A 288,358-nucleotide genomic window follows, 5' to 3' on the forward strand; every position below is an offset into this window, starting at 1 on the left:
TTACTAGTTTGGCTTTTCTTCCTCTTTCTGTCACAAGCTAAGGAAAACAACTGTGCCGTTATTATCCAGATGCAAGGACCAGCAGATGTGCACACCCTACAGAGCTCTTCTGCGTGTAGGCTTCATCATTCATTTCAAAGACATGCACATGTTGCTTTCCTTCCTCTGCTGAAATGAATGGAGAGCTTTTTGTATGGGTGGGTGTGGAATGTATGCATTAATTTTTTTTAACGGATCATGCTTTGGCAGTTGACTTCGGGTGATTTACAATGCAAGACACACAATAAAATAAAGTAAAACTGAAAAAGCCAGCGTTAAAAACACAGCAGTCTGGTTTCCGCCCGGGACATGGGGTCGAGACATTGTTGGTCGCCCTCACAGACGATCTCGGCAGACATCTGGATCAGGGCGGATCAGCACTGCTGATTTTGCTGGATCTGTCAGCAGCGTTTGATACGGTCGATCATGAGCTTTTGACCCACCGCCTTGCCGATGTGGGGATTCAGGGGACAGCACTGCAGTGGCTGGTCTCCTTTCTCCATGATCGGGGACAGAGGGTGGCGCTCGGGGAGAGGGTGTCATCTCGTAGGCCACTGGTTTGTGGTGTGCCACAGGGAGCGATACTCTCTCCATTATTATTTAATATCTATATGCGCCCCCTCGCCCAGCTGGTGCGGAGTTTCGGGCTTGGGTGTCACCAATACGCGGATGACACCCAGCTTTATCTGTTGTTGGACGGGCAGCCTGGATCGGCCCCTGATGCCCTGGAGCGTGCTTTTGAGGCTGTGGCTGGTTGGTTGAGACAAAGTCGGCTGAAATTGAATCCCACGAAGATGGAGGTCCTGTATGTGGGTCGTGGGGAGATGGCTTTGGGACCTCGGCTTCCTACACTTGATGGGGCAGCATTTACACTGGCCCCGAGGGTTAGGAGCCTGGGGGTGATTCTGGATTCCTCCTTGAAGATGGAGGACCAGATCACTGCAGTTGCCAAGTCTTCCTTTTATTATCTTCGGCAGGCCAGGCAGCTTGCCCCTTATTTGTCTCCCCGTGACATGACTACAGTGGTCCAAGCAATGGTCACCTCTAGGTTGGATTACTGTAATGCGCTCTATGCTGGGCTTCCCATGGGCCTGATCCGGCGGTTACAGCTGGTACAGAATGCAGCAGCGCGGGTCATTGCTGGAGCACTGGTGTGGGAGCATATTACACCGGTGCTACGCCAGCTGCATTGGCTGCCAGTGGAGTACCGAATCAGGTTCAAGGTTTTGGTGTTAACCTACAAAGCCCTACGCGGACTGGGACCGACGTATCTGAGGGACCGTCTCTCACCATATGAGCCCCGGAGGACTCTCCGCTCTGGCGGAAAACATCTTTTAAGTGTCCCTGGCCCTAGGGAGGCCCGCCTGGCGTCGACCAGGGCCAGGGCCTTTTCAGTCCTGGCCCCAACCTGGTGGAATGCTCTGTCTTGCGAGACAAGGGCCCGGCAAGATTTGCTTGCATTTCGCCGGGCCTGTAAGACAGAGCTATTCCGCCAGGCATATGGCTAACGCCGGGCAGTGCCCCCCCCCGTGAAGGGGGGGTTAAACCATCACCCCTATGCAAACACAGAAGCATATATGAACCACTATGCAGCATGAATTGTTATATTTAATGTTTTTAAATGTTTTTTAAATGTATTATTTAATGTTTTTAAATGTTTTTAAACATGTTTGTATTTGTTATCCGCCCTGAGCCTGCGAAAGCGGGGAGGGCGGAATATAAATATAATAAATTAAATTAAATTAAAATTAAATTAAAAACTTTAAAACCCAATATACCAGCTACCTTCATACAGAAGGTGAGGAAGAAAGAAAAAAAAACTGGAATCAACAAGTCTTTACCTGATGCTTAAAATTGGGCATGTGCCAAGTGGGCAGCTGTGCATAGGAAGTTTCAGAATTGAGGAGCCCCCACTGAGAATGCCCTGTGGGAACACACAAATACCCATATTAGAGACTGTGAGTCTCTCTCTACACAAGACATCTTACATGGGGATGCTCAAGTGTCTTAGGGCCAAGCTACAAGTGACAAATGACACTTGAATGGCAAGTGTATTTCTCCCTGTTCACTTGCCCTCCACTCAATCCACTTGCCAGGCAAGTGTCTTTCGTCATGTGTAGCTTGGCCCTTACTTTCTGCATGGTCTTATATTCAAGTGTACTCTGTCTCCCTAGAAGTGCATGTGTATCCACAATGGGAGAAAAAGCGTAAAATCTTTCATTGGCTCCTACTCATATAAAATACCTTGTGTAGAGAGACTCTGTGTTAACTGAAGGTTTTGGGGATATTCAGGGGAATGAAAAGCCGGTGTGGAATTTAATGTATATTCATTAGATATGTGTGTGTGGTGCCCTCAAGTCATAGCTAACTTATAGTGACCCTGGTGAAGTTTTCATGGCAAGAGACTAACAGAGGTGATTTGCCATTGCCTGCCTCTGCAACCCTGGTCTTCGTTGGAGGTCTCCCATCCAATTACTAACCAAGGCTGACCCTGTTTAGCTTCTGAGACCTGATGAGATCATGCTCATCTGGGCTATCCAGGTCAAGGCATATATTCATTAGATACTTCTCATTTAGATAGTGTGGGTCATGGATCCAAGGGGCTTCCCTAAGGTTGCCAACTCCAAGGTGGGTGATTGCGGGGGGGGGGTTGCCTGGGGAGGGTAGAGTTTGGGGAGGCAAGGGAAATCAGTGGGGATGTCAGGCCATTAAGACTGCCAGGCTGCAGCTGGCAATCACCAGGATGGAATGGGGGGTGGGGCCTGCTGAAACCTAGAAGTGACCTGGTGGATGCTCTAAAGGGATTACAGGTCCCCCTGGCAACTGACAGGAAGTATGGGAGATGGCAGGTACTTATCTGACCATGATATTGTTAAAGAATCAGCCCAGGCACGATGCCATTGCTTCAGCATCGCACCAGAGGTTATGTCATTGACTGGGGCCACAGGTGTGCCTATGACCATTTCCCCTGGCTTGTTATTGGTAGGAAAAGGCCCAAATTGCCAGGAGATTGTCTGCCATTGGAGGGCATCTGTCAAGGCTAACAATCTAGCATTTTGGAAAAGCTCTTCGCAGGCATCAGGACAGGAGGCCTGGCCTCCCTATATGCTATAGAATCTACCTCTGAAGTTGCCATTTGTCTCAGGAGAACTGATATCTGGGAGAACTTCAGGCCCTACGTGGTAGGTCCCCATATATTATCTAGTATTTTAATAATAATAATTGATTTAGAGATTTATACCCTGCTTTGCTTCGCACTGAGGACTAGGGATCCCATTCCCCCAGTGGGAGCGGGTGATCCCCTGGGCTGTTTTCACACTACTAACCTGCTTCCGTAACGTGGCGAAACGTCACACAAAAAACGTGAAAGATAGCGTCTTCTTGCGAGAGTTTTGTGCGATGTCGTGTAAAACTCTTGCGAGAAGACGCTATCTTCCACGGTTTTTGTGTGACATTTTGCAATGTTGAGGAAGCAGGTTAGTAGTGTGAAAACGGCCGTGCTCTCACTTTTTTCCATCCGCCACGCTTACCTGGCTGGTGGGGGGAAATGTGGGGAACAGGCTTCTTGGGTTCATCCCCAGGGCCAGCACAACAACATCACTGATGTCATCATGCCGCCCCAAGAGCCTGTGTAGTGGACCAACTTGGATCCCAAATGGGATGAACTGGACCCATTTGGGGCCCAAATTGGCCTGCTGTGAAGTGCACGCTCACTCCCCAGTCTTGCACAATGACATCAGTTCCTGGAAGTGATTTCATCGCACCAGTGTGGGCTTTACGCACATGACAGGAGCATTCTGACAGAGCTGGGAAGGTAAGCATTGAATCTCCCCCTCCTACCAGGATGGTAAGGGGATCTGGGAACCCTACTGTGGACCCAAGGCAACTTGTAATTGGACAAAAAATGCAATTTAAACAAATGAAACAAATAAATTATAAGAAGTTACATCTTGGGGTCCTGGATGTGCTAGGCCGGTTCCCCCAAGACTGTGAGTCCCAGGTCAAGAGTCAAGGGCCAATTGCCCTTTGGCTCATTCTGAAAGCTCCCTTCAGGCCTCTAAGATTTATCCCTACAACAGATGGAAAAACAAAAGCTCAGTTGAGATGTTGTACAGCTAGCAGAGATGTTCCCAGTCTTTCCCTCCCCATTATAAGAGCCCAGCAAGGTAGGTCACTATTGTTATTCCTAGATTGCAAATATGGAAAGGCCCAGGTGAGAGGATATTGGCTTTATGGAGTTTATGGTTGTACCAAGATTTAAAGCAGGAACTTCCCGCCTGTCATTACGTTACATCCACTCTCTTGAGGCTGGAATTTTTTAAAAAGAGTTAAACTGTATTAATGTAATGGTTTGTTACATTCACATTTCCTTGATATTTTTTACTGAAATGTCAGCTCCATGATTATGAGAAGGCAGTCTATGTTCATTGGATTGTTATATTATGTTATGTTTTAGCATAGTGTGAAGAAAAGAGGAAAAATTGTTCTCTAATTGTGGGGGGGGGGGCAGAATGGTTCCTGCCCTCCTAGTTGAGACAAAGAGAAGGGTGTGTCCTTGGGAGGAAGGGAGGTCTCTCTTTTTGCTACTTACAAGACCCTATTGGAAGTGGATTAAAGTCCGTAGGAATGGTTCCACTTACTTTACTGGAAATTAGATCTGGCCTGTAGTTTTATTTCAGAGTGACCTGAGGTAAATCCCACAAAAAAGTATTGTTTATTGGCAGGAGAATGGGACACACAGAAACTCTTTGCAGGTTTGTTTTTCATTATGAAAGGAAAGTTGCAGTTTGCTATAAACTAGCTCTGTGCCCATTTCTTCTTTCTTGGCAAGTCTCCTTCCAGTGTGGATGTATACATACGTATGTATGCAACATGTTGAACAACTTCAGTCTCGGCTGTTATCCTTTAATATGTATAATCTCTCTCTATATTATACGTATTTTAAAAAGACCAACAATTGCCATTACCCAAGAAATCCCCTTAAAGCATATGTGAACTAAATCACCACCCAAGTTGTTAGAACACACCATGCTTGAAATTTCACCTTCCACGTTTTTAAATAGAGACACGGTCTTTTAAAGAAACAAGGTCATTGGGTGGGCAACAGCACTGGTGGGTGGAAAACTGATTGAAATTGAGAGATTGTTTTATCATTTATCCCATATGTCAATTGTATTTCAATCTGATTAATATTACTCATATTCTGTATTTGTAACTGATTCCATTTAATTCATTGATGTTCTACATTCACAGATATGCTTATTTCCATATTTTCAGTTTAACATTTTAATAAAGTCCAGTTTAAATGTTTATTGTTTTCAGTCCTGTTCTGGGATACACCAATAAAAGGACAGAGGAGTTATATCAAAAGAAACTTATGCTGAACTCAATCCCCTTATGGCAAGGTCAAGGTACTCCGGTCTCCCCATAATCTCTCTGGTTGCATCTAGACTATTCTAGTCATGCCAGCCCAAGGGGTTTTGGACCCATAGACAAACTGTGACTTTGCCTCCCCTCATTCAATTTAGAGAAAAATGGGAGATCTAGAAAATTGGGGCATTCAAAATAAAGAACATAAAAATAAAAATCAATAAGCTCTTCAAAAGCCCTTTATTTTCCATCATGGCAGCTATAGAAGAACTGAGTTAGCAGATACAGAGATTCTAGAAGCCCACATCCTAAGCTTCCCTTCAAGCCAGTAGACCACCCTCCTCTTGCCTTTTGGCACTTTCAAAATATAGTGCCCTAGGCAGTCTCCTAGGTTTGCCTAATCGTCAAGCTGGCCCTGCATGCATGTTCATTTTTAAGGTTGCTTGGCAAACAACCGTCACAAGGGGTTTGGGCATTTCCTATTACTTCCTGAAAATGGATGGGACTACCCAGTACCCTTACTTGTGCCACAACTCTTATTTTACAGGTTATTCAGGGTAAACCACAGCCCAACTCATAATTTCATTTATTTGTTCATTCCGTTGTTCGTTCGTTCGCTCAAAATATTTATATACCTGCCTTTCTCCGGAGCATCACAGAAGTAGAACCACAACAATATAAAAGCAATATAAAAACAACAGAGTGTATTACAGCATCTGCAAATAAGGAACTAGCTTCCGACCTAATGTAGGGGGGTGGGATTCACTATCCTGGACACCTGTTTCTCCAACCGGAGACCTGCATCCAGCAAGACTCCTAAGCTCTTAACAGAGTCTTTCAGCAAAAGCTACACACCATCAGTGATGTGCTTTGTGTGCATAAGGTCAGGTTCAAACTCCAGTCTCTCCAGTTAAAGGGTCTGAAACCTTGGAGAGCTATTGTTGGACATGATGCATGGTATTGGCCTTACCAAACTACAGTTTTGAAAATCCTTCTAGAGAAGTCATGGCAGCTGCTGCTTTACCAAATATGTTTGTAGGGTAGATATGTCCTGCTGTTATCATGCTGGGGATTAGGCTATATTATGTCTTCTTAATTTGTGAACCACCAAGCCAAAAACTTCCTCAGATGTTATTTAGGGTAGCCAAATGGGGGCTAGCTAAGCTTCTATTAGAGGCGAGAGAAGTGTTTGCTTGGTTTGGCGGGTCACAAGTTGCACGTGAACTTCGTACTATGGATATTTGAGTTTATGTGAATATTTGCACGGCTTAACTAAAGTGGCCTTTACTTAATCATCAGTAGACTCAAGTGCACCATCAGTACAATCCGTGGAGTGTGTTCATCTTTCTGTACACAGAATACAGAAGTTTCCTGCAAGCCTCTCAATTCATACAGTCCCCTTTGACCCCTGGAAAGATCATTCCCAAGGTAGTGGGGCCTGTGGCACATGGATCAGGGAGCTGGAGTGAGGAGGGACAGGGGGTGAAATTGCTTTTTCTCCCTCTTCCACAAGTCCCATTGCCTGATTGTAATCTATCATGTTCTTCCTCCACGTGTGTCCTGAGACCCACTGAATGATCCTGGATGCAGGATTGGAGAAGAATGCAAGAAACTTTGCTGTGCTTCATGTACACACAGGGCTTTTTTTCTGGGAAAAGAGGTAGTGGAACTCAGTGGGTTGCCCTCGGAGAAAATGGTCACATGGCTGGTGGCCCCACCCTCTGATCTCCAGACAGGGGAGTTTAGATTGGCCTCTGTGCCACTCGGCAGCGCAAAGGGCAATCTCAACTCCCCTCAGTCTGGAGATCAGGGGGCGGGGCCACCAGCCATGTGACCATTTTAAAGAGGTTCCAGAACTCCGTTCCCCCGCGTTCCAGCTGACAAAAAGCCCTGTATGGATGGTTGGATTCAAACCATTGCCTCTGGAAATTCTTCTGCTCCGTATTGACCACAGAATAGGCAGCATTCAAAATAATGTTCCTTAGTCTTAACAGAAAATGAATTGTTGGTACATGCAACAAGGCCTTCTAGTTCCATTCCAGTTAGCCACTAATGTGATTTATAAGAAATCCCATTTGCTCAGCATTTTGTATGGAAATAATGATAAACACTCATTTTCTAACATCTTATCTAACTAATAGTATAAAAGCACATTCTTCCTTTAGATCTTCAAGTACTGAGAAAAGTTTTACAAGGTTGTTTCCCCCCGTTTGGCTGACCCAAGAATGTTAATGCTTTCTGGCAAAACTTGATTGTGTTAGCCATTTACAAATTACAATAATGCCTGGGAAGGAAAAAAAACCCCTTCCTTTAATATGACAAACTTGATCCAGGATTCTTCTTCATTGTACAAAACAGAGAAGTTTAAACAGGAGATAAACATAAGAAGGGGGTGTGAAGGAAGTAACAGCAGGAAGACAGAAGGTGAAGCTGCACTTGGAGGAAAAACTTCTATTAAAACTTCAAAGCATTAGCAGAGCTGTAGAGAGAAAAATGATGCAAAACCGAATTATTCAAAAGGGCTTTTTACTCAGATGGGAGGGCTGTATTGTAGGGAGGGGGTCTCAAAGAGATGCTTCACTAACGAATTGGGGAACACAGACTTCACCGCTATGTTGTCTTACATCTTGCCTGTTGCTTTAAGTATGACCCTACTGGGTAGTTCTGTGTTGTCTAATGTCAGTCCTAGAATGGCTTATGCTCTGTTTCAGTATTTCTTCAACTCTGTATTGGATTTTTTTGCTAATGTTATGACTTTGTAAACTTGCATTTATTTACCCTGTGGCATTGTTTATTGAAATGTGCTTGATACTGACTATACTAATCTCACACTATATAATCTGGCGAGTCTCAGTGAGAAAGGCAGATCTCTAAATTACAGAGATAATTTCCCTGGAGAAAATGACTGTTTTGGAGGGGTGGACACCGTAACATTATAACTCGCTGACGGGTTTGCAGCAGGAAGGGGGAATAAGTGGGAGAATGCAATTTTGTCTGGATCTAACCCATAGTGTCTTTGGGAGAAGAAAATACTGTAAAAATAAGTATGTTGTTTAGGTAGACCTTTGAGGTGTTACTGAACTGGGTTCCCTGGACATGAATTCACATCTACTGAGGGGTGGTGAGACTATGTAGGATACAGTTCTGGGGGCCAGTCAACTTGGAGACTTGTGAAGCTGGGCGACTCGTGCGATTTGTTTAATACAATGTCACTTGCTCAGTTACTTCATAGTCTTCATTTTTCTCAGAGACTCAAGACGTTTGAGTTGGGACTGGGTAGTGTGGTGAGGGGGGCAGAATGAATTTTGGGGGGGGGGAGCAAGGAAGGAGCAGGCCATCAGATCCTCATCATATCTTTTGAAAGAGAGTTAAATTCTACCAAAACCTCTGGCATTTGAGCTGTCCTGCATATCAGGTAAATGACACCTGCAGAATTGTGGCATCAATTTACACCAGATGCAGTTGTGGTTTGATGCTCATTTTCAAAATAATGTATCACATGCTGCTTCCCAACTCCCCTTGGACGCAGCCATCTAACAAGTTATTTCCACTTACTGTGTGCGTGTGTGTTATGTGTCATCAAGTCACTTCTGACTTATGGCAACCCTATGCATTAGCAACCTCCAGAATATCCTCTCATTGATAGCCTTGCTCGGGTCTTGCAAACTGTGGCTTTGCTTTACTGAGTCAATCCATCTCATGTTGGGTCTTCTTCTTTTCCCACTACCTTCAGCTTTTGCTAGCATCATTGTCTTTTCCAGTGAGTCTTGTCTTCTCATAATGAGACCAAAATACAACCGCTTCAGTTTAGTAGTTTAACTTGTAAGGAGAATTCCAGATTGATTTGATCTAGAACCCGCTTATTTGTATTTTTGGCAGTCCATATTGTAGGAAGCTGTGAATGATGGTTTCTGCTTTTGCAAACCCAGATTCGCTTTAGTAGCTAAATCCTGGTTAGGAATCCCAAATTGCAGGGAAAGTACAAACCACAGTTTGATAGGGTGGGTGGAACAAAAATACCATGGCTTGACAAATAAGCAGAAAAAATAATTTGTTAGTTGTACACAAGAAGAGGACAGGCATGGAATACTGAGGGCCACCCCCCTGCTTGTCCACAAAACAGCAAACTATGATTACTATATTTGAATCATGCCATTGTTATTGTGTTCATTTTTATACAAAGAGTAGGTCTAGGTAAATGGTACTGTGTTGTCATTTTGCATGTGATTATATCACTATTTTGACTATTCCATACCCATTTAAATAAATATGTGTGTCTTTCTTTGTATATAATGCCAAAGGAGTAGCCGTGTTAGTCTGTTGTAGCAAAATTACCCAGGAGTCAAGTAGCATCTTAAACACTAATGACATTTGTTTCAGCATAAGGTTTCATGAGTTGGAGCCACTTCTTCAGATGAATGAAATGTACAACCATTGGCAACAGTGGTGGAGAGTGCTGTCAAATCATGATCTGATTCTATGTTCAGTGAGAAGGGTGTGTGTGTGACAAAGAGAAGTCAGTGTGAAACAAGATCTAATCAAAGGAGTAATCCATTCATACACAGTGGGTGTGAGGCACTCCTAACAACAGTAGAGTACAAAAGTCTAAAGCAGAATGAAATGAGAGAGTGAAATAAATCAGCACCTGTAAGAGTGGACTATGTGAAATGTTGGTACTTGTATTGAGTTAGAAATCCAAGATCCCTGTTAAACCCTGAGGGTGTTACATAATCTTGAATTTGTTGTTGGTGGAGAGTGCCTTCAAGTCATAGCTGACTTATGGCAACCACTGGTGGGGTTTTCCTGGCAAGAGACTAACAGAGGTAGTACACCATTGCCTGCCACTGCAAACCCTGGTCTTCGTTAGAGGTCTTCCATCCGCTTATTAACCAAGGCCAACTCTGCTTAGCTTCTGAGATCTGGCTCACCTGGACTATCCAGTCAGGGCCTTGAATTTCTCAATCAACTCTAATTCAGCTCCTTTGATTTGGATCCTACCTGTTCTTGAGAGTTTGACTGTTGAAAAGTATAGTCCTAAATGCCTTGAGATTGGTCCACATACTTATTGGTCCTCCCCCACAATAAAAACCCTTGCCCTCATTCTTTTGTCTGAGATGGCACCAATAGGAATCACATTTCCTTGCAGGCTTATCACTTGTTTTACTCCAAAGCAAGGAGCCATTGGAACAGCTTGAGGCTATGATCTCACCTTGTTTTATTAGGCTGATCTGGTTTATAGGTGGCTAATAAGCACTCATAGGCTCACAATCAAGAGCATATGATGGGGTGGGCAGGAGGGGAGTCACTTGCCCTAAGAAGCTGGAGCTGTTTCACAAGCTGCTGAGAACAGAGCACTCCTAGTTAATTAACTTTCATCTTGCTGTCAAGCCACTTGAACCTTGCTCCTGACTGAGCCTCTTTACATCTCCTTTTGGATTTTTAAGGGTTATTTCAACACGCGATGTGGTTGGAGATGAAATAAAAGCCATTGGGTTAATTGTGAGACTAACAAGGCAGTCCTATGTGCCCTTACTCCAGTCTATCCACTGAAATCAATGGGCTTAGAGTAGTTAACCCTGCATAGGATTGGGCTGCGGTTCTATTACTGTGGGGCGGGGGGTGGCATAGCCAGCAAGCATAACAACAACAACAACATTCGATTTATATATTGCCCTTCAGGGCAACTTAATGCCCACTCAGAGTAGTTTACAAAGTATGCCATTATTATCCTCACAACAATCACCCTGTGCGGTGGGTTGGCCTGAGAGAGCTCTGGAGAGCCGTGACTGACCCAAGGTCACCCAGCTGGCTTCAATTGGAGGAGTGGGGAATCAAACCCAGTTCTCCAGATTAGAGTCCCGTGCTCTTAACCACCACACCAAACTGGCATGCATGGATGCATGGACAGGGTGGAAATAGACTTAAGCTGGTGGCCTTGAGGGGAAAGTGAGCTTTCGTCATTCTCCCAGTGAACTGGCAATGTTGTGAGGGGTGGGAGGAGCACCACTAGCTGTCCAACAGGGCCGTTATACCTAATATTTAGTTCTGTTACTCATTTCTTTATATCATTTATAGTCAACCTTTCATAGTGTAGGTCAAATACAATCAACAGGACGGGACATCCAATAAACAAAGCAATAAGTAGAAAAGAGCAAGAGTCCAGTAGTGCCTATAAGAGCTGTGGCTCACGAAAGCTCATACCCTACCACAAATTATGTTAGTCTTATAGGTGCTACTGGACTCTTTTTCTACTGCTACAAACAGACTAGTACAGCTACCCATCCTTATCTATCTCCAACATGAATAAGATTTGGATTGGAGACTGCTGGAAACAAGCAGAAATCTGAAAATGGAGCTGAAATAAAGCTTAAACATTAACATGACACATTAAATGATGCAGAAATTACATGATAGGATCATACTTACAGCGACAAGAAGTATGTATTATATACAGTTCACAGTCCCCATATCATTGCACATAACTACTGCTTCCTGAACACAGCTACTCACGTGATTATTTTCACAGGAATTCTGTTTAGTCAGGCAACAAGCAGTACGACTCAGCAGTTACTGGGAAACAATAGTGAAAGAAATCACTGGTGAAGATGACAATTTTTTCCAGGTTCTCTCTCTCTCTCTCTCTCTCTCTCTCTCAATGGTGGTGGTGGTGGGGAGGGGCTTGAAGCAGAAGACTGGAGGTAAAACTTCAGCTACTTTCTTACTTCTGTACCAGCCTTTACCTACTTACTTTCACACTTGCAACTGTGGATGCTATAATGGGCCTCCTATAATTGTCTAGCCACATATCTCTTTAGTGCAATGACTAGACATGGGCACGAACCGCATTACAAACTTCAGAAACCCACAAAACTGGCGATTGCACGATCACGATCCGGCAGTTCATGATTGTCCATGGCAAACGAACCAGCATTCAGAAGAAGCCTGGTTCGGTGTGTTTGGCCGCGGTTTGGGAAGCCAGACAGTCAGGTGTCATCAATCAATTTCCCTGGAAATGGAGCCAGGGGAATGCCTAAACTCTGTCTGCACTCCTTCTGTCACCCCGGAAACCCGAATCGAAGCCCAGCTTACCTTGATCAGCAGGTCTTCCTTCCAACCATGGAGCGACAAAGCGGTTACAAGTTGGGAGAAGACACCCTGGGGAGGGAGGGGGAGGGGGTGTTCTGTAGCCACGGGCACTCCAATCTCATCCCTGCAAACCCTGATAGGCAGTTCTGATGGCCAAACACAGAACTCCTGTGTTGCTCTATGGGACCTCAGCTTATAAAAAGCACTGGGCTCCTAGTTTGGCTTTCACTTTCAGCGAGCAGTGGAGTGTGAGAGCTGTTGCTTGCTACTTGTTAGCCTTTGGGGAGAGACAGAGAGAGTATAATTGAGTTTGGATTTTTGTGGGAGTTTCCTGGGGGCCTCGGATTGGAGAGGGTATAACTCCAAGATCCCTATTGCAATCTTGGCCAAACTTGGATGCTGGCTGGAGGAGAGTCTGCTACACACTCCCTGTGAATATGGGTTCTCTAAGTGCAACAGGGGCCATTCTGAGCACCACAAATTGCAAACCACAAACCGGTTCGGCTACGGGAAATGTCCGTTGCGGTTCGCGACTTCGGGATCATCATCGGCACCGAACCACGAACCGCAGAGTCATTAAATTTTTTTGGTTCGTGCCCAGGTCTAGTAATGACCCTCTTAACTGACATTCTTCAACCATCTCCCACAAAATGTCTTACCTACTGACAATAAGTGGAGGTTAGATAAAGTTACTGCTGGCACACCAGTCTGAAGGCCCTAATCTGACTTTGAGATCCTGGTACAAATAATGCGGGAACAACAGTAGATGGAAAATTATTTCTACACTGTTAATAATGAAGTGAATCCAATTCTTCACCATGTTAGAAAGCCCAAACAAGCCCTGGCAAGGGGAAATGGGCTCTGCCTACTGAGTCTTCCCCTTCTGTCAGTGTCAGAGTATGCAGGATATCTGTATCATCCTGGGAAATGATAAAGCAAAAATTAAAGGTGAATTGAGGTGGCAGGGAATGGTAAACTGGGAAGTCAATGTATTGTCGAAGTCAAAATGGCCCTAGAGCAAGCCAAGTGGGTTGTGTTATGCTGTGAGTCCCTGTTGCAGGGTTTACCTCTAGCTCGGGCCTGGCCAGTGGCACAGATGATGAGTGTCAGCTCATCCACTCCCTCCTCCTTCACTGCCACTGCCTCCTGACGGGTGCAGAGGGAAGCCACTGGTGAGTTGACACCAATCATTGTTGCTTTTGGTATGTCTGAGCCAAGCAATGCATGCATCACTGGCAGAACTGATATGCCAGTGAACCTGCCTAATACTGAGTGAGATTATTGGTCTATCAAAGTTAGCCTTTTCTGCTCTGACTGCCAGTAGCTCTGCAGAACTCCAGGCAGAGGTCTTTCCCATCGCCTACTACCTGATCCTTTTTAAAGGAGATGCCAGGGATTGAACCTGGGACCTTGTTCAATCACTGAGCCACAGCCCCTTCCCTTTGGTAGTTTGGCTCTACTTGCTTCTGGCCATCAGTGGCCTTCCGGTGCAGCAGCCCACCAGGAAGTTTCCTGGTCAATTAAATGGCCAGTCTGCCTAGATTAAAATGGTGGCAAAAGAGTCATAATTTGTACCCATCCTTAGAGTGACCAACATGTGGGCAGCTACAGAAAATAGATTGTGGTAAAATTCAGGAAAATACCAGGAATTTCTACAGCTGCCAAGTCAGGTACTTCAGTTTGCTCTGGACTAGAGATCGGCATGAACCAGAAAAAAAATGAACCATGCAGTTTGTGGTTCATCACGTTTCACAAACCATGAACTTTCATGAACCTGCCCTAGTTCACGAATTGGTTCATTATGGTTCTTGAAAATGTCACTTCCAGGCCAGCAAATGCCTAGGAAACTGTTTGGCACCAGGCTGTCTGCAGTGATGAACTGAAAAATGAACCAAATGAACCCGCCTAAAGTTCATGGTGGTTCATCAGAAATGGGATCTGATGAACCACTGGTTCATGAACCATGAACCAGCCTGGTTCATCACGAATTTTGGTTCATATTTCGATTCGTGCTCATCTCTACTCTGGGCTAATTTAGATTGCCATTATTTACAATCATGGAATTTACCTGTGCCAGAAGAGCAGACTCTTTGTGATTTCCCCTAGGCACATTCAGTTGCATTGTTCTATGGAGACTCATTCGTAAAATTCTTCATCTCTGTGCAGCATTCCCTATTTCATCAGGCTTCTCTCCACCAAAAGGGAAGAAAGATGTTCTGGGCACCAGACAAGACAATTCATTCCTGTGCTCTCCAAGCCAATTTAGGGCATCTGGAAACACTAAGCAGCATTTCCGTGGAAAGGCAAATTTTCCCAACTGAGAAGTTTGAATGTAGTTAATGGATACCGGTTGCTCCCCCTTCCATTTCTCACCTGCTTTGCCACCAACCCACAATTCCAACATTCATCTGTTCGACAGAATTAGGAACAGTCAACAGCTCCTAATAGCAACAAGTACTTGGTGACGGTTGACTAATTAAAGCAAAGACTCCCCAAATCCTCCCAACTACACACTTGCAAGGAAATCTTTATTAGGACATTTATTCCTATTGCATCCCAGATTGTTTATATTAAGTTTCTCCTGCCCTGTTTACTGTTCCAGGCCATTTTCAAAAAAACAACTTTTGGTGGCAGAATTGAAAGTGGAAGAGGCTGAGATGGGCTGCACGAGGCCGAGCAGCTGTCTCCTTCATTCAGGGTGTGTGTGTGTGTGTGTGTGTGCGTGAGAGAGAGAGAGAGAGAGAGAGAGAGAGAGAGAGAGAGAGAGAGAGAGAGAGAGAGAGAGAGAGAGAGAGAGAGTAGGATTTTTATGTGCTTCTAATTATTCTTGTGTGGGAGGTTTGTCCAAAGAGGCAGGGTGTGTGGTTCCTTTTGTTCTTCAGCGTCTATTGTGGTTTCGATGTTTAAATGGGACACAAATGTGGTTTATAGTGCGTGGCATGATGCAGTTAGAGAAAATTGGGCTTTACAAGACAAACACAAGTGAGGAAGGAGAGAGTGTGCGTGAACAGCATGTTCCTGTGGGATGGAGTAAAGAGGAAAGCCAGGATAACTTAAGAAGAGAGTGATCAGCAGCACACAAATGGGCTGAACAGAGAAATGGCTTCTTGCCATGCAGTTCTGAAAATATAAAATACTGTGATGGATCAACAATCAACTTTTCTTTAAGACTGATGAGGCCAAATGTGTGAGACGTCTTAGGGGAACCAGGGAAAGTGCTATATATTTGAAAGCAAACACTTCCAGAACAGAAATAAATTTTTGCCACTTGAGTTGCTCCATCAGAAAGTGGGAAGAGATGTTGTATCCAAACAGCTTATTGCCTTGTTTGTGATTAAAGGCTTTGAAGTTTCTCTAGTCTGATCCTCTAAGATGCTCAGAGATTAGAGAGAGGAGAAAAAGAGGGGTAATGGCTGTAGAAAAGAAGAGAATAATCATAAACAAAGGCTGCAACTCTCTTCTTACTCACCTGGGAATAAATATCATTGAACTTAGTGAGACTTGCTTCCAAGTAAACCTAAATAGGACCAGGCTATAAGGAGTGTTTTTGTTCTGTTTCAGTGTCTCCCTAGTGTGTTCCTTGTTCCAGGAACAAGTTACAAAAAGGTTGGACTACAGCTCCCAGAGTCCAGATCAAGCCAACAAAGGAAAGAGTGGAAGAGAAGACTCCAAGGAGATTTCATGCCTAAGCAAAGACAAGTGTTGCATGAGTAGAAGGAGTACATGGTTAGAGGTTGTTGCTACCCCTATGGCGCCCTATGGGTATTTTCCAAAGCAAAGAGTTCTTTTTATTTAAGGAGAAATCCAAACACACACAGCGGAAAGCAATGTAATTAACAAGCATACAAGAGTCCTAGGAAAAACAGTAAGGAGGTTGGGAGTAGTTTGTAGGGTTTGGGTGATAGTTACCTTCAGAGGAGTAGAGAGGTTGTGGAGGAAGAGGCTCAAATGACCAGCGTTCTTTGAGGTTGGTGCCAGACAATGAAGCTAGAGTTTTGATTAAGTATTTCCAGGATTGGACAATGAATTTAAGAGTTTAGATTAGGTTTTCCCCAGGAAGAACTTAAACTTATCAGAGATGATTGATGACCCTTGATTGTTGGATAGGATTTGATCATTTGGAGTTCTGATCAACTCTGAATAGGGAAGGGGAGGCAGGAATGTTTGAGGGTTTGTTTTAGGAAAGTTCCTCAAGCACCTTTCTTGGCAGGAATCTCACACGTCAGCAGCAGGGAAGGCAGGAACCAACCACACCTAATCACTCTGCATTCCATTCACAATTTGTTCACATCCTAGTCTCCTGGGTGGGAGCCGGCAGTGTCTCACCCACTCGGACGGCTTGCTACTGCGGCTTGCAGTGCATTAGAGAGAGGACTTATGATTCTTCTAATCATAAGTGCATGTTATATCTCAGAGAGCTAGTTGGACTGCTCACAGGGTTGCATACCTCAAAATAAGGCCCAGAGTTTTCCCGGATTCACAGGTTTGTGAGGCCTGTGTCTGTTAATTGCAGGAGCTTGGGTGTAGCTCCTGCATTGTTTCCTTGGCCTTGCCAGCCCCCTGCCCCCACATGGTGGGAAGCCTCCTGCTAGTGAGCGGCAGCAACAACACTGGTGTCACTAAGTCACTTCTGAGCACAACCCAAGTGACAAAAGGTAGCTCTAGGAATCACTGGAAACTCTGTGGTTGTACCCAGTGATGACGTAGCAATGTTGCTGACATTGGTAACACCACATGCATGCCCACTCGTTCCCATCACCAGCCTTCCCGCCAGCTGCCAGGATCCATTGAGCTAATAGAGGGTGAGAATTGCCTGCTGCAGGTGGGCAAATGATAAGATGATCCTCACATGACAAATGATCTCTAGACTATGGAGATCAATTCCTCTGGAGAAAATGGCTGCTTCAGAGGGTGGGCTCTATGGCATCAAACTCTCTCTGAGCTCTCTCCCTAAACTCAGTCCTCTCTAGGGACAACCCTCAGAATCACCAGGAATTCCCCAAGCTGGAGGTGGCAATCCTAATTATATCCCAAGCTCACGTATTCAAAGCTTAGAGCTAAACTAGATGAGATGCTCACCCTAGGGTGCATCTCCATTTTGAAATGCCTTTTAAAAGTGTTGTGGAGGACAGGTGCAGATCAGGACCACTATGGCATAGGGGGCAGAGTGGCTCCTGCCTTCCCCTGACCCACTTTTCTGACTAGAGATAGCATTGGGGGGCAGGTCTGCAAATAACACCCTTCCCAAAGCCATTATGAGTCAGAAAAATGCCCCCTGTGGTAGGGTTGCTGGTCCCCTGGTGGGAGAGGGGGATACCCAGCTCCCAGCCCCTTCCCTCCACCACCACTCACCTGGCTGGCAGGGGGAAATGAGTGGGAATGGGCCTCCCAGTGTGTGCTCCCAGCGCAGTATGACAATGTTGCTCCCAGGAGTAACGTCAGCATGCAAGCCCCAGGAGTGCTCTTGGGCTTTGCACTGGGCCAATTCAGTCCATTTGGGAGCACTCCTGGGGACTGCGTGATGACATCACTCCCAGAAGTGACATCATCGTGTCATGCTAGACGCACATATGCGAGGATGTCCGAGAAGTAAGTGTTGCCCCCCTTCCCACCGGGAGGATAAGGGGACTGGGAAACCCTACCCTGTGGCACTCTTTACAGGTGTCCTCAAAATGGAGGTGCATCTTTGGGGTGAACTTGGGGATAGTGTCTCATGTAGTTTGGCCCTTGCCATTGTTTCTCCTTCGCAAGCTGAGGCCTCTGCTAGCATGACTCTAAAACCTGGGCTCGAGGGATGGGGTTAAAGCGCCTGTAGGGAAAGAGTTGTGGCCTCATGGAGGGTGGGGGTGGGGAGAAGGTTAAGCACATCACTCCCACCTACTGCTGGGCATGCTGGATGTGTTTTTGGCCCCATTCCTTTTAATCACAGCTCAGACGTAGAGCATTTACTGTGCATGCGGATGGTCCCAGGTTCAGTCCTTGGCATTGTAGTTAAAAGGATCTCAGTAACAGATGATGGGAAAAGCCTTTTCCTGTCTCAGCCCCTGGAAAGCCACTGCTGTAGAAGTTAGATGGACTCAATAGAAGGCAGTTACATATATTCAAATCTTCCCAGTAGTCTGTTGTCTGCCATCTGGATTTTGGGTTAGCTTAATTTGTCTGTTACATATATTGCTTTTGCTGACTCCCTTTAGGTTAAGTTAGTGAGTAGGGTTTTTTTAAACAGCTTTAAGCTTTTAGAAGCTGAACTTGATTTCATCTGGGTTTTTTTCTTGTTTTATCCATATTTATGTTTAAATATTAAATGCATTCTGTGTGATGTATTTTATCACACTGACTTTAATTATTTTACCAGGAGACTTTTTGAAGACTTCTGTTAAAAAACAGCATCTATGTATGTGGTGGTAGAAAGTGCTGTCAGGTCACAGCTGACTTATAACACCCCCTATTGGGGTTTTCAAGGCCAAAGACTAACACGTGGTTTGCCATTGCCTGCCTCTGCATAGCGACCCTGGTCTTTGTTAGAGGTGTCCCATCCAATTACTAACCAAGGTGGTAAAACTCACCTTACCGTGCGTTCCATTTTTGCCCTATGGCAAGCAGGCATCGACAGACATTTTTCCAAATCTCAAAAAACTGATTGGTTCATTGGCTATTAACTCATCTTAAGAACTAAGCAAGGTCATATGAAAATATTTTTTAAAGCCATTAAGTGGAAACTTGCCTGGGTAGCCCACACAATCATCTCTTTATAGGCACCAGATTCCTCCTTGTTTGGAGAACTTCTTTTTAATTTCAGAAGTGGCAGACTTATTGGCATCTTGCAGCTCTTGAAACGTTGCTGACACACTTGGCTGAACTGTGTGTCTGCACCATCATAGCACAAAATGATGTAATTGTGCTGAGTCAGCACTGAAGCTTTTTTTTTTTTGCGTGTCCAGTGAGCCTTACTGTGTTGCTGAAGACTTCCAGACCTAGGATGAACCCATCCATTTACATTAATCTGTGGTTTCTTTGTGTCCCTACAGTTCCATGGCTGAATTCTCGTTGGATTGTTAGTCCTCAGTTCTTATTGTAATGCAATGTAACTCTGATTAAAACTTTTGGTGTTACAGATCTGAATGTGGGCTAGCGTCCAAGAAAAGCAGTCTTGTGTTTTTTTTTATACTATTGATCTTGTTGTACCTATTCATCACCAATGGCTGCAAATCAGGTCACCCCATAGCAGTTGGATCTTTCATTCTAGTGGATGTTGTAGTCTCTGCTGTAGCACAGAGGGCTGCTATAGCATAGTGGTTGTGCTATGAATCAGCACTCTTCTAGTTTGACTCCCACTACTGCTGTGAACTCTGCAGGTGGCCTTGGGCAAGCAACTCCACTCAGCCCCAGCTCCCCAGCTGTATTGTGGGGATAATAACGCTGAGTTTGTTCACTGCTCTGAGTGTGGCAGTGATCTATCCAGAAGGGTGGTATATAAGCATACTGTTGTTGTTATTATTATAGTGATGTTAGACATTCATTCATTCATTCATTTCTCACTGAGACCCAAGGCAGATTACAAAGTGCAAGTGAATATAGTATAATCAACAGCTAGGACATTCACTGAGCAAAGTACAATAATGAATGAAAGATAGGACATTTAATGAACAGAGTATGGAAGCAGAAAAATGGAAAACAAGCATAAAGCTGAACAAGGATGAAAGCTTTCTGAAACAACACACAACTAATTTACATTACCTCGTTAGAAATGTAGAAACTACCCAGCAGGAGCATTATCTACCTCAGCAAACAGTACCCACTGTCATAGTCTATAGTCCCTCTCCCTTACTGAGATAGCTTTTTGAGCTATTTCTTATGATACAGCCCTATAACCTGAGTAGAAATCAATTCAGTTTTGGCTAGTTTGTAGAAAATCAGGAGAGAGGGAGCATTCCTGACCTCCTTAGGCAGCCATTCCATAAGGTGGAGGCTACCACAAAGAAAGTACATGTGTGGGCAGCTGTTGATTTTGCCCCACTGCAGGGTGGTATCTGCAGAAGGCCCTGTTCTCATGAGCAAAGCTTCCATGGTGCAACATAGGGAGAGAGGTGGTTGCACAGATATGAGGGGCCAAGGCTATGAAGGACTTTGAATGTGATAGTCATGACTAGAGACAAGCACAAACAGAAAAAAGCTGAACACGATGTTCGTTGTTCATTGCCATCTACCAACAGGGATTCACGAACAACCACGAACATGGCTCTGTTCACGAACATGTTCGTGGTTGGCTGTTCGTGGGGGCCAGCAGTCTGTTCTCCAGCCATCATCCAAGTCAAGATCCCTACTGCACCACTCCCAGAAACCTGACCTGAGCAGGTACCAGGAAAGGTACCAATAATAAATAATAGCTTGGCTCAGAGCCTGGCAGCCGCCCTGGAACTTGAAGGGGTCGATCCCTATACCACCACACACACAGAAAATTCAAGCTCCAATGCACTCTTATCAAAATGCCAACAGCAACTGTCTCTCCCTCACTGTCTGCAAAGTCAGAGCTGGGAGCCCCCCTCCCCCCTGGTCGTTGCTCCCTTGTTGTAACAAATTTGGAGCTCCACACTTGAAAGGAAGACCTGCCTATCAAGCTAAATTGGGCTTAGATTGGGGTTTCCAGGGCAACAGCAGGAGTTCAGACAGAGTTACCAAGGGAATTGATTGCAGGTGCCAGACTGTCTGGCTTGATGAACAGCAAGGAATGAGGCTTGCAATGACCACCTGTTTGTTTAGAATGAGGCCTCACAAACAGCTTGTTCGTGAACAGCAGATTGGGCTGTTCATGGCTTTTTTTTTTTTTGTTCGAATTGCTGTTTGTGTCCATCTCTAGTCATGACCTTGAATTGTGCCTGGTAACTGATGGGAAGCCAATGGAGTGACTGCAGAATGGGAGTGATATGCATTCTCCATCTAGCTCCCGAGAGTAAATGAGCTGCAGAGTTCTGCACCAGCTGGAGTCTCTGAGTTGACTTTGAGGGGAGACTTATGTACATTAGTCTAGTCTTGATGTTACCGTGGCTTGAATCCAGGTGGCCAGATCAGCTGTATCAAGGTAGGGGGGGCATCTTCCAGGCTAGTCTGTGTTGTGAGGCCTTTTTTGCAGTTGCATGTACTTGCTTCTCTAGCAGCAGCATCGGGTCCAATATACCCCTTGGCTCTTAATTGAGTCAGGCAGGGTCAAATGAACCCCATCAAAGGTTGGAAGCACGATGTCCTTTGAGACCTCTGCTTTTCCAACCAGCATCACTTCCGTTTTGTCTGGGTTCAGTTTCAATTTGTTTGTTTTCAGCCATTTGTCAACAACTGTCAAGTAGCGATTCAATACCTCTACAGCATCACCAGGGGATTTGGATAGTGAGAGATGGACCTGGATGTGACTATTTCATTCATCGGATGAGGTAGGTTTTGGCCCATACAGACTTTTTTTTTGCAGTTAACAACCTAATATCATAAGCCTTCCGGAATCTGCCATGGATTGTGACCATGCATTGCCCCCTTTTGTAGAGAATAGAAACCATCATGCACTCTAGTTTAAATTGTATAAGACTTTCCTTGCATTTTGACTATTTCAGTGCTCTTAAGCCCATTGCATGAACACACACACACACGCAAATCAAGAAGAGCTTTTTTATTTGCTATGGTATGGCAAAGAAAACGACAAGTTTTTCTGCCTTAGGGCATGCATGTTTTCACTATACTGGATTATATTGTTTCATTCCACTAGTCTCTTCCACTTACTTAAAATGGTTCACAAAACATTTGATTAATGTACAGTAATTCAAAACACACACGACTGGATGTCACACACAGTTTTACTCTCTCTAGATTTTTCAGGGTTTTTTCTCTCTCCCATCTTGCATCCCTGGTGAGTCTAGTATGAGAACCTTTTGAGTTTTGAGTACAAATGACATTTAGGGTTTTACTTATTTTATTTGAAATGGCAATAGAAAGGCTCACTGAGACCCTCTTGGCAAGGAACCGGCAGTTGGAAATAATTTCTACAGATAAGAGGGTCTCAAGCTCAAACTAAGCGCTGACACCTTCTGCCCTAAAAAGCCCTGAGCCCAACTGTGGGTGGGATGCAGTCCTTAGTGCAAAAGCAAGAAGCACGAGCTGAACCAATGGATGTAAATTTAAAAGGAAAATAGCCAGACTATTTTTTTGCTTAGAAAATGTGAGGCCCCATTTTGAATAACATGTATGTAAAGGAGTCTATTTTACCTTTCGTGTGGGCTTTATGCAGACGAAGTGCATTTTCCCCATAAGGAAAACGGTGACGTTTGTGACTGTCCCAGGACTTCCTCCATTCCTTTGCATTTAAGACTTGTCAGGTACATAGAACTAGAATTAAGTTGGAATCATGGGGGAAATGGTTCTTTCTCTCTTTTCCTTTCTTCCTTACATTAGAGTGTTCAGTGTTTCACAGAAATAACAACAACATTCAATTTATATACCACCCTTTAGAACAACTTAATGCCCACTCAGAGCGGTTTATGAAGTGTGTTATTATTATCCTCATGACAATCACCCTGTGAGGTGGGTGGGGCTGAGAGAGCTCTGAAAGCACTGTGACTGACCCAAGGTTACGCAGCTGGCTTCAGGTGGAGGAGTAGGGAATCAATCTAATCTGGTTCTCCAGATTAGAGTCCTGCCTCTCTTAATCACTACACCAAACTGGCTCTCAGGGCCAAGCTACACATGACCAATGACACTTGAACAGAAAGTGTATTTCTCCCTGTTCACTTGCCCTCCACTCAATCCACTTGCCGTTCAAGTGTCATTCGTCATGTGTAGCTTGGCCCTTAGTCACATCGATGTATCAGTATAAGTTTCCTGAAAACAGAATTTTGACTGCAAATGGAGCAAAGGGCCAGACCGTTCATAATTTGTCAAGCAAAAAGTACCAACCCTAGAATCAGCTCCACGGTTTGGACCAAGAAATGGGTAAATGGGAGTGAATAATGGTGCATTCTACCAAAGCCTCCATTGCTGTTCTCACTGGAGGGGTTCAAAAGTCCTTTTCATGAACTTAGCTTGTGCTGGGCAGAACCTGTACAGCAGGCCCTTCAATCTGAAGAGAAAGCAAATGGTAAAAATGAGTCGATCATTTGGACATTATGGATATGTATACCAGGCAGCTAAGAAATGCAGCAGACATGGAGTGGACTGGGAATTTACCAGCTTGTCTTTGTAAGACATCATCTCAACTGAAAATTCTAAGACATACCATGTGATGCTGTTCGAATATTTGTATCTCCCAAGGTGCTCCATGGCAGACCAAAAGCATGTTAGTTAAGTCATATAAAAGCAATTATTTGGTAATGTCAGTATAAACCAAATGGGTCTGATGCACACCCTATTTTTTCTTTCTTTATTTGAAAGAGCTAGCAGATTCTCTGGAAGACTTGGCAAGATTTTGTTCTAATTTTGCATCTCTCCATTGCTTCCTGCACCGCAAAACTGAAATGTGGTCAATTGTTTGTTTTCATAATTTCCAGCCTCCAGTTCTTTCTCATCCATTTGGAGATGTTTTTATTAGAGTCAAGTTAGGTTACCTTCCAGAAAATGATAGCTATTTTGCCCACAAGAAACTTTCAAAAGATGACATGCTTATTAAATCAGTTTTGTTTGTATTCCAAAATACGTGAAGAGTCCAGTTTCTAGTTCTCTCTAAGGATGGGCTGAGAGTGCGTGGTGATGTTCACAGTTGGTCTTCTCCTTGAAGTCTGCTGCTAAAGGCTGCATGCAGGGTTGCCAACCTCCAGGTGATGGCTGGAGATCACCCAGAATTAGAACTGATCTTTAGGCCACAGAGATCAGTACCCCTGGAGAAAATGTCTGCCTGGGAGGGTGCATTCTATGGTATTGTAGCCCACTGAGGTCCCTCCACATCCTCTCCAGGTTCAACCATCCCCAAATCTCCAGGAATTTTCCAAACTGAAACTGGCAACCCCAGCTGTGTATATGGCTGAAAAGTTTACCAAATTGGGACTGGGTAGTTGACACAAAAACAATTGTTTATTGTCTAGTCTCAAGAAAAGAATGACTTTCGTGTTCATACAAGATGATGAGTTTTTGTGTGTCCTGTGGGAAATGTCATCTTGTAGGGCCATTCAGCCATAAACAAAATGGCAGTTCTGGTGCTGGCTGGCTCAGGATCCTCTTCATTTTATTGTGAATTTCCCAGGTGTCAAGAGAATAAAGTAGGCTGAAACTGGAATTGTGAGAAAACTGGGCTCTTCCTTCCTGCCTACTGTAGCCTCTTTCTAGAAGTACACACATTTCTCAATCACACTAACATACACCACAATTAGTAGCTTTCCTAAAACCAACAGAATGAGACTGATAAACTGAGGAACCAAGATTTCAGAACAGTGTGATGCCATTATTGCTAGGTGGTACTGGGTGTCTCTGGCAAGCTACATTTCCAGTCCCTGTACCACCATCTAAACACAGGCCAGTCCCAGAGAAGACAGAAGGTGGACAACCCTGTCGGTAGAGGAAATATGTTGCTGGATCCACTTTGCTGGATTCTAGATGCCTTGATTTTAGCATTGGGGCTTAAGAATTAAGGGCTGAATTGAAACCATACGTTAATGGAATGTGGATGCAGAGGGCAGGATTGGTGCTGTCATAAACAAAATACTGGAAGCCCTCTCTTGCACCAATTCCCTGCCTGTTTCCATATGCTGGGAAGGAACAGCCCAATGACTCAGGCAGTGAAGTTACTGGAAAGAAACTTAAGCATGAAATGAAGTAAAGGGGACATAACAGAATTTAGAACAGCAGCAAAATCCACTGAGTAATAGATTCTTCAGAGCCTGTGGCCTTGTGCATATCAATGTAGAATGCATCAGTATGAAACATACTTCTGTTTATGCCTTTAGTGCAATGTTTTCTCAACTTCTGACTGCCAAAGCACACTTTTTCCTTGATGAAAACTGGAAGCATATGTCACTCAGGTCCCCACTGCTTTTTGTATGCAGCATCTTGTTTTTATTGCATCCTTTTCTAATTTTTGGAATTCAGTCTGTGCATTGTTTATGGTATCTTTTATACTGGTTTTTATTGCATTGTTTTCTAATTCTGTAATCCACCTTGTGTCTCATTGAGAAAGGCTTGACTACACATAAATAAATATTTTTTTTGAGTAAGCAAATAATTAGGAGCCTCACTATAGCCAATCCTGTAACTCACATTTCTGGGCATGCAAAAGGGAAGAGGACCCTGGTTTGAAGAATGCAAATCCAGAGCTGCTATGGGCAGTCTCCCTTGTGGTAGGTAATTCTGTTGCCCCTTTGCATCAGGAGTGACTGAGACTCAAAACACACGAGACGAAAAACCTAGATTCAACTCGTGTTCTCTTACCTAAAGGTTTGTCGGGAACTGTAGGCATCCTTGCAGCTTAAAGTTTAGCATTTACAGTGCAGGCGTTCTTGCAGCTTAAAGTTTAGCATTTACAGAGCAGCAGGGAGGCAAGTGCAGGTGTGGGGTGCCTTTCCTCCCACTCTCAAGGTGCATCACAGCATTTCCCCTTCCCCTCACCCGACCTGGCCCTGCAGAGCGATGCCTGGCTGCACCGGGAGACTTTAAGCTGCAACGACCCCCGCACTTCCCTCTCTGCTGCTCTGTAAATGCTAAACTTTAAGCTGCAAGGACACCTGCACGTCTCTCCCTGCTGCTCTGAAAATGCTAAACTTTAAGCTGCAAGGATGCCTACAGTTCCCGACAAACCTTTAGGTAAGAGAACACGAGTTGAATCTAGGTTTTTCGTCTCGTGTGTTTTGAGTCTGAGTAATACAATCACAATAGGGTTACTAAGTCCTAGGGTGGCTACCTTGGACCAACTGCTTCCTACCACCACTCAACAGGGCAGTAGGGGATGGGGGGATTTGGCATCATGCCAACACTGTAATGTCTCTTCTGGTGCAAATCATAAGTAACATTATCTCATTGGCACAATGCTGTAGGATTCCTCTAGAACTCTATGGTTAATCCTAGAACATTGCGCCAATGTGAAGATGTTACTTCTGGTTTGCACTGAATGTGAAGTTGTGGCTTTATTGTGACACTCATCATGTAGGTCCCTGCCCCCCACAATCTCCCACCAGGCCCCCAGCAGCCCAAATTTTGAGATGCATGTGGCAGGACCTGATGATATCACATTGAGTTGCAGTACAAATGGTAGTACTTCCACACCCTCTACCAGGGTACCAGGTACCCTGTACCAGGTAGTTATTCGGCAATGGGTATGGTCACAAATTGTGTGGCTTTGAAGAAATGGAATATTTACCGTACACAAAAATGTACAATGAGATAACATGGACATGAATTATGTGCTATATATCAAAGTAGTGGTATCTCTAGTGCCTGATTAAAGCTCTTCTGTTCTTATAAGAGGAAGTGAAATCAAAGTAAAGCTTCAGGTAATATTGTTGGTGTAGAGAACTGCTAGAATAAATAGTTCTTTAGGGGGAACTCAATGGGATTTTTAAAATAGTAGACTAAATTGAGGAACACAGTGTTGATTCTGAGACCAAAGATGCTAGGTAATGAAACCCTGTACACTTGGACGGAAACCCCACGAGATCATTCTTGTTAACTCATCCAACTGCATTCACAAACCACAGACTATGCATCTAATGGGAGGACAATGGCTCCAAATATAGAATTTCAGTTCTGGTTTGTAAAGATCGGCAAATGCTAGCAATTATGGTGACTGGCAAAAGTCCTTCTCACCTTTCTGGAGCAAAATAAATACCTGGATAACAGAAAACATTTCTCAATTCTGTATGCTGCAAGAGGGTTAAGCAATGTGATGAACTCTTGGATATTCCAAACTTGCTTTAAAAAAGAAACAGTCCTATGCAAAGTGGAGTAAAGAGTTCAGTTGTTACTACATCGGGCAGGAGCTTGTCTCATAAACAGAAAAAAGAAAGACCACACGAGAAAATGTCTTCCATGCATGTCTTATATTTCTAACCTGTTTCGTCTTTCTGAGACCAAGTAGCTTGGAAAATCGAGGCAGGGAGGGGGCTCTATAAGAGCAGTAAGCAACAGAATTCTCTTTGTGACCCTTCTGTGTCTTCCTCTGCTTGAGCAAGAGGCCCTGGAAGAAAAAGTTGGTTGGCAAACGTAGGCCAGATTTTGTTTGTGGGCTGCCAGTTCCTGAACTCTCCAATGAGAAAATAACAACCTCCCACAGTTGGAGATGCCCTAGAACTGGAAGGTCCACTCAGAATAAATCAAAATGATCCTCTTAAGACCCCACAATTGGCCATTAAAAAGGACAGGATGTAAGAGGCCTCAGAGCACATGGAACTTGATTAACCGTTAACTTGTTTTAGTTTAAGAACTGGTGGCTCTGCTGATTGTAAAGAAAAACAGATCTAAACTAGTCTCATTGGCACAGGGACTCTGTGAAGCAGGAACTTTATCAGGGGTTGCTCAATAAGAAGATCAGCAATAGCAGACAAGTTCCTCTGAAAAAACAGCTTGCTTACCACTTCTGAACTCCATTTGCACTGTGGTACGCAACAATAAGACAGGGCTGGTCACCGCCCCTGAGTGCGTGCTTCAGAACTCTGTCCAGAATCTTCTGAACCATGCAGGGGCTCCTTGGCAAAAAAAAAGTTCACATGGAAAAGATTTCCTAAGAGAAATAGCCCTTTTCAGATGTTATAACCTTGCATACTGGAAGACCACTAACAGGAGAATGCTCTACCCTCTGATCTGTGCTGTCTCAATTTCATGTGAATAGGGCAATAGGTGGATTTTCAATGCATGTACAGCTTTGGTACATGCTACACAAAACCTGTGCACTGACCTGGATAGCCCAGGCAAGCCTGATCTCGTCAGATCTCAGAAGCTAAACAGGGTCAGCCTTGGTTAGTAATTGGATGGGAGATCTCCGACGAAGACCAGGGTTGCAGACGCAGGCAATGGCAAACTGCCTCTCTTCGTTTCTTGCCATGAAAACCCCACCAGGGGTCTCCATAAGTCAACTATGACTCGAGGCCACTCTCCACCACTACACAAAACCTGTAGTGTGTACCAAAGCTGTACTTGCATTAAAAATGGTGCTAGTCACACAAAATGTTGGGAACATTGAGGGTAATGAGAAAGTGCTTCCATTGGTGGGAGGCTTGCAAATACCAGGTTGGGAAATTCCTGAAGATTTTGAGGCCAGATTATGGGGAGGGTAGAGTTTGGGGAAGAGAAGGAGCTCAGAAGAGAAGTGACGCAATAAAGTTTTCCCTTCAGAGCTGCCATTTCTTCCAGGGGAGTCGATCTCTGTAGTGTGGAGTTCTGGGAGATATCCCAGCCCCATTGTGAGGTTTGTAGCCCTAGCTGGCGGGCTCCTGATATGCTCGGTTATAATGTCTGAAAAGGATTAGAAAGTTCAAAAGTTGCTGATCTAAAACATTAGAATTTCATGCTGTCAGAGTTAAAAGAAGTGGGTACTCTTCTGTTCACAGGTCTTTTTTTTCATTTTGCTGATTCTTCCATATGCACCAAAAGGATTTCGGTTTAATTCATAATCATGAATGCAAGAGAAACCATCTGTTGGTGGAGGTGGTGGATGGGGAAAGAGAATCACTAAAAAAAGGAATGCATGACAGCTTGACTTGCTGTTGACTTCTTAAATGACCAGTTCAAATAGCCAGGGGATATGTTAACTAAACCGACAACCAGATTCCAGCGGGTGGAGGTTATGACAACATTTGTCTTTCCAGCTGTGCGCTTGCCAAAATGGTCACAGGCAAACTTCTCCTGTTTCTGAAGCCAGACTCTTCTGCACGGTGCAGTCTGTGTTTTTGATTCATTGAGGCAGTTGCTAGACTGTCACACAACTCAGTCACTGAGTGCACAACCAATTATGGCACGGTCTGAGTATACATTTGAAAATTAGATTTACTTATTATAACTAAGAATGTGTATTTGTACCCTTTGGCAGTTGCAGGGAGGAGAGCGAGGGCAAAAGCCTGAGATGTAAAATATTCATCTGACACAAGCATATGACGCTGCCTTTTACTGAGTCAGATAAATTTGCTCTTCTATCCCTGTAGTCCTCACTGGCTTCTAGCAATTCAGACGAATCCTTTTTTAAACCGAAGATGCTAGGCTTGAACCTAAGGTCTCCAGAATACAAATCACATGTTTTGTATTACTATCAAAGTGTGGCCATCCCCGGTAGTCTTCTATGAGCAAAACTTCATTGGAGCCTGGACTGCCAGTGCTTTGCTTCAACTCTTGTTTGCAGTGCTAGAACATGAATTATTGGAGCATGTGAAGCAATATGGCAGAGGTGAATAGATTGGAGCAGATGTGGTGCCTTTGCACACCTTGATGTTTGCACATCCTGCTCCACACATGAGGTGGATTTGGGGTGCGGCTCATTGGAAAAGGATCTGCTTTGCATACAGAAGGTTTCAAGTTCTATATCTGGTATCTGCAGGTTAAAAGTTTGGGCAATAGAAGACCTACGGTGCCAGACAGGCAAAATTGCCCTTTTTTTTACACCAGTGGAGCTCCTTGTGTTAACAGAAGCAATTCAAGTACTGGAAGCAGAGTCGAGAGTGCTGAATTTGCCTTCTTCCCCTTCCTCTCTACAATCTCCATCCTGTGCATGTGTGCATGTGTGTACACGCATGGGTGCGGATCCCTCAGCCCCATTTTTAGGTATGTCGAAAGTGGCTACTGGAGGAGGCCAAATACAGGAATGGATTCATCTTTGAAAGCACAAGAATACAATCCCGTGAATTTGAAGTAATTAGAACAATCTACAATTCTATATAAGTACAATTATTATTCATATTAGAATTCACAAAATTCTTTGGCTAAAATTATGAGGGATAATCTAAGCACAGCTAGGGTGTGATTGCAGACTACTTAGCCTCTTAGTCTTCATTTGAGACAAGCTTGAACATGTCCTATATAAATACAGAAGAAACATAATGTTGTGGTTGTATGGGCCATGTATGAGGTTCGGGCTATGGAAGAAGACATACACACAAGTGTATGGGGGAAAACTGGCCATAACTTTATGGATAACAGCCTTGGCACAGCATAGGCATGGATCCCCAACACTAAGTGACCCAACTGCCAATTGGTGGTCTATTCCCCCCAGCCTTCTGGGCACCAACCTTAGGATGGCTGGAGATATAGAGCCCCACATCTCTCTACACAAAACATCTTACATGGAGATGCTCAAGTGAAAGATCTTACACTTGTTCTCCCATTGTGGATACACATGCACGGTCAGGTCAGCCTTGTTGAGGTAAGAAGCCATCTTCCAGGCTAGAGTGAGGTTGTAGAAAGCACTTGAATATAAGACCACACAGAAAGTAAGTCACTTGAGCATCCCTGTGTAAGATGTCTTGTACAGAGAGACTCACAGTCTTAGTAGTTCCTACCACTCGGGTGAAGCCAGTTGATGGCCCCCAAACTGGGTGTGTATCCCATCAGTTTACCACAGCTACTTTAAGGAAACCCCAGAAAGGGGCAAGATGTCTAGCTGGTGCAATCTCACCCCTAGTGGATCTGGTCCAATGCCCAGGCTAAACCACCCCATCCAAAGTTGTGACAGCAGACAAATAAGCAGGCACCGGCCTGTTACCCTGGGACGTAAGGGAGGGTGGAAGGGTGATCTGTCATCTCTGTCCACTGACCCTGAATTGCGGCAAAGTGGCTTGGCTCTGCCCCTTCCCATGGCCCTTCCTTCTCTGCCCCTCTGGACAGCCCAGTGACTGGCTACCTGGTCTTCTGTTCTGCCCACCAGCGTGGTCACTGAGGCCAAACACTGGCTCCACCGTGATGTAGTGGAGCTATTGAGGCAACCGCATACACTTTTGGAGAGAGGCTCCTCGCTTTACCCCCGACTGCAACAAAGCCCCCTGGGTTGAGTCTGGGAGTGGCCTTTTTACACTTTCAGGGGCTGGACGAGTCAGACTCAGCCTGTCAGGTTCGAAGAGGGTGTCCAGGCAGAGACAAACTGTGCGTGCTCAGTAGTGTATGTTAAAGATTACTTAGGTATCACAGGCAACGTGATGCTCACAAAATACAGCAAGAGCAAGGAAAGGCTTTACAACATCTCTTTGGCTCTCGGGAGACTTTGAACAGAGGCTTTAGGCACTAGGAAGAAAAGACTTTTAAGCAATGTAAGAGGCTTTTTTTTGCGGGGGTTGAGGAAGACATATGTTTTCAGTTATCAATTTTTGAAATGGGTTGCTCCTGAAAAAAACAATAGTCCTATGCGTTGATGGGTGTGTGTATTTCAAGAAGGTGCTTTGCCTGAATGTCTATGCCCCCCTCCGCAAGATCATCCACATAGCTTTTGCAACACGTTGTTTTGTGAATCTCTAGTCTTCATGCTCCGTGATTGCCCCTTGGAGCTTGCAGGTTAATTGCATTGCAGGAAGTGGAGGAGAAGTGATGTGCAAAATACATAATGTAGGTCTTCAGCTACAGAGTAATTGCAGACACTGACCTACTAAGTGGTGGTGGTGGTCATCATTTCAAAGCCATTTTCTATAAAAGTACAAAGAGCCTTGCACAAAATAATCACATAAAATCCGTCTGAAAAAATGAAATGAGCACACACAAAGAAAACACTTCATAAATCGGCAGCAGCAGTAATATGAAATCAAAACCAGCTAGCTGAGCTAAGGAAGAGATCACTCAAACAACCAAGTTTCAATATAATAATGTAAAGGATATCAGGATATTTGTAAAGCACGTTTCGCTCACGAAGCTGGTGAAAGAGAGCCAGTTTGGTGTAGTGGATAAGAGCGCGGGACTCTAATCTGGAGAGCCAGGTTTGATTCCCCACTCCTCCATTTGAAGCCAGCTGGGTGACCTTGGGCTAGTCACAGCTCTCTGGAGCTCTCTCAGCCCCACCCACCTCACAGGGTGTTTGTTGTGAAGATAATAATAACATACTTTGTAAACCGCTCTGAGTGGGCATTATCCTGAAGGGTGGTATATAAATCTAATGTTGTTGTTGTTATTATTATTATAACTACAGCAAAGTCCCTCCTCTGAATCCTAATGGATTTCACCATTGAAAAGAAGAATACCTACATCAAAGCTTGCCAAACTGACATGGGAAGGTGGGCTGGGCACAATAAGAGCATTGGGTATCTACATAGCATTTTACCTAATTGTTAAAACAAAAAAAGCATAGCAATCCTGTAATGTAGGCCACAAAACTTGTGTTGTCTACAGGTTAAAGCTGCTTTCATTCCACTCTACATGGGCTATTTGAAATTGAATCCCTGTATCACAGCAGTGCCAGGTTTGGATTATTTTATGAATCGTCCCACATGTTTGTTTGTTGTATTGGCTGGCATGTCAGATTTTTTTATTTTTAATGAATGGGTTATTTTGGCAACGCGTTGAGTTGCTTGGTTGCTTGGTTATTTATGAGGCATGATCCCCCCCGCCCCACAATGGCAGAGGTTCCTAATGGCTAGACTCACAAATTGCTTTTTTAAAGGTCATGTTAACATTATGCATGTTCTGACCTTGGGGCATACATGAAATTCCCAGCTACATTTATTCTCAAGCCATGAATTAGGAGCCAGTTTCTGTAAGTTGCATAACTGTTTTGTCCTCCTAATGTTCAAGCCATTCTTGGCCACCAGTGAACCCAACTTTTGAACACACAAAGCTGCCTTATCCTGAATCAGACCATTGACCTATCAAGTTCAGTATTGTCTAGTCTGATTGGTAGGGTATCAGGTACCATCAGGCAGAAGTCTTTCACGTCACCAGCTTTAAAGACTTTAAACTGGAGATGCTGGGGATTGAACCTGGGACCTTCTGCTTACTAAGCGGGTGCTCTGCCACTGAACCACAGTCCCTCCTTAAGTGCCTGGTCTGAAGAAGGCCACCCATGCATATGCAAAAGTGGCATATTTTCTTGCAATATTTGCCATTTAAATGATACACTGAAGACCATTTTCCTTGGTAGGAAGTTTACTTCAAAAGTAGTTAAAGTGCTGAGAACATTGGTCTACTGAGCTCGTCACACTTGAACTGTAGTAGTTTGATCTCATCGGATCTCAGAAGCTAAGCAAGGACAGCCTTGGCTAGTAGTTGGATGGGAGACCTCCAAAGAAGACTAGACCTACTGTGTAGAGGCAGGCAATGGTAAACCACCTCTGTTAGTTTCTTGCCTTGAAAACCCCAGCAGGGGTCACAGTGAGTCAGCTATGACTTGGCAGCACTTTCCAGCACCACAGCACCATTAACGGTGCATCAATGATGTTTGATGTCCTGACCTGGATGCTCCAGGCTAGCCTGATTTCGCTAAGCTCCTTGGTTAGTACTTGGATGGGAGACCATCAAAGAAGTCCAGGTTCACTACACAGAGTCAGACAATGGCAAACCACCTCTGTTTGTCTCTTGCCTTGACAAGCCTATGAGGTTGCTATAAGCAGGCTGTGACTTGCCAGCATTTCACACACACAATGATGTTTAAGTGCCCATCAGATGGCCGTCTACTGCTGTTGTGCAGTTACCTCCATGCCGCTTCACATACCTGAGAAATCTTTTGCGACCATATGCACACAACTCATGTGGCACCAGCTGAGAGCTCCTGCCCATCAGCAGATGGCGGGTGTTTCTTTTTCCTCCACAGCTGCCTAGGAGCCTCAGAAAGGTGATATGCATGGATGAAAAGCCATGCAACACAGACAGGGCAGTTCAGTCAGGCTGGGATTGAATAGAGACTGTGAATGGTTATCTCATTATCAAAAGTAACTGACTTCCTTAACAGAAGCGAACTGATCTCCATATCAGAAGCTACTGTTTGCATCTACTCCTCCCACCCCTCTCCACCTATATATCTGACCAGTTTCTTCTTGCCCTCCATGCATCTGACGAAGAGAACTGTGATTCTCGAAAGCCTATGCTACAATAAAGTTGGTTAGTCTTAAAGGTGCTACTGGACTCTTTTTGATTTTGCTACTACAGACTAACACGGCTAACTCCTCTGCATCTATGCAACGCAGACGAGCGCTCTGAGGAGGAAGGAAAGCAGGCAATCTACCTTCTCCGCATGCTCTTGTGTTGTTTTGAGGCTCTGCAGTTGGAAATTGCAGAGGGGTGATTTCATTCACTTTTCTGTCATCGATGCAGCTGCCAGTGCTGTGTGGCTTTTCACCCACATGAGCCCCCCAGCCCTTAGCAGAGGCTTTCCCAGGTTCATAGGCAGCTGCTGGGATAAGGAGTGAAGTGGGAATAAATTCATCCCTACAACTGCCTTCTGCTGGCACTGCTTAGAATCCAGCCCGCTCATTTGCAAAGCCCCCTGCGTGGGCTGCAGTCTCAAACCCCTCTCTGCACTGAGAAGCTCTGCGTTCACACCCAGTCCCCAACTTTGTCTCCTCTCCCAGGCTGATTTGCAAGGATCTAGTCTCACTCTCGACATCTGTTTCTACTCAGAAGATGAGCAAAATGATGTTGGGTTTTGAAAATAAGGGATGAGATAATAAATTGTGATAGAATGAAAAGCGATGCAGACTTTTGACTGAAACTTGCATGGAATCAGAGCTGAAATTGTTTTGCTCAGGTTAGGGGAGGGAGGAAAGAGGTTTAAGTTAAAAAGTAATAACAAAGTTAGCGTTTGCGTGCCTTTGCTTTCTCTGGTTCTGGCAGAGATGGGTAGCTAGTGGGCCAAAATCCTGCAAGGCAGACTGTTGTTACTATGATTCTGGCCTAGTACTAGAGACTTTAAAATGTTTAAAAGGGTTGGACCCAGCTTGACAAACACCTAAAAGCCTGAATGGTTATCACAGCCAAACTTCGGAGTCTTTTGAAGTCAGTACATTCCCAGGGGGTGGGAAAATCATCTGAAAAATATTTATTGTGGTATCTACTCTTTTCAACCTCATTATTTTTATCTTCTTTAAAGGTAGAAGAACGGACCAAGTCTTCAGTGGGATTTAAATTTATTCTGCGTAAATGTATCAGTTCCCAAGAGTATTCTAAGGACTCTTATTGCATTTAGGCTGACCCTGTTTGCTTCCAAAACACAATTTTAATTTAAATAATAATGCTGAAGTCCAATGTGCGTATCCTTGGAAGTTGCACTGAACTCTGTGCAACTGACTTCTGAGTAACCAAGCACAGATTATGCCACACATATCCTCTATTTATCAAGCAACTGCATGATTTAAAAACAAGTGTTTTTTTTAGTATGAACACTTCTAAATGTAAAAAAAATGCTGAGATAAGTTATTCTTTTCATGATCTTTTTTTTTTAATTCGAAGAAGACAAATTGGGGAGAAAGGCAAATTGGGGAGAGAGTCTGCTAAACCCAGGGGAAAATGTTTTCCAGTGAAATTAATTAAACTGTTTAGAAATATAGATGAGTGGAGGTAATTCTTTGTATGCAAACATATATTATCCCAGCCCTGGAGGCTTAACAAACATCTATTTCTGTATGAGGCTACCTGCTTGCTGAAGTCAATATCAAGGGCCCAAATCTAGATTCTATATATTTGGGAAGAAAGAATATCTACAGCAAGGATCAGCAGCAGTGTAGCAGTATAAATTCCGCTTGGCCTTGAGATGGTAGTGGAAGGACTATCTGTTTAGAGAGGCATTTAAGAATTTCTCCTTTGTGATTCTGCTGTTATGTAGTTTGGGTTATTAGGAACTGGTGATGCAACTACTACTTTTGTCTGTTTTTATCATTTGGTGGGAAAACTTTTCGTGGGGGATGGGGTTGGAGAGTGGGACTAAATGCATGCAATGAGATGGGGGGGAAGTATGTAAGTAGTCAGCAAACATTCATCTGGAATGGGTGAGTGTGGGGGAGAGGACACTGGGATAATGGGTGTGGAATAAGCAGTGAATGGCAGGTGGAAGAGTAAAATGAGGGACTGGGGAGCAAGGGGACTGAGGAAAGGATTTCCCATCCCTGATGAATCTTCATGCCTTCCTCGCTTGTTGGTCATAAACATTTCAGTGGAAAGGAAAGCTCTTTCCTTGGTCAGTGCTAACTTTGCAAGTTTCTTTTGTGGGACGCCTTCTAATAGCCAGAGACTGGGTAAGTAAGGTTTCTCCTCATGACATCTTTTCTGCTTAGGGTTGCCAGCCTCCAGGTAGTGGCTGGAGATCTCCCAGAATTACAACTGTTCTCCAGGCCACAGAGATCAGTTGACCTGGAGAAAATGGCTCCTTTGGGGGGTGGACTCTATGGAATTGTGTCATGCCAAGGTCTTTTCCCTCCCCAAACCCAACTTTCTCCAGGTTTCACCCCCCAGATCTCCAGGAATTTCCCAACATGGAGCTGGAAACCCTATTTCTGCTGCAGTTAAATGGATGCCATATAGCATACTCCTCTGCGGCTCCCTTAACTTTTGTTGTTGTTTTGAGGTGGGTGAGTGGGAAGATGTATGGAGCAAAAACGGAAGCTTGCTGGCAGCACCATAAAAAGGAATATTCAGAATATTTGGCATGCATGTGCTTTGAGGCTGCCAAGAGCCAAACATCTTTTTTGAGTCCAGCACAAACTTTCAACATGGGCCTCCTTCCACACACCACAGTTCTATCACCTCACAGATACACTCTCATGAATCAAGAAAGAATTATTTCTCTTTTAATTCCAAAATTACATTTTCTACTTTTCTGAAATGTTACTATGTCCCTGTGAGGTTCCCCTCTCACCGATGCCCTAGTCTGGCTGGTTATCTGCTGTCTTGCTGGCTGCTGAAAGCAGGTGTCCTTGGGCCTCAGACAGAGAAGGGGATTACACCCTCTTGTTCCTTCTCCTGCCCTGGGAGAGAAAGCATTCTCCAGCTGCCTCTTCCTTTGCTTCCTCTGTAGTACTGGGGGGGGGGGCAGAGGGTTGAAGTAGGTGGGTAAAAAAAGGATGGCATCACTGGACAGCTCCACACTGAGGTTTTTCTACCATGACCCCAAACAATCCTTTTTTTTTTAAATGGGAGAACACAATTCAGTTTTTTGCCAACATAACACTTTTTTAATGATGTTTTCCTTTTCGTTCACAAAACAGCCAACACCAACAGGGGAACAAGCAGGGCTTTTTTTCAGCTGGAACGCGGGGGAATGGAGTTCTGGAACCTCTTGAAAATGGTCACATGGCTGGTGGCCCCGCCCCCTTATCTCCCGTCTGGAGATCAGGGGGTGGGGCCACCAGCCATGTGACCATTTTCTCCAAGGGCAACCCACTGAGTTCCGCCACCTCTTTCCCCAGAAAAAAAGCCCTGGGAACAAGTATAGTCATTGGTCCATAGCAGTTCAAACAAGACAGTCTCTTATTATCTTTTCTTTTCTTCTATTGGGACTTTTATGTTTGAGATGAAATTCTAGAAAATTATGCCCACCATCTTTTGTCACTGACTTGGCTAGTTTCTGCATTTCTTCCAAAGCCAGAACACCGGATAGATCACGTTTTTGAGAGACGGAATCTGATGTTTTTAGATCACAAGCTAGATCACTGGAAAAACATGAATCAGATAGTGTAGCCATACGGTCTCCTGTTATTTATTTATTTAGACAATTTAGAAAATGTGTGCACCACCTCTCTAGAGACCTGCTTGATGTTTTTTTAAAATCTTCTTCTGAATGTGATGATTCTCATGAGACCTGACTATCCTTTGAAAACTTTGCACAGAAGTTGCATGATGCCTCCAGCAGCTTTTTGTTACCATCAATGGCCACCAACAGCCTCTATACTAAAATAATTTTGTTTTTGTTTTTGCTCATCTACTTCCCTAACAAGTGCACTGCCCAAGTCAGACTGTAGTTAGGTTATATATAATGGCATAAGACAATCAATAAGGCAATTTCGGGGGTTATTCTGGAGCAGCTCCTTGGCGAGGCCCGCACCGGGTGCTTTACCACTCCCGTGGTTAAGGGAGTTGGTGGGCTTGTTGGAAGCTAGATGCCATTGTTTGGGCTTGGGGCTGAGTGGGCTAGTGGGGCAGTGTGGGTAGTATGCTTACCACATCTCTTGGGAGAACGGGGGTGGTGTTTTTAGAGCGCCTCCCCATTTTGGCACATTAGGTGCATTGGCCCACAAGCTCGTCTCCTTACTGGGCAGGAATCAGTGGCAAGGTCTGTCCTTTGCCTGCCTATATCTGCCTGGTGGCCATTTTAAGCAGTTGCAGTTGCTTATATGGGGCTGGTTATAGGTAGCCAGGCCTGTTCTGAGCTTGCCCGTGTCTCTGTTTGGAGGCCATTTTGGTGCTTGTTCTTTGGGGCAGCCATTTTGTGCAAGCCATCTTAGGGTAATTTGTAAGGCAGTTTGTGGTTCCACCTACTGGTTGTCTGGGGAATTACTGGGTTGAAAGCTGCAGTTTCCTACTGGTTTCGTCTACCTTGCACTGCTGGCGGAGGTTTGAGGTATTGGCCTGGGTGGTGTCGTTGTGGTTAGGTCACTGGCAGGAGAGTTTTGGGAATAGGGAGCGAGCATCCAGTGGTGCTTCCCCATGGGTGGGAAAACAGGGTTTGCCCACAGTGCAGTATGCTTGTGATGGCTACCATAACACGAGCAGATGCCTGTGGGGATCCCCAGGGACAAGTCCTTCCGTCATGCTGTACAGCTGGGGCATTAGGTGCTTGATGGGGGGATCCATTTGCCTGATCGGCCAGGTTGCAACCATTCCAGGGATGGCCTCCACCCGGGGCTGTGGGGGTTCGCCCAGACAGGTCAAGGCAGAGATCCTGGGCTGACCCTGTGGCTTGTCTTGTACCACTTTGTTGGCCCTTGCCATGGTATATGTTTAAGGTTATGTTAATAAATGGCCCTTTAGTTCCAAGCCTGCGTCTGTCTCTTCATTCCAGCTAGGGTTGCAAATGTATAGAGTCATCTTTTTCTGCATACCTGGGGGAAATCTTCTGAGTATGTACCTTGCCTGCGGGTGACTTGCGTTTGCTCTTTTCATAATTGGCATGAGCCACCCTCTTTACTCTGAATGACCTATTGGGAGAGATGGCATATGTGCCTCATGCTGTGTTTTCTATATTCCTTCCCTTGTCCTGTTTTGTGGCTGGGCTACAGCAAGGTAACATCAGGGAAGCATATCAGTCTTGGCATGCATTGGCTGTGCTGTACCAGCTTCACTGAGGCTCCAGCAACCAGGGCTTAGAATTCAGTTACCCAAACCTTCCTCTCCGAGAAACTGTTGTAATGTAATCCTGAGCAGAGTTACATCTTTCTAAGCTAGTTGATGTCAGTGGATTTAAAAAGGTGTAACTCTGTTTAGGATTGCAGTGTTAATATCCTAAAGGGAATTTTATGTATCCCTGCTCAGGACTGTGATTGTATTTTTAAAAAAAACAACAAAATAGATTCCACTCTGTGCATTCAAGAGACAAAAGTTAGACTTGTTTCCCATCTTTCCTTACTTTGATTGATATCTTCCCTCATTTGAGAATTAGGGTTAAGGAGCAATAAACGATACTTGAATCTACTAGTCTACCGTTAATTAGTATGGTGTGTATGGACTCCGGAGTATTCTCCAATAGACAAAATTCCCATCATAGAAGGTGTTCAGATAAATAGGGGTGTTCCAAATGGCCTGCTGATATATAATTACCCTAACTGTTATTTCAGCAAAATTGACTCATACTTGATAATGTATAGTTTACACATAAAAAATATTTATCATGTGAATATATGAGAAAGGGTCTTGCCTGCCAGATGTGTTGACATTTCTAAATTGGTTGCACATGGAATTTTTGCTTCTAACTCTGATTTACTTAATGGCTTTGTTTTGCTTACTTTGCTTTCTCATCTTGCTCCTATTTTCTCTTTAATCTATGGCAAAAATGCCCCTGGGATTTGGTCGTGACACTCTCTAAATGGACTTGGGTTAATGTCTCTACGATAACATAGGGGACTCCAAAAGTGTATTTATGCTTGTATGTTTACATGAGCATGCAGTGAAAGATTTACTGTATTTAGTTTCCAATAATAAATGAGAACGATTAGCTTCTTGTGAGAGCAGCACCATGATGGAAGAGCTAAGGGTGGGGGGAAGAAGGGGGTAAACTTTTAAAAGTTAATGTTGTTACACAAAAGGGTTCTTGATTTTTGCAAAAGTCTTTGGAGCACCTTTCAGAAATTCAGTTTTAAAATGGAACTAATAGGCAAAACAATTTATCTTATATTGAGTTGTTATTGGGCACATCTCTCTCCCAAGACTCAGTTCCTCAAAAAAAAAAGTTGCTACAAAAGCTTAATTGAATGATTGGCACTGAGCATCACAGATGCTATTCTGGTTAAATATGTCGCTGCTGTAGCAGAGTAGTTAAGTGGCTGGGCTCTGAATAAAGACTCTGCTGGTTTGACTCCCACTACTGCCATGAACTCAGCAGGTGGTCTCGGGGGAGCCGCTGCTCTCAGCCCCACTCCCCAGCTGCATTGTGGGGATAACAATAACACTGATTTTATTCACTGCTCTGAGTGGGGCACTAATCTCTCCAAAAGGGCAGAATATAAGCACATTATTATTATTAGGCTAAGGATTTAAAACTAGTATCACACAGCCCTTAATTTCATGCATTAGATAAAATGTCTCTGAAATATAGATTCTTGCATGCAGCAGAGGATTATGCTTGGTAAAATTGGTGAAGATTTCTGGGTATGAGCCCATCAAAGGGATATTTCGTGCTATCAGCTGGCTTTGATACTGTCAATCATTTTCACTCAAGTGCGTCTGGCTTTAGATTCCACCAAGCAAGTAACTAACACTATCAAAGTCACAGGCAACTTATGATGATCCCATTGGGTTTTCAAGGTAAGAGACATTCAGAGGTGGTTTGCCATTTGCCTGCCTATGTGTAACAACCCTGGTCTTCCTTGGTAGTCTCCTATCCAAATACTAACCAGGGCTGACCCTGCTCAGCTTTTGAGATCAAGATTAGGCTAGCCTGGATTATCCATGTCAGGGCAACATTGTCAAAGAGCTACTCTATGCACACAGACAGATCCAGTAGCCGAGAGTTCTTGGGAGTGTGCCATTATTTCAAACTGCAGGTGTATGGCTGCATGTTGAATTTTCACAGCACACAGAAAACTAGCACATCTGTGATAAAGCTAGGCTGGAACCCTCTCCCTGATATGCTAGCTGTCCTCAGGCAGGAAAAATCTGATGGGAAAGAGCATGCAGTTGGTTTTCAGTGACTGCCCCATATATAGGGTGCCAGTCCTCCCAATTTGGCAAGAGATCTCCGGCTCTGCACTCCTGGGCTCCTGCTGCTGCTCTCTGGAGCAGGACCAAATTGAAGGGGGGGGGGAATTAGTGCTGTGCTAGGGCAAACTGGCAGTGATGTCACCTCATTGAGAGACCCACATTTGATTCCTCAATTTGCCCTGGAAGTTTACTGTGTGACCTTGGACTTCGGTGATAGTTTAGCTGGCACCACGCAACTGGGCCTTAGGGTAGAGGCTACCTGAGGTGGAAGAGGGAAAGGGGGACAGTCAAAGGCAGGTGGGAAAGAGAAAATGAAGCTGGAAAAGAGGAGAGGCTATGGGGGGGACGGGAGGGGAAAGAGGACATGGTACAAAAGGGGAACATGAAATCCTCCTCCACAAGTCCTTGTGGGTTCCCCACTTGTCTGATTGAATTGTTAGAGAGAGCGAGAGCGAGAGAGAGAGCTGCTTTGAGTCTCGGTGAAGACGCAAACTATAAAAGACTAACTCATGCCATCCTGTACAGGTGAGGGTTTGAATTTCCTCTAAAATGAGGATACTTGCATATTTGCTGAAATTTGGAATGAAGAATCCCTTGGGTGAGGAGTACAGCCCCTAAGAATTTCATCCTAATGGGTAAAATACAAAAAGTTAATGGCAGAAGTACATCGTCTGTCAAAGGCAGTGGAAATAAAGAAAGACTCTGAACAGGTGTAAAAACAGAAATAAATTAAAAATCTTAAATAACAAAATGATCCTAATACAAGCCATTCAAGGGGACAGTTCAGCATCTAGTGAGGAATAGACCTCATGACACCCAGAAATTATGATTACATCTTAAGAAGGCTGGATGAGAAATGAAGTACTACATACATTGATCATTTCAAGATGCCTTTCTGCTTGATACCTCAGTACTGACGGGGTTAATTGGTACTCTTACTCTGTTCAAATGTTTGAGTGATTGGCTATGGCCTTAGTCAAATTGCAGGCCAATTCTTTCTGGGTACAAATCATACACAATCATTTAATGCCACAGATTGGGCTAAATTAAAAACTTTGTAACAGTAAATGGCTTTAACGGGTCATCAGCTTGCCCAGAAAAAATCTAACATTAAAGCCAGAAATTATTTTCAAGTTTCCAAGAAACAAATATCTGGTATTTAAGTCTTAATCTAATAAGAAACTATTAGCATACATGAAAGCCTAAACGAATTGCATCCATGGTTACACACCCCTTCCCTGGTCTTGTGGTTTTTTTTTTTTTTTACCAAAAGCATCATTAGTTATAATCTCTAATTAAGGATTTGCTTCTATTACTGTGCCTCCTATCTCCCAGAGAACAGAGAACCACAGACTAGGAATGGGGAACCATTTAGAAAAAAGCCCCCGAACCTAGACATGTAACTGTGCCCACAGGAATGATGGAAAAATCGTATGGCATAAACAAAGAAGGTAACCGTTATTCCATCTGGAGACAGGCGGCATTCGGTGACCATTGGAAAACCCATTTTTTTCCACACACACACAAAAGAGAGAGAGAGTCTACAAAATGAAAGTGAACATTTATGGCAATTTGCTGAAAGTTTTTAAAAATGCAGTATATCCTGTATGAAGGTGTTTAAGTTTTGCAGCCAGGCTTACTAGCAAATCTCTCAGCATCTGAACTTACAATTTCGAGAGCCACTGTGGTGTATTTAAGTCTAGGACTGGAACCTGAAGGGCCTAGATTCAGATCCTCCTCCTTGAAACTGTTCCATGTTCATGAAGCCTCATTACGAGGCTTATGCATGAATCAACCCTTGCAGTGAATGTGTTTAGGATCATAGGCAGACTCTATATAACACATCTTACATGGGGACACTCAAGTGTAGGGAGACACAATGTTAGCTGGGAAGCATAGTTTAAAAAGACAGCCAGTTTGTTAATTTCATCTTTGCCTCCCTGAAGATGAAATTAACAAACCCTCCAAGAAGCCATCTCCACCTGCTCTGCCTTTTAAAACTACATTTCAAGGCTAACATTGAATCTCCCTACACTTGAGCATCTCCGTGTACGATGTTTTGTGTAGAGAAACTCTCATTCACTACCTATGGCGGAAGAGTAGGGAATCCCACTCCCTCTCCCACCATGTAGGTAGCCTCACAAATGTAGCAGATGCTCTGTGACAAATGCACAATTTTATGAGCTCCTTCCCGTTTTTCTTCAGCAGCAAAGAATAGAGATGGGCACGAAACAGGAAAAAAATGAAACGAGCATTTTGTCACATCCCATGAATCACAAACTTCCACAAAATTGTCTCACTTCATGATACGCTAAATTAGTTTCGTTATTCATCAGAATCTAGGGCACTTCAATGGCCCCCTTCATACCCAAAAATGCCAAACTCGCAGGGAGACTTCAGCAGGCTCTCTTCCACCCACCCTCCCAGTTTGGCCAAGATTGCAAAATGTTGACCAAAACCCACAAAGCTAGGATCCCAGAGCCGGGCAGTGTCCCTGAGACTGGGCTTGGGGGGAGGCCCCCAAAACCACCACACAGACACTTGCCCAGGTGGGAGAGATGTACAAAATAAAACCAAAGGAAACAACAAGAGTGTGAGCCCTCAAAAGAGAAGAGAAAGAATTAAGAAGAAACAAAGAAAAGCAATGAAAAAAATAAGAGAGGCCTCAGTCAAGCTAGGCCCCAGAGCCAGGCAAAGGTGCCCTCTAGGGTGGGGTGGGGTGGAGGAAAAAAGGCACCCTCACCCAAAGACCTTTCCAGCAAGGACAAGTGAGGAAAATAAGAAAGAGGCTTTTCAGTCTCTTTTGAAGCAGCAGCAAATCCAGCCCAAAGCTCCCAACTCCACTCTCTCTCACTTCAAATCCTAGCAACAGATCCTCCCTCTCTCTGTGTCTACTGGAACTAAAAACAAACACTCACATAGAGCAGAACAGGAGGTCTGTGGTTGGCAGACAGACCTGCCCAACAGGGTTTGGAGGGATGAGATTGGTGTTCCCATGGCTACAGAAGGCCCATCTCCTCAGTTGCTTAGGGGATTAACCCTCCTGCTCCTTGCTGTATAGGGCGGAATGGAAGCTCTCCAGTTGGCAAGGAGAGCTGCCTATCAAGGTTAGGTGGGCTAAGATTGGGGTTTCCAATGGCAACAAAAGGTCTGCAGACATTCTGGGCCTATGTTGCCTAGGGAATCAATGGATCGGCACCAGCCTGTCTGGCATTAGAAATTGTTCATGAATTGAACGAATTTGGCCAAAAAAGTTGTGAATTTCATGAAAACTGGGGCCCCACAAAATGCGTTTCGTGAAACACGAATCAGCCTGATTCATCACAAAATTTGATTCGTATTTCGATTCATGCCCATGTCTAGCAAAGAATAATCTGAATTGGGAGACTCCAGCAATCAAGTGTCAGCTCAGAACATCCAGTTCCTGTGGGAGGCCATCCGCACGTTGTAGGTACTAATCCTCCACTACATGCTGAGGAATGGTGGTGGTGGAGAGTGCTGTCAAGTCATAGCTGATTTATGGCCACCACTGGTTGTGTTTTCAAGGCAAGAGACTAACAGAGCTGGTATGCCATTGCCTGCCTCTGCAATCCTGGTCTTCATTGGAGGTGTCCCATCCAAGTACTAACCAAGTCTGACCCTGCTTAGCTCCCGAGATCTGATGAAATTGGGCTTGCCTGGGCTATCTACATGAAGAGGAATACTGACTCAAAAAAGCTGTTTATTTTTATTTATGGATTTATTTTATTTATAGTCTGTCTTTCTCACTGAGAGACTCCAGGGCTATTAACTAGGGACATTACTTCATGGTATCACCCCCAAACGCTAACCTTCAAAGCATTTCATCTGTGAAAAAAGCAGGTATTTGGATGTTGGTTTCCTATCTACAGTACCAGCACCCAAGTCGCTGTGCCCTATGAGCTAGCGCAATGGCTAGACTGCTACTCTGTAGTGTCAAAGGGAGAAAACAGCCTCTGGTGTTACAGACTGAAAATGTTTCTGTCTCACCATATCTAGACAGATAAAACCATGGGCTTGAATTTGAATACCTTCCAATCTAAGGTCCTTAATTTGAATGCAAAACTGTGAACAGGAGTAGTTATGCAGTAGACATCAAGCATGAAACGTGTTCCTTATTTCTGGAGTTGGGCTGGTTAGCATGAGATTGCTGTTTCTACAACAAACATCTACTCGGAGTGGGCAAATTGTGACACGGTTATAAAAATGTGATCCGAGACCAATGCTGTGAACAGAAGCATTTATCCTGACAGCGTATTTATTTTTTTATAACATTTAAGAAGAAGAACCCATTTAGCTGTATGCAGATCTCTGTTTTTAAACAACAGGAGTGTGAGAAAGCAAACAAAATTGGAGGGGGATGGGGAGGAACAAGTCACTTTCAGATGTTTCTCTATACTTCCCTAACTCAAACAGAGTAGTGTTTGTTCATGCTGAAATCTTGCAGACACCCTTTCCAATAACACAGTGCTTGTAGACTGGTACACTGAGAAAGAAACATCTACAATATCAGAACATACTTGTGGGGGAACTAATATTCTTCTCTGACAAAGATGGTTTGTGTGTTTGTATATGTATTTATATATTTTAACTACTGTCAAATGAAAATCCTTTTGTACTTGGCCACTTGCTGATGATTAGTGGATATATCTTCACTGGGCATCTGGGAGATGGTTTTTAGGCTGCCCCTTTAAAGTTATACATTACTACCAGTCAGCATGTGGCAGAAAGAAGGGGCCAAAGCAGTTTTGGAGATCTATACCTTGGACAATCTGTTTCAGAAGTCATCCCAGATCCATCAAGAAACCTTGGATCTGTAATTCAGTGAGAGACACTAGGAATCAATAAAAAAGAATTCTCAGTGTCTATATTCTTGATACTCCAGGTGAGCCTGATCTCTTCGGATCTCTAGATCTTCATCAGATGCGTGCACCCTCCATGCATCTGATGAAGAGAGCTGTGGTTCTCGAAAGTTTAGGCTACAATAAAGTTGGCTAGTCTTAAAGGTGCTACTGGCTTCTTTACTATTTTGCAACTACAGACTAACATGGCTAACTCCTCTGGATTAGACATGGGCACGAACCACGAAAAACCCGAACTGTGCGGTTTGTGGTTCATGGCATTTTCACGAACCAGGAACCACGAAGTCCAACGAACTGGGGCAAGTTCATGAACCAGTTCATGGTTCATTGGGTTTAAATGTCCCTTTCTGGCCGCTTAGCAGCAGCAGGGAAAGGAGCATTTAAACCCCCGGATCAGGTGCTTGTCAGGGAGATCCCCGACAAGCAGCTGATCATTTAAACAGGGGCTGTTTAAATGGCCACTCCCAGCAGCAGGGAAATGGCCATTTAAACTGTGAGTGGGGCTTGGCTGGCTGGCTGGGAGTTCGTGGACAGCCAGCCAAGCCCCACAGTTTAAATAGCCATTTCCCCACTGCTCCTCCTCTTCAGGAGGGAACTCCTGGCCAACCAGCCAAGCCTCACCCGCTCTTTAAATGGGGCCCATTTAAAGAGCAGATGAGGCGTGGCTGGCCGGCCTGGAGTTCCCAGCTGGCCAGCCAAGCCCCACCCGCTCCGAGCAGCAGGGAAAAGGCCATTTAAACTGCGGATGGGGCTTGTCTAGCCAGCCGGGAACTCCTGGCCAGGCAGACAAGCCCCACTGTTTAAATGATCAGCTGCTTGTTGGGAATCTCCCCGACAAGCAGCTGATCTGGGGCTTTAAATGCCCCTTTCCCTGCTGCTTTGCAGCAGCACGGAAAGGGGCATTGCTGTTTTAAAATGAACCAAATGAACCAGTAGACCAGTTCGTGGAAGTTAGTGGAAATGAGCTTCCATGAACCACTGGTTCACGAACCACAAACCAGGCTGGTTCGTGGGTTTTTTGGGGTTCGTATTCAGGTTCATGCCCATTTCTACTCTGGATCTATGATTTAAAAGATGGGTCTGGTGCCACTTTGGGAGAATGGAGCTCAGAAGAGCCATGAGTGGCATGTCAAAGAGCCACATGTGGCTCCCAAGCCACTGAGTATCACTGCAGTTTGTATAAAATTACAGTTTCCAGGATTCTTTGGGGGAGTAAGTGGCCAAATTACATGGTTCCTAGGAAGAGATAATGAGACACCTCCATTAGTCTGGCTGGGTCCATTTGTCCCTTCTGTTGTCTCTGGCAAGAATTACTCCAGTTGCTCATCATGCCACTGAACTTCCCTGCCCTTTTCCCTTGTGCATCATGTTTTTGCTGTATGCCATTTATATTGTAAGCTATCTGGAGTTACTTTCTGCATGTAAAATAATTTCTGCATGTAAATGCAGAAAGTAAGTAAACATAAGCTGTAATAGTGATTGCTATCCAGTTAATATAGGTGCGTAGCATAAATATACCCAAACAATTCTGTCCCAGTTTAGAATCCCCTCTCTTTTTCTATGTCTCTGTTAATCCAAAAGGGCTCATCCATTTAAAAAAACAGATTGTCAACTATTGGCTGAGCTACAATTTTACTCTCTTCTCTAATCTAAGATCCAGATAGGAAGAACCATTGCTTTCATCCTGCTTTCTTAGAAGTGCAAAATCCTTCTTAGTAGTTTTCACAGAGAGGGAGGAACTGTTGGGGAACGCCACACTAGCTGTACAACATATCACTGACTGTTTCCTTCCTGTCTACAGGTATTAAAAGGCTTGGTGTGGCCAGAGGCCCGTGAGTCTTTGCACAAGAGCCAAAATACTCACTGCCTTTTGGTTCTTTGCCCAAAGCTCACTACCTGGGGCCTAGGAGGACAGCCAACCCAATGAATGAGGACTTGTCTAGAATATGTATGATTTGTTTGATTGTATACTGATTTATTATTTCATTTGGAGACTTCTGTAAGCTGTTTTGGGTTCCTTTGAGGCCTTAATATGTACTATACGTCGCCTCGCCTTAAAAAAATAATACTTTGTAGAAGTATTAGTCATGCTAGAAAAAGCAGGGAAATATGAGTGCTTTTTAAAAAAAGTACAAACCCACTTTGTACGTGGAAGATTCCACCATCTACCCATCCTAAACCACACGTTATTTTAAAATTCCTTACTCAGCATATTTTGATGATTTTATGAGAACTGTGAATGCTCAGCAGCTGGATTTCATTGTTCAAAACTACAAGAGATGGTAGGGTTTAGTCCACAAATCAGACTAAGGGCGTCCACTTTACAGCAATATACAACTGCATTGTATATTCAGTACATGTTGATCAGCACATTCTACAAGCATTGGTGGGGTTGCACGAGTTTATATTATTTATAGTCCGCCTTTCTCACTGAAACTCAAGCCCGATTACACAGTACCAGTTAATGCAATCAATAGGACAAAACGTCTAACAAGCAACTTAATAGGACTAGGATTACTGAAATCTGAAACAAAGCATAACTATTAGGCATGATATGTCAGTGCAGAAAATAAGTAGAAAACAATGCAGTGAGAATGAAATAATGCAAACAGATACAGTAACACATATCATACACAGTATAAAGTCCACAGACCCATTCTTTTCCTTGAAACACCTCTCAAGCTATTCAGTTATAATTTAGCCCTATCACCTTCATTAAAATGCCCTCTTGAACAATTCTGTTTGTGAAATGACAGGAGTGCCGGAGCCTTCCTGACCTCCTCAGGTGGGCCATTCCCCATAGTGGAATGCACATGGACTGGAAATTGTTGATCCTGCCCATTTGAAGGGCTCTAGGGTTGCCAGCCTCCAGTTAGCCACTGGAGATCTCCTGGATTTCAACCAATCGCCAGGCGACAGAGATCAATCCCCCTGGAGAAAACAGCTGCTTTGGAGGGTGGACTGTATGGCATTATATCCTACTGAGGTCCCTCCCCTCCCCAAACCCCACCCTCTCCAGGCTCCGCCTCCCGAATCTCCAGAAATTTCCCAATCTGGAGCAGGCAACCCTACCTGTGATGCAAAAGTGAAACCTTCTTAACTTTGGGAGGGGATGGGCTTGGCAAAACACCATGCCCTTATGAGCCAAATCCAAGCCCTACTGCAGTTTGGATTCAGCTTTACCATTCTTCCTGTGGCTGGTCTCTCTTGCAATGAAAAGTGTTGGCAGCTGCAGCAGGGACCTCGTGTTCAAGGCCTGAATGCTTGTGCAGAGGGCCTGTTGCTGCTGGGAAGTCTGGGAAAAGGGATTCCCCAAAGCTTCCTCACTCAACCCACCAAGCAGGGAGACATCGTCAGCTGCGTCTCCCAGGAGTGAGTGGGTTGTGCCACTTGGATATAAATCTTGCATGTGATATTTTCAGCAAATAAGCTCACAATTTAGTACGTGATAGCACTTAGCACTTTAATAATAATATTGTAGACAGAAAATACAGTGATTGATTGTCACTCAGGGTGGACTTTGTCCTTGCTTTTTTTTCTCACAGGCTTCCTAGGGGTACTGTCTGTTACATAACATACCCAAGATTCTTTTACATCTCTTTTGTGTATTCATTTTCTCTCCCACTGCAGATCCTAGTTCTCAATTACTAATAATCAATTACCAATTAACAGTTATACTGATATGTTCTCAATTACTGATAATCAATTACTAATTAACAGTTATACTGATATGTACGTATGTTTCACCCAAGTCTGTTTGGACAAAGAGTTATACAGGGTGCATGTGGAACAATAATATGGTTTGGTGGGTCATGTAATAGCATGTACTATCCCCCAATACTACAGAGTCTCTGTTCAAATGCTATAAAATTAATCCCCACTTCTCCACAGAAGTGTGAGGTACTCTGAATGTTGGTGCTGAAATGAGCAACTGTACAATGGAAGAACTGTATAGTCCTCTAATGATGGAAGTAAGTGGGCTGCATACTGCAGATTTCCCCCCAGAAAATGGAAGTGAAAAAAAATTGCTGTAGACTTCTCTAAAACTTCATGATACAATACCAAAGGAGAAAAGAACCTATCCTGCCCTTTGCTAACAATTCACATATGTCTCTGATAAGAGGTGTGGCATTGCAAACCACAAGCATACAAATAGTTGTCTAAAGCTCTGACAGGTCAAGAAAACCCACGCATATTAGCAAACACAACACAGATGAACATTTTACCCTGCACTATTGTGGTTGCATACTTACACCTTGAAACAGCAGGCTTCACTGGAGTAACATCAGAGCTCATGCTGTACTTGTTACAGGAATTAAATGAGACAGCCAGAGTCTACCCTTTTATACCAATGATCTGAAGAAAACATAGTTGCCAGAGTTTCAAACACAAAAATTTGTTATGCAAAAGACTTCTGTGATTAAAGCATCCTAAATATAGTCCCTGTTTGACAGTGGAATATGTATGTGTCACTCAAAATAAGGACCAAAGTGTCCAGGCAATCGTTGCATATAGGGAAACAGTTTTAAGGACAGTGTAGAAAAAGAAAACAACAGCAGAAGCCATTTTCTTGATGGTTACCAAGGGACAATTCACACATTACGATGTTCTTGTGACCCCCAGGGGTCCTGTTAACAGACTGGTTTGGGAGTTCTATGCTTGGAAACTAATTGCCAGGCCTGATTCAGTTCAGGATCGTGGCACATGGGGAAAGGCCCTTCAGCCTTCTCACCATGCTGTTTCCAGACTTGAAACTGCTACTTGCTCTATTTGATAAACTTAGTTGTGGGCCATCAGTGCAATTAACTTTCCTCGACTAGGCACATACCAGCTCCCTGAGACTATTTCACGCTGGGAAAATGGTGTGAGGGAAAGACTTGAAAGCTCCCATTCACCCTGGTCCCAAATACGCTTACCAGGTTACCTTACCCTCCTAGTGGGAGGGCAGGAACTCAGCACTCATCTTCTCTGTGTCCCTCTCACTCCCACACTTGTGTGTGATGATGTCACTTCAGGATGATATCATCATGCAGGCCCAGGAGTGCATATGCACTTTGCAGTGGGCCAATTTGGGCCTGTTTGAGGCCCAAATTGGCCCACTGCAAAGCACAGGAGTGCCCTCGGAGTGACACAATGACATCACTTCCAGGAAGGCCTGTTCCTGTGCCTTCCCCCCCATTGGCCAGGTGAACAGTGGTGGTAGGCAGAGGGTAGGAGCAGGGACCATGCATACCTTTGAGTTAAATTCCAAGCACAGAACTCTCAGGCCACATTATGTATGAATAAGGTAAAATACCTTTATTTCATACTCCAGTTTTCTGTGTACATAATTTACATTACATTACTGTGATCACATACCTGTCCACTTTGGTTCAGTGTCTCTGGACCTGGTTTGTCAGCTTCAGGCCATTTTCACACACCCCGGGAGATCACACAAGCTCACAGCATGAAGTGTCTTCCTAGCACAATCTCCCGGCACGATCCCCGTTAACGGCCTGATGACTGTCAGAAAAAGCACCATTAAACAGGGTCGTGCTGGGAAATAGTGCTAGGAAGACACTTTTATGCTGTCAGTTTCACGCAATCTTCCTGGCCCGTAGCCCTGTGAAAACGGCCTCAGGCTCTGAGAATCCTTCTGTTCCTTCAAAAGTAATATAGAGAAGGAAATTCTGCTCCTGCTACATTTTAATGCTAAAGACCACATCTGACAATATGTTCCATCTGATTGTCCTTTAGAGGTGATTCACACACCAGCAGGTTAAGAACTCAATGACTATTATTTATTTATTTATTTATTTATTTATTTATTTATTTATTTATATCCCACCCTCGCCGTGAAAAGGCTCAGGGCGGCTAACAACAAAGGAAGAAAACATTATGCATCAAAATCATAAACAATTATCTAAAAACAATATTTAAAAGCTCAGAGTACAAGACTTGTGCCATAAACAATACAGGCTATGTCAAATTATCTAAAAAAACATGGATACAGCTGTGGCGCAAGCCTGGGGGCAGACAACGATGGAATACATGGGGGGACAGGCAGCGGACAATTTGCTGGCTCTCAACTGAAGGCACAGCAGAACATCTCCATTTTTCAAGCCCTGTGGAACTGTAACAAGTCATGCAGGGCCTGGATCTCAGTCGGGAGTGCATTCCACCAGGCTGAGGTCAGGGCCGGAAAGGCACTGGCCAAAGCCAGATGAATGTCCCGTGGCCCAGGGATCACCAAGAGCTGTTTATCCACAGAGTGCAAGGCCCTGCGGGGGATGTAGTGGGAGAGGTGGTCCCGCAGTTATGCAGGCCTCATCCATGAAGGGCTTTGAACACTAGAACCAACACTTTGAACTGGATCCAGGACTGAACTGGGAGTCAGTGCAGCTGGCATAGCACAGGATGGATACGTGCCCAAAATGGTGTCCCAAAAAGGACGTGTGCCACTGCATTCTGGACCAGTTGTAACTTTCAGGTCAAGCCCAAGGATCGAGAGGTAATTTGCACATTTCAAGGAACAATCACTAATTTAAAAAATCCTGGTAACCCTTTCCTATATTCTTATAATCCTTTATCAAGTGATTCACTAAAATTAGTTCATATGCAAGCAGTTGTGAATTGTCTAGAACTGAGTAATCAAATGATGACAATGTAAATCAAGAAAAAGCATATACCAATGCACTTCAAGGCACTGGAGTCTTCTCAAGCTCTAAGAAACCTACTTGCCTCATAAAAACCCTTTCTTCGTCTTTATCTTTTTTCTCTGGAACGGTCCACTGTTCTGTCATCTCAGCATCTTTGATCTGGCTTTACTTGGCTTGCTCTGCAGCACCTTCCCCCTTTTAATACTTACACTCCTTCCTCCCTCCATTTTCCTGTGTCTCTAGAAAGCTTGCTTTGAATTTGAATAATTTTGTATAATGTTTGGTGCAGCATACTGGTTAGGGAAACAAGATATGTGTAAAAAAGTATCTGGTTTGAATTTTGTATGGGGTTGGAACTCTCTAGGTTCCTAAGGGCCTCAAGCCACCCAAAGGCCAAGGAGATAAGGGAAGGTATAAAGATTTAAGTAAATGAATAAATAAATAAAACAGGCATGACAATTATAATGGAGCTCTATCAAAAGATAAATTGTATGAGTATGTAGCTAGGGTCATGCAGGAAGGGAATATGACATTTACCCCTTCCTGCCCCACTCACATTCAATCATCAAATGATAATCCTTGCACTTTGGATAGCACTGTAAAGGTGAAAAAAGAAGGCTGTGTGGCTTTTCTTGAGGCTAGAAACCATATCAAAGTTTTTTATTTCCTTCTCCAGTTTCTTGGCCACCCCACTATGCTATCCCGGCAGGATTTTAAAACGATTTGAGGGGATAGTATCTGGGCCAGGTTATAAAACCGATCAAGTATGAATTGATAACTGATTGGTAACAAAGTAGATATCTAGGGGGGGGGAAAGTTTACAACATTTATTCAGCAAGAAACACACTACAGAGGTAAATATTAACAATTCAGGAGCTTTAAACAGCATGTGCTCAAGAGTGTGTGTTATGGGGGGGGTGGTCTCTCATGCAGGTTTCTAGCACACCACTCTGATGCAACTCTGATGTTCCATATCAGACCCATCAAACGCAGCTGGAATACCTTTTTATACTCAGTTACCCAGATGGGAAACTGAACCAAAGATATGGTACCTCTACACCTCTTTCTCACACTTCTGGTAAAATAAACCTTCTGTCTCACTCCCAGCTCTAGCCATTCAACCTCAAACTAACTAAGGCTGCAATTCTAAGGACATTTTTCTAAGAGCCATGCTGAACAACATGGAACTTACCTCTGACTAGGCCAGTTTACGATTGCTCCCTAAACCTCTTCATGTCAAATCTTAATCCTTTCCCAATACTTTGTTCCTATTAGCTGGTTCAGAGTACTGCTCTCATTGGCAGCTGAGTTGTGAGGATATATTTCTGGGCTCTGTCACAACAGTTTTTTTTAAAGAACTGAGATGCCTCCCTGTATGTCCTTGAACCAAGTCAGGGCTGCATACAGGCATAGTTTACCTTTTAAAGAGGGATGGTGATCCATGAACTTTGTTGTATTTGATGTATTGTCGAAGGCTTTCACGGCCGGAGAACGATGGTTGTTGGGGGTTTTCCGGGCTGTATTGCCGTGGTCTTGGCATTGTAGTTCCTGACGTTTCGCCAGCAGCTGTGGCTGGCATCTTCAGAGGTGTAGCACCAAAAGACAGAGATCTCTCAGTGTCACAGTGTGGAAAAGATGTAGGTCATTTGTATCTACTCAGGAGGGGTGGGGTTGAGCTGAGTCATTCTGTAAGAGTTTCCCAGGGTGTGGAATGCTAATGGCGGGAGGCTTCACTGTATCCTGAGGAGGTTCTTTTGCATATGGATTGGTGCTTGATGTGCTAATCTTCTCTGCAGGGCTATTGTCGGGTGTGGAGTGTTTTGTTGGCCTGGTGTTTTTCAGAACTGGAGCCCATGCTCTGTTCATTCTTAAGGTTTCTTCTTTCCTGTTGAAGTTTTGCTTATGCTTGTGAATTTTTTGCTTATGCTTGTGAATTACTGATCAGATGGGAAAGCTTATGAAAAAGCACAACCTTCAAGCAGTATTCAGACCCACCCGAAAAATACAACAGATGCTACGATCAGCAAAAGACAGCAGAGACCCCCTCACCTCTGCAGGAGTATACCGTATACCCTGCAGCTGTGGACAAGTTTACATCGGGACCACAAAGCGTAGCATCCAGACAAGAATAAAAGAACATGAAAGACACTGCAGACTTGGACAGCCTGAAAAATCAGCAGTGGCTGAACATAGCCTAACTCAAACAGGGCACAGTATCTTATTCCAGGACACCAAAATACTGGACAACACTTCCAACTACTTTGTCAGACTGCACAGGGAAGCCATTGAAATTCACAAGCATAAGCAAAACTTCAACAGGAAAGAAGAAACCTTAAGAATGAACAGAGCATGGGCTCCAGTTCTGAAAAACACCAGGCCAACAAAACACTCCACACCCGACAATAGCCCTGCAGAGAAGATTAGCACATCAAGCACCAATCCATATGCAAAAGAACCTCCTCAGGATACAGTGAAGCCTCCCGCCATTAGCATTCCACACCCTGGGAAACTCTTACAGAATGACTCAGCTCAACCCCACCCCTCCTGAGTAGATACAAATGACCTACATCTTTTCCACACTGTGACACTGAGAGATCTCTGTCTTTTGGTGCTACACCTCTGAAGATGCCAGCCACAGCTGCTGGCGAAACGTCAGGAACTACAATGCCAAGACCACGGCAATACAGCCCGGAAAACCCCCAACAACCTTTGTTGTATTTGTTTTGGCCCTAAATCATGGTCTTCTGGTATAGAATTCTAGTTTGTAGGAAAGGAACAACCACAATTTGCCTCAGCCCTGCATTCAGCTGTCATAGCAATTTGAAGGCTACCGGGATTTGGAATGTCTGAATCAAACCATAATCATACTTTGCGTGCAAAGGGAGAAGGAAACGACGAGCATGAGAGTATGTTCACAGTTCATGCTCATTGTGAATAAACAGAGGTTTCTTGACATTTGATGTTGCTGAACAATCACAGATTCAATTTGCACAAAGAAGGAAAATGAGAACTCAGAATTTTGGACTGAAACTGCAGGGTTGAAAAAAATTGAGATCATTTCTTCTTAAATCCATTTATTTTTACTGAGTTGTGTTGTGGATTGATCTGACAGTTTATGTTGGCGATGAATCTGGCTATTTGCCTCAGTTTCATTTATGTGGCTGCTCAAAATATAGCTGAGTTATTATAAGAGATGGATTTGTATTATGAAAAGAAATTAACTATAAATGTTGAGGAATGGTGGTCTTTCAACACATCCAGTGTAGCAGATGTAGCTGTTCGCTATTTTTAACTTGAGGTGGCAAACCAAAATTACAGTCAATGGAATGGTTTACTTGGTCTCTATTATAAAGTTCTGAAAAGTGGTTTCTAACAAAAATCACTTAATGCTGCTAATCTTCTGTCTCATTCTCACTTAAAGCCTAAGAGTGTTGTATGGAATTATTTAGGAACCTATATTGTCCCTAAAGCCAAAAAGAGGCTTGACCAATTATGTTTGTGAAAATATACTAATACACTTGATTTATATTTATAGAAGGAAATATGAATTTACAACATTCATCCTAGCATCTGCAATTGTGGGCAAATTTACTTTAATGCAAGTCCCATTGAAATAAGTGGGATTTATGTCTGAGTTAGTATGAAGAAGATTGCACATCTATGGAGGTAGCTTGGCCATTAATGCCGCCTGTTGGCTTGGTTCAGAAGAACATAAGAATATAAGAGTAGCTGGTCTATCTAATCCACCATCCTGTTTTACAAAGGAGCCAAATAGCAAAGGTGAAAACTGGTACAGGCTGTTACACAGCACTGGTAAGAAAATGGTGGAGTCATTTTGGTATCAACTTTTGTCCCAACCTGGCCTGTACTCTTGAAATGATCCCTTCCAGCTGAAGCAGCCCAGAAAGGGGCTGCTCTTATCATTAGCAGAGGCTGCTGGGTTGGCTGAGGGATGGGCTCCAATACTGATGAGACATGCTTCGCATGGAGCTAACCAAAACTCCACATTGCCATGGCAACTTTTAAATTTCCCTGTGGAGCACAAGGTCCAATGCCCAGACTTTCAAACGTGTCTTCCCTGGCACTAATGACCTGCTGGATTTTAATTTGGGCACACTAGCAGTGACAGCTGGCAAATAACACCCCTAAGTGAAAAACACAGCCTAGGGGCTCTGCTCCTTAACCTCTGATGTGGAGGCCAATGAGCTGCATTCAACTAAAAGATGGGTGTAGGTGGTCCATGTTGTCACCTCGGTTATGATTTCCCAAGCAACAGCAATGGCATTAGAAGCAGAGGTTGAGTTGAGAACTCTGCCCATTCCACATCTTGTTCTGGCACTTCATTCTCTTCTCATTTATTCCTAGTAAAGGTGCAAGCACTGAGTCATTACTGACCCATGGGGGGATGTTGCATCATGACATTTTCTTGGCAGACTTCTGTTACGGGGTAGTTTTCCATTGTCTTCCCCAGTCATCTATACTTTACCCCCAGGAAACTGGGTTCTCATTTTACCGACCTCAGAAGGATGGAAGGCTGAGTCAACCTTGAGCCGGCTACCTAAACCGCCAGGATCGATCTCAGGTTGTGAGCAGAGTTTGGACTGCAGTACTGCAGCTTACCACTTTGTGCCATGGGGCTCCTATTCCTAGTATCGTTCCCAAAAGAGGTAGGTGGGTGGATTGGGGGCTTTGCTGGTATCAAGAGCTACAAGTAGCCATCTGTGTTGCAACACATCCAAAGCTCAACACCTTTCAGTATCTTCCTCTGTCTGGAGAAGTCCTAGATGCAGCTGCTGCTCACATTGCCAGGCAATGTCTAGCCTGGTAAGTGCTGATCATCTTAACCAGCGGCAGAATCATAGCCTATTTTTTCATACACTTCTAGAAAGCAAGTCAACTCACTTTTGTTCTGCATGGGATTGGGATACACATTTCTTTGCGGGAGTTGGTAAAGAATACTTTAAGGGTTTGATCCTATACACGCTTAATCAGAGAATAAGCACCATCAACCTCAGCGGGACTTACATCTAAGTAACATTCTTAGAATCAAGGTATAAAGGTACCTGTAAAATTAAACTGAGCAGTCCCATGTCCTAATGGAATGGCTACCTTAAGAACATTACATTCCTATGTAGAAAGGGCCTCAGTTTCTGGCCACCTGCCCAATTCCATCTTCACTGCCTCAGTAGAGGAGGAGGCAGTAGCAGTGGAGGTTCTGTCCAGCCAGGCTTACACCTTTAAAAGTATCCACCTTCCCGACCCTCCTATATCTGCCCAACCCCAGCCCTCTTCCAGCTGCTGCTTTCCTCTCCTCCTCTTCCTCCTCTCCCCCAAGCCTGGCTCATTCTCAGCTGCTGGCCATGCCTGGCTTCACCCATCTGAATACCACTTAGATAGCAGCGGCTGTGCAAGCACAGACAGTGCTAATGTCTTGGGCAGTGTTAAAGCCCCTCTCATTTTTTTTCAGCTTTTTCTGCAAAACCCAAGTTAGCAGAATCATGTGGTTTGTGTCTGTGTGTGACCCTGATCTGCAGATTTCAGTATCCACAGGTCTGACTACATTTGACTATTAGAATATATGATATTGCAAATTCTTACTCTAGCATTAGCTATTGTGAACTACAGGATACTTCTTCAGATGCATGTAGTAGGTCCTTGCTATGCAGCCACACATTAGGTTGTGAAGAATGGAAAATGCAGCAGGGTATTTTGTTAATTTAAAGGTGCTAATTTTGGCTAATTTAAAGGTGCACTGCAGGTCTTTAGCTTGTTGCAACCCTGATCGATGGCCATGATTTTCTTTTCCATTGGTGCCTGAACAAGCAGGTGCAATTCTCAAAGAGATTTTGTTTTCTAACAGTTACGTATGCAGCAAGCCAAATGTCTTCTAATTGCACATATGGCCCCTGGTGTGACACTGGCTTGTGTGGAAGGGTTTTGTTATGGGTCTTGTCCTCAATCACTGATGCAACATGAAACATTGCATCTCGCAGAAAGATGTGAGAGTCATGTGTGACCTACATTAAGAACTATGGTCATTGCCTGACAAAGTCTGATACCATATTCCCAGAAATGTTTCATTCATAACATTGTGCCGCTAGATGAAAGGTCTTCTTGTCAACATCCCTTGTAGTTTCACTTCCATTCTTCTGTGGCTCCCTCCCAGCCCTTTTGTTTTCAGATCTCAATGTTATGGAGTTCAGCAGGAAACCTTCCAACTATGGTGTTGTTTAAAACTTAAAAGCCCAAAACCAACATGGTAAATAAGCTGGAATTCCATCTGTCTGGAATTATGTTTCTTTCCATGTATCACATGAAACTACTTTTCATCCAATTAATAATTGAAAATGATTTAATGTAAGTGGAGAAGATAAACAAGGAAGAATAATTCTATTAGTGATAGAAAAAAACAAATCTGATAGGTCCCAAATTCCTGGAATCTGGGGTAGGGGGAGCTTGTACCCTTATTCCAAAGTCAAGACAATCCTGGAATAAACCCCAGCTGGACATTCCCCCAAATTCCCCCATGCTCTTTGATAATCTACTTACAATGATTGGTGAAGAGAGAATATTCCACTAAATATTTATTTGACCTCATCCTGCCACAACTTAGCTCTGCAATGTCAATTAGGGCCAAACTACAAGTGACGCCTGACAAAGGTTGGACACTTGTCAGCATCCCTCAAGTTTTGATGAGAAATGTAGGCATCCTGGTCTTGCAGCTTGGCTCTCCAACTGCTGTCCAATGGACTTTTCAACTGTCACTTGTCCAACATTCCGCCAAGCTGCCTACATTTCCCATCAAAGCTTGAGGGAAGCTGACAAGTGTCCAACTTGTGTCATTCGTCACTTGTAGCTTGGCCCTTAGGCAAATGTCATTGTATGAACTGTAAAGGGTTTTCCCTCATCTTCATAACTACAAAAAAAGACCAAATAATAAATTCTCTTCTACATGCAGTGTGTCTAAATGTATGTGTCTTTTTTTTGAAGGAAAAGGGTAAGTTATTCCCTCTGTGGTAGATGGAGCAATTTTATAAATTTTATACTGTCATGTACCTTTAAGGGATACTTTCTTTTTTGCTGCCATTCTTACTTGGTTGTTTGTAAGCAGTCGTTGCTCTCTAGCTATACTTGAAACCTCATCTTTCTTAGAAATAGTTATATTTTGTTTGGTGGAAAGAAAGAAAGAAAGAAAGAAAGAAAGAAAGAAAGAAAGAAAGAAAGAAAGAAAGAAAGAAAGAAAGGGTCCTAGTCTAAAGAATTACTTTCTGTATTACCACAGCCACCTTGTGTGCCATCGATGCTGGATGTGGGTGTGTGGATGAGGCCTCCATGGCAGGAGCTCTGAAAAATACATCCTTCCCTTTTGACAGGCCATGAGGCAAGGAAATTTTTCCAAAAGAAACAGAGAGAGGAAGAGGAGTCTAGAAATATTCCCACCTTAGACAAAGAGAAGCAGCTTACTTAACAAGAAAGTAACACACACACACACACACACACACACAGACATGCAGCTCCCCCAGTGTTCATCAGTCTTTTGGTCTCCAATAAAACTTAGTTGTGCAAAGACAGTTCTTAATGCCTGCATGTCCTGTAATGTTCTGCTAAAACTCTTTATAGATGGGGGTAAGCTTGTTGCCAGGCATTTCCCTATGGAGGAAAGCTTCCTGACAGCAAGTTTTGTTGCCTGCTGCCACTTGGAACTACAGTGGGTGGCGGCGGTGGCAGCGGGGGAAGAAACCTGGCAATATTGCTGACATTGTTATGTCTCTCCTGGGTACAACTAGAAAATGATAAAGGGTAGCTCTAGGAAATGCCAGAAACTCTATGGGTTATCATAGAGTTTCCAGTGAAAGTGGCATAGCGGTGTCAGCAACATCATTGATGTCACATGTATGCCCCCTTGTCTCTGCTCCCAGCCCTCCCACCAGTTGGCTTGGCAACCCTAGATGTGGGGTATCTGCAGAATACTCCCCACCTAGTCTTGGCTGCGATTCATGAGTAGGCTGCAGGCTGAGAGGACTTGAGCCTATGTCTTGAAATAGATCTCTTCCTGGATAGCAGATCTGCTGGTGGTTTTGTATCTCTGCTGGCTGGGATGCGGGGGGAAGGGGGGCTCCTTTTTTCCTCCTGCCAGTTGAAACAGAACTCTCTCCAGATGGCAGATAGACTACGGCTCCATTTCAAGCCACAAGTTGGAGATCCCACAGCCGGCTGATCTAATTTATTTATCTCTTTAAAAAATTTATACCCTGTATATCTGTGAGGTTCTTCACAACCATAAGCATTTTGGAAGTGGCAAAACAATAAAACAAGAAGATAAAAGGATAAAACATCAGCTGAGGAAAAGTTTGCACTTTTTAAAAAGAGGTCCCTAAGACCTTTCTAAAAGTGAACAGTTAATAACTGACTCCACTTAGAAGCTGATGTGAAAACTCTAGTTGCTTCTGGGGTATATCCTAGGGAACCAGCACACTAGTAGTTTATGTAACTCATACCCCACGCTCTTGCAAAGCAGCTCCTGCAACTTTAATCATTGTGTAGAATGAAGGAATTTGAGTTGGTGCAATTTTCCTCAGCCTTCGATAGCAAGATGCCATTATTAACCCTGTACCTGTTTGTCCTAGTTTCCTTTGATGCTGGTGTGACACTGCCTCCCTCTCCGCCACTGTGTGGTAAATAGAGAAAGGCACAAACCGAAATACAAACCAAAATTAAGCACAAACCAGGCCGGTTCATGGTTTGCAAACCACAGTTCGTCAAATCCCATTTCTGACGAGCTGCCATGAACTTTTAGGTTGGTTCGTTTGGTTCTTTTTGGGTTCGTCATTGCAGACAGCCTGGTGCCAATCAATCAGTTTCCTAGGCAACAGGGGATGGACTTCCTGCAGACCTTCTGCTGATACCGAAGTGAACTTCTACTGGCCTGGAAGTGACCATCTGCTTACCCAGAAGTGACGAGTTTCTGATCCAGACGTGAGGTTTCCACGAACCAACTGGACTGGTTCGTGAACCAGGGACAGGTTCGTGAAAGTTCGTGGTTCATGGTTTGTGAAATTTGACGAACCACGAACCACATGGTTCGGGTTTTTTTCGGTTCGTGCCCATCTCTAGTGGTAAACATACACTTGAAGCTGCTTCCTATAGAGCCAGACCTCTGGTCTATCATTATCATTATTGTCTACTCTGATTGGCAGCAGCTCTCCAGTGTTCAGTGGAGAGGTCTTTCACATCACCTAGTCCTTTCTTAAACAGAGACCTGCTTCATGCAAAGCAAATGCTCTGCCACTGAGCCACATCCAAGCCACAGATCTAGGTTTGGGTTAAGCCTGCCAATTTCCCTGCCCCCACCTGCCACCCCCCAGCTCTACTCACTTGGCCAAGGGGGGGGGGGAAGAAGCGCATGCATGTGCATGTGACAGGGGAGCTGTGGGTCTCACTGAAACCAGATTTATTAAAAATCACCTGTTTGGAGGCGATTTTTAATGATTCTTTCTCGAGCACAACCATAGCTCTTCCATTGTGCTGGAATAATGCTATCAAATATTGCAAGTTTATATTCTAAGAACATCATAAATAAGGCATTTTATGTTGTTAAAGCAATAAAATTAGTTTAGATTTGCTAGGACAGTAAGTATTGCATATATTTCAATTTCCATTTTTTCCTGGGCGAAAAGGGGGGGGAGGAATCCCTCCCTCCTGTGGCTTCAAAATTTGTGGAACTTTTACATCTCTAAATACCTGACAACCATTTCACACAAAAAGAGGAGGAGCTGGATTTCCCAGGAAATAGTATAGTATAGTCAGCTGCCTCTATTTTGCTCCCTAGGGACTGGACGGTCTTCCGTGGCTGTGATGCCTCCATAGGATTGCATGGTAAGAGGCAACTTCTTAAAATTTAGTCTCTGAAATTACCTTAAGGAAAAAAGCAGCCATGGATCAATTTGTCTTCTTGATCATGTGGTTGAAACCCAGGGCTACCATAATTAAGTGCTGCTTCCAATGTGTTCCAGTTTTGTATAAAGTTAAATGCACATATAAAATGTATTGCACTGCATTGTTGGTTTTTTTTTAATGATCCACTGTCTGTAGTAAATGCTAGACTTCAGGATGTAATTTTAGTTCAGGAAACCACAATAAGGTCTTGTAATAATTGGAAGAAAACAGAAAGATTAAAAGTTAGAATTTGCAGGGGTGGGGAAATGACAATTCTACTTAAAAAAACAGTTTTAAGGGCAGTCATTGTAATAAGCCATTCTTTTGCAAAGACAGATTCTAGCAGACAAAATGGCTATTTTATTGTTGCCACACACAAAAACAACTGCATACAATTTGATTTAGGCATGAATTTCCCCCTTAGCAAACTTAATTCTCAACCAGAAAAAGAAAACATTTTGCTGCAATAGTTTACAATCCTCCTCAGCCGCAAACAGCCCAGCTTGAAAAAGAGATGGAATTTGGTCCCTTCTTCCACCACCTTTGTTAAGGTTTTTCTCAAATGCAACAGCCAACCCACAAGACTACACTGAAGATTGTTGAAAATATATTATTCTGTTCTATTTTAAATGGTTTGTCTGAAAGCTGATTTTTGTTCTGATATGTAAAGTCAAGAGAAGGCTACAGGACACCAAGACATTTTATTCAGTAGGTTACATTTCTGGCTGGGTTTGGAAAGCCATATATATTCATTCTCATGGTTTTCCATATCCCTTTCTTCCATACTACCTTTTAAAATATGAATTGTTCTTTAAATGGTGATCTTTTCTACCAGTCTGTGGAGCAAGGGTCCCACGCATTAGTTTTTTTCTGTTCAGCATACCCTTTCCAAGTTGACTTGTCTGCCAAGGAACCTCTGCATGTTGTAAAGGATTCTGAGATATATTTGATAAGTCACAGTCAATGTGCAGGCCACCTGCAGCTGCACATTAGGAACAATCAGAAGCAGTAGTAGGGTTACCTGGGCTGAATCCACACATCCCGGCGTCATGGTAAACATTGGCTAAACTTCCGGAAGTACAGCGCCTTTCTAGCGCGATTTCTGACTCATTGCGCGATGAGTCAGAAATCGTGCTAGAAAGATGCTATACTTCCAGAAGTTTAGCCAATGTTTACCACGATGCCGGGATGCACAGGGACATGTGGATTTGCCCCAGCTTCAAGGTTGGGCCTAGAATTCTCCTGGAATTAGAGATTAGTCCCTCTGGAAGAACTGGCAACTTTGGAAGGTTGGCTCAAGGGAATCATATCTCTGCTTAGCGCCTTCCTCTCCCCATACTCCTTCTCCCCCAACTTCAGGAACGCTGGAGTAACTTCCAAGGAACCTTAGGATTTCCTGGAAAAATCCTTGCCCTGCATGTTCATTACAGCCAGTTCTTTATGTGGGACCAGTTTACATTAATTTTGAGTCCCTTGAATGGCTGCAGACAAGACAGGCCAGTTCCATCATGCTTTGCAGTCAGCTAATAACAGAAGATCATTAGGTCCAATGGGGAATGCTCGTGGAGAAGAAGGGCAGGCTGTGGGTAGGCTTCATAGAACATTGCAGAGCTGGTTGAATGTGGTCAGCACATTTGTTTGTGGGATTGCTAGATACAAAACCAGCCTAATGTGCAGCCCGTGTATTACTTTTATCATAAGAAGGCAGCTTGAGGCAACCACCGCATGGTGCCTTGTCCTCGTTGTGGTTATCCTGATACTTTTCCTCCTAGAGCATTGGCATGGAGAGCATTTCTAAGCATGGAAGCTTTCCATGCTAGTGTGGCTTTACTGTATCATTTCATTTTGTACTGCTGCTAGGCATGACTGTGGCATTTTAAGAAGGGTGACTGTGCTTAGACTGGGCGGAGTGAACTGCTGTTTCAGTCACTGTGACTCTGAGAGATCTCTGTCTTTTGGTGCTACACCTCTGAAGATGCCAGTCACAGCTGCTGGCGAAATGTCAGGAACTACAATGCCAAGACCACAGCAATACAGCCCGGAAAATCCACAACAACCATCGTTCTCTGGCCGTGAAAGCCTTCGACAATATATTGGATCTTATTCTGCTTTCCCTCCTTTCCTCCCCTTCTCAGCCCCACAGTGTCTTCTGTTTCTCTCCTTTCTCTCCCAATTGCTTTTCTTAGTCCTTCCTGACTTAGTCCTTCCTTTCTCCCCCCTCACAACTTTCCTACCTTCCCTCCACAGGTGGAACTTTTGCTCATTTGGCTTGGAATGCCATCACATAGGGCTAGGGCTGCCACTTCTGAAAGCAGTGCGGGAGAAAAATTAAAAAGAAAAAATAATGTCTCATCAAGTTACAGGAAGTTCTTGCCATAGAGTTCTGCCAATTCCTAGAGCTACCCAGAAATAACAAAGGATGGCTCTAGAAAATATTCTATGGTAAAGTCCAAACTTCTCTCCATAGGGTAGCTCTAGGAATTGCTGGAGCTTATCATAGGGTTATGATAAGAACTTCTTTTAAGTAAATGAGGCCTTACTTTTCTTTCTAATTTTTCTCCTAGGTTGCTGCTAGGGTTGCCAGGCTCCCTCAATCTCCAAATGGGGGATTGGGGCCTGGCTCCTACCTCTCCTCCTGGGGGGGGGGGTTGGCGCACATGCGAAGCGCGATGACGTCACTTCCGGGAAGTGACATCATCACGCAGCACCCCCCCCAAGCGCCCACGCTCCGCAGGGGCTCGTGTTGGGGGCTGCTGTGGAGCGCAGGAACGCTCCTGCACTCCACAGCACAGCTCCTGCGCTCCACAGCGCCTCAAAATGGGCCCATTTTGGCCCGGATTGGGCCCATCTTGAGCTGCTGTGGAGCGCAGGAGCGCTCCTGCGTGCCACAGCGTCCCAAAACGGGCCTGATCCGTGGGAGCGTGCAGCTCCGCAGGGGAGCACGCACAGAGGGTGTGTGCCCCCCCGTTGGACAGGTAAGTGGGGGCGGGGTGTGGGGGCAAGGGCGGGGGCAGGGGATCCCCTGCCCCCACCGGGGGTATGGCACCCCTAGTTGCTGCCCCCCACATCCTTCTCTCTGGCTGCAAGGCAGGAAGGACTCCCCCCCAGCCAGTTTCCTTGACTGAAACAGCACTGAGGATGAGCCCCGTTTTACTATTCCCCGTGGGGTTTTCTGTGCAGGTGAAGCAGAAAAAAAATCAGGAAATGACTCCCCTCAATGGCATTTCAGTGCAAGAAAACAGCTGAGAAGATGGCAGAAGCGCATCCTCCTCCTGTGGCAACTTTCTGATCCAAAATAGGCACACCTTCATTTTTTTAATGGACATTCCCTGCAATTGTTCTGAGGCAGGGAAACAGAGCTGAGTCCAGGTTCTGGGCCCAACTCTAAAAAAAGAGCACATTTGGTTTGGCCTTCACGGCAGAGTGGGGATTTGAACCTGCAGTGATTCTGTACACGTTGGATAATGCACTTCCAATCCTCTTTATAGATCATTTGAAACAGATTTATTCGTGTGCGGAACAAAAAATCGACCTCAAACGATTGATAAAGTGCATTGAAAGTGCATTATCCAACGTGTGCGGGATCTACTCTGGTCTCCCAGATAATAATCCAGCACTCTAACCAGTACACTACACTGGCACTGGCATGTATTGCAGCATGTCCCCGTTTTCTGCCTTTCTTTTGAAAAATTTTGGCATCCTTAATATGCTTAGATATTGGGATTTAGCCTTTCCTTATATTGTTCTCTTTTTTTATCAGCCAAACTAAGTTCTCTTTGACACATCCAATCTAGGGTTCATTTAAATTTGGAAAAAAAAAACCCTATCAAATGTCATCTCCCCCCACCCCAACAAATGTAACTGAGTTCAAAGCAACAGAGGCTTGGCAGTGCAAACATTATGACAGATTATACTAAATACATCAATTATTGGGAAAACAATTAACTTAATAATAATAATCCTACTTGGGAGTCAAGCATGTTGACTATTCTGAAGTTGTCCTTTTCAGTTAGAAGAGATTTCTGTGATTTAACTGAATCTAATAGATGTTAAATGTATTCTAGGTGTCTGAAGGTTAGGGCAAGGAATCGTGTAAACGGCAAGGAATTTTTCAGATTAGGCCGGCTCATGATGGCAACATAGCAAGATAGGCAATGAAAGCTGGCATAAGGTAGTGGTTAAGAGGGTGATTTAAATGCCCGGAATTTCCTGGTTCGAACCTTGATTTAGCCAAGAATTCACTTAGTGGCCTTGGATCGGCTAGTGTTTTCTTGGCTCTGGTTCTGCAGCTATAATACAGGATTAAGAATACTGATTTGCTTTGTAGGATTGCATTAAGGGATTATTGAGGCCTGAATTAAACACTGAGACCAGCTGGGCAAGAAGAATTTATACATGTAGCATTGCGTGCTCTTGGGTATCACTTAAACTGGAATTTCTTACCTGTGCATGTGGTTGGCATACTAAGGATCTATAGCCCAGACAGCACCTACTGCTTCACAATGAATCTCCTGCTTTGTTCCCAGAGGGGACCCCAAGTGGCTTGGTGGGTCCAACTCTTCCCACTGTCCAAAGAGAGAATGGCAGCCACTCCCAGGCAGAGGCAGAGGCCGCTTGGCCAAAGCAGCTGTGGAGCCTCCTGGAACTATCATATCCAGAGACTGCTAGGGGAAAATACAAGTACCCATCAATATTTAGCAAGGAGGGGGTCAAAGCAATTCAGGTTCATGTTGCAAGAAGAAAATGGCAGGGAAGGAAATGGTTAAAGAATCCCTTTCCTTCAGCGCCACTCTTTCCCTCAAAAAAGCAGCCACAGTGGCTGTGTTTGGAAAATGGAAAAGCAGTCACTGCAGAACTGAACATAAGGTGCCAAAGAACTAGGTCTGCTGGTGTGATCTGGTGCTGCAGCTCCTCCTGGAAATGAAGGTGCTGCCGTTTTACCCCATGCTCCTGAACTAGTTCCCAAGAAGCTCCAATGTAATGCAACATGTGTGTGCACTAGCTCTGGCTCCCTGGGAACAAAGAGATACAGAAGCATCCAAGAAATGATGTCATCGATGGTGACCTTTCAACAGAGTCGGCATTTCATAAGTGTTGATACATGCCATATGCACAGAGTGAGGGGCGGGGGGGGGGGGCTACTATTATGCTCTTGCAAACTGGAATTAAGCTCAAAGTCCTAAGCATGCTTATTAGTGAGTGAGTCTATTCCATAGGGCCTGTCTCAGTAAACATGCTTAGGATTGTGCAGGAAGATTGCAGACCTAAAGGCAGAAGGAACCTAGGTTTCCCCATGCTGCTTTGATTCCTATAATCAAGTGATGCCACATTTTGAAATATTTTACTTAATTAAAAACAACAACGAAGCATCACAAAAACAGTGGAAATGCAATCATGTTGGATATTAAAAGAAGAAGAAATTCTACAAGCTTTTTTTTTCTTGGTTCCCATAAAAATCTCTACCCAAATGTGGAACAACAAAGGGTTTTGCTCAAAGTGCAGATGTGATCTGTCCTGCACAGCACAGGTGCAGAGAGTGACGGGGAAGCAAAACAGGGAATCCAAGGGAACTTGATCCTCCATTCATGAACAAAACAAAATATGCAGAACCGCCACCAACTTACTGGTAATTATTTGGAGCAGAAGGAAAGACAAAGGCAGGAGTGAGCTGGTGGCTTCTGAGGGTGCTCATCTGTGTCTGTTCAAAAATTTATAGCTTTGCCAGATGAGCCAATGTGCAAATCGGAGCATCAGTGTTTCTGGTATGCAAAATGGCTTTTCAGAGTGCGGCTATATTAAGGAATCATTTGCTCCAAAGCCTTAGAGCCAAGCTACAAGTGACAAATTACACTTGCCTGGCAAGTGAACAGACTCACATGTATTCCTCCCTGTTCACTTGCCATTCGCTTGCTCTCCACTTGATCGAGTAGAGCGCAAGCGAATGGCAAGTGAACAGGGAGGAATACACGTGAGTCTGTTCACTTGCCAGGCAAGTGTAATTTGTCACTTGTAGCTTGGCTCTTAGTTTTCTGGGAGCTGTCCCAAGTAAATCTCTATCCCTATATTGAGTTGTATCCAACCAGCTATATTGAGTTGAATTTAAACAGACAGGGACCTCTTTGACTAGTCATCATGTACCCCATACAGACAAAAAAAAAAGTGTGACGGGTTGTGAAAAGCAGGAGAACTGTAGAAGACTTAGCAAAAAGCTGGGTGGATCCCACACATTTTGGGGAGCAATTTTGATTTTTTTAAACCCATGCATCATCATCATCATCATCATCATCATCATCATCATCATCATCATCATCATCATCATCTAACATTCGATTTATATACCGCCCTTCAGGACAACTTAACACCCACTCAGAGCGGTTTACAAAGTGTGTTATTATTGTGCCCACAACAATCACCCTGTGAGATGGGTGGGGCTGAGAGAGCTCTGAGAGAGCTGTGATTAACCCAAGGTCACCCAGCTGGCTTCAAGTGGAGGAGTGGGGGATCAAACCCGGTTCTCCAGATTATTGTCCAGCCGCTCTTAACTGCTACACCAAACTATGCATGCAATACTTTCTTGATATTTCAGCTCTCTCTCCAGTGTTTTATATGTTAAAGCTTTCAGTGCAACAGGAATGCGTTGACCACAGTTTGTCATAGTGCAAACGAGTCTGGGGAATTCTTTGGCTTCCAAGCTCCTTTCTCCCTGCCCACATGTATGGCTCAGTAATGAATCACTTCTGCTCTGGAAGCAAATTGTTCTTTGTCAATGCATCTGAGCCACACACTATGGTCTGCACTCTTTCCCATAAGCCAGGATTCCAAACCCAATCCTAACAAACGGTGGTTTTCTGTGACAGGGAGTCTTAGTGATTGAGCCATACATGAGGTGAGCAGTGAAGGGAAAATGGGGAGCAAACATGCTAGCTTTAAGGTGCTCCCCCCACCCCCAGCTTGTTCAAATAAGGACAAACCATGGCTTTTTTTACACCTAAAACAAGATTAAGGTCCAGTCAGTATGGATGCTGAGATTGCAAGGAACACTGTTAGCAGATGAACACACTGTTTTTGAAAGCTGTGAGCGAAACCTTAGTTCTCCTTGGCTGGCCATTGCCCAACTTGAACACCATACTGAACATCTTTGTGCCTGCATAGTAGCTTCGTTGGTGGCATTCCATTTCCTTCTGTCTTGCTGTCCGAGACAGCTGTGCCTGACCCAAGGCCACCCAGCTGGCTTCAAGTGGAGGAGTGAGGAATCAAACCTGGCTGTCCAGATTAGAGTCCTGCTGCTCTTAACCACTACACCAAAATGGCTCTCTGCTTTTAGTGATGCAATGGGTGAGTAAAACATGAGCCAGACTGGAGGAGGTTTCAGCATCCCTAACTATCAAGTACCCCCATTGGCCTTCAGAGCTTCCATCCACTTGGAACTCTGAATGGACATCTTATAGGACAATTTGTGATCAGGTCTAGGTGGAGAAAAAGCAGCATCTTCCTTAGCATCTAAACACAAAAGACCGCTTTGCTGTTTCTCTTTCATTGCCAATTTAGCAGTAAATCCATAAAGTCAGTGTTGCAGTGTGTGTTTCATTTGCATCTACTCTGTAAATGTAGTCATATCCTGCAGAATTCTGGGAAGGTAGTATATAGTTTGATTAATCAAACAGAGTTAAACAGTGGGTTTTTTCCCCTAAACAAAGAAGAGGTGCCGGTACTCCATATTGGTGTGTTCCCCTTGATTAAAAACCCTGGTCTTAAACAGGAAAAAAAAACCTGGAAGCTGTTATGATCTATGGTTGTTGTGGGTTTTCCGGGCTGTATTGCCGTGGTCTTGTCATTGTAGTTCCTGACGTTTCGCCAGCAGCTGTGGCTGGCATCTTCAGAGGTGTAGCACCAAAAGACAGAAATCTCTCAGTGTCACAGTGTGGTAAAAAGATGTAGGTCATTTGTATCTACTCAGGAGAGGTGGGGTTGAGCTGAGTCATCCTGTAAGAGTTTCCCAGGGTGTGGAATGCTAATGGCGGGAGGCTTCACTGTATCCTGAGGAGGTTCTTTTGCATATGGATTGGTACTTGATGTGCTAATCTTCTCTGCAGGGCTATTGTCGGGGATAGAATGTTTTGTTAGCCTGGTGTTTTTCAGAACTGGAAACCATGCTCTGTTCATTCTTAAGGTTTCTTCTTTCCTGTTGAAGTTTTGCTTATGCTTGTGAATTTCAATGGCTTCCCTGTGCAGTCTGACAAAGTAGTTGGAAGTGTTGTCCAGTATTTTGGTGTCCTGGAATAAGATACGGTGCCCTGTTTGCGCTAGGCTATGTTCAGCCACTGCTGATTTTTCAGGTTGTCCAAGTCTGCAGTGTCTTTCATGTTCTTTTATTCTTGTCTGGATGCTACGGTTTGTGGTCCCGATGTAAACTTGTCCACAGCTGCAGGGTATACGGTATACTCCTGCAGAGGTGAGGGGGTCTCTACTGTCTTTTGCTGATCGTAGCATCTGTTGTATTTTTCGGGTGGGTCTGAACACTGCTTGAAGGTTATGCTTTTTCATAAGCTTTCCCATCTGATCAGTAATTCCTTTGATATATGGCAAAAACACTTTTCCTGTAGGAGACTGTTTTTCCTTGGTTGTTTGATTCATCCTGGGTTTGATTGCTCTTCGGATTTCATTTCTGGAGTAGCCATTTGCCTGAAGTGCGTGGTTTAGATGATTAATTTCCTCATTGAGAAAGTGCGGCTCACATATCCGTCTTGCATCGTGCAAGATCGTCCTGGCGAAATGTCAGGAACTACAATGACAAGACCACGGCAATACAGCCCGGAAAACCCACAACAACCATCGTTCTCCGGCCGTGAAAGCCTTCGACAATACATCTGTTATGATCTGTTTATGAATTGTCACATCACATAGCACTCCAAGTGTGTAAGGGAAGAGAGGTGCAGGGGAGCGGCCATAAGAGGTAGCAGCCTGGCTTGCCAGCTCCCCACACATGGACACACGGGAAGCTCCTTTATCCTGAATCAGACCCTTGGTCCATCAAGGTCAGTATTTCTACTTAGCAGCTTTCCAGGGTCTCAGGCAGAATCTTTCGCATCACTTGCTGCCTGGTCCTTTTAACTGGAGATGCCAGGGTCTGAGCCTGGGACTTTCTGCATGCCAAGGAGAGCCTTTTCCACTGAACTACAGCCCCTCCCCAAGCACTGTGCAATTTGGGAATGTGCCTGGGAAGGAAAGAACACGGGGAAGAGAGAGCGCTCCATTGGGATGTGATGCTTAGAGCCTTCAGCTGTTTCAACCTTACCTACCTCACAAGGTTGTTTGTGAGGTTAAAAATTGAGACAGTGTGGTGTAGTGGTTGGGATGTCGAACTGGGTTGACTGCTACCTCTACCACAGAAGCTTCATGGGTGACCGTGGGCCAGTCACACACTCTCAGCCTAACCTATCTCACTGTTGTGAGGATAAATGGAGAAGAGATTGCTATAAGGTGCTGAGGGAAAAGGCAGCAGTGAGAAGGAGGGTGAAAAATATCTAATCCTTTACATAATTGGAGTGGTGGCGTTAGAGTCAATTTAGTGTAGTGACTTCTTAGGGAACTTTACGGAAGAGGAATTGATTCAAAACTGACTCAAATTCCTTAAAAGAAGAATAGAAATGCATTGTTGGATATCAGGGAGAAATTGGGCAAAGAGGAATTAAGAAAATTCCACTTAACACCCTAATCAGGATATCAGCACAATCTCAGGTCACAGACAGCTTTGTCCCAAACAAATATTGGCAAAGGAAATACGTTTCCTCTGTCTTGAAACTAGCAAATAAGATTATTTAATTTGATTTCACTATCACAGTATAGGCCCTCCCTCAAAGACAGGAAATTAAATATATAAGGCCTGGGAATCAGCCATTCAGGTCAGGTTTTTCAATCTAAATCTACCTTTGTCTCTAGGCAGACAATATGGTCTCTTCAAGATTCGTACCTATGCCTCCTTTTTTTCTTAATCTTTCCCTCTTTCTCTCACTATAATCCCAAAGCTCTTTCTCCCCATTGGTCTGATATTGTTCCCGTTTCTTGTCACGGAGGCTCCCTCTGGATCTCTCGCAAGTCTCCTTTCCAGATCCCCTGGTTCTCTGGCTTCTGCCACCCCCGCCCCCTAATTTGTCCATGTCTCTAGCATCACTCGCCCTCTCAGGTCCATGGCCTCCTCATCACATTATCTTTCATTCTTTTCCCCACTCTTGTCTAGCTTTCCTTCTCTCATGTTTTTCTGCATATATCCACACAACTTTCTCATGGACTAACCATGAGTGAGACATAATTGGGCACCTCTATTACCAAAGGTTTTAGTAATTGTTGAATTAGGACTTACCAAAGTAGACATCTGAAGTATTTTATTTTGACTTGCCAAATGTTTTGATTGCCAACAGCATTTTAAATTTCCTTTTTGTCTTGCTTTCAGTCTATCCATTTGTAGTTAATAAAAGCAACTCTTTTAAAACAAAGGGCTCATTATTTTATGGGAAAATACCACACCAGTCTGCGGTCTGTGTATACAAAGGCTCAAGTCCCAAAAGGCCCAGAGTTGGGGGTACATGTGTGAATGGCCACAAATATGTTCTCCCCCAAGTTCCAGGAAACACCTTTTAGCTACTCAGATCTCTCTCTTTTCTTTCTGTATTTGGAAATTTTCCCAGCTAATCCCTATCTCTGACCTTGTTGCTTACCTGTTAACTTACTTGGATTCTTCTCCCCTTTCTTGAAGTCCAGGAGAAAGGGATTTTTAAAAAAATCCATGTGCCTCCTATGACGAAAACTGTGATCTACCCCCGAATCATGCTTATGGGTTGCTTAAGCCTGTGCCCCGCTTTGTCATGTGTACTCTGAAAGTGACAAATAGCTGTGCTCAGTTCTGCCTCATGTGGCCAGCATGCTTTTCTCCACTCAAGACTACCTGTGAGTGAAAAAGTTCCTGACTCTACATAACCCAACACAATGTCTTTGCTACTCTTTCTCCTGTGTATTTCCTTTTTGGACTGTCTGCTGCCTGGACACTGGTCCCTGTTCTAGGGTTGGACCGGTGTCTGATAGGTAGCTAAAGGTAGCTATAAGTGTCTCTGGCTAGGGTTACATGGGGCCAAACGGGGGGTACATGTCTTCTATGTGCACACTCAAAGTGCAGACTTCTTCCCACATTGTGCTGGAAAATGACGTCATTTTCTGGCATGATGGAGGAGCTGCTGGGTACACTAAAGCCAAGCTCAGTAGAAATCACTTGTGCTCTGCTTCAATGTGCCTAGTGGTTTCTCCATCGCTGGTATGATGGGGGAACATGTGCCAGTGGGGCTGGCGGTGGCAGGTGGGGGAAAGGGAATGGCAAGGTTATACCTACTGCTTGTTTTGTGATACAGATTGTGCATTATATGTGTTTGTGGGGGGGGGGGGGTAGGGGGGTATTTATAATATTTTTATCTTAGAACAAGCATGCCATTATTTGGTTACAGTCATTTGTGGTGTCAAGTCATAGCTGACTTATGATTTCCCCAGTGTGGTTTTCATAGCAAGAGACTAACAGAGGTGGTTGCCCCTGCCTGTCTTTGCAACCCTGGTCATCGTTGGAGGTCTCCCATCCAATTACTATCCAAGGCCAACCCCACTTATCTTCTGAGATCTAATGAGATCTGGCTTGCTTGAGCTATCCAAGTCAGGGCTAGTTACAGTTATAGTATGCTTAATATTATCCTGAGGTCTTGAGTAAGCTTTATTGAGGGAGATAAATAGCAGTCTTTGATTTCACCATACCCAAGGTCTCAGTACTCCCAAACTTGTATCAGGAGCCTTGTTACTTTGTCAACAAGCCTTTATTTGTTTGTTAGTTAGTTAGTACATTTTTATCATGCCCTTCCTCCAGGAAGTACATGTCAATGTACATTGTTCTATCCTCCTACATTTTATTCCTGGGAAGTAGCATAAACTGAGACAGTGACTGACCCAGGGTCACCCAGAAAGCTTCATGGCAGTCTGGGGATATGAATCTGAATTTCCTAGGTCGTAATCTGACATTATAACCATCCACTATATTAGGTTTCATCAATGTTTGTATTGAGGTTTTTATTATAATAAGAGGCAATTTGGGATTAACAAACAAATAATCTGTCATTGCATTAGTGTTTTTTGTGTGCAAAATAGATATTAGATATTAGATATACAAGCTCAATTCCTTATCTATATATTCCTTATCTATATATGTGACCTGAGTGTGTGGCTTGGCTCACTTCCTTGAGTTATCTGTTCTGCAGTTAGATTGTTCTTTGCTTTTTGTGTGGCATGGATGATGTTGTTTGGCAGAAGGAGACTTGAAAACAATAGCCTTAGAGGGACAAGCTGTTTCTCAGAAGCTCCACCCTAAGGCTGGGATTGCTCTTCTCCTGGCTATGCAGGCGCTGCCTCTGGCCATGGTGTGAAGCGCAGCTCAGGCTCTGCCCACAGTATTTTATTTCAAGAACTGTCAAGCTGCACACAAATCATGCTTTCAGTGGCAGCCACACATTAGTGGAAATAAGCTTGTGCGGTAGAATGAATCTCTGTGAATTTTCTCCCAAATGAAAGGAACTCCTTCATGCCAGATCTCTCATCCATTATACTGTCCCACGAATTCTTTCTTTTTATTTTCCTTGAGAAGAACAGGGACACCCAGTACATTTAATCAAAAAGCTTTTGCAAAAGAGAAAAAACTTTTTTGCCCGGCGGGTTTCCAAAGTCTACACAGTTATACAAACGTGAGATGGCGGAGGAAAGTTGTATCACATTCAATTCTACCTAGGTGGCAAGAAATCTGTTATGTATTTCATGCTCAATAAAAAAAATTGCAAACCTCACAGGATTTCTATGTATTACAAGAGGACTGCCATCTGTCCTCTATTTAATTAGGGCCGCACTAGTTATACGGTGAAGTATTAAATACGATCTGGCTCAAGTTAAGAAAATTCTTTGTATTTACACAAAGCACAGCAATGTTACTGGAGAAATGTTAACAACATAGAGAAACTGGGGAGGCCTCAAACAAACAAAGACAACATCAATAATTAAAACCAAAAAGTCGCTGCAAGTTACGGAGGAGAGAAGCCGTTCAGAGAAACAAGAATTTCAGCTCATTCTGAAGCCTCGCTGAACCTTCAGAAGAATGGCGTGTGTTTCAGCCTTGGGGAAGTTAACTGTTTAAGTTCTCACAGTTCTGAGTTTCAGTCGGGATTTGAAGCCAGCCTCAATGTTGTAGGGTGTATGTGTAGCTAGGATCACCAACCCCCGATTAGGGTTGCCAGGTCCCCCTGTACTCCGGTGAGAGGCGGGGGCCCTGGTTCCACCTTTTGGGTGTCTCCTTCTGTGAAGTGACATCATCACGCAGGCCATGGCTGCCCTAGGAACATTCCCACGCTCCACGGGGGGGATGGGACGATTCGGGCCTTTGGCCCAAATTGGGCCAAATTTGGCCTGGATCAGGGCTGAATTGGCTTGGAACAGGCTGCTGTTGCATGGGGGAGCACGCCTTCACCAGGCAGTGGCCCAATCCTGGTTGTTTTGGGCCCAAATCGGGCCAAACAGCCCGGATTAGGCCCGAACTGGCCTGGAACGGGTCACCGTGTGGGAGAGCACTCCCACGCACTGCAGTGGCTGAATCCGGCCTGATCCCAGCCATTTTGGGCCCACGGAAGCACACTGCACCACCCGGGAGCACGCCCGTGAGGCCCGTGCCTTCCCCACTGGCCAAGTATGTGGGGGTGGGAGGTGGGAGCGGGGGATCCCCTGCCCCCAGTGGGGGAATGGCAAACCTACTCCCAGTGGTGACAGGAGATCTCCCAGCATTACAACTGATCTCTAGACCACAGAGATCAGTTCTCCATGAGAAAATGGCTGCTTTGGAGGCAGGAACCTGGCATTGTACCGTACAGTGGCCCCTCCCCTCCCCTAACCATGCACTCTTCAGGCTCCACCCAACCAAATCTCCAGGATTTTCCTAACCTGGAGCTGGTAACCCTATGTGTAGCAGACTTCATTAACACAGCTAGGTCATGAGAAGGTTGATGAAAACATATTGAAAACATGACTAATTCAAAATGAAGCACTTTGAATATTTTGTATGTTCTCACTGTCCTTGTTTCATTATTTTTTTTACTTTGATTTTTTCCCCAATGAGGACCCAAAGTAGCTTACAAACATATAAAATACAATTAAAGTGAACAAACAAACAAGTACAATCAGTTACAACCTGGGCTGGTCCTCGTTTCACTGGGATGGTTTGCTCAAGGCCACTGGTTGCAAGTCATGGGCTAAGAGCCCAAATCCCTTTGGCTCTTTCCTCTAGCTCATGCCTCTGGCCATGCTTAGGCTTAAATACTGTGCATAATACAAAGTACTAAAGTGCTAACAAATAATTCATGATAAATATGCCATTCAATAATCCAATAAATATTCAACAAATAATTAAGTTAATAAAAATACATGCAATCCTGATCAAAAAGTCCAACTGATATAGTTTCTCCAATCAGATGTTATTTTATGCATCTGAGATGGCGTATACACTGTCTTTTATCCTATGGTTCTATTGTGCAGGTGTTAACGTCCTTCTGGAGCTTCTTCACAAGACAACATGGTCTAGTGGTAGCTGAAACCCAAAAATTGGGCTGAGGGGCCTGACGGGTTCTGCCAGCCTGATGTCCCGTTTCGGCAAATGCTTTTTTCAAAGGCTCATGAATGTATTATATAATGTGAACTAAACCATAATAAATCATGAAGTTACATAAACCAAGCTGTCATTTTATGCTGTCTTTAAATATATTAGAAATATTCACAATTGCTCCATCATTTAAATTCCCATCTCCAAGTGACTGGCCATTTCCGCACATGTTGAATAATGCACTTTCAATGCACTTTCACAATCCTTTAGAAGTGGATTTTTTGTTCCACACATGGAAAATCAGTTTCAAATGTTCACTAAAGAGTATTGAAAGTGGATTATCCAACATGTGTGGAAGCAGCCACTGTGAAGCCAATGGACCATTGCCGTGGACTACTGGTTCTCATTACAGCATTTAAGCCAAATCATTGCAGCCGCAACATACAGACTTAAAGAGACAGTGCTATACATATCATAAATAACAAGAATACTCAATTGCAATGTTCAGACCTTGAGGAACTAAAGTATCCATTTTGAATATCCACACTGATTCTTTTTGCAGTAGATTCTGTTGTACATCATAATGTAAAGAAAGTTTTATTACTGTAAAAACTGGTACCTTAAAATCCCTTTCACTGTGATTTTCTTCAATGAAATGGGACACTAAAGGGGCATCCATGATTCTGTTCTTTATCCTAGATACGTGCTCCTGTACCCTCACCTTCAAGGGGCAACTTGTACTCCCTATATACAGCTTATTACATATACACGGTATAACATAAACTACACATGATGTTTTTACAATTGGAAAAATCCTTATTATAAAGTGGTTTCCTGGTTTGAGGATTCAAGATGTCATTAAGTTTCACTGCAATTCCCACGAGGGAAATGTCCCCTAGGTGTGTGATGCTGATGGCTGGCATTCTTCAAAGGCAGAGTGGACAAGTAAGTATTTCAGACTCCTAGTCTTACGATAGCCTATTACTGGTTTTGCCTCACATCCTTCTATATCCCCTAAAATGTGCCAGTGTTTATAAATTACCTTGGCAATTTTCATGGATAGAGGGGTATAGTCCAATGCCCATTTTATTCTATTTCAGAATGCCATGTGGACAACTTGCCTAGCCCCTTCATGCGGTATGGATGTATACAATGACTTAACATCACATGTCATTAAGAAAGTCATCTCAGGAATATTTAAACCCTCTAGTTTTTTTAATAAAGGAAGTGGTATCTTTTATATAGGCTGGTGTTTCTTCAATAATAGGTTTTAGGAAGCTATCTAAATAGCACGAAAGGGGTTCTAATATTGAATTTGATTCCGACACAATAGGGCGTCCAGGTGGTAGATTCCCTCCCATATTTACTTTCGGGAGGGTATAAAAAACTGGTATACGTGGATATCTGTTTATTAAAGCTCCATAGGTTTGATAACTAATATAGTTATTAGCCAAACTTCCATTGAGAATCACCTCTATGATATTCTGTATACGTCTAAGGGGGTCATAATTTATTGGCTGATAATTCGACCCATCAGTAAGTTGTCTTTCTATTTCTTGGACATAGTCCCTTGTGCCCATCACCAGTATCCCACCCACTTTGTCTGCAGGTTTGATAGTTATAGTTCTATCCATGTTTAACTGTCTAAGTGCCTCCACTTCAGTCTTAGTTAAATTATGTCAATAGCATTTAGGAAGCTTCTCAATACAGTTTATATCTTTAATGATTAATCTCTCAAAAGTATCAATTGCAGAGTCTACTACAGGTGGCATAAAGGTGAATTTGGCATGAAAAGGTGTTTGTTCCCCTGGAGGCTGTCGAATGTGAATTTTTAAAAATTTAATTTGTCTAATTAATTTAAAAATATCCACCCTAGTTTTAAAGGCATTGTAGGACAGTGTCGGGACAAAGCCCAAACCATTATTTAATACTGATCTTTCAGAGTCACTTAGGGTTCTACTCAAGAGATTGAAAATTAATTATTCTGTCTGCCTCCCTAAAAACGTCCAAATGGGGACGTTTTTTAGGGAAGCAACCTACACGCCCTCCTCAGAGAGGCAGACAGAAGAACTAATTTTCAATCTCTTGAGTAGACCCCTAAGTGATTCTGAAAGATCAGTATTAAATAAGGGTTTGGGTTTTGTCCCTTTCTTCCTCATATTTTCAGTTATGTTTGAAAAACACTACTTAAGACTTATAGGTCAGAAGAGTAGAGAAAAAGAAAGAAAGAAAGAAAGAAAGAAAGAAAGAAAGAAAGAAAGAAAGAAAGAAAGAAAGAAAGAAAGAAAGAAAGAAAGAAAGAAAGAAAGAAAGAAAGAAAGTTAACCATTTATTTAAAAAGATTCTGTGTAGAAACATTATGGTTTCCCTGGACCCATTCATTTTACATAGAAGTGATCCACATTTTCAATTCAAGCATTCAGTTCCTTTTTTTTGGTATTTTCCGATTTGACATTTCATATTGAGACAACTAAAGGGAACAGAGAGCTAAGTCCATTTCAGAAACAAATATGTAATACAAAATGTCGTGTTGTCAAAGTGTAGGCTCATTCAGTGCCCCACCAGTCTTTGGCTCATTTTCCTCCTGCAACAGCACGAGGGTGAGTCTCCTAATTGGATTCAATGTTGGGCCATCCATGGTATGGATGAAAAGACTTGGCTGGTGAGAGAAATACAAGCCTTCCTTTGCCTACAGAGTTGCTTGCAAAGTATACGTAGCTTGTGTTGGACAAAAAAAATGTCACTTAGAGTGGGATGAGGGGGTAGACAAAATTTGTGAACAAAAGCTGGGGGGGGGGAGTCTCTCAACTTGTTAAAATCTGCTGGCAGAGTTCCAGTAGGAAAACACAGTGAGTTTCTTTCTTTCTTTTTTTTTAAAAAAGGAGCTGCTCTCGTTTCTTTCAAGTTACTATAAGGCTTTAGCTTTACATTGTCCAGCCTGTTCAGTGCTCTAGGTGCACTTGTATGCTTAATTCTGGGAGACTTGGAGGCTCGGGGGATTTGTAATGGGATATGGAGCCCTTCCTCTCTAAGCGGCTGCCTTACATTTGACCCCAGGTTGGTAATGATGGAAAACTATTACCGCTAATGGCTGTGTAGTGTTTTTACATAGGAGCACATGCTGGTGGTCTCAGGCTCATCACAAAACAGCCACAACCATTGAAACTGACTAGTAGTCTCAACAGATCCGGAGGGTTAAATGAGAATGAAACCTGAACTGTTCTCTTCTCTAGTGATCCAACTCTTGCCCCCAAACAAGTATATTTACCAAGAAGGAAATTGGAAAAGCTGCTAATTTTATGATTATTTTTCATACTGAGGAAGTTTCATTCCCTAAGGCTATATCCACTTACAATTTTGGGGCAAACAGTGGTGTAACTAGGAATGCAATTTACATAAGGTTAAAGCAGCATGGAAACAGAAAATTATAATTGCCAATTCTATTTAGGATTTCCTTGTTTATTAGCCCTATGCTTTGGAAATACAAAACATTTGCAGTTTCACCCTTTAAAAGGGTCAGAGAAAAGGGGACAAGACACAGAGTTTTCTTAAATATTACACTCCCCTCCAATGGCAACACAGTCCATAGATTAGCAGTAACAGGTGGTGGTCGTAATGCATGTTTCCCCTCAGACTGAGAAGGTTCAAGAATAGACAAACCAGTCTAGCTCAGTAGTGTCCGTCTAGACCATTGGCAGAAAGTAGTGATTTGATGTTTGTTTTACCTCATTTATATCCCACTTTCCTCCCCTATGGGGACCCAAGACAGCTTACATTGTTCTCCTGTCCTCCATTTTATCCTCATTTCAAGGATGTGAGGTAGTTTACGATGAACCTAGGATTCTCTACATGCAACTTGAGGGAATTATACTGTTGAATGTGGGCCCCTCTTCCCTTGGCCCATGATGACTGGATCCAAATCCCCCTCTCATTTGTTTCTGAAATATATATGGAGATCTGTCATAAAATGGGAGTAAGCAATCTCCCACTGACTTTGGTTCCCTGTTCAATGGCTGAAGCCAAGATGATCTCATGTTTGCGTGCACTCATGCATATACATACATACTAAGATGATCTTAATGGGAGTGATTTCAATGGGACTGTGAAGGAAGCATTTTGATGATGTGCCCTTTCTGTCCTGTTCCAGCTGCAATCTTGGCAAAGAATTATGAATGCTGGCCATCTTTTCCGCATAATGCAAACGAGATAGATTTTTGAGACTGAATACAATACTGTTCTATTTTTGTCTATTTTAAGAAACACTTACTCAAGAATCTTGGAAACCATTGGACTATCTGGGGGGGGGGACCTATAAGAAGTTGACTTCTATCGTAAAAAGATTTCTCCTTCATTTGAAGAATTTACTTGTACCCTGAAGATAAGGGTTGTTATTTTTACCAGTTAAGACTACCTGAATGTTGTCATTTCTCCTCTTGTACAGACCAACAATATTATACGTACATTGCACCCACAGATTTGAAAATTTGATTGAACATAGCACCATGTTTTCACTCTTCTTGTAGATATTTTATGTTCCAGCCATAAACAACGTTCCTTTGTGGTCGATGCTGTCCTACATGTCTGTAAACTGTCCTTGATGCTTATGGAAATGCCATATGAATCATTATCAAAGATGGATCTGGGATGCTTTTAGGTGTTGGGGGAGTTTAACTGTGAATACTTTTTTGGCATAATCTGATTATGCAAAATTGGCAGCATCCATTTTCTCTATTCTTCAGCATATCATACTTTCAGATGAAACCCATGATGACTAATGAACCAATGTTATGTTTAAGCAATACTGGGTTCTGGCACTCTCTTAAACTTGGACTTTTGCATTGCATTTGAATGAAAGATTGAGAGATGTTCTTCAGTCACAATGCTTCATCTCTTGGATGGGTCAAAAGAGCCACAGTCAGACTCCGTAATGCAATAATTATATCCTTCTTGTTTGTACCCAGGCTCAGATTCTGTGTCTTCAAACTTTTTAAAAATGCTTCTGGGAACCCTGGTGTAGTGGAGTAGACGGGAAACTGTTACAGGTAAGGAAGAGTTTTATAGTATCTCTGGGTTTTCAGAGATGGTGTAAGTATATAAGACTCTATAAGTTTATATTACCATTAAGTACCCTAGATTTAGTATGCAGCCTTAGAAGTATTTTTAAAGAAAGTGCAGGGCATTGCTTAAAAACAGCCACCACAAAACAATCAAGAATTTAAATCAGCGCTTCCCAACCCATGCATTTGGACCCAAAAGTGGGTCACAAAATTTCTGAAGGAGGATCACAGGTCAGTCATCCCTAATGGCAGCTCCCACCCTGTGCACCCTTCTTTTTTTCTCTTCTTCCTTGCCAGCTTCTCACATTCTTGCCTTGCCCTTCCACTTTGCAACAATAATGAGGAGGAAAAAGCTGTCAGGCAACTAATAACTTTATTATAGGTAGAAGAAGGGGGAAACAGGCTGAACAGAAGGTGAGAGCTGTTCAAAGCATGGACAAGTGAGTGGAGGAGAGAACTGGTGATGCATGTGTATGCTCTGTCTTCGTGCTGTTTTTCAGCAGCCCAGCTTCTTGCCCAGTCCCTTACAGTGCCTCACTGTCTTCTACCTGCTGTGGGAGATGTACTGCAATGAGCCACTTGCCACCCACCTCTTTGCTGACATGTGACATCTTCCTGCATCACTTCAACTCACCCCGCCCCCTGCTGAGCCTACTCAGTCTTTTGGACCAGTCCTGGATGGGTCACCATACACAGTAAATTTGGACTTGTGGGTCTCCATATCAAAAAGTTGGGAACCACTGATATAAAGAACACTGCAAATTAAAAGCCTTTTTCAAATTGTAAGAAGTACCAGTACAGCTATGATATAGGAGACATAGATGGAAAAAATGGGGAAAGAAATGGAATTGAAGGGGAAAACAATGAAAAGAATTGGAAATTGTAATGGCAAAGATTTAAAATGCATAATTCCCTTTAGTTTTGATCAAACATAATGATCTCAAAATAAAGAATGCCAAATAAGTCCTGTGAGCCTGAAAAAAATGTCAGATCAGCAGGAAGAACTGAAGACGCTGATGACAAAAAGAAATTGTAGAAAATTGGCATTGTTCGGAAATAATGAATTGAGTTGTGCTAGTGATAGTTTTGTCTTGGATTTTCAAAGGCGCTGTCAGAGATATGAGTCATACTTTATTGATATGCCAAAGTCCTTCTCTCAGTGGGGAGAGAAAGCAGAGCAAACGATTTAACAGCCTACCTTCTACTGCCCAAGCTCTTTCACTAACATCTGGTTGCATTAACATTTCCTAGTATCCAACTCTGTTGCGTGAGATTTTTACATGTAAAAATTCACTCCTTTACTACCTAGGGGATTTGGAGTTAGAACTTCAGCAAGGATTCATTTCCAGCATTATAACAAAAGGATGAGCTAGTGGTGTCTGAACCCAACATGGATCTTGGAAACACCACAGCAGAGAAGATTAAATGTAGAAGTCCAAAGTTGCCCTTGGAAAAGGTTGCCCTCTTTCCTCATGAGGAGCGTACACCAGTGGGGACATGTGATGATTTTTAGCCAGGTGGTCATACTGCTCACCTTTTCTGTAGCCGCCTCATGTAGCCACATCATATCATGGAGTGTTGGCGGAGCCAGAGCCAAGCTACAAGTGATGAATTACACTTGCCTGGCAAGTGAACAGACTCACGTGTATTCCTCCTCCTCACTTGATCAAGTGGAGCGCAAGTGAATGGCAAGTGAACAGGGAGGAATACACGTGAGTCTGTTCACTTGCCAGACAAGTGTAATTTATCACTTGTAGCTTGGCTCCCAGTTGGCTTTCTGTTGAGGGGTGCTGATGTTGACACAGGGGCAGAATTAAACATTGACCTCATGATCTGAGGGATGTCAGTCAGTATTCAGCCTGAGCAGCCCTGTCCAGCTTTGATAACAGGAGGGAGCTATACAGAGATCTCTAGCACTGCTGACAGGATACAGCAAGTGAACTCATTCTTCTAAAGGCTTGTAAAATTTCTGAGGCTGGTGTGCTCACTAGTTTGAGCATTGGAGACTTGCCTCTTGCTGAACTTCCTTTCTTCCACCTCTGTCTTTGCCTTGCCCCACTTTGCTCTCATGTACACTGTAACTGGGACTAACACACGGAAAGGAATAAAGGTATTCACTTACCAAGGGATTCTGTTAGTAAAAATTACCACAGCTGAATGGAACCAGACTCAAAGTGGCTTCCTTTCTGCTCCAGTGACATGTGAAATGGCTCTCTATGTGCTACTTCTTTTACATTTATCTGCTCCCTTGCTGTCATGGAAGGATACGTGGCCTTTCATCCCTGTATCCTTATCCTGCTCTTCAAAATTAATGTGCTGATTCCTGACTAAACTGAGGGCCAAGCTACACATGACGAATGACACTTGAATGGCAAGTGTATTTCTCCCTGTTCACTTGCCCTCCACTCAATCCACTTGCCGTTCAAGTGTCATTCGTCATGTGTAGCTTGGCCCTGAGCTGAGTTCAGCCCTACTTCAAATCATTCCTTTGTGTGGCTAGTGATTTAAATCTGATGGTCCCCTCTTACAGCTTCAAGGATAGGTCTCAAATGGACCATGCTTAAATTTGTAAAGCTGTTGTACTAAATCCTGCTCACAATCTAACCTTTGGCCTAATTTTATTAATTGCTTTTGTTTAAAACATTTATATCCCACCTTTTCCCACAAACAGACTCAAGGCTGTCTAACCAGTTTAAAAACAATCACATTATAATTAGGGTTACCTGCTCTGGGTTAGGAAATTCCTGGAGATTTTGGGAGTGGAGCCTGGAGAAGAAGGGGATGGGGAGGGGTCTCAGCAAGATATACTTTTTAAAAAAATTGTTGGATTTATATCCTGCCCTCCCTTCAAGTGGGCTCCAGGTAGGTCACAATATCATAAAACCACAGTTAAAAATATAAACAATAAATAACAGTTAAACTCATAAAACAATAAAATCAATACATATCATTCTGGGAGGCACAATAGATCTCATTAGACAGTGGAATGGAACGAAACAGGCAAGGGACCAGCAGGGTAGTTTGCCAACTCCTTAACCACTCTCATAGGCCTGGTGGAACTTTAACAAGTCCGCCCTCCAAAGCAGCCATTTTCTCCGCTGAACTCTGTCATTTGGAGATCAATTGTAATTCTGAGAGATCTCCAGCTACCACCTGGAGGATGGCAACCTTAATACTTAAAATACAAATAAATATTCAAAGGAATATTACAGCTCATCAAAGTCAGCATCACCCCCCACAGCAACTATATTCCCCCAAAGAAAACGTTTAGTTCACAGCCCTCGCCTCCTAAATAATTTTGCCTTGCCTGATTTCTGTAAACTTAAGTGGATGCCTTCCTGAATATTCAAGCCTAGTCTATGAGATAGAGGACACCACAGAAAAGGCTTAAGTGTGAACTGTAACAGGCTATACCAGTCCAAGTGGCGGGGAGGAGCACAAAACAAATCTTGCTTAAAAGAATGGTGGTTTTTATGAACATACATGGTACAGCTACTTCTTAATTTTAACTGAGGCTACAAGGTGTCCAGAAACATCAGTATCTCACGTCATGCATTTGCTGGATTTTTTTCCAAACCCATTTACCATATGCAATATGAACCAATTTTGTCAGTTTATTCCCATGTTGTATTTTTCAATAGGGCAGGTCCAGGCACTTGTTTAAGGGTTTCTAATATAGGAATGGCCACAACAATATATTTTTCATCTTGATGAAAACATTCAGCACAATTTCATAAAGGAAAAATTGGAAATGCCGGAGGACTTTTTTTTTTTTTTTTTGCCAAAAACATCAATTTGAACTTACCTTGTTCGTGATGCTCATTTTTTGCTAAGTCAGATGTGTTATTTCATCACCTTGTTTGTTTGCAATTAAAAACGAAAAACCCCTTGAAGTTTTACATCTGTGCAAAGGCAGGGTTCAGTGTAGAGACAGGTTGGATAGTTGGTGTTGATGATAGTTCACCATTACAGACTTGCTTAGATTACCTGTGCCACAGGATCATCAACCTAATCAGGTCAAAGATCTTGAAAATCAGCTATGTTATCATGCATGCTTTGCTCTTGTGCTGGCATTCATTACTCATTACATGCATTGTGCCAGTGCATGTTCAGAGGATCAAACACTTCCCAGGTGGCAGTGGCGAATCCAATTAATATGAATAAATACACTCTGTTGGGGAGCTGGGCATAGAACCAAAATCCTCTCGAGTCACAGCAGTTTTCTAAATTAAAACTCGTACTGGCAACTGATTTTTAAGAAGGGCTATGTTTTGAACTGAGCAAAGGTCGAAGGGCCAACACCAGTGACGCCACCCACTGAATCAGAGGAGGTGGCCATGCAGATCAGGACAACCAAGACGATCGAGGGGCTGAAACACCTTTCCTATGAAAAGAACTGAAAAGAGACTACTAAGAGCAAGGGAATATGTTAGGAGTTGTATAGAATTATGCGTGGAGGCAGTGATAATTCCCCCCCCCCCTCTAATAAGGGCACCCAATGAAGCTGTTGAATTCAGGATGGAGAAAGTATTTCTTCGCTCAATGAGTAATTGACTATGTAATTCAGTGCCCGTGAATGTAGTGATGGCCAAGAGCTTTATAAGGGCATTAAACAGAGTCATGGAAGATGGCTACTAGTCAAGATGACTAAAGAGATCCTTCATGTCCAGTGGTAGCAAACCTCTGAATACCTGTGCTAAGAGACAATGTCAAAAACTTGGCCTCTGTGTCCCATTTGTTGGCTCTTCAATGTGACTGGTTGGCCACTGTGTGAGGAAGTGGGTCCCCCTTTTTTTTGGTTATCACCTGGCCACTGTGTGAAACAGCATGTTGGACTAGGTGGACCACTGGCTGTGGCAGGGCTCCTCTAATATTCTTGGGCCACTTCCACAGCAGCAGGAGATGGGCAAAAGACTATTTAACCCTTTTAGCTTTGGGAATACTAATAGCTTAGCTTGTAGATACATTAAAGAAAAACTTCATGCATGTTTAAATGAGTTGCATGGGCTTAATATGGAAGCCTTCAAGCTCCACCATTTACTACTTCCAAAATGAGAGCCAGTTTGGTGGTTAAGAGCGGCAGGACTCTAATCTGGAGAACCAGGTCTGAGTCTCCACTCCTCCACATGAAGCCAGCTGGGTGACTTTGGGTCAGTCACAGCTTTCTTAGAGCTCTCTCATCCCCACCCACCTCACAGGGTGATTGTCATGGGGATAATTATAACATACAACACCCACTCTGAATGGGTGTTAAGCTGTCCTGAAATGCAGTATATAAATAGAACGTTATTATTTATGTTATTAATTTACTTTGACATTTATCAGAGTGTAGTTTTGGAGGGGTAAATAACAGGAAAAAAACACTTTTGTTTTCTATTCCCAGAATTTTATTAATTTTTATTATTTAAATATATTGTACATGTTGTTCAATCTATTTTTTTTAAAAAAACATACAATAACCTTTTTTTTTCTTTATCACTTGTCTCATTTTTATGATGGAGACAGAGGAACACAGGGTATATCCTCTGGGAATTTGTACAGCTTAAGCCCCACTGAAATGAATGGGAGCTGGACAAGTGCTCGGATTAATTTCAGTCAGTGTTCAGTGTGAGAAATTCCTTGGAGATCCTGCTCTGTGTTCCGGTGGAACAAAACTCACTCTGGGAAATCCACCTGTAGCACAATCCTGCCACAGCAGGTACCAAAGCATGTCAGTTGCGCAGAGCCCTCATGATGCCTTTGGCAGCCTTTTCTCTTAAAACCTTCCTAAACCAACAAATGTGTTGGATCTCTCGAATCTGTTCAATGAACGGCACCTTCCTCTGAGATAAGAGGCCGCCTGATAGCAAAACAGATCTTAAGATCCAATCCAATGGCTGCAAACTTCCTTTCAGCATTTTTATGAACATTTTACTTAAGGCAAAATTGGAAGTAAATTTTGGGGTCCCTCCTCAGCTTGAGGAATTATCAACATTGTGATAAGACTGGTGAAATGTATCCAAGGGGGGGGGGGTTCCCTCAAACCGAGATTTCAATGAATGTGAAAATTCAATCCAACGAGATTCATCTTTCAAATAACATCAGAGGGATATTGAAGAAAATAGAAAGTTTTGATAAGGCTAGTGAGATTTAAATTAAGTGCAGAAATCCTTTCATGAGTGAAACAGTCCATAAAGGGAAATAGAACTATTTTTTATTAAGCTCAGGAAAAATTTTCAGGATTCTCCCACCCCCTGAATACCTATTCCATGTCTATTCACTGCATTTAATATTTTCTGCTTCCTGGCCTCTGCAAGCAGCAGTACATTTTTGCAAGAAGCTTTTTTTTTTTAGCATTCTGAAATTGTATAATTATGAATGTTTACACATCACCCCACCCACCCAAATCAACGTTAATGGTTCTGTGAAATGAGAACCTCGTTTATATCATAGATGCTGTTAAGACTGGTCACCCAATACTTTATTTGCCAACCAAACATTTAATTTTTGTTGCGGGTGGTCCACCATGCCTTGTCAGATGCAATTATCACTTGGAAATAAACAACAACATAAGGAAAGTGCTCTCCTGATATGACAAGCGTATTTAGTCACAACATGCTCTATTTATCTCAAATATCCATCCACAAATTCTTCTGCTGGTCGTTTTACATGTTTTTAACATTCCATTCATCCACAAGCAAAATTAATGATATATATATTAGCCACATGCCAAAATGCTTTATCTTCTCCGCTTGAGCTTGGGCCTAGCGCATTAGGATGCTTCTCCTAGGCAAGCCACATTGAAACAAAGGAGAAACCTGCACAAAACCCTTAATGTATTCCCAGTCATTTCACCGGGCTACGCGCTGGACTAACACCCTTTTCATAGAGCAAACATATTTAATTACATGAACTATAGCCTGATCATTGATAGTATGAGGAGACAATTTGAGACATGCTCTAGTCTAGCCCAGTCTATCTCTAACCCAGCACATACATAAGGGACAATAGGTTTAGGGCTTAATAGTGCCCTCTTGCCCATCCCCCAAAGTTACCTTGTAACTTGCGCACAGATGCAAAGAAGGGCTGGATAAGGATAGGACATGTGCATGTAAGTCCCATTTCTGATAGTGGCACTGGTATGGTGTTACATGTGTGCTAAAGGACGGGTGAGGGAAGGACAGCAGGTTTTTATTAGTATTCCTCCCATAGGATGGCCCTTATCTCCCCCACTCCCAGGTATGAAGGCCATGTTTTATAGGGACTCAAATAAGTTAACAGATCACAAAATTACCAGCCTTCATAGATTACCAGTCATATTTTTTAAAAGGGACACAATTAGTAAGTCTCTCCTTTGTACCAAAAATGCCATTTCTGAATACTAAGAAAACAGAACAGACTTCTTTTGTGACTGAAGACAAAACTGCAGCATCAATATAATTCCTTAACGCATTTTGATTCACAAAATTAATATTCTTAAAACTACTTCTGTTCCTCACTACAGACACTGCAAAGAAGACATACACGTTTATTAATTTATTTAGTGGAATACAATGTGAAGAGTGTGGTACAGGTTGGCTTGATGTAATGTTTCTACTTAACTTGATCTAACAAAATGAAATTTCTTGGTTATACTGATGAACTATCCACAGCTCTCTAATGTTAAACAAAAAAAGTAAAACAAAAAAAAATCATATAGTTATTTTTCTCAGATTGAACAAAGTTGATAGTATGTTTAACTGAAGACTGCATTTATTTGGTGTAAGCTGTGAAAATAGGAGCACTCCATTAAAAATGTGTCCCATATTGCATTTCAGAGCCACTGTATACATTATGATAAATGAAGAACACAGATGTTATATTGAGATTGGCTCTCAAAAGTTATATACACATATGACTAATAGTGGCTGCAGTCCTTGTTGCTGACTTTAGAGTAGACCTGTTCACTTTGGTGTGATTATCCTAGGCAGTGTTGGAATGGAAAGGATAAAGGAATCAACCAGTTCTCCCTTTGTCTTAGTGCGCTGTACAAACAGCCAACCACATGATATAACTGTTTCTGGATTGCACCACTTAAGATACCAAGACAGGGACTCCATGTCTGAATAACTCTTCCATAGTAAAGAGAATCTTTCTTTACATGCAGAGAAATATCATTTGGGGGAAAGTTATGCTAAACCTCTGAGACATATGGGAAAGACTTGTCACTGGCTAAAGTGGGTGAGGAATCAGGGGGGATTCTTACTCTTATAGTATCTTCCAAGATGGTGGCTGACTACAATATATATCTATTTTAGGAGAACTCCAACTACACCCCCATAGCCATTTCTTGTTGCAACAATAACAATTAAATAACAATATTAGGAGGAAAAGATTCATCATCTTTTTATCTCTGAAATTCAGTATTTTCTGGATTTAGTCTCTCCTTTGTCACCATAATGAGGTCCTTATCTGCTGACTGGATTCAGTCTGCTATTGCAGTCCCCATTATTATTTCAGGTAATACTAAGTAAAACTATATTGTCTCTGAGAAAACCCTTCTCAGGCCTAATAAAAAATTCTGCAAGGAGACAGACAATGGGGCAATAGGGTTAGTATTCACATATGCAATTCCTACCACATTCAAAAGAGGTACAATCCAGAACCAGTTTTCACATATATTCTGCCCTTTGTGTACCTGTGACTGAGGTGCAGTTGGGGGAGAAGGCAAGTTTCGATTTTGGATGTCACTATTTTTCTGAGGTGATTGAAAATTGATTTTGTAATTGCCTTACAGAAGGCAGAGAATGTTTTTTCACACTGGGGCCACGGAGGCTGCCCAGATAGGACCTGTCACTGTCCCTCATTAGATTACACAGCCACTGCACGGCAGACAGAATGTTGCTGATTGAGGGAGCATTCGGTCTAATGGAACCATTTCAGTGGGATACATTGAGATAGGGATACAACGAAAACAGTATAGAGTAGATATCATGTTCCAGCCCCCTCTCACAAGCAGTACAATGTTGACACAGAGCAGTAAGAGACAAGCCCTGGGTCTTGTTCACAGAAGCCCAGTATTTAGAGTCTGTCAATGGCTTTGCACAAAAGGTTTCTCAGCTGACCATGCCCGGTACACTTTCAGCCATTTTGAGCCACTGCCACCAGCTTTTAAAAAGCAAGTAGCTTGAGGGAAGTGGGGGCAGCATCTGGTGAACACACGTGACTCTGGATCCAAGCCTACATCTTTGCTTAAACAAACATTCCCAGTTGTACCAATAGGGTTGCAGCGGGTTCTAGTCCTTCTTTTGCCTTCTGACATCAACAGGACTCATACTGCCATCCTAAGATGATACAAACTGTTTTAGGGCAGCTACCAAATATAGCACAAAAGCAGCATAGCTGGTGCATGCTACTTCTCTTTTTGGAAACTTGCTCACCTTCTACCCTTGAAAGATGTGAATGAGCTATATTTATATCTGATGCACACACATCTTTCCTGGAGGATATCTTAAGTTCTTGCTTTGGATGGGACACTGGAAGAATGACTCAATTCTGCTTCTTCAGCTCCTTTGTAAGATCTAAAACTCAGTGGAACTAAGGGAAAGTTATTCAGAGAACAGGCTGCAATTTCCAAACCACGTATGTTGTCATTGGAGTTCTTCTGAAGTAGTTTGATAGCAGTCAAAAGATTTGGCTCTTTTTTGTCTTACTTTTTTTAGGGGTAGAAGGGGGCAGACAAATTCTGCCCTTAGATGTTACCATATCCACAGGCTTAATTCAACTTAAATTTTGGGGGGGGGGGAATTAAAATGCAGTAGGATGCATTCTCAATTTGTTTAAAAAAATCCTGCTGAATAGTTCCAATTATATTTCAACATCTCTGGGATTGAGCATTGAACTGAAATAAGCCAGAGATGAACACATGATATCCGTTCAACTCTGTCCATTTCAAAACAGCAGCACGACTCTTCAGATGATGCATTATGGGAAATACCGTTCCTGTGGGGGGCAGAGGAAGCATTGAGGATGCTGACAAAACCACACACAGTTGCAATTCCCATGCATATCTGATCCTACTGATTGTAAGTGCAAAATTAAAAAGAAACTCAGTTTCAAGAGGAGGAGGGAAAAAAACTCCCAAGATTAAACACAAACCACAACCCTACACTTTCCTTTAACCTTTGTCCATTCCCTACTCTCAGACATACCTGTGGGTGCTTTCGACATACAACTGGGCACAAAATACTGAGAGGAGGAAAAGAACAATTACGAAAACGGGAAGCAATGGAGAAAATCCTTCAAACAAACAAAAAAAGAAGAAAGATATTTAACATCCTATTAAATAAATAACTTAGGGAGAAGTACAAAGGCATGGCGTTAGCATACAAAGGGAGACCGTACTATTTATTTTGTTAGAACAGTTTTACTCTAATGTGCTTATATTTCTTAATCCTATTCATTTCTTCCACAAGACCATTCCAGAATCTCCTTTATTTCTGCGTATGATCCATGTGCTTCCAGTAAATGCTTGCGTGCCTAACTGTTCATTGGATCATTAGGCTCGAATGAGCAATAAAGGTCTTTGATATGAGTTAGTATTCCATAAATAACTTTCCCCGAAGATCATTCAATACACTGTCCTTTAAGTTCTATCGCAGAGATAAAAATAATAATAATAATTTGTTCACACTGGAAAGAGCTCCTATCCCATTTGATCCGGCTTGTGTCTTGATTATAAGATATGACACAGACCTAATTAGAAGTACTTCATGTGCCAGCAGAGAGTACAAAACCATCAAAGGCTTCCTCCCCCACCCCTTTTTCAATCAAGCAGATGTCTGCACTGTTTCTGCCTTTCCTCTTCAAGAGGATTACCAAGTATTCCTGACAAATGATCTTTGGTTCAACTGCTATCAATAGAACAGGTCTATCTGTGGCTCAACAGCCATCGGAAGAAAGTGAGCTGTGGTGTTTTTCCTTCTTGTTTTATTTCCTTTTTTGGTGGCTCCTTTTCCATTCAATGCCACAAACATTGGCCTTCCATTGTTTTTCCAGGAATATGATGCATATGTATTATATCCGTTTTCTTCTATTCTCTCCTTTAGTTTACAGTCATTGTTAAAGACTCTCTGTTTGGGGAAAAGAGAAAGAAAACAGAGAGACATGATCACAATGCTGATGTGTAAGAACATCCCAAAAATAAATTACTGGCTTATGTATGTATTACAAGTGCTTTGTTGGGCAGATTTTGACATTATGTTGCAGCATGGCTATCACTTCCATATGCTTGTATCTCACATGGCATAATTAATGGTTGAAAATTTAACCAGTGTTGAGCAACAGTTGTGTCCATCTGCCCGTCCAGTGTGGTCTCCTTAGTGTTGTGGTATGAGATTTGGTCCTGTGGAAGTAGGGCTGCCAACTCTAGGTTGTGAAATCCCTAGAGATTATGAGGGCAGAGCCAGTGGAAGATGGGGGTTAGGAGGGAAGGGGCCTCAGCAGGGTTTAATGCCATAGAATTCACCCTCCAAAGGAGCCATTTTCTCTAGGAGAACTGATCTCTGTGGCCTGGAGATCAGTTGTAATTCTGGGAAATCTACAGCCATCACCTAGAGGATGGAAACTCTATGGAAGTGGTACCATGCTACAAAGATAACAAATATTGGACCTTAGAATACTAGTGTAAATGCAGGACACGTTTTTACAGGAGATAGTTTGGAGATCAGAATGACTCTACGGCTTGATCCTGTTCAGACATTCAGCCTATAGTGGCCAACGTTTGGCTACACTGCAATGTTGATAGCCAAACTACACAGTTAAATCAATGTATACAAGATTTATTTATCTATTTTAAAAAGATGCTTGCACCTAATACTACAATATGTAGAGTCTGATTTTGTTTGGGTCCATTTATTCATCAAATCTGAAAATGTAAAACTTTCTGAATGCCAAAAATGGTTGGGAGTACCAAAAGAGATTGGACTAAAGTGACTGAAGGGATGGGAGAAAACATGTTATAAGATCTGCCTCAAGCTGGAACAAATGGGAAAGTATGAAGAAGAAAAACTATGCTTTTACTGGGTAGCTTTTTGCACTACCCACCTACTCAATAAAAGAAAAATAAACAGAAAAAGGAATAGTATATGTGCATTTGCTATGAAAGGCAGATATGTGGTAGGACTAGCAGGGAACAAGGATAAGATGTGGGATGGGAGCACTGAGATGTATTTTCCCAGCTGTGTGAGTCAGTGCTAGAGCACATGTTTTGTGTGCAGAAGATCCCAGGTTCAATGCCTGACATCTCCCGTTAAAGAATCTAAGGTTGCAGATATTGGGAAATACTTTTCAGTGCCTGAAACCCTGGAAAGCTGCTTCTAATTGGAACAGATGATATGGATATCGGTGGACCAATAGTCCACAGTTTCATATATGTGTCCATTCATTTTGCAATACGCATCTTATAGCAGTTTATCAAATTACACACGAAAGCACCCTACACTGAATCCGTCATAGTCAGTATTGTATTGTCTACTCAGACTGGCAGCAGCTCTCCAGGGTCTTTTGCATCACCCGCTACCAATTCTTTGTAACTAGGACCTTCTACATGCCAAACAGAGGCTCTACCATTAAGTCATGGCTATCTCTTTATTAAACAAAAATTCTATTATTATATCACTTTTCTTCCCATTTCTAGTCCATGCATGGCAAATGTGTGGATTCAAACTAATTGTAATTTATTTCATTTGATCTGCTCTTTCAGCAAAAACTGGGTCTGGTGTGTCCATCCCAGGTCAAAGAGCTGTGACAAATACATGAGGATAATTCACAGATGTCCTTTGGGTTTCAAGTCTATGAGTTGACTTTGCTTTCACTCCACATTAAGCACATGTTCTGCACATGGCCCGTATCTCATTGAAAAACTCTGCTGAGAATCTCTGAGAGGAACAATTTATTTAGGCTATTTTTCATATCTATCTGCTTATAAAAGCCAAGCTGCTATATCATACCGGCATAAGTCCAACCACAGGACATCTCGTCGGGAGTGAAAATTCTATCTAGAGCATGTAGCAAATAACATGTTAATAATGGGATTGGTGTTAAAATGTTCCATGCACTAGAGCCAAAGGAGAAATTTTTTTACACCTAAGTATTTTGAGCTCAATTCCAGGCAGCCTTAACAGATCGTGGGAAAATGTATCCTGCACTGCCTGCTGTTTATTAGATATCTAGGGCTCTGAAGAACATATATTTCAAATAAGTATTTTGTGGTCAGGTTGTGCCCTTGTATAGTTTATGGGAGGAGAAAAGATAACATGTTTCTGGTATTTTTATTTTGTGTTAAGTGGTAAGTTTCAGTACAGTTTGAGACTCATAGTAGATACTTGAAGGCTCATATAAGAGGCCACAAAGCAGAGACAGGTATGCTCTTGATCAATGCTGACATGTTTATCTCAATCTCGAAGTGATTAAAAATAACATTCTTTGCCACTTGAATAGCTGTACAGAGTTGCAAATAAGGAACTCTGTGATTCAAGCTTTGCATTGTCTATGCATTAGGTAGGTGGCCTTTCGTCGTCATTCTGCCAAAACCCCTCCTCCACATTGGCAATATGGGGATAATAACTTGTAGTTATTTCACAAGGGTATTGTAAGGAACATTGAGATAATACAGGCATTGATATGGTCGTGTTGGAAAGTGCCATCAAGTTATAACTGACCCCCCCCCCCGGGTAGGGTTTTCAAGGTAAGAGACTAACAGAGATGGTTTCCATTGCCTGCCTCTGCATAGCGATCCTGGTCTTCTCTGGAGATCTCCCATCCCATTACTAACCAAGGCTGGTTCTGCTTAGCTTCTGAGATCTGATGAGGTCAGGCTTGCCTAGGCCATCCTATGATATCATTAGCCATTGTTAAAGTTATATATGAGTAAAACAGTCCAGGAGGCAACACTGGAGGAAGGCCTTGATCTCTATGCTGTTTTTTGGCCCTCCATAATAAACGGTTGGCCACTGTGTGAGATAAGATTCTGGACTTGATGGACCACTGGTCTGACTCAGTATGGCTCTTATTATAGTCTTGGAAAAAGGAGAATTAAGTAATGTGTTGGATCCAATGACTTCTTCCTCCAAGTTAGTGTCAATGACTCTCTTCTGCCCAGTATTCCTGAGAAAGTCTCCAAGAGAAAGACATCCTCTGTTGGATGAAAATAGAAGAGAGTCATTTGATCCAGCTTGGCGGTAGGTAGTAATTGAATTTGACTCAATGCAGTTCAATGAATTTTATTTGGAGTCATCATGAGAATGGATAAATCTTCTATATGACCCAGTAACCCAAAGTTACCAAGTGGAGAAGAAGAGTAGTTGTTAGATATATCTAATTTCTCTAATAAAATATAAACATTTCTAAAATCTTGGCTCACAAGGTGGGAAAATACCTAAATGGAACCAGAATTCAGTTGAGGCCACACATATCTCTGTTTGCCCCAATCAGATGGCAGAAAGAATTGACCTTGTATTGCTTTGTGACTCAGTTCTAACATAATACAAACCAATGGTTTATTTTAATGATGGTTTGTGAAACCAGGATTCAGCTTGCAGATCATCACTCATATGTTAGTTTGCCTTGACAAATGCAGGTGTCCTTGCCTTGGTGCTAGATAACTGTATCCACAGTAGGGGAATGAACAAAGGTGGCACCAAGGAACAAGCCAAGATTTGTATGCCACACAAAACCATAGGAAAGATTAACTGTGGTTAATAAACCAACTTCAACCAGAGTTTTAGATTTAAGTTTGATAGACCCTATCTAATGATTGCTACTGAAGTGGCCTCATTCAGATTACGATGTAGCCATAGTTAGTTTAATTAAACCACGTTTTTGAACAAAGCCTTTGCATCAATTTAAGGATGCATTTCCCTCATTCCATCTTCATTATGTTTCATTTATCTTTAAGTCCAGTTTAACTTGGAGAATTTCTAGAATTAATTTCCAAACTACAGTGTATGCAGTTTGGTGCAAATTTTGAGTTCATTCGATCAATTAGTGTCTTGCTCCCAGCCCTCTACAACATGCATATGCAGAGTGTTACAACAATGAATAAAAGAAATCCTGATGTGATTGTATATCTGGTTGCACCGAGATTCTTTTGTGCAGTGTTGTACTGATAGGAACATTATGTGCCTACATATTGGTAAAAAACCGTTAAAAAGAAACTCGATACAGCTATTTTTACAATCTTATCAAGATTGCTTTTTTGCTTCATAGGGGCACATCAGTGAGGTGCAGAAAGGAAAAGGAAGGAATGATCGGATGAACTGAAAGCTTTGATAAGATGTGCGTGCACAGAGCATTGCAGAGTTTGGATATAAAAACGAGAGAATTGAGGATTCCACTTTGGAAACTAGAGCAGGTGATGTAGAATGACAAAATCTGAGAAGTATGGCTGAGAAGAACTTTGGAAGCATGCTAAAGTCAATTACAGCTAAAACATAAATAATAAAAAAAACATAAATGCCCTAATTTATATCTACAGAGGATCTAATGCCGGGGTCCCTACAGTTACAGCTCGTGCACATGTTACTGAACCTTTCCCTAGGTATTTCTAACATTTAACAGTGAAGGTAATAAACTAAGGCCACAATCCAGCAGAGTGAAATCAATGAGTACAACAGCAGCCTGCTCTCCGAAGGACTGTGGCCTTAGTCTGTCACTTTTCCTTTTTGGAGATCTGAATGGCTCAAATTCATTTTCTTCCACTTTTCTTCCACTTTTGCAAGCTGAGTGAAGTGGTCGGAATTGCTGCCATCAGATTGTCAGATCAAGTGATACTACTCAAATATTCCGAAGAAATAGACAAGGGAAAGCTTAGTAAAATGGTAAAAAAAATTAAAGGAAGATGAACATGCGCACAAAAATTGTCTAAGTGTAAATACTGTTATACTTGATGGTTATTTACATAGCTATCCTAAGCAAAGTTACATCTCCTTATGTCTATTGAAGTCAATGGGCTTAGACGGATGTAAGTCTGTTTAGGATTGTATGGGTAATCTACAAATTAAATATGAACATTTGCTGAAGTAATGAATTTTCATTTTCTGAGAATTAGTTTCAGTGTCTAGATGGTTTAAACATAACTCATTGGATTAAAAAGGAAATGTGTATATTGCTCGGCATGAGATAAAATGGACTAGCCTGGAATTCCAGTGAACAGCAGTGCTGGATCAGATAATTACAGATATCTCTGGAAAAATCAGAAAATTTTCCAGTGTCCTAAATAAAGATCTGATAGAGCCTATTTATTTTTTACTTACGTTCATTACACACAATTTAAAAGGCCCATTTTAATTTTGTATCCTTACAGAAACTAATAGGGTGGGTCCAACGATCCTCCAAGGAACCTTTCCCCAGCCTAAGGAAACTTCCTTCAATTTAAGTGGTAGAGTAGGGGAAGGATCCACCCCAATACTCAAAGTGAAATATTTGATAAGGTAAAAAAAATTGTGGTTTAAATGTTATACTCAAAACAAATTCGAAGTTTTATGCAGAAATTATTCTTAATGGAATTAACATGGGTAAAAAATTAAAAAACAACACAACATATACTTCCCTTACACTGTGTAAATTCAAGGGGAAAAAGAAAACAAAGGCACTGCAAACAACTGACATGTTAATTTCTAGAGGTGTCAGGTGCTTGCCAGTGTCAGGCAAACTCTCAGCAATTTGCCTCTCTGCCTAACCAATCACGGGTAATCAGCAGGAGCAGGCAGACCACTGGGAGATCTCCGGCCATCAACAGGGAATGCGGGCAAATGGCCATGTGTGCACTGCTGTGTGGTGTGTAAGGATGTTGCTTCTGGTACAACAGGAAGCAACATTGGCGTGCCAAGGCTGATTCATTAAGAATCAGCCTGAAAACACGATGGTGTTTTCAATTAATGATGTCTGTTCTGATTGCACTGGAAGTGATGCCACTGCACACTGTGCAACAGCGCATGTGCACTGGCATGCAGGTGCGAGACCTGCAGGTTGTGTACCTGCCCCAAAACTACCACCAGTTGCCAGGAGGAACCTGACAATCCTACTAATTTTACAGTATCTAAAGAATGGTGCATGACAAGCCACAGACTTCACTGGAGATGAATTACACAAGGAGGAACACATGAAGGGAGTCGCAATGTTAGCCGGGAAGCTGAGTTTTAAAAGAGATCGGAAGACTTTGTCAATTTCCCCTCTCTACAGAACCAGGGAGAGAGCTACTCAGAGAGTTTGTTAATTTTCTCTTTGCCTCCAGAAGGCCCTGTCAGTTTCACCTCCCCTTCTAGGAGGCTAAGAGAAAATAAGGGTCTGAGCAGATCTCCCTGGCTCTGCAGAGAGGGGAAATTGACAAAGCCTTCTGATCTCTTTTAACACTCAGCTTCCCATCTAACATTGTGACTCCCTTCATGGGCTCCCCCTCGTGTAATTCGTCTCTTGTAGCTTAGCTCTCATCTACTTCAACAGAACTTCATTATCTTCCCTGGAGGCCACTAGAACACCTCAGATTCAGTGTAGTGCTCCACCACACCATTTATATTCCACCATATGAGAGAAGATATAAAAATATAGAATTTTGGCTTTGGTTTTGATTTGAGCTGCATAGCCAATCATGCGAATTCATATACAGATTTTTATTTGGATTTTATATCTATATCTGCATCTCCCTTCCATTTAGAAATCAATAAAACGCAAATACTTTCTGACACAATTCCTAGGGACACTCACCTGGAAATCATACGTGACAACTTTGAAAGTGCCAAGCTTGCCTAATATTGTACTGGCCATGTAATTAATTTTATGAAACAATTAATCTTTAGACATGGAAAATTTCCTGTGGAAAAACAAAGAACTGGAAATTTTTCTGCTCCACATAGTTAGGAACCTTAGGGAAAAGCAATGAGAAAATGATAGATTGTGTGATCTTAAGAAAAGCTTCAGGCATGAACAAGCGTTACTGAACAAATGTGAAAATAAAGATTGTGTAGACATCATGAAAAAACCCACAATTTTTGATGTGAATGAGCCTGAAATTCTCAGCCTCGTGCCTCTTGGTTTAGGAAGCCTTCTTTACCTGGAATCTGGGATTCTCAATCTGTTGTACTGAATCTTTTAAGGGGGAGAGGGAAGGAGGGATTTGGGGGTGGTTGTTATTTTATTTTGGTTTTAACTGTAAATGTTTTTAATCTGCTACTGTAAACTGACCTGAAACATGAGGAATGGCAGGGTAAAAATATTTAAACAATCAAAGAAAACCAATCCCAAAATGTGGATGAGAAACAAACTACAATTTCTTGAATCTGGACATCTCAACAAACTGGGGTTAAAATGGAGACTTCCAGTGCAATCCTAAATACATATATTCATAAGTAAATCTTACTGAGTTCAGTGGAACGTACTAGCAGAAGCGTTTTTTGGGTTGCAGCTTTAATAAACCAGGCAATCTTCAATCTTTGAGCTTTGTATTTGGGATTTTTAGACTATAATGCTTGTAGATTATAACATTTTTAGTTATGATTTGTAAGCCCCTTGCTCGAAAAGAAAAGGGGATATAAATAAATAAACATGGGGAAGGAAAGATGCAACTCATAAGCCTGAGGATTTCACACCTGTTTGTATCACACAACTAATCTGTGGCTTTTTTGTGCATCTAAACCCAGCACTATAGTAAGGAAAGCCCCTTAGAATCCAACCTGTTTAACTCATTTGTTCAGAATCAGATCCTACTGTGTTCAATTGAGCTATTTAAGCATGGACAATATGATCCAAGTTCAAGGAAGACAAACATACTTACGGAACCATAGACTTTCCCGTGCTTGTTCATGGCTAGGTAAAAGTTGCTGTTAATGGATTTTACTGCCACAACTCCAGTTTCTACGGATGTAATCACCAATATGCCTAACAAAACAAAAGAATTTTTAAAGGAAAATGAGAATGATGCAGCTCTATCAATTTATCATCATGAAAGAGGAGTTTCTGGACTAGAATTAAAAGGGATCCGTCCAAGCCGTATTCAGAAACTCATTCCAAATATTCAGAGCAATTGAATGGGACTGTACATCCATGGCCCTTTTCATTTTTGTTGTTGTTGTGAGTCCTTTTTATTGTTGACGTTCCTGATTTATTTGCTTCTTTTACGCTGTTTATATATTTATGCCATCCATTTATATGCCCACGACACAAAAAGGCAATTCAAATTGTGCAAAAAAGAGATTTGAAGAAATGAAAAAGGCATGAAAGCGCAGTCATGGGTTCAATATATTAAATCAAAATGGGGAATTTTGAGTCAAAACAGCATGCAAGAGAAATTCAAAATCATCGCTACAACTAACCAGTTGCCTTCAGAACTGTTCTCAGCACAGATACACACAAACGTTGTTTCAATTACCATGTTTCCTTTCCGATTCCTGCCTTTTAAACTCCATAAATATTGAAAGAGCTCAACCCTTCTTAAGTGTAGATTTTCACTGAAATTTATCAAAAGAGACATCTGAACCACAGCATTAAATTAAATCTATAGCATATGTCAATAGAATGTCAGATTCATCCCAACAGGGCAAAACAGTGGTAAGCACTTTATTCCTTATAGAGCATTTAGATAAAACTAAATCTCTCCGCCATAGAGAGCAGTGGCTGTGCTTCACTTTGGCAAGGCTTTTGGTGTGCTCGGGCACAGTTTAAGCTAAGCCTGGTGTGCCTCAGTGTCTTGCTCTCTCAGACAACAAAACAAAAGTGAAAAAACTGTACTTTGGTCTGTTTGTAATCAAATCTTAGTATTTTTCTCTCTGAAAAAATAGGGCAGAGTTACTGGAGTGTGTGTGTGTGTATGGGGGGGGGGTCTTCAGCCCTCTCAAAGATATACCTACAACAAGCAGATCATTCCTCCTCTTTCACTGCAAACATCCAGGGGCTGCGCAAGGGTTTACCACGCTTGCGGCCAGCCGGCCGGGGGGCCCCCGCGCACGCACGAGCACGCGCGCGCGCACCGGCCTGCGTGATGACGTCACACATGACGTCATCACGGGAGCGCACGCGCCACCGGCCCGATTGCTGCGGCGGGCGGCCTCTGAGCTCTCCCGCTCGGTTGCCTGTGCTGCCGCAGATGCCTGCCCGTGGTGGCTGCGCCTGGCCAGGGGCTTGTGCTGGCAGCGGCAGCGGCACAGGGTGGGAGGGATAGGAGGCTGGTGCTTTGTGGCACACGCTCCCGCCCGCCGCGCCTCCTCCAGCGCTCCCTCTGGCACCCCGCGCCTGCGGGCACCGCCTACCTGGCCTCAATAGGCCCGCCGGCCCTGCAAACATCAGGGCTAGAGGGACATCCCTCCTCCTTTCCCAAGAGTCAAGACACCAGCCCATTACCATTGTGTTCATAAAGCTGTGTGAAACTGCTGCACATGACAGCTGTCTAGTCACAGCCAGCTTCTCATCTTAACACTTTGCCCACAGTAAAACTTGCAGAGTAGCACCCTTTGGCTTTCAATGCATTGGGAGCGAGACTCAAAATGGAACCATTATTTGATACTTTGGAGTAACCTACTGTCAGGCAGATGATCCAAAGAGGTCATCGGAATTCAGTATTTGTGTTGGGCTTGCCCATATAGGTGGCAGGCCCACCTATATGGGCAGGTGCTTGTTACCTGATGGAAAGTCTTGCTTTCCATCAGGTAACAAGAGGAAACAACATTCGTATGATTGTAATGATATGTATTCAGCCGCCCTGAATACAACTACAGGCACGCTATCACTGATGTCAGAAAGCTATCACTGAAAGACTTGCATCTTGCTTGTGATGATGGTGTGGAGATGTCAAATGTACTAACTAGATCTTCTGTAGAACTGCTTGAGTTTTAACCCCCGCAATGCAGTTGTACACTTCGTGGTTGTGTAGATGGGCCATCTCTACTCCAACTGGACACAATAATTTTGGCCAACCAGCAGGAGCAATGTGTGCTCCTAGACTGGACCCTGTAAAACTCAAATGACCCTAGGGGAGGATTCCACACCCGCCCCCCCCCCCCCAGTTTCCCTCTGGAAATAAACCAATGGTATAATTGCACTCTAGAATTTAAATAATCTATAAAACATGCAATTTAACAATTTGTTCTTTGTTCATCCCCATCCGTACAGTGGAGAGAGGAGGAAGGCTGGATCCCAGTACTGACACTATCAGAAAGGTGAAAACAATTTGAGAGAGGGATCATTAATTTGTTGTAAAAATAAAGAGAATTTGGGGGCACCTTAATTTTATTCCAAAATACATGCAAAATTTTTTGGCTTTGCTTCCCTGCATACATCTGAAACACTGGCATGGATTTTTGATAAATGACATAGCTTCAATATTTCTTGAAATTTTACATCTGTTATGTGCAGACACATCACGCCAGCACTGCACGTTCCTGGCCATATGTAGTACTGACAAGAGGTCGGTCCATAATTTGTGTGTGTGTGTGTGTGTGTGTACACATGCAATATGGAAGCATTTCTTGGTAGCCTTCTGTGTTGCTGCTCTATATAATGCATTAGAATTAATCAGTAATGTCATCTAGGTATTTGTGCTTAAAATAATAACAACATTTGATTTTTATACTGCCCTTAATGCAACACTCCAGAGCAGTTTACAGAGCAGTGATTGTCCTCACGACAATCATCCTGTGAGGTGAGTGGAGCTAAGAGAGCTCTGAAAAGCTGTGATTGGCCCAAGGTCACCCAGCTGGCTTCAAGTGGAGGAGTGGGGAATCAAACCCAGCTCTCCAGATTAGAGTCTTGCTGCTCTTAGCCACTACACCAAACTGGCTCTCATAGGAACAGCATGACAGATCCAAAGTAGTAGTTATTTTATGGAAGAAGTGGTAATTTCAAATAACCATGGCTGAATCTATTCCTAATATATGTTTCCCCGAATATGACCTGATTCACTGGTTCCCCTTTGTTGACTAAAGAGTCCTTCCACTAGAAGAAGGAATTTGTTTGTCCATTTGTTCATTAGAGTGAGTCTTTCTTCAAAGGAAGTTTCAGGTGGGTGGCTTTGTTGGTTTGCAGTCTGGGTCCAATAGTGCCTTAAAAAAACATTTAAATGAGCTTTCAAGAAGCAAAGCTCCCTTCATAAGATACAAGGAATGTATTATAATGAGCTTCCTGACATTCTAGTTTACAATACTCCTCTGACCCTCTGCCTGGATTATAAAATTTTTTCCACTCCTTGTATCTGATGAAGGGAGCTTGGACTCTCAAAAGCTTACAACTTGGAAATCTAGTCGGACCTTAAGGTGCTACTGGACCCAGATCTTACTCTTCAAAGAAGTTTCCTCACATAGTGGGAGAGAACCGTTAGATTTAACCCTTCAAATTCATTAAAAATAACTTTCACAAAAAAATTAGAAGTGGCCTAAAAATACTTTAAATAAATAAAATAAATATTCGTATCACAGTATCACCCCCTTGATCAAAATTTAGACTGTAAATTCCCAGGAGGCAGGGACCTGTCTTTTTTTTTCCTTAGTTACTCTGTAAAGTGTTATGCACATTAATTGTAGAGTTTTCAAATTATCATTACTATACAAAGTGAGTTTCCAGTTGTATGAGCTTCCCTTTCTACAGCATTCATTCATTCCATAATAGTTTATAAGCAACGAAAAATAGATTAAAAAATCACAACTGTTACATTTTATATGGCCTTCACGATGAAAACAGATGTGTGTGTGTGACTCAGTTTTATATCCACACAATAAAATTTCAGTTCTGACAGGCAATTAATGTGGTCCACATGAATGGGAGCATTCCTCTTCTCTGCTGCCACAAGACTGGTGAATTCAGCACCATGGCTGGCATTTGATCAAAACACAGAATTCAGCCATCCAAATGGACACAATCCCCCCCCCCAACAAACCCCGCCTTTTGATCCAAAGTGCTGCTGGCATTGTGATGTGAACATGCTGCTCTCAGGATGTACACTTGGATTGAAAGCAGAGCTGTCCCTGACACCGTGAGCTCCATGTGTACTTTGGCCTTCTTGAATAGGGTCAGGGTGCAAAGCGGTATGCCAGATCTAGTTTTGCTGAGTGGGAAATCTAGTTCAAGCTCACACCCAGCCTTATAACTCACTGCCTCTTAGCCTAAACCCCACCCCCACAGCTATGCAATGGGAATAACAGCAAAAAGATATTGTGAGGGCAGCTGGACTGAGGGAGAAGTAGAACGAATCAAGATGATCCCTCTGGATCCAAGTGGCAGCCAACATCCAGGGCTGCCAGGAGTGGGGCTAAAATTCAGGGAGCCTAGGTTGATCTGGGAAATGGGGAAAAATTCTGCTAGTGCTATTTGAACCTGTGGGCATCTTCGGAATTCTGAACAGGGTGGTGGGTATAACCACAAAATGGCTGCAACAGGAGGTGGAGTCACACGCGCAGAGTAGAAAACGAGTACTTTAAAAGATACCCAGGGACAGAGGAGTGAGAGAATAAAACCAACACTGTGGTGATAGCTGCTACTGAATAGAGATGGGTACGAACTGAAATATGAACCAAAATTCGTCACGAACTTGGCCAGTTCATGGTTCATGAACCAGTGGTTCATTAGAGCCCATTTCTGATGAACTGGGAAGAACTTTAGGTTGGTTCGTTTGGTTCATTTTCAGTTTGTCACTGCAGACAGTCTGGCGCTGATCAATCAGTTTCCTAGGCAACCGGAGATGAGCTTTCTGCAGTAGAGGTGTCCAGCCGCTTTTCAGCTGATGGGAGGGGGGATCCCCCATGAGCTGAAAAAAGTGCCGGCATTTGAAAGGAGCATCAGTTCTCTTGCGTGCAAGAAAAGTGTTGCTGCTTTCAAATGCCAGCTGAAACTTTAAAGCACTTCAGAATCTGTTCTGCTTCCCATGTTTGCAGAAGTTTGCTTATTCCCTGCTGGCTGGAAACAAAGTGGCTTTTTCCCCTCTTTGCAAAGCCTGAAAAATGCCTTGGAGGAAGGGGAAAGCAGCTATTTAATCCTTTCCTGGCTTTTAAAGCCAAGAGGAAAGTGCAGTAATGTTACATTGCAATGTTGCAATGCTACAATGTTACAACATTGTTCACTTTCTTGCCTTTGGGGAAAAAAAGTGTGTGTGCATACCCCAAAGGAGGAAGGGGAAAGCAGCCATTTAGCCCTTTCCTGGCTTTTAAAGCCAGCAGGGAATAAGCAAACTTCTGCAAACATGGGAAGCAGAATAGCCGGCAGCTTTTTTCAGCTGATGGGGATTCCCCTCCCATCAGCTGAAAAGCGGCTGACATTTAAAAGGGGGAAACCAGAAGCTCACACCCCTATTCTGCAGACCTTCTGCTGCCCTGGAAGTAACGTTTTCATGAACCACACAAACCAGTTTGAGAATTGGGGCAAGTTTGTGAAAGTTTGTGGGACCTCAAACCTCCCGGTTCGTTTTTTTCCGGTTTGTGCCCATGTCTACTACTGAAGCAACTTTATTTTAATCTGTACGTCCAATCAGATCTCCAGTGGCCAATCAGAAGCCTTGTTGAACAAATACCTCGCTTGGTCCCACCAACTTTCTAAAAACACTTGGTGGGCACCAGGAAACATGTCATTGGGTGCCCATGGGAGGCATGTTGGGGACCCCTGTGCTTGGGATAGTGGCCGCATACCTGTATATTCTAAATAAATAAGCATGTAATTTATATGAGGAGGCCCAGGAGGAATGTTTATTTGGTGGCCTATGGGGGCTCTTGGCAGCCCTGACAAAGGTAATTATTAGGCTTATAAACTACCTAGCTTAGTGGTCTTCCGCCTTTTCAGTACCAGGACCCGCCCTGAATCCCAAAGGCTGCACCATATGACATCACAGTCACATTAGAGGAAGAAGGAAGACCCGAGTTATGACTATGACCTTGCTTTACTGTCCTATTGCTCCTCCCAGTCCGTGCTCAAGGAGAACCAGGAGGCATGTCACTTTTGCTCTCTATCCATGTGCACTAGTAGCAAGTCTTTCCAGTATAAAAGGAGAGGGGCTCATGAACCAGATGATCCAAAGAGGTCATCGGAATTCAGTATTTGTGTTGGGCTTGCCCATATAGGTGGCAGGCCCACCTATATGGGCAGGTGCTTGTTACCTGATGGAAAGTCTTGCTTTCCATCAGGTAACAAGAGGAAACAACATTCGTATGATTGTAATGATATGTATTCAGCCGCCCTGAATACAACTACAGGCACGCTATCACTGATGTCAGAAAGCTATCACTGAAAGACTTGCATCTTGCTTGTGATGATGGTGTGGAGATGTCAAATGTACTAACTAGATCTTCTGTAGAACTGCTTGAGTTTTAACCCCCGCAATGCAGTTGTACACTTCGTGGTTGTGTAGATGGGCCATCTCTACTCCAACTGGACACAATAATTTTGGCCAACCAGCAGGAGCAATGTGTGCTCCTAGACTGGACCCTGTAAAACTCAAATGACCCTAGGGGAGGATTCCACACCCGCCCCCCCCCCCAGTTTCCCTCTGGAAATAAACCAATGGTATAATTGCACTCTAGAATTTAAATAATCTATAAAACATGCAATTTAACAATTTGTTCTTTGTTCATCCCCATCCGTACAGTGGAGAGAGGAGGAAGGCTGGATCCCAGTACTGACACTATCAGAAAGGTGAAAACAATTTGAGAGAGGGATCATTAATTTGTTGTAAAAATAAAGAGAATTTGGGGGCACCTTAATTTTATTCCAAAATACATGCAAAATTTTTTGGCTTTGCTTCCCTGCATACATCTGAAACACTGGCATGGATTTTTGATAAATGACATAGCTTCAATATTTCTTGAAATTTTACATCTGTTATGTGCAGACACATCACGCCAGCACTGCACGTTCCTGGCCATATGTAGTACTGACAAGAGGTCGGTCCATAATTTGTGTGTGTGTGTGTGTGTGTGTACACATGCAATATGGAAGCATTTCTTGGTAGCCTTCTGTGTTGCTGCTCTATATAATGCATTAGAATTAATCAGTAATGTCATCTAGGTATTTGTGCTTAAAATAATAACAACATTTGATTTTTATACTGCCCTTAATGCAACACTCCAGAGCAGTTTACAGAGCAGTGATTGTCCTCACGACAATCATCCTGTGAGGTGAGTGGAGCTAAGAGAGCTCTGAAAAGCTGTGATTGGCCCAAGGTCACCCAGCTGGCTTCAAGTGGAGGAGTGGGGAATCAAACCCAGCTCTCCAGATTAGAGTCTTGCTGCTCTTAGCCACTACACCAAACTGGCTCTCATAGGAACAGCATGACAGATCCAAAGTAGTAGTTATTTTATGGAAGAAGTGGTAATTTCAAATAACCATGGCTGAATCTATTCCTAATATATGTTTCCCCGAATATGACCTGATTCACTGGTTCCCCTTTGTTGACTAAAGAGTCCTTCCACTAGAAGAAGGAATTTGTTTGTCCATTTGTTCATTAGAGTGAGTCTTTCTTCAAAGGAAGTTTCAGGTGGGTGGCTTTGTTGGTTTGCAGTCTGGGTCCAATAGTGCCTTAAAAAAACATTTAAATGAGCTTTCAAGAAGCAAAGCTCCCTTCATAAGATACAAGGAATGTATTATAATGAGCTTCCTGACATTCTAGTTTACAATACTCCTCTGACCCTCTGCCTGGATTATAAAATTTTTTCCACTCCTTGTATCTGATGAAGGGAGCTTGGACTCTCAAAAGCTTACAACTTGGAAATCTAGTCGGACCTTAAGGTGCTACTGGACCCAGATCTTACTCTTCAAAGAAGTTTCCTCACATAGTGGGAGAGAACCGTTAGATTTAACCCTTCAAATTCATTAAAAATAACTTTCACAAAAAAATTAGAAGTGGCCTAAAAATACTTTAAATAAATAAAATAAATATTCGTATCACAGTATCACCCCCTTGATCAAAATTTAGACTGTAAATTCCCAGGAGGCAGGGACCTGTCTTTTTTTTTCCTTAGTTACTCTGTAAAGTGTTATGCACATTAATTGTAGAGTTTTCAAATTATCATTACTATACAAAGTGAGTTTCCAGTTGTATGAGCTTCCCTTTCTACAGCATTCATTCATTCCATAATAGTTTATAAGCAACGAAAAATAGATTAAAAAATCACAACTGTTACATTTTATATGGCCTTCACGATGAAAACAGATGTGTGTGTGTGACTCAGTTTTATATCCACACAATAAAATTTCAGTTCTGACAGGCAATTAATGTGGTCCACATGAATGGGAGCATTCCTCTTCTCTGCTGCCACAAGACTGGTGAATTCAGCACCATGGCTGGCATTTGATCAAAACACAGAATTCAGCCATCCAAATGGACACAATCCCCCCCCCCAACAAACCCCGCCTTTTGATCCAAAGTGCTGCTGGCATTGTGATGTGAACATGCTGCTCTCAGGATGTACACTTGGATTGAAAGCAGAGCTGTCCCTGACACCGTGAGCTCCATGTGTACTTTGGCCTTCTTGAATAGGGTCAGGGTGCAAAGCGGTATGCCAGATCTAGTTTTGCTGAGTGGGAAATCTAGTTCAAGCTCACACCCAGCCTTATAACTCACTGCCTCTTAGCCTAAACCCCACCCCCACAGCTATGCAATGGGAATAACAGCAAAAAGATATTGTGAGGGCAGCTGGACTGAGGGAGAAGTAGAACGAATCAAGATGATCCCTCTGGATCCAAGTGGCAGCCAACATCCAGGGCTGCCAGGAGTGGGGCTAAAATTCAGGGAGCCTAGGTTGATCTGGGAAATGGGGAAAAATTCTGCTAGTGCTATTTGAACCTGTGGGCATCTTCGGAATTCTGAACAGGGTGGTGGGTATAACCACAAAATGGCTGCAACAGGAGGTGGAGTCACACGCGCAGAGTAGAAAACGAGTACTTTAAAAGATACCCAGGGACAGAGGAGTGAGAGAATAAAACCAACACTGTGGTGATAGCTGCTACTGAATAGAGATGGGTACGAACTGAAATATGAACCAAAATTCGTCACGAACTTGGCCAGTTCATGGTTCATGAACCAGTGGTTCATTAGAGCCCATTTCTGATGAACTGGGAAGAACTTTAGGTTGGTTCGTTTGGTTCATTTTCAGTTTGTCACTGCAGACAGTCTGGCGCTGATCAATCAGTTTCCTAGGCAACCGGAGATGAGCTTTCTGCAGTAGAGGTGTCCAGCCGCTTTTCAGCTGATGGGAGGGGGGATCCCCCATGAGCTGAAAAAAGTGCCGGCATTTGAAAGGAGCATCAGTTCTCTTGCGTGCAAGAAAAGTGTTGCTGCTTTCAAATGCCAGCTGAAACTTTAAAGCACTTCAGAATCTGTTCTGCTTCCCATGTTTGCAGAAGTTTGCTTATTCCCTGCTGGCTGGAAACAAAGTGGCTTTTTCCCCTCTTTGCAAAGCCTGAAAAATGCCTTGGAGGAAGGGGAAAGCAGCTATTTAATCCTTTCCTGGCTTTTAAAGCCAAGAGGAAAGTGCAGTAATGTTACATTGCAATGTTGCAATGCTACAATGTTACAACATTGTTCACTTTCTTGCCTTTGGGGAAAAAAAGTGTGTGTGCATACCCCAAAGGAGGAAGGGGAAAGCAGCCATTTAGCCCTTTCCTGGCTTTTAAAGCCAGCAGGGAATAAGCAAACTTCTGCAAACATGGGAAGCAGAATAGCCGGCAGCTTTTTTCAGCTGATGGGGATTCCCCTCCCATCAGCTGAAAAGCGGCTGACATTTAAAAGGGGGAAACCAGAAGCTCACACCCCTATTCTGCAGACCTTCTGCTGCCCTGGAAGTAACGTTTTCATGAACCACACAAACCAGTTTGAGAATTGGGGCAAGTTTGTGAAAGTTTGTGGGACCTCAAACCTCCCGGTTCGTTTTTTTCCGGTTTGTGCCCATGTCTACTACTGAAGCAACTTTATTTTAATCTGTACGTCCAATCAGATCTCCAGTGGCCAATCAGAAGCCTTGTTGAACAAATACCTCGCTTGGTCCCACCAACTTTCTAAAAACACTTGGTGGGCACCAGGAAACATGTCATTGGGTGCCCATGGGAGGCATGTTGGGGACCCCTGTGCTTGGGATAGTGGCCGCATACCTGTATATTCTAAATAAATAAGCATGTAATTTATATGAGGAGGCCCAGGAGGAATGTTTATTTGGTGGCCTATGGGGGCTCTTGGCAGCCCTGACAAAGGTAATTATTAGGCTTATAAACTACCTAGCTTAGTGGTCTTCCGCCTTTTCAGTACCAGGACCCGCCCTGAATCCCAAAGGCTGCACCATATGACATCACAGTCACATTAGAGGAAGAAGGAAGACCCGAGTTATGACTATGACCTTGCTTTACTGTCCTATTGCTCCTCCCAGTCCGTGCTCAAGGAGAACCAGGAGGCATGTCACTTTTGCTCTCTATCCATGTGCACTAGTAGCAAGTCTTTCCAGTATAAAAGGAGAGGGGCTCATGAACCAGTGAGTAGGTCTCTGTGCTCCCACCCCCAAGTTCTTGCCCATTGGATGTAGACCACTGGCCTAGCTGGAAACTGTACAGTTCTTAGATCTGCTGGCAAAGAGTGTACACACTCTCAGTATACTTCAATGCATGTTTTTTAACTGCACCAAACTACCTTGTGCCCATTTCTTCAAAGTTTGTGATCAGTAAAATACTATGCCAATCAGACACATGATAGAAACAAGAAATAACCACAGAATCCATGTTATAAAGCACTTTGTTTGCAATAGCTTTTCTTGATCACATCACCTGTAACAGCTAGGACAGATGGGCTATTGGGTGGGTACCTGGGCCACCTAGGATCAAAACCCTGCTCTGCACCCTTCCTGGTAGCCTTGGGCAAGTGGCCTCACAGGGTTGTGATGAGGACAAACAGGATAACTGGAGGCCACTCTGAGCTTCTTGAACGAAGTGTGGGATACAGATTTGAGAAATAAATAAATGCTTTGCCCTCTTCAGGTCTGTGCTGACTTTTCCAAACAGAATGAATTCTTCCCAAGAGAACTAAAGCAAGCTGGATTCCATCTTATTAGCTTTATTGCTTTTTAGTGCCTATTAGAAGCACAATGTTAATGGCAAAAGATCATCACCTGATGATGTGCAATAAGACTCTCTGCTCTAATAAAACCAAGTTCTGCATCAACATGGTAGAAATGGAGAGCTTACATCCCACGACTATCAGCTCGTAGCACATTTTACGGTGCTTTTGGTGTTCTCCTTGTTAGAGAGCAATGGGGAAGAACACAAGGCTGTTATTTTAGAAGGGCATGCGTGTTTGTTGTGGCCTCTGTTGCACTGCCAGGTTGGATGAGCCCCTCACTGCATTAGCATTTTCGGGGAATTTTATTAGTTTATGCTCAAAATGATTTAAAATTGAATTATGTGTTTATCATAGTGTATTTGTAAGGATTGCAACATACATTATTAGTCAACAGGACTGCACTGTATCATTTTTCGGCACAGTAGGTTTCTGAAATGTTTGGGTGCTGCATGGAAAAGGATAGCATATTGTTTTCAGTATGAAACTGGCAAGTACTATGAATTGCAATGATCCAGTAATGTATTTTGCTTTGAAACAGTAGTTTAGCCAAAGCAGTACGTTTTAATACAACGTATCTTCAGGGAACACATTTTTCCAGTAAGATTTTATTGCATTCTCACACTATATCCATATCCAGGCAGGCCAAAGATCTCATCAGAACTGATCATATTTACACTGCATGCCACAGGAATTAAATTTGGATGTCTTCCATTATGTTTTTAAATGAAGACAAATCAAGTGTTGTTTTTTTTTAAACATAGGTGAGACACCTTTTCAAATTCATGGCAGTACTCTTTCCAGTAATTTCCTTTTTTTTACTCCTATAAGTATACTTCTTTTCTCATACACCCCCATGCCAATGAAATTACACTACAATTCCGGCTTTACAGAATGCAAACGGATATTGAAACATGGGCAGCAACCAGATGATCAAGTAAACCAGTTTCTTTGCTCTGATAACAAACTCAGAAGTCCTAGAGCATGCACGCTCCCTCGTTTGTTTACTTGCAGCTGAGACACAGAAAATTTCCAAATTTTTAACAAACTACAATTTGTCATCATTTCTGAGTCAGGCAAACTGTGGTTTGTTTCTTGCCTGCAAACCAAAATTCCAAAATCGAGATTAAACTTCAGTTTACAATCTGGGTTTGAGGGTAAGAAATAAACTGTACTCAAAGTCAAATTACAAGTGGCAGTGGCTGCAAAGATGGATGCCATTCAAAAAGTCAATGCCCTTTTAAAAGCAGTTGTAGTTCTTTAAAAATTGCTGCAGGTCCCCAATCTGAATTGTGCAGGTGGCTCAGCAGCCCCAATAGCTCTTGATCCCCTCCATCTTTTCATGGGCCAAAGCAGCCCCCCCCCATTACTGTTTTGGCCCCTGAAAAGGTGCAGGAGGAACAAGAGCTCCTGGGACTGCCATGTGTGTGATCCAGAGCAGGGAATTTTTAAAGAACTATAATTGCTTTTAAAATGGCATTGGCAACTATGGGATGGATCTGTGACCACTGTCACTTGTAGTTTGGCTTCCAGCCATGAAGCACATATGCAGAATTCTCCATCATCCAGCTTACCTTACCTCACAGTGGCTTAGATACTGTGAAAAATTTCTGCGGATGAGAGGAGGAAATTGATTTTCACCAATTCCTCCTCCCATTGCAAATTTCAGCAACTCCCACATGGGGTCCCATGTCCCCAGGTGCAGCACTTAAGAGGATAGAAATCACTTCCATCAATGGAGCTTTATCTCAGGTTCCAAACTGGGGTATTTTTTAAGGATCAGAAGAGGCTTGCCGTATATACACTGGCTTGAATCCAACAACACAGAAACAGAAACCAGAATTAGTGCAATTCTGCTTGCACAAAGTCTTGTGTAACACCAAGCATTTGCCTCCCTACACATTATAGTGCCCAGAAATTGGTTGCACAAAATCTTCCACAAGCAGTAATACAAGTGGGGACACAATACGTTTGACTTAGTGCAAGTGGCTGTCATGGTATTTTTTTTGTATTTCCACCTGAGCAAGAGTGGCAGTGCAAGGAGAAATTCTACACTGGATCCAACCAACCACCTTGATTTTTTAATGAGCCTCCCCTGAAAAGGAGTTGAAAAACACTGATGTTGGGGGGAAGGGGAGTTAATGGGTGCAAGTACAGATAGGGTTCCCAGGTCCATATCCCCTCCTGGTGGGAAATGGGGGAGCAGGGACTTACCCTCTGAGGCCTCCTTGCATGTGCGCTTTGTGCATGCATCCACCTGGGCTTGCACAATGATGTCACTTCCAGGAAGTGATATCATCACACCAACGATGGGCATGCTCCTGTGCTTCATATGGGGGTAATTCTGGCCTGTCTGGGGCCAAAATTGGCCCCAACAAAACACAGGAGCATACTCATTGCCAGCAAGATGACATCACTTCACGACGTGATGTTGTCGCACCCACCGGGAACGTGCCCAGTGCATGCTTTCCCATGTTTCCTGCTGGTGGTGGGTGATTGCTGGGGGAGGATTTGCCACCTGAACCCAGCAAACCTCCAGGAGAAATCGATAAGCCTATCTTCAGAATTTATTCAAAGAATATGAGATGTGCCATTATACACTTGCTTTTTGGGTCCCAACGTTGAACTATGTTTCTGAACATGTTTTGAACATATTCTCTTAACTGGGAGGACTTTAGTTTTTAAGAGCTCCTCAGTAGACAATATTTTGCACGTATTTATATTGCTTCTGATTCCTGCTGATGCTGCTAGTCTGTTTTGCTCTAAGTCTGAAATAACAACCAAGAAAAAAACCCTCTCTCTAAACTGTCTTTCGCCTTTGACCTTCATCAGCCTGGTTGCCTTATGTTGGTGTTTCTGATTGATTTTAGTGATTGTGAAAAGATACAGTCTCAAAGGCTCTGAGGTGTTTTGGAGGGCTCAGATAATAAAAGGATATAATGGTTTTTAACACTAACCGCATTCATTTCGGCAAGATGTGTAAACCAGAACACTTCATTATTAAGGAAAAAAGCAGGAAAAAAGCAATGAAACAATTCTCAGCAGTAGTTGCTCAATTCAAGTGAACACCCTCTGGAATTTTGGGGGGAATATACACTTGTGGTCCCCATTATGATTTTAAGACAGATAGTGCACTATTTTTTTGGGTAACAGTTGGGACTCTGTAAACGGCAACCATTATGGCTAATTCTGTCCAACCACATCCACTGTAAAAACATGGTTCTCAATTCCCAAAATCATTTCCAATTCATTATAATTAGAAACATTCCAAATATCAACATGAGATATGCCCTGTGGTCATTGCATGTGCTGGCTTTATGGGTCCCAAGACTGAAGTATGTTCCCTAGAGGAGCCAAATATACTTACCTTAAAATCAACTGCGCTTTTATAGTTAAAACAAGTACTCATTATACAAAATGACAAGGAAGCTAAACAATGGCTGGTCATTTTGTCCCACAAAGAGGATCGTTAACAAGAGCCCAATGCGGTTTTGAACACTGTTTCCTGACTTTTCGCGCTATTACAGAAAAAAGGATGGAAACATAAGCTGAATGCATTTACAGAAAATCACAGGCAAATGTGAAAGACGTCAATGTTGCTGTTCATTTCTTAAAACAACAATTACTGCAAAAGGCAATCCTATTTTATTGATCTTCTTTGAAGAAGAGCCACACGTCCCAGAACAGTTATTCAAAGAATCTGGGTCTAGGAATGTTTTCGTCTTGGTCTCCTCCAAGCTTTTGGGGGGGGGGGCTTAAAAGGATATCAGTGAGGTATGTAAGCAGAGATTTGGGAGTCCTTTAGTGTGGGAATTGCACTTCGCATAAATTCAGCACTGTTCTTTTCCTCAGTACACACATGCTGCTGCATTTCTTTATCTCCCACAGAGCTCTCTGCCAATCACAGAAGACTCTGAGTGAACAGAATACCTTTTACGGAACCAAGAAGAGTCAGTGCCCTGACCTGGATGGCCCAGGCTAGCCGAAGCTTGTCAGATCTAGACATGGGCATGAACCAAAAAAACCCCAAACCACGTGATTCGTGGTTCGTTGGCGTTCCATGAACCATAAACCACGAACTTCCAGAAACTTTTTCCTAGTTCGCGAATCGGTTTGTGATTCATGGTTTGTGGCATTTCGATTGGCTGGCTTCAGCCGATCGGCTGAACCCAGCATGGGGTGTGTGAAAGTAACAGCCCCCTTCTCCTGCTACTTGCTAGCGGCAGGAGAACCGGGCTATTAGTTTCACATGCCCTGTGTGGGCAGCAGCACCAGCCTGTCTAGCTTCAGAAACCACTTACAAAACTGACGAACCGGGCCCCAAAAGTCATGAAGTTCATGGAAAACACGGCCCAATGAACCACATTTTCATGAACCACAGATCGGCCCAGTTCGTGTGTTTTTTTGCTTCGTATTGCGATTCATGCCCACCTCTAGTCAGATCTCAGAAGCTGAGCAAAGTTGGCCCTGCTTAGTACTTGGATGAGAGAACACCAAGGAAGTCCAGGAAGTCACTACACAGAGGTAGGCAATGGCAAATGCCTCTGTTTGTCTCTTGCTTTGAAAACCCTATGGGTCGCTATCAGTGGGCTGTGAGTGGATGGCAGTTTCTACCACCAGAAGAGTCTGTGGCAACATGAAAGACAGAGTCAACCTCCACAAATGCCAGACAAAATGGGAATGGCATTTTTATTTGGTGCACTCCTTGAAGATATTAAGCTCTTTGTACCAAATGGTTCATCTTGTTTGGTATTGTCTGCTCTGTCTGACAGAAAGTACCTCAAGCAAAGGTCTTTCCAATCCTACTATATATCATTTTTAACTACAGGTGGTAAGGATTGATCCTTGGGTCTTTTGCATGCAACACAAATGACTCCTGTAGGCAAGACAAAAGTGACATCTCAGCTATAGGCCGCTAAAACAAATTCAGGCAACACCGGCACAATAAAATGATTTCTCCACAAACCTACAGAAACCAACTAGTTAAATCTTAAAAAATCAATGTAATCTTGAGAAATTTGAAAATCCTGGACCATTTTTCAGTTGGGGAGGCTGATTGGGGAAAAATGTTGAGAATATATTTTGTTTTTATAGGCAACTTCACCTCATGCTTTAAATAGAAAGATTAAGACAAGAAAAACAGTTAGGGGTTTCATTAAACTCTACAAGTAACTCTATTTATTGTTGAGTTTACATTTTGGATATGCAAATTTGGGATCGCACTGAAGAATATGGTACATACTTTTGGAATGTTTTGATCATAAAGTGATGGATATGTACCTGGGAATTCATAAGATGCATCACAAATGCCCTTTGGAATTCACTATTGGGCCCTACTGCGTTTTTAGTAGTTTTGCAGCAGTGTGATTCATCTAGATACACATAGATTTCAGGGTATAGCCAGTTGCTTGCTTGCTTACTTTCTTGTCTAAAGGATAATAGAGGAACTATATCTGAAGAATGAGATGGAATAAGGTGCTATTTGTACAAGTCCAAGTTTTGTCCTGGAGCTTTCTGACATTTTTTTTAAAAAAATAAAATTGTTCCTTCTTAAGCACATATATTCCCATTAAACAATATTTATAATCTGTTTGCCAAACTAGGGGTGCAAGCCAACAGAAAGGCATTGTCCTGAAGACTGTGAGACTACAGCTTACATCTGAAGGTATTTTCAAATAATTATGCGCATCCTTTCTAACCTTGGTGGGTTTTTTGCAGCTGGGATTAACTCAGAATGGGGATGGAATTTTAATATTTGTTAAGTTTTATTTTAAATGTGTTTTCATGGAGGTTTTAAATGTATAATTAAGTAAAAATTTAAACTAGTCTGAAACTGGCTTCACAGAATTTTAATGATCCAGGGTCATTTTAGAATATATTTGTTTGGTTCCTGTTAATAAGAAAAAAGTTGCAAGAGCATATATGGCCCCAAATTAGAAACACCTTTTTCCTAACAACATGGCAGCAAATTGTTCAAAGTAATTTTCATGGGCGTGGGCTGTTCTGAATCTCTTCTAAGTAACTTACAGTGCAATCCTAAACAGAGTTACTCCAGTGAAAACTCACTGAAATCAATGGGCTTAGACTAGACATGGGGACAAACAGAAAAAACCCGAACATGGTGTTCGTTGTTCGTTGCCATCCACAAACAACGAACATTGACAAACATGATCCTGTCACGAACATGTTTGTTGTTTGTGGGGGCTAGCAGGCTCTCATCCAGCCATCAAGATCCCTACTGCACCACTCCCAGAAACCCTACCTGAGCAGGCAGCAGGAAATGTACCAGTAATAAATAATAGCTTGGCCCTAGAGCCTGGCAGCAGCCTTGGAACTTGAAGGGGTAGATCCCTACTGCACTACTCCCAGAAACCCTAACTGAGCAGGCAGCAGGAAAGATACCAATAATAAATAATAGCTTGGCCCCAGAGCTTGGCAGCAGCCCTGGAACCTGAAGGGGTAGATCCCTATCCCACCACACACAAAGAAAATTCAAGCTACAATGCACTCACCCTGTCTCTCTAACAGCATCTGTCTCTCCCTGAAAGCCAGAGCTGGGAGCCCCCCTCTCCCCTGGTCTTTTCCTCTTGTAACAAATTTGGAGCTCCAGTCCACACTTGGAAGGAAAACCTGCCTATCAAGCTAAATTGGGCTTAGATTGGGGTTTCCAGGGCAACAACAAAAGTTTAGACAGAGTTCAGACAATCCCTGCCTGAGTTGCTATGGGAATTGATTGCAGGTGCCAGACTGTCTGGCTTGATGAACAGCAATGAACGAGGCTTGCAACAACCACCTGTTCGTTTAGAATGGGGCCTCACGAACAGCTTGTTCGCGAACAGCAGATTGGGCTGTTCGTGGGTTTTTTTAGTTCATATCGCTGTTCTTGCCCATCTCTAGCTTAGACTGGAGTAACTCTGTTTAGAATTGCACTGTCCAGTAGCATGTCATCCAAGAATGACTGACTGACAGATGTGGGAGGATACGTGCTGCCTTCAGTTTAAACAGACTGACAAATCCATACTAATTTGCCTTTGGACTTGTTTTACGCTTTCCCTTCCTTCAAAAATATGAAATGAGAACTGTAACTGTGCTAGTAGAGTCTGCCCCAGTCAATGGCTCATGAATGCCATCAATGAATGAACAGAAGGTCACATCAAGACTATAAATGTAAACTTCTTTGAAGCCAGTTTCAAGCTGGTTTGAACTGCCATGTATTTTCCCCTCCTGAAATCTGGAAATGAAATTCTGGTGAGGGTGCTGAGAATTCTTTGCTACAGGATCTTATCCTCTTTTGAATACTACAGTGCCCTCCTTAGTATGGTGCTGGCCAATCTGGTGGCTTTTAAAAATGTTTTTAAAAATAAAACTTTTTTTTTAAAAAAAGGGTTTTACATACATCTAGTCAAAGTGGTGAAAGTGGAATTCTGGTGTATGATGCTGTACATATGCAACTCAGTCAAATCTTAATGTTGGGCCAGGGAGCAGACAGAAACACAACATGGGAGAAGAATGTCTCTCTGTCTTCCAGAGCACGCTACTGGTGCTTCCATTTCTTGATTCCTCATTTGAGAGCTCCAGTTGGTTTGAAACTGGTTTATACCTGAAATATAGATGTATCCCTGATTGGGAATCGACTCTCAATTAGTTTCTTCACCTTACATAAAACCCAAAAGAACTGCTAACAACCACATGGCCTGGCCTACAATTTAAAATCTATTTGCAATTCTAGTTCCTTTCTGACAAAGGCAGCTTTGACTCTTGAAAGCTAATTCCCTGGAAATTTTATTGGTCTCCAAGGTCCTATGGGACTTGTATCTTGCTTTTCGACTGCAGATCTACAGGACTACCCACCTGAAACTATCTAGTTCGCATATGTCCGACTTGTGAACCATTTGTCCAACAGTAATCCAGTTAAGAGTCTGAGCAGAAATCTCATTTTTCCCTCCGCCTTCAGAGCAACTAGGTGACAAGCACCACTGATAAAGCAGATGCTAGGTTCAGAAGTGGAAAGACAGGCATTGATTTGAGAGGATACAGGTTAAGTTCAGCAGAGCTACTTCAGGGAGAGCTTGTTATCAGTTCTTTTAGATCACTACATGCTTAGGCGAGAGTATGTTATCTCTCCAGATGTTCACCTACCCTGTCAAATATTTCAGGAACTCAAGGCAACTCAAGGTTAAGAACTGAAGCCTTTAAAGTTATTTGGATGTGCATTATTAACTGTTTGATTATACCTTGACAATGATATAAAATCATTGCATGGTTTTGAGCCCCAAGTGTGAGGAATTAGCTCTCTCTTAACCTTCATCTACTGTTACATGGACCCTCGTTGCTGCAACAGAGCCTTATTAGTCTTGTTCTCTTGCTGTTCCCCACCATATGTACAACCCTGGTCTCTCCTACCTTCTAAAATGGAATTCAGTTCTAGCAATTTAAAGTCATATATATCCCTGTATTGACTAATACTATGATGTGGCCAAAGAAGGCCAAGAATAGTGCACAAAACCCTGAAGGAGTTCTGTTTTAGCCTAATCCTGCTGTGATTTAAATATATCCTGACACCCTTTACATTCCCTGCCTCCCTTGTCCTGCAAGTTCCCCAGCCTCAGAAAGCTAGGTGTAGCTATTCCCTGACCAATTATTTTTAATGCCTGCTTCAGAGCTATCTGTCTGGCACAGTATTTGATGGGTCCTATGACATGTGTGTTCTTTGTCTCTTGCCGCAGCTGCTAGTTGGCATTTGCTGGGTTCTGGGTTTGTGGCCACTGGGAAGTGGTATCTCCAGACTGTGTTTCATCAAGTGAGTGTTGCCATGGATGTCATTTTGAGCTAGTCTGGACATTTATTTTACGGAGTTGTGCATATCCATGGGCATGGACAGGAAAAATGGCAGTTTGTTGCAGTTTCTGGTTCGTCACGTTTCACAAAACATGAACTGGCATGAAATTGCCCGGTTTGTGAACTGGTTCATTTGGTTCATGAAAACATCATTTCTGGGGCAGTAGAAGGTCTCCATAAAGCCCATCCCCCCCACGACCTAGGAAACTGATTGATCAGAGCCAGGCTGTCTGTAGTGATGAACCAAAAAACGAACCGAACAAACCGGGCTAAAAATCATAGCAGTTTGTCACAGGTCATCAGAAATGCCCTCTGACAAACCACCGGCTTGTGAAGCGAAAAACAGCTCAGTTTGTGACGAACTTTGGTTCGTATTTCGGTTCATGCCCATCTCTCGTTGTGCATTATTCAAGAGCATTACAGTTCAATAGGACATAATGGATTTTCTTATTTCTGTGTTTAACCCCTCAATAGGATGTTCCTGATTTCAGATTCTAAAACACTGAACTGTCCATTCCCACCCCCTCTCTGGTCTCTGTAGATGCCATCAGGAACTGATCTTTTGCTTCCATTTGCTAATTAGTCTAAGGGAACAACTAGTTCTGACTAGAGATGGGCACGATCGGAATCACGATGTGAAAAAAACCCTGATAATGGCATTTGCGCCATTGGGACTCAGCTAATCGGTTCCGTCCATGGTGACCGATCCAGCGTTCGGGGGGGGGGCTTGATGGGGGGGGGCATTGTGATCTAATCAGAGAGCCAGACACTCAGGCGCCAATAATCTATTCCCCTAGCAACGGAGCCAGGGGAATGCCTGAGCTGTGTTTGCCCTCTTTCTGTCACTCTGGAAAACCGAATGGAAGCCCAGCTTTCCTTGATTAGCAGGCTTCCTTCCAACCACGGAGCAGCAACCCAGGGGAGGGAGGGGAAAGGGGATGTTCTGAAGCCATGGGCACAAAGGTTTTTTTGCTTTTTTAAAAAATGGGGCTTTGTAGGAGGAATGGGTGTTTTTCTGTCTGTCACACTCTGTTTTTAACCTGCTTTTAAAACACTGTATTTTGTGGGAAAACCTCATTCACGGTTCTGTGTGTGTGTTTAAAATATGCTTTTTGAAGACTGGCTGCTTGCTTTTAAAATCGGATGGGGAGGAACGGAGGATTCTGTCCCTGCTTTTTTTTTAAAAGCTGGCTGAAACATGTTGACTGGGTGTCTCTCTCTATTTGGAGAGGCAGGGATAGATCCCCCCTCTGCTCTAAGTGTGAATCAGGGCCGGATTGACAGGGGGGTAGGGGAGTAGTCTGCCCCAGAGCTGCCAAAGAGGGGGCGCCGGGCGCAGTTGCCAGCCCCAGGAGCGCGCCTGGGGAAAGTTGAATGGTGCGGGCGGCCTCCCAGCCACCTACGTTGCCTTTTGCCTTTCCCACAGGACAAGGGGCGGCCGGCTTGTGGGAAAAGCAAAAGGCAGTGCAGGTGGCTGGAAGGCTGCCCGCACCATTCGTCTTTCCCCAGGACAAGGGGTGCGTGGGCAAGCCAGCCGCTCCTTGTCCTGGGGAAAGGCAAAAGATGGGAAATGTAGGCATCCTTGTCTTGCAGCTTGGCTCTCTGTCTGCTGTCCAATGGACTTTTCAACTGTCACTTGTCCAACATTCCGCCAAGCTGCCTACATTTCCCATCAAAACTTGAGGGAAGTAGACAAGTGTCCAATCTGTGCCTTTTGTCACTTGTGGTTCTGTTCTTAGTGTGTGTGTGTGAACATCCCCTCCCTCCCTGTGGGGAGGCGGCTCATCGCCGCCTCCCCGTGCCTGCCGGGCCTGGTGGCTGCTGCCACCAACCAGCATTCCTATATCGCTGGAAACAGCGGGGCGCCTCCCGCTTTGGCCTCCCCGATTTCCAATTCCAGATGGGAAATGGGACTTGATCGGTTAGAATTGGTGACCTGGGTTCGGCGGCGGCCCGGATCCATGAACGGCTTGATCGGTATTTTTTTTTTGATTGTGCCCACCTCTAGTTCTGACACAGTATGATACATCCTGGATTATTCTTGCTACCTATAAAAAAGGAGAGTATGTGAGAGCTTTACAATGTACTATTGGCACTGGAAGGGGGATTTTGTATCCTTCTGCTACTTAGTTTCCTCCTAAAACCAACATTTTGAAGCTTTTCCCCGAAAGCGTTATTCCTAGTTAAGGGAAGCCCATCAAGAAAAGAATCATTTTTAAAAAAATCAGTTTCTGGATGAGGGAAGGGTTCTGCCTTCCCCTCCTGCTATACTTTAACCTCCTTACCGTTTCCCACTTTGTAGGGATTTGCAGAAAACCCAATCCTGATACAGAATTCCAGGGGGAAAAATCTACCCTCAATGTGTAGATTGCACGGCTCCACAGTAGTACCACAATTCTTGAGTGTATAGATGCAAAGGCAATAGCTAGTCCTAGATTTTAAATTACCGAAAGCATGTTATTAATCAAATAATCAAGGATAGGATTGCCAGGTCCCCTTACACTCCCAGTGGGAGCGGGGACCCGGCACTTACCTTTTCACTGCTCCCATCGTGCTCTTTGTGCACACATGCCACACTTCCAGGAAGCAGGCGCAGGGTGTGCACTTTGAAGAGGGCTGATCTGGGCTCCAAATGGGTCCAATTTGGACTGTTTTGGGCTCAAATTGGCCCACCATGAAGTGTGGGAGTGTTCTCAGGGCAGTGTGATGACATCACTCCCAGGAAGTGACATCATTGTACTGCCCCGGGAGCATGCTCGAGACGCTCATTCCTGCACCTTTTCCCCCTGCTGGCCACGTAAGTGGGGGGGGGGGTGGAAGGTGGAAGCAAAGGAATCCCTCACTCTCACATGGGGAATGGGATCCCTAATCAAGGACCTTACATTGCAACTCATCTGTAGTGCCACATAATGGAATCATGTAATAAGGGCAGTGTTTTCTCCTGAAAGTAGGCTAGCTATACCCAGCATCTTCTAACAAACCTCATCAGATGTATATCTGCTAGCATCTACTTGGACATATGTATGGCGGCACAGTCAGAGCTACATTGTGGCCTTGACTGCAGTTTACCACTGCAGCCTTGTGAGATCACAGCACCCACTAAACTAAAGGCAACTTTTATGTACACACGTCCTGTCACGTCACAACTGACTTTTGGCGACACAGCAAGGGGCTTTCAAGGCAAGTGAGAAGCAGAGGTGGCTGACCGTTGCCTTCCTCTGCAGAATCTTCCTTGGTGGTCCCCCATCCAAGTACTGACCCTGCTTAGCTTCCAAGATCTGACTGTAGCATGCTGCCTTCCCTCCCAATGAGAACATTTAGTGCCTCCCCAACCCTCTTCGTTATATTTGAGTAGCAAGCTGCCTTTTCAACCTCCATATGCAATAGTGTTAAAAACAAGTCAAGGCCAGCCACTCTGGTATACATATGTAAACAATTGCCCACTCTACTGCATGCACCTGACATGTGTCTCTCGCAGTGTTTTCATCTTTTACACTCGACTGCTTGCCTGGATCATGTAGCTTCTCTCCCTGGAGCAAACACTTTAACATTTTCTCCAGTGTAATAACAATAAGCGCCATTTCCCTAAACATTCTTTCATCACCTCATTAAAAAACACAGCAAGCAAAGCAAGACGGCAAAGTCTCCAGCCTTGCTAAGCAACCTTGAAGGTAGGTCTGAAAAGCCCAATCACAATTTACACCCTTCTGCTCTCATAATTCATGACAACTTTTATGTTGTTTTATCACCTGGTCTGTTTGATAATGTCATATACTGAGCAAACTTGTGACTTGCACTTACTCAGGGCTTTTTTTCTAGGAAAAGAGGTGGTGGAACTCAGTGGGTTGCCAGCACATGGGGCAACTCTTGGCAGGAGGTGGTGCCCCTGGTACCACATGTGCGTGCCCAGCGGTGCGGAGGACGATCTAAACTCCCCTCTGTCTGGAGATCAGGGGGCGGGGCCACCAGCCATGTGACCATTTTCAAGCAGTTCTGGAACTCCATTCCACTGCATTCCAGCTGAAAAAAAGCCCTGCACTTACTATTTACACTCATTCTACCTTTGTTAAGATGGTGAAGGCTCTCCTATGCAGAGTGAGTGAGATTAACCAAATTTTGTGAAACTCTGATTCTATTTGAAAAATCATCTTTCTTTTATGAGTTCTCCACACTTGGGAGGAAACTGTAGTGTTCCCCCCACCCCGATTCTAGTAATGAAATTTGGTGGTAATTTTGCCACTAAAATTGATGACTATTTTGACATCAGTTGCATAAAAATAGCATAAATGTGATATAAAAACAGTGGGGAAAGGTACCATTTGCCAGACAAAACAGTACAATAATGGTCTTCCCAGCTATGCATGAAAGAGAAAAAAAATTACATATTTTTACAGTTCACATAGATTGAAAGACTTTACTTGGAACACATTTACAATCTCTGCATATTTGCTGGGAAAGAAATCCCACTAAGTACAATAGGGTTGGCTTACTTCCAAGTGAGCATGGGATTTCAGGCTCATACGAAATCAATTAATCCCATAACCTTCATAAAATTTCATAAAATTTCACCCTCTGGCCCACAAACTGAGTCCCATTTATTAGGAGAAAATGGCGTATAAATATTTTAAACAAACAAATACACCTTTCCATTCATCCTAGGCTTGCCAGTCCTCTGGTGGGGATAGGGAACCCCTGGCTGCTGCCTCCATCATCTGCTGCCTTTCACCTGGCCAGCGGGGGGAAGAAAGAGGAGGGAATGCAGTGGCAGGGACAAAGTGTGCTCCCATGTGCTCTGGAATGCTGCTGCATGCGCCCATATTGTGCCAGGAATGACGTCAATCATGGTGTAAAGTAGAGGTAATGGGTCATGCTGGCAGCCAATTGAGTGAAAACTGTCCCCCAATTCAGCATTTGGGGCCAATTTTCACTCAATCAGCCACCCTATATGACCCCTAATGTCCTCATTGCACCAGGAATTATGTCATTCCTGGTGTGATGAGGTGCACTCCGAAGCCTGGCAACCCTAATTCAACCCAATAGCAATCATGGCAACCTTATTTAGAACCTTCTACCTTGGTGGTGTAGTGAGTTTGGTAGCCAGTTTGGTGTAGTGGTTAAGAGCGTGGGACTCTAATCTGGAGAACCGGGTTTCATTCCTCAATCCACTGCTTGAAGCCAGCTGGATCACCTTGGGCCAGTCACAGCTCTTTCAGAGCTCTCTCAGCCCCACCCACCTCACAGGGTGTTTGTTGTGGGGATAATAATAACATACTTTGTAAACCACTCTGAGTGGGCATTAAGTTGTCCTGAAGGTTGGTACATAAATCGAATGTTATTATTATAAATCTTGTAAAAGACCCTTTTTACTCATTGTCTTCTAGGATCTGTGACTTACTTTTCACATTTTTATCCCACTGTGACAAGTTGCTGAGATCTCAGACCAGGAGGCCTGCCCAACAAGCAAAAGGAGTCCTCACAATTTCCTCCTTAGCCTTTATACCCAGTAGTCCCCTGCAAAACTTCCCCTATGTAACCTTCATCTGGGAGGCTGGGATTGCTGGGTGGTGTTTCTCAACCCTCCCGTCACTCAGTCCCAGTGTGGTGAGGAGAAAGGTGAAACTGTTTGGTCTGGCTGCCCTCACATGTGGTAGCTTCATGCATTCCAGGGTGTCTGTCACCATCCTGCTGCCTGTCCTGGCCACCTGCCTGCCGCTCTCTGGCCTCACATTTTGCATGGTCACTCCCTGCAGCTCTCACCGCCACCCTCCTACTGACACCTTGCCCATATTGCTGTTTCTCCTCTGTGCAGGTGGAGAGTTTCCATGCCTTGCTTCTTGGCCCCAGCCACTGGCTGCCTTTAGAGACATCCAGCAAGCCCTGCCCCCTTGTCATGGCCAAGCAGGGATCTGAACCTGGAATTAACTACTTCGTACAATGCCTCACTGTACCATACCACACAGCCTCTATGGATTTCATCGTAGTCATTGTACTAGCCTTTTTATTAATTTTAGCTGAAAACTACCCCCACACCGCCATGGTGTCAATAATATGACTTGGGAACTGCATGAAGGCATTTGATTTTCCCCGTGAATTCTAGGTCAACTGAAGTATTTTAGTTGGTTTATTGTGAGCTCCAAACTCAATTTTGTCCATTAATTTGGTCTTTTAGACTGCTGTTTCATAGAACTATGTTAGGACATTGTTAGAGCAGAGCAACAACTACAAAAAGAGCAATTAGAAATAATAACAATCTTTTAAAATGCCTCTCTTGTTAATAGGATATATACATGGGCAACCGTATACTGCAAACAAATGGAACAGTAGATTTAATGACTCTCTTTCATTATACCTTCGTCTGATAGTAAAAGACTTCCAGCACTGAAAGAATTATATCTCCACTGAAAAAAACTTAGAAAGGGAGTCCACTGGGTTGGATCCAACAAATTTATTCTATTAACAGAGACTTCCTCGAGGACAAGGCTAACAGAAGAGCCCGTTGTGTCCTTAGAAAGTGCCTAGTGCCAGGAGAAGGGGACACTCTTAATGAAAAAGATATGTGGGATCTGAACCAGTGCATTTATGCACCTTCAATAAAATCTATGATGCAGTGTGACTGTACGTGAATACGTTTAACCATTTTGGGGGGCACCATCAAATTATAGCTGACTTGTGGCAACTTCATAGGGTTTTCAAGGCAAGAGATGTTCAGAGGTGGTTTGCCATGTCTGCCTCTGCACAGCATCCCTGGACTACCTGGGTGGTCTCCCATTGAAATACTGACCAGGTCGAACCCTGCTTAGCTTCCAAAATCTGACAAGATCAGACTACCATGAACACCTCAGTCAGAGTCCTGAGTACTGAGAAAGCAAGGAACAAGGTGAATTTTCAATCAATCAACTGGTTTTTTTAAAAAACAGAAATCTATTGTTTTCAAAGTGGAAAACAGAACTGGTGATGTAATTCATCAAGGGGGCATTCACAAATTTCTATGATGCATGGCATGACAGAATCCAGTGGCAATATTGCATTGAAGTTGTGTGGTTGGGGCAGCTGACAATGATCCAACTCAAATTCCCTTTTACCATACAGAAACTTGCAGGATCAGCTGTGTGAAGCAAGCACATCTGATTCTCAAAAAGGTTGTGTGCCTACATCAAAGACCATATACACACAAATTTATGTCACAGCAATTTTAGTTTCTATTTTGCAATTACACCGTTTCCCAACAGTCTATAACCCTACTGGATCTCCCTTACCAAGTGCCTTGCCTCTTCTTGCCTGCTTCAAGCTTATACCATTCCAAATCTTGTATTACCACATCATAATAATGTGGTATTTAATATTTACCACGTTATTTACTAATATTTACTCCATGTCAGGGAGATCAAGGACTCCATACACATAACAGAGTTCAGGTTCAGTCTGTCATACCTCCAATTAAAGGACCCAGATATGAGCTTTCCCTTGGTAACAACCTAAAAGCAGTGTTGAGAAAGACCTTTTCTCTGGACAATGCTTAACTCAGTCTAACTCAAATGAGAAACTCAGTAGGGATATCTTGTGGTATACTGCCTTAAGCCAAGATGAACAATGGCTTTCTCTAAGAATTAGGGTAGTAATATCAGAAGAATTGTGGCATAGCCCCAGCCAAACATTTATGGTGGCCAGAGTTATCCTGGCCTCTAATCTAATCAAACCTGTTTCTAGATGTAGGCTGGCATTGGAGGCACTGGTTGGGAAGAGGAAAATTGCTCTTAAGAATTTTGATTGGATATTTTCCAATGGCGTGAAGCTCGAGGAAGGGGCCCCAACATAGCACCATACATTAATTGCGGAATCGTTTTAGATGAATATAATTTAAGGCCAGCAGGAATGAAACGTCCCCCTTTAGTCAAGATGAATTTGACTACTGTAAGTGCAGATTTAATATATTTGTGATGGGACATCTTTGTCCCTCTGCATTGGAGTATAACCCCAAGATGTAATTTGGTACTTGTTCTAGTCTATGACCCTTAATAGACCATGACCCTATTTTGGGCTTCTTGCCGAAGACCATAACCTTGGTTTTTTGATAATTAATCTCTAGAAAATTCAAATCACATTAGTGGCCCAATTGTTTTAGTGCCCTTTTAAGACTGACTGTTGTTCTAGAAATCAGAACCGTGTCATTGGCATAGAGTAAAGCAACTATAGAGTGGTTAGCTAAGATGGAGGGATGGGTATCAACCATCTTAAGATTACTATTCAAGTCATTTATATAAAGGGCAAAGAGGTAGGGAGCCAAAATGCAGCCCTGCTTGACTCCTTTCTCTACTGGGATGACTGACATTTGTTAGATGCCCTTGCTTATTGCATCTAATCGTATGGTTGTGTCAGTATATAGGGCTTTTATCAGGAATAGGAGCCTCTTGTCGATTGTTGTACTACTCAACTTGTCCCAGAGTCTCACCCTAGGGACAGAGTCAAATGCAGATTTTAAGTCTACGAAGGCTGCGTATAAGGGTACCCTACTGTTGGTTACGTATTTATCTATTAAATGTGTTAAGACCATAACATGTCCTAGGGTGGAGCGCCCTTCCCTAAATCCTGCCTGTTTGTCTACTAGAAGCTTTTCACAGTCCAGCCAGTTTCTAAGCCTCTCAAGGAGATGGCTTGCATATAACTTCCCTAAGATGCTCAATAGGCTAATTGGACTGTAATTCTTCAGGTCATAATTTCTCCTCCCTGCCTTGAAGAAGGGAACAATCATGGTGTTTCTCCACGACTCAGGAATGTCTCCAGTTGAGTCAACATGTGTGAAAAGAGTGGCCAGGAGAGAGGCCCACCAGTCCATGTTCTCCATCAATAGTTCACGTGGAATGAAGTTGGGGCCTGGTGCCTTGCCCTTCTTTAGTTTTCCTATTAGTGACTCAATCTCCTGTACTAACACTGGTAGCCAGTATGGTAACTCATCTTGTTCCTGGGTTCACAGTGGTGAATGATTTGCGGAGTAATGTTTACAAAAGAATTCCTCCCATTTCTCCACTGTAATATGAAAACTGATGGGAAAGTTGCCATTGTTTGTATATGTCGAGATCAATCTCCAAAATTTCTTGGCAATCTTCTCTTTAGATGAAGATATTATTTCATTCTGCAATTTCTTCAAGTCTTCTCTGGCCACTGGCTCTATTATAATGCCTTTTCCTCTCTGCCTATATTTTTACATAAGGAGGTCCTGTTGGAAACATAGATCTCAAAACCTTGGCACCTAATATACCCTTTCCCAAAGGTCATTTCCTAGCAGCATTTGGTATTTGCTAGTTCACAGTAGCCAAGGCTGGCAAACAGCACAGAACCCAAAGTAGCAGTTATTAATCTCTTGAGACATTCTTTGAAAGATGCATATTCCAGAGTCACTGAAGATAATGGGATTTTTGCAAGTCACATTATTGAAAGAAAAAACGAGGCCACAAATCTGATACAGATACGGAAGGGAGTCCAGTTCTCGCAAGACCACTTCCTTTGGACAAGAGGTTGCCTGAAAGGTTACTATAAACCATGCTGATAGTGACAGCTGATTCCTAGTTTTCTCCCCAGCATGTGGCTTACGTTACCATGTGCACAAGCACTAACCTTTCATCTCAAGCCCACAGCAAAGGTGAAACCTTGTCTAGGCTCAGTCTTTAATTAAGCCTGACTTAATATTCACTTAAGTTAGACTAACACAGATAGGAAGTCAGGTTCTGTTAGCTGTGCCACCTTTCACTTTACCACACATCTGGGAAATATTCAGTTCAAGATCATAACCTTGAAGTTTGGCATTAACGACCTAAAAAGAACAAAACATTAAGATATCGCCAACAATTTGCCTTTGACTGAGAAAATTAGAAGCATATTCGGGATGTAAACACTGGTGTGCCACTAATATTCCTGGTAACGATTAGAGGCTGTGACTTTTATTATAGGAGAATAAAGCAAAGCTGACAGTCTTAGCTCATGCCCATTTTTGGTTAAAACAAGATAAGAAAATCCCACAGGAGGATAAGGAAGTATGAAACTCTCAATTCTTTGAACAGAAGGTGGTTGTTAAAAAAAATCTTGTCATAAAAATCAGTGAAAGAGAAGTGGTGTAACAAATTTGTGGTTACAGAACTGAAATTTAAGTAGAAGTAGATCCTCCCACAAAAGCATTGTGGTTACAAAAGACATGCAGGAAATGCAGTCTTCCTGTGTCAAATCCTACTGGAGATGAGCGGGAGTCGCACGAAATCATAGCTTCCATTCATTTCAATGGGCTTTGTGCCACAGAATATACCATGCCTACTACCAGGGCTTTTTTTCAGGGGGAACGTGGGGGAACGGAGTTCCGGAACCTCTTGAAAATGGTCACATGGCTGGTGGCCCTGCCCCCTGATTTCCAGACAGAGGGGAGTTTAGATTGCCCTCCGCGGAGGGCAGTCTAACTCCCCTCTGTCTGGAGATCAGGAGGCGGGGCCACCAGCCATGTGAGCATTTTCACTGAGGGCAACCCATTGAGTTTCATCATCTTTCCCCAGAAAAAAGCCCTGCCTACTACATTTTTAAGAGTTATCAAGACAAAAGCCATGTGCATGCCAGAGTCATTCTGGGAGGTGGTGGGGGGTGGGGGACAAAAATACTCAACAGTTTTTGTGAAATTACTGTTATTTTGGAGAAAAAATCAGGGAAGCACTTTTTTAAAGTAAATACAGGCTCGTTCATAGAGCCCTTAAGGTAGCACAAGTAGAATTTGCAAGCAATCCTAAACGGGCCTATTGAAAATCCTACTCAGGTCTATTAATAGGGCTTACTCCCAGGAAAGCATTCTTAGGAATGCATTAACTAGTGTGTTAATTTTGATATCTTGTCAATGCTTTGACACAGACTAAAAGTAGAATTCACAATATGCTGGTTCAAAATGGTTTTGCTAGTCATGGGTCACAAGTTTGGTTTAATCCAGCCACAATCCACTATCAGCTCACACTGAAGGTACATCATCCTGTAATGGTGGTTACATAATTACAATTTCCAGATGAAAACAGAGATCCTGGTTTCATATGCAAGATGCCCATGTCATTTTGATCCTACTTTGCAAGAAATACAAAGCCAGCCAAGATCTGCTTCCTACTTCAGCGACCCGCCCCACGCCAAAACCTTAACGTGTTACTGTCTAATTCATGCAGCAACTAGCAAACTGCTCAGAATTGCAAAATGAACTGAATGGAATGCTGAGAACTGATAAGCACCTACACAGCCTATGTATAGGACCATCAAGATGGAAAGGTAGTAAGATGGCAGGCGACCAATGAAAGGTTCTATTTCCTTGTCCAAACCAGTTCTTCTCCTGCATATGTACTTTCTTTCATACTCCTGTCCTCACCTTATATCTTTCTGCATTTCTATTCCTGAAGGGAATGAGGCACAAAGTCAATGACACCTCTGGGGTACAGCTAAATCTGTCTGTGGTGTAAAGTCCCACGCTGAAGACTTTGTGTTGTCTCCTCCACAAAACTCTACAGGATCTGTTTTGATCTGAGGGAGCCTCTACAGTTCCAGCCCCTCATCTGCATCACTCCACCTTGGCATCATTTCCAAGGGTCACGCTAGATGATACAGTGTCCCCCAGGATACTGCCACCATTTTACCTCTGGAATTTCCTCAATGTACAAATGCAGTAGGGCCTCAATTCTGTTTGGAATTGTGTTGAGGGGGAAGTATGAGCTCCTCCTCTAGCCTTTTTCAATAGCCCAAACCATCACGGGCATTTGAGTTCCTGAAAGTAGTGCATGGGAACAGACAGCCCCCTCCTCCTCCCATGCCAGGACTGGGCGTCTGTAGCATTGGTAAAATAAGGAAATTCCAGAAGTAAAATAGTGAGTGTCTCCAGGGCCACTGTATTATCTAGATTGAGCCTTAGCTATGCTAAAATGGGATGGTATGTTGAAAGAGTATGACAGAGAGAAAGAATGTTGAGACTATATGTAGAGACAGATGATTTGGCGTGCCATATCTACTGTATGTTGACTTGTTTATCGTGTTACAATCTAGATTTTATACAAATATTGGAAGTTGAATCTTCTTTGTGAATTGGAGTATGTTGTCTTGTATCAACTCTTTAGTATTTGCTATATGGGTTGGCAAAAACACGCCATTTAAAAATATCTGTGGTAATACTTGTGAAATCACTCCTGTGGTCATCTGATGGTGTTAAGGGATGTTCACACAATATTTTAAACAGAGTCCAACATAACAACAAAAAGAAGTTTGAGACAGATAATATGAAGTCTTGCCTATTTGGGACTGGGAGGAAAAAATGCTTTTTGTGGCAAAGGATAATCTGTTCAGCTAGTGTGATGCAGTGGTTAGAGTGTTAGGCTGGAGAGAACAGGGTTCAGATCCTCACACAGCCATGAAGTGTGGGAGACCTTGGTTCAGTCAGTGTCATCTCACAGAGTGGCTGTGAAGAGAACAAGATACGTCACTGGGGGCCAAGCTACACATGACGAATGACACTTGAACAGCAAGTGGATTGAGTGGAGGGCAAGTGAACAGAGAGAAATACACTTGCTGTTCAAGTGTCATTCGTCATGTGTAGCTTGGCCCTGAGAGTACCTTGAAAAGAAAACCCACAAAAACCCACACAGCACTACACAGAATCAGCTACATTTCTTTAAGTGGCTACCAACCTGCATGCCTTTTCTAGATGCCTTTAGGTATCCTGATCTTGAAAATTTTTTATTCAGAATGCAGAAAGTTTGGTGTTTAAGAGCCTGGACTTTAAAGAACTGGTTTGGCCCTGAAGTACATAAGCATTTCTATTTCCACATAAAAAGAACCTTCTGGCATTTTGGGCTTCTTTTCTCTGGAAGAGGGCAATCCAGGCTTTAGTTGTGGAAAACAAGATGTATGTGAATAGTACATTTCAAAAAACAGTTCTTTTATGAACTTCCCAAGGATGGAAGTTAGACAAAAAAAAAATCTTGACAAAGGACTATATTATTAAGGATGAATAATTACAAAGTAGTAAGTGGTTTTCTTTTCTCCTCATACTCCTGTAGACAGGCCTCAAACAGGAGCCAGTGTTGTGTAGTGGTTAGAGTTGAAGAACAAGTGAGGATAGCTTGGCTCAAATCAACCATGAAGTTTACTGAGTGACTTCAGGCCAGTCATTCTGTCTTCTACTAATCTATACGACTTTTTTAAAAAAAGTATAATATACATTTTCAATTCAAAATGGCCATTTTTAACAGGCCAGATTCAAGGAATTACACTTTTCAACAGGCAGTGAAAAACTTGTTTTGTTACAGTTTTTTGAATTAATTGAGTGTTTGCTAAGATAGTTCAGTTAAGATACAACAGAAGATCATTTTCTATGACATTAACAGTACAATCCTAAGGAGAGTTACTCCAGTCTAAGCTCATTGAAGTCAACGGGCTTAGACTGGAGTAACTCTCCTTAGGATTGCACTGTTAATCTAGTATGTCATGTGTCAGGGCACCCATTTCAGTGAAATCATAGTGATGTTTCACATGGAGGTTTCCCTAGAACTGAACTGGCTGAACTTAAGGTGCTGTTTGCTGAGCTTCCTCCTAGCATCTTTGCCCATTTTGTTGACTATTTGTAGTTTCATTGTTGTTTCTCTGTACTTTCTCAAGCCATGGTCTGATTCTCAGCTTTGGTCTGATTTCGAGAAAGAATGGCAGAATAGTGAGGGAATGAAGGAAAGACAAAAAATGAACAATGAGGTTGAGGCAGTTCATTTATACCCATCTTTCTCCCCAATGGGACCTCAAAATGGCTTACATTGTTTGCTTCTCCATTTTATCCTGAGGTAGGTTAGGCTGAGATACAGTGTGACTCGCCCGAAGTCACCTACAAAGATTCCAAGGAGGAGTAGGGATTCAAACCTGAGGTCTCCTGAAGTCTAGTCTGACATTCTAAGCACTACAGCATCCAAACCATGAGGAAATCTCTATGAGAAAGACCCTGACCCAAAAGTATCCCCCCCCACCGACCTGCATAAGCAATACAGTAACTCTCTCTGTAGAATAGAATCACATAAATGTTTTGCTCCAGTGGCAGTGAAAAACATGGAGCATTTCATGCTTTAGTCCTCACCGCCTACTGTAATGCAACTGAAATCCATACTGAACAACACACGGGTAGTGTATAAGATTGTTACATGTGATTTAGGAAGTCCTTAGACTCCCTGCTCATTCCTTAGAGCTGTTATGTAATGGGTTTTGTGTACAGTAATGACATTTTAGTTTTCACTTTTGCTTCAACAGTTCTATAGCGCCGATGCTTCCAGATAATTCATGGGTCAGTGCCTGATTCAGAACATGAGGGAAAGGAGTGTTGGCCCCCACAATGACTTCACAACACTGTAATTAAGATCTTAATTTGAAAAGCAACAACTCTCGTAAGGTGCTTCTATTAACAGTGTGATCCTAAGCAGAGTTACTCCCTTCTTAATTCATTGAAGTCAGTGGGCTTCAAAGGGTATAACTCTGTTTAGTACTGCATGCAGATCAGATATTTGACTCCACACCTGCACATGTGAGTTGTCAACTTGAAGTTTTAAGAAACTACCTCATGCATTGCTCATCAGGTGGCTTACCATATAAAAAACAAAACGTCCAAAGCAGCAGTTCCAGGGCTCCTCTACTTCCAAAAAGATGCCAAGGCTTCCTGGACAAAATTCTATTGCTGCACCTGTTCTTTTAAGTGAGATGAGCCAAAGCCTTGTTTCCTAGAAACAACATATTCCATTATCCCTTGGCCAAAAGCTTAATATACATTCCACACGTTTTTCCTAATGGTATTTTGCTCTAGGATTCAAATGATAAGAAGAGAAGAAGCAAGATGACAAAGTTCATCTCATGGTGGTAAAAAGTTTGTTTGCAATTTTCTTCTCTCAGCCTAAGGTCATTCACATGTTAACTCCAAAGCATTACATGACAAAACCTTGGTTTTGCATGCTTCTTCCTCCTCTTCCATCACTTGCATGATTTAGCTGTTGCTTTTTGTTGAGCATATACATGAGGCTGCAAATGCAGCTGAAAAAGAAAACTATGGTTTGCACTTGTTCTTCAAGCTAGTATGGTAAACCTTGCTCAAATCTGGTAAGAATGTGAGAGCCTAAAGCTTAGGTAGGCAATGCTAAACTATGGTTTGGCTATGCCAGAAAGGTTCCCAACCTTTTTGAGCCTGCAAGCACCTTTAAATGCTGACACAGTGTGGTGGGTGCAGCCACAAAATGACTGCCGCAGGGGCAAAGCCAGTCACAAAATGGCTGCTGTGAGTTACCTTCAGTCACACAAGATCTTTATGCTGTGATGGCAGCTGCTGCCAAAGCAACTTTAAAAAAAAATCTACACAGCCAATCACGTCTCCACCGGCCCACCAGAAGCCTTGCAGTGCAAAAAGCACCACCTGGCCCTGCCTGCTTTTTTAAAACACTTGGTGGCTGCCAGGAAAGCAGTCAGCAGGCACCATCATATCCATGGGCACCACAATGGGGACCCCTGAACTGATCCATTGCTTTGGTGGCAACCAACCTAAGAAGCATTGCTTGAACTGACAGATGTCAGGATGATTAACTGCTGAAGTCTAGTGATGAAAATTTTCTGTTTTATAAAAGCAAACATTTAAACCATTTACATGCAAACAAGCTCACCATTTCATCTTTCGCAAAAGATTTCATTTTTGCACTCTCTATCTTCAAAATTACTTGTGTGAGAGATGGGCCATCTTACCATCCTGTATTATTAGAAGCCGCAGAGGCAATTTGGCCCTATTTATTTATAGTCCACCTTTTCCACTAAAACTCAAAGTGGATTACACAGTGTAAGTGTACCCTGTAGAGGCATACATACAGAAACAGACAGTACACAACAGTACAGTCTACAGTCCCTTTACCAAAACATCTCTCTGAACCCTATCTTTCCAAAACAGCCTTTTCAACTGTGTAAAAAGCCCTCCTGAATAATTCAGTTTTGCATAGGTTGTGGAAAGCCAAGAGAGTTGGACCTTTCCCCTGACCTCTTCAGGCAGGCTACAGCAGCAGCAGAGAGTGCCAAAGCCCACTTCAGCCTGCTCCATCTGTGCACATGCATCAACACGAGGAGATCTGCCTGTCTGCTCCTCCATGCATTTAACAGTAAATATTTACAATATTTGGTATCCCTACTAAGGTTTTCCGTTATCCCAGTCTTATTATTTCTTATTTGTAGGCACTAGTACCGACTTTGCCACTAACGAAGGAGATAAAAGATTTGTTTCAGGTGCTGAAAGCATCTATCCTACATGTTTAATTCTTAAAGCCTTTGATGTGCTTAAAGTTTGAGGAAAGCCCTTTCCTCATCTTCCCTTCTCACCACAATACAAGGTGGCTAAAATGTAATCAAAACTTCCTACACTACTTTGAACTGTGGCAATACAAAGAGGTGTAACTTTATTTAACAGAAATGCCCCGACATTCAAGTCAAAGCAGAATCGCCTGTTGATTTTAAGGAGTGCCATGCCATAAAAGTTGGCATGTTCTGTTTCATCTACCACATACAAAAAAGTTAAGGCCTTCCTCCCACCTCCAATGTATAAGGAAATTAACAAAAAAGATAGATGCGGGTGGGGGGAGGTAACAATACTAGGAATATGCCAGTTTCAGTTGGGTAGCCACATTATTCTGCAGTAGAACAGCAGGACTGGAGTCCAGCGGTACCTTCGAGACCAACAAGATTTTCAGGGTGTACGTTTTGAGAGACAAAGCTCCCTTCAGATACAACGAGGAGTGGAAATCCCTGATCCTTTCTCTGAAGGAAGAAGCTTGGACTCCCAAAAGTTTATACCCTGAAAATCTTCTTGGTCTCTAAGGTGCTACAGGACTCAAATCCAGGAAAATGACAATTTGCTTTCTCTTTTGAAAATAAAGTGCTATAAATTGCTTTTGAACTATAAAAAATACTGCTAATGTTTAAAAACCTATGCCCAAATATATTTATTTATAAAATATTTTTATCTCAATTTTTCCTTCCTACTGAAGAGGGCCCATGGTGGCCCAGAAATCGAATAACCCAACCATCTTAAGACACAATAATCAATAACACTACAAATAACCACATTAGTCAAAAACCTTTCTAAAAATTATAGCCTTAGAGGCTTATCTAAAAGCAGGGACAGAAGAAATATTCCCGACCTCCAATTCCATTAAGTTGGAAAAAGCCCAAGAATAGGAGCTGCAGATGTTCTTGCCACCCAGGAAGAAGAAAACACAAGATGATGATGAGTGTAACTGATGTACATGTGAAAGGTTGAATATACCTATGATCACTATCATAACATTTCTATGGTGTATTTCAAGTGTTCAAGACACACTTAACAAACATAGAGCTTGAGAATAAGTATACTTATAACAACAACAATGTGCTTATATACTGCTCTTCTAGACAGATTAGTACCTACTCAGAGTGGTGAACATAGTGTTATTTTTATCCCCATAATACAGCTAGGGAGCTGGGGCTGAGGGGACTGGCTTACCCAAGGCCACCTACTGAGTTCATGGCAGCAGAGGGATTCAAACCAGTACAGCACTGACTCACAGATGAACCACTTAACCACTATGCTACAGCATATCATTATTTCAGGTGGGTAGTTGTGTTGGTCTGTAGTAGAAGAACAAGATTTGGGTCCAGTAGAACCTTAAAGACCAACCAGATTTCCCGGGTATCTCATGAAGGAAGCTTTGACTCTTGAAAGCTCATATCCTGAAAATCATCATCATCATCACTACCACCACCACCACCACCAAGATACAGTTAATAGGCACACAGAGCTGTAGAGTCACCATATACTTTTTTGTTCAATTTTCATATCTGCTGGGGCTCCCAGAAGGCAGGCAGAAAGAAGACACACAAGTTTCCATCTGACCTTAACCACTGTCTCAGTTACTGATCATACTACCGCGATACCCTTTCTGCATTAGGGCTCTCAGGTTTTGCAGTGAAGGCTAAAACCAAATAGTTGAAACCAAAAGAGTGTTGGGTATATACTCAATTTAAGTTACTCAGAGCCAAGCCACAAGTGACGCCTGACACAGGTTGGACACTTGTCAGCTTCTCTCAAGTTTTGATGGGAAATGTAGGCATCCTGGTTTGCAGCTGTAATGGAGAGCCAAGCTGCAAGACCAGGATGCCTACATTCCCCATCAAAACTTGAGGGAAGCTGACAAGTATCCAACCTGTGTCAGGCGTCACTTGTGGCTTGGCTCTCAGTTCATGGAGAGGTTCATCCAAGGTTGTAGATATGCTTTTGTTAATTTAACCACGGTATGACCAGATGATCCCAACTGATTCATTATGTTTTGTATACAGAATCCTGCAGCAGGTAGAACTGACTCCCAAGCACCATAAAAAATAGTATCTTTTTCTATTATTTTGTACTGGAATAAATAAAGTGACATGTCAACATAATTTTCTCTTTGCTCCAACATTGTAGAAGCAGGCAATAGTGGTATATTCAGCCAGGTAACCACAACCCTGACCATAAAGCAAACAATGGTTTAAAACTATAGGATGAAATTCTCCTACTGAAGCTAAATAGGTCTGCATCTGACAACTGCCTGGAATGGAGACCACCTGAGAATAACATGTATTCCACTTTTTGGAGGAAGAGTTCACTAAACAGACAAGTTTGGTTTTGTTTGTGAGACGCATATGTATACCTGAAGAACAGCATACGATTTTAAAAGCTTACATTTTTATCCCAATAGGTGAGCTAATAAAGATATAATTTTAGTATGGGATTCGGCAATGACATTTTAAGACCCAAATATAAGCCAGAGATGAAATTTAGCTACAGAAATGTCATAACACATCTTCACACATGCAATGAATAATTTGGTGAAGATTTTGGTGTAAGTACCCATGACAGAATCTCTGCCTTGGATCTTGAATCGGAGTTATAAAGCATTATGTTTGCAATCGCTCAGCAGGATGATGTTTGATCTGGGACTCGCTGTGCATGTTATAAATGGCTACCTACAGTCCAGACAAGACTCTAAAGCAAGAGCTGTGATCACAAGCATGTCACACACCATAATCGTAACGATCACCCGCCGACAGATTAAAGTGCCTCCGGCTCTCAAGTGCTTTTGAGCATTTGACACCTTCTCTATCTGTCAGGGTTATGTGCACTGCCAGGTACTTCATCAACTCAAAAGGTTACTTTAATGCAGTGGACTTCTGCTGTCAAGGGAAAGAGGGGTGATAGGACTTGCTGGTGATAGGTGTCACAGTGTGAGGCCATATTACACAATGGAGGATTATGACAACATCTCCTGGCAACTTCCTCTTCAGCAGAGAGGGGGGCTAAGCAAAATAACTTCTACAGTCCACGGAATTCAGCAAAGATGTCTATAAGTCAACATCTCTCCCCTCATAAATTCTTCAAGAAGACAGATTCTCTCTCTCTCTCTTGAGGGCGAAAGGATTAATCTGGCCCTAAAACATTTTACCATCTGGAAGCAGACATGGGTCAAGACAAGCAGAGAATACACTTTGGACTAGGGATGTTACCAGATTTTGTGACAACCCATAATTTTATTTGAAATACCCAGTTTCTTTTATGGTTTCTCCATACTTGGGATGAGATGGTAACTGTCTAATTTTCCAGACCGCATTAACAAAATTTGCTGGAAATACTGCCGTTAAAAAAGTTATCTGTTTTTGCATCAGTTGCAGCATAAAATTGTATCGCAATGGTACAAAATGGCAAACTGCATAAAAATGACACCAAAGAAACAAACGAAAACGGGACAATTGCCAAAGTAAGTGGGTGGGATGAAAATGGTCTTCCTAACAATGTGCAAAAATGAAACAGAAAAAAAATCATATCTCTCTATTTGGGACCCATTTTTTCTTTTTTGCAATCCATGCATGTTTCAGCACCCCTAGTATACCTTGTAGAAGACCACACTATACAATTGGTTTAAGTGCAAGAAGATTTATTGCTCATAGTCATCACACATGCCCGCACTCTGAATTACCACCTATGTAACAGGGAAGGCACCAACACAGCTACTCACTGTGGCTGGAAAGAGGTGCTGTCACCTGCTGGGATGGGATTTCAACTACAGCCACCGAGGAAAGGCTTTTTTTTTTCTTTTTGGAGAAGAGGGAAACTTGTGTTGGAGAAATCCACCTGGTTATGGTGGATGAGCGGAAACATGGCTGCTTGAATATCCTTGTGGAGTGCAAAATTTTTTACACCTTTTTGAGCCCTCCTGTGAATGATTAACTAAAAGGGAATGCAGTCACTCTTTGCAGGATGCGAATTTTTTTGCAAAATGTGCTCTTCCCATTTCTGCTCAGTATTTATACCAGGCCTGGATAACCCACAGGCTTCATATTCTGCAAATCGCATGAACAAGTGTTGCACAGTGTTATTTCCACCAGAACTCAAAGAGGTGTCTGATCACTGAACACATGAACACACTGAACACCACAAGAGACCGCTAGGCTTAGTTCTAGTCTTGGATCCTGAAGTTCCCGTTCAAGCCCTATGTGAGCAATATGAGCCGGGAGAACCTGGGAACTGCACAGTCATTTTCCTGCAGCCTCTCTAGTTTTGCCATTTTGTTGAGGTTGGGAGAAAAGGGAATCTCCACTACAAGGTGGACAGGAAGTGGTTTGGTGACTGCGTTTAGTGCTAATCATCACATATGGAGACAGCATTTATAGAAGAAACCAATCCTTATTCTGTGTCCCTGCAGACAGAACAAAAGCAACTGAACAGACTTAAGGAGGTTCTAAAAGACAAAAGACACAGATGACTCAAGGCACTGTTCAGCCAGCGAGCCAGTAACTACAATGGGGAAAAAATCAGTCCCATGTATCTAAATTGTGTAGAGATGAATTCATTCCACAGAGTTAATGGTTGAGTCTGTGGTTGCATCCAAATTGGAGGAGGTTTTTTTTTTCAAGCATCCACACAATATTGTTCCCTAATCACCCATTATTCAGATCTTCTTCTGCTTTGAAGCAATCTTTCCCAAACCTACAGTGCAATCCTAAGCAGTCACTCCAGTCTAAGCCCTCTGAAATCAGTAGACTTAGACTGGAGTAACTGTTTAGGATTGTGCTGCTAGTTTGACATAGCCTTTTTCGAACAACTGCAGTCCTTTACATGCTGTTCAGATGCAATATTTGTGTTTTTGAAAGTCTTTCTCATATTGGTGTCATTTTCCTGCCCATGGCTCCCCATGGCTACCATGTCTCCCTCATACCACTGTAGGGCGTTTTTAATATCAGTAATTGACAAGAATGTCAAAAAGTTCTGTTCCCATGAGTTATCAGCTTGTCTGAATTCCCAGCTTTATATAAAAAAAAGTCTTTAGCCCTTTTTGTTGCAGTGTTATAAGGATGAACCCTTAATATATCTGTAATGAAAAGTGCTAAAGATTTGCCTTTTTAAGCTAGTAGAAAGTAGCAGTCCGATTAACTCAGTTTGGCCTGAGCTCATCAGAACTTGGGAGCTAAGCATTCCACACCCTGGGAAACTCTTACAGGATGACTCAGCCCAAACCCACCTTCCTGAGTAGATAAAAATTACCTGCCAACTTGTTTTCCACACTGTGACACTGAGAGATCTCTGCCTTTTGGTGCTACACCTCTGAAGATGCCAGTCACAGCTGCTGGCAAAACGTCAGGAACTACAATGCCAAGACCACGGCTATACAGCCCGGAAAATCCACAACAACCAACCTGTAAACAATTGCTCACACTAAGCCAGAAGGAAGCACCAGATCTTGTGACAGAAAGGAAGCATCGTCCTGAATTTGTGATAGAAAGGAAGCATCATCCTGGATATGACTACAAAGAAAAAAGAAAAGAAAATGTGCATAAAGCACAAAAGATTTTCAACCAAATTATCCTCATACACCACATCAATATTTCCCACTGCTCCAAAGAGCTAGGAATCCATTATAATCTAATAAACTAAGCATACCAAACTAACAGCCTTAAAAAAACAACAAAAGGACTGGTTACAGATTTAAATGCCAAGAATTATGTTTGAAGCCAAAAGCTCATAATGGGTCACCATTAATCCATATTGAAGACATGCTGAAACAGCTGAGACTGTGTATAGTTAGAAGGCTGACAAGGAGGGAGTCAACCAGCCCTCTCTGGGTAAAGTGCTCCAAAGGCTGGGGGATGCTCCTGAAGAGGCCCTGTCCTTTTTTTTTTTTTTTGCTGTTTTGAAAGAGCAAAAACCACAAAGAGGCTTTTCAGATACTAATTGGCCCACCCCAATAATACTAGGAAGCATCAACCAACTCTTCAGTAAATGGTGAAGCTTCAGCTACACTACCAAGGAAGACTATCCATCCCTTGGGGCGCTTAAAATACCTACAATTAAAACCTGTTCATGACCATGGAGGATCATCACAATGCTTGACCCTGTTATTTAGCTAGTGGGCAAGATGTTGGATAGAATAAAAAACACCCAGAGAAGGCCTGATCTAAGATGTACAATGGTTCCTACAAGGACAGATAATCCCTTAAGTATGAGTTAAACTAGACGTGCAGGTTTTTAAAGAGTTGGGACCGGGTTCCCCAGACTCATCTTGGGTTCCCTGCAGCCACACAGCAGCTGTGGGGAATGGCTCAATAAAAGAGAGCCTGAATGGCCTCAGAATGCCACCACAGGGGGAGGCTGGCCTCCCCCCCCCCCTCAGCTGTTTTCCAAAATAGCAAGTGAGGGAAGGGGTTCTGCTTTTGCTGCTCTATATGGTGTATTCTATGCGCATGGAGCAGTAAAAACAGGGAAATACCCTCCCTCCCTGTGGTGGCATTCTGAGGTCATTTGAGCTTTCCTTTATTTTTTTAACAAGTGTTCCCCACAGCTGCTATGCTGCTGCAGGGAACCTGAGTTGGGTCTGGGGAACCTGGACCCCATTCTTAAAAAATCTGCAAGTCTGGTGATGAAATTCTGATTCAATGGGGGGATAAGCACTGGGACTGTTGGCAGATTTGTTCTTACACAAGCTTAGCATTTATTTTGATGAAGACAAGTTAAATAATCAGTAGATCAGAAATCAACAATGAAATTCCAGACACTGTTTGGTTCACTTATACGACATAATTCATTAGAGAATGAATGAGCAAAGACTAAGTGCTGTACAGAAAATGAATACAGAAGGGCTATTCCAATGTCCTGACCTCATGTTGTAAGCAAAATCTAAATAGCTGATAACTTCTGGGAAGAAGTAAGGGGTTTTAAGATAAAGATGCTTTTCCAAGAAGTCAATGTTCTGATTTGTCAAGGGCAAGTTCAGGGTTGTAAAGAAAACAGGATGACAGTGCAACTGCCTTGAGACAAATTCTAACATCTGCATTTTGCAAGACGCATAACTTGTGGCCTCCTAACCCGAAATAAACCCATCAGGGACTCAATGAATTTCCTGCTTTGGGTACCTGTCTGGAACTGCGGAAGACCTGGTAGACCACAAGACTTGGCTAGTGGGTTTAGTTTAACATGATGAGTCACAAGGTCTGCTCTGATCATTGTTTTTTTGAGTTCCATGCTGTGTTTGTATTTTGTTAGATAGGTAACTAGATTTTGTGAAGTTATAATCTCTGAGCATGGATAGGGAGAACCCCTGAGAACCACAAGGAAGCCATATGTAAGACACAGATGAATAAAGCAGCTACAGCAGTTAGGTGGCAAACACAGAACAGGTAAGCTTGCATGGAAATATTTACTTCACTCAATACGTACTTTTCAAAATATTACCTTATTGGGGACAGAAATGATGCTCCTCAATCATTTTTACATACAAACCTGCCTTGAGTCAAAATAATGGTCTGTCTAGTTCAGCTCTAATTACTAGTTTCTCACACCTGCTTTTGACCTGAAATTCTCCATTTCAATTCTTCCTTCTCCCTTGCACAGCTAGTGATTGTCTTTGTTGATTATCTTGATGAGATTTGTATAATACATGACTCTGCACCCATTAGTTCAGCCCTAAGCAAGTTATATCTGCCTGAGTTCCCTGACTTAGAAAAAGGTCATTCGATTGTTAGTATAGCAGTTGATTAATATTTGTACTTTCCTTGATTTGAATTTTGCTTCTTGCCATCCCTTGACTTTACTGTTTGATTGGTTTCAAACCTCCTCCATAAAATGTTTGCATAGGGTTTCCATCCTTCAGGTGGAGCCTGGAGTCTCCCCAGAATTACAACTGATTTCCAGATCAGTTTCCCCCGGAGGAAATGGCAGCTTTCGAGGGTAGACTATATAGAATCACATACCCACTGAACAGCCTCTCCTCCCTACACTCTGCTCATCCCACGTTCCAGCTGCAAATCTCCAAGAATGTTTCAATCCAGAGTTGGCAAACCCTATGTCTGCATGAGGATCTACACATTGTATCAGAAAAAGTGGGCTCTATTCCATGAAATGCCCTGACCTGGATGGCCCAGGTGAGCCTGATCTCATCAGATCTTGGAAGCTGTTGATCTTGGTTAGTAATTGGATGGGAGACCTCCATTGAAGACCAGGATTGCAGAGTCAGGCAATGGCAAACCACCTCTGCTAGTCTCTTGCCTTGAAAACCCCACCAAGGTCGCCATAAGTCAGCTATGACTTGAGGGCACTCTCCACCACCATTCCATGAAATATTATGCTAGATTTCTAAATATATATATATATATATATATATATATATATATATATTTAAAGATATATTTAAAGATATATATATATCTTTAAGGTTCCATTTGATCTATGTTTATTATTGCTGTAATAGACTAATCTAGCTACCCCTGTGGAATTAATCATACTCTCCAAATAATAGTTTAAAGATGGGAGAATGTAATATCTAAATCAACCTACAGAGGTAACAGGCAAAGAGACCAGGAGCCTGCAAGCCACGGCGCATGGTTCAGAAGTACCACAGTTTATTAAGAGAGTGTCTAAGGAATAAATCAACTTCACGTTCTATACTACAGCATAAGGCCATTGATCATTAAAGATTTTACAATTATAATATTTAAGAAGCCTATCACTTCCTGGATATCACTCCTTGCTTTGCAAAGCTTATGGTCATCCTCCACTAAGAAAAACTGCTTGTCCAAATCACGATGAACTAGAATCCTTGTCTGTTCACCATGACTCAGGGTTAAGTGAAAGCTTCTGTCCCTGGAAAAAACATCTGGATCTTTCTGCAGTAAATTATTTTGCTGAATCATCTCAGGCCTACAAAACCTTAAACCAGTGTTTCCCAACCCTTTTTCCCCATGGAGGAACCCCTAAATTAAGTTTTCAAATGCTGAAAAAACCCTTGACTTTGAAAACATTTAAAGGCCAGATCAAGTTGATGAGTCAGTTTCCATAACCTTAATAATCATGATATTTTGAGGGATATTTGGGATTTTTCATGATATTTTCAAAAAAGTTTATTTATTCCACAATTTCTCATGGAACCCTTGATGCTGTCCTGGAGACCCTGGGAAATCCAGGGTAATTTCTAGGGAGTCCAGGATTGGTAGCAGCTCAGAAAAGGGCTGTGGTTCAGTGGTAGAACATCTGGTGGGAATGTAGAAGGTCCTGAATTTGATTCTTGGCATCTTCGGTGGATGAGAGAGTGGGTGATGTGAAAGCCTGAGAAATCTTGAGATTCCAGAGAGCCACCTCTAGTCAGAGTAGATAAGAATGACACTGAAATAAGCATGGTCTGACTTAATATAAGGCAGCCTCATATGAGCATATACGCTCAGTGGCTAACCAGGGTTTGTTCTGCGTACTGTGTAAAACAGCTCTTATTTAGCAATTATTGGGCGTAGCAACAGTATTTTTCAACAACGGCAGCCAGGATTGGAATTAGCAGCTGATTCAAACCATGGAGTCATATAAAACATCAAATCCTCAGCTGACATCTTTGCCTGCTGAAACATTTGTTTTTTATTTGGGCAACTCCCTATTTTGAATTGCGTTTGGCAAAATAATCTATCAGCAGCTTCTCTGCCCAGCAGCTCTCCCTCATTCTTTTGGGACATTATACTTGTGAAGGGAGCCGAAGAAAATTTAGCAAGTGGTGAGGCTGGCAAATGTTGATCGATGAGTACATACCACCTACTGTGAAATGCTCTGAACAATTGACAGTGCAGCACACCATTAAGAAATATTTTCCTCCAACCAGCCCTAGCAGATGTCTCCTTTTAGGACTGCTACCCTTAGGAGAAGGGGTGTGTGCAATTGCAATTCTTACACAAACATGCTATTTCAGTTAAAGGACCTTGAGTAAAACCTCTTGAGCACATTTATTTTCTCAGGTCACAAGACAGAAGTAGGATTGCCAGGTACCCCCTACCCCAGGGTGGGAGGTGGGGGCCCCAACACCTACCTGTTATACTGTGGTCATACGTGTGCTCCTGGCCTGCATGATGACATCACTTTGGGGAAGTGATGTTATCACGTGGGCCATGGGCCACCTCCTGTGCTCCTCAGGGGCCCGAATTGGGCTGAATTGGGCCTGATCTGGGCCAATTCGGGCCCAATCTGGGCTGAATCAGCCTTGATTCTGCCCAGATCGGGCTGCTGTGGAGCAAGGGAGCACTGCTGTGCTCCACAGCGGCACAATCTGATTGCAGAGGTACCTGTGAGAATTAAAGATTTATTGAAGAGAGCCTGTCAGAATCTAGAACCTGGAGACTTCTTATAATTGACACATTAGCAGAGCTTGTCAATTTTCTAAGAATGTTGAAACAAAATGGCAGCTTGGGAGACAATAAACCATCATTGGAAGGCATCCAGATATTTCCCTCAAGTTGTTCATTTTTGGCCTACATGTTGGTCCACTACATGGCAATAGGGATCCCAGGTCTCCCCAGTAGGGGCAAGGGACCCCCCACTCCCACCCGCCTCCCTCCATGCACCAGGCCAGGTCTCCTGGGTGTGCTCCTGAGCCAACGCAATAACATCACTCCCGGGAGTGACATTGTTGCACTGCCCTGGGAGCTCTGCCATGCTTCGCAGCAGAAGCACTATTGGACCCTGTGCGGTGATGTCACTTCCTGAGTAAGGGGATCTGGCAGCCCTACATAGCAACCTTCTATATGTCCATTTTTAGATAGTTTAGGAATTCATCCTTACAGCTCTCATGACTCCTTGATAGAATCCAACCTACTACTGAAATGGATAGTCTTTTCAATTGAGAAGTACATAAAATACGTCTGAGCCAAAATCATGATGCCATGGGAATGACCATTTGTCTATGTTAAGCAACAAATTATATTATTTCCATTTCGGAAACCTAATCCTAACAGGGCAAGAGACTCAAGTTGGTTCCTCATAAGCAATGCAAGTTGCATGTCCACATCCTTATATAATGTTAAAACTTGTTAAACTTTATTTTCAAATGAGCTGTCATCAGGCTTTCATTTTGTTGGCCCATGCCCTACCCCCTCCAACTTGGCACCAAGGCCAGCTATTCTCTGCTGGCAACAGGAGGCCCCCACAGGCATTTTCAGGCTTGTAAGACAGAGGCAAAGAAGGGAGAAAAAGCAGACTTACACTCACCATAATCTCACCAAATTCAAGGCAACAAACTAGCTTCTCCCCTCTGCCTAGCTCCAGATCATTAATCTCGAACTTAATTAGTTAATTAAGTTCTAGATTAATTAATAATTAATTAATCAAGATGCCCTTAGGCACAAAAGGATCCTATTGCCTTAACATTCCTATTAACAATGGACTGGACTTACACCCACATTGTTAAATGAATAATTTTTCCCTCACATGACCCAATATTGGTCAGTTGAGGAATACTTGGGCCAAACTCTGCCCAAAGATGCAAGACTGCCACCTCCAGATTATCCCTCCCCTCCTCTTTCCTTATATTTACAGAACTTTGGAATTCCTTCTTTCTAATTTTTTGGTTAGCTCGTCTGGATTCAAGTCCTGATGCTCCAAGTTCAGAAAAAGAAACCCTTTTTTTAAAAAAAATCAAGTTTTAAGACCAGTAAATGAAGACAGACCTAAAGAAGCTTCTGATCTACTACAATACTCAATGGCTTTGTAAGCCATTTTAAGGCCTTGTCCGCTGCAGTCTCATGTGGACCTTGCAACTCCTTAACTCTTCCATTTTGGATTATTGGCTACCCAGACATTAGGTGCACAAGGATTTGGATCTCTGCTCAAACCCTGCTTGGATGGACTGCTGTAAGCCTCTCTTGATGACTTCTCCTGGACCAGACTCCTCAGAAGATGCCGAGGAAGAGCTAGGGACCCTGGGGTCCCTAGGGGCCCTGGGGAAGATCAGGTGATACCCAACATCAAAAGACTGGACTCAGACCAAGGACCTGCTCCTCAAGCCTCAGTTCATGAGGAAGCTACCCAGACCTGAGGCACCTGCTCCTCTTCACTGTAGAGCTAGACCCCAACCCTCCAACCCTTCAGGTTCTCCACCCACATGACGGAAGAAGAGACAGTGTGCCTGTGAAGTGGCAGTCCAATGATGAAGAAGGGCCAGGCTTTTCAGCTACTGAGCCTGATCACAGCACTGTTGTATGCAATTCCTTGCAGGATTAGGTCTCAATTAAGCCCTAGCTGTCTGAAGCCTAGGAACAGGCATGGCTTCTCTCCCTTTCAGGGTATTTAAGCTCTAGGCAGCATAGAGGACCTAACTGGTTTTACCAGTTCACAGGAGTCCAAGTGTTCCTTTTAAACCTGTTGACTTGGAGCTGGCAAACCCCAGAGCATGACCTAGATTTTAGAGTTGCCCTGAAGGACATAGCCCAGCCTCCAGCTGCTGGGTAGATCCCTGCTCTGGAGGAAACTTCAGCTAGGACTTGGCTGCTAAGACAGAAACCCCTTTTTCTCTACCCCTTTGTCCTCCTGTCTACTCTTCTTGAACTGACACTCAGGGCCAAGCTACACATGACGAATGACACTTGAACGGCAAGTGGATTGAGTGGAGGGCAAGTGAAAAGGGAGAAATACACTTGCTGTTCAAGTGTCATTCGTCATGTGTAGCTTGGCCCTCAGTTCATGGGGGGGGGGATTAGATACATCTGAACATGAGTGTTCTTGAATTTGGTTATGTTGTTCTTTATCTGGTGTTACTATGCATGTATGAGTACATTAGTTACTCCCCTCTGTAACTCTATCTCTTGTTTCACTATATTCACTATATTCCAGATCTCAGTTCTTTTTTCCAATCCTGTGTCTCATCACTGATTGTCAAATGAACCTCTGGATACTGTGTGCGGGGTTTTTCTTTCAAGCTGGGTGTAAAACCTAAGGCTCGTAATGGAGCAGTCAGAGGCAGCAGAAGGGAAGCTTATTCTTCACACTGAATTTGGCCCAGTTTGGAAAGAGGAATTTCAATTACATGGCCGTTTCTAGGACACATACATCTTCCTGACCACGTTACCATGGTTTCTATGCTTATACATTTTCCTTAACAGATAGGGTCTTACATCAGATCACAGCCTGGCTTACGGATCTCTGCAATCCTAAACAAGGTTACTTCTAAATCAACAGGCTTAGATGGATATAACTGTGTTTAGGATTTTACTATAAGATACTGTTGTGCTAATATGCTACTTTTTGAATATGTCAGAAAGTTTTGCTTCTGGAGTTGAACGCCAGCAAGAACAGTGCTAGGGCATGCTCTCTAGCCAATTTCCCACTTTCTAAATTGACTGATTAAACGGCACTGTTCCATTCCATGCTAAGCTTTACTAAAGCCCCACTAAAACTTTATTGCTTCCTGTGCTTCTGGAACTTTAATTAGTTTACATTTTAATTTTTTTTTCTTTTACAAATGTAAAGTGTAAATGCTTTAAATCATTAGCCTCTTTGATAGAGATGTCTTACCAGAAAGCCAAATATTCCTAAAACTTTGGTAGACAAGTCCTCAAAGGAACGTTGCGTGTTTAAGGATGTCAGGAAAATTCCTTGAAAAGAGCAAATGCCATGAGAGTCCTTCCTCCCCTTACCATGTATATTTTGAGTGATTATACTGTTCCTATACCCAATACCCCAAAGTATTTCCGAACTATTAATGTACTTGTATGCAATTAGAATTTGAGGCTTTGCCTCGGCAGGCAGTACGTTTATTCAACAGCAGATGATAGATTTTTTTTAAAAAAGACTGGTCCAATTACATTACGCAAACAGTATAAAAATAAAAACCAGCTTAAAAGGGGAAGAACTGGTGGTCCCATGCCTGTGCTTTATTATTTGATCCTGAAAGTTCAGAAAAAGCAGTGAATGCAAAACTTAAAATAGTAATAAAGGCAAGAAATACACGTAACATTAAAATATCTGACCAGCTTAATCGTAGCCAATGTAATTGAGGCAGTATTAGTCAATGGGCAATGGGGCAGCTGCCCTGGGACCCACGGTGGAGGGGCCTGACTGGCCATTGCTCCACCTCCCTGATGGAGGGGGTGGGAAGGAAGAAAAAGAGCAGGCTCCTGCTGGCCCTACTCATCTCTGCCTCATTTGGGGCTTGGGCTGCCTGCTTGTGGCAACAGCTATTTGCTCCCATTCCATCTGGGGCTCGGGCAGCTGGCATCCATTCCATCCAGCTCGAGGCAGCCAGCTTCTGGCTAAGGCTTCCATCTGCCTTGCACAGGATGACGGCTCCACTTGCTCAGCCCTGCAGGGGCAGAAGTCACTCTGGAGCCCCATCCTAGACTTTTGCCCGGAACGCCAGAATCACTGAGAGCGGGACCATAAGTGACGCCTGACACAGGTTGGACACTAGTTATCTTCCCTCAAGTTTTGATGGGAAATGTAGGCATCCTGGTCTTGCAGCTTGACTCTCTGACTGCTGTCCAATGGACTTTTCAACTGTCACTTGTCCAACATTACGCCAAGCTGCCTACATTTCCCATCAAAACTTGAGGGAAGCTGGCAAGTGTCCAACCTGTGTCAGGCGTCACTTGTGGTCCCGCTCTGAGACTGCAGCTGAGGGTAATGGCCCAAGCAAAAGCTCTAGAAAAGGAAAGCACCACTCTGTTGCACAAAGACATCCATAAACACTACAAACTCTTTCTACACAAAAGAAACATGATCTACCATGATATTCCACCTCATGTTTTGGTCACTCTGAAGTGCTACAAGAATCCACCTCAGTTGAGAATGGCTTCTTGGAATCTGCTGCAGACTCCGATCCCCAAGGTGACCTCAGTACCACCAGTTCCCATCTCTTTGTGCTTTCAGAATCTCTATTGCCCAAATTCCCAGCCATAGTCACCACTGGCTATACACAAGTGAACAAGCACTCATCAGCAATGAGACCAACAACTATTCACCAAATTGTACCTGATTAGGAGGAGGGCTGTGGCTCAGTGGCAGAGCATCTGCCTGGAACGCACAAGGTCCCCGGTTCAATCCCTGGGACCTCCTGAAGGCTCTGGAGAGCTGCTGCCAGTCTGAGTACACAATACTGACCTTGAGGGATCAAGGATCTGATTGACAGCTTCATATGTTCATGTGCACCTAAAATGAAACTTCATGCAAATTTGGGCTTTCCTGCTCTGGCAAAACATCCAGTGTCTGAGAAGGATGTGGGAAGGACGGTCAAAAATTTAGAAATATTGAGTCTTATTCAAGAACAGAAACATCTTTCAATTATCCACAATGAACACCCCCATATAAGCCACCACTCCAGTGTGTGTGTGTGTGTGTGTGTGTGTGTGTGTGTGTGTGTGTGTGTGTGTGTGTGTGTGTGTGTGTGTGTGTGTGTGATGTGCTGTCAAGTCACCTCCGCCCTATGGTGGCCCTTTGAAGGAAAGACCTCCAAAACATCCTATGATTAACACACTTGCTCAAATCCTGCAAACTGGAGGACGTGACTTCTTTTATTGAGTCAAGCCATCTCGTTTTAGGTCTTCCTCTTTTCCAACTGCTTTCCACTTTTCCTAGCATTATTGACTTTTCCAGAGAATCTTGTCTTCTCATGATGTGACCAAAGTACAATAGCCTTAGTTTTGTCATTTTAGCTTCTAGGGAGAATTCAGGCTTGATTTGATCTAGTATCCACTTATTTGTCCTTTTGGCTTTCCATGGTATCAACAAAACTGTCCTCCAGCACCACATTTCAAATGAATCAATTTTCTTCCTGTCAGTTTTCTTCACTGTCCAATTTTCACATCCATACATAGTAATGGGGAATACCATAGTTTGGATTATCTTGATCTTGGTTCCCAGAGAGACATCTTTATTTTTAAAGGATCTTCTCTAACTCCCTCACAGCAGCTTTTCCAAGTTTCAATCTTCTAATTTCTTTACTGCAGTCTTCTTTTTGGTTAGTGATTAAACCAAGGAATCACTGTCAACTTTAAAATTGTGTAATTCTTCAGTAGTCATTATTTTTGTCTTCTTGATGTTCAGCTATAATCCTGCCTTGGCGCTTTCTCCTTTAACCTTCATCAGTAGTCCCCATGTTTCTCTCTATTTATTGTTACCCTTATATAGTTAACCCATTGTCCATTTGTTTAACTCAGTAATCAACCATGGTTATATTATATAACTTACTTCCTGATCCAGAGAGATGGCACTTTTAGAAAAAAAAATTGGACTCCTTTGTCCTAGTCTCTAAATGCTTACCATCTGGTAATCACTCTTAGGTACATGTCTCTAGAATAGCACATAACCAGCTCCCAATTATTTTAAGGAATGCTTTTCCAAGTCCAACAAATGGTTTTGTACACACAACAGAGCGAGTATGAAGTTTAAGCAAAATCCAACACGACAAGATCGACAGTTTATTTTATTCCATAACTTATACCTAATTATCATTATAATTTCAGTCATTGGTCTTCCAAACCTCCATATCTATCTCCTTCAACAGGTTCTGCTATGAGGTGCCTCAAAAGCTAAAAATGTAAAGAATTTGGCAGACCTAACCAGTCTACATGTCACAGAGGCAAGAACAGACATCTGCAAATGGCGTGCTGCAAATGAACCACGAGTGGCATATAGTTTCTTCAGAACAGGAATTGCCCTGAGCAGAAAGAGAAAAAAAATGCTTCAGGGTCCTTAGTTTTGCACCTTAGACACTACTCCTATGATCTGATAAAGAGCTATTCAGTTCGAGACCAGATCTGAGCATGGGGAACGTTATGGACTGTGCAGTCAGAGTGTGCAGAGACAGGTCCAGCAATTATGGAATGGATTTTCTGGAACTGATGTAAGATCTTCTTTGACCTTCATTAGCCAGATTTCAGTAAACGGATTCTATTTTAACAGATTTCAATTGTTATTTTAATTCATTGGGGTTGCTTTCTGTGTTGTCACCCACCACAAAACTTCAGTGAGGGTGAAGCATTTATATTTAATACTTAGAACTACTGACTGAAGTGATAGCACACATCTGTACAGTATCTAGTTCCATAGCTGTTTGTTCTTAAGGCAATCCAGCTCCATTATTTCTATGTAGTCTAGAAGGAATGCAACCCCTTGGTGCTCACTCTGTCTTTCGCAACAGATTCTTCCCGTATAAACTTAACAGTAAGGACATATTTACTTTGACACACACGAATGCCACCTTGGCAGATTTCCATACAATGGCCATTTTCACACGTTAACATCACAGATCATTGCACAACACTCATGGAATGCTAGCGTCTTTATGGTGCAATTTCTGACATCATCGCGCCATGAAAACGGAATCATGATGGGGTGATGTCAGAAATCATGCCATGAAGACGCTACCATACTGTGAGTGTTGTGCAATGTTGCACATGTTAACGACGTGTGAAAATGATCTTTGTTTCAAATGCACACTAAAATCTCCATGGTAATGTCCACTGAACACAGGTATTAGATATTGTGTCCTATGATCAAATGAATGCTACTCACTCTGCACAGGTAAACAGGGGACCCAGAAAGAGTATGAGGGTTAAGCTGGAAGTTTGCAGTGGATTGGAGGAATTGATGAAAATCACACCACTTTCCATTACCAGAAATTTTCCTGTGGGGTCTAGCCCTATATCTGGATTCACCCCAATCCTGGTGAGCCAATACTGTGTCTTCCTGCACATGCGTTTGACGGGATCTTGCTTTACACCCACTAAGTATCCTTGAAAGCTGAAAACTAGGAGGCTTCTCCTTGATATTGTAGAAACCAATGTTAGTGGTTACTGTGTGGCACCAGGTTCTGAGAGAAATCGGTCAAACCCCTACAGTGCCATGAAGTTCACTGAAGCTTGTGATCATAAGAATGCTTTCCTAGGAGTAAGCCTCACTGAATAAAACTGGACTTACATCTGAGTAGACCTATTTTTAGGATTGCTCCCTAGGTCACAATCTTGCGTCCTAATTTGAGAATAAAAGGGAACGGGAAAACCCACTTTTCCCTGAGCCCCTTGGAGGCAGTGTGGGATAAAAATGTATTAGGTATATAGTTTTCAGTTTGTAGGGAACTTTTGAAAATGGAGCAGTGATTAGTCATGCAATCCGCCCCCTGCGGTCTGTAGCGGGACAATCTCTGAAAGGGTTCGTCACCTCTTGCTTGAGAGAACTAAGCTGTTCTCCCAGGTTTACGACAGATTGGAGCTGTTCACCCACATTGCAGCCAAGGGTTGCAACAGCCCTTGAGGATGTGGGTGTGCACTGGTGGTCAGCAGCAGAATCAGCTCATAAAATGCTGATCTAGAGCATTTTAACCTGCAGCAATAGCCAAGTCTATTTCAATTAATTCACAATGAAGACTTTTCCACGAACAGCATCAAATACAACCTCTGCTGAAATCTGTGCTGCCAGGATTGCAAGCGTAATCATTTCATTAGCTTAACTACCTAACTATCATCTTACACAACACATTAAAATGCTATAAACATCATTTTTTGGCATCGAGGATCTGAGTACAAGAACCAAGTTGGACAGCATAAGTACGGCATTTGGCTATTGACCTTCTTGGATTTTGTATGCAGTAATAATGTATAAACAAATGCAGACATTTACTGGCACAGCTGAACAACAAAACTTGTACCTTTTCTTGTTCACAACATCCCACTGGCATTTGCTATACATTTCTAAGCACATTATGACAGCAAGATATGTCCCACATCATATCTCAACATAGTTACCATTTCAAACTGTATTTGTTACTAACTTTAAAAAAAAACCCGGTGAATCCATTATTTGATACCAATGAATACTCTTTTTAAATCAAACTATATCAAATTATATATGCCTCAGCATTCTGATTTCACTTTTATCCAATAATTACTTTATTTCATTCGATAGTTATTCAGATTCAGAAACAGTACTATGCAAAAGTGCTAGGTTAGTTCAAGCATTGTTGGCTGATTAAAAAGTGGTGTTTCCTGGGCTGTTTCCACATGTCTTTACCTAAAACTCATGGAACGAGGCTGTCTTCCTGGCGCAATTTCTGATGTCATCGCAGCATGATTCTGGAATCGTGGTGTGATGATGTCAGAAATCGCACCAGGAAGACGCCCTCGTTCCGTGAGATTTGCACTAGATAAAGACATGTGAAAATAGCCCTGCTCCCCACAAAAGCCACTTTTAGCAACAGCCGTCACAGGGGTGGTTTATTTGTAAGGAGAAAAAGCTGGAGTGCTGATCGTGCCAGTTTGGTGTAGTGGTTAAGAGCAGCGGGACTCTAATCTGGAGAACCGGGTTTGTTTCCCCACTCCTCTGCTTGAAGCCAGCTAGGTGACCTAACTTTGGGTCAGTCACAGTTTCTAAGAGCTCTCTCAGCCCCACTCACCTCACAGAGTGATTGTTGTGAGGATAATAACAACACACTTGGTAAACCGCTCTGAGTTAAGTTATCCTGAAGGGCAGTATATAAATTGAATGTTGTTACTGTTGTTGTTATTATTATTATACATTATTTATATCTGGGGATGGATAGAGGCTGAGAGGCAGAAACACAGACTGGTCAGGCAACGTGGAACAATCACATTTAAGAAAGCAGTTTAAGAAACCCTTCACTGTGCAGTATAGTGGTTAGAGCCTGTGCAGTATAGTGTTAGAGCAGTGACACTTGTTCTGTAGTTTGCAGAGAGCGGCACTCACAGCTGCCATTATCCAAATTTGCCACATTTACTTCCATCCCTGGGATGGCACCTGCACCTCAAAAAAGCTTGCAGCTTACTTATTCCTCCAGCAGCAGCTATTTCGAGGTGGGAACCACCTGCAAATGGCAAGACATCTCCCTGCTCACATTCTTAAAAATCAGACAAGTAGCACATTGGGTAACAGTGCTCAAAAAGCCACAGGTGGCTTTCAAGCCAACTGGGTGATTACCACTGGTTTAAGGTGTCTGATTATCCTGCCTTTCTCCCCAAAGCAGCTTACATAATTCTCTTCTCTTCCACTGTATCTTCACAACAACCCTGCGAGGTAGGTTAGGCTGAGTGTGCAGACTGTGAATTTGAACATGGGTCTCCTGGATCCTAATCTGACACGGTAACCACTTCATATAGTCAGTGACAGAACTTGGGCAGACTCTTCCCCTGCAATAGCACCAGCTGTGAAAAAAAACTGGCTGCTTTTCCACTCTGATAATAATAACAGTTCGCATAGTGCTTACCTAGCATTCTCAGAGTGTCAGCTGATGTACACAGCACTGGAAACCTTCAGACATAATTAACTTCTGTAGCCTCTTAATGCAGTTTCACCTATAATCCACAGTTATACTCTACAGAAGAGTGTAATGGCTCTCTCAATCTAAGATTGCAACATTTCATGGATTAGACAATGATTAAAACCAGACACAAATGCAGTATTTTTTTTTCAGATCTACCATGTGGTGTATATTATCTGAATGCATCAGTTGTAATGGTGAGTACTCTATCCGTGAAATCTTTTAAAAGTCGGTTTGCTGAAAGTATCCTCTGTTGATATATCTGTCAGGAAAAGTGATGAACAGATAAAATTGCACATGCTGGCCTCAGGAAATATTATATTAGAAAGATCTGTCACAATAAGAAAACACATCTATCAATTGTTTTTACATCTGAAACGGAAGTATACGTGGATGTAGGTAGGATGTATTTGTAGAAAGAATATTTTTATTCATTTGGACTAAAAATGCTTTATCCAACACTGTTATGTAAATAAATGGCTCTCAAGGATGAAACTGTAATTCAAGCTAGTCACTGGATACAGAGAATTTAAATGTGGACTGGACCAACAGTAGAGAACATGTTACTTCTCTGCACAATAAAAATTAATGTTAATAATATTCGGATTATGTCCTTCCTCTCTTTGAAAAAAAAATCTGCCTGTTGTTCCTTTGTATACCTTAATCAGGTAACTGAAAACATGACACTGAGCTACAGTTAAAAATTTGACAGTTAACCAGAGAGAGAGAGAGAGAGAGAGAGAGAGAGAGAGAGAGAGAGGGAGGGAGGGAGGGAGAGGGAGAGAGAGATGGATATTTTTACTCCTGATTTGTAAATATGCGAAGCTGCTTTATACCTTCACAAGGAAAAGATGTTTGTTTGCACAAATGAATTGGATTTTGAGATTTTGCCAAACCACAGATCTACCGATAATTGTAACTCCTTGCTGGTGGTCAAAGGATTCTCTTGGATTAAAGATCTAGGGTGGGTTTTCAGGACTCTGCTCAGATACATTTGTCTGGAGCCTACAAACTATGGAGTAATTTGTTTGATATCAGAGATTTGCCTGTGAGGCAATATGAAAGTGTTATATTTATTTATTTTCTATTTCTGTATCCCTGCAAACAAGTGAATAAATATACAAATAATGAAAGTAGGCCGAGATCATATATTTGCCATAACAAAAATGTTCTTTTTTTAAAAGAGAGAGAGAAAGAGAGAGAGAGAGAGAGAGAAAGAGAAGTAACCCTGTTTTGTGAACAAGTCCAATAAACATGGCGTTGCGTCCCCCCTGGGGGGAAAAACAGAGTGTAAACATCTAAATAAATGACCACACTGCTTTAGTGGTAGCTGAATTATTTTTCCACAGTACAGTCTGTGGCAGCTCCTGAGTTCATGATAATCTATCTTGTTTGTTGAAAAATAGAGGCAGAAATTTTACATTCTACCATAAACTCTCTTGGTTTTAGAAACCTACAGCTGCACTTCCAATACTGTTTCTTGGCAAACAAGTGAAATAATCCACTTATAGTAAGCAGGGAGCTGCCATACCCTGGAAACAAAGGCAGCCTCCACAAACAGCGGGGTTATATCCATTGTACCATTGTACCTCTTAAAAATAACACAAACTAACACATCCGAGTCCAGTAGCACCTATACCAAGACTATAAGACTAACAAAATTTTGTGAGTCACAGCTCACTTCTTCAGATGGTATCTGAAGAAGTGAGTTGTGACTCATGAAAGCTCATACCCTACCACAAATTTTGTTAGTCTTATAGGTGCTACTGGACTCGGATGTGTTAGTTTGTGTTATTTTTAAGAGTTGGATCCGGGTTGCCCAGACCCTACTTGGGTTCCCCATAGCTACACAGAAGCTGTGGCAAATGGCTGTTAAAAAGTAAAGGAGAGCCAAAACGGCCTCAGAAAGCCACGAGGGGGAGGGGGGCTCTGTTTTTGCTGATCCACATGGAGTATTCTCTCCTCTTGGAGGAGTAAAAACCAGGAAATACCCTCTCCCACATGACACAGGGAAACAGCTTGAGGGGGAAGGCAGGAGTTCTTCCTGCCCCTGTGGTACTGTTCTGAAGCTATTAGGGCTCTCCTTAATTCCCCACAACTGCTGTGTGGCTGCTGGGAACCCAAGTTACGTCTGGGGAACTCGGACCCAACTCCTTAAAAAACTTGCATGTCTAGTTTGACCCCATGATAGTTTAAAAAGCAAAAACTTAAAAGTGCCCTGAAAATGTCATTTCTATCGTAAACTGAATTATTCATCACCAGATAGTCAAAAATAAGAGCTTGGGATACAACATATACCCCTTAAAACTAAATCATCTCCAAAATAAAAACTGCATTTGTGCTGTGGTGCATTTGTGAATATTATTATGTATGTCCATTTTTTTTTAAAAGATGGAATTTCATAAACTGCATAAATTCACAACTGACAAAATCCCAACCTTTAAAAAAAAAGGCCATATAATATTCACTTGTTTCATACCTTTGCTGCACAACGAAGTAGATAGTTCATGGAATGTACAATACTGATTCAGATCTGTATTAGCTGATGTTGCCAATCCAGGACCCAAATGAATGTATTATGCCTTAAATTTGCAGCAGTTCCAATGGCACTGCTGTCTGCACAATTGAACAGAGAATGTAATGCGATAAAGCGTATATGATTATTTGCCTCTAAAATATAACAAACTTGCTTCTAGTATATAACAAAATTGCAAAATCCACTTCTAGCCATGCAGTCCTTAGCAGTCATATTTTTTAAGCCCACTGAAGTCACTGAGCTTAAGAGGGTACAACTCTGCCTAGAATTGCACTGGCAAATGTCCTAAAGAAGCCATGGCGAAATATGTGAACTATCTGGAAAAATAACAGGACAGATATTGTATATCCCAAGTGCAAAACCAATTTGGTTAAAATGTCATATGAGAACGACTTAGGTTTGCCAAGTCCCCCAGGCGATGGGTGGGGTATACATGGGGGAAACTTACTGGGTAAGCACACGAAGCACATTCTCCGGATCCTTCATTGTTGCACCAGGAATGTCATTCCTGGCATGACAATGAAGGCTCCTGAGCTCACAGGAACATGTTCCAGAGCTCCCATTCCTGTTCCGTGGAACTCCCCCCACCCCGCTGACCAGGTAAGAGCCGATGGGGGGCAGAGGCGGGGAGCAGAGGATACCCTGCCCAGACTGGGGGATGTGAGAGCCCTAAAACAACCCCAACTTGTTTTCTGTGAACAACAGAACAGGGGTTTATTGGAATCCTCTCAATCATTATAGCCATCACATCATGAACAGGATTCAGAGGTAATTGGTGGGAAAATTCTGATATTCTTGCAAGGATCACAGTACATAAACATAGGTACCACCAAATATGCAATCCTGAATGTTCACACACACACATTCACAAAAAAGAGAGGATAATATTCTACTATGTTCTGAATCTGAGTATTGTAACAAAAGTTATGTACTAAATTTCGCTCCGTTCTCTTAATTCACTTGCAGATTCAAACACATAATTCAATAGCCAAGAAATATTTGTAAGGAGAACTCTTGTCATATGATACGTTAACAGAGCTGTATTATTTCCAGGTTCCTTTAACAGCCTTGCTTGTACTCTGCTTGCTTGCCATTTCTTCTACACTGGGCTATTTTAAACAGAATGTGCCACATAATCCATTTCAGATTCAAAGTCTATCCAAATTTCCATTTGAAATAAAAAAGATACTTTTCTGGTTCACAAACCATGAGGACTTTCAAACATCCTCCACTGAAGGGCAACTGGTGAAAGTTTTACAAACACAATAAATACACATACAGAGATTCCCTCACCAAACACTAATATACCTTGTTAGGCCGGCTTTAAAATGAAATTTAATAAGAACATTAAGGGATGAACTAAAAACAAATTAATTGTTGGAGCAGGGGAGGGGTCATAATGACCATTCTGAACTTGGAATAGAATGACTTGTTCTCTAGTCTAGAATCCCTGAGGTAAGTGCCTTGAGCTGGCAAGCTGAAACCTAAGGAAACACAAGCAGAAGGCTCTGTGCTGGTGGCAAGGCAAAGACAGAACATCAGCATTTAATATCTATACCAGGGCTAAGCAATCCAGATGTTTCATCTGGCCTGCCAATCACAAGAGCCAATGTTCCATTGCCCCATTCCCTTCTGTGCCTGAAAATGGCTGTGAGACCAGACAAGGGTTGGAAATTTCACTGATTTCACATTTTCGCTGCTTTCTCCCTCCTGCTACAGACTACCAACTCCACCTTCATGCTCTTCCTATGGAATGAGGGTCCCCAGGAATAGCATTTGATGGGGCATTTTAGGGTTGCAGTAGGAGAGGGAGGCAAGGTAGTCTGGTCTTGCTGACAGAAGTCCTTTCCCTCAGTAGCTATTTTTCATGGAATCCAAGCCATGGGGTCCACATTAAGCTAAGCTCTGTTCCTATACCCTGAGGCTCTTAGGCCAAGCCCCCTTCAAGTCTAAAGTCTTCAATGCTACTTCCCTTCTGTCCCATCAGATGTACAATTCTTAGCAGCAGCACCATACTAGAATCCAAGTTTCTTGGAATTTAAACATCAGCTAGGATATCACACTCAACAGTTTCCAGGAGATGATTCTGGAAACTGTCTATAGCATCATGCGCCTAGGAAGGTATTATACAGAGCAGGACTACATGTTACTAAGTACCTGGGGGCACTCAAGTGCAAGATTTTATGTGTGGTCCTTAATTCACGTGCAGGCTGTGTCTTGCTTGGCGTGCATGCATACTGCTTTCATGGGAGCTCCCTTTGTGTGATTGCATCCGCAATAAATCCAGAGGACAGAGCACCAATTCAGCTCTATTTTCGCTGCAAGAACAACTACTGTAGGCTCCTTTGACTTGCCGATTTGCATTTATTTAAGGTGTGGAGAAAGTGTCAAGATCTGCATTTCAATGAATGGATGTAGGTGGTGAGGGAAACTGGGATTTTGGCAGTTCTTCTAAACAGAGAATTTCCTTGTCATAGATTATCTACACAGGTAGCAAAGAATGGCATAGCCAGAGCTATTTATTCATAGAAATGTAATGCAACAGTTTGCATCAATTTTAAACCACATACCCTTAAAAGATGCTTTCCGCCAGATCAAAGAGTCCTCCGGGGCTCATATGGTGAGAGACAGTCCTGCAGATATGTCGGTCCCAGTCCACCTAGGGCTTTATAGGTTAACACCAAAACCTTGAACCTGATTCAGTACTCCACTGGTAACCAATGCAGCTGGCGAAGCACTGGTGTAATATGCTCCCACACCAGTGCTCCAGTAATAACCCGTGCCGCTGCATTCTGTACCAGCTGTAATTGCCGGATCAGGCCCATGGGAAGCCCAGCGTAGAGCACGTTACAGTAGTCCAGCCTAGAGGTGACCATTGCTTGGACCACTGTAGTCAGGTCACGGGGGGACAAATAAGGGGCAAGCTGCCTGGTCTGCCGAAGATAATAAAAGGAAGACCTGGCAACTGCAGCGATCTGGTCCTCCATCTTCAAGGAGGAATCCAGAATCACCCCCAGGCTCTTAACTCTCGGGGCCAGTGTAAGAACTGCCCCATCAAGTGTAGGAAGCCGGGGTCCCAAAGCCATCTCCCCACGGCTCAAGTACAGGATCTCCGTCTTCGTGGGATTCAATTTCAGCCAACTTTGTCTCAACCAACCAGCCACAGCCTCAAAAACACGCTCCAGGACATCAGGGGTCGATCCAGGCTGGCTGTCCAACAACAGATAAAGCTGGGTGTCATCCACATATTTGTGACACCTCAGCCCAAAACTCCACACCATCAGGGCGAGGGGGCGCATATAAACACTAAGCGTATGTCATTCTTGTTTATCCATGCACTCTTTCAGTGTTACTGATGTAATTTCTTTGTTATCTTTCCCCACATACTTTTCAGTGGGACTCAAAGCTAAAGATGTGTGGCTTAAGAAAAATGCTCAATTTGCTTCAAAATGCTCAATTTGCTTTAAGTCTGTTTTGGAACAAAATTACGTTTTTAAAACTGAGGTCAATACCCCTCAGTCTCTTGGGAGGGTATAGAAGGCCAGCTGAGGAGAGGAAGATAGTTTTATAAAGTATGATACATTTTTCCAATTAATCTTTTTACTGCAATTAATCTTTATGCAGAGGCGTGATGTATGATGATGTTCCATTAAATCAATGTTTTCCTGCCATAGACTGCAAGCAACCTCAGGAGATTTATCTTACTCAGGAAAAGGTCATATGGATTTCTCCCCCCACCCGGTACAGGGCATGCTAAAAAGCATTTCTTCCTATTTTTTAAAAAAAAGAAAATATTTCCTCTTACCTATTGACTCATTCCATTATCAAGAGGGAATATTCTCAACAGAAACTGTCAAAGCAATTGCACTAACAAACGGACATATGAGGCAAACACAGTGCGAGCAGATAGGGATCTTGTCAATGGGAACTCCATATTTTTCTGCTTCTAGTGCAGAATTAAAAATTCCATTCAGATACTAGAATGTAGGGAGGAATCATGTATTTTCTTTCTAGACATATTCCAAATCCATTCTTGGGGTGAACATACATTGTCCCAAGTCCTGAAGCAACTACATGAAAGGTTTTACAGTATTAACAACAACATTCAATTTATATACCGCTCTTAATGACAACTTAACACCAACTCAGAGCTATTTACCAAGTGTGGTATTATTATCCTGAAGACAATCATTCTGTGAGGTTAGTGGGACTGAGAGAACTCTGAGAGAAGTGTGACTGACCCAAGGTCACTCAGCTGGTTTCAAGCAGAGGAGTGGGGAATCAAACCCAGTTCTCCAGATTAGAGTCCTGCCGTTCTTAACCATACCAAACTGGCTTCATACGAAGAGAAGACATGCGAAGAGATGCCTGCAATTTTGATTGGTAACATGAAATCATATATTTTTGTTAACATCTCAAGTATCACAATGAAAAAAGGAGTCTCGTGTCACTTTTTAAAGAGTACTATGAGTCACTGAGCCAACATATCATTGCGCATGTGCAACTAAGGATGCACTTCAGTTAACTGAAGTGTGGCCTTAGACCACAATAAATCTATTAATCCTTAAGGTGCCACAAGATAATATTCATGGGAGCAGGGGTGAGGGAGAATGGGAGGCATCCGATAATCACTTGACAGGCAACCGCACAAGCAACATCTTCTTGCTTTGATACTAACACTGCAACTACCTGTGCATTGCTGAAAATGTGCACATGAAGATGGCTCTAAACAGAGATACTGATTGTGCAGAGAAAAAAGAGATACACAAGAATTTTTTTTAAGGCTTGGGGAGTGCCAGTTGCTGGCCAGTAGAGAGCAACTGGCACAGCAGACTTGCCATTTTGTATTTCACAAAGCACCGGGCACATCGATGAGAGACAGTGTAGTGTAATTAGGGTTGCCAGCTTCAAGTTCGGAAATTCCTGGAGATCTGGGGGGTGAAACATGAAGAAACTTGGAGAAAGTGGAGTCCGAGGAGGGAAAGGACCTTGGCATGGCATAATTCCATAGAGTCCACCCCAAAAGTAGCCATTTTCTCCAGGTGAACAGATCTCTGTGGCCTGGAGACCAGTTGTAATTCCGGGAGATCTCCAGCCACTACCTGGAGGCTGGTAACCCTCTGTGTAATGTATTAATGTTAGAGTATGTTAGAGTATCAGACTAGGATCTCAGAGACCCAAGTTTAGATCTCCACTCCGCCACGGAAGCTCACTAGGTGTCCTTGGGGCTAACTCTCAACCTAATCTACCTCACAGGATTCTTGTGAGAATAAAATGAAAAAAGGAGAACGATGTAAGCTGCTCTGGGTCTCCGCTGGAGAGAAAGGTGCAGTATAAACAAATTAAATAAATAAAACGGTGCAATATAATTAAGTAATGATGCAATGTAATTAAGTAATGATGACAAGTTGCTCTAAAGAGTAATTAATTTGGAACAATTAATAACTCCTTAACTCTTCTTCCTTTCTCTAATATTGTCCTACACATGCAATGCGATTGACGGTTTACCGTTTTTACTGACTGCTCACCCTGCTATACTTGGGATATCAGGACGCAATTTTTTTTCCCTTGGCTCAACTCAATTGGGCTGCAGTGTATTATCTTTCTTAAGAGTTTTATGAAAATATGTGGGTAGATGCTAAAATTCACAGCATGAGCACTTTAGCTCCTTCTGTTTGCCAAGTTCAAAGTACAAAGGGAGACGCACAAAAAAACTGGAGATTTTGGCTTGCAATACTGAACTATAGGGCCAAGCCCACCCTCTCAGTTCAAAGCACTAGTAACATTTAAGGTTTTTAACCTGACTGTGCCACATAACCCAGTTATGTTTTCTACCCCTGGGGTCTTTTTATACCTGTTTTGATCCATCATTGTGGAAAACAGGAAATGCCAAAAAGAATAACCAGGCTTCTACAGTATCTATGTTGTCAGTGTAACAGCCTAAGGAATTGGACTTCAGTATTCATAATCAAAAATATGTTTATACAATACCCCATGCACATGGAACGTTTCAGAATCACCACCACCCTTATTCAGGAGCCACTTTGTAGCCTAAGTATGCAGGAATTAATTCCTTCCAAATGCTGGATTTAAAACATTTTAAGTGAAAACATTTTAAGCTACAGCCCGTCCTGGGCAGGAAAGATCTTGCCACTGTGGTACATATCCTGGTGACAATTACATTATTACAATGCCTTCTATGTGGAGCTGCCCTTGAAGACTGTCCAGAAGCTACAGTCAGTACAGAATGTTGCAACCAGAATGCTGACCTCAGTGGGTAGTAAGGACCATATTACTCTTCTGCTTCCATGTGCATTGGCTTCCAATTAGAGATGGGCACGAACAGCAATATGAACAAAAAAAAAAGCCACGAACAGCCCAATCTGCTGTTCGTGAACAAGCTGTTCGTGAGGCCCCATTCTAAACAAACAGGTGGTTGTTGCAAGCCTCGTTCATTGCTGTTCGTCAAGCCAGACAGTCTGGCACCTGCAATCAATTCCCTTGGCAACTTAGGCAGGGATTGTCTGAACTGTGTCTGAACTCCTGCTGTTGCCCTGGAAACCCCAATCTAAGCCCAATTTAGCTTGATAGGCAAGTCTTTCTTTCAAGTGTGGAGCTCCAAATTGGTTACAAAGGAGCAAAAACCAGGGGGGGGGGGCTCCCAGCTTTGGCTTTGCAGACAGTGGAGAGGGAGAGACAGATGCTATTGGTATTTTGATAGATAGAGTGCATTGGAGCTTGAATTTTCTTTGTGTCTGGTGAGATAGGGATCTACCCCTTCAAGTTCCAGGGCTGCTGCCAGGCTCTGGGCCAAGCTATTATTTATTACTGGTACCTTTCCTGGTGCCTGCTCAGGTCAGGTTTTTCAGAGTGGTGCAATAGGGATCTTAACCAAACTTGGATGATGGCTGGAGGAGAGCCTGCTGGCCCCCACGAACAGCCAACCACGAACATATTCATGAACAGGGCCATGTTCATGGTTGTTCGTAAGTCCCTGTTCGTGGATGGCAATGAACAATGAACATCATATTTGTTTGTTTTTCTGTTCGTGCCCATCTCTACTCTCAATTTGCTTCCGCACCAAATTCAAGCTGCTGAGCCTGATTTTTAAAGCCCTATATGGCTTGGGGCCAAGACAATGACCAGTCATCTTTGGAGGATCAGTAAGCTGAGGCTAGATGGGTGGCAACTCAAAAAAGAGCTTTCTCAGTCATGGCACCAAATCTTTAACTCCCTCTCCAGGAAGACTCATCTGTCTCCCTCTATTACTGACTTCCACCAGTGAGTGAAGACCTTTTAGTTTTGTTTGGCATACCACCAAGAACTGTTACTGGCCCTCCTCCCTGATCTTTGTGTTGTGAGTTTGTGGGTGTATTTTTATGTAGTTGTTTTAATACTTTTTAACTGTTTTAAATTTTAATGGCTTAATGTTTGCTATCTTGAGGGTCTTATTTGTTTTAAAATAAATAAATGGAACAGAGGCACGTTAATAATGTCTCTTATTTATTTATTCATTTATTTAATTAAATGTATAGTCCACTCACCCTTCAAGCGGCCTCAGAGCGGATTATAACCATATATATCACATCAATAAAAACATGGTAGCATAAAACAGTATAAAACATCAAAATACAATTTATGAAAAGAACAGCAGTGCACATATTGCACAACCCTCCAACACCAACAAACCCATGGGGCAGGGTGGTAAGCTGACAATAAACAGCAAAACCAGGGGGTATACACACCCCTATGGCAGGAGGCCAGTTGGATTGCTCACTCGCCTCAACCACCATATCTTAAGATATTTCCTTCTTTTTTCCTGTCTTCTGTTTTCCATTGACTTTGGATATAGTGGCAGTAGCAAACAGTGCTAAGTGTTACTTGAATTTTTTTTTAAAGGCCTCTCAAATCTGAGAAGAATCAACACTGCCAAGTCTTTCCCTCAACCTTCTTACAACAGATGCAGGTTTGCATCCTCATTCTGCCACAGTAGTTTGCTGAATGACCTTGGGCCAGGTACTGTCTCTCAGTCAGACAATCCCACTTCAGAGGTTGTTGTGAGGTTAAAATGGGGGAGGGTGGATGACACTGGGTTAGATTCTAACTAAATTTTCCACTGATGGAAGAGGTGGGGTAACTTCTACCCTCTTCCTACTGCATCCTCTCTGATTCCTCTCGTGATGTTCCTATGGAACCCATCCCCCAGGAGCAACAATTCAGCGAGGTCAATGGACTGCACTGTGTGGGGGAGGGAGAGAGCAGAAATATTCTGTTCCACTGACAAAAAGTGCCTTTTGTGAGCAGAAAATTTAGTCTGAATCCAACCCAGAGGCTTTAAGTGCACAATGGGGAGAATAAACGGCTCCCTAAGCAAAGAAATGTGCCCAGAAGAATGAATGGAAGCCATTCACTTATCTAAGAAAAAGTAAAGGATAAGAGTCAGGAGAATACCTTGTTCCCTTCCTCTAGAGACCACAACTAGTCACCATAAAACCTTCCCACACAGGCTTGGAATATTGGGGTAATAGCTAGGTAGAAAGATGTTGTAGTTGCCTGCTTCACATTAGAACTCAGGAACAGTAAAATTGACCTTAGTTTCTCGACTGTGCATGTGAAGCACTTCCCACATTGAACAGCATGAGACTGACTGTGGCCATTTCCACATGGCTTACCTTCCCTCGGAACGACCCAGAACATCGTGCAAAAAACGCGGAAGATCACATTTTCTCGTGCGAGATTTGCACGATGTGGGGCAAATCTTGCACGAGAAAACGCGATCTTCCGTGTTTTTTGCGTGATGTTTTGGGTCATTCCAAGGGAAGGTAAGCCATGTGGAAATGGCCTGTGTCTTTACAGAGTCCCACACAGTTTGGGATCACACAGCCAATGTTTGATAAAACAAGTAGAACTTCTAAGTTATTTCATATGAGGAATTTTAACTGAATTTTATGGGTTATGAGCTTCAAAAATTACCATTTTAAGTTTGGTCCCAGTTTTTCCTGCTTTTTGTTATTTTGGAATCTTGGAAGAAGTAGTTTCATTTTTGGAAAGTCTTTTTTGGAAAAATTTTGGGTAATAGAATTTCAGCATCCAAAAAGCATACCTTTTAAAAACATCCTTACCTGAAAAATGAAATGGAAAATTTAGAAACACATTTGTATTTTCCACGCCCAGCCCCCTCAAACATTAATTTTAAGCTTAAGAAGTTTGATTATCAGCAAATAACTGTTGGAAATGTGTGAAACATACAGAAACATTTTATCATATGTGGTGGACTTGTAAAGAAGTGCATACATTCTGGATAATGGTGCATAAATTATTGCAAACAATCCTACAGTGTACACTTCCCTTTAGACCAGAGATATTTTTGATAAACTGTATACCAGAAGAGTTGGATAAAAATCAGAAATAACAGTGGCAAGAATTCTACTAGCATCGTATTGGAAACGATCAACAATACCTCAAAAGGAGGAATTAATAGCGAAGATAATGGAAAACACAGAAATGGACAAATTAACTTCACTAATGAAAGGACAAATGGAAGAAGATTTTGCTGCCCCATGGGCCCCTTTTTACAACTGGATAAAAAACAAATATAATGATTTGAATGTAGTAACCATATGAAGACATTATTGTAATTTGCTACTCGTAATCACAGTTAAACGATTGGTAAGATGAAATATGTAGATAAATAGAATGCTGACTCTTTTTTCCTATCCCCCTTTTACCCTATCCTTATATGAGAAAACCAATAAAATTCCTTAAAAAAAAAGAAGAAGAAGTTTGACTATCTACTGGTAATCGGGTTATCTCCTAATGGCCCTTTCAATTTTTTTAAAATTAAAAGGATGGAAGCAGCCGCAAGACTTACCTTGCTGGCTGGGTCTATATCACAGCCAGGGCTTTTTTTCAGCTGGAACGCGATGGAATGGAGTTCCGGAACCTCTTGAATATGGTCAGATGGCTGGTGGCCCCGCCCCCTGATCTCCAGACAGAGGGGAATCTCAACTCCCCTCTGTCTGGAGATCAGGGGGCGGGGCCACCAACCATCTGACCATTTTCTCCGAGGGCAACCCACTGAGTTCCACCACCTTTCCCAGAAAAAAAGCCCTGATCACAGCCACTGATCTTTCTTGCAGCAGAACCTGCCTGGACCCAGCAACTGACAAGGAATGGATAGCAGGCATGCTTGGATTCTTCCAAGGCTTGGGCTGGGTGTTGGGGGGAATTGCAGCGGCTTCAGAAAGCTTCTTGAGGCTTTGAAAACCATAAGGAACCTTCAGCAAAACTTGATAAAATGCAGGCATTCCCTACTGGCTATTAGAGCCCAGGTGGGCTCTGCTGCAGAAAGTGCCAACAGCAGCAATGAGAATTCCGATGTCAAAATCAGTCTGTGGCTGCCTTCTTTCCTTTTCCTTTTTTAAAAAAACATATGAAAGGTCGATGGAAGGGGTAGGCCTGGGCCTCCTAAGTTTAAAAATTAGTATTTGAGGTTGCTAGTTTGCTCTTCCTGCCTCCATGAAACTCTCTCAAAATTCTGGGAGGTAACTTTTTATTACTTCCAGAATTCCATGAGTGTTTTTTTTTCCAGATATACCAAAGCCAAGCCAAAATGGCTAATTTAAGGAATATTTTCAGCTTGGTTATATCCAAATGAATACCCCTACTGAATGCTACAATCTTACTACAAGTTTTATTTGCTTATGGACCATTTATCAATTTGCCAGAAAAAATAAGCTAAAATGTTACTGCCTTTATTTACTGAAACGTTTAGTGCTGAAGGAAGGGACAAAGTTATAGTATTCTCATCATGTGTGGCCCACTAGTATTTGACCAAGGCTATTCATTCGGTCTTGAAAACAAATGAAACCAACAGTTAATTATGACAGCTATTGAGCTATTGTACTCCCAGGACCATTTAGAAGTAAATTATATTCTCATTGCCTAATACATTATCAAGGCTGATTCATGAATTATGCTGCTGGCAAGTTTGCCATTGTCCACCATCTGTCTCCTGGTAAAATATCCATAATATTTGAAAGAGTAACAAATATCTGAAAACAGGAGAAAGATTTCACATAGCCCATGTGCTGAGAAAATGCATCTAGTTGTCACCCTCCCACCTGCCCATATACACAATCACACACTTGTCTGCAGTGTGTTTTTATTTTTACAGCCACATCTCTTCTTCAAATTTTATCATGTTCCCCAGCAAGCATGTGAGGCCAAGAGACAAATGCATTAATCCCAGGTGCATGGTCCATCAGGTTGGAGATACACACTATTTTCTAGGCTTGCCATCCTCCAGGCAATAGCTGGAGATTTCCCAGAATTTCAACTGATCTCCAGGCAACAAAGATCAGTCCCCCTGAAGAAAATGGCTGCTTTGAAGGGGGAACTCTATGGAAGTATACCCCACTGAGACCCCTCACCTCCCCAAACCCCACCCTCTTTCAGTTAGCAAAACTCAATCACTTTCAAAAGAGCCCCATAGTGCAGAGTGGTAAGCTGCAGTACTGCAGCCCAAGCTCTGTTCATGACGACCTGAGTTCAATCCTGGTGGAAGGCAGGTTCAGGTAACCAGCTCAAGGTTGACTTAGCCTTCCATCCTTCCAAGGTCAGTAAAATGAGTACTCAGTTTCCTGGGGGTAAAGTGAAGATGACTGGGGAAGGCATTGGCAAACCACCTCGTAACAAAAAGTCAGCCAAGAAAACATTAGGATGTGACGTCCTCCCATGGGTCAGTAATGACTCGGTGCTTTAACATGGGACTACCTTTACCTTTTTACCTTTAATCACTGTCAAAGGGTTGAATTCTCTCTCCCCTCCTTGTGTAGTCCCAATCCAAACCAGGGCTACATATGTGTGCAGTTTAACCTTTTCAGAAGGAAGGGATAAAGATCATGGATCTCCATCTGTTTTGGCCCTACCCCTCATAAAAGACTAGACCTCCTATTAGGAGAAAATGTTGACACACTTTAGGCAGACGTTTTGAGGTCCCATTTAAAGAGAAGCAAATCATCAGTTATTTACAGTGTTATCCCAAACAGAATTATAGAGCAGAACCACAAGTGACAAAAGGCACAGATTGGACACTTGTCGGCTTCCCTCAAGTTTTGATGGGAAATGTAGGCGTCCTGGTCTCGCAGCTTCGCTCTCTGACTGCTGTCCAATGGACTTTTCAACTGTCACTTTTCCAACATTCCGCCAAGCTGCCTACATTTCCCATCAAAACTTGAGGGAAGCAGACAAGTGTCCAATCTGTGCCTTTTGTCACTTGTGGTTCTGCTCAGACTCTTCTAATGATTCTACTGCATTTATTACTACTGCTGCTGCTACTAGTAGCATGGGGGACTGAGTGCCAGTTGGGTTTTCTCACAGGCACAAAAAAACAAATTATTCTAGTCTTAACTCATCTGACTAGCTAACAGTATCATTTTTGCTGCTCTTTTATGGCTGGTTATTTTAAGTTGTTATTTGGAACAATTTTTTGGTTGACTTAATGGAAGTCAAGTCGAATAATGAGGGCAAAAGGTTAGAAATACATCTGGTCTTTCCATTCAACATCCAGGTTTATCCTTTTTACACTGTGCAGACAATATAAATTAGAGAGAAAGGCGGAGGGAGTGGAGGGAAATAGGCCGAGGCTTTTCAGATCTTTTTTGTGTATATTTTTTTCTTCTGTAACACAGATCCTGTTTTTCCACATGTATGACATCTGAGAGACCACAGGCATAAAAACATCATGCTTCATGTTTAAATGTTGAAGCCAGAAAAGGAGGAGGTGAGGAAAGAAGGAAGGGCCTGTAGAAGTTGATGCTGTCTAGAGGCTTCACCACTGAAGGCATGGATTTCATTATCTTTAAGTGAATTAGGCTGTTCCCTTGAAGAAGAAGATATTAACAAGCCACCAAAGGCCTGCTGTGGGATTCTGACACTTTTAGTGGCTTGTGACTTACGACTTAGGAGTACCAGCTTTCCCCCTTCTCCCTGTCCTTCTTAACACACACCAGAAAACAAATCTACCATTAGTACACAGAATGTCAAAAACTGATATAGGGACACAAAATCATTAACAAGGTATTTGTTGGAACAGGAAAAGCCTTTATCTGACTAAAATTCAGGATTAGCTTTAGACATTCTGTAAGTCTGCGTAATATTTGCCGTCACCTCAAACAACACATGATGCAGTTTTTATCAGGAAGCAAAATAACCTTAACGTCAGAAAGGCGTACAAGGCCTGCCTCCTTTGACAAGGCATTTAGCACACACCCCCTCCTGCCACCGCCCTCCTTCAAGGGGCAACCATTTTTCAACTCTGAATTTGGTCCTATTCATTTTGACAGGCTTCCACTTCATCAAAGAACAGCTTTGCAAATGTAGGATGTAATTTGTGCTAACAAAAGTGAGGGCAGTTTTACTCTAAAGATCACAGCTTCAAACTCTCCGGAAGAGTTCTGCATGTGCACAAGGGTTCTTAAATAAGCAGAAGTGTGGGGGGAAATCCTCTTACTGACCTCTTGTGCTCAGTTAAACAGCACATCCAAAGTCATTTGCAAGATGTTATGCAAGTAGTTTTGGGGCACTATACGATACAGGAAAGAAAGCAATAGAGTATTACACAAGCAGAACTGCACTAAGTCCATTTACATTTCCACTTGTGCATCCAAGGCCCGTTTCCGCAAATGACTCCCTCTACAAGGGGTATGGGGCACAGTATTTTATCTGTTTTTATTACTGATTTTAAGTTGTATTTTAATCAATGTTGTACCTCACCCTGAGCCCACTTGCAGGGAGGGTGGGTTAAAAATAAAATAAAATAAAATAAATAAATAAATATTTGGGTCAGTTTTTTTGCTGACTTCTAGGAAATCTTTCCAGAGAAAGGTAACTAAAAATTAAGTATTATTATGAACCCAACAGATTAATCAGCCAGGCTTCTTATAGTGGATACTGCCATAAGGGACTGAACATATAGTGTTGTGGGGCTGGATGCAAATTTTTTTACCCCCTCCAGCACTATCTCCCTGTATATGCAGAAGACACAGAAGCCTGCTGTCCATCAAAGCTGGCCCTTGCTGGACTGATGCACTGTAGTAAAAAGAAAAAGTTGTGCTTCCTGTAAACTGAACTGGGTGGTAGTAGGAAGCAGAACATACAAAGTGGTGCCGTGGAGAGGCACAGGGCCAATTATACCATTCAGTGCAGCTTAGCAGGATGTAACAAATTGTTTTCTGAAGCTCCGTTTTTTTTAAAAAAATGCCATTCTGGCACCCAGTCACATTTAGTTTATTAGGCTAATCACCCCACCACATCCTTTAAATAATATGCAGACTGTAGCTAATAGCAAGTGCTATAAACAGCCAAAGGCCCTTAAACACATCTGATGAATTGTGTTGCGTAACTAGCACTGTACAAAACAAGATTTGCGAAAACAAATAAATAAATAAAAACACAAATCTAGCTTTTTTCCCAAGTGGAAATGATACTGCATATGAAATATAAATGATGTGTGCCATTTACACAACACATTATTTTGTGAAAAGCATAAAACAAGCGCTCTAAGGATGTTCAATCCTACCCTGAAGTGTGGGGGGTGAGGGGAAGAAAGAAGGAGCGCGTCAGCACCTGCTCAACAACACCCCTGTGCAACCCCAGATTATTTGAGCATGGCTGTTGTAAATCTAACCCAAATTGCAGTTCCCACTGACTTCATCAGCAGAAGAAATCCTGCAGCTGTTAAAAGTTCGTGGCAATTTCAATTCCTGGCTAGCCAGTTGCTGAAATTAACTGAACTGGCATAAGCAAGAATTGCAAAACTTCCTGCAGACAGCCATAAAGATCTAGCTGTCTGTAAAGCGGGAGCGTCTGGTTTTCTTATACCTCATGGCTCCTTATAGCAGTGTTTGCAGATTGAGGAAAGTTTCCCTCAGCATAATGTTGATAGAAGGAAGGGGAGAAGTTTCTTTTTTAAAAGAAGGGGAAATAATCTTGAGGAAACAAGAAGCAGGTAGCAGCCTAGTCTGCCAGTTTCAAGACAATTATATTTGTCCTCTTGGGAGCTCCAAAACCTATTCCAAGCAAAGTTTCTCCACTCACAAATCATTTGGCTTTCTTTCTCTTAGACACGGCATATATAAACATTCTTGCTGCTCACCTCAGAATGAGACACGCCATCTGGAAAGATGAGCAGGTATGCTCAGTTATTGACCTGTGAGGGTTTTTGGGGGGCCTTTCCTGTGAGATTAAGCCCTAACATAACTTGGGAGAAATATTTTGGCCTAGAAAAGATGCTTCTCTTACATGTACAGGGACATTTAATTATAAAAAAAGACTATAATATCACCTCACAGCTAGGAGTATTGTGTGAACTACTGAAGTATAAACAAAAGAATGATTCCTGTAAAGAGCCCTCAGCTGTGCAGCACGTAAGATTAATTATTTAGAAAATGTATAGGCTGCCTCACCAGAGACATGCAAAAGACAGCTCACAATGTAAAAAAATTAAACAGTAGTATAATAAAACAAGGTAAAAAAAGTCAATAAGTAACAATAAATCGTTAGAGACAAAAAAGCACTGCATAACAGCAGAAAAACAGCAGAAAAACAATTTGAATAGAGAATAAAACAGTAGTCAAAAAGTCCATAGAAACAACAGCCATGGGACAAAACTTCAGTTAAAAGCCTGGGCAAAGAGAAATGTATATGGTCAACTATGGTAACTATAGTAACTATGATATAAATGGTAAGTATGATTAGAATTTATACAGAGCACTACATGCATTATGACATAAATCCAGCCCTGTAATCTAGGTTAGTATTACTAATTTACTATCCTCATATTGCAGATGGATTGCTAAGTCTGTATATGTGAGAAGATGACTCCTTCATGGCCGATAGTGGAGTGGCTTGGCCGGGGGCTGCATTTTGCCACCCCGGAGAAGGAAAGGCTGACCCTTTCCTGGCCATCCAGGGCTTTGCTGGGGTGGGCAAAGCTATATAAGCCTGCTCCACCCTCCCTTCAGTGGCAGTCGCAGCATTCGCTCGGCACACCCTCCTTCCCTATTGCAGTGCAAGATTAGCTGATCACTGTTTTTCAGGGCCAGGTAGGAATTTTTTCTCTTCTCCCAACTGGTATTCAGGGAGTGGGGTTTTTCGCCTACCTTGCACTGTGGAAAGTGTTTTGTTAACTGGTTTGGTGCAGCTGTAAATAGTTTGGCCACTATCAGGTTAGGATGGAAAATGAGTGGGCCGGTGACCCCCTTGGCACATCCTCATTGGTGAGGAATTGGGGTCTGTCAGGAGTGGCTGTTGGGCTGTACAGTAGCCAGCTGTGAGAGCAGACTGCCGCATGGCTCCCCTATACAAGTAAGGCCCTCCTGCTGTACGGCAAAGTACTGCAGGCTTGGAGGGGGAACTATTTGCCTGGTCACTCGGTACAGCCATGCGTTTGTATGGCTCACCCCTAGGGCAGTAGAGGTTCGCCCAGACAAGTCAAGGCGAAGGTCCAGAGTGACCCCTGGGCTTGACCTGTACTGCTAGTTAGTTAGATCCCTTGCCATAGAGATAAGTTATGTTGTATTCAATAAAGTGGCCCCATTTTATTCCCAAGCTTTGTGTCTTCCTTTCACTTCAACTGGGGTGGGGGAGGGGAGAGGCAAAGGAGCTTGTCTAAGGCCACCAAGAAAATCCATGAATTTGACAAGGGCATCCTAGATGATGTATCAGCTCCAAAATAAGACATTCTCCCTGAGCCTTACAGTCCAATCCCACTGAAGTAACTGGGTTTGATGTGACTTTGTTTAGGACTGCACTGCTAAAGATTCCTACTAATTAATTATGGTGCTATTGCCATCAATCAAACAGACATTTACAATGCTATTCCAGACAACGCTGGCAAGAATCCACAATTCTCCTGTTCTTTCCCTTTTTGCACTCCCAATTTTTTTCCCAGGAGCCAGTTTGTTGTGGCTTATTTTTCTATTAGTGCAAAATAATTTCCATAGTGTAGACAGCTTTTCCACTACTATTCCAGTTGGTTCTTCATTGCAAATTCCTATCCTGTAAGCAGAGAAGTTTAGCAACAGCTGCCACAGTCATATTTACTGGAATTTAATTCATTAGTAATAAAATGCCATTAAGAATTAGTGGCATTTTTCAGTGTGCAACTTCCAAAGGGAAAAATTGAATTTGAGAGGGAGAGCTTAGAGATTCTAGCCAGAACTAATTGAAATTTTGTGCAGACTTATTAAGAGAGGGAGTTGCACAAATTATTGTATGAGAATTGGATGCAGGTTTACCAGCCTTGAGCGCCATCCTAAGCAGAGCTGCAAATATTTAAACCCATTGATGGGCTTAAAAAGGTGTTATTCTGTTTAAGATGACAATGTTTGCTGCTTAATAGGAATATGGGAGGGGGAGCCGTGAAACAATGATAATACAATAGTTCAAATAGATTTACTTTTTGTTTTAAATTGAAGTACATCACTACCAACGATGGTGAATAATGGGAGATGACATATTCATGATCTGAACACACCTAAATGCTATGAGGATAGGAAAATCTGGCAAGTAAATTTCAGTGGTGCAATATCCAACAAAATGTGGATCTGCCACTTTAATTTTGCATACAGCTAAATGTAGGAAAGGAATGATTGCGCAGAGCAAAAAGGTTGTATTCTGGAACCATTCTTATCTACTGTTAAACACACATACAGAACGAATTAAGTTAAACACAAGATATGCTCTTGAGCAAAATACCCCTCTGCAGAAGCCCTCTCTCTCCCGCTCCCATCATGAACCTTTTGCCATTGCAAAACACTGCCTGTCCAATAAGCAGAATCAGCTGTGGGCTCTGTCTGCAAGTGACTATGTGGCAGAAGAAGGGAAGCAAAGCCAATACGGTAAATTCTGAGGAAAATCTGGATGCTGCTTTCAGTGCCGTTCAGTGTGTGGTCTGCGGCATGAAGCCATAGAAGACTGTTTCCTAACTGAGGTGGATTTTGCATATTTCCTCTGGCTGCTGCGTTCAACCCAAGTGTAAGGTCACACAGAAGTATCAAAATGATAGGGTGGCTTAATATCAGGCTACGTTTACAAGCGGCACCTCTCTGGGATCAGAAGGTAATCCTCAGCTTCATTTTGAAATCTTGTCCTCAGGGAGCATTAAGCCATCAAGAAGGAGTAGACAGTCATGAAACAACTTTTCCAAGGTTGCAGAGGATAGTGCCAGAACTTCTGCCCAATGCAAATATAAAGGCAACATTGAGATAAGACAATATTCTTCAACAGATGCTGCACACTTATGGTTTTCATAAGAATGATTTACTACAGGTCTGAAGAACTTGCGACCCACCAATCTAAATGTATCTCCCCCACCGTGGTCTGCCTGGAGTTTAATAAGCTGCCTCCTTAGGTTTTGCAATCACAAGAGGGCTGGCCTGATGAGAATCATTGACCATGGATCCCTCCCTCCCTATTCATACACATTCAGAAGAACGTACAAAAATGCTAGATTCGAGCAAATATGTTGCTAATAAGCCCCAAAGCTCCTTTCAGATCTTATCAGTTCCCCTCTTGGCAGGGCAACAAACAAAAGAAATTTAGCTTGGTTAGTTAAGTTTTGTAGCAATCCTAATAGCCCAGTCTCATCTGAGCTTGGAAGTTAAGCTGGGTCAGTAATAATAATAATAATAATAACATTCAATTTATAACAACAACATTTGATTTATATACCATCCTTCAGGACAACTTAATGCCCACTTATAGCAGTTTACAAAGTGTGTTATTATTATCCTCACGACAATTACCCTGTGAGGTACGTGGGGCTGAGAAAGCTCTGAGAGAGCTGTGACTGACCCAAGGTCACCCAGCTGGCTTCAAGCGGAGAGATGGAGAATCAAACCTGGCTCTCCAGATTAGAGTCCTGCTGCTCTTAACCACTACACCAAACTGGTTATCTTGTTCTGTCCTTGGATGGGAGACTACCAAGGATGATTAGGGCTACTGTGCAGAGGAAGAAAATGGCAAACCACTTCTGCTCATCTTTTGCCTTGAATCCCATGAAGAGAAACTTCACAAGATTACCATGAATGAGTTGTGACTCGACAGCACACTTTATCTTTTAGTTAAGTTTTATGGTTATAAAACAGCGCTCCCCAATCCTGTTGATTCTAAAAAAGGGTAGTGGGGGAAGAAGGCCAATCACAAAGTGTCTGCTACTGAGATGCAGCCATCACAAAATGGCTGCCAACGGGAACAGAACTAGCTTTTTGCTTTAAGAACGTAAGAGCCTTATGATCCATCCAGTCCAGCATACAATTTCATGCAATAGCCAGCTGGTTGTCCTGCAGGGCCACACAAACAAGGCATAAAAGGTAAAGTATTTCCCTAATGTTGCCTCCTAGCACTGGTATTCAGAGGTTTACTGTCTTTCCGAGTATGGAAGTTCCCTTTGATTACTATGGCTAATAGCCACTGATGGATCATGAATCTGTCTAACCCCCCTTTAAAGGTATTTTATACTCATGGCCAGTGGCAGTGAATTCCACAATTTCATCTCTCATTGAGTAAAGAAGTACTTTCTTTTGTCCACCCTGTATCTGTTTTCCATCCACTGTATTGGGGGCCCTTAAGTTCTAGTATTAAAAGAGAGGGAGAAAATGTTATCTCTATTCACTTTCTCCACACTATGCATTTTTTAAATAAACATCTATCATGTCCCCTCTTTGCCGTATGGTTTCAGTTTCCAAAGAGGAGGGAGGATTTGCTCCCTGCATCATTACAGGGAGAAGCTACCAAGCTCAGAGACAAAGTCTATGACACCCCTGCTCTTAAATTCAGCACTCTGCTAGTTAGTCAGCTGGTAGGATGTGATCGGAAGTCTCCTGCTTTTTTCTGTTCCATTCAAGATCCTCTGGATTTCTCCCCAAGGCTCAGGGAGCAAGTAGGTGCCTGGAAATACACTAGTGGGCATTCAGGCTCTCATAGGGATCACTGATCTAAACCATTATGCGTTCTGAAGGTTTGCAGACCCCATTTATATTAGTTATGCCTGTTATAGCTTTAGAATATTTCTTGGGTTGTTTTTTCTATTATTACCACTTTCTTGGAGGTATGCAGAACAGGAATCCAGAAAAAGAAAACGTACTTAAGTGCTATGGTTGTTGGGGGTTTTCCGGGCTGTATTGCCGTGGTCTTGGCATTGTAGTTCCTGACGTTTCGCCAGCAGCTGTGGCTGGCATCTTCAGAGGTGTAGCACCAAGATGCCAGCCACAGCTGCTGGCGAAACGTCAGGAACTACAATGCCAAGACCACGGCAATACAGCCCGGAAAACCCCCAACAACCATCATTCTCCAGCCGTGAAAGCCTTCGACAATACATCGTACTTAAGTGCCTCTTTGGCTTCATTCAAAATGCATTATAAATGTTGACTGAAAAGCATCAAAGGGCATTCTGTGATTATTTTTTCAGCTACTGCAATAACAAACACTGGTATTATTGAGAAGCAGCCACCTTGGTAGAGTCCTCAAAACTTCATGGCTGGCTTGACTGGCAAGCACTGACCAGGAGTAGCAATATTTTTGGAAGAGCTAATTAAGCCACACATGATAGAGAAGCAAGCTTTTCAGGATCCTTGCAATATAGCAGCAATTGCTGAATACTGATCAAGAGTTACAAAGCATTACCCTTTGCAACACTGGGAAGAAAACAATTTACACTTTCCTGTTTGCCTTGAAAGAAGGCCAGGATGTTACTGTAATTTTGGATATGGCAGAAGACCTTGTTCCCCAAGTGGCTGATCCCCAAGATCTGATGTCTTCCTATGGATGCTGGGTACAAAAACATCAGATCAACAGTTGCAAAACATTACCCTTTGCAAAAGATCCCAAGCTGTCTCTATGATCTTCTCAGCAGCTTGGGGGAACAAAATATCTAGGGCCAGCCATACCTAACATTATATTAACTTCCTGGCTGGCCCCCAAGTACACCAATGCAGTAAAAATGTTTCATTCATCTTCCATTTTATCGTCACAGCCACTTTGTATGTGGGTTAGACTGTGGCTGATTCCACACATGTTGGATAATGCACTTTCAATGCACTTTAGCAATCGTTTGGAAGTGGATTTTTTGTTTCACACATGAAAAATTCAGTTCCAAATGATCTCTAAAGAGGATTGGAAGTGCATTATCCAACGTGTGCGGAATCAGCCTGTAAGGGGGATTGGGCAAAGGATGGAATAAAAATGTAGTAACTTGAGTAGGGATTGAAACCACACATGGTCTGATCTTAATCTGATACCCACACTGGTATTTGATTTTTAAAATTTATTTACTTACTTCATTTATAGTCTTCCTTTCTTACTCATGGTGGATTACAGATATAAAATAGTGCAATCAGACAGCATAAGCCAACCAATGAATAATGCAATAGGAGTTTTTTTTCTGTCAAATCACAGCTGATTTATGGTGACCCCATGGGGTTTTTAAGGGAGAGATATACTGACGTGGCTTGCTATTGCCTGCCTCTGCACAGCAGCAGAATAGAGGAGGAGAAGCCACCATGCACGTATGTGTGCCAAGGCCATTAAGGGCTTTGTAGGTGATAACCAGAACTTTTAACTGAACTTGGTGACTGATTGGTAAGCAAAGCATGATCTGCAAAATGGGTGGGGCATGCATGTTCCACCTAGTACCCAACAGTAACTGAGCTGCAATGTTCTGCACCAACCGGAGTTTCCAAGTTGTCTTTAAGGGCAGACCAGTGTAAAGTGCATTGCAATGGTGTATGCCTGAGGTAACCATAATATGGATTAACATGGTCAGATCAGCCAAGTTAAGGTAGGAGGCTATTTTCTGGGGTAAATTAAGTAGTATAATGGCTTTGAGCAGCTGGATTAACTTGCTTCTCTAGTAATAGTGCTGGACACAGTACAACCCTTCCATTGTACTCCATTAGACTGCTCAGATTGCCCGCTGGTAGCAGGCAGTCTCCTGGGGGTTTGCCCCTTGTCCAAGGTGGCAAGTCTGCCAGAGATTGTGTGTCACTGGCAGGAAAACTGGGAAAGTGCACACTGTTTGGATTCCTGGTGGGGTGCGATGGCATCACTTCCTGAACTGACATAGTTGCTGGGACCAATTTTGGGAGCACAAGCACGCAAAAAAAAAAATAGCAGGTGCAAATAGGGTTGCCAGGCCCCTTCAACCTCCCAGCCCGAGGTTGGAGGCCTGACACTTACCTTGCTGGTCGGTGTGCAGGAAGTGACGGCATCATGCGGCCACCCTGGGAGCACGTACATGCTTCACAGGGGGCCAAATCGGCCTGCATCGGGCTGCTGCAGAGTGTGGGAGTGCTCCTGCACTCTGCAGTGGCCCGATTCAACCCGATTCGTCCCAGATCTGGCCCGGATTGGGCCAAATTGGACCAGAATTGGGCGCAGATCAGCCTGAATTGTTCTCTCGTGCTCCACAGCAGCCCAACTCAGTCTGAATTTCACCCAGATCTGGCCTGTTTCAGGCAGATTCAGTCCAAATCAAGCCCAATTCAAGCCCAGATCAGACTGCTGTGGAGTGCGGGAGTGTTCTCGCGATCTGCAGCAGCCCAATCCGGGCCGAAATTGACCTGAATTGGGCTGCTGCAGCACGTGGGAGCGTGCTTGGGTGGCGTGCTCTCCCCCACTGGCCAGGTAAGCAGGGGTGGGGGGTGGAGGGCAGGGACGGGGGACTAGAAACCTTAGGCACTAGACATGAGGTAAGCACCAGGTCCCCCCTCCTCCCGCCAGGAAGGTAGAGGGACTCAACAACCCTATACTCCATGCTGATTCACAGTAGCTTGTTGTTCATTCAGATATGCTGTCTGTTTAGGTAGTTCAGTCCACAACACAAATATGGAATATGTTCAGTATTCAATAACATGTGGACATCAGCCCATGGGCTGAACTTTGAAAAATTAAATCCTTCACCTCCGGACACAAGTGATAAAATCCATTTAACCAGATCAATATTCTGCCACCTGATTACCACATTATTCTGCTGCATGTGTGGATCAGGCCTAGGACTGGAGAAATCTGGGTTTTCTGCATCTCAGTGTGTGACCTTGAATTACCTCATAAGATTGTTGTGAGGATAACAGCGGTCGGTGGGTGGGGCTAAAACCATATACACTGCCCTGAAGAAGGATGAAATAAAAATGCAATATTTAAATGAACAATATGCCCCACCAAGGGTCTTATCCAAGCTGTGCTTCTTTCTCATATTCTTTTTACTCCAGTATCAAAATCTATTGCAATTTTTTCAAACTTTATTTTCCCCAACAGGCACAGGACAAACATTTCAGGCACCTGGTATATGTTCTTTCAGACAACAAAAGATCTTCAAGAAATTTTATGAGGTTCAGTTTTTGGCTCTCTGGCCTATTCAAGGCAAGCTATTCATCTTTTATTTGATCTCAAATATAGATTTATTAATGAACCTTATATAACCCTATCCCAGGGGCTTAAGTGGTGACTGAATGCTTCTTCACTACATTTCATTGTATTCCCTGAGGTAATTATCCAACATAGATTATATCTTCTTCATCCTTTATTCTGAGGGTTTTTCCTTTTTCCTCTCCAACACTCTTTCCTCACTCCTGAGATACTTGAGCAGAAAAGCATACTGTTAAAACTACTACTCTCACTATTCCCAGAGTGGCAGGCCCCCATGTGGCCATGTACTTACAGAAATGGCAGGAGTGTGTTTTTTTAATTTCAGAAGGAGAAACGGGGGAAATGCAGAAATACTGGTTTTGTTAAGAAGACCCCCGATTTTTTTAAAACAGGAACAAATAATTGGGCTCACCACCTCCAGGGTCCTGTCAACCTCGTCCTGGAAGAGCAGACTGAAATGATCTAACACATGTCCAGAAGACATCCAATGGGTCTCCAGTTCCCTTACCTGTATCAATCGTGGCCGGCAGGTCATGGCAGAGAGACAAGATTTTACCTGTGAAATAGCTCCCAAAAACCTCACAACTGATATTCGAATTATTAATTTGATGGTCTCTCTGTGATAGGGAGACCAAAGATCAAACAATTTGAAACAATTGTGCCAGACATGAGCTCACAGATGCAAGGGAGGCAGCATAGTATTCCATCTTCGTTGCCTTCACTGCCCCCTCATAGGCTTTCATAAGCGTCCTATAAGATGCTCTTGCCTCTTTGTCTCGATTCCACCTCCACACTGGCTCAAGCTCAGTTCCTGTTTCATTCAGTGCAACTCTTTGATATACCAAGGAGCCAACTTGATACGGGAGCGAAGAGAGTGATGGGGGACGATTTCGTCAATGCTTTGGAGAGATGGGCATGCCAGTTCTCCGTCAGCACATCCATCGAACTGTCAGGGGGCATCGGATCCTGCAAAGTGGACTGGAAGCCAATTGGATCCATCAATCTCCGCAGGTGAGCATAAATCCGCTCGCTGCCTATGCAGGGGAGGGGGGGACAACTGGTATGCCCAGACAAGCCTTCAGGCCGAAGTGGTCCATGACACTGCTTCAATCACCTCCAGGTCCACATAAATCCCCATCCCAAAGATCAGATCCAGCATGCAGCCCGCTTGATGAGTAGAAGCCAATAGAAACTGGGAGAGTGCCAGTGCTGCCATGGAAGACACCAGGTCCATAGCCTGTGAGGAGGTAGCATCATTGGCATGGACGCTGAAGTCCTCCAAAACTAAAAGCTTGAGATAGATACTCCAGTTCCCAGCCAGCCACCACCTTCACCTTCTGTTGCTAAACATTCATTGTTTCATAAAATTAACAACAATGAATGGATGCCAGTACCAATACAATATTAGGCAAGCCTGGCAGTTTAAAATATTTTTTTACAGGTGACTAAGCCTACGACTTGTGTGACAGAGTATATGTCTGTTTTATTGATTTATAAACCTAGAGAATAGGGATGAAAACACATATAATAATCCCAACTAAACCCCCCAAATTATTAATTCACATACTTGGCCATACGAGTTGAATCAAAACCGAAGTTAAAATTCTTGTTTATATGTCTCCTCTGACCTGGTGTGATGGATATTGTAATCATCACTCTGATACAGAACTAACAAGTAATGCAAGTGATGAGGTTCCCCAGTAACTGTCATGGACGAGAGCCAGTTTGGTGTAGTGGTTAAGAGTGGCAGGACTCTAATCTGGAGAGCCAGGTTTCATTCTCCACTCCTTTGCTTGAAGCCAGCTGGGTGATTTTGGGTCAGTCATAGCTTTTCAGAGCAGTCTCAGCCACACCCACCTCACAGGGTGATTGTTGCGGGGATAATAATAACATACTTTTTAAACTGCTCTGAGTGGGCATTAAGGTGTCCTGAAGGGCAGTATATAAACTGGATATTATTTAGTTACACCTTTTTTTTCTTGCCACCTCTCCAGGAAACCAGCGTGAATCAGCTGTCTGGACAACCAAGTCTATGGCATGGCATGGCATGTACAGTTCTTTGAGTGTTAAAATTAGTGTGTTCATAGTTTTCAGCAACTTGTTTTCCCTCTTAAACTATATAAGGGTATATTGCCTTTACATTTTTACAAGTATTATTCTACTTTGCCACATGGTCACAGAAGGCTGGCTCTCTCTGCTTTTTTGTGGTGATATTCCCAATGGCTCCCATAATGATACATAAGCTCCATAAGGATACAACTGAAGACATGTGTACGTGCTTATTCGGGGACTTCCATACTGCAACCAAAGGCAGTAGGCAGAACTGTAATGCAAATTTTATTTTTCCGGACGATACATCATGACTTTGCAATATTCTTTTAACTGGAAAGCATAAACAGAAGATGACAGTTGCCCAAGGGAAAGTGAATGACCACAAAAACATTATTAATTCATTCCTATTGTTGCATACCACACATTTTTGGAGCAATAACCATAGATAACCATTATGTGAAAAGATAGTTTTGAAGAACAGAACCTCATTCTTTGCTGGGATAGAAAAGAAAAAGCTGAAATAAGGCACTAGGATTTGAACAGGAAAACAGAAGAGAATCAAGGAATTTTAAAGCTCATTGGTCTCTTTTGTCATTTTAGGCTATTTGACAGTTCAACTCACAGTCAGGAGGTGCTGTAACAAAAGACACTTTTTCAGCAGTGAGATAAAACTCCCCCTGTCAATGGTACACAGATTTTTTTTCTCCTATCCTGATAGATCAGTACTTGCAGGGGAGAAACAGTTGGCAGAAAGAGGAGGTTGGATCCACACTAAATTTTCCACTCCAGTAGCACCTATAAGACTAACAAAATGGTAGTCTGGTAGTGTAGGAGCTTTTGTGAGCCATAGCTCACTTCTTCAAATACACAGTATATGCACAGGTAGCACTACATTCCTGACAATGGGGCTGATTAGATGATGTCTTAAACATGAGTTTAGCATGCGTTTAAGGTGTGACCTGGCATTCACCTTAAGAACAGTGTGGGGGACAAATCAGCACCTGAGCGCACACACAGCGGGATGAGCAGCCTCAGGATTCCCTTCCTTCCCCCGCTCCCAAGCATGCTTTCACTATCAAAAAGGAGCCAGGATATGGGAGATGGGCTTTTTGTCTTACAGCTGGTTCCATGTGTATCCAGTGTCTTAACTGGATAGGAGGATTTGAGTCTAGTAGCACCTTAGAGACCAACAAGATTTTCAGGGTATAAGCTTTCAAGTGTTAAAGATCCCTCCTTCAGATACTTTCTTCTCTGTTTGAATAGCTATTGGTCAGTTCACACATGCCTGTTCTTCTGTTAACTGTAATATGGCAGAGTGAGCCATGAAAATTTCCCTGTTCTGTACAAGCAGTGACTTGATTAATGGTAGTTGAATGTGTGATGTGACCTCATTGATACTCCCTTCTTCAGATAGAGCTGCCTACTTGAAACTTAATTGGATAGGGTTCACATCAACATTTTTTCGAATTTTGGTTTTTCCTCACATCATAGAAGCACAGTAGGGAGGGGAAAAAATCCCTACACAATTCCAATTCCAGTCTGTTATACAGCTGTTAAAAGTCCTCTATGAGGACAGCCGCATAAATCTTTACTGTAGCCTTCATACATTTCTGATAAGACAATTCCTGCTCTAGTCTCACAATTTGAACAGTTGAACTCATGTCACTTCCCCTCACAACGATGCACGGCAAGAGTACTGCTGTGGCAAGAAGATGTTATCAGTACATTTGCATTTATTGGCATGCATATCTGTGGTATGACAAAGTAAAAGCAGACTCTATGTTTCTACACCATTACATTCGGAGAAGCCTCTTCACAATTTGGAAGAAGTATAGAGATTACCTACAGGAAGGAATTCCCTCCTGGGTGGTTCCTTATGAAGTAATAGATCCGAGAACTGTCGATAATGAACAACAGTGTTTAACATATAAGGAGATAACACGAACAGAATTTTCTAAACTAAGAATAAAGACGCAAGATGAGTTGTCTCCAAGTTATGATTGGTTTCAATATAGACAGATTAGAGATCTCTATAACTCGGACTGTGTGAAAGGAGGGGTAAGAATGGAGAATTCGGAATTAGAGGAGGTAATTTTACAAGAGGATAAAAAGGAAATCTCTAAGACTTATAAAGTGTTGCTAAAATGGTACACAGAAGATGAGACAGTTAAAGTGCAAATGGTGAAGTGGGCTATAAACTTTAATAAAGAAATAACAATGGAGGCGTGGGAATACTTGTGGAAGAATACATTGAAGATCACGACATGCACTAACATTAAAGAGAACGTTTATAAAATGATTTATCGTTGGTATTTGGCACCAAAGAAAATTGCATTAGGGAATTTGAACATGTCTAATAAATGCTGGAAATGTAAAAAGCATGAAGGATCGTTGTACCACATGTGGTGGACTTGTGAGGTAGCTAGGCAGTACTGGGGGGAAATAATAAGAGTGATAAGTGAGATTTTACAATTTCAAGTTAATAAGAACCCAGAACTCCTGCTACTGAACTTGGGAACGGAGGATATTCCGGCACAATACATGACATTGTTGTTTTACATGACAGCAGCGGCTAGACTGTTGTATGCGCAAAAGTGGAAAGTACAAGAAGTGCCAACTATCAAGGACTGGATTTACAAATTGCTGTACATGGCGGAAATGGACAAAATGACAAGGAAACTGAGAGACCTTGATCCAGGACAGTTCAACATGGATTGGGAAAAGTTGAAGCAATATTTGGTGAAAAAATGGGAGGCAGGAGGAGAACTGTGGCAGTTTGAAAATTACTGAAATACAACAAAAGAAGAGGGAAGTGACTTTACCGAGGGGAGGAGAGTTAAATGAGAAATTCTAAGCAAATATTTTATTTGACTACTATACATAGTACTAAGTAATAGAGGTGTTACTATAAGGATTATAAGGATAGAAATTAACTAATTTTATTTCTGGCAGATAATTGTATAATGGAGAAATTATATAACTAAGATAAAATGAATATAAGATAGAAGGAAGTAAAGAGCAACATATAGAGTATGAGTTAAATTGATTGACTTACAGTGAATGTATACAATGCTTATAGAAGTACTTAAAGTTATGCAGAATAAGGGACAAATTGTTTGCCCCATATTGACGAGACAAGAATGAAATAAGATAGAATATGGAGTACAAAAGTAGACAAATGACTGTTATTATTAAAGAATACATGCCAGGAATGTAACATTTAGTCGATAAGTTAAGTGGGAAAGGGAATAGAGATAGCACTGTGTTATAATAGAAGCTTAGAAGAGAGTGAAAGTATATGTTTAATAGAATAAAATAAGTTTGAAATGAGTAGGGGAAAAAAACAGATAAGAGGTTGGAAAACTGTTGGAAGTCAACAAAAGGGGGGGGGAAGGGAGGGGGTTAGAACTGGAATATTTAAAGGAAATTGATTGTAATAGATATAGAGATTTCTAATCCAATAAAAAAAAAATTTTTTAAAAAAAAAGTACATTTGCATTTATAACAGCTGCTACATTTTAGTAGCTATTGGACAGTTCACACATGCCTGTTCTTCTGTTAACTGTAACACAGCAGAGCGAGCCATGAAAATTGCCCTGTTTGGCACAAGCAGTCACTTGATTAATGATAGCTGAATACATGAAGTGAATTCATTGAACAGCATGCCTGTTTCCACACTACTCACCTTCATCCGGAACGGGGTACAATGTCGCCAAGAACCCGTGGAAGATAGCGTCTTCTTGCGCGAGTTTTGCACAACGTCGTGCAAAACTCGCGTGATAAGATGCTATCTTCCGCATTTTTTTCGCGACGTTGCGCCCCATTCCGGATGAAGGTGAGTAGTATGGAAACGGCCCGTATGTCTGAGGTAATATGAAGAGGTATGAATGTTCTATCTGTGACATTAGATATTTGACAGCCATTGAGGATTATCAAATGAATGAGGGAAAACAAGACCACAAGAAACATTAACCTCTTTTCCCATACAGAAACAAGCAACACCATATATAGGAATAATTATAAACACTGACCAATAATGAGACTCGTGACGTGAACACTTTTGTGCCTTCATCAGCTCAATTTTTGCATTGTAGGGATCAAACTAATGAGGAACAAGGATCAGAAAGCAGGAATACATTCTGTTTCCAAGGGTCATCAGCTAACCTTTTCAAAATATACATGTATCCAAGGTATTTTAAAATGCCCACCTGAAAATGTGGACAAAATCTGTGCATCGTATGGCACGCTCATTTGAGAACAAGGAGGATCTGAAGCTCCCAGCTGCGTATACGTCCAGTAGGGATGCGTTATGTAACAAACAAAACAGCACTAAGTCTGCTTTTGAACTGCAGAGACCACATGCGCCCAAACAGGCCACTACAAATAATATTATTGCTCAGAATGATATGAATTACCCAATTATTTTTTTAAAAATTAGTGATTTGGGATTCTGAACACTTTGATACCTAGCTCCCATTTACTTTAAGCAGCTTTAAATTGCCATGGCTTCTCCCAAAGAATTCTGGCTCATAATTTGATCAGATGTTGAAAATTCTTTGTTCTTAGTCTAAAAGTTCCTGTGACACCCTGGAAAGAGGGAACAATTGTTAACTGCTTTAAACTTGCAATGCAGATATGCCCTAAAACAGGGCTTTTTTCTGGGAAAAGAGGTAGGGGAACTCTTACCCGGGGCAACTCTTGAGAGGAGGTGGTGCGCCTCTCAATACATGTGCATGTGCGCAGCGCGTATGCACTCCTGGGACTGCATGATGACATCAGTTCTGGGAAGTGATGTCATCACACAGGCGTGGCCACCCGGGAGTGAACCTGTGCTCCATGGGGGAGCCCGATTCAGCCCAGAATGGGCCGTTCTGTCGTGGGGGAGCACGCCCCCACCCAGAAGTGGTCGGATATGGGCCATTTCGGGCCCAAGTTGGGCCAAAACAGACCCCAAATGGGCCAGATCAGCCTGGAACAGGCTGTTGCCCTATGAGAGAGCACTCCCCATCAGGACAGAAGCCCGAACCTGGCCATTTAGGGCCTGATCCAGGCCATTCTGAGCCCAAATTAGGCCAAAATGGGCCAGAAACTTTCCATATCAGCCTGGAAAACAAAAACAAAAATAGAACTCGCCAATTGCCCTTCTGGGACCTTGAGAAGCCCTCTGGCACCCCAGCCCCCCCCCCCCAAATTTCTTTTAAATTTAATAGAAGGGTATGCACCAAAGGAGCACAACTATGAAGGACTCCTTTATTTGTTTCTGCAGGGAAAGCGCTGCTCAGCAAAACTCTTCCATAACAACTCTGAACTAATTTAAGTTTCATGTAAAAAAAAAAGTCAGCACCCATTGAATTTGGCAACGTGTCCACATTTCAGAATTCACTGGAACAGTATAGCTCTGATCCAGATGTGTGAGTACACACACACGTCAAACAATCAACAAACATGCCCCTTCGCTGTTACCAAGGAAGCATACCCCAACTCCTTGAATTAGTGTCTGGTCACTAATTTTCTAATATGGAACCATAAAGGTATCTACAACACACCGAAGCTCAACTCTATCAAAGCTGGAAATATGGTTACATGTAACTATCAAAAGATTCATCAGATTACTCAGAATTAAAAAAAAATACTGATATGCCAATTGTAATAAGAAATTGTTTCCACTTGAGAAGCACAAGAAAAAGACTTCTGTTTATTTTCAGAAGTGCACAAGTTCTCCAAGGTCTCAGGCAGAGAAAGGTATTTCTCAGCATCTGTTATCTAAGGACCTAATTAGTTACATCTATCCCAGCTTGTGTGTGTGTGCGTGCCCACGCCTCAGGGGTGCTACTTGCCCTCTTAGGAACCCACAAGTACTGATGGACTGTCCATCACAGGCTGCCATGGACCACTTCAGTGTCATCTGCCGATGTACTGTCGTCGAACCAAATTGGCCCCTATGCTTGGGGGGACCCCGTGCTTACCTTTTCGGCATTCCCGTGTCCTCCTCGCATGTACGCGCCTATGCGATGATGTCACTTTCCAGAAGAGATGTCATTGCACAGGTGCAGACAGGCGCATGCTTCTCAGCAGGCCAAAATCAGCCCGCTCAGGAGCACTCTCAGGGACAGCACAATGACATCACTCCCAAAGGTGACGTTATTGCACCACCCTGGGAGTGTGCCCAGGACAGTGTTCCCTCAACTTTGCCTCCCTGCCAGCTAGGTGAGTAGAGGCAGGGGATGGAGGATGGGAGCAGGGGATCCCTACTTCCTGGGGTTTCCCCCTTGCCCACTGATCGCTGGCAATCAACCGGATGCGGCAAACCACCTGGCAATCACCCACCACTGGCAGGCAACTCAGGTGTACTCATGGAGTGATGCGACATCACTTCTCAAAGTAACATAATTGCACTGGCTGCAGGAGTGCTCTCTCACTTTGCTGAGGCCAATTTTGGCTGAATTGGTCCTGTGCGAACCACAGGAGCACACCCACTGCTGGTGTCATAGCATCACTTCACAGAAGTGATGTAATCACATCCGCGCCAGGAGCGCATGCACAAACCTTGCACATGAGACCAACCACCGAGTAACGTTGGGTCCCCCTTCCCACCGGGAGGTTCTAGGGGCCTGGCAACCCTACCCCATGCACCTGCGGACCAAGCTGCAAGACCAGGATGCCTACATTTCCCATCAAAACTTGAGGGAAGCTGACTAGTGTCCAACCTGTGTCAGGCGTCACTTGTGGTCCCGCTCTCAGTTCTAAGCCCAGAAATCACAGCACACATCTGATTGCTCTAGGCTAGCATGCAGAAAATGCAATGTTCACAGTTAAGCCTAAGACCGTCTGCACGCAAGATACGTGCTTCATCACTGAGCCCTAGCTCCCCACCATAATTTCACCAACAGTCAAAAAGAAGAAAAACACTGAAAGTAGGAACCATAATTTTGGATGGGGGGAGGGGGAAGGTAAAGTCCTTTTCCCGCAGAAAATTACAGTCCAAACAAACATAATTCTACTGATCCAAAATATTATTTTACATGAGAGAATTTCCTCCATCCCACCCTCACCCCCATATCGGCCCTTAACTCTCCCCTCCCAAGTCCTACTGCTCCTCCTAAGTCTGGAATATTTCCAGGCCTTCACATCTCTAAGCAATTCTAACAGAGAACAGAAACTTCTGTGTGAGAAAACACAGGAGAACATAAGCAATCAATGGAAACAGAATTAGGAGAACTCCTTTCATGTGCCTACGTGTGTGTGGGAGGTCATGACCCAGGCGCATTGCAGAAAGAACCAACTGTGGTTGTTTTTCCTTTTGCGGACATACAAATTAAGACACATGAAAATGTGATATGTTTTATTTAGCTGGGCTTATGATTTCACTTTTCTAAGTACTGCCAAAGACGTCCTAGGTCATATACATATGTAACACCATGCCGAAATGCATTGATGATCTTCAAGTAAATGCAGAAGGAAATTGGCCTTACCTGGACTATGAAAAAAGGCAACACTTTCATAATGACACCACGTCTCTCAACAGGCAATAACTGAATGCAATGCACATGTTAAGGGTAGTAAAAAGCCTCAGTCCAGTTGTCCACCGTACAAGGAATCTACTTTGAGCATCTTCAATGATTTACTGTTCCAATTAGAACAGAGTGTTCAAAGAAAGAACACCAGTGACCCAGTTTAAAAGCAAAGAATGCCTGTAAAACCATTATTTAAAATGGGTGACTCAAGTCACATTTTAAGTGGGTCCTATTACATAGATCAAATTTAGTAAAAACCTGCACCTAAAATATAGTCTTGTTTTAATACTTCATCCAGTGAGAAGGAGAACAGAAATAGTGACACCTCTCCCCACCCCCCGGTTATGGTTTTTACACACGCGCGTGCACACACACGCACACACACAAATACAGAGACAGCTATACAAACTGGATCTCAGGAGGGGGGAAAGACAACTGTTTCTCAGAATGCCTGTTATCCCAATTTATTCCAAAGCCTCGGGGTGGATTCCAACAAGATGAAAATGTGAAATGAAGAGAAATTAATAAAAGATTAGCATATGACAATAAAAGTGGCTTTTATTCCAAAAGATCATAAGAAAAAGAAACTCAAGGTTATCTCACAGAGTCATAGATTTGGAAGGGGCCTTTACAGACCCTTTAGTCCAACTCCCTGCCCAATTCAGGAACAGCAATTTCACTATGTGGAAGAATGAGGAGTAGGGGTACTCTGTGTTGGTACATTCATCACGCACACTATCTAGTTGATTTCTTTCTTTCTAGGACGTAAAAGAATATCCAGGCCTAATACAGGGGGAAAGACCCAACTGGTTTTGCCAAAGGTGATTCTCAAAAGAACTACTGTTCCTAGAAACACGAGTTTTGTCACTTTCCCTGCCAGCCATATACAAGCTCAAAAATGCTCCTTGCGCTTTACCCAAACACATATAGACTGTGCCAAGTACAAATGGCATATGCCTCTGTTATTGGTCCCCAAGAAGAGATGTTGGCGACAAAGATGAAAAAACAGTAGCAATATGGTCTGCTTGGTGTCAATGTAAAGGAAATATGGAGGATGTGGGTCAAGGTGGGGGATGGAAGAAAAGTGCAGCATTCTGGCGGGGGGAAACACGTGGAAGAAACAGAAGTTAACACAGCAGCAAGTGCTTTAAAATGTGTGTTATATTATAAGCATTAGTTTGGGGTTAAGAATCCTGGCAACCACTAGAGTATACCATACGTAACTAGTTTCACAACAACTAGATTTGTAGTTAGCATAAATATAAAACTTGATGATTCTTTTTGTTGATCTAATAAATGTAATGCTTTAAAAATTCTTGACCATTAGTTAACAATATCTGACTAACCAATTGACTGAATCCTTTTCAACCTGTCAGCTCTAAAGAAGGATTTTGCCAGCAATACTGCTGAAACTCGGTAGCTCCATTTTACAGCACACCGTAGGGCTGCCATTCCACACCGATGGTCGTGTCACTGCTCATAACTCAGGAGGGATTTACAAGAATCTCTAAACGACATCACTACCACCTTATTGCAATATATGTGGTTTATGAAGTTTTACAGAGCCATAACTATGTTTCCTTAGAAGTCCTGCTGAGTTTCGTAATCCAGAGTCTGACAGAAGGAAAATGGAATAATTTCCCTATCTCAATCACTTCCCCCTCTCTCTGGAACCACTATTTAACCTGTTGAGGGGAGGGGGGCACATACATACATTATACAGATACCTCCATGCGTCCTCACCCCACCCAGAGCTAAAATAACAGTTGTGGAACTGTTATTTGGGAAAAAATAACGCCCCCCCCAAATAACAGGGAACTCGGGGGGGAAACAGCGCAAGGTAAAGGATGAACGAATTTTTCTTTGTCATGGTCCCAATCTGGATCAGCCCCCTTCTCATAGCTGGGCCATGGGAATTCTGTTCACAGATCTCCTGTCGCTGTGTCTTGCTTGTCCCTTAAGCATTACATTAGGTGTGCATTACAAGAATAGCAGCCCTGACCCGGATAGCCCAGGTGAGCCTGATCTCATCAGATCTCAGCATCTAAGCAGGGTCGGCCTTGGTTAGTAATTGGATGGGAGACCTCCAACGAAGACTAGGGTTGCAGAGGCAGGCAATAGCAAACCACCTCTGTTAGTCTCTTGCCATGAAAACCCCACTAGGGGTCACTATAAGTCAGCTATGACTTGAGGGCATTGTCCACCACTACACAAGCATATGAAATAGGTATTCATGAACAGTAATCGCATTGACTAAATTGGTATAAATTATGCCTCCTGTCTGGAACATTGTACTGATGTTTGTTTATTAGTTCTTAGTATTAAAGCCGCCACTGCAAATAATTTCACTGAAGGTGAGGCAAACCGCCATTCTCTGTTGTATCTTCAGTGGCAAACCCAGGTTTGTTCTTTGTAATTTACAGTATTTAGTACCCTGTCCTTCTTCTAAAGAGCCATGGCATTCTTATATTACATGGTAGATGTAATGTTTGACTGAAATTTCTCTCTGTATATACTGAAAACATTTGTTTGCTTCTTGTCCCATTTTTAGTGGGCCAGGATGAAAAATAACACATTTTCTTCTAGAGATATTTTAAAACATATGGCAACTGCTTGGCCCATTTCCACTCCTGTACCTGCAGCTGGTTCCTATATACATATACCCAAATTAAATCCCACCGTGTTCAATAGGACTGCCCATTGTAGGATTTACTTTTAAGTAAAATTCAACATATATCCAATCTGGCTACTTCTTTCTAGGCCAAATATGGCTTCTGAAGCAACATGAATAAGATTAGCCCTGTTGAAATAGTGTGGGACATTCTAGCTCCTTTGGCCTTTGGGTCAGTTTTGTCTTACGTTGTCAGGGTGATTCTTACCAAATGTTTTCATAGTCATATTTAGCAGGTGGCTATAAATCAGATTTATGAAGACAAAGGCTCCTTAAAACTGTATATTTTAATAGATTTATGATAAAGCTATGGGTATCTGTGCAGAGGGTCTGCCCTATGGGAACACAGTAAAGGTAACAGGAGAGTGTCATGTAGACACCAAAGAATACAATCCCTTCCGCATTCATAAATTCCAAATGCCCACAGTTGTAAGTCGCTGGTTATAAATTATGCAGCTGAGCTCCAGGAACAACGGAGACTTAAATGAGAAACCAGTTGATATAATAAAAAGCATACAACTTCCCTACCCAGGAAGCAGCAGTATCTATTAGGAGGCAGTATATAATTTCCGATTTCCCCCGATGTCTATTTTTTAAAACTGTCAACAACTTGCCCTAACCCTTACAGGGGGAAAATGAAAAGCAGTAATAGTGGGAAGGCTTAGTATAAGAAAAGCGATCACTGTTTAATATACAAAACCAATCCTTGAAGGAATGTTTAAAATTATCATGCGGAAACCGTTCCAGTAGCTTCAATAGACACAACCCACGCACACACATAGATCAGTTGCATTTTATTCTGCTTAAGGTCTTAGAGGGGAAAAATGCATATGAACAGGAAAAAAACAGCACAAGTGTATTACTCAAAACAAAATTAGGAAATAATAAAAAGGACAATGGAGAATTACTAATGAGTAACATTCTGCCTGGGAAACAAGATCAGGCAATTTAGAATTCCAAAACCAAAGAAGTGTGGATAAGAATTCCCAGAAGCCTCACCAATCACTATTGATCCTCCCCTACAACAGGTATATTTACAGGGAAATACTGGGTGAGTTCTAGGTTGCATCTTCAGAACAACAGATGACAGTAAGGCCCAACAGGTGGCCAGTGCCCTCAATAAACTAAGGAGGGAATTCAGGAACATAATCTACAATTCTCTGGGTGGACGTAGTAATCTCAAGGCTGGCTTGAAGGTGTATCTTAGTTTGATGCAGAAAAAACTTACTCAAAGTAAAATGGTGGTACAGTTTATGTACCACCTTTTTCAAAATCCAATGAAGTAAGTGATCACTTCTAAAATTCCCACGGAATTTTAAACGGAGCAATGGAACTTGAAACGACAATTGAAGTCAACAACCAAGCAAACCTTCTGCATGTACCTGGATGCTACTTCTATTACTTTAATGTTTCAAAACCCACAGCACACGGATTTACAGAGTTTTTGGACATCACTACACTTCAGAGAACTGTGCATATCATTAACACTCACAGCAAGTCCTCTGAAAGAGAACAGGCTTAGGAAGGGAACAATTTCACAAGGGAAAGTTGCATGGATGTGCAAGCTGAATCCATCCCGTCCACTGGAATTCAGCCCCCAACCCAACCACATTTTTAATGTTCATTTGGATTTCCAAAACTGGTTTATGGGAACTTAGTTGCAATACAACCATGATGAGATGGGAAAGACTAAGATTGCATTCCCAAAGAGGCTTTCCCCCTTATTATCAGAGTCCTGCTACATGCATAATGTGCAATAAACCCTTGCACTGACTACCTAGATTATTTCAAGTTAATTTTAAATTATACAAAGTTTGGTGTTCAAAGAATATAAAACTAGGGTTGAAAAGACTAAGATTCAGATGCCTATTTACTATTAAAAAAACCTCACAGTTACCTTGGGCCAGTAGTTGGACCCCTCAGCCTAACCAATGCCACCGTGGTATAGTGATTAGAACATCAGACTAGGATCTGGAGATCCAGGTTCAAACCCCCACTCTACCATGGAAACTCACTGGGTGACCTTGGACCACTCACATACTCTCAGCCCAACCTTCCTCAGAGAGGAGAAAGGTTGTGAGGAGAAAATGGAGGCCAGGAGAATGATATATGCAATTTTGAGTCCCCATTGGGAAGAAAGGCAGGCTATAAATGAAGTAAATAAATAAATAAATAAATAAAATACTGTCATGAGGATGAAACAGTGGAAGAGCCAAGGATGTTGCTCCAAGTTCCTTGGAGAGACCAAAATGATCTAGATCAGGGGTTCTCAAATTTGTTGTGCCTCTTTCAAGTTTTGAAATGGGCAGTGGGCACCACCACAAAATAGCTGCCTTTTGTGAGGCACAGCTCACCATGAAATGGTTGCCATGGGGTCAACCATAGAATGTTGGGAGGTCCCTAGCTGAATGTCCTTTTATGAAAGAGTAGCTGTTTCCAAATGGGTTTCCTTCAGACCTCTGTGTGATTCTTCCTGATCTTCTGAAGCCCCTCCTTTTCCAATGAGATGGAGGAAAGCCAGGACTGGATCTTAGGTGTGTGAAACAGATGCTTTGGGGAAGAAGGGAATGGGCACCAGAAAATACACTGGTCGGTACCAGGGCACCCACAGGCACCATGTTGAGGATCACTGATCTAGACAGACAGCCTTAACACATACATATTTTATGAACACTCCTACTGAATGTCCAAAGTTCCAACCCAAAAGATGAAATGTACTGTTATCATTTACTGTGGATCTATGTTCCCTTTCTATATATACCTCCATAAAAGGATACAGAATGACACAAAGATCTGGTCCTTTATTCCATTCACCAAATTACTGTCAGGGTTCTTTCTCCCCTTCCCAAACCTTGCTTAGGTACTCTCTAAGGGAATGTTGAACCAGCAGTTCTTCAACATTTCCCTTTCAACTGTTATTTCACACATGTTAGCAGTCATTACCAGATAGAGAGAGGCTTACAGCTGCTTTATTCACTCCTGGAAATCAGCTTCTCAAACTGAGCTTTTCCTGATGAACCTTTGCAGCTGCAAAACTGAGGTAAGCCTGAGAGCCAAATGGATACGTTTCAGGGCAAAGCTCTAACGGCAAAGAAAATAAAACAAAAACCACTCCACCCTACGCATATCTAGTGACAGATATACTCCAGCAATGCTAAATTATGCAAGCTGTCCCAGGCTTTTGACAGTACCACCATCATTCACCCTGATTTCCTATTATCCTAAAGGTATAGGAAAGGCTGAGGTAATAGCACTATGTAATCAAGTCGGGAAACATATGCCAAAGTAAACCCTTATTTAGTGCTTAATATACAGAATTTATGGACCCAACCTGCTATTGAAATGAATCTTGTTTAAGCTACTTAGTAAGTGGGCCCTGGTTAGCTTCCCATCCAGCTGTTTATTCCGACTTACTCTCTGCAACCTTAAGCCTACTAAGAAAGGGGGGCCAAGAGAACTCAGGTTTAGTGTAAAAGCAACATCAGGCAGGCAAGAATAATTTACCCATATTGCACTGCACATGCCCTGTACCTTATTTATACAGGTCCTTCAGCTGTTATGTATACAACGTTAGCGTGCCAATTCAGCGCTCACTAGGGTTGGAGACTCCTAGTGTACTACTGCACGTGCAAGAAATGTAATGTGCTAGCTTAAACGAGACACCAGGATAAGTTATAGCTTAAACACCATCCAAATTTAATTGAGACTCAATGAAACTTTCTTTTGAACCAACATGTTTAGGCCAGGTTGACCCTTTTCAAGTTTTATTGACAGAGAAGTTATTTTAATTAAATACGGACAGCTTCTTTAATATGATTTCACTGGCATCTTGCCAGAGATTAAATCTTTTCAATTTTTTTGTAAAAGTTAAATTTCAAACAAGCATTGGGATTTAGTGATTTCCAAGTTAATGGTGCACAATTCAGCCAAAGTTATTTCAATAGGCAAGCTAAACACATGTTTTAACTTTCTCAATATATCTAGGAGACTTGCACTTGACCTTGGCTAGACTGAGTTCATAGTTTAATCAACTGTATTAATTATGTTTACTGTGCAGGGTGCAAGACATTCTTACTTTGATGGTATCAAATACTTGAATATAAAATCAGTATTGAGTATAATAGTATTGTTTTATCTATTTGAAGCAGTGTAGTACTTTTGGTAGCTTGATTTCAGTTACTGATAAGCTTTTTGCTAACATAAAACGGCAAACTGAAAGTCATGCATCTGTAAATATGGTTAACTAAAATCAGCAGATATAATCTAGCTCTTCCACTGAAATCACTGGAACCTAAATTGGTTACTGTTGACCAGGTCAAGCGCACTGATTTAAACCGAACTTAAATTCCAAGTATTTTAAAATTTCAAACCCACATATTTATGAATACTAACCCAGACTCAGCCAAAAAGATACAATCAATTGCAGCTCTCCAGTAGATACTTTAATGGTTGGTAAGTTCCTTGAAATTTCAGGCATTATGAAACAAGATTAAACTTCACCAAGACCATAGGGTACTACTTTTAAAAAGTAGCACATATTGACAAATCTCAAGAGAACCCAACTAGGGAGCAGTTACAGTAACTTCCCATTCATCCTTCCAGGGTTGGCTGAGGGCAAAACCAGACCACATAGTTTTTATATGTTAATTTACAGCCCCAGGCTGCTGTTCTGAAGATAGGGAAAGAGTCAGTGGGGAAGAGGGTTTTTAACCCTTTCTTTTCATGCCTCTTCCCCAAGCAAAAACACCTTTCCAAAGCTTCAGTTTGGCTTTGTGGGACAATACCCAGGCATCTGAAGTCATATTTTCCCTACAGTAGCAGCTTTGGGGAGGACTTTTAAATTGTGAAATAGGCATGAAAAGATTATATCCTTCCTTGATATTCACAGCAAGCTGACTAGGGCGGCCCATTAGCATTTTTCAAAAAGCCCTGAGGCACAAGTGGGGTTTTTTGGCCATGCAAAGGTCATTCCGTTCTTTACAATGTGCCTCATGCATAGCTTTCATATGGCCAATGGTAGAGTTTCTCAGCACACAGCGCACAACGTACCCTTGGGTCAACCAGGAAAAGCTCTCAATGATTCGGAGACCCTCAGCAGAAAAATAACAATCCACATGGTACACTGCTCTGCGCTACACTCATCCTCGTGGAAAATGTAAGACATTTTGGCAACAGTCTGTGAGCTCAACAGAACCATTTCTCACTGACATATAAATAGACAACTGATAGTACTGACAGTACTCCATCCCGTAACAGTATTTCATGTCTTCTGCCTGAAATGGTTGCTTTACTGTACATCATAGTAGGACCGGCTCCCACAAAGTACTTGCCATGGGAAGTTCGTTTGTGGTGGATTCCACAAGAAGCACACAGAATATAGATCCAAGATCAATGGTCCACCCAGTCCACTACTGTCCAGTTCTCCTGTATATCTCTTTAGGGGATTGTATAAGTGTTCAATATTGGCATGAATACAATCTTACCGAGCTCCACCTACCAACAAATTACAAACCCACCCCAAAAGCAAACCCCTATGTTTTCGTAAGCAGCGTCTACCCATATTTGATGGAGAATTTGAAAGGCACAGTACCAAAATGAGGAAGTACCCAAACTACCTCTTACATGAGTCCCAGCATGGCAAGATGAAAATTCATTCAAATTCATAATTATGATGTTATTCTCAACACATTCCCACAAATGCATGGATTTTAAAACCTTCCTGCAGAACCATATAGGGTTCTTGGACTTCTGTATCTTGAAGTGGAAGCTTTCCATAAAGCCAACCTCACAGTTCTCCGTCAAGTTAAGGACATCTCCACATAGATGTCCAAGGTTTTCTGTGTTCTCATTCTGCCTAAACCCCAGTGCCACACAGCAGATGCAGTATGTTCCATGCTGTGCACTACAAACACAGCCTGTGTGATGGTGGCACTAGAAACCCTACATAACATTGTACCTTCTGGTCCCAGGAACAGCTACTCCCGTGTGCTGCGTGGGTTTATTCCTAGCAGGGCTGGGTCCAGGTTTGGGGTGGGCAGCCTGGCCAGAGAGTACTTAAGCTTCTCCATGCCCATAACTGGGCTCCCCTTCTTGCCCTCCCACCCACTTGCCTCCACCTGCCTGTGCATCCTTCCTTTGCCCACTTGCAAGCTCTCCCACCACCTCCAGTCACAGCCACCCACACTGCCTGCATGCCCTTTCCCCTGATGGTGCTGGGTGGGTGCAGCTAGGAGTGCCACCACCATGACCATGAGGACTGCTGATCCTCACATGTTGTTCTCCAGCAGTGCTAGGCACCATACGCAGCTGGGAGTAGAGGTAACAAAGCACTCACAAGCAAGCAGTAGAAGGGTATGATTGTAGGCATCAGAGGAGATGTGTGAGAAGGGAGTCAGCAACAGTGGACCTCAGCAGAAGCCGTGGGCCCTGGCAGCTATCCCACCTGCCTTGTGCTGATGCCAGCCACGATTCCTTGACAAAGAGCTATGCTTACTTTAATACAAAGTTGGTGTTAACTTAGTGATCTGGAGAATAAAATTCTTTGCACAGAACCTCATTATGCCATGCTATGGTCTTCCTTAGATACTGTTGCAAAGAATTCAGAGATAGCTATGAGCACTTAAGAAAACAACATGACTATATGGTGCTTGCGGAGAGGGGAAGGCTGCTCAATCAGTTACGTATTTTATGAAAAATAATGTTCTTGTTAATACTCTGTCTTGTGCTCCTGGACGACTACCTTTTTACTTGTCCTCTTCCCATGCATTTACCAGAAGTTGGACACACAGGACTTTAACAGGTAAAACTTTTCCATTAATTTATTTCCATGCTAGAGGAAACTTTGTTTCTGTGTGACAGGCAGGTGGTTAAGGTACAGGACAGTTATAAAAGAAGCACTCCTCTCCACATGCTCCTTTGCAGAAATAGAACTCTAGCAAAAGTATTGTAATATAAATAGAGATAATATCAAATCGTCCTTCACCTTGGCAGTTGAAGCAACAGACTGCTACATCAATTCCTACACAAATCCAAGCCTTTCTCCCTAGAAATAATTCATGAAAAACAAAGCCCATCAGAACTACATGTTGGATCGGACCAAAAATGATATCTCGTCCAACATTATTTTTTCTGGAAAGCTCTCGACCAGGGCATGAAAGTCGGCAGTCCTCCCCAGCCCTGGTACTCAGAGATGGAGGTTCAATTTGGCTAATAGCACCCTCTATGAATGTGTCTAATATGTTTTTTTAAAAACCTCTATCTTACAGCAATTGAATTCCATATGTGAAAAATGTATGCGAGGCCAAGTTGCTTCCATTTAGCTCTGAAGGATTAGCACCACGTCCTAATACTGTGAGAAAAAGAGGAAAAAAAACTTCTCACAAGAACTGCAGCCTACTTCTAGCATAAGGTGACAACAGATGGAAACAACTCTAGGATAAAGTTAACGTACCCTGGAGAAAGTCCTGCAAAAAAGGGGGAGAAAGAGCACGTCCCAAGAACCACACTTTCAACAGAAAAGCCAGCCAGCTCTGTAGGGGGATACCAAAAAAAATGAATAGGGGTAGAAGGAACTAAAAACGCAGGCCTGTGTCATATGTCACAGCTGACCCATTAAACTCCCAATATGTATCCAGTTCTTTCCCTACCCCCTATAACAGAGGGAGAACTGTAAGATAAAACAAGATGCATAGCTGAACAGGTCGATCCAGGCTAAAAAAACCCCAGCCATCTTTCTTTTTCTGTGGAACGGCGTCAAGAACGTCAAATGCACTCAACGGAATTCTGAGTTTGCAAGCCCCATCTACAATAGGTTAAGGAGGCCCATGAAGGAAATAGAGATGGAAAATTATTATTATTGTTGTTGTTGTTGTTGTTGAAAGATTGTTGTGAAGAAAAGAATGGGATCACCACCTTTACTGAAGGTGGTGATCTCATTCTTTTCTTCACAACAATCCTGTGGGGCAGGGGCAGCTGGGAAAAATGATGACTGGCCTACGACTACCAAGTTAATTTCATTGCCCAAGCAAATATTTGAACCCAGGTTCCCAGGTCCAAGTACAACCCTGTATCCACTACACCACACTAGTAAAATGTTTAAAATGCTCTTGTATCTACTATCATCCATGAGACAAGAATTCGAGAATAATTTTTTGCTTCACTTTTCTCTGTTTTCACAAAAACATGAAACAAAACATCAAGATTATAGTAGTTCCTTAACAGATTGTCTACAGCACAAACCAACAATATGTGATTAGAGATACCAGGCTGACGAAGGGAGCCTTGACGCTCGAAAACTCATACCCTGGAAACCTAGTTAGTCTTTAAGGTGTCACTGGACTTGAACCCTGCTCTTCTACTGCAGACCAACACAGCTACCCACCTGAAACTAGGCTATATGAGCAGAGAATAAAAAGTAAGGTGTACTAAGCAAAGGCCATGGTACAGGAATTCAACACTGTTACAAGTCCACCTGTTTTAACCAGCCGAAGAATAAACTATTTTCTATAAGATTCAGTACCTTCCACAGTTCCCCAGCTACAAAATGTCTGTTGTTTTAAAAAGTTCTCTGAGTGGGCATTAAGTTGTCCTGAAGGGCGGTATATAAATCGAATGTTGTTGTTGTTATCATCACCATTATCAGCTATATGTCTTGATTTGGTTAAATGGGAACTGCTGCTGTGGGAAAGCAGTTGAGTAGTCTACTTTCTTTCAGCTTACACCCATGGGGGGGGGGGGGTCACAGGTTCAACTATCATGTTGGGAATCATGAGGGGGGATGTACCTTTTAAATGTTTCTTCATAACCCAAATGAGCCATGAGTTTAAATGATTTTAGGTCAATCTCTGTATGACCCTAACTTACCTTACATATTCCTTACAGGGATATTGTTTTGGAACATAAAGTGAGGAAAATCTCAGGTCTGCCAACCTTAGCTTCGTATTGAAAGAACAGAGTCCAAATGTGACAAGAAATGAAACAAAGAGCTGCCTGCAGGCAGAGAAAATAGCTACCAGAAGCTCACCAGCCTCAAAAAATGCAGTAATGCACCTTATTCAAACAGATGAATAACCAACAGCACAATCCTAAGCAGTTACACTTTTGTAACCCCACTGACTTCAGCTGACTTAAAAGGGTATCATTCCAGTTCACCCAACTCGCTAGATTTTTTTTTTGGTTTTGGTCCCTTAAAATTACAGTGAAAGAGCCTGTGATTTACTGCAGTTACTTATACTGAGACTGTGCAGGCAAAGAAAAGTGACTAGAAGGTTATGGTTCTCCAGTTCCGTCCATGGAAAAAAGTGAAACATTACTTTTACTTTAAAAATATCTATCAACTCTCTTTAAAAAAAAAGAAGAAGAAGAAGAAGAAGAAGAGGGGACAGTGAGATTGTGTGTGAGGTCTGGGTGACTAGATGTAGCCCCAGATGTTTACAAGGCTCTCTCTGGGCTGCAACATGAGACCCTTGTGTGTGTGGGGGGGGGGGGAGATAGGGTGGAGGAAGGTCTGACAGGACACCAGAAAGGCTGCATATATGTACTATTTGAGAACACAAAACACGAAGCTCCAGTTTAAAGGCTAGAGAAGCAAGACGCACGCCTGTGTTTTAAAAAGTTACTTAAAACTCCATGAGGTACCAGCCTTTCAGCTCCCAAAAGAGGCAGGAAAAATGTTAAGAGAAAGGGAGAGACCTGCATTTTTAACGAGGCTGGGGAGCCTGGGGGAAGAAGTGGGGAGGGGAGATCTTGCAAAACTTATCTGACAGTTACCCCCCCCCCCCTCCCCAAAGAATTGTTCCAGATTTCAAATCCTGTAGTTACACCAAAGTACATTTCCTCAGGTTACGGCACCAGCAGAGTTCCCCAGCTTTCCCGACCTGTTGATCTGACACAATCTTGAGCACTAGCGTAGACACACTGCTTTGCAGGTCAAGTCTGCTCAAACCACCAGATACAATAAGAGTTTTGAATTAAGCAACTGGCAACTTTGTTCTTCGCGCCTTCCCAGCCCATTTTCTCCCCCGTACGTCGGGTGCTTGCTTCAAGCCAGAATACATTACAGATCTATCTACATCTGCAGAAGTGATGGTTTGGATGCAGTAAGGGTGACGGTGGGAAAAGATGCCATATTTCCCGTTTATTTCTCTGCCTCTAAAAAACGACCAGCCGTTTTCAAACAGTAGCAGAGTCCAGTGCAAAAATAGTACAGTCCAATGCAACAATATTGCAAAAGCCTAAACTCACTCATTTCCAAGTGCTTAAATTAAGGACCAGCAGTTTCAAAGCGTATGTCAGCCTAAATTCATTTATTTCCAAAGGGCTTGGATTGGAGTGACCGTGCATAGGACTGCACTGTGACTTAAACATCCAAGAAATTAAAGTGGGCTCCAAAGGAATTTTTGCAAAACTTCATTCGAATGGAGACCAGGCAGTTTGGGGGGGGGGGGGGGCTGTGCTGGGGCTGTAAAATTTCATTTCGAGCCAGAAGTCACTCATCCCAAATCCCAGCCAACACTCAAGCCTCTGGGACGCACATGAAATTCCACCACAGGCGGTGGAGCCTCTGTGCATGTGCAGAGCACCTACCCGCCAGCCACTGGGCAAAGCAGAGGCAGCCCATTTGAGAAGTCTTTCCATGAAGAGAGCCAGCATGGTGTAGCAGTTAGAGCATCAAATGAGGAGATCCAGGTTCAAATCCCCACACTGTCATGGAAGCTTGCTAGGTGACCCTGGGCCAATCATAGGCTCTCAGCCTAACCTACCTCAGAGGGTTGCTGTGGGGATAAAACGGAGGAGAGGAGAACGACGTGAGCCACTTCTGGTCCCCATGGGGGAGAATAAATACAGCAAATCAGTAAACGAAGGCCTTCGGTGTAGCCAGAGAAAGGAAAGGCACTTACTGTAGGGGCAGTCGTGGCTCTTGGTCCCGCTGACCTTCCCGTCCTGCCCAATGCGCAGGAAGAACTTGTTGTAGGAATAGAGCTTCCTCCAGTGCAGGTCTCCGCGGAGGTGGTTGTAGCTCCGCACGTGTCTCCCGGCGCTGGCAGGAGAGGCGGCGGAAGAAGAAGAGGCGGAGGCCGAAGAAGAGTTGGTGCCCTTGGGGAGCAGCATGTCCCGGCCGGGCTCATGGCAGGGCAGGGCCAGGGCCGACATCCAGAAGAGGAGCACCAGCAAGCAGCAGCCGGAGGAGGAGGAGGAAGGCAGGTGGGCGACGGCTGAGGCACCCTGTGTCAGTCTCCATTTGCACATTGTCCCGAAGCTCTGGCCGCTGGGAGATGCCTCATGAAAAGAAACATACTGGAAGGCTGGGCCGCGCGGAGAGGCGAAGGGGCAGCCGGGGGGCAGCGCTCCCGCTTAGCGCCCGCGGAGCCGCGATCTGGTCTGCAGGGAGGGCGCTCGCATCCATGCCTCGGGGGGCGAGCGCTCCCGAGGGCGGCGGGGCCCCCCTTCCCTCTGCCTGGCCGCCTCTCTAGCCTTTATCAATCCTTCTCGGCAAAGTTAACAGTTTTCTCGGCGATCCGTCGATCGCTTTGCAAAATCTGCAAAATCCTCTTTTTTTCTTCCCAAAACTCCTGGTCTGGGGACGAGGTTAGTCCTCTCTCCTCCTCACTCTTGGCTGCACCGTCTTCCAGGCGGGGGAGGCTGGAAAAGAGAGATGACAGGCGAGTGAACAACACGAAAACGCCCCCTCCGAACAAGTTTTTCAAATGGGGGGGGAGCAGACGGGGGGGGCACCCTCTCCCTCCTGCACCTCCACAAAGTCGAGAAACGCCGTTCCACTTAGTGACCAAACGTGTCTCCTTTTCCCTCGGAACCCCCTAGAAATAAACCTCTATATTTTAAAAATAAATAAATCCTGGGGAGGGAGGGGGTGTTATAAGAGTAGCCGGAGTGGGGGAGGAGGCACCCTCTCTCTTCTGCATCGCCTTTCCCACCCCGTCCCACCTAGCGGCAGACGACGTGTCCCCCTTTCCCTCTAGAAATAAACCTCCATCTATTAAACGCAGACGGAGAAATCCGGCAACTTCTCTTCCGCGCCCCCCCCCCCCCCTCTTTTGGGTTGCCAGCAGGTTGCCGAGGCGGAGAGATGACAAACCCGAGCGGTGAGCCGTGCCTCCGGTGGCCGGGCTTGGCTCGCAGGGGGTCGAGCGGCGGTGCCGGGACATCCGAAAGCCGCGGGCGACTTGCGAGGAGCGAGCGAGCGAGAGCTTCCCGGGTCTGCTCTTTCCCCCTCCCTCTCCTCCGGCAGCAGCAACGCGACTAATTGCTCCTCGAGCGGCTCTTCTGCGCTGATCTGCCGGCCACCAGCATGGCTTGGAGACGGAGGCTTTGCTAATTTCCCTGTCTTCCAGCCTCAGCCAATCCCCTCTAGGGAGCCCCCTCCCTCCCCCTCCTCGCTCTCTCTTTTTTGAAACTTGTTTTCTAGAGAAGGATTTTTATTTTATTTTTTTGGCAGTGAGTACTTAAGAGCCACCTGGTGCTTGTTGCTTTGCTCTCTCTCCCCCCCCTTCCATCTAAAGGAAAGGGAGGTGGGATTGGAAAAAATATATAGTGCAGACCAACCCTGCAAAAGTAGTTTATGTGCTGGTCAGAGAGAATATAAAAGAGAGGGGGAGAGAGGGAGACAGAGAAAAAGGAAACATAATTAGGTCCTTTTGCTTGGCTTTCCTCTGCCAGCTTCCATGGAGGTCTCCCACTCTCTCTGCCCCCCCTTCCTTTAAATGATTCTGTGATTTCTTGCTTCCGTTGCTGAAATAAAGGGGGGGGGTGTCACACTTTTAAAACCGACACTTCCTTTTTTGCGTTTCCCAAGATTTATCATTTCCAAACTCGCCTTGAAATAATAAGGTCCCTTAAGTGGTCGCTTTCTAATTGCTAACATGATTCATTTACCCAATCACGCCTTTGACTTCAAAAGAAAATAAGGAGACATGGGGGGGGGGAGAAAATTGGGGAAGGGGCAGAGCTTTCGTTGGCATTGCAAAGTCTGTCCAGAAAGTCTGTCTGTCGTCGTCATCATCATCATCATCATTATTAATAATGCAATTTCCTTTGCCAGAAAGAGGCACATTTTCCAGTTTGAAAAGCTTTTCCCCCCAAAGCCATCTATTGTTTTTGAAGGGCGCCTAATGATTTATTTTTCACAGAAGGTGCTGTTATTACCCACACTTCCCAGTGAATTTGTCATGTTTCACAAGGAATATCATGACAGATATTCTAGTGTCTTCCTGTGCTGACCCTTGTTGTTGCCAACACTTAACAGGCTTCCAGGAGAATGTGCCAAATTTGTATACCTTCCCCGATGCTAAGGAATGCCTTCTCTTCAGATAGTTTCTCAGGGTCTGCAAGAGTGCCCTGCTGGAACACAGGTTGTGCAGCAGGAGGGCACGAAAGTGTGCCTTGGCATTTGCCAGCATAAAATGAGGATTGCAACATGCAAGACGAGGGGTTGTTATTTCATGTTCTAAAGGAATGCTACAGAGGAAAAAATTAGCCCTCCAAGTAATAATAATAAAAAAGAATTGGATTCTCTTGTATGTAAACACAGAGTTTGCTTGGAAGAAGCATAATCTAAAGAAAATGCTGATCAATGGAATGCAATGGAAAAACTGCCAGGGCATTATATATTGTGCATTTGGAATCAATCTTCTCCTGACTAGCAGATCATACATACAGAACAAATAGTTCTCAGATTGGATTGATTCATTAGGTTGGGCCCTAGAGTTTATTGGTAATGCAGCAGTAGAAAATTAGAAATGATTTTCTTCAATTATGATGCGTGCTCCTTTGCCAAGGAGTCAGTTCTGAAATATATGGGCTTTGATTGGGGGCGAGGGAAAGCACTTAAAACGGCTCTTAAAATGAAAAAGAAAAGTTTAGTGGCTGGAATCTGGGTGCTTTATTATATTGTTTGTGCCACTTCAAAATATTTCTTCTTCGTATCAGAAGCATGCACTCAATTCCTTGGACAAATGTGTTAGGACATTTTGAGGTCTCTTTTTTTTAAAAAAGAGGAGGGGGGATCCTAAAGCATTTTTACAAAGTGCATAGAGGAACCAGAAGTGATGGGATGTCTGCTGTCACTTGTTTCTTTCATTGAGATGTGTAGCTAACAGTCAATCCTTGACAGAGTTGTATCATTCTGAGCCCATTGGCTTCAGGGGATTAAGAAGGGTATAACTCTCTTTAGGATTACACTGTAAATCTTTCATAAGAGTTGCATTTCAGCCCAAATAATAGGTTGATCCCATTTGTAAAATATCCCACCCACCCCATTTTGGCAAGAGAGACCTGTCTGAAGACAAACAACCAATGAAAACTGACAACTGACAGGGCTGTTGTGAGGATAAAATGGAGGAGGGGGAGAACAAGGTCGTAAGCCATTCTGGGCCCCCATTGTGGAGAAAAGCATGATATAAATATCTGAAATCAAGTAAGTTGCATCTTTCAATGCCCATTCAAAGCCATTAGTGCGACACACGATGAATGGCATGCAACTCCAGCTGTATGGGAGCATTTATCTTTTAAAAAATCGCTATGAAATAATATATGAGGAAAGGTTTGAAATAGCGGCAAGTGGTTCTTCATGTTTTGGATTAGGGTCGATTCAAATCCTCACTCACCCATAAAGCTCACTGGGTTATCTTTCTCTCAGCCTCACTTACCTCACAGGGTTGTTGTGAAACCAAACTGGAGGGAACCATGTATGCCACTCTTACCGTATCAGAGGAATAGGTGGGATACCAATGGATAATTATTAATAATCACTATAGTAATCTCATTTGAGTACATTTTTTCCAAATGAAGACTTACTAATTTAAATAGACTTCCGATGTGCATTTGTTACAGCCTTGATTTGCAAAGTACAATTAAATATTGAGTTAAAGAAGAATGCTTTGAAGGATGAATGAAGATTAAAAAAAACCTCTTTCCTCTTTTTTTTTTTTAAAGATAGGCTTTTTTTGTTGATTATTCATTTTTTTTAAGATCCTCTTTCCAGTGTTACGTGTTCTGCATGAAGGAAAAGTTCTATTTAAAAAAATTATCTTAGAAACGATCCTATTAAATCTCGTTACAGCAGGTACAATATTTGGTGAAAAAGTACTCACGGACTCCTTTTTTTCTCTATACTGTGTGATGACAGGATGGGCATTTACAAACAGAGGCCCAATGAAAAACTGACATAGCTTTTTAGATGGTATCTTGTTCCTTTTTTCCTACTTTCTGTATAGCCTTTCTTTTACAGCACAGTTGAATCTCTAAGTACCCTACTACTTTCTATTGTTAAGTTCCCTCTTAGGTTAGCCCGAAAAAGCCTGAGAAAAGTTCCAGAGGAAAGATGTACTATTTAACGGAATTCAATCTGTCCCAATAGATCTGAATCACTAACATAAATGTATGAATGTAGATTATATCTCTGTAATGAGGCCTGAATCATTCTCAGTTACTTCAAAGGATTGAAATCCAACCTTCCTTTTTAGCAGCAACAATCAGACCTTAATGGGTTTCTTTATTAATTGTTCCCCCTGCTAGGTTTGAAAAGGAACTATCTTCAGTGCAGGTCCTAGGTTAGAAGAGGTACCTACTACTTCTAAAATAGTATTTCTCTCGGTCTTTTCCTTCAACATCTTTGATATAGGCAAATCATTCCTCCAGATGAATTCTTATAAACATTTGGTAACACTGATGCATCTGTATTTGGTGGACCCATAATAAAAAGGAGAAATGCACAGTCCTTTGGGGCTGCTCTCTTCGCAATGCCACAATTCCTTGAGTGTGTATTTCATTTTTGTGACCCTTTAACTTAATGAAATTGTTTTCCTGTCCTCTACACTGATTTCATGAAAGTAACATTTTTATCTTGTATTTATATATACAAAGGAATAGTCAGACCCAGATGCTGTTATCTAGCTTCCTATTGACATGCCACTACAATCGATTTGGGACACAGAGCACACGACTGTAGTTTGTTTTTATTTATTATTTAGTTTATCCCACCCTTCTTTCAAGGGGTTCAGAGTAGCCTCACCCTGTGACTCTGTGAGGTAAGTTAGGCTGACAGTCAGTCCCTGGCCCAAGGTCACCCAGCAAACTTTCATGGTCGAGTGAGGGTTTGAATCTGACAGTGCAATCCTAAGCAGAGTTACTGCAGTCAAAGCCCATTCGCTTCAATGGACTTTGACTGGAGTAACTCTGCATAGGATTGCACTGTGAGTCTCCCAGATCTTTGTCAGGCACCCTAATCATGACACTATGCTGCCTGAATATGGTTCACACGTGAGCTCACATTACTTGATTCCTAAAGCCTTGAAATTGGTCATTGTATTGGTAATACAATGTTTTTCATACAATCTGGTTCAGGTAATCAGTTCACTTTAAATATATGAAAACTGAATTTTCTCAACCTGCTAATTTTCTCAACCCTCAATTTTCTCACCTGCTAATATCTTCTCCACAGTTTAACAACTGAGAGATCTCTGTCTTTTGGTGCTACACCTCTGAAGATGCCAGTCACAGCTGCTGGCGAAACGTCAGGAACTACAATGCCAAGACCACGGCGATACAGCCCGGAAAATCCACAACAACCATTGAATTTTCTCAGCTTCCATTGATCTGAGCCACAGGTGCCCCGTGGAATGCTCATACAGTTTGCTGAGCGCAGCCTTCCCCCAAAGCACAGCCAGGATGCAGAATTTGTATTGATCACCCGCATTTCTTAAAAGTGGTCAAACGTACATTGCAGGCTTTTAAAATCACAATGAATCCTTTTGAGGTATTGTGTCATTGGGGGGAAATTGCAGACAGCAATCTAACAGCAACACAATTACCTTTCATTCATTGAGATCAACTAGAAAATCACAAAATAATGTGCAAGCTTTGTGTTCCTTGGTGCTCTTCTTCACATTTTTTTAAAAAAATTATTCTTCAGATTTGATGTTCAGTTAAAAAGGCGGGGGGAAGGCAAGGGAAAAAGGTGGTAGGAAAGACCAATCATCTTTTTTTTGCTTTAGGTCTCAAGACAGGACTGACTGTGCTATGTGCAAAAACCATTACAGAGTGCAACTAGGGCTATGGGCAGAGAAGCAAGCAGCAGCTGCTCTCCCCCTGAAAATATAGCGCCAGCAGTAATTCAGAGCAGCTTTTGGTGCTAATTGGAACACTAATAAAAGGCAGATAGAAAAAAAGTGATAATCCTATTTGCAAGGCAGAATTTTAGAGCGCAGAGCCAAGCTACAAGTGATGCCGGACACGAGGCGGGACATGAGTCAGGTTCCTGAAAGTTTTGATGGGAAGTGTAGGCGACTTTTCTGACTACTGCAGCTCAGCTCCTTCCCAGCCACTGGAGGCTGGAGTTTACCAAAGGAATTTAAACAGTTAACAACATAACACCCATCCAACTTCCAGAGTATAGAAATTGCTAGTATTTACAATATACGTTTATTACAAGCAAAGCCTGCTCGTTGCAGGGTGCAAAAAGCTCACCTTCTGCCGGCCCAAGGGAGCCCCAGCAGTTGCCTCCACACCAAGCCTCCTTACACCATTTCACTAGCGGCTGGCAAAGCTGCTGGCAACCAGGACAGTTAGGGGAGAGCTCCCGCCTGCAGCAGCGCAGGAAGCTTCTTGCGCCTCGCACGTCCCGCGCCTGCTTTGCCTGCCAGGGGGTCCGGAGAGCCAGGCACCAGCGGAGAGAGGCGGGTGGCAAGAGAGGTGCTAGCAAGCCGAGGGCGTGCGAGGCGTGGGAAGTTTCCTGAGCTGCCCCGCCTCCTGCTGGATCTTGCACAACTCTCTGGTCCAGCCTCTGCGGTTCTCCTCCCACCCTGTCTTGGGAGGAGAGGTGGGCGTTTGAAAGCAGGTTGTAAGCTGTGGTAGGTTGTAAGCTGTGGGTGTTTGAAAGCAGCAACACTTTTCTTGCTGTGCAAGAAAAGTGTTGCTGCTGCTATCAGATGCCGGCAGCTTTTTTCAGCTGAGGGGAGGGAGAGGAGGGAGCTGAAAAAAGCTGCCTGTGTTTGAAAGCAGCAACACTTTTCTTGCTGTGCAAGAAAAGTGTTGCTGCTGCTATCAGATGCCGGCAGCTTTTTTCAGCTAACAGGAGTGGGAGGAGGGGTCCCTCCTCTCCCCCCTCAGCTGAAAAAAGCTGCCTGTGTTTGAAAGCAGCAACACTTTTCTTGCCGCAAGAAAAGTGTTTCTGCTTTCAATCACAGGCAGCTTTTTTCAGCTGATGGGGATCCCCCTCCCATCAGCTGAAAAGCAGCCAGTGTTTGAAAGCAACACTTTTCTTGCATTTGCATGAAAGCATATCTAAGTGTTTAAACACTCAAATCCTGAAGTGGCTTGCCGCTTTGGGATTCGAGTTATCCTGAATTGTTTTCCCACTTTGGGTAAACCTGAAGCAGAAAACCCGAATATTTTTCAGGTGCACACCTCTAGAGGAGACAACTGAGAGGAGATATGATAACCATCTTCAAGTACTTGAAGGGCTGTCATATAGAAGATGGTGTGCAGTTGTTTTCCATTGCCCCAGAAGGTTGGACCAGAACCAATGGGTTGAAATTAAATCAAAAGAGTTTTTGGCTAAACATTAGGAAGAACTTCCTGACAGTGGTTCTTCAGTGGAACAGGCTTCTTTGGCAGGGGCAGGGGGCTCTTCTTCTTTGGAGGTTTTTAAACAGAGGCTAGATGGCCATCTGACAGCAATGCTGATTCTGTGAACCTAAGCAGATCATGAGAGGGAGGGCAGGAAGGGTTACATCAGTGCTTAGTTCTCATGGCCTTTCTTACATGCCCAGGGTAATGCTGATTGCCACTTGGGGGTCAGGAAGCAATTTTCTTCAGGTCAATTTGGCTAGGGATCCTGATGGTGTTTTTCCATCTTCTGGGCATAGAACAGGGGTCACTGGGTGTGTGTGTGTGTAGTTGTGAATTTCCTGCATTGTGCAGGTGGTTGGACTAGATAACGCTTGATGACCCTTCCAACCCTATGATTCTATGTTCAATACACGGCATCTTCAGTTAACAAAGGCTCACACATAGCAGGTGATATGAAAGACCTCTACCTGAGATTCTGGAGAGCTGCTGTGAGTCAGAGTAGACAAGACTGACTTTAATAGATTAACAGTCTGACTCAGTATGAGGCAGCTTCATGTGTTCAGTAATGTATTTGTTTGTTTTGCTTCCATTCATTGATTCCTTACCTTTCTGGTAAGCAGTGCTCAAATTGGCATACAAATGTAAACATTGTTTCATAATGCTATGTATAAAATTCATAAAACTACAGTTCAGTGGCAGCACAGTATCCAATATCTATACCTCCCCCTGACAGCCCTCATACCTCTTCCCTTTCCTTGCTTCCCTTTCTCCCTCCAACCAACCCAGTAATCTACGTTATCTGCCCTCCTGTTTTCAGCTTTCCCTCCTCCCGCATAGCATCAGCTCCCCTTTACCTCTCTGCCACCCAATGAAGTATCTTTCTGTTCTACCTCTCTTCTGCTTCTCCTTTTCCTCTCCGCAATCCTTGCACCCTCCCCTCCCATTTCCCCCTTTTTCAGTCATTTTCAAACTGACAGAAACCAAGGCTTTGAATTTCTGGTGATTCCTACAGGTACCAGCTTTCATGACTGGGTTTTCTCCAGAAGTGATATTAATCATTTTCATACCACTGCCCCCTGTGTTCTCACCCACAAGCCTCCTGCTTAGCTGAGCAACCCTAGCCTTGGAGTTTGACTAGCAGGCTAGCATAGTGAATGCTTTAGAAAGAGACTGCAGCTGTCTCAGGGCCCAGTTTCTGAGTGAAACTAGTGAAAGATTTGTGGTTTCTGAAAGGAGCTCACATTTACACTGTGAGAATCTGGAGGTTAAGGGAAAGCCAGTATCAACCTCAAAAATAACAGCTTGGCTGATAGCTGTTCTTTGCACCCAAGAGTTAACATTTGAAAAGTTATACTTAATGTGCCCAGTGAAAGTTGTGTGTTACTTGTAAATAGCTTTAGGCCTGAACTTCCTTATTTCTTCTGTCCTGGGTAGTGAATAAAAGTTATTTTTTTAAATCCTGTTTCCTTGATGTTTTATATGAAAGAATTGCGTTTAGAAGGCCACTTGGGTTCAGTTTATCAGTAAAAGATTTGGTAGACCACCCTGGCCAAACTACATAGCATACTACCTCTTCTTAAATGGCTTTTAAAACCTCCACAGTACCCAACTTGAGCTTTCCATAATGTGTGAATCCAGACGCTCACTGAGGGCCAAGCTACACATGACGAAAGACACTTGCCTGGCAAGTGGATTGAGTGGAGGACAAGTGAACAGGGAGAAATACACTTGCCATTCAAGTGTCATTTGTCACTTGTAGCTTGGCCCTGAGCTTCACAGCTAACTGCAGGATTTGAGTGCAGTGTCACCTTAGAGACCAACAAGATTTTCAGAGTGTAAGAGTCAGAGGTCCCTCTTGAAAGCTTACACTCTGAAAATCTTGTTGGCCTCTAAGATGCCACTGGACTCAAGTCCTGCTGTTCTACTGCAGACTCACACAGCTACCCACCTAAAACTATCCTCATGGCTGATTGTCTTGTCCATTACAGCAGGTTCTCACACTGAATTAACAATTATGAGAATATTTGGAGATCAGCAGCTGCTGAAAGCTGGTACTTGTCTATTAGATTGACAAAATCTAAAGTAATGTTCTTTTGTGCCTTGTTCCTTCAGGAATTTGGTAAGCAGTTGGCCAATTGTGATCAGTCCACGTTTTACCAACTGCCTCAATAAGATCACCTTAATTTGGAGAGTGCTGACATGCTTGAAAACTCACCTCCCAGCACAGATGCCACCCTTCTGTGTACCATTATAGAAACTTAATTACCCACCATGGCTGTAGGCCATATGGCTTTGGATGGACCATAATTTTACAAGTCCGCTCTGGTTATAATAATCTAATTAAATTGTGGGAAATGTTGGGTTGAATAAAAACCTCCAAGTACTGAAATGAATCAGGATTTAGAGCTATTAGCAAATTGCTTAGGCTTTTTATGAACATCAGAGTGCATGAGCAAAGCTTAATGATATGGTATCTTCTTTCGGGCATTATTTCAAATTCATCCAGCATGTTAAAGATTTAGTAAAACCTTCTGAAGTCTAGTCATTCTACCTTGCCAGCTTCTAAGAAATTGGCCACACAGATCCAAATCACTGCAGCTTCATTGTGAGCTCTGAACACTAAATTCCCCTTAACATGCCGATATGTTTAGCATACAGCTCATCTGTTTGCATACTTCTAGGAATAGTTTGCATGCTACGAACTGGCAAAAACATCCTCTTCTTCTGAATATTCCCAACATATTAGAAAACCACTGTGGGCAATTTTCCAACTTTCACAAAGCAGCTCATCCGTGGCCTCTGACAGCACTTCTACTCTACCAGCAACAGACAAGCTGTTTCCCAGTCTCAGTGAGCATTTGAGGCACCTCTTACCAAAAGTGGGTTCATTTTCACTGTTTCCCAGAAATAGGAAATAACACATCACACTCAAAGAGGCTGGATTCTGGAAAAATTAGAGGAAACATCTACATTTCCTTTGCTTTCCTAGAACATGAGTTGTCCCTCCCTGAACGCTATTTATATGCTATCTTGTTTACTTTTGCCATAGTAATTCACCTGATATTTTACTCCGGTGCCTTGTATTTGAACAAGCATCTAAATTTATCTTTCTGCTTTTCTCTAAGAAGTCAGCATCTCCCTTTTCTCATAACTGCTGCTTCATCCCTCCCCCCGCCCCCAAGCCCGTTTAAACTTTGCTTTTCCCTTGGGCAAACGAAATTGCTGATTCTTACTTTCATGCCACTTTCTGTTTTCCTGTATTGAATGTTTCCCTTAAAACGAATTCTTCAACTTTATTTCATCATCTGTAGAATAAAGCAATTTAACATTTTGTATGTGTATATGATACACATTATAATTATGTGCAATAAATATTGCATATAAAAGGTTCAATCCAGCGGGAAAAAATCTGTTGGTGGAAAAGGAAGGTCATTTTCATTGATTTCCCCTCTGCTGCAGACTTTTGACTTCCCCCTCATGCTGAACTTTGGGGTTACCTGTCCTCTAGAAGCATAATTTCAGTAGGTATTTTGAGCTGTGGTGGAAGAGAGAAGGCAAGGAATTCCTATTCTACTGATGGAAAGCAGAGAGTTTTTGCAGGATCCAGGTCATTTCCTTATTCTCTAAAGCATCCCTTCCCCAAAGAAAACAACCAATCCTGACTGTCAACCAACTCATTGGGTAGGTGATGCATCAGAAAAGCTCAGCAGACACCTTTCTATTTGCAGGGAATGCCCATTTAGAAAAAGCTGCCTCCATTGCAGCTCTGGGTTGGGAAATTTCTGGAGATCTGGGGAAGGAGGGGTTTATGGAGTTGTGGGACCTCAGCAGGATATAATGCCATGGACTCCAGTCCAAGAAGCAGCCATTTTCCCCAGGGGAATTGATCTCTGTAGACTGGAAATAAGTTGTCATTCTGGGAGATCTCCAGGCCCTGCCTGGAGGTTAGCAATACTAATCACATCTGGATACTGGAACCTCCCAACAGTCCATGAGTGGACCCAGCCTCCAGGGCAGCCATTTTGCAGTGGCTGGCACCCGCTGAATGCTCTCAGAATTCTAATAATGCCCACAGATTCAACAAGGTTGTGAAGCCATGTTTAAGGCTAAAAATCCGGCAAACAGATTTTAAAAGCAACAACATGCAAAGCAGGGTGTTGCCTACTGAGAAGACTGAGGAAAAGATACTGATGCCGTGTCCACCGCTGCTAAAACAGCAGCCTTCAGAAACATGCAGTTCAAGGATTTTTTGGAGTGCTTTTTACAAGGAAGAACATATGCCACAGTGCTGCAGCCAACTCCTCCCAACTGTTCCAAATTTTGTGAAACAGCCGCCATGGCACATCATTTAGCGGCTGCTGCATCTTTTGGAACTATAATGATTCCTCGTAGACTTATTTTATGGGTCTGTCACTCCATTCTGTCTGGTTGGAATTCTGTGCTGAGGGAAGTAAACAAAGACCAGAGTCTACAATCCAATGTCGTCTTTGAAGCATTACACAGATCATATGAAGAGATAAAAGAACCAATATTTTGCTGTGAGACTGGCAAATCAAATGTTTACAATATTGGGCAAATTTGGTAGGTTGATGCCTGAAATACAAGATAGTCAGAATTGTGAGGTGAGAAAGGATAGCCAGTATGTTTCAGACAAAACAAGGGTTTTGTTTTTTTCCCAACACCATGTACCTGCTTAGCCTTAATAGAGACTTGGGTTGCTTAAGTCGCTATAGGTCTTGCATACCTCATCCCTTACATATATCAGTTATTTCAGTTCTGCCTATCTAGCTTTCTATTGTATCTGTTTATCTCATTTCATCCTGCACTAAATTTTATGTTTTACCTATCCAGCAGCAGTTGGAAGTAGAGATGGGCACAAACCGAAATACAACCCCAAAACCCCCACGAAACAGGCTGGTTCGGGGTTCCCGAACCAGGGTTTGTGGAAGCTCCTTTTCCGGAACTTCTATGAACTTTATACTGGTTTGTTGGGTCATATTTACAGGGGCAGTTTAAATGGCCATTTCTCCAGGGAAATGGCCATTTAAATGGCTCCTTTAAGGGACTTGCAAGGACAGGTCCCTTTAAACTGCCCAAACCCCACCCCCCTACCCCCTCACCTCCAGCCCCAGCCCCTCACTTACCTTGAGGACTCCTGCGGCCTGCAGCAAGACCGTTTTTGGCCTCCTCTGCCCCTGCACAGGCTTGCAGAGGGATGGAGGAGGCCAAAAACTGCTGTGTGCGGCCATTTGAGGGGTGGCAAGGCCATTTTTGGCCTCCTCTGCCCCTGCGCAGGTCAGCAGAGGGATGGAGGAGACTGTTTTCAGTGTGGCCATTTGAGGGGCGATTTGAGGGGCAGCAAGGCCACTTTCAGCCTCCTCTGTCCCTCTGCAGGCCTGCACAGGATGGAGGAAGCCAAAAATGGCCTTGCCACCCCTCGCGGGAGGAGAGGGAGGACCCCTGCACCACAGGTAAGTGTGGGGCTGAGTCAGGGGGTGGGGGTGGGGGTGGGGGAGTGGGGGGTGGGCTGAGGTTAGGGCAGTTTAAAGGGCCCTGCCATCGGCAGGTCCCTTTAAACTATCAGCTGGCAGTCGGCAGGGGGGATCCTGCTGCTGCTCGCAAAGCAGGAAAGGGCCCTTTAAACTGTTAAATGCCTTTTCCCTGCCGCTGCTAAGCAGTCAGAAAGGGGCATTTAAACTCCATGAACCACAAACTGGGTCGTAACTGGCCCCAGTTCCATGCCACTTCATGGTTTTTGGTCCAATAAAATCCACGAACCACGAATCTCATGGTTCCGGGATTTTTGGTCCGTGCCCATGTCTAGTTGGGAGTGTCTCTCACCCACACTAAGCTGTTTACTGCTTAGCCTGGATCTTGTTGCAAAGCAGGAAAGGGCCCTTTGAACTGTTAAACGCCTTTTCCCTGCCGCTGCTAAGCAGTCAGAAAGGGGCATTTAAACTCCATGAACCACGAACTGGGTTGTAACTGGCCCCAGTTCCATGCCACTTCATGGTTTTTGGTCCATTAAAATCCACGAACCACGAATCTCATGGTTCCGGGATTTTTGGTCCGTGCCCATGTCTAGTTGGGAGTGTCTCTCGCCCACACTAAGCTGTTTACTGCTTAGCCTGGATCTTGTTGCGAATCACCTTCTTTGTAGCATTCCTTGCTGTTTTGTATATAAATTGACCTGGTGTATGTACACCTCATGCATCCGATGAAGTCAGCCCTGACTCATAAAAGCTTATGGTGAAATAAATTTTGTTAGTCTTAAAGGTGCCACTAGACAACTGTTCTGCTCATACAGAATAACATAGCTACCCATCTAATTACATAGAGAAGCTGGTTCCCTTTTATATATCTTAGCTGTACATGCCTGTGTACATGCGCACACACTCATATGTACATATGTATATAATGTTCTTTTAATCATCATAAAAGTTATGTAAAATACTATAACTCTAATACATTTAATGTTAACAGAGGGTCAGAGGAATGTTCTATTAACCTAGTATGCAATAACCTAGTGTGCAACAACTCTAGGTTTCCCCTGAATGTACATGTGATAAAGAACTGCAAATAATCCTGGCTCCCTAACAAATATAACATGATGCACGTGTGTACACTTCCATATTTCACCCCTTTAGGTATATGTGTGACTATATACATATATGTACACCTACATGTACACCTGAAAAAGTTATGTATGAATTACTGGGCAGTTCTAAGTTATGTCTTTCAAAGTCCACTGAAATCGGTGGGCTTAGAAAGGTGTGGCTGTTGGTGAGGATGGGCAGGTTGGTGTTCATTATCAGCATGGCACCAGCCCTCTCTGCCCAGTTAATAAGAAATAAGCATAGCAATTTTTCCTGTTTAGCACTAGTGTGTGAAACTGAAAGTTTCATTTACCACACATAATCAACAAATTTTGGCCAAGTAAGAGTTTCTGAGTTACTCTCAAGGGCACTAGCATACAGTGTGTCACAGTAAGCCACTGCAAGCAATCTCTCCAAAGGAAGTTTTTTGCCATTTATCTGACAGAAGACTGAAGCCTTCTGTTCCTAGAAGATGCCCCTTTTTTCCTATATATTAATGGCCACCATTCACTCTTATGGGGCAAATCTACACGATGTTGTGGTAAACCCTCTACTGTATGGCCCCAAGGTCCTTGTAATATACACAGACACAAACCCAACTCATCATAATGAGAGACAGGTATTTGCCTAGTGGAAAAAATAGCTTCAAGTTTAGTCACAATTAGAGATGGGCACCAACAGCAATACGAACTAAAAAAAGCCACGAACAGCCCAATCAGCTGTTCGCGAACAAGCTGTTTGTGAGACCCCGTTCTAAACGAACAGGTGGTTGTTGCAAGCCTCGTTCATTGCTGTTCGTTGTTTTTCGTCAAGCCAGACAATCTGGCACCTGCAATCAATTCCCTTGGCAACTTAGGCAGGGATTGTCTGAACTGTGTCTGAACTCCTGCTGTTGCCCTGGAAACCCCAATCTAAGCCCAATTTAGCTTGATAGGCAGGTCTTCCTTTCAAGTGTGGAGCTCCACATTTGTTACAAGGAAGCAAAGAGCAGGGGGGAGGGGGGATCCCAACTCTGGTTTTGCAGACAGTGAAGGAGAGACAGTTGCTGTTGGCATTTTGAGAGAGAGAGAGGGAGAGTGCATTGGAGCTTGAATGTTCTTTGTGTGTGGTGGGATAGGGATCTACCCCTTCAAGATCCAGGGCTGCTGCCAGGCTCTGGGTCAAGCAATTATTTATTATTGGTACATTTCCTGCTCCCTGCTCAGGTAAGGTTTCTGGGAGTGGTGCGGTAGGGATCTACCCCTTCAGGTTCCAGGGCTACTGCCAGGCTCTGGGGCCAAGCAATTATTTATTATTGGTACATTTCCTGCTCCCTGCTCAGGTAGGGTTTCTGGGAGTGGTGTGATAGGGATCTTGATGGCTGGAGGAGAGCCTGCTGGCCCCCACGAACAACGAACATGTTCGTGAACAGGTCATGTTCGTCAATGTTCATTGTTCGTGGATGGCAACAAACAATGAATACTATGTTGGTTTTTTTTCTGTTCGTGCCCATGTCTAGTCATGGTCTATGAATCTAGTATACACTAGTTTTGCCTGTGTAGCAGATTTCAAAAAGCCCCCAAACTCTTTAAAAAGCAGTTCCTCCATTTTATGATTTTGAAACTTGCCATAGTTTCCAACAGATATCCACATGGCATGGGCCACTGTTTGGACAAAAACAAATGTAAAGGTCCCTGGGCTCACAGAACTCAATCAACACAGTTCTTTGGATTCTTGCCTGGGTCAGGAGGTTCTGCAGTGCCAGAGGCGGCGTCTTCCTGGTCGCAGGGGAAACCTGGGCCCTCCTGACCTCTGTAGACTTATTGTGTATGACCTTTTCATTTTGACTATGCCACAATATCCTGGCCAGTACAAATGTCTTCTCCACCCTTTTTTATTTTACTGTTCAGGTATTGCCCTCCCTCTTTTGTTCAAAGACTACCGGAGTATAAAACTCACAATGTTTTGTTTGATTCCAGAAACATAACTCACCCTTCAACATGTTATATGTTTGAATTGCCCTATAGTTCTGAAGATTTAAAAGTTAACCAAGGCTAGTTTCAGATTTTATGGGCCCTGGGTAGTGCTTAGACCCTCGCCCATGCCCACTACAAGGTTACCCTTTTTGCATTCCCACCCATGTGCTCCTACCTGTCTGTACTTCCTTCTTTGCCTACTCGTAAGCTCTCCCACCACCTTCAGTCACAGTGGCCTACACTGCGTGCATGCCCTTTCCTCGATGGCGTTAGGTGGTGAGTGCAGTTAGGAGTGCCACTACCATGGCCACCAGGAATGCTGATACTTTGTGCACCACCCACACACCCTTCTCCAGCAGCGCTAGGCAGCATATGCAGCTGGAAGCAGAGGTGACAAAGCACTCACAAGCAGGCAGTGGAAGGGTGTGAGTGCAGGCATCAGAGGAGATGTGTGAGTAGGGAGTCAGCAGCAATGGGCTCCATCAGAAGCCATGGACTTGGGCTGCTGCTAACATTGGCCCTGATGTTAATGCACAACAATTTTGCCTTGACTCATGGGAATTTGGATGCTTGAATTGCAAAACAGAGGGGACATTAGGGGTCATCAGTGCCCAGGGCAACCCTTATCCAGCCTTCCCGGGTGCTGTGTGATGATGTCACTTCCATGACGTCATCACACAGGGGCAGGAGGCGTGCCACCGTGGAGCTGGCAGCAGCAGCAGCAGCATGGGTGTGCGCTGGGGTAGTTGGCTTGCTGCACAGGAGGCTGAGTGCAGGGCTGGGAGGCCCTCTGTGCGGTTTGCCTACTGCACGGATGGGGCGGCCAGCTTGCCGCGCGCTCCCTGTCCTGCGCATGCGGAAAGCCAGCCACCCCATTGGCGGGGCAGGCAGAGGGCCTTCCAGCCCTGTGCTCAGCCACCCGCACTGCCACCACTGCCAGCTCTGGCACGCTCCTGGTGGCTGGCAGCTGCAGCTGGTGCCCAGGGGCGGCGCGCCCATTGAGGCCAGGTAGGCAGTGGCATCAGGGCATGAGGGCACCGGAGGGGCGCCAGAGGGGTGTCAGGGGTAGAGGCGCACTCTGCAAAGTTGGCATGGCTGAGCCACAGCTGCTGCAGCCAGACAGCCCTGTGCTGCCGCCACCGCAACCCCCAGATGCCTCCAGCCAGGCGCAGCAACCACGAGCCACTGCTGGGGCAGCGTGCAGAGCACAGAGCAGCCTCCGCCCGCGACCCTAGCCATCCGCTGGCCATTGCTGCCAGCCTGCGCTGCATGATGACATCATCGCGTGATGATGTCATCACGCAGTCCGTGGCGCGCGTGCGCTGTGCACATGTGTGTCAGGGGTGGCCGCAGGCGCCAGAAACCCTTGTGACGGCAGTGATGGCGCCCCCTCTTTGGCGGCACCAGGGGCAGGCTGCCCCTCCCCCCTCAATCTGGCCCTGATCAGTGCTGAGCACCTGCCAGGACTCGGGCTCACTGTCAGCACTTGGAAGGTTCAACAGCTGTCTCACTGTAGTAACCATCTTTGACAGAATGAGCAGTGAGGAGCAAGGGGAAGGAGCAACTGCTCCATTTCTCATGCTCTCTCCATTAGGGTAGCAGAGGAGATCAGCTGGACTCAGTCAGAGAGCAAATGAATAGGCAGCTGTAGGTGGGGGGGGCACTGAGGGAGAAGAAGCTACAGAAAACATCTTCACCCAAGGCTCCCAAACCTGGAACTGGCACTGATGCCAAGGGTGTGTCTTTCAAGGGACATGCATAAAACCTTGTGAGTGTTCAAAAGACACATCATACTTTTTAAAGGAACAGCCAAAATGACTCGAACCAGCTTGCAAGCTTTTGAGTTCTTTAGAACTCTTTATTGGGCTGGATGTTGAAAACAAAACAAAAGGAAAGGGAGGTGGAAGGAAAATGCTTCTTTTGGGCCATAGTGTTAAGGCCTCTCTGTCAGAATCCCACTGGATGCTTAGTTACATTCAGTAGGCGTAGGGCGTGGCTAGCTGGTTTCAGAGTCAACTCTAGCATGCTGTGGAGAAGCAAAAATGGAAGCACTGAAAATACAAAGACCAGCTTTCGGTCAAACATCACTTGTGAACCTGACAGTATCCCTTAGAAGGCTGGGAGCAAAAGAAGAATGTGGTAGTCATTATGTGAATAATGTTGGAGATTAATTTTAGTTGGTACATAAGGTAAAAAGTCAATAAACCAAATTGGGTAGTTCTACCTTGTATAGTGGGAAAAACGCATAAGCTCAGTCTTTTCAGATTGTTCTTCTCCAGTTGGCAAATCCCTCTCTTCATCAGCTGAATTCAGGTATCCTCAAACTAGAATAAGCACGGTTTGAGTCCCGTAGCACCTTAAAGACCAACTAGGGTTTCTGGGGCATAAACTTGCAAGTGTCAATTAGTGTAAATAGAAAGTGGAAGAAAACCATCTAAAAATCAAATAGAGATATTAGTCAATGTGGCCTGTTTATTTTCAATTTATAGAAATGTGCACACATTTTTTTAGTTCTTGGTTTGTTGCACCAGTGCCCAATTCCATTGTTTTCTGTAGGGTTTAGTCATGACTAAGTTTTGCTGGATTGTGCTCACAGAGTAGACTATCTGCCTAAGAAGGATTAACAACAACAACAACAGTGTTTTTATATACCACTCTTCTGGATGGATTAGTGGCACACTCAGAGCAGTGAACAAATTTAGTGTTATTATTATCCCCACAATACAGTCGGGGAGCTGGGGCTGAGCGTAGTGGTTTGCCCAAGGCCACCAACAGAGTTCATGACTGTGGTGGGAGTCGAACCAACAGAGTGTTGAATCGCATCCCAGACATTTAACCACCTTGCTCCAGCAGCTCTAATTCAAGTGAAAGAGATACTGAAAGGCAGTATAGGCTTTAAGACATATTTGTATTAGCAAAAATTCAAAATAATATTCAATACCTGTTCCTTTTTCATAAATGACAGATGGGTGTGGAAGGCAGAAAAATGATAGGCCGATTCCACACTACCTTAGCTCCCGCTTTTCTTGTGCAATGATTGCTCCATCTGTTATTGTGCGTTCTTCACTTGTTTGTCCACATCACCCTTTGAATAGCGCTTCTCCTGCACAATCCGTTGATCACATCCCCTTTCAAAAAGACGGGTAAAGGGGCGGGAAAAACCCGAACGGCCCCGCGGTTTTTTTTTAAAAAGGACAAATTGACGCTATATCGACAAGAAAGCATCCTGGTTCAATGGTATAACAACACCATTAATATAATATATTTTAAAAAATCACCCGAGACACGATGAGCGCTCAGAACATCACAGCCTGCATGCTGGTTGAAATCATCCAGGAATGGGTGAGCGGTCACGATCACCTACAGCAGCATCCCACAGCAGAGCTTCATTTTGTCTTTGGAAAATTAACATCTGTGCCTAACTCGTCGGCACAGTCCGTGTCGGGGCGTAACATGAGCCATGATTTCAGTATCATGTGGATGCCCCCCCCAAATATATAAATTGAATTAACATATGAAATTGTTCCTCTGATATTTGAGGTCTGCCCGCCTTTTTAAAATGAGATTAATATGATGAGATGTCACCATATCGACACGGTACTCTTTTATTTTTTTAAAAAAGGGGTGGGGACAAAGGCGGAGAATTACTCCTTAATTGGGCGGCAGGTCAAGAGAGGCTCGGAATTCAACGGAGGGCAGTTATTCGTCAAAAGATAACCCGCAGCGAAAGTGCAATGGGCTGTGGCGACGCCATGCCGAATTAATGACGGCTTCAGAGACGATGCATGTGAACAGATGAAGGAATGGCGCTGCGGAAGCGAAAAACTGCTGCAAGAACGACAGTAGTGTGGATTCGGCCATAGTCTTCCTCAAATCTACTGTCCAAAGAAACTACTTCTCATTCCTTCATAGTAAGACTAAGCTAAAAATGAGAAAGATACCAATCCAAGTGAACAAAGGAAAGGGTACATCTCAAAGGTGTCTAAGAAACAATGTCATTTATTGAGGGTTGTTAAGAAACAGTGCACAGGATTGTTTTAATCTTCTTCTGCGAATGGAGAACTTGAAGGTTCTTGTTTCTCTTGCCATTTTGTGTTGTTGTTCTACAGGAAATGCTTGCCATTTTGTGCAGTGACATAGCAAATTCGTCTATTTCACTGTGGCTAAAAAGGCTTACCAAGATGATCCCCTACTAAGAGCCAAACTCAAATGCCATCCGTAGATAATTTTAGACCCAGAGGAAAAAATGGTCCAGCATTTGGATAGCAGAAAATTATAAATCCACATTTTCTTTAGGTATGCAAAAACTCTTCAGCTGAGGTTAGTCAGGCCTGGTTTACACATTCCAGAATATCGAAGTGGTAGAATGTTGAGATATTTGAATGCACTGTGACAGTTTAGACGACAGGGGATAGACTTCAGAGTTGAAAGCTGGAAGAGCTTTCTATTTTATTTAAATTTATGTATTTAATCGGAACATTTTTATGCCACCTTTCCACACAAGTAGGGTCCCCAAAGTAGTGAACATGAAAACATTTGAACATTAAAACAGCATTTGAAATAATATATTAAAAATTCAATAAGAACATAAAACCACATAAACACACAACACCAAAACCTGGGGGTCAGTAACAGTTATTGGGGGTATGCCAAATAAAACAAAAAAGTCTTTATCCGCTGGTGGAAGACAACAATAGAGAGAGATTGCCGAATCTCCCTAGGGAGGGAGTTCTAAAGTTTCTTAGGTTGCCACCCATCTTCCCTCAGATGACAGGGACATCTCAAGCAACATCTCCAAAGATTACTGGAGTAGAAAGCTAGTTTCAGAAAATGTGCTGATTGCTTGCTAAGAACCAATAGCTCGGTCTTAGGAACTCTAATTGCTGGAGAGGTATCAAGGAGATACAGCCCTAATATTGTCACTATAGTTGTTTCCATATAACACTGGTCTGCATTATATTTTCCCATGCAGTGGACTTCGCAGGGGGGGGGGGAAGGTGCCACTCTGCATCCATAGCCAATAACAACTAATGGAGGTTTTCAGCAGAATAGTGGAGGTTCAGGTTTTATACAATGCATGTCTCTTTCTATTTATATGAGCAACTCTGAAAGTTTTCCCTGATGTTTCTCCCTACCCTTGTTCAGCTGCCATCTGGCTAGAAGTTATTAACCAATAAGGATGTTTCTTGCCGTTGTCCATGCAAAATCCTTGCCAATCAAATAGTAAGTCCGATTGGGTCAGAGTCTTTTCAAATGTGACCCTATAGAATCAGCTACCCTCTGAACCTGGCCTTGTTGTTGGATGATACAAACGTTTGCCTTTAGCTCACTGGATTGTTTTGAGGATATGCGAAGACGGAAGCTTCTCTGGGGTATATGTGGGTTGCTGCATGCAATTTGAAAAGGGGCTGTCCTACATGGGATGTGTGCTAATCAAGGAAGAGAGGAGGGCTTGGGTGGAGGAGTATGTGAAAAAATTCTGATAAAAGTGGGGTTCCACAATTCGCTAAAGTTAGAGAACCACCAGGGTAGTCATTTATTTCTGGATTAAAGCTTGAGGAGGATCTGACCTTGCAACAGCTATAATAGTTAAAAACCTCTGTATTCACAGACAGTAAAGTGTACCTTTGAATATAAGGCTCTGGGCAGTAACAACTGGACAACCGTTGACTTCATATCTTGTCAGAGAGACATCTACTATAGGATTTTCTTTGGTTCTGCATACGAGACTGTACCACCTCCATAATTTTACTGCTTTTCCTGCAATAGGAAATTATTTTTCATCCCTTTCACTGGCACTGGCAACAGCATGATGTATCCAGAAAATGAAGAAGAGTTATTATCTTCGTCTTCCTGCTGTGTTTGTCTTACAGTAAAAGAGCTTCCAGTTAGGAAGACTAGGAAACACCTTTTATTTATCCTATGACATGCTAATAAGACTGCTTCCTTTACGGCTCCAGTGGAAATATTGAACACTTCATAAACTATGTTTTGGATGATTAGAGATGTAAAAAATGTCAGAAGGTGTGTGAACAAAGTCACAAGAGTGAAATTTCCATGCAGTAAGCATTCTGTTAGTCAGCACATACTTTTACTTCCTTGTGCTGGGAAGGAAAACATTTTAAAGTAAATGCAGAGTTTCGATACTGCACTTATTTGTTTGCTATTTCCTTTCCTTTCCTTTTTAAAGGATTGTAATTCCTAAAGTTGATTTTAATTATAATTGAAGGGAGGTATTGCCTCCTTGCATTGGAGGTTTTGTAGCCCAAAGTCAAATGTTACTTTTAGAAGATATAATTTCTTTCCCCGCAATGAAAGGAAGCAAAGCCAAAATATGCCTAACTGCCCATTCTATGGTTGGTTATGCCAGACAAAGAACAGCTTAAAAAGTTTGTAGATGTCTTTGTGCTTATTAACCAATCAGCAGTTGGTAGCTTGAATCATTGCTGGTCCTCTGGCCAAGCTACCTGGGTAGAGATGTGGTAAGTGTGAACACAAGTTGTCTTATACCATGTCAAGTCGATCAAGGTTGGTATTGCCTGCTCCAACTGGCAGCAGGTCTCCAGGTTCTCAGGTTGAGGTCTTTCTCATTGAGAGAACAACATAGAGAGAACTTTCCCCCTCTCCCATAACACCAGAACTTAGGGGCATCTAATGAAGTGGGAGGGCAATTGATTCAGGATGGACAAAAGAAAGTACTTTAATGAACAAATAATGAAATTGTGGGATTCACTGCCAGTGGATGTAGTAACGGCCACAAACATAGATGGCTTAAGGAAGAGGATTAGACAGATTCATGAAAGACAGGTCCATCAGTGTCTACTAACTGTGGTAAGTAAAGGGACCCTCCATATTCAGAGGTAGTAAACTTCTGAATATCCATGCGGGGCAACATCAGGGGAAAGCCTTGGCTTCTATACCTTATTTGTTGATCCTCCAGAGGAACTGGTCGGTCACTGTGTGACACAGGATGCGGGACTTAACTAGATGGACCACGGGTCCAATCCAGCAGGGCTCATCTTGGGTTCTCATCACCTGCTTTTATCTGGAAATGCCAACAATTGGACGTGAGACTTTCCGCATGCAAAGCAGCTGCTCTACCACTGAGCCCAGCCTTTCCCCCAAGTAACTCATTGAACTTCCATCTGAGCAGAATGCTGGGCCAGGGTCCCTGTAGTCCTGGGCTTAAATACTAACCCTTAACCCACTCTGACTCTCAGTGCCTCAAAGGGGCTCAGTTCCCTCTCAGCTATTAGGATCATGGGTAGCCATGGGCATCGCTTCCTGGATTTGGGCTTAGAGTCAGTTAGTGGCAGCGCAAAAAGAGACCACTGTGATGTATTGTTCCTTTAAATCTTGACCCCCCCTCCTTTGATTTCTGTTTCCTGTTCCCTTGGCCTGTTACTCTTAGTTCAATAGTTACTTAAGACTGTCTGGTGGTGTGCCCTAAAAACCATAACCATACCTTGGAGCAATCAGATACCCAGAACCTGTTGTGGTCACATTTTGTCAGGCTACCAATATGCAAGTATTCAAAAAGCATATAAAATCTGTAAGTCAATGGGCTTAGACTGGAGTAACTCTCCATAGGATTGCACTGTTAATCTAGTTGGCTCTCTGTTTGGCTCCCAAGTTATGCCTGCCTGCCGACACTGCAAGGATATAGCAACCAAAAGCTATACTTGTGCAGAGCTTAACAGATTTGTTGATTCCAGTTTGATGGTAGGTGATCAGACTCTTCTAGCAAAATCCCGTTTTATATTTTACATGGGGCCCCCAAGAGCAGCAAAAGGAACCATCTGTTTTCATTCCGATTATTCATAGTCTTACAACACCTACGTGATTGGTTTCCCTTTTTAAAAATAAAAGGCCAGTCTTTGTCCTGCCCTCCCTTAAAGAAACACCCCTCCATTGTGTTTTCAGGGCCTCTGGCATCAAATCGGCTTCATGATAAAGAATTTGTAATGTGGTGGGCCCCCCTGTATGCAAGTATGCTTTAAATTAAGAAGGTTTGCTTTCCACTGTTGATATGAAAACAATGAAATGACTCTTGGCAAATGTACCTTTCTAGGATACTGCACATTCTGTTCACAAGGACTCTAACAGATCTGTTCTGATGATACTATGAAGGCTGTTAGAACTTCCCTTAGGATGCCTATCGACAAGCCTTGTGTGTGTGTGTGTGTGTGTGTGTGTGTGTGTGTGTGTGTGTATTAAGGCTGGGGGGAGGGAACTTAGATCTTCCCTGAATTTGGGCTGAGCTAAAATGGAAGGGTGCATTTCAAGAAAAAAAATATATTCCTTCCTCATTTTGAAAATCATTGCTGGAGGGGTGTGTGTGTGGAATAGCAGAGAAAGCACTGCTCTGATTTTGTTTTTTCTGTTATAATGCAGCCAAATCTGATTCTCTACATGACACCAAGATATTAGCAGCAACTGCGCTGAGTGGACCATGTATCCAACAAGAATCTTCCTTTAAAAATGGTTCCAAAGCATCCACTGAAAAGGACAGCAAATTGGAATGAAAAAAGCATACGTTGAGGATTTTGAATGGAAAATAATGACAATGGGAGAAAGTTATGGACAACCTGCCCCCCTACAAATGCTCCCATACCAGATTTCTGCTTTAGTTTTCAGACTCAGATGCATTACTTTGTCAAACAAGCAAGCAAGCAAGCATGTTAGGAAAAAAACTTCTTGGCACTTATGATGTCCAGCCCTTAAGATGGTGTATCACGAAATGTGCATATTCTAACATTTCAGGCCATGTTACGGACTTCTTTTAAAAACTGCTTACTTATCTACAGTGTCCTTCTCTAAGCTAATTGCATTAACTACTTACTGTAGGTCTAACCAGCCAAGCAACACAAAATGCTCATTGAGTCCAAGCTCAGTATCATCTAATGAGTGATCTCATCTGTTGCTGGACTACACCACTTCAGGCTGCAATAAGGAAATCCAGTGTTGGAAGGCTCTCAGGTAAAACCCCATACCAAACTCACATTAGCTTTCTCCCTGACATACTAACTTTATATGTCCTGAATTTTTTAAACATAAAGAAGCATTCCATCATTTAATTCCTCTCCACGCACCTACCCACACATGTTAAATGAAGTGCCATAATCCAGCAGGAACTGCTTCACATGAGGATGCTGATTGTGTGTTCAATAACGTGTTAAAATTCAGAGAACCTATATACTCTGTGCATCGTCAGCTTAATCAGATGGTTGCAATTTTCTCACTGAAGATAATGTCATCTGTTTTGAACCCTGTAAGGAAACTTAGAACTATGGCTATCATTATATATCTATTACAAATCATATACAAGACATTCTATGTATAAATTAAATAAATTTAAAACATCAGTGCTGCCGATATGATAGAAAACAGACAACAGCAATGGAACCAAGCATGAACGTTGACTCCCCACCAAAGCTGTCAAGAGCCACCATGGACCCTCCAGACAAAGATTCTTTCTGGTCCCATCCTAACCTACCTAGATCCAGCTGAAACATATGAAAATGAATCACATTATTATTGTTGTTTTTGTTATAATCCACATTGCTCATTGAGATCCAAGGCAAATTACACAGTGCAAGCGAAATACAATGTAACCAACAGCTAGGACATTCACTGAGCAAATTACAATTATAAACCACATTCAGTGAACAAATGCAATAGGGTATGATAGTAGAAAATTTGAAAAAAGGCATAACGTCAAGCATAGAGATGAAATCTTTGTGAAACAAAGCAAAACTAATTTACATGGTATGTTTAGCAATGTGGAAACTCTCTAGCAGGCGCATATCTGCATCATCAGACAGTACCCAACAGCATAGCATATAGTCCCTGTCACTTCCAAAGTATCTCTTCAAGCTATTTCTTATGACAGCCCTACAATCTGGGTAAAAAACTCTCCTGAATAACTCAGTTTTGCATAGTTTGTGGAAAGCCAGGAGAGTGGGAGCTTTCCTGACCTCCTCAGGCAGGCCATTCCACGAGATGGAGGCTACCACAGGGAAAGCATGTGTGTGGGCAGCTGTTGATTTTGCCCAGTTGCAGGGTAGTATCTACAGAAGGTCCTGACCAGCTGAGTCCAGCTTCCATGGTAGAACTTAGGAGGAGAGTCAGTTGCACAGATATGGCTATGAAGGTCCTTGAATGTGATAGTCATTACCTTGAATTGAACCCGGTAACTGATGGGAAGCCAATGGAATGACTGCAAAATGGAAATGATATGCATGCTCTGTATAGCTCCTGAAAGTAAACGAGGCGTAGTATTGCGCACCAGCTGGAGTCTCCAAGTCAACTTTGAGGGGACACCTATGTAGAGTTCATTACAGTCATCTAGTCTCAATGTTACTGTGGCATGAATCTAGGTGGTCATATGAGCCATGTCAAGATAGAGGCCCATCTTTCAGGCTAGTCTGGGTTGGGAGAAGGCCTTTTTTGCAGCTGGAATTACTTGCTTTGCTAGCAGCAGTGCTGGGTCTAGTAGGACCTCTAAACGGAGGTCCTGTACTTGGGCCGGGGTGGGGGGGGAGGGGGAGGGTCACCAGATTTGGGAACCAACCTTTGATGGGGCGCTGCTAGTGCCACCTATCTCATCAGTCCAGAGTCTCAGAGTGATACTGGATTTCTCCTTATCAATGGAGGGCCAGGTCACGGCAGTTGCCCAGTCTGCATTCTTCCATCTTCAACAGGCCAAGCAGCTTGCACCCTATCTGTTGACCCACAACCTAACTACAGTGATCCATACAACAGTCACCTCCAGAATAGACTACTGTAACTTGCTCTACACAGGGCTTCCCTTGGGCTTGACCCAGAAATTACAGTGGGTCCAGAACACTGCTGCACATATCCTGATGGGTACACCATACAGGGCACATATTACTCCAATCCTGCAGCAGCTGCACTGGCTCCCTGTAGAGTTCTGGATCAGGTTCAAGGTTTTGGTTTTAACTTTTAAATCTTTTTGGTTTTAACTTTTAAACCAGTTTTCCATCATGGAAGCGTGAGTTTTCTCCACATGCTGGAGACCATACTAAAAATACCATAGTAAGAATAACTAGACTTCCACTGAAGACCTCTGGCTTCCCTGTCATGCTTTTCCTGGGGTTTTCTGTCCCCCATGAACTTCATTTTGGTGGGCATTTGGAGCTGCAGAAGGAGAGGGAGGCGGCAAAGTCCCATTTCAGTGGCAGAATCCCTTCTTCCTATGGACATTTTCTGTGGGATTCAAGCCAATAACTGTTCAACAAACTTCAAGATCTTAACGGAAGAGAAGCAGTATAAAAATCAAATAAATGATAAAAATAATATAAAGCATATATGATCAATATATCTAATTCCCAACATGGCCAAATCTGTGGATATTTAAATTCAGAAATTGGAGCCATGGACGGACAAGACAGATCTTTCTACAAACCTGAAAAATGCCCCAAGTTTGCAGAAAAATCTGAAATCTTAAAAGCAGGGGAAGCTGAGATATGGGGACTGCCAGGAGGAGGTTTTGGTTTTAACTTTTAAATCCTAAAATGGACTGGGACCAGCATGCCTGCCTCTCCCTGTATGTACCCCAGAGAACACTGCAATTGGCAAATAAGAACTTACTGGTGGTCCCTGGTTCCAGGGAGGCCTGACTGGCCTCGACCAGGGCCAGGGCCTTTTCAGTCCTGGCCCCAACCTTGTGGAACTCTCTGTTGGAGGACATCCGGGCCCACCAAAATCTCATATGTTGGCAGGCCTGCAAGACAGAGATGTTCCACCAGGCATATGGTTGAGGCCAGTCTTTGATTGTTTTAGGTCTCCCCCCGGGGGGCTAGGAAAACATCTGCCCCCCCTTACAAGTGCAGTCACTGAAATATTACTAACTGTTGGCCTCCACCCTCTCCTCTTTTGTTTACATTATGACTGGGAAATTAGAGGGGGCCACCATCTGAGCTGTTGTCTGTATATGTACTGTGGTTTCTGGATTTCAATTGTATTTAAATGTTTTAATGTGTACTGAGCATTTTATTGTATCCCACCCTGAGCCCGTTCACGGGGAAGGAAGGCTAAAAATCAAATCAATCAATAATATAAATAAATATAGTAAAACCTGATAACATGACCTGTACAGCTCTGCTGATCTCCCCAGACTTTGTAGGACTCCTGGATTTTTCTCAACTAGCTCCCCTCTCAGTGACCCCATTCCCGAAGAAGTGATAGAATAAGTCTTAACCAACTTTTGAATGGGAAACATAGTGGAAGCCTTATTGGCCTCATAGGGGAACATTCCAAAATTCAGGTGTGCCCCAATAAAAAGGCCCTTCCTAGGGGATGACTCCCACTTACAAATAAAGTTTCCTGGAACTTTCCATAGATGATCCAAAGGCAGAGAGAAGTTCACATGGAAGAAACTGCATAGGGCTGAGGCTAGTCAGAACTTTAAAGTCAGTATCAGCATTCAGCACCTTGGATTTGGCCCAGAAACAAATGGGCAATCAGTGGTTCTGTCATACGAGAGTCAGAATCGTATAGTGGTTAGAATGTTGGACTAGGATTGGGAAAAGCCAGGGTCAAATCCCCACTCTGCCATGGATATTTACTGGATGGCCATGGGCCAGTCACACACACTCAACCTACCTCACAGGGTTGTTGTGAAGATGAAATAGAGGAGAGGAGAATGACGTATGCTGCTTTGGGTCCCCATTGGGGATAAAAGTTAGAGAAGTAAGTGAGTAATATGCTGGAAGGTGGCCCTTCAGTATTCCTAGAGAGATATTTTCTATTTTGGATCCACCATTTTCAGGCAGTAAATTCTTGAGGCACACATTAGGGCTGACAACATCCAGGTGAGGCTTGGAGTTCTCCCAGAATTACAACTGCTCTCCAGACTATGGAAAGCAGTTCCCCTGATGCTTGGGAGGGTGGGCTCCATGGTATTATACTCTGCTGAGTTCCCTCCCCTCCACAAGCCCCACCCCCAGACTCCACCCCCAAATCTCCAGAAATATTCCAACTCAGCGATGACAAACCAACATGAGACAGCACTTATTTGTTCTTAGGGAACCACAGAAATGCAGGTAATATTCTGAAAAGATGTCAGTGCTCCCACATCTGTAATGCTTCTTTTCAGATTTAATGTGAGATCTGGATTTAGCCTCTTGTGGGGGAGGGGAGTGCTTGAAACAAACATGAAGTATTTCTGTTTCCTAATGTGTAAATAATGAAAAATTAAATTATTGAGCCATGGAAGCAGATGTTTGTTATTAATACACGGGCAGAATTCTTCATTTTTTCCTCTCCGTGTCACGGGTCTAGGCTCTTTAAAATAAAATGGGGACTGAATCAGCTATTCTCCCACTATCCCTTCTTCCCATCTTGATATCACTTTTGCTGTGTTATGGTACAGTCTGAAACTGCTAAATGCACCCTCCCCTCCTCTTCTGCGGTATCTCAGCTCCCTGGAAGGATACTTCGAAGTCCAGCTTTTTTGACATTTTAATTGTCAATATGGTTCGTGTACAGATTTTGATCTGGGTACAGCACAGATTATCAAAACATATCCTACTCTTCAATGGTAAATAATTCCATCAATTGCACCAATGGCTCTTTTCATAAATACCAACCTACCCAGCACCCACTCAGGGCTGGGGAAGAATTTTATAAAATGCTAGATGTCACTGCTAGTCAGGGATTTCTTTGAAACAGCTGAATTTCATAAAGCTAATTCTACAAGTTACAAAAGGGCATGCATGGCATTGTTTTAGCATGTCAGCTAGTGCATTTTGAGGGGGGGGATTAGACATGGGCACGAAATGGAAAAAAAACTGAAATGAGAGGTTCATGTTTCATCATGTTTCATGAATCACGAACCACGAATTTTCATAAAATTGACCGGTTTCTTGAAACGATTCATTAGTTTCATGATTCGTCAAAACCAGGGGCATTTCAATGGTCCCCTTCACCCAGAGAGATGCCAAACTCGCAGGGAGACTTCAGCAGGTTCTCCTGGAAGCAGCAAGAGTGTGAGCCCTCAAAAGAGCAGAGAAAGAATTGAGAAGACACAAAGACAAGCAATTTTTTTAAAAGGCGGAGACCAAGGCCCCAGAGCCAGGCTAAGGTCTGAGACTAGGGTGGGGTGGGGTGGAGAAAAAAGGCACCCTTATCCAAAAACCTTCCCACAGCAAGGCCAAGAGCTGGAAATAAGAGGCTTCTTTCAGTCTCTTTTAAAGCAGCAGCAGCCAAAAGCACAATTCCAAATCCACACACAATCCCAGCAATGGGTCCTCCCTCTCCCTCTGTCTACTGGGACTGAAACACAAGGCAGAGAGAGGTGCCCTTTTATAAAAAAAAATGCTGACATAGAGCAGAACAGTAGGTCTGTGGTTGGCTGACAGACCTGCCTAACTGGGTTTGGAAGGGTGAGATTGGTGTGCCCATGGCTACAGAAGGCCCACCTCCTTGGTTGCCTAGGGGATTAATCCCCTGCTCCTGGCTGTATAGGACAGAATGGAAGCTCTCCAGATGGCTAGCAGCGCTTCCAATCAAGGGTAAGTGGGCTATGACTGGGGTTTCTGATGGCAACGAAAGGTCTGGGCCCATTGTTGCCTAGGGAATCAATGGATCGGCACCAGCCTGTCTGAAATTACAAATCGTTCATGAAGCTAACAAAACAGGCCAAAAGGTCATGAATTTTGTGATAATTTCATGATAACCATGGCCCCACAAAATGCTGTTTCGCGACACATGAAACGGCCCATTTCGTGACAAAATTTGCTTCATATTTTGATTTGTGCCCATGTCTAGGGGAAATATACCAAAGGCAGAAAAGTTTCCAAGTACTGCTTCAGCAAAGTTGCAGTCAAGACCCAGCTGCCATGTCAGTGAACTTGAGACCTACGTTGTTTGTCCACAAGAACATTCTCACGGCATTCACATAAACACCACCCGATGGAACTATATACTCTTTTAAACTCATTGACTTCCATGGACTTAGAAGGATGCAGCTCTGCTTAGGAGAGCATTATTAATGAAATGTTTCCACCACCACCACCACCCATTATAACCATAATTATCAGAGTTATTTTAAGACACATTCAAAAAAAATAAAAGTAAGCAGCTGGAGTACTTTCAATTGAAGTATAGTATGAATCCTATATTGTCCTGCATTAGAGTTTCTAACTGCCCACTGTTTATTTTTATTTTATTTTATTAGATTTAAATCCTGTGAACAGGCTCAGGGGGGCTAACATCAACAAAACATGAATTAATATAGTCTTAAAAACACACAAAACTATAAACGTTATCACCAATCACAGTAGTTCAATTCCAGGTAGAGTTAAAATACATAGGCCACTATAAAAGGCGTAAGCTCAAATTATGCAGGGTCAGCTATGGAATGGTACCAGTCCAGGATGGAAAACAGGGCATGGCAGGGAGGAAAAAAGATGGAAAAGGGGATGGATGCCGGTCCTCAACCAAAGTCCTGGTGGACCATTACCATCTTACAGGCCCTGCAGAACTGCAACAGATCATACAGGGCCCAAATCTTCAACAGGAGTGTGTTCCACCAGGACGGAGCCAGAGCTGAGGAGGCCCTGGCCAAGGACAGGCAAACATCCCTCAGGCTGCAAACCACCAGTAATTGCTTATTCACAGAGAACAAGGCCCTGCAGGGGACATAGTGGGAGAGACAGTCCTGTAGATATGTCAGCCCCAGTCTGTTGAAGGCTTTGAATACCAGAACCAGTTTGGTGTAGTGGTTAAGAGTGCAGGACTCTAATCCAATCTGGAAAGTCATGTTTGATTCCCCACTCCTCCTCTGGAAGCCAGCTGGGTGACCTTGGGTCAGTCACAGCTTCTAGGAGCTAGCTCTTTCAGCCCCACCCACCTCACAGGGTGTTCGTTGTGGGGATAATGTCGGCCTCCCACCTTCGGGGTGGGGGTGGGGGTTCTCCCCACCATTAAACTTGGTTAATTTATTTCATTATTGTTTTGTATATTGATTTTAGTATTGTTGTTTTCTTGTTTTTATTGATTTTAAACTGTTCACTGCCCAGAGCCCCTGGGGATGGGCGGTATATAAATTGAATATAAATAAATATAAAAAAATAAATAATAATAACATACTTTGTAAACCACTCTGAGTGGGCATTAAGTTGTCCTGAAGGGTGGTATATAAATTGAATGTTATTATTATTATTATTAATCAACATCTTGAACTGGATCCAGAACTCAACCAGGACCCAGTGCACAGCACTGGATGAATATGTGCCCTGAATGGGGTTCATGCACTAGCATGAAGGACTCCCATTGCCCACAACCACAGTACTTGCATTAGTTACTTCAGAAATGATCAGGAAATCACTTGATGCAGCTATTTTCAGAATTGTCAGCTATTGTCAGAATGTAGAACTTTGAAGGACAGGTGGGAAATCACATATTTAAATGCTTTTTCCTCTTGGGGTAACAGTGTCTGCCCACTAGAGCTGAGTAAGACCACCTGCACTACCCCACTCTCCTCTGTGTATGAGGCCCTTTCAGAATGTCTGCAGAACGTAATAAATCAAATAATAAATATCTGGGAGAGGGGCCATGACTCAGTGGTAAAGCATTTGCCTGGCACTCAGAAGGTTTCAGGTTCAATCCCTGGCACCTCCAGTTAAGGATCTCTACCAATGAGACCTCTACCTATGGTCTTGGAGAGCCGCTGCCAGTCTGAGTTAGGGTTACCAGACCCCATATGGAGGGAGGAGATCCCCTAGTCTCACCCTCTGCCCCCTGCCACCAATCACCTGGCCAGTGGAGGGAAAGGAGCAAGAATGAGCCTCCCGGGTATGCTCCTGGGACAGTGCGATGATGTCACTTCTGGGAAGTGACATACTTGTGCCACTCCAAGAGTGCTCCTGCATTTCACAGGGGGCCGATTTGGGCCCCAAACGGGCTGAATTGGGCCTTTTAGGGGCCCAAATTTGCTGGCTGTGAAATGCGAGTGTGCTCCTGTGCTTGCATGATGACATTACCTCCTGGACGTGGCATCATCGCACAGCCGTGAGGAGCAAAAACAAGGTAAGTGCTGGGCCCCATTCCTCTTGCCGGGAGGGTAAGGGAAAGAGGCAATCCTAGTATGAGTAGACAATACTGACCTTGATGGACCGATGGTCTGATTCAGTATAAGGCAGCTTCTTATGTTCATATACATTCATCAAACCAACTGAATACAGAAATCTAGCTTGTCAGAGTGAAGGCTAAGGTTAGACCAAAACTTTCCCACATGCAGATTACTGAGTGCGGCAAGGATTCTCTAACAAGGTAACATTCAAACTGCTGTTTCAAAGTCTAGCAAACGCTGCACTGTGTGGTTTAGCTTTTATCATATAGCTTTGTTCTGAAGCCATTTTCACCTCCCCCTTCTGCTATTTCAAATGGCCTGAAGCATGAGGAAATTTCAGTCAAATACTTGAACTGAGGCTTAGATGTCATAGAAGAGCTGATAAACCTGTGTCATTCAGGCTGCTGATGGGGGTTTGTATGACTGATCAGTGTTGTGTACCAAAGAAAAATGGCCCACATATAGAAAAGTGACACATCAGTAAGAAGGCTAGGCCAGAACATTTTTCTTTGATACCTAGTTTTGTATGTGCTTGGAACTTTAAAAAAATTGGTTAGGATTGTATTTGAGAAACAGGTGGAATAGTGTATTGTGATATCATTCCAAAGCTCGTGAACATCTCAACGTTGAAACTAATTATACGAGATGGATCAAGTAGCAGTACACAGCTCTTGTGCAGCTGTTGCTGAGGCAACCTTTGAAGAAAGGGGTGAACATCTGAAATGGATGTACTCGAACACCTGCTGGTTCAGCTCACAAGCCCTTTGCTGCTTCTGACCAGGGACCTGTTTGATTGACAGGCTGTTCAGGTTTCACAACCTGTTCTCGTTGCTTGGCTTGAACAGGTTAGTTGCTGTGGTGGGTTAACCCACTGGGAAGATTCCAGGTGGGCCAAGGTGGGGGCAGCCCCCCAGTGGTACCACTCCAGCTTAGAGAGGAGAGGGTGGATCAGGAGCCCACTCCCATTTGAACCCTTGATTCCTGCTCTCCAAAAGCTTTGCTGATTCCCACAAGTTTGGCAGACAGCAAAGTTTCCAGCACTGAGAAATCAGAGGCCAACTCTCAGCTGATCAGGGGATCAGCTGGCAGTCCATTTCTGCTCCCCCACTCATTTCTTAGCAAGATGGAACCCTGCAAAGTTCCCCAACAGGGAGACTGCAAGTTGACTCCCAGCTCATCAGCTGAGAATTGCTTCTCTTCAGCAGCTGTTCACATTGTTCTGCCTAAGTGGAACAAGCGTGTATTTGTCTCATGATCTGATTGTGACTGTCAATCACTGTTTGCTTGTTTGCTGAACGGATTCACTGCAAAATTTGCAGCATCCCTAATCTGAAGCTGCCTTTGGCTGAGTCAGAACACTGCTCCGTCTAGGTCAGTATTGTCTACTCTGTCTGGCAGCCACTCTCCAGGGCATCAAGCAGAGAAAGGTATTTCCCAACATTGCAGATGTTAGAGATTTAATCTGGGATTTCCTGATTGCGAAGCAAGGGCTGTGTTACTAGCCCACGGCTACTCTCGTGACTCGTCCTGCATACAGCACCACATTTCTGGTTATCCAAGCTGACTCTTCCACATTTGCATATCCACAATATATTAGATATTGTTAACTAAATATTCTCATAGCTAGCTGCTGCAGAGTGGGCACAAGGTATTTTGCTATCCTAATTGCGAGAACAAGCCAAGTTCTAGCACTGTGAACAGCACCACAGGGCTCCCTTTGGATCTGGGTCTGGGAGGCAGTGGGTGCCAACTCTCCCATTCCCTTTCCCCATGTCATCAGACAGTTGAGAGAAAGACCCTGTGGAGGCCTCTTGGATCTGAGTAGCAGTGGCACAGATCTAGGAGGTGACAACAGGTCCAAGCCATGCCCATGGTCACCTCCCTTCATGTCACTGATTCAAAGCAAGCCAAGCCCCCAAAGGCGTTTCTCTGCCCTCTTTTGCTTGAGGCCAGGGCTTTTTTTCTGGGAAAAGAGGTGGTGGAACTCAGTGGGTTGCCCTCAGAGAAAATGGTCACATGGCTGGTGGCCCCACCCCTGGAGGGCAATCTCAACTCCCCTCTGTTTGGAGATCAGGGGGCGGGGCCACCAGCCATGTGACCATTTTCAAGGGGTTCCGGAACTCCATTCCACTGCATTCCTGCTGAAAAAAAGCCCGGCTTGTTGCATTCCAAGTGCCCAGTTGCTTGTGGAGCAAGCCAGCCCTGGCTTGCTTCCATTTCCTTAGTCATTTGCTGTGCTTCTGCATTATAAGAAACCCTTGGTAATGCTTTTACTCTGCATATACAGTAACCCCTTTTGTATTTTAATCTATAATATGCATTTTTTAATGACAGTTAAATAAACAACTCTCAATCCCCCCAGCAAATAATTTTCTAGGAACTCATTTCTGCATTAGGATATTACACAGGAAATTACCCAGGATATTACACAGGATAAAATGGAGAATGATGTAAGCCACTTTGGGTCCCACTGAGGAGAAAGGCAGGGTATAAATGAAGTAAGTAAGTAAATAAATAAAGTTGGAACTCATGGTGTATCACCCTCTATTTCTCTTTGCAACTGCCGGTCAAATGCTAAAGTGTTTTTGGCAAAGCACACTGCCTTTCAATATCAAGCAGCTGCCATGAATGAAAAGTGTGTGTTGTGTCATGTGACCTGTGCTGTGCCATGTGACTTGTTTTCTTTCTCTGTCCTGGCATGTGATGGCAGACACTGTGAAATGTTCTGGGATGTTGCACAGAGGACATTTCCTTCTCATAGGAACACGATGATTCAGAAAACTGCTAAGCCAATTTTTAAACCAGTTTTCCATCATGGAAGCGTGAGTTTTCTGCCCATGCTGGAGACCATACTAAAAATACCATAGTAAGAATAACTAGACTTCCACGGAGGACCTCTGACTTCCCTGTCATGCTTTCCCTGGGGTTTGCTGTCCCCCATGAACTTCATTTTGGTGGGCATTTGGAGCTGCAGAAGGAGAGGGAGGCGGCAAAGTCCCATTTCAGTGGCAGAATCCCTTCTTCCTATGGACATTTTCTGTGGGATTCAAGCCAATAACTGTACAACAAACTTCAAGTTCTTAACGGAAGAGAAGCAGTATAAAAATCAAATAAATGATAAAAATAATATAAAGCATATATGATCAATATATCTAATTCTCAACGTGGCCTAATCTGTGGATAATTAAATTCAGAAATTGGAGCCATGGACGGACAAGACAGATCTTTCTACAAACCTGAAAAATGCCCCAAGTTTGCAGAAAAATCTGAAATCTTAAAAGCAGGGGAAGCTGAGATATGGGGACTGCCAGGAGGAGGAGGAAGGAAATACTGAGGGGAGGGAGATACAGGAGAAAGTCAGGTGTCCCCTTGAAATCCTTTCACATTCGCTACTTGTACAAATAAACCTGCAAAACCAAAAATAACTAGATCCATCCGCATCCATCCATCCCTCTCTTGCTTTCAACAATGCCAAAGTAAGTTACAGGCAAAAAAAACCCCTACATACATTATTACAAGGAAGATACAGCAATAAATTTAAACAGTACAGGTTGACTGCAATAGCAGAGGGGAAAAACAGTTACAAGCCTGGACAATTAGGTCTCCAAGAGGCATCAATTAAAAGGCCGTTGTAAATAAAAGCATTTCAGATTTTTACAAAAAGTCTGAAAGATGAGTTAAGGTCAGTGTTAGATGGGAGAGTGTTCCACAGCTCTGGAGCCACCACCAAAAGGACCTTGGTACACAAAGAGGCCAATTTTGCTTCTCTGTGTGATAGGGCATGTTGAATTTCTAACAGCAGCCATATTCCAAACTGAGTCAGTATTAGTGTCTCTGCCTTCCATCCTATTGCGAGTTAGCCATTATGTAGTTTCATTTGCCTAATTCTTATGAGTCAGCAGACAAGGTGCATTATCTAACAACAAGTAGGGGTGGGCCTTACTCATTCGAAATGAACTAATTACTGAATCTTTTTTTAAACTCTCTTTGGAACATCTCATCCTCCCCCCTCACCCACTCACACTTTCTGTTGTGAATATAAAATATATAAGCTGGACTCCTGTTTTATTTTGGAAGACATTGGGTTGGATCCAGTCAGCTTTTTCATTCAATCTCACCCAATTCCACTCATAGTACAGCTAGGGATCCCCCATCCCCGGTGGGAGTGGGGAATCCGCTGCTTTCATCCTCCACTCCTACCACAACTCACTTGGCCAGCGGGAGAGAAGGGGGCGGGAATGGGTCTCCTGGGCATGCTCCCAGGGGCGGCACGCCGACATCACTCCCAGGACATCACTCCCAGGAGTGATGTCATTGCACTGCCCCAAGAGCTCATATGCTCTTTGCAGCAGGCCAAACTGGGCCCAAATCGGCCCATTGTGAAGTGTGTGCATGCTCCTGCACCTGTGCAATGACATCACCCAGAAGTGACGTCACCCAGAAGTAAAGCATACTGGGGCAAGATAAAACGTAAGCGCGCAGGTCCCTTGCCTCCTGTTGGGACATTAAAGGGACCTGGCAACCCTAAGTACACCCCTCATCAAGATGACTTTTGTGGGTGGTCCCCATAGCCCTCTTTAGTGGTCAAAGGGGACCACTTTTCCCTTTTCCAGTGGAAGAATAGCTGGCTATATCCAATCTAATATGTTGGCTTGTTCCTATTCCTAGACTACCAAACAGAGACGGTGTGTCCATTGAGGTTGGGCTGGCAGCCGCCTTGAGTGCTAAGGTGCCGAAGGGGGGCGCTGGGGGCGGGGGCGTGCTACGGAGCTCAATTGCCCCATGCTGCTGCCGGTGCCACCAGCACACAGCTGCGGGCCAGGTGTGGCAGGCGGCTGGGGCGGCGTGTGGAGCAACTGAGCCGGAAGGCTGGGAGGACACATATGCACCACCCCGGCCACCTGGCATGCCTGGCTCGCAGCTGCTGCACCTGGCCAGAAGCGCATGCTGGTGGCAGCAGCATGGGGCAACTGAGTGGGCAGCCTCCCAGCCCTCCCGCTGCTGCCACTGCCGCCAACATACAGCTGCGGGCCAGGCGCAGCAGGCAGCCAAGGCGGCACACGGAGCAACTGAGCCAGAGGGCTGGGAGGATGTATGCGCGCCATCCCAGCGGCATGCCCTGTGTGTGATGTCACATGCAGTGACATCATCACGCAGTCTGGGTGCATGTGTGCGCTTTGTGCACATGCGTGGGAGAACGACAGCCCTGAAGCTGCCTCAGGCACCAAAAACCCTGGCACCGACCCTGGTACCAATGCCTGTCAGTTTGCTAGCCTCAAGTAAGTAATGCATTGTTAAATATTAATATCCTATTGCTACTTAAGAAGAAAAAAGCACAGCTTTATAGAAGTTATACTTGTATATGTGTGAGTTTGGTCCCATGTCTATACAAACATCCCATATTCTAAAATACCTTTGGTTTAACAAGAAATGTATGTTTCTGGGCAGAGCTACTCTTGGTTTCTTGGAGAATTTAAGACAATCTTGAGTTTTCACGTGTTCATTTACACAGAGCTTTCTGACTTTCTTTTGAAATCAGTGGGGCCACAGACATGGGGAATTAACTTTGGCTTGTCCAAACCCAGTTTTAAATGCAATCCTAAACAGACTTCAGCGAGCTTAGAATAGAATAAGTCTGCATTGGACTGCATTGTTGAACATCATGAATTCTTAGCCATTTGGCGGCAACCTACTTTTGTTTAAATATATTTTGCAGCTAATCAGTCACACAGGCAAACCAATGTAATAATCTCTACCAGGATCAACATGGCTCTGTGAATTAGTTTGTTCATTCTCTCCTAATTCTGCATAATTTAGTTGTTGTTAACTGGAGAGGTGTGCATTATTCATAAATAATGAAGGTGTGGATTGGTTTCATGGAAGGGCAAGCAGTGTAAGTAAAACCCCTCAAAAGCACTTACTACATTATTAATCAATGCAACTAAGTAACTTATAATGGACACAGGTAATAAAGAATTTTGAAAGCTGAGGCTGTTGGACAAAGACCAATGACTCTAAAAATGGAAGATTCCTAGTGGTGATAACGGCACTTTCCAAATAGAAAATCATTTCTATTCATTATATCCATATCCTTTATATCCATATCCATGTCTTCTCTTTAACTATAGTGGTACTGTATATTATTCAAGCAGCAATACACACAGGGCTTGTTCTGAAATTCTTTTTATTATCTACAATTTGCATAGTTTTTATATTCGATGTGTACATTATACACACACACACACACACACACACACACACACAGAGTAATTATATAATCAGTTCAGAAGAGTTAGCCATGTTAGTTTGTAGTAGCAAAATCGAAAAGAGTCCAGTAGCACCTTTAAGACTAACCAACTTTACTGGTTGACACATCTGACGAAGAGAACTGTGATTCTCAAAAGCTTATGCTACAGTAAAGTTGGTTAGTCTTAAAGGTGCTACTGGACTCTTTTCGATTATATAATCAATTGATCGACTGATTTAGGTAGCAATCCTTAACAGGTCTATGCAGAATCTTACCCAGATTTATTCCATGAGGCTTACTCTCAGGAAATTTTTCTTAGGAATGCACTGTCATTGACACACAATCAACCAATTCATCTTTTACAGAAAACAGAACATGGTATGGAAGAATCACAAGCCTGACACACATGTAGATTATGTAAACATAGGACATAGGGTATACATTTACCTCCTATACGGACTGAAGCTTTTCTTCAACTACCAGGTACTGAATTTCAATTTTTTTTAAATGCAAGTTAGACAGCCCTAGTTATCTTCTACCATACTGTATATTTTTCATATTGTGTAAATTTTGCATAACTTTTAGGAATGATTTCAGATTTTTCATCTCCCTTTTGAAAATCTCCCTTTTGATTTTGCAACTAAGGGCTTTTCTGAGGGTTTTTTTCCTCATTGGTTCTGCCCTATGCTGCTTCAGTTTATCTCCTGATTTCTGCACTCCTTTACCCCCTCCACCCTGAAGATGAATGGTTTCATTTTTGATCTTGTTGAACAATTCAACTCTTATATTGATATAAGAATGCACAAAAACATACTTTTTTCAGCACAAGAATATTATATCTACCTACCATTATAATGATAGGTTTAGCAGGTTCTTTAAATTCCCCGCTTTCATTAGAAAAATATGGTTCTCGTCCCTTTCCTTGCAGAGAGAAAAAGCCCTGCTGGACCAAGGGGTGGTGGTGGCCACTTCCGGTGCCAGAAAAAAGCAGCACGGTTTGAAAGGAGCATAGTCACATACGGTTCATAAATGGATGTAAATGCTGTTTGAAACCCATGTCCCTACATTGCATGGGGGGGGGGGGTCACACTGACCTTCCCCAAAAGCCAGATGCAGCCACCCCTGCCAAGGAATGCTATCCCCCCCCCAAACCTGGCAGCCTTGCATTTATTAATGGAGCCCCTCTGCTCTTTCTCTTTATTACTAAGATGTGTGCGTTTTTGATCTTTTAAAAAATTCAGCGATTATATCGTTATATCAATATAAGCATGCACAAAAAATAAAAGGGTATGTGATAGCACCCTTCCTTGAAAATCCTGATTATTTAAGGCATGTGCAGAAGAAAATAAACCAACTCCACAACTGTACAAACATCCATTCAGGGTTCATAAATTATCCTCTGTCCTATTTTTCCCCTTAGATGTATTTTTTTCCTGGGGAAAAAAATTGAAACTCCCAACCAAAGGACTTCTAGTCTTCATCTTAGGAGTCCCTTCTCCATTGAGCATCAACAAGAAATACTCGATTTCAAACCCTTCTTCACTAATGCTTCTCAGTGTATCCCTTTAACACATCCAGTTTACCTCTGTCTGATGGATGAGCCGTCCTGGCTACTTCCAATGGAAAATTCTTTGACTGCCTTCAACAGCAACAGATTGGTTTTCATTTGTTTGCAAACACATACTAAATTCAAAGAAATCTCAAGTGTTACTTGACACTGTCTTTTGGACAAAGGAGAGCCTCGTTTTTAAAAGGGGCTAAGTTAATTAGTGCCCGAGTGAGCATGATGCATTTAATACCCTTTTAATATTCTCATCGCAGAGTGATACTTGCCTGGGGTTGAAGTGTTTTTGATTAAATCTCTGAGCTAATTAAAACCATGAGAATAACCGTATGCAGGGGTTCACCCTCTTTCTGATGTTACACATAAAACTGCGGACATTTTACATGTGGTAGCCTCACCCCGCATGACAGCCTCTCTCCTCCTATACTCTCTCCCTTCCTTGTTTCTCAAAGTGATGGCTTGACTAATTATGGAAGTGTTGGAAATGATTTTATCCAAAGATACGTCTATTTTGCTAAAACAAGCCTAAACGAAGAGATTGGCCATATTGACAGAAGTAAAGACGAGGAAGAGAAAAGAACACCTCATGAGGTGAAAATTGTGCTATGGAGTTACAAAGTTAAGTCATGATATCAAGGATAACCGCTTACACCTACAGAGAGCCAAAGGGGGAAGCAGAATTTGTTTGAATATGTTTAGTGAGAATTCTTAAACTAAATGCAGTTGATCTTCTTTCCCTTCTGAAATTTGAGGAAGAAGGAAAAAATTACAACCAACTGAAAAAAAATGACCAAATGTAGGAAATTTAGAAAATAATGATATTGTTGGCTCAGGATACAGCACAGTGTTTCAAATACCTCAAAGCTTCCTTTTTTTCTTGGAATTTGTATCTCAGAAAATGGTACAAAACACTCACCTAGCAGACCACAAGTACTCACGATATCTGAAAGAACTTGGTCAGCCCCTCACTGATGCCTGTATCTAGGGCTGCCAGGTCCCCTGGTGGAGGCAGCAGATCCCCAGCTCCCACATTCCACCCCCCCATCATTATTCATTTGACTGGTGGGGGAGGGGGAAGGCAGGGGAACAAGCTTCCTAGGTGTTCTTCTGGGGTGGTGTGACAATATCACTCCTAGGAGCGTCCTGTGCTTCACAGCAGGCCAATTTGAGCCCGAAATGGCTGAATGAGGGGGGGAAAGGTACATGCTGGGTCCCCCCTCCCATACTTGTATCAAAAGATATTTATAAAATTTCAGGTCAGAGACTTGTATCAGAAGATAGTTATAAAATAGCAGTTATATTACCCACCATGGTGCCCACGGCACAATTCAAATCAAAGAGCATGGTGAGGAGGCCCTTCCCATACAGCTTAATCCCTAACTATATCAGCACCCCCTCCCCAGTTTGACAACTATGTTTTTAAAAAGGCAAAAGCTGCAGAAATGCAAATGTCTGATTTGGCCCCCAGGCTTTGGTATGCAGGAGAACTAGCAATCCCAGTTCAGCAGGAGGTTTAGGGGTGCAGAGACATGTAAAAATGCATTTTTCCAGCACTGCAACAGAACCTGCAGTGCAATCCCAGATGTAGCATCATTGCATTAGCACAATGTTCTAGGATTCTCCTCAATTTCTATGCCTTTACCATACAGCTTTGAGGAACTCCTAGAGAGGCACCTCAAAATGATGATCACTTCCAGGGTCATGCTGGAAGTGGCACTGTGGCATTGGAACAGTGCCTATCCCATCCCCGCATTCCCCCCCGCCTCTGCTGAGCAGCGGTAAGAAACTGGGGGCGCCTGTGGTCTCTCAACATAACAGGAGACCTGGTAGCCCTACCCATGGGAAGTTTCTTGTACTCTGAGCCATAGGAGTACAAATTTTTGTCAGTATCTCTAGAAATAGTCAGCTCAATGATGAGGCAGGAATTCCTCAAGAATACTAACATTATTCCTCTTTAGCAGTAGTGTCTGTTTTTATGTCTCAATTTTATCCCAACCTTCCTCTGAGGCACTCAGGGCAAGGCATGGAAATATAAACTGTAAATGGGGTACACAGAGCCTACTCCTGAAAAGAACTGTGTTACTCACTGGTAATATTTTACATCAGATAGTGTTAAGAACAGTTCCATTTTTTCAGTGCCATGGAAAGACTGGTTCTTGCTCCTTGAATTTCATGGTTTGATCTATTTTTAAGCAAGACACAGATAGGCGTTGCTATATTTCTTTCTTTCAGTCTATCCAGCTTTCCATTCTATTGTCTGACCCAAGCCATTGCCAATCCATGTATCCAATCCACTTAGATTTTTAAAAATAACACTGACTAGAAATAGGTAGAAAGATCAAGGCAAGAAGTACAATGTTGCCATATCTATTGGATCTATCTCAAATGACCGCTATCACAGTGGTGTCCAATTTTTTGGCACAATTCAAGTCCATGTGTTATATAGTCCCACTCTCCTCCATATTATGGCACATGATATGTTTCCATCCCTTGAGGATGGATTTGCCTCATCTACCAGGTGTCAGGTACCACAGGAGGCCTGTGAATCAGGCACTTGATCTCACTTCCTATGCCATCTGGGCTGCTGATCTATAGGCACTACCAGCTAGGATATACATTCAGCAGCTCATAATTTTCTGGCCTGTGAAGTCAGGTCATAGAATCATAGAATCGTAAGAGTTGGAAGGGGCCTTACAGACCATCTAGTCCAAACCCCCAGACAGTTTTCCCAGTTGCCCGCTGGTGGTGAGCAATCTCCCAGGGATTTGCCCCATTGCCTGGAGGCTGCTCACCACTAGCAGGCAACCTAGGAAACTGTGCACTAGGCATACTTCCAGTAGGGTTGCCAATTCCAGGTTATGAAACTCCTGGAGATTTTGAGGGTGAAGCCTGGAGAGTGGGAAGGGACCTCAGCTGGGTATAATGCCATAGAGCCCACTCTCCAAAGCAGCCATTTTCTCCAGAGGAACTCATCTCTGTGGCCTGGATATCAATTGTAACAACAACAACAACAACATTTGATTTATATACCACCCTTCAGGACAACTTAACGCCCACTCAGAATGGTTTACAAAGTATGTTATTATCCCTACAACAATCACCCTGTGAAGTGTGTGAAGCAGAGAGAGTTCTGGAAGAGCTGTGCCTGAACCAAGTTGGCTTCAAGTGGAGGAGTGGGGGAATCAAACCTGGTTCCCCAGATTAGAGTCCACTGCTCTTGACCTCTATACCAAACTGGCTGTCTGGGAGATCTCCAGCTATCACCCGGAGGTTAGCAAATGCAGCTCCCAGTGGGCCGTGATGATGTCACTTCCTGAAGTGACATCATTGCACTGGCTGTGGGTGTGCTCCTGCGCTTCACTGGGGCCAATTTTGTCCCCAAAGGGCTGAATTTGCATCGCACTAAGTGCAGGAGCATGCCTGTGACTTGCATGATGATGTCACTTCCCATAAGTAATGTCATCATGCAAGTGCTGAGAGCTTTGTGCTTTGTGCACACACAAAGAGAAGCACAAGGCATAAGGTAAGTGCCAGTTGCCCCTCCCACCGGGAAAGTATGGACACCTGACAACCCTACCCACAGTACCGCGTTCGCATGGACGGTACAACAACACCACTCCTGGAAGTGATGTTGTTGTGGTCCTTGGGAGCACGCACATCTCGCATGTTCTTGGGATACTTGTTGGTGTGGGCGACCTCCAGGGGGCTTCCCACCTCCCACTGATCACTGACAGGTCAGCGGGCAAGGAAGCAAACCCCTGGTAGTTTGCCTGCCACTGGCGGGCACCTAAAAACCCAAGCTATTAAAGGTAAAGGTAGTCCCCTGTGCAAGCACCGAGTCATTACTGACCCATGGGGGGACGTCGCATCATGACATTTTCTTGGCAGCCTTTTTTTTTATGAGGTAATTTGCCATTGCCTTCCCCAACCCAAGCTAAAAAGAGTCTCAAAACTGCTGTCAGTCTGGGCAGCTTATTATTAAAGGAGGAAAACAGGTCCTTCTTTGTATCGCCATCCTTCAACTGCTGTCTGTAACCTATGCTTGCCAACCTCCAGGTGGGGCCTGGAGATCTCCAGGAATTAAAATTGTCCTCCATACTACCCTGAACAGTTCTCCCGGAGAAAATGGCTGCTTTGGAGGGTGGAGTCTATGGCATTATATCCCATTGAGGTCCCTTCCTTTCCCAAATCCCACCCTCCCCAGGCCTCACCCCCAAATCTTCAAGAATTTCCCAGTGTGGAGTTGGCAGTCCTACTGCAATCCTACCTCAGGACTGGGCAATTTAACACTGAGCCAGACAGCAAGCATTATCAAAGCACAAGATATTCAGAGAGGAGTTCAGACCTCATTCTAGGCCACAGTGAGCTAGGCCCTCCTACTTCACATAAACCTTTTGAGTCAATGCATGTTATTTGTGATGGACAGACACCCAAGAGCTAGTCCATCATACTTCAAGTCAAATTTTAAAATATATGCTCAATCTTTGACCTGTGGTTACAAAAACTCTGAAGCTGTCCCTGAGGCATTCAAGCCAGACCAATTCTTTATAATCGAGCATAGCAATGAGTCACATTGCAGTTAAGCCTGTTAGCATATCAGAGTTCCAAAGAAGGTAACTGCTAGAAAGCGATGCGTGTGAAGCTTTCTTTAATTGTCAGAGTTATGAAAGCAAACTTGTAAGGGCTACAAAGCTGATAAATGAGTTTTTTTTAAAAATGGTGCCATTTTAAAAGAACTCCATTTTGGTTCATTGAAGTTCTGAAGATCTGAAACCACTAAGCTATCTGTTTCTTTATACTGCTGTACCACAAAAGAGAAAATTACAGGGATCAGTTTAACTCTCTATACATCCCAGTTAGGTTTTTGTCTGAAGGTGGAACCCCTTCATGTTCAAAGCAAGCATATTTACTTTGAAAAAAATGTGTTTGAGGGCAATTTTGTGTTTCTAATGCAGCAGTTCCATTGATGATAATCAACAGCATATTAGATACACATATTCTTTTGATGGATAACTGTAGGGCTCCAGTCCTACAGAAGCACTGCCGTTGGCAGCATGCATCCCTACCAATTCCCTGAAGCCATTTAAGCCAATATCTATTTCTTAAAGGAGTCAGGAAAAGATGATCTCCTGCAACGTCAATTGAATGCTTTACCTTTCCAAGCCATAACTGTAAAATACCAGTTTAGATTGCGACAGGTGAGGAGAAAACATCTATCCAAGTCATTGACGTGAAATAAGACTGCATTTATTCATTTATTTAGATATTTATATCCCATTTTTCTCCACAGTGGGGACCCAAAGGGGCTCTCATTGCTCTCATTATCTCTATTTTATCTTAACAACAACAACCCTGTGAAGTAGGTTAAGCTGTGTGAGAGTGTGACTGACCCAAGATTAGTAAACTTCAAACCTGGTTCTCTCGGATCTTGATCTGACACTTTAACCGCTACACCATGCTGGCTTTTCCTATGTACGTGCTATCAAATTGCAAACATCTTACAACAGACCCAGCAAGGGTCTTTCTAGGAAAGTGAGAAGCAGAGGTGGTTTGCCACTGCCTTCCTTTTCACATTCTTCCTTGGCGGTCCCCTATCCAAGTACTAATCCTACATAGCTTCAGAGATCTGGTGAGATAAGACTCTCCATATCTCTGTCTTCCCTACTAACGTTTTAAAAAACATGAGAAGCAAACAGAAAATAAATGAAGATGTAAAATTCTAAAAGCAGAACATCAACATGTGACATATGGTTTTCCACTTTGAACAGATGATGCTACCTTGTACTACATACTACATCTAACTCAGCACTGCATGTCTAGCACAGAATTCTCTTAAATGAGCACGTCAAGATGGTGGTTATTGTATATTGAGATTAACAGCTCTTTATTATGATAAACATCTTTATTGAAAATCGGAAGCAGACAGACTGAATCCTCAGGCTCAAGAGTAACCAATTTATACTTGTAGAAACCACACTCACTTGTACAACAACCAATACAATGTAAGCAGCTAGAATCCTTAGTTTGCATGAACTATATACAAGTATCTATTTTTCAGCACAGCAATTGGCTACAAGGCAACAGTTCTGATTGGCCATGCTGGCACCCAAACACCAATAGCTTTGTAGGCCTCAGGAGCCTTCATTCTACTCAAGCAATACATAACAGTGGTAGTTGGGTATAATGGAATAGGCAACTCAGCATGCCTTGGACATCGGAGGGGCACTGCTTGTCTCTCTGTGTATACATGTAACTCTCTTGATAGTAAACTGCTTCTCTTTGTCTATGGCGGGAACGCCCCGCCCTGGCCCTGACTCCTCCTCTGTCTCTGATCCAGAGGAGCTAGCCATGTTAGTCTGTAGTTGAAAAATAGGAAAGAGTTCAGTAGTACCTTTAAGACTAACCCACTTTATTGTAGATAAGCTTTCGAGAACCACAGCTCTCTTTGTCAGATGCATCAGTTGCATCTGACAAAGAGAGCTGTGGTTTTTCAAAGCTTATGCTACAATAAAGTGGGTTAGTCTTAAAGGTGCTACTGGACTCTTTCCTATTTTCCTCTGTCTCTGTGTCTCTTGGGAGATTTCCCCTTTTCCTTGCCTCATGGCCTTCCATCAGAGAAGGATGTGTTTCTCAGAGCGCCTGCCATGAAAGCCTCTTCAGACCTGCCTGCAGCCTCGCTGCCAGATTCTGGCCATGGTTTATTAATAGGGCAAGTGACTCTTTAGACTAGGACTCTTTCTCTCTGCTCCAAGATATCGCTGTGGATGAAATCTACCTCATTAAAATGTAATTTCTATCTTTCTACAGATTTGTCTAAGGATTAATTACTGCATGTTGGTGTAAACACTTCTGACTAAGTAATTCTACTACCAAACGAAATATAACTAATTCCTAATAGGGTAGTCTGAACTAGAGATGGGCACGAACAGAAAAAAAAACCTAACATGATGTTCGTTGTTCATTGACGTCCACAAACAGGGACTCACGAATAACCACGAACATGGACCTGTTCACGAACATGTTCATGGTTGGCTGTTTGTGGAGGCCAGCAGGCTCTCCTCCAGCCATCATCCAAGTTTGGTCAAGATCCCTACTGCACCACTCCCAGAAACCTGACCTGAGCAGGCAGCAGGCAAGGTACCAATAATAAATAATAGCTTGGCCCAGAGCCTGGCAGCAGCCCTGGAACTTGAAGGGGTAGATCCCTATCCCACCATTCACAAAGAAAATTCAAGCTCCAGTGCACTCTATCAAAATGCCAACAGCAACTGTCTCTCCCTCTCCACTGTCTGCAAACTCAGCCAGAGCTGGGAGCCCCCCTCCCCCCTGCTCTTTGCTCCCTTGTAACAAATGTGGAGCTCCACACTTGAAAGGAAGACCTGCCTATCAAGCTAAATTGGGCTTAGATTGGGGTTTCCAGGGCAACAGCAGGAGTTCAGACAGAATTCAGACAATCCATGCCTAAATTGCCAAGGGAATTGATTGCAGGTGCCAGACTGTCTGGCTTGACGAACAGCAATGAACAGCAACGAACGAGGCTTGCAATGACCGCCTGTTCATTTAGAATGGGGCCTCATGAACAGCTTGTTTGTGAACAGCAGATTGGGCTGTTTGTGGCTTTTTTTTGTTCTTATTGCTGTTCATGCGCATCTCTAGTCTGAACCAGCAAGATGGGATCTTTTCTCCATAGCGCCACACTGGCTCTCCATGGGCTTCTTTCTCTACTGGGGGAGTGTTTATACTACAGTACATGTCTAGAACCACAATGCTTTTCTGCATAGATAACATTGGGAGCAATCCTAAGTAAATCTACTCAAAAATAATGCTCCTTTTGTTATTTCCAGGGAAGTGTTTTTAGGATTACAGCTGTGGTTATTTAACAGAATTCATTTTTTTCATTCATTGGTGACATATCGCATTAAAGCCTTTCTTAGATTGGAAAAGATCCTTTCAGAAATTATTAAACTGTTAATACACCACAACCAATTATTCTGTAAATATTTAACATTCTGATAGAGCGACATCCATGTATCAACCATGCAAGGCAAAACATCTGTAAGTCTTAAAACTTCATGCCTACTGTGCATTCCAGACCTTTATAGCTTAATCTCCTGTTTGTTTTGACAGCATCAATTTTTACCCAGGCAGGGAATAAAAAGATTTTTTTTTACAAAAAATCTTATTGAAAGGACAAATCCTGCATCTCTTCATCATGTGGTTTAAACTGAACCCCAAACCTACTTAACAAAATTACAGCTGGTTTAAATTTCCATGTAGGAAATAAACGTAGGATGTGGACATTGTGGAAAAGAAGATAAATATTAGTGGGGAGAATATGGCTACAGAGATTGCATAAGTAATCAATCAGGGCTGTTAAATAAAAAGGGAAGAGGAAGGCCTGGTCACAGTTTTAAATGGTGACTCACTGAACACTAAAGTTCTCCATGTACCTTATGACATAGAGGTTGAATTCATGGTTCTATCTATCATCTAGAAAGCCCTTAATGTCTTGGACACACATGTACGTAGGACTGGCTCTCCACTATGTTCCATCAAAACTGTACTCATATGAGCAAAGACTTCAGAAGTTGCCACCCCCCAAAACATGAAAAGTCAGCAACTGCTGTTGCACAAACATGTTCTGTGGTAGCTCCCAAATGATGGAATGGCTTGCCGGAGGTTATTAAAAAGGCCGCCTCTCTTCTATCATTTTGCAGAATGTGCAAAACAGAAATGTTCAGTAGGGTATTTTTATAAAGGGGTCAGAACTGTCTGATAATGGATCAGCTCAGGAGGTTGCTTCTGTAAAGGATAGTATCCTAGTATATTGCAATGTTTGTTGTATCTAGGTTTTCTATATGTCCACTTATGGTAGACAATCTCTTGGAGATTATCTTCATTGCTTGTTGCTGCTCTGCTGCTCTGAGCAGCAGCAGGAGAAAAAAAAATGTCGCTGGCCTCTGTGGCCACATGTCACTTTGGGGTACAACTGGAAATGGCAATGGGTAGTTCTAGGAACTGTGGAAATTCTGTGGTAAAGCTATAGGTGTTTCCAGTGATTCCTAAACATATTCATTGTCACTTCTGGGTTGTACCTCGGAATGATGTAGTGACATTGGTTATGTTGTCAATGTCACATGACATGATGACCCCCATGTCCCCACTCCCCCCAAACATCTCACTGGTTGCCTCACACACTTTACTGCAAGGTCTTCTACTTTTGTAACCCTATCTTCAGTAATGGTATGTCAAATTTCAAATTGTTTTGTTGTATTAATTCTTTGCTTATATTGTTGCCTTAGACAGTTTTTTTGTTTGCTTACATTGTTTTCCAGTTTTTCAGTCCTAGCGCCACTGCATTGTTCTGTACGTTAGAGATCTTTTCGACTGTATGATTTTTATCCTGTTTTATCCTATTTTGTAATCCACCTTGAGTCTCAATGAGAAAGGCAGTCTAGAAGATAATGAAGATAATAAATGATACTAATAATGATAATGAAGTAGTCATTTCATTCGACTTGGGACTTTGTAAATTTGTGTTTATTTACCCTATGGCATTGTTTATGAAATTGTCCTTGATACTGACTGTTCTAATCTCACACTGTGTAATCCACCTTGAGTCTCAGTGAGAAAGGTGGACTATAAATAAATAAATAAATAAATAAATAAATTAAAAATATGCCGCAGAAATAAACTAAACCCAGTCCTTCATCCCCCTTCTAAACAGCTGCTTCTTGCTGCCTCAACATAATCCCAGCAGCTGGACTGGATAAGGAACTGTGTGTACATCTTCATTAATAAATACATATACCAAAGCCTGCTTCTGTACGTTTGTTCATAATTCCTCACCACACATATACAAATTCACTACTATATGTTGAAATAGTCATTGATTCCTGCCCCTTCCTCCAAGATATTATATTAGTTAAGATATAATATTTGGGGTTCATGTTATCACTCTCCTTTAATTATCTATGTAGAACTAATTCATTGTGCTATCGTATTCTTTGAAGTTATTCAGTGTTAATAAATATCTATGTTTTAATTAAAAATATACAATAGGAGTCAGAATTCTTCAGTAATATTTTTACTTGTGCATTAAAACCAAAACAAACCAAAAATGCTGAGGCAGAGCTCTTACCAGGAGATTAATTATTTGATATAGGATATAACTACACACTTATGGCTTCTTACATGCACACGTATGTCTGAATCAAGCCACAGCAGGGTCATGAAGAAAGGACCCCAGACCCAGCCGCTATGATCCATAATGTCTGAATTGGCCTTTACTCCCACAATCCTGAGGAAAATAACTGGTCCAAAGTCGCACAGAGAGGATTTGAACTTGAACCTCTGCAGTCCAGGTTCACACAGTCCAAATAACATGTGATATAGAATTGCATACCCCTGATTAACCTACTTTCTGTTTTTATCATCATCATCATCATCAACGACAACAACAACAACATTTGATTTATCTACCACCCTTCAGGACAACTTAACACCCACTCAGAGTGGTTTACAAAGTATCTTATTGTTATCCCCACAACAAAACACCCTGTGAGGTGGGTGGGGCTGAGAGAGCTCTGAGAGAGCTGTGACTAGCCCAAGGTCACCCAGCTGGCTTCAAGCGGAGGAGTGGGGAATCAGACCCAGCTCTCCAGATTAGAGTCCTGTGCTCTTAACCACTACACCAAACCTGCACACAAGATTGTGTATGTTGATCCAATTACATGTCTACTGATAGTGTGATAGATAGTTAAGTACTGACCAACACATCCTAATGCGCTTGCATATTTCCACCCAAAATCTCATTGGTGTCAGTAAAATGGGATTAAAACAGCAATACAATGTGTTCTTACTTAGGAAGAAGCCTCACTGAACTCAGTGGGACTTTCTTCTCAGTGTGCATGCATAAATCATTATTATTTTTCAACTCACTGATTCTAATATGAATTAATTGTGGCTAACAGTTCCTAAATTGTGCCAAAAATGTGAAAATTATTGAACACAGGAAGCTGCCTTATACCGGGTCAGCCCATTGGTCAATCAAGGCCAGTACTGTCTGCTCTGATTGGCAACAGCTGTCTAGCAGCTCAGGTTGAGGTCTTTCCTATCACTTACTGCCCGATCCCACAGCACCTCCCTGATGAGATGATAGGATTGAGGAACTCGTCTCAAAATTACAAACAATTATTACAACAGCACAAAAACATTCTAAAGTTATAATAAGAGATAAGACATACTGTGCCGGGATTAAACCTTCTTTAGCCGCTTACCTGAACTGCCCCCAAGATTATTACTATTTGATGGTTTAAATGTTACAGTGGGAATTTGAACATCAAATATAACAGCCATAAAAATTGCAATTAAAAGCTTGCTGAAGCAGGTGCTACCTTTTAAGAAATTTAAAAAGGATATCATGTTAAAGGAGATGAAAGGTGAATTATTTTTGACAACAATAAATAAAGTTCAAAAGGGCTCCCCTCCACTTTTTCTGATGTGGTCTGGATGCCTAAACTGTTTAAGAATAAACATCTGTTGTCTGCACTGATTTTATCTTGAAGGACGGATGAGAAGCAGCTAATATCAAAACACAACCCTGAGAACATTGTCTCAGCTAGGAGAAATGATAGGACCTGGCCTGTTGCTTTGTTCTTAAACATTCGATAGTTGGCGTCCCTTTCTGAGTGCAGAGTACATTTTGTTTGTGTATGTTGCAGTGAATGGCCAAATTTGGTTTACCGACATCCACATGTGAATGCTGACTGGCCCCAAATACATACATGTTTTCTTACTTGGGGGCATGTAGAAATGAATGTTGTCAATCACATTTAGGTAACTGTCAACATTTACCAGCTTGGTTCTGAGTTTTCAAACATTCACTGAATTTGTATTGTCGAAGGCTTTCACGGCCGGAGAACGATGGTTGTTGTGGGTTTTCCGGGCTGTATTGCCGTGGTCTTGGCATTGTAGTTCCTTACGTTTCGCCAGCAGCTGTGGCTGCCATCTTCAGAGGTGTAGCACCAAAAGACAGAGATCTCTCAGTGTCACACTGTTTAGGATTGCCAAGTTTCACCAGGAATATGTTACTGGTATATTTCTGTTTCATGATCAGCATTCATTATGCAGTTGTAATGTACAGATGAAATGGATGGGACACTGGAAGATCTTTGTATGGAACTTGCTGTCGACATTCGTAGGTAGACAAGGGATTTCCCCCGCACTTGATTTTCTTGGCAGTTGATCCACAGGCATTGGAATCAGTTTGAGCATGGTTCTTCCACACGGATGCCCTCCCTCTGCATTTTTACAGTTGTGGAGTCAGTTTATTTTCTTCCACACATACCTTAAATAGTCAGGATTTTCAAGAGCCGGTGCTGTCGCCATCAGCGGCATCATCAGTTGTGTCACAATATCCATCCCTTTATTTTTTTGTCCATGCTTATATTGATAAATTGATATAATGGCTTAATAATGGTACTCCATTGTCACATGCAAGGCTGGCAGGGGGAGAGGGATAGAATTCCAAGATCGAGGCGCTCCAGCTGGCTACTGAGAACGGTTGATGGAAGCCCTCTGATGCCTGACTGACTTTGCACAGGAAAGCTGAAAAGGAGGGCAGCTGTACCACCCATCTGTTTACGAACCATATGTGAAGTGCTGTGTCTCTTTTAAACCACACCTTTTTCTGGTGCCAAAAATAGCCATGCACACCCTCAGACCACAAAGACTTTTGCAATTTTTTTTTTAAAAAAATGGCATTTTAATATTGCTATATTGGCATGCCATTGTAATGCTCAGTTTAGCAGGTTATCTGAATTCCTAGCTTTCGTTTTCTTTTTTTTAAAGTAAATTTCTAATCCCTTCCCTCGTGGAGATGTAAGGGAAAAGGTATGTATCCACAAGGGAAGAGGCTAGAGAGGTACGTTTGTAAAGAGCCAGTTTGGTGTAGTGGTTAAAGATTGCAGGACTCTAATCTGGAAAACCGGGTTTGATTCCACACTCCTCCGCTTAAAGCCAGCTGCGTGACCTTGGGTCAGTCTCAGCTCTCTCAGCCCCACCCACCTCACAGGGTGATTGTCATGAGGATAATAACACACTTTGTAAACCACTCTGAGTGGGCATTAAGTTGTCCAGAAGGGCAGTATATAAATCTAATGTTGTTATTATTATTACCAGCAACAAAGCCCATTGTGGGAAAAATACAATGGGCTCTAGAAAGGGGAGGGTGGGCAGGCGGGCATTGCCTCCTCCTCCAGGTCTGATCCAAGCTGGGTGAAGATGGAGGAGGTGGGCATTGCCTGCTGCTCCTGCTCCTGGCTGGGTGAAGGTGGGGGACAGAATTGCTGCTTGCGCCGCACCTGATTCCAGCCAGGTGAAGGGAGGGAGGGCATTGCCTCAAGCTCCTCTCCTGATCCCGGCTGGTGAAGGGGGGGGGCAGCCATTGCCACCTTGGAGACATTTATGGAAACATTTAAAAAAAGAGGATAATTCGGAACCGCCCACACCAGTACGTCAAGACTTTGCATCCCTGTTCACCCATAGCAAATTGCAGCCCTTACAGCCTTTATATCTATTTATTTTGGACTTACCTATGTAATATTTATTAGAATATTTATTATATTATTTATTCATGTATTTATTGTATACGTATATTTATTCTTGCAGTATTTGTCAATGAGCATGAGTAATTAGAAATTGTGAACGACACCGCCAGCGGGAATATTACTTCAGAGTGGGCTGGTGGCTGATGTGGTAATTAATTTGAAAGTTGTTGCTATCAACTTAACTGTCGTTCAATGCACTTACATTTTTGAGCACCTTGCACTTTAAAATTAATGAGACTGTGATAGCATTGATTGTATTTACGGGGACGAGAGTCTTGGTTTGTTTCCATGCCTGATCCTAGCTGGATGAAGGGGGGTGGGTGGGCATTGCTATCTGCTCCACGCCTGATCCCAGGCATTGTGGCCTGCTCCGCATTTGATCCCAGCCAGGTGAAGGGGGCAGGCATTACCTCCTGCTCCGCACCTAGTCCCAGCCTGGGTTTCCTGCCACAGCACGCTCTCTGGAGGGACAGGCTGCTTCGACTGGGCTTCCCTCTATAGCAGTGCCCTCTGGTGGTGCACCAGGATAAGAAGTGAGTTGTTTGGAATACGGTTTGCCTTTTATATAACAGGATTATGAAAAATTAAAGTTTGGAATTCAGAGAACGTGTTAAACCTATTAACTTTTTGTGTGTACTTATAATAATATAATAATAATAACATTTGATTTATATACCGCTCTTCAGGATGACTTAACACCCACTCAGAGCAGTTTACAAAGTATGTTATTATTATCCCCACAACAAAACACCCTATGAGGTAGGTGGGGCTGAGAGAGCTAGAAGCTGTGACTGACCCAAGATCACCCAGCTGGCTTCAAGTGGAGGAGTGAGGAATCAAACCCAGTTCTCCAGAGTAGAGTCCCGCGCTCTTAACCACTACACCAAACTGGCTCTCTGTATATACTTATATCTGTATATACATATATATATACATATCTGTATATACACAGTATATCTGTATATACAATATATATACAATACTTACATCTCTGTATTGACATAAGGGCTGAATTTTTTTAAAAAAAGATTGAAAATGAAGCCCCTCGTTTTCAGAACAGGGAAAGGAATAGGAGTGGTTTGATGATGATCAACGTCATCGAAAAGTGGGTGCAACAAACAAAACTGAAAGAAACATTTTGCACAAGAAAAAAGTCAAAATCGGCTTCCAGAAAAAGGTTGGGGTAAAAGTGATCTCATATGAACTGGGAAAAACCAGGACAAAACAAAAAAACAAAGTGAAGACTAAAGGCACAAAAATGCGTGCAGAAATCAGGCGATAAACTGAAACAGTATGAGGCTGGAACTGACCAAAAAACCTCATGTGGAAAAGTCCTCAGATGGACTACAGTCAGGGCTCTTTTTCTGGGAAAAGAGGTGGTGGAACTCAGTGGGTTGCCCTCGGAGAAAATGGTCACATGGCTGGTGGCCCTGCCCCCGATCTCCAGACAGAGGGGAGTTGAGATTGTCCTCCGTGCTGCTTGGTGGCGCGGAGGGCAATCTAAACTCCCCTCTGTCTAGAGATCAGGGGGCGGGGCCACCAGCCATGTGACCATTTTCAAGAGGTTCTGGAACTCCATTCCCCCGCATTCTTGCTGAAAAAAAGCCCTGACTACAGTACAAGGAGAAGAGAGGCTAACCTCCACAATGTTTTCCCAGTCTGAAATATACTGATGGAGTTACTATTTGCCCCACTGGGTAGTTCTGTACTGGTATGGATACCAGTGCATTTGCCCCAGTGAAGCAAACAACAATGAAGTTGTGTGGGTTGATAAAATGGTGCAAGAAGAAAGCTTAACTCCCTTGCACCATAATCCAAATCTGAATGCTCCCAGCATGTACTTTCTCTTTAGAGAAAAAACACCCTACTGGGAGCTCTACTCAAAGAATAGCGAGTGGTGTGTCTAGCTTTGTCCTCAGTTTCCACAGTAAATATAAAACAGTTAACCGGTTCATTCAGTTACTTGTGTTAAAAGATTAAAAGAAGGTTGCTTTTGAAATGGCTAATAAATTTTTAGAAGGAAGAGATAGCACTGTATAATCCCCATGGAGTATCCATTTAGCCAGCGTCATTTTAAAAAAAAATTCTCCACCTTACCTAATATCCTGCTCATTAAAAAATGTGCAGTTACATTCCATGTTCAAATTAGCAGGCATTTGTGAAGAAGGGAAACCACTTTTGCCAAAGATAGCGCTAACTTTGCTGCACCTTTGCTTTGAAAACCTAGGCATTTGTTATATTTCATTTCATCTACATAAACCACATCTCAAACGCCTATTTCTGTTTTTCCACATTCTCTTTCCAGAACCTTTTCATTTATTAGTTTCCAATCAAGGTATCTATAAATAGCAAGAATATTGTTTTGATATATTTGCATCAATCCCTCTGACGTTCAGGAGTTCACACAATCTCATTAAGCAGAAATGAGACCAGCAATTTCCCAACCCTGCTGTCACTTCCCATTCATGCTGGAATAGCAAGAGACGAGAGATGCTATAAAACTTACGGAAAGCTTGAAACATACTCACCCTGCTGGGCAGAGAATAAAGATGATTGCAATTGTTTGACTTGCCACTCTGAATTTTATTAATGACCCCAAACAGTGACTCCTCTGTACGCCTCCTCTGCAGGCTGGACTTCTCCTCCTCCTTAGCAGGGCCTCTGAATGAACTGGAGTTCACCAAACTTTCTGTACTTAAATCTACTCAGTGGTTTTCTCTCCAATGCATGGAAGTACAAATGTTCAGGGTGGGATTAGAATGACAATAACCCCATTTGATGCCTGAAAATTGACTCCTGGAGGACAGTATCTCATGGAAAGGGGGGCTGCCCCCCCTGCAACCTGCCCGCCTCAAGTCTAAAGTGACACATCTTGCAGTGCTGTTGCCAAGAGACAGTGTGCCATGGTTCCCAATTGTCTTCTTGTAATCCCTCTTGCAAACAGAACTGTACAAAACACAGCCTATGCCTCAACTGCCTCATTATGTTTCAAGTGGAAAGCAAAAGACCCTATTTAAGTGGAATGTTAAAGACCATACCTGCAGGGTATAACCATATACCGGAAGCCAGCGTTTGAACTTCCTTCTCTTTATGATGCACTTCAGGTATCGTTAACCAAAAGTGGGAGGGGGGGGAGATATAACAAGCTCCTTTTGAGGGAGTGAAGTTCATGGCGAACCTGATAGCTTTCTGTTGTAGCACTGTTAATAAATGTTAGACGGCTTTAAAAGACATCCGGTACCTTGGGATGTTTTATCAACACATATCATGTTATATTTGGGTCTCTCTGGTTGAATTTAACCAGTGTTGATGATGGCAAGCTTAAAAATATAGTTGTTAACATGACCATCTGGGGCCTTAACCTGCACGGCCTTCTTTCGGACTGAAAAAGCTGGAAACAGGCTGAGCTTTCCATTTGAAAAAAGAACCCTGTATTTATATAATAAAAACAGCACCATTCATCAGCTGAGTCATTCCACTCACAGACTCCAACGTATTTGCAAAAAGCCTAACTTATGGGGAGTAATAAAAGTGAAATGACTCCCCTTCTCCTGGGGATTATCTGCCTCCTGTTCCTTCAGCTTCACTCATGCCCCACTCCTTAGGGTCCATTTAAAAACTAAGAATAAAAGTGTAGCGAAAAGAGATCCAAGGGGGAAGAAGATGCAGATCATAGATTTGGAAGGCAGGTGACAGTAGCAAAATGTTCAATACCACAATTGCCATCCTGTGTGTAGTTTCTTGGAAATGCTGAATCCAGTGTGACGTAAACATGCTTAGGACTGGGTTTCCCAGCAGCGTGCTTACTAGGAAGCACATTCCTTAGAACGGAGCAGATTTAAGACAAAGCTGAACACGTTGAGGGAAGGGGAATCTCATCAACTGCATCAAATATCTAATTCACCAGGAGGGTTTTCCTCACTCCACCCCACTCCTGCTGTCATTTCTCAAAAACAGAATTAGCACCATTCACTAGACCCCAGTATAAATAGGAAGAAATCCCCAGTTTATGTTAACCCTGTGGTTGCCACTCTGCAATCTAGGCATGCTCAGAGTACTGTCATTAGGGGCAGGGAGTACGGATATGGGTAGCCATTTGGATAACAGTAGCTCTAGGAATAATTGGAAACTCTATAGCGCCACCCTATGTCATTTTTGGTTTTTACATGCAGCTGCAGCGGGTTTTTAAAAATGTTTCATCCACAGCCACTCTCATAGGCAACAAGCAATGGGAGTGGGGATGAGGGATCCTCAGCCCCCACTGGAAGAATGGGACTCCTATAAGTATGGTGGTAGTTCATAGCAAAATCAAGCTACTACAAGCCCCCGCTGAAGACTGGGGATCCCTGGCAGTCCTCTTGAGATGTTACTCCATGGTATGGATTCCATTGACCCAGGGGGGGCAAGGGATTCCCCGACTCACCTGGCCAGCAGGGGAGGAGGTATGGGAACAGGCCTCCCAGGTATGCTTCAGGGGCAGCGCAATGATGTCACTCCTGGGAGTGACATCATCATGTCACCCCGAGAGCTCTCCCACACTTCGGCCCATAGTGAAGCAAGTACACACCCCCGTGCCTATGTGATGATGTCACTTCCCAGAAGAGGATCAGGGGAATGGCAGTAAGGTATGCACCATGTTTATGCCTCCTGCTGTGAGGCTAGGGGGACCTGGGAACCTACATTAGAGTTGGTAGGCCTCCTGCTATGGCTGGAGACCTCCCACTGACAACTCTTGTTGCCCATCACCACAGCAGCAGGAGAATTTTTTTTTTTAAGTTGCTGTCAAATACAGCATGATTCCACTTCTGGAAAACCTGGAAAGGATGTCACATCACTTTAGGAATTGCCAGAAACTCCACAGAGTTTTCATTGATTCCTAGAGTGATGTGACATCACTTCTGGTTTTCCCTAGAAGTAATGTCATTTCTTCCCCAGCTCCCTGCAGTTGCAGACAGAGCCTGGCAACTCTAGTGTATGTATATGCAGGTGTGCATTGTACAAATATCCTGGAAAATGCTTGTAAATATCCATCAAACATTTTCAAGGGTTTGACCAAGATGCTCGCAAAGCCATGAGTGGGTTTCAGGTTGAGAACGTGGGTGTTTTTCCCATTGCTATATATTATCAGTCTGGCACAGCTCTAATCCAAAAACAGTAAGAAGGGAATGAGGGCCAAGCTACACATGACGAATGACACTTGAACAGCAAGTGTATTTCTCCCTGTTCACTTGTCCTCCACTCAATCCACTTGCTGTTCAAGTGTCATTCGTCATGTGTAGCTTGGCCCTAAGACTTAAAAAGATTAGGATGGGATATATTCATGAGAGAAGGTACCAGCAATGGGGCGCGGAGGGCAATCTAAACTCCCCTCTGTCTGGAGATTAGGGGGCTGGGCCACCAGTGTGACCATTTTCAAGAGGTTCCGGAACTCCGTTCCACTGTGTTCCAGCTGAAAAAAAGCCCTGGTCATAACTAATGTGAGAAACAGAAACTAGTGGTTAGAGTATGGTCTCAGGTTGCAGGAGACTCAGGTTTGAATTCCTACTCTGCCATGGAAGCTTGCTCTGTGATTTTGGTCTAGTCACACACTCACAGCCTAAACTGCTTCACAGGGTTTATGCAAGGATAAAATGGAGAGTGAAGGAAGCTGCTTTGGGTGCCCATTGGGGAGAAAGGCGGGTTTAAAAGAAGGAAACAAAACCAAAATCTCTAGGATATCTAAAGTTTCTTTGAATAGATTTTAGCAGATGGCACCGCTTTTGCCGTGCTTATTCTCATTAGCCCTTTTCTCTTGAAGAAATTGTTCTGAACTGTGTTTGATAGTGGATGAGTGGGTGGGTAAAAAAAAAACTATGACACTCACTAGTATTAGGTCATTAGTGTTACCTTCTTACTGCAGAACACCTAAAAATTAGTAATGAGAACAGTTTATCTCGGTCATCTATGTTGATGGCAGAATCTGGATCTGAATCAACTGTAACACCAGGGCAAAATCTCTTGGGAGCATTTTCTGTACCTCCTCTGTTCATTTCAGCTATTGGTAACATAGTGGATAAGGGATCAGACTGTAAATCAGCACTCTGCCAGTTCAAATCCCACTATTAGCATCAACTCAGGTGGCCTTGGGTAAATCATTTCTCAGCCCCAGCTGTATTGTGGGGATAATAACAACACTGACTTTGTTTTCCACTCTGAGCGGGGCACTGATCTGTCTATAAGAGCGGTATATAGGAGCAATTGTTGTTGCTGTGCTGCTTTTATGGCTATGTTATATGATTTATTCCTAAGTAAATTGACTCAGCCCAAATCGGGTTGTTTAATTACACTTTCAGTTATGATGGAAGCTTTTGGAACAGATAGCATAGTATAAATACAACCCTTTTATCTTTTCTGGGGGGAACTATATTATTGGATAAATCTGTTGAGATCTGTGCATTGTTTTCTTCAGAGACTCAGCTGCTGATTATAGCAGGCCAAATATTTTCATAGTAGACAAGAGGAATAACCATGGGACAATAGGTAGTCATTGGTGTTCTACTTTAACAAAAACACTCAATAAAAATGATTAAACAAAACAAACACCCGTTGAAATAATACCAATTGCTTTTTTGCCACAAACATCATCTGTGCACCACTGAAACATAATCTTAAATGAATTAAAATCCTGCAACACATGACTGACTTTTTTGTGGAATGCTGCAAGCTTGTCTTATAACACAAAGTTTATCAGAAAAAGTTGTGGTTTAAGTTCTCCAAACCTAATTCCCTTTAGAGATAACACTCCACCAGTTGTCAATTCATACGGCTGAATTTTGTAAACAACAGTAATAAAAGAGGAAGTGTGTAGCTTTCATAGAACAGAAAGAAAATATGCCATGATTAATAGATCTTTTTAAAACAAGGCAAATGTTTTGAATTTCCAAAATATGGATACAATTCCAGGCAAAGTATAGCTCTTATAGCTCATTAAAACATTTTGTTTGTTTGTTTATACCCTGCTTTATCGTTGCAATAACAGAACAGCTGCCAGGACACAAACATCATTCTGGCTTTCAATATATTTGCACCTAGAGGGCTGTCCCTGCCACCTCTATTATTTATATTAGCGATAGAAACTTTAGCAATAAAGATTAGATAAGACACAATGATCAAAGGACTAAGAGTGGATGACATATAATTTAAAATAAAAAGTTATGCAGATGACATGGAGGAACATATTGAAGAATTTGGATCCTTTTCAGAATATAAAAATAACAGGAAGAAGGTAACAATGAGAATGAAATTTTTAATACAAGAAGAAGATATTATAAAGAGTATAGAATGCACAGCAACTACTGATTCTATTAAATATCTGGGGATAAATATGATTGGACAAAATTGTAATCTTTTTAAAAACAAGTCTCAGAAGACCTGGAAACTGATACAAGCAGATCTTTTGAGATGCAAAAATTAAAAATTTCATGGCTGGGAGAATTTCAGCAATCAAAATGAATGTATTGCCAAAATTATTTTTTATTCCAAATGCTATATATACACTAAGATGAGAAAAAGAGCGGAGAGTTAGCAGTTCCAGATATAAAATTATATTATCAACTGGCAGGTCTGGTCTGGATTGCAAATTGGATCAAAAACCCAAGACAAAGAATAATAAATCATTAGACCTAGACTAAAATGATTATAACTCAAGAATGGAGTCATATAATTAGAGATTGACTCCTGAGGATATGGTTTAAACATTAGAACTTATTGAATCCTCTAAATTCTCTGTTCATGTCCTCCATGGCAGCTCACCACAATAAAAATACGAGAAATAAGTGGTTTTTTTAACATATGGCAATATGATAAATGTTCAGGGGAAACTCAAGTCCCGGAAAAATATTAGCGGTGAAGCAATCAACATTCATTGATTATTATATTACCAATCAGTTTCAAGATTAAAGAAAATTATCAACATGGAAGGTGGAACTCTAAGAGACATGACTGAGTTCGAAAAACTGATTACAAAACAGAAAGATCATTTACTACGATGGATATAAGTTATTGCTTCAGTTAGAAACAGAAGACGAACAAGTGAAAAAAATGTATGACTAAATGGATACAGAACTTTAGAGAACAAATACCTATGTAACAATGGGAACGGTTATGGGGCGGGGGGGGGATTAAGTTCACAGCTAGCCAGGCGTTATGAAAAAAATGGTATAAAATGTTTTTCAGATAGTATATTACTCCAAAGGATGTTGAGAAAATTGACAAAAACTACAAAGGAAAATGTTGGAAATGTCAAGAATAGATGGAACTGTCTACCGTATGTGGTGGACTTGCAAAAAAGCAAAAAGTTATTGGAAGGAAATACATGGAAATATGCAGAATATATTAAAAATGTAGTACATTCTGCATATTTAAATTTTGGAAGAGATATTTGAATATATGGTGACAGCAACTAGAATAATCTACACAGCAAAATGTGTAGTTTCTATACTACACATAGTTTCTGTAACTGCCTAGTTTCTATAACTGCACATAGTGACAAGATTCCTTCCTCCCAGTGATTCAGTCTTCCTACTCCAGTTTGGTGTAGTGGTTAAGAGCAGCAGGACTAGAGGTGGGCACGAACAGCAATACGAACAAAAAAAAAGCCACAAACAACCTGATCAGCTGTTTGCGAGCAAGCTGTTTGTGAGGCCCAGTTCTCGACGAACATGTGTTTGTTCCAAGCCCTGTTGGTGGTGTTCATCAGCTGTTCATCAAGCCAGACAGTCTGGCGCCTTTCAATCAATTCCCTTGGCAACAGTAGGCACTGACTTTCTGAACTCTGTCTGAACTCCTGTTGCCCTGGAAATCCCAATCTAAGCCCAGGGGCACTTCACCCCTGACTCAGCCACTTGTCTTGGAGAACCCTGATAAGCGGCTGAGTGCAGCCTGCTGGGGTGAAATGCCCTTTTCCCTGCTGCTGCACAGCAGCAGGGAGAGGGACACTTCATCCTTGACTCAGCCGCTGGTCAGGAGTTTCCTGACAAAGTCTCCCCCCCTCCCTCCAGCCGGCTGGAAGGAGGGAGACTTTGAAGGGAAGGAGGTTTCCAATGCCGTTTTTTCCCTTCCAAGTCTCCCCCTCCTTCCCACAAACAGCCAACCACTCACATGTTCGTGAACAGGGTCATGTTCGTGGTTGTTCATGATTCCCTGTTCGTGGATGGCAACGAACAATGAACATCGTGTTCGGGTTTTTTTCCTGTTCGTGCCCACCGCTAAGCAGGACTGTAATCTGAAGAATCAGGTTTTATTCCCCACTCCTCTACTTGAAGCCAGCTGGGTTACTTGAGTCAGTTACAGCTCTCTCAGAGCTCTCTCAGCCACACCCACCTCACAGGGTGATTGTTGTGAGGATAATAATAATATACTTTGTAAATGGCTGAGTGCGTGTTAAGTAGTCCCAAAGAGTGGTATATAAATAGAATGTTGTTGTTATTGTTATTGTTATTGTTAGTGTTATTCCAGGTGATGGCCTTATTCCTCAGTCAGCATGACTTAGCAGGCAGCCAGGTGTTGCCAGTCATGGGAGGCAGCACCTAACAGGCTAAAGGAAGTATTAAAAAAGGAAAAGGAAAAGAGTTAGCGGAGGTGGGTGGAGTGGTGGTGCTTTACCAGAGACCAGGAGATGTCGTGGAACCAGACTCAGGGGTGTGGCCATTGCTGTAAGTGCCCTCCATATTCATTCTGGCTGTTCCAGAGGAACATAAGAAGTTCCATCTAGTTCCAGCACCTCCTGTTTCACCCAACAGCTAGTTAACTACACAAGAGGGCCAACAAAGAGCAGAGGCCAACATCTGCATGACATTGCTGTGGAATCTAGAAGTATTTAGAAGTTTATTGCCTCTGGATGTGGAGGTTTCGATTATGCATCATAGATAGTGCCCATTAACGGAATTAATAGTCCTCCATGAATCTGTCAAATCCCCTTTTAAAGTCATGCACATTAGTGGCCTACATCCACTGTTATAGAAAAGTTCCCAAGAGCGGATATCTTTCAAAGAAGAGGTGTAACCTAGCCCAACAAAGTACCATGAATTCTACTTTTTGACTGAGCTGGATCTCAAGGTATGGGTGACTTCTGACACCTTTGCAAAGAGCAGCAAAGAGCTGGTGTCTGGTTTCTCAGTGAACCTCTGTCTGATACTGGTTTCAAAGTTGCATCATATCATCTATGCTCTTCCTAAAGCATCTGAAATCTGTAGTCATTATTTGCAGGTCAGAAGCCAAAAGTATTTGTTTGACTAATTTGATGTTAAATCCTGACCTCTGGGTAATAATAATAGGAATAGACATTATTATTCCTTCCTTGTTCTGGAAATAGATTGCTGTGCTTCCTTTGGCGGGAGCACTTTTATAATGTCCCTGTTGCATTGTTTCCCCAACGGTAGCATTGACCAAATGAGGATGACCGGAGGATAGCTCCGGAGGATAGTTTCTCAAAGTCCTGACCTGACCGGGGGTAGCCCAGGCTAGCTTGATCTCATCTGATTCTGGAAGCTAAGCAGGGTCAGTCCTGGTTAGGACTTGGATGGGAGACCATCAAGAAAGACCAGGGTTGCTATGCAGAGGCAGGAAGCAGCAAACCACCTCTGAAGGTCTCTTGCCTTGAAAACCCCAGCAGTGGCTGCCATATGTTGGCTGTGACTTGATGGCAAAAAAAAAGCTCTTCAAAACGGTACACATCTTGTATTGTCGAAGGCTTTCACGGCCGGAGAACGATGGTTGTTGTGGGTTTTCCGGGCTGTATTGCCGTGGTCTTGGCATTGTAGTTCCTGACATTTCGCCAGCAGCTGTGGCTGGCATCTTCAGAGGTGTAGCACCAAAAGACAGAGATCTCTCAGTGTCACAGTGTGGAAAAGGTGTTGGCAGGTCATTTATATCTACTCAGGAGGGGTGAGGTTGAGCTGAGTCATCCTGTAAGAGTTTCCCAGGGTGTGGAATGCTAATGGCGGGAGGCTTCACTGTATCCTGAGGAGGTTCTTTTGCATATCGATTGGTGCTTGATGTGCTAATCTTCTCTGCAGGGCTATTGTCGGGTGTAGAGTGTTTTGTTAGCCTGGTGTTTTTCAGAACTGGAAACCATGCTCTGTTCATTCTTAAGGTTTCTTCTTTCCTGTTGAAGTTTTGCTTATGCTTGTGAATTTCAATGGCTTCCCTGTGCAGTCTGACAAAGTAGTTGGAAGTGTTGTCCAGTATTTTGGTGTCCTGGAATAAGATACTGTGTCCTGTTTGAGTTAGGCTATGTTCAGCCACTGCTGATTTTTCAGGTTGTCCAAGTCTGCAGTGTCTTTCATGTTCTTTTATTCTTGTCTGGATGCTACGCTTTGTGGTCCCGATGTACACTTGTCCACAGCTGCAGGGTATACGGTATACTCCTGCAGAGGTGAGGGGGTCTCTACTGTCTTTTGCTGATCGTAGCATCTGTTGTATTTTTGGGGGGGGGGGTCTGAATACTGCTTGAAGGTTATGCTTTTTCATAAGCTTTCCCATCTGATCAGTAATTCCTTTGATATATGGCAAAAACACTTTTCCTGTAGGAGACTGTTTTTCCTTGGTTGTTCCTGGGTTTGATTGCTCTTCGGATTTCATTTCTGGAGTAGCCATTTGCCTGAAGTGCATGGTTTAGATGATTAATTTCCTCATTGAGAAAGTGCGGCTCACATATCCATCTTGCACAATCCGCTAATGTTTTCATTATGCCTCTTTTCTGTCGGGGGTGGTGATTGGAGTTTTTGTGTAAGTACCGATCAGTGTGAGTTTGTTTCCTGTAGACCTTGTGACCTAACTGAAAGTTTGCTTTGCGGATGACCAAGGTATCCAGGAATGGGAGTTTTCCCTCGATTTCTTTCTCCATTGTGAATTGTACACATCTTGATGAGAGACGTCTTCACTAAGTCAATGGTGCAACTTTACGTGCATTGACACTGGTTTAAGAACCTCTGTATTCAGTTCAGTGTTTATTTTGGAACTAGCAAGCAATTTAAAATAATTTCAATTGATTAAGCATCTGCCTTTTATTTGATGAATCAGCTAAACATATATACATTTGCAGTTCACCAAAACGTCCATAGTTATTTATCTGCGCTAATAAACGAAATATAATTTACAGATTTATAAAGTAGATGTAGTCTTTCTAGTGTTTTCTTTTTCATTCCCTCTTACAAAAAAAGCCACAAGCAAACCACAACCTCTCAAACTTAAGTGTGCTCTTATCTCATAGATTAATATTGTCCTGTGACTAATCAACTAAAGCTTTAGTTTGCTTTACTAAATTACAACCAAGAGATTTATGCTATCTCTTAATTTCCTGATAATGTGAGAGACAAGGCAAACAGGCTATCTAGAGACACGTTTTATCCCACCTTCTACCAAGCAGCTCAGGGCAATTTAAATGACTCTATCCTCCTCCTCCACTTTTTCCTCACAGCTACAGTCTGGAGGGGTAGGTTAGGCTGACAAAGAGTGACTCAGTGATTTCATGACTAACTAGAAAACTGAACTCAGGCTCCCCAGTCCTTCTTTAACACTTTAATCACTGCCTTGCACAGGTTCTCTGAAGTGTAGCTGCTGTCATCCATTTTCCACTAGTTATCATTTCATTCACCAGTTCTCCCCCGCCTGCTGTGTAGCGTACTTCACTCTTACTCACTTCAGGAAGTTAAGAAGGGGATGGATCAAGAGAAACTATCACCACAGCCTCACTTCCTACTTCACTGGGGAATGTAAAGCTCCAATGGAAGCTTATGGCCCTATACATAATCAGCCCAAAGCAAGAGGATCACCTTCTTTGCAATTGTCCTGCACAGACCATTTCATAAGGCTTCACACAGGACACAGATTGCATTGTCCAAGTTATCTTAAACAGGAAAGGTGTTCTTCTAAAACTGCACACTACTTATACCACTTTTCAGTTTTTTTAAAGTTCTGCTTTAATCGTCCAAGGTCATTTATGTGTAATTTTTATTTATTAAATATTATTTTACTGATTATGAACATTGTATGACAGAACAATTTCTTTTTTTCATAGTCTTTAAATGGATCAAACAAATGAACCTGAATGAGATACATATACAAGTCAAGAATACAGCTACCAGGTTTCTGGGTTAATGAGCATCTACCCATATCAAGTGTCACCAGGAAGAGAGAGAGAGAGAGAGAGAGAGAGAGAGAGAGAGTTGATCTTTGTAATGGGATCTCATGAAAGAAAAACAACCCACCAATCACAAGCAATTAAAATATTTACAGCCGTTATTCCTTGAATAGTGTTGGGAACAGATGCATGGAATGGATCTTTCACAGAAACACACACAGTTGCCACATACTGAATCAGACCATTGGTTCATCAAGGTCAGTATTGTCTGTTCTGACCAACAGCAGCTCTCCAGGGTATCAAGAAAAGGTCTTTAACATCGCCTACTATATTTTTATCTATGATTTTAAATGTGATTTTATTCATGGTTGTTATCTGCTCTGAGCCAGCATAAGCAGGGAGAGCAGAATATATAACAACAACAACAACAACAACAACAATAACAACAACAACAAGAATGCAAGATCCCCCCCCCCGGCAACCGGGTTGGATGGGGACTTCTGTGTTGTGCTGGGAATGATGTCATTCCTGGCACGATGAGGAAGAACTCTAGAGCATGTAGGCGTGCACTATGGGGCTCCCCCAAGCCCATTCCTGTGCCTTCCCCCATGCTGGCAGGGGGGAGAGATTTGGAATGGGGGATCCCCTCTCTTCCACCGTGGGAATGGGATCCCTAAATCCAAACCACACTTGTAAGGAAACATTCAGCTCCATGCCAAAGCAACTGTTTGCCAGATCCTCATAATGCACCAACCAAAACAGCACACGGAGAGATGGTGGCAACTTTCATACATGTTGAACAATGTACTTCAGCAGTTTTCTACAATTGTATTTGCCTGTGTGAAACAGGAAAATCCACTTGCAAACAATTGCTAAAGTGCACTGATAGCACATTATCCAACGTGTGTGAAAGCAGCCAGTGTGACATTCCCATGTGCATTACAGCATTATTAACAAACTTTTTTACTCAAAAGGAAAATGTCCCTGAATACAAGATGATCCCCTTAAAAATTATATATACGGACAAAAAATATTTCCGGGCATGAAGATAATTTGTATGCAAAAGTAAGATGACCCCTGCTTTTTTTTTTATGGCATACCCATGAAAAAAAATCTAGCCTTGATTTGAGTAAATATGGTACTGAATCCAGCCTAACTGTGCTATCATAAATTGAAGTTGTTGTGAAATATACTATCAATTGCCACAAATATCATGTTTCTGTTTTCAAATTACATTTCCACTATAAGAAACCCTCAGGATCACCTTTCCCCTCATTATATCTCTGAGATGTGTGTATGTATCCCTGTCCCCCCCCCCCCGCCCCCGTCCCTGCCCAGTGGCACTTACCATAGCTTCTTTCTTTAAAAAAATAAATAATCCGTAGGACAGTTTGGAATGATGAACTGGGCTAGGCCCTCACAGCTCTGGGTGACTTTTCTGGACTTCAAATTTTATGGTCCATTTGGATGTTCTTACTGCTACAACTAATTCTCTGCAGGTTCTTTAAAAAAACACTATGTAATGCATATTTTATTTTTATTGCTCTTCCTGAGGCTCTAGGGTTTCTGCTAATGCAGTTCTGAAAAGATTCTATTTATCTAACTGTACTATAATATCTTTATTTTTATGCAGTTCCAAATGGGAAAGCGACATAATGTGCTCCTTCTCTCTGCGTGCACATCAAGAGAGCTCTGTGAACGGCCTCTTGCCATAAAGGGCATGTTCTTCCCATCCATTTTAGAGAGTTTAAGGTAATTCCATTAATACACTAATGTTCAGATTTGTTTTGATCGTGATTCACAGCTCAGTTGCTGATGGCTCTTTGTACATCTGGCAATTATATCATGTCTGGTAGGGACATCATCATGCCGGACACAAAGGGGCAATTGTTAAAAAAAGGTTAGTTTGCCCCACCTCTTCCCGAGGTCCGGTATTATTCTAGACCCCATCTAACAACCCTACCACACTAACCACTCCCTGGAGCTGCAGTTAGCACCATTGTGACAACTGCCCACATTCACACAAGTAATGTAATTTCACAATGGAGTCCTGGGGCAGTTTGAGGATGCAAAAAGAATGGATGGTGGGAGACTGATGTTGCTTCTCCCTGAGTGCTGTGTTTGTGAGCAGAAAATGGCCGGTGTGCATCTGGGAGGTACAACACTCTCCTAGCATGTCTGATACAAAGTCCTCTGGGGCAACACTAGGACCTTGTAATACAAACCATTATCCTTAGTCCCTTATTGTTATTGTTCTTTGCAATACACATAGGATAAACACAGAACTGATGAGACACAAAATAATGAGGTATGGGTGCTGAAAGTCCAAAATGATGTAGTGGTTGGAATGGTGAACTGGGGAGAACTGGGTTCAAATCCTTACTCTCTCCTGGATTTCACTGGGTGATCAGGGGCCAGTCACTGTCCTTCAGTTTGCAGCTTGGTGGTTTGCATGTGATGTATGAGAGCCAGTTTGGTGTAGTGATTAAGAGCAGCAGGACTCTAATCTGGAGAACTGGATTTGATTCCCCATTTTTGCGCCTGAAGCCAGCTGGTTGACCTTGGGTCAGTCACAGCTCTTTCAGAGCTCTCTCAGCCCCATGCACCTCACAGGGTGATTGTTGTGGGGATAAAACTTTGTAAACCACTTTGAGTGGTTGTTAAGTTGTCCTGAAGGATGGTATATACATTGAATTTTGTTGTTGTTGTTATGCATGTTTCAGGAAAGGGTCCCCGTACAGTAGCACATCTCTTTTCTTAGCTTTGTAGAAAAGTTTCCCATGAAGCGCCTCCCTCACTAGTGCAGCCTGCCAGTCCTCTGCCACCCTGCTGGTTGCTGTCAGTGGGTGTCCTCAAACCTCAGACCTGCCAGAGAAGGGGGGAGGTTGTACCATCTTGTTCTTTCTCCTGAGTGAAGAAGACAACCATTCCAGAGCAAACTCCCACCCACTAGGGTCGCCAGGTCCCAATACCCTCTTGGCAGCAGGAGGGGACTTACCTCGTGTCTTCTGCATGCTTGCTTTCTCTCACGTGCAAAGCGCTCACATGATGTCACTTCTGATGTCATCACTCTGGCCACGGACATGCTTCTGTGCTTTGTGCAGGACTAATTTTGGCCTGTTTGGAGCCAAAATTGGCCCCAGTGAAGTGTGGGAGCACTCCCCCCAGAGCCAGTATGACGTTATCACTTCAGGAAATGATGTCGTCATGTCCCACTGGGAGTGCATATTTTTGCTATGTTTGGGGCGGATTTGGCCATGCTGAGACCTCGTCGCTCCCAGTTTTCTATCAGAATTGCATCATCAGGGCCTCTGGGGTACGTGCCATTTCACTGTGCGTTCTGGTGACTCCCACCTGCCCCCTCCATTCCCCCCCACTGGCCAGGTGAGCAGGGCCAAGAGGCGAAGAGGTGGGGATCCCTAAGGTTGCCAGGTCCTTATACCCTCCCGGTGGGAAGGGGGCACCTGGTACTTATCCTCACAGGGCTGATTCTTTGAGAATCGGCCCCTTTGGGGCCAAAATCAGGCCTAAGTGAAGCTCAGGAGCACTCCTGAGGCTGGCACAATGATGTCACTTCTGGAAGTGATGTCATCGTGTCCACCAGGAGAGCACGTACCACACATGTTGCCGGGGTGCCTGCCAGTGGTGGGTGCCTGCAATTTCTGGGCAGCCTGAAACCTCCTGGCGGTCACCACTGATGAACACCGAGTGTCCCCAGGGATCCCCACCCCTTCAGGAGGGGCTAGCATCCCTAAATCACACACATCTTTTAGATTAGCTGCATTGATGAACTCAATATAAGCCTGCCCTCTGTACCATTATCAAATGAACCCTGCAGATTTTTTTGTTTGTTTGTTTGCTTTCCTGATACCTCTGACACATGACTCGTTAGGCTACTTGCTAAGCCACACTGAACAGCTGCATAAAACCTGGAGCCGCTGGCACTGTGCGTATGATTGCACATAATAAACACAGCGTGTGTACACGTCACTTCATCTTGTGTTTTGTTTGCTTGCTTACATGGAGTTCACCACAGGGCACTGTGTGTGTTCTCAGCCGAGCTGAAGGAACTAGTATTGTATGAGACTACCGGCAGCCATCAGACAGAACCTTTTGAAAGTAAGCCAGACTCTTTGTGTTTGACACTTGACTGCATGCTTTCAGGGATACAGGAGCAGGAATTGCCACCCTACAGAATCAGCCTTAAAAGCATCAGCATTTGTCAAGCAGAAGGATGTTCTAAGAATACACAGAGGAGACTGAAGGAAATTGTGGCATTAGCCCTTTCTGAAGGCTGGTTCAAAAAGTAAGGCACAGCTCTATTTTGTGTCTTGTACCTTGTCAGGTGCCCTGACTTGGGTAGCCCAGGCAAGCCCGATCTTGTCAAATCTCAGAAGCTGAGCCGGGTAGGCCTTGGTTAGTAATTGGATGGAAGATCTCCAGTGAAGACCAGGGTTGCAGAGGCAGGCAATAGCAAGTCACCTGTTAGTCTTTTGCCTTGAAAACCCCACTAGAGATTAGATTACCATAAATCAGCTATGACTTGAGGGCACTCTCCACCACCACCTTGTGAGGCAGACAAGCAACAGGGTTCAAAACACAGAACCCAGATTGCTTTACTGTTCTGACTTTAAGTAAAACCCTTCCCCTTCACTTTCTTCACTTTTCTCCTTTTCCCTCTGCCTATTGGACTCCTGAGAACTGTAATCTTGAGGGCCAGGCTTCAGAAACTTCCAATGGACACACGTCTGAACAAAGATGCAACACCTGGGCTACAGTGACTCCTGTTGCAAGGAATGTGACAAAACTACAGTTTACCTGCTTTAATACTGAGTTTGTGCTAGAAATGAACTTCAGTATAGGGTATATGGTATATTTTGTAGGTGCCAGTTTTGATGATGGGAGATGAGTGCAAACCCCCTTCTTGTTCTGAAATTCACTGTATGAAACTCAAAAAGTCACTATCTTCCAACCTAATCTACCGCACCAAGAGGTTATGGTGCTAGATCCATGGGAGGATACCTGAATGTAGGCACACAGAAACCTGTTAGAATTACTATGTTGGTATGACATTTAAGGTTGATCAGACATGCTTTTCAGAATGTTTTGCTCAAGTAGGCCTGAGAGTTTGCATTCCACTTCCTGTTGTAAAACTGCAAGCATGCATTTTGGTCACTGTTCCAGAGATTCAGAGTTTTGGCCTTGGAAAGACAACTTACAGACTGACAAGAACCAGATTTGCTGTCCGCTGTTAGTAACTGTTGTGTAGAAAGTTACATGAGTTATGAATAAATTGATTCTATGCCCAGAAAAAAAATCCCAGGGAAGACAGAGCAGGGTTTGCTATCAATATTCAGTTGGGGAAGTATTGTCTTATGCATCACATCATGCCTTTTAGAAGTTACAAATCAGAAAGTGTAATAGTCATTTTTATTAGGGTTGCCAGCTAAACTCTGGCAACCAGTGGGAACCTGGGGGGGATGTGGAGCATGTTGTCATAGAGATGTGTGAATTCCTAGAATGTCATGATTAGAGATGGGCACGAACTAGAAAAAACCCGAACCATGTGGTTCGTGGTTCATCAAATTTCACGAACCACGAACTTTCACAAACCTGCCCGCGGTTCGCAAACCAGTTCGTTTGGTTTGTGAAAACGTCACATCTGTGTCAGAAAACCATCACTTCCAGGTCAGCAGAAGTGATATCATCACATCCGGGTCTGCAGGAAGTCCATCCCCTGTTGCCTAGGAAACTGATTAATTGGAACCAGGCTGTCTGCAGTCACAAAACAAAAAAATGAACCAAATGAACCAGCCTAAAGCCCGTGGCGGTTCGTCAGAAATGGGATCTGACGAACCGTGGTTTGCGAACCATGAACCAGCCTGGTCTGTTCTTAATTTTGGTTCGTATTTCGGTTCGTGCCCATCTCTAGTCATGATATCATTTCTGTGTACAAACCAGAAATGATATCAGAGCGTAGCATGTCATTGTGCAATATAGATCCGTACCCCTTTCTCCCATGGGTGGGAGCTGGTTCACTGCCTCTGAGTGGATGGCAACCCTACACATTGCCTCACATTTTGTGTCCATATAAGCTAGCCACTCTCTTGCCCCTGAATTTCTCAGATCTGAAATTCAGTGAGTCACCTTATCTTTTCTGCAAAGGCTCTGGTAAGAATCTTAGACATTGCAATTCATTTTAAATTCAAGTTAGCTAGCAGAAGAAAGGACATGTATGCTTATTCACTTTTATTTGACATATGCTAGTGTTATCTGTACATTTGTGAGTCCTCCTGTTTTCCAGAGAAATTAGATTAATTCTAAGTAAAAGGTATATAACAGAGTGATGTTTGGCTGAGGATCCAAAATTTTCATCCAGCACCTGGAATAAAGAGACATCTGATTTCCTTAGGAGACTGGGACCATTCAAGAATGGTCATCAGAGGAAATGGCCATTCTCCACACAGCATTGTGGACTAGTTGTTCATTCATTGCATTAAAACAACTGAAGAGACTTTTAGTTTCCATCTGGCTATCTTGAAATATGGCCACTCACCAGTGGGTTTCTTAACCATCACTACCTTATCACAATCAATCTGGCTATGAAACAGAGAAATCAGATGAATATTTTATCCTGTACACATTTCTTCAGTAACTACAGTGCAGTGGGCAAGTCTTCTTTCCCAGGTGAGTTCATTCTCTCCTATCCTTATGGGACTTCAGATTTCAGGCCAGTGGTCCCCAGTTTTGAGGACCCGGTGGATATTTTTGGAATTTTTAGAATGGGGCATGGGCATCACTACAAAATGGCTGCCATGGGGAACAGGGCCAAACCACAAAATGGCTGTCATGGAGTGCTAGGGTCAGTCACAAAATGTTGGAAGGATGCAAGCCAAGCATCCTCCTAGGATGGAGGAAGATGTTTCCAAAGGGGTGCTCCTTCCAAGCTCAAAGGTGATATCTCCTGGGTTCTTTTGTAGCACCTCCTGCTCTAGTGGAGTGGAGGAAAGCCAGGATTGCCTCTTTGCTTTGGGTGAGAGTTGATGCAGCAAATGATCACAAGGAAACCCATTGATGTTCACCATGGACACCATGTTGGGGATCATTGTTCTAGGCAAATGCTGTCCTCTTTCAGGGGATGTTTATATCTGATGTGTTTGTCTGGTATCGGTTCTTCACAAGGTTTGCTGCTGATTTAGTTATGAAGTTGATTGTTTTATTATTTTGGTAAGTATGTTTTTTGTTATTCAATGATGATTTTATTTTATGTTGTACATTTTATCTGACTGTGGGTTGTCCATATATTTTTCTTTCACAAGACAGAAGGTAAATGCTTTAATTAATGAGTAAAATGAATATGAACGACTATAATGATTGTTATCGCCATTGTATGGCCAGGATTGATTTTCAGACATGTAATTTGCCTCCAAATGCAAAGCATTGGGTAGCACTGGAACAACAGCTGTTCAACACATGTTCACCATCCAGGGCTGGTTCACACACACAGGTACATCATTTGATCTGTCATGACATAGTTACTTAACACTTAATTTTTAACACTTGATTGTGTGTCTTGTTTCCATTCATGTGTCTGAGATGTGGCCAATATGAAAAGTCATCTTGGTGATACGCCTGTGATAGCTCGTTTATTCAAGTCATCATTTGATGACGTGCTTAGGGGACGATAAACGAACGAACCTCATCACTTGCAGAAGACTTTTATCATGGGAAATGTGTGGCCTTTACATTTCTGTAACCATGTCACTTACACACAAAATGTAACTGTTGTCAGTTAGTACTGATCCAACAGTAGATTACACAGGGAGCCAATATGGGACTAAATCAAAGCAAGAGGCAGCCGTGTAGTGAATGCAGCATTCGGCATGCACTGAAACGATCTGAACTGCTTCAGCACATTCTAACTTGTGACTGAATCCATGTCTACAGAACTACTATAAAGACATTAGAGAACATGTCCAAATGCGAATGTCCAATCCATATGGCTAGAGAAGTGTTAACAGAAGAACCAACGCCATATAGTAGTGTTGACTAAGGATCAGGGAGAACCAGGTTCCAGTCCTTACTTGGTCATGGGAGCTTGCTAGGCCAGTCACTCACTCTCAGCCTAACCTACATTATAGGGTGGCTGTTGTGAGCATAAAATGGAGGAGGTAGAGAACAATGTTGTAAGCAACTTTGAGTGTCTCCAACAGGAAGAAAAGAAGGGTCTAAGTATCTAAATAAATGAAGTTCCTAGAGCAGAAAGGTCAATAGATACAGGTTATCCAGGGCTCATTTTGAGGGGGAACGTGCCGGAACAGTTCCAGCAGTTCTCCAAAGAGGTCACTTGTCTGGTGGCCCCGCCCACCTGATTTTTGGCCATTCTTGGCCCGTTTCAGCCTGGATTGGGGCCAAAACGGGCCCAAAATGGCAATTTTCAGTCATTTGGGGCCCAATTACAGCCCTGAATGGCCAGGATTGGGTCCAAAACAGCCAGGATAGGTGATGTCAGGGGCTGTGGTATATGCAAATCAGTTATGCTAATGACACTTCCGATGATGTCAAGGGGCATGGCATATGCTAATGAGTTATGCTAATGAGTTCCTGCAGCTCTTTTTCTACAAAATGACCCCTGTAGGGCAGTTTCCAGGGCAGTTTCCCTGTAGGCTGCTGGTGGCCAGAAGCAAGCAGAGCCAAGTCTTGGCAATTGTGCCAGGGGAGTTGCTTAGGGGTTGCTTGGCTGAGACCCTTCAGTGGAAATAATATTAAGTTCTTCAGTTACCATCTCCTCTTCCTCCACTGCTTTCTCTTTGCAGGTAACACCCACAGTTGGTGTCCTTGTTGTGCGGTTTGTTAGGGCTGCAGGGGCCATGCAGCTTGGCTTTCTCCAGGGCCATTTTAACTCCCCAGTTTTCTCTCAGGTAGGTGGCTGATGATCAGCAGACAGAAGGTCTGGAGACTTCAGTTTGGATCCCATGTTTTCCTTCCTGGTCCTGCAGTGCAGTCCTCCACTGAGTCGTTTGCAGAAAGTGCTTAGTGCCAGAGGAATGAGCTTCACAAGACAGAACCATGGTATGCAAACGGGGGAAAAGCTTAGGATACAAGCCCCAACCCTGAACACTAGCAGTCTTTGTGATTCTGGGCCCCAGTCAGAAGTCAAGCATGGGGCCCCAGAATCACTGCATGGGTGCCTGACCCTGGCCTGACCCCAAAAGCAGGGAGAGGGGGAAGGAGGGAGAAAGGGTCAGCCACCCAGTTTACCTGCCTTTCCAGCCATGTGGAAGTTGGCCAGGAAGATGCCTTCCATACAGCAAGAGGCTTGGGCATGTGCATGAATCCTCTCTTTCTGCTGGCAAGGGGCTTGGCTGGCTGTGTACCACTTCCTTTCCCATGTGGCTCAAGGTGCTGGCTCATCCTTCCCACCAAACAACCAATTACTCCTCCCCAGTTTCCTGAATCTCAGGCAGCATGTGGGATTGCTACCTGTTGTCTGAGTGAAGCCACTGCCACTGCAGCTCCATGACAGCAGGGCGGCTTGAGGGTGGCAGTGAGTGAGGGTGGCTCGCAGCAGGGCAGAACCCCCAAAGCACAGGTCCAGGGCAACTGCCCTGGATGCCCCATGCCTAAGACTGCGCCGAAACTTGAATCATACAAACATTGTAAATTAGGGAGACAGAAATTTGGCTGACAGCCAACCTTCCTGCTTTGCTATCAACTGATAATTAAAAATTCAGTACAAATGCAGCACAGCGGTTAAGTGGTTCAACTGTGAATCAGCAGTCTACTAGTTCGAGTCCCACTACTGCCATGAGCTCAGTAGGTGGCCTTGGGTAAGCCACTCCTCTCAGCCTCAGTTCTCCAGCTGTATTGTGGGGATAATAATAATACTAATTTCTTCACTGCTCTGGGTGAGGCACTAATCTGTCTAGAAGAGCAGTATATAAGTGCAGTTGTTGTTGTTGTTATTAATTACTTTTTCATTTCACACACTTTAACAAATGCCTTGCAGTTTCTGACAAAGTCATATCCACAGCTGGAAAAGGACCTCAGCAACAACTTCTTCAACTGAGGCAATGCAACAGAATTCAGCATGATGTACTGGCTAAGGTGTTGGACTTAGATTAGACACATCCAGGTTCAAGTCCTCACTTTGCCATGGAACTTCACTAGGTAATCTTCAGTCAGTCATTGGAAGGAAGGAAGGAAGGAAGGAAGGAAGGAAGGAAGGAAGGAAGGAAGGAAGGAAGGAAGGAAGGAAGGAAGGAAGGAAGGAAGGGGAGGTAATCTTACATTCACACAAGTTACAGTTGACAGTGTCTAGACTGGAGTAACTCTGCTTAAGTTTTTATTGTTAGTCCAGTAATATTATTTGTATCTGTATAAGGGTTGTTGCAAGAATGGAGAAAAGGAGAATGATTAGTGCTGCCCTAAGTTCCTTAGGGGAGGGAAGGTGGCATGGTATAGCACAATCTTGCCAGATCTCTGAAGCTAAGTAGGGTCAGTCCTTGGATGGGCAACCACCAAGGAAGACATTGCAGAGAAAGGCAATGGCAAACCACCTGTGCTTCTCACTTGCCTTGAAAGCCCCTTGCTGAGGTCACCATAAGTTAGTTGTGACTTGACAACACATATGCATGAATGCAAGTTCCTTGGAGAAAGAGCAGGATTAAAGACACAAAGACACACAGAAGAGGTAAATACACATAATTTGGTGACCCCAGATCTGCAAGACCAAAATGGGCCTAACGGAAGTAGCATTCTGGCTTGAATGGATTCCAGTTCCTCCAACCAATGACTCCCTAGTTTTACAGGGAATAAGACCATCTGCACCTGATCTTCAGGGCTTCTGATTCAAGCCCCACAGATGACATCTGGCAAAGAATGGTATGGGAAATGTGAGCTGGGCTGGGCATTGGGATGTGTACCTAAGCAATCACTGAACCATATCAATATGTGCCAGATGCTGTCTGGATCTACAGGTACTCTTGTGTGCTGGATGCTGTGTGGATCTACAGATACTCAAGAGCATCTACAGGTACTCTTGTGTGGCAGCCAGTCTGTTCTCCTTTCCTGTACTCATTCAGTGAAACTTAATTATGAAGGCATATCTGAACTACAAACCTATGTCAGTTTTATACCAGTTTGGCTTCTCTACTAAGTAACCTGGGAAATGTATTTTGATGAAGATGCAGGTATTTCTGGAAAAGAGCCTTTCCTCGAAATCTTTCGGTGGGTAACTGTGTTGGTCTGCGGTAGAACAGCAGGATTTGAGTCCAGTGGCACCTTAGAGACCAACAAGATTTTCAGATTGTCTCCTGACCACTAAACGAGTTTCAGTGCTCAAAGAATGTGGCTTTTTATATTTGAATCTATTTTTGTACGCCTTCAGCTTTACTACCATGCTGGAACTATAATTCAACTATTATTTTGGAAACGATTATTTTGGGAGATCTCCCTGCTCCCCCTCTAGTTTATCATGTTTAGGGCTAGGGAAATATGTAAGTAACAATATTTTCTCTTTCAAGTACTCTGTATGGCGATGCATTTTTCCACACCTGTCTGGCCCAGAAGATGAGCCCCCCTGAATGCTACGACATCTGAGATGTTTCATGCAAGACATGCTAGCTCTTTTGTATTCCTGATCTTTTACAATAGTAAAACTAAAGGAAATTTATGAGTCACTGCAATCTTGGAATGCAATGCCAAACAAATGAGAAGCAGACCGCAAACAATCAAGCCAAGTACATCATTACAGGGTGAGTAATGCGAACGACTTACATAAACTTTGGCTAAAGCTCAGTTTTTCGCAGAAGACCATAACCCTTTGATTGCATCAAGAACAGTTAAAAGCTCTTTAATCTGGATGTTGTCTTTCAGGAAAGGCAGGCTCATCAATCCAAATCATATTTAACGCTTGTAATTTTTCACTCGGATTTAACCCTTTATGACCTAATGGCTCTTTTCCACTGCTTTCCTTATTGTATCTATGTGCTCAGTTTAGAAGCCATCTTCCAATACAAGAATTAACAACAATTCTTTTCCAATATAAAGGCTCAATGAAAATGAAATCTGTATATTCCAAGTGATGATAAAGTTAGACATGATTTGTTTTTCAGAAATAGTACTCTTTGGAACCAGAACGCTTTGGAACCTCCATGTTCAGAGGCAGTATAGCTGGGAGTACCCAAATCTTCATACACTATTTGTGAACCTATGGTTTCCTACTAAGGTTTCCTGGTAATATTTTAATGAACAAGTGGTGGCAATTCATAATCTCAAGAAAGTTATTTGATATAAAGCAGGAATTTTTATCTAAATTTAGGAGCTTATCACAAAGTGTATCAAAATCAGATAAAGCTACATAGGGATGGGCAGATACTTCCCCGTTTCATTTCTTCATTAATTTGAATTTTCTTCCTTGGCCGTTTCCACACGGCTTACCTTCTTCCGGAAAAAAGCATCTTCACGAGCGAAATCATGCTAGGAAGACACTGTTATCGCAGAAGACAGCGTCTTCTCATGCGATTTTGCACGATAACAGCGTCTTCCTAGCGTGATTTTGCGCGTGAAGATGCTGTTTTCCGGAAGAAGGTAAGCCATGAGGAAACGGCCCTTGTTGCATATTTTTTCTACTTCATACTTTTCTACTTTCCAAAATTAACTCCATAATTGCTCCCTGTTCCTTCCATTGATTTTCCTCTTTCCCCCCTCTACATTACCGATTTCCACGTGTGCATTGATAAAGCACTTTAAAAAAGAAAAGTGATCTTCATGTGATCTAACATATGATCTCCAGCAGAACTCTTTTCTTTTTCTGGGTGCTTTACTGATGCAAATTTTTGCAACATTTCATCCCTACTCTAAATTGAACTATGTTAAAGGCTACCATAGTTGCTAGATGTTGACGGTTGTGTAATATTTTAATGAGATATTGAGTTAGAGCTACTCATTCCTTTCTCCAACCCAACTGGCTGATGTTTAACCAGTTTGGAGATCAGGCACAATGGATTCCAGCCGTCAT

The 288,358-nt window shown here is 43.0% G+C and overlaps 1 protein-coding gene across 1 annotated transcript; it reads right to left on the reverse strand.

Annotated features, from left to right (window-relative positions):
* Positions 1-88,256: 88,256 nt before the first annotated feature.
* Positions 88,257-208,826, reverse strand: FGF10 (fibroblast growth factor 10). Its single transcript, XM_054987284.1, has 4 exons — positions 208,657-208,826; positions 207,461-208,202; positions 101,658-101,761; positions 88,257-93,960 (listed from the first exon to the last, which is right to left on the reverse strand). The coding sequence occupies exons 2-4, from the start codon at positions 207,807-207,809 to the stop codon at positions 93,745-93,747; spliced, it is 669 nt and encodes a 222-aa protein (XP_054843259.1). The 5' UTR covers positions 207,810-208,202; positions 208,657-208,826; the 3' UTR covers positions 88,257-93,744.
* Positions 208,827-288,358: the final 79,532 nt, after the last annotated feature.

This window comes from Eublepharis macularius, chromosome 8 (genome assembly GCF_028583425.1).
Source record: "Eublepharis macularius isolate TG4126 chromosome 8, MPM_Emac_v1.0, whole genome shotgun sequence".
NCBI classification, from domain to species: Eukaryota; Metazoa; Chordata; class Lepidosauria; order Squamata; family Eublepharidae; genus Eublepharis; species Eublepharis macularius.

What these genes read in the sequence shown, in the direction of transcription:
- FGF10 (XM_054987284.1), bottom strand. Translation starts at nt 207,809, where the DNA reads ATGTGCAAATGGAGACTGACACAGGGTGCCTCAGCCGTCGCCCACCTG. An exon ending in GAGCCACGACTGCCCCTACA is followed by an intron (nt 101,762 to 207,460) that starts GTAAGTGCCTTT and finishes TTGTTTTGTTAG; the next exon opens with GCATATTGGTGATTACATCC. An exon ending in ACGGGAAAGTCTATGGTTCC is followed by an intron (nt 93,961 to 101,657) that starts GTAAGTATGTTT and finishes TTCCCCAAACAG; the next exon opens with AGAGTCTTTAACAATGACTG.